This window comes from Neolamprologus multifasciatus, chromosome 11 (genome assembly GCF_963576455.1).
Source record: "Neolamprologus multifasciatus chromosome 11, fNeoMul1.2, whole genome shotgun sequence".
Classification (NCBI taxonomy): domain Eukaryota; kingdom Metazoa; phylum Chordata; class Actinopteri; order Cichliformes; family Cichlidae; genus Neolamprologus; species Neolamprologus multifasciatus.
The window spans coordinates 7,713,953-8,002,310 of record NC_140449.1 but is presented as its reverse complement, the minus strand read 5'-3'; the positions used below and the strand labels follow the sequence as shown (position 1 = coordinate 8,002,310).

The 288,358-nt window shown below is 41.7% G+C and overlaps 10 protein-coding genes and 1 long non-coding RNA gene across 24 annotated transcripts; 5 read left to right on the top strand and 6 right to left on the bottom strand.

Moving 5' to 3' along the window:
• The first annotated feature begins 2,687 nt into the window (after positions 1–2,687).
• On the top strand, positions 2,688–7,278 carry tent5ba (terminal nucleotidyltransferase 5ba). Its single transcript, XM_085177915.1, has 2 exons — positions 2,688–3,108; positions 5,463–7,278. The coding sequence occupies exons 1-2, from the start codon at positions 2,959–2,961 to the stop codon at positions 6,489–6,491; spliced, it is 1,179 nt and encodes a 392-aa protein (XP_085034041.1). The 5' UTR covers positions 2,688–2,958; the 3' UTR covers positions 6,492–7,278.
• A 25,978-nt stretch (positions 7,279–33,256) lies between these two features.
• tcea3 (transcription elongation factor A (SII), 3) lies at positions 33,257–45,705 on the top strand. The gene is given in 22 exon segments (XM_085177916.1): positions 33,257–33,785; positions 33,787–33,822; positions 34,573–34,635; positions 34,724–34,829; positions 34,961–35,066; positions 39,105–39,614; positions 39,697–39,807; positions 40,011–40,112; positions 40,214–40,285; positions 40,395–40,499; positions 40,599–40,667; positions 40,826–40,885; positions 41,044–41,115; positions 41,219–41,275; positions 41,369–41,431; positions 41,553–41,627; positions 43,632–43,792; positions 43,897–43,958; positions 44,113–44,262; positions 44,379–44,525; positions 45,126–45,197; positions 45,308–45,705. Coding segments are annotated over 22 exon segments (2,241 nt in total). The 5' UTR covers positions 33,257–33,752; the 3' UTR covers positions 45,317–45,705.
• LOC146507747 (uncharacterized) lies at positions 34,134–37,163 on the bottom strand. The gene is made up of 2 exons (XR_014876923.1): positions 36,098–37,163; positions 34,134–35,690 (listed from the first exon to the last, which is right to left on the bottom strand). It is a non-coding gene; the product is annotated as an uncharacterized LOC146507747 (long non-coding RNA).
• A 29,093-nt stretch (positions 45,706–74,798) lies between the features above and the next one.
• On the top strand, positions 74,799–81,909 carry oprd1b (opioid receptor, delta 1b). Its single transcript, XM_085177928.1, has 3 exons — positions 74,799–75,611; positions 76,866–77,221; positions 77,404–81,909. The coding sequence occupies exons 1-3, from the start codon at positions 75,400–75,402 to the stop codon at positions 77,931–77,933; spliced, it is 1,098 nt and encodes a 365-aa protein (XP_085034054.1). The 5' UTR covers positions 74,799–75,399; the 3' UTR covers positions 77,934–81,909.
• Positions 81,910–90,361: 8,452 nt separating this feature from the next.
• Positions 90,362–96,794, bottom strand: rcc1 (regulator of chromosome condensation 1). Its single transcript, XM_085177621.1, has 10 exons — positions 96,775–96,794; positions 95,474–95,567; positions 94,967–95,154; positions 94,688–94,867; positions 94,189–94,285; positions 93,967–94,089; positions 93,687–93,827; positions 93,463–93,582; positions 93,221–93,373; positions 90,362–91,160 (listed from the first exon to the last, which is right to left on the bottom strand). Exons 2-10 carry the CDS (start codon positions 95,547–95,549, stop codon positions 90,985–90,987), a joined length of 1,254 nt encoding a protein of 417 aa, XP_085033747.1. The 5' UTR covers positions 95,550–95,567; positions 96,775–96,794; the 3' UTR covers positions 90,362–90,984.
• A 1,726-nt stretch (positions 96,795–98,520) lies between these two features.
• Positions 98,521–124,827, bottom strand: phactr4b (phosphatase and actin regulator 4b). 8 transcript variants are annotated; one of them, XM_085177616.1, is made up of 16 exons: positions 124,807–124,827; positions 116,778–116,892; positions 114,986–116,520; positions 111,668–111,838; positions 110,464–110,544; positions 108,293–108,796; positions 106,683–107,006; positions 104,525–104,656; positions 102,970–103,495; positions 102,351–102,652; positions 102,033–102,231; positions 101,807–101,862; positions 101,478–101,539; positions 101,250–101,387; positions 100,971–101,047; positions 98,521–100,032 (listed from the first exon to the last, which is right to left on the bottom strand). In XM_085177616.1, exons 3-16 carry the CDS (start codon positions 115,050–115,052, stop codon positions 100,017–100,019), a joined length of 2,655 nt encoding a protein of 884 aa, XP_085033742.1. In that variant the 5' UTR covers positions 115,053–116,520; positions 116,778–116,892; positions 124,807–124,827; the 3' UTR covers positions 98,521–100,016. The 8 variants fall into 8 exon arrangements, with proteins under 8 accessions (XP_085033742.1, XP_085033739.1, XP_085033740.1 ...); XM_085177613.1 differs by lacking the exon at positions 124,807–124,827 and adding an exon at positions 124,627–124,799; XM_085177614.1 differs by lacking the exon at positions 124,807–124,827 and adding an exon at positions 123,662–124,611.
• A 15,663-nt stretch (positions 124,828–140,490) lies between these two features.
• On the bottom strand, positions 140,491–151,071 carry LOC146507742 (endothelin-2). 2 transcript variants are annotated; one of them, XM_085178377.1, is made up of 5 exons: positions 145,355–151,071; positions 144,779–144,935; positions 144,449–144,562; positions 143,775–143,828; positions 140,491–143,663 (listed from the first exon to the last, which is right to left on the bottom strand). In XM_085178377.1, the coding sequence occupies exons 1-5, from the start codon at positions 145,470–145,472 to the stop codon at positions 143,585–143,587; spliced, it is 522 nt and encodes a 173-aa protein (XP_085034503.1). In that variant the 5' UTR covers positions 145,473–151,071; the 3' UTR covers positions 140,491–143,584. The 2 variants fall into 2 exon arrangements, with proteins under 2 accessions (XP_085034503.1, XP_085034504.1); XM_085178378.1 differs by having other exon boundaries at positions 140,491–143,660.
• Positions 151,072–151,177: 106 nt separating this feature from the next.
• hivep3b (HIVEP zinc finger 3b) lies at positions 151,178–196,662 on the bottom strand. Of its 5 annotated transcripts, XM_085176659.1 has the most exons (10): positions 196,524–196,662; positions 178,281–178,451; positions 164,552–166,901; positions 163,929–164,215; positions 161,761–163,797; positions 161,253–161,401; positions 153,985–154,160; positions 153,736–153,837; positions 152,309–152,976; positions 151,178–152,107 (listed from the first exon to the last, which is right to left on the bottom strand). In XM_085176659.1, the coding sequence occupies exons 3-10, from the start codon at positions 166,548–166,550 to the stop codon at positions 151,448–151,450; spliced, it is 6,078 nt and encodes a 2,025-aa protein (XP_085032785.1). In that variant the 5' UTR covers positions 166,551–166,901; positions 178,281–178,451; positions 196,524–196,662; the 3' UTR covers positions 151,178–151,447. The 5 variants fall into 5 exon arrangements, with proteins under 5 accessions (XP_085032785.1, XP_085032783.1, XP_085032784.1 ...); XM_085176657.1 differs by lacking the exon at positions 178,281–178,451 and having other exon boundaries at positions 196,524–196,640; XM_085176658.1 differs by lacking the exons at positions 178,281–178,451; positions 196,524–196,662 and adding an exon at positions 185,289–185,378.
• Positions 183,538–219,971, bottom strand: serinc2l (serine incorporator 2, like). Its single transcript, XM_085176662.1, has 10 exons — positions 219,817–219,971; positions 218,921–219,082; positions 214,217–214,404; positions 214,006–214,085; positions 213,741–213,875; positions 213,332–213,501; positions 211,487–211,577; positions 203,659–203,809; positions 203,367–203,576; positions 183,538–202,870 (listed from the first exon to the last, which is right to left on the bottom strand). The coding sequence occupies exons 1-10, from the start codon at positions 219,853–219,855 to the stop codon at positions 202,732–202,734; spliced, it is 1,365 nt and encodes a 454-aa protein (XP_085032788.1). The 5' UTR covers positions 219,856–219,971; the 3' UTR covers positions 183,538–202,731.
• A 3,817-nt stretch (positions 219,972–223,788) lies between these two features.
• On the top strand, positions 223,789–226,118 carry stmn1b (stathmin 1b). 2 transcript variants are annotated; one of them, XM_085176664.1, is made up of 5 exons: positions 223,789–223,901; positions 224,952–224,995; positions 225,163–225,335; positions 225,435–225,626; positions 225,708–226,118. In XM_085176664.1, the coding sequence occupies exons 2-5, from the start codon at positions 224,980–224,982 to the stop codon at positions 225,765–225,767; spliced, it is 441 nt and encodes a 146-aa protein (XP_085032790.1). In that variant the 5' UTR covers positions 223,789–223,901; positions 224,952–224,979; the 3' UTR covers positions 225,768–226,118. The 2 variants fall into 2 exon arrangements, with proteins under 2 accessions (XP_085032790.1, XP_085032791.1); XM_085176665.1 differs by having other exon boundaries at positions 223,858–223,920.
• A 5,005-nt stretch (positions 226,119–231,123) lies between these two features.
• On the top strand, positions 231,124–248,384 carry paqr7b (progestin and adipoQ receptor family member VII, b). The gene is made up of 2 exons (XM_085176663.1): positions 231,124–231,367; positions 233,697–248,384. Exon 2 carries the CDS (start codon positions 233,703–233,705, stop codon positions 234,759–234,761), a length of 1,059 nt encoding a protein of 352 aa, XP_085032789.1. The 5' UTR covers positions 231,124–231,367; positions 233,697–233,702; the 3' UTR covers positions 234,762–248,384.
• Positions 248,385–288,358: the final 39,974 nt, after the last annotated feature.

The window sequence follows — 288,358 nt, the reverse complement described above, 5'->3', positions numbered from 1 at the left end:
ACAGCCGTGAGCAAATTAAATGGGCGAATGAATAAATGACTTTCATATCAAGTCTCCACTTTAAACTTTCTCTAACAGCGATAACAGCAATAAATAAATGAGTGCCGAGCAAGCAAGAACTTTGAGTGTTCACAGCCTGCTATTAGAGTTCAAATACTAACAAGCAGCCTCTGGATTTAAACAAAAAAAAGAAAAATAGATTGACATGTTTTATATGTCAATCTAAGTATTTTTGTTGGCTATAACAGAGGCCTGGGTGAAGAAGACTCACAACTATTTGAGAAGACTGTAGTATGTCAGAAAACAAAATCTATAAAATGTGTTACAGCCCTGTCTTCCTCGCCTCAATAACAAGCCGGTTGCACACATAGCTGGCCTTTCCTGAGCCTGGCTCTGCTGGAGGTTCCTTCCTTTTAAAAGGGAGTTTTTCCTTGCCACTGTCACCAAGTGCGTGCTCATATGGGGGTTGGCTGATTGGTGGGGTTTTCTCTGTATTACTGTAGGGCCTCGACCTTATAGTATAATGCCTGGAGTTGTCAGGATTTGACCCTATATAAATAAACTTGAATTGAATTGAACTGAATTGAACTCTTAGGAATTAGGAGGGTAGGCAGCAACCAGGTGGTGCAGATTAAATGAACTCTGTTAACGGATCATCAGCAAGTGTGAGCACCTCTATAAACGCAGATGTGTTCACAGTTTTCTGGTCTGGAACATTCATGTTTGCATTAACACAGTCTTCCCAGTTGTGGACGACTCAGAATAGGTCAGAGAAACCTCAAAAAATCCATAAGCTCATCTCAGACTCTACGGGCCTCAGCTAGCAAGTTAAATGTCAAAGTTCATGACAGCACAATGACAAAAAAATGAAAAAAAATTATGGTTGTTTGGAAGGGTTGCCAGGGTGTTGGCAGGGGTGGTGGAGGGGCGATAATTTGGGCTTGTTTTGTGTCCACAGGATCTGGGCACCTTGCAGTCACTAAGTTGACCAACTCCTCTACATACCAAAGTACTCTGGAGTCAAATGTGAGGCTGATGCTGTGTCACACAGCATGGAAATGACCCTCTACTGCATGACTTTTTAATTTTTTTGGGAAAAAAAATATTTCTCCCTATTTTGGGGGAGCTTTAGGGTCCCTAATAATATATCAATCATAAAATTTGACACCCTGCCCCCCCCCCAAAACAGATATTGGTTTGTTGCTTCAAGGCAACACTGTGCAACAAGGGTAGTAAAATGCCAAGTTATTCTATAATAAGTTGTATTAGTACAAGGATGAACAAATAAATAAACAACAAATAAACAATGTAAACATTTCACAGAACAATAAAACACCAAAATACATCCAACATTTGAACCTAACCCCATGCGTGCGTGCACGCGTGCACACACACACACACACACACACACACACACACACACACACACACACACACACACACACATACACACACACACACAGATGCATTCTGTTTCCATCACTTTTGGGGACATTACATTAACTTACATTCATTTCCTGGAGACCCATTGTCTCCAGGAAATGGAGTCACACCACCTTCAACTCATCATTTTATTGGAAAGAGATGTGTCTGGTAGCATTATTTGAAAAAAAAAAGTTTTTTTTTTTTTGAAGGGCCAGTGTAAGGCATGAAAATGTGGTTTGTTGCCTCAGGGCAACACTATGCTGTAGAGGGTTAACCACAGCAGCAATTCCACAACAGAATGGCTGAAAAGGGAAAATATTCAAGGTGCGATTATGACCCGGTCAGATTTCAGATCTTAACCTGAATGAAACGATGTGGCAGACCTTAAGAGAAAGCAAATGTTTGTTAACCTCAATGAACTGAAGCAATGTTGTGAAGAACAGTTTGCAAAGATGATGCAAGAAACTGATAAAGTCACACAGAAAATGACTATTTTTAAGTTGCTGCTAATAAATGCGCCTCTACAAGCTGCTGAATAATGGATGTAGTTTGTCACGTATTTCCCAAATTGGGAACGGGAAGTAAGAATTTGCAACATAAAAAATCTATTTTGCGCTCCTTCTATTGTTTGTAAATTACTACTTTTTTTTTTTTGTTTAGACAAAGCACAAAAACAGAGCTCGGGTAAGAGCTACTAGAAGATATACAACTGCTGACAGCTAGACTCGAGGTTGTTTTAAAGGGCCACAAGCCATGAAGGAATGAGTATGAGAGTGTTTTTATCACTGCAAAGATACAAAGTTGAGTCCGCAGAGCTTCCAGGAAAATCTCAGACTTCGTTCTGTTTTTTTTATGGTTGCTCTTAAAGCTTGCATGATCATTAATTGCATGATTAATTGCACAATATAGCATACAGGAAAAACATCCTGTATGCTCTGCAAATATTTCCCCATGAAAAAATTTGAAAAGGTGAAATGCGTGTGCCGTGTTTGCACAACTGCAATCTAATCTATGACATATCACTAATAGCTGTTATTTCTAGCAGCACCGGAGCTGAAGCGATGCAGATCACAGGAGTGTTGGTTTGAAGGAAAACCCTGATGGTATACGGGGTTGCACCGCAGATGGAGCAGAACTCACCGAGCTGTCAAGTACGTCACATGAAGGGTGTTCCCTGCGGGCAGGGCAGGGCATCCATAATCAATGACCAAACACAGCAGCCAATCACAGTGCTCATGCTAATGAGGAGCCTTTAAACCCTCTGGACCTTTACAGTCTGACCGGATTTCAGCAGCACGCACAGAGAAAGGAGGAAACTGCAGCTCCCACTGAAACCTCCACATCTGAGAAGAAACTTTTTTCCCCCTCTTTCTTTCTTCCTCTCCGGTCTTTTGCTTCCAGTAATAATATCCGGATCTGCTCACACAGGAATTATCGCACTTTGAAGACACCGAGCTGAGCTGGGAGGAAGCGCTGATTCACACTCTGCTGATTTCTTTCTCGGGGTGGGGGGACTTAAAAGTTCACAACGCCATGTCTGGTGAGTCGGATCACAGTCGGCGGTTCTGCGTGCTGTCTTGGGATCAGGTGCAGCGCTTGGACTCGATCCTGGGCGAGGCTATCCCCATCCACGGCCGAGGAAACTTCCCCACGCTCTCCGTACAGCCCCGCCAGATTGTCCAGGTACCAAGAGAGAATTAAGAAAAAAATCAAATAAAAAATAAATAAATAAAATGTTTTACTTTTAGATTGACAGTTAAATTTGAGCCAAATTCATGATATTTAAATTATTAATATCAATCAGGACCTCTCAGTCAAGCAACGTCTTTTTTTAAAAAAAATAAAAATAATAATCGTATTTTCTTCTTTCTAGTTTCATGTGAAATACTAATGGCACAATAAACTACCACAAAACAAACAGTGCTGTACTCTGTTGAACACTGGAAACCCCTCACCGTCCTCGGGTGGCCTACTGATCCATTCAGGATGTAACCCTCTCGGTTCCTTGGCTCCCTCCTTGCTTGATTGTATTTCCATAACATAGTTTTGTTTGCTTTGTTTCCTCGTTCTGGGGCTAACTTTGCGTTCCCATTTGGAGCAGTGCTGTTTATTCCTTAGCAGATTACTGTGTCAAACGTTCTAAAAGTTTCCTGCATGTCTGCTTACTTCATCCTTTTGCTTTGTAGCATTTAATGTTGATTTACTGGCACATAAAAAGTCAAAATGCAGCGTTGATTTCCGACATATTCAAACAGCAGGCAGAGGGAAACCTGTTATATGCTGGCTTTAGCACTGCCCTGAACGGCTTCCACATTTCCAGCCTCTTATGCATTGTGGCTGGATCACGTTTCACTTCCCCTGTGGTGTTTCTGAGTTTGTTGGCAATGCATTAAAGTGCTGAGAAAATCCCATGCTAGAGTTTCAAAATGTACATACAGCTGTTAAAGAATCCCCCCCCCCCCCCTTCTGTAATTTACTCACTGACATATTCAAGATGAGCTCAGCAAACATGCGAGCCCAGGAGCTTGATGCTTGTGGTTGTGGAAAAGATGAATGCTCCATTTAACATGCAGAAAGGCCTAAATGCAGGTTTGAGACCCAGATGAGGGGACTCTCAGGCTTGCTCTGGACTCATGGAAACCCCGTAGAATGCATCTATGATTCATGTCGGGAAAGCTAATGAACCTCCTGGCAAGATGTATAGAGTAAGGCTATTTATCCTTGTCTTTTTAATTGATCTAGGTGAGTGCCTTTTATGCTATGCATCACACAAGGCATGAGTGTGGGGCTTTGTCTAGCTGCGGGGTTGGAGGTATAAACATGCTGTGTCCGATACAGCATCAGCACATCAATACAGCCCTGCAGGAGTAAGAGTCCTGCATCAATTAGGATAACAGCATATGCTCTGCTCAGGGTTTATGAATGAACAATACACATTTTCACATGTCCTTTCTTCATTATTATTTAAAGAAGAGAGACCAACTAGTTCAGATGGAGCTGGAGTCTTCTTTCTGGAAGGATTTGATCCTAAGCCAGCAGAATAATACCTGGGCTTCCAGGGGAAGCGAGGGGATCTTAACTACTCACCTGCATCCAAGCATGTAGGAGCAAAGGAAGGAGTTCAGTGTGGGGCTGAGTGGATTTTACTCTGTGTGATCTGGCAGATCAGGTTGGTCACAGAAGAAACTAGAAACATTATCATTGCTTCTAATTGGAATTTGAACCCAATTGGAGCTTCTTTATGGCCAAACAACTGCAACACTTCTAGGTTTCAGTTATAATTTTGTTCCTCCGCCGTGTGATGGGATGACTTGTCTTCAAGTGTTTGTCAGTCTGTAGCCTGACCCAGTATGTATAAATAGCACTGTCATGTTATCTGATCACCATGGGAGGGATTGTCAACAGACACTAATCTGACAGGTTAGTGCCGGTAGGAAGATTTAGGATTGCATGCGAGGCGTTACAACTAGTTTGTGTAGCAGGTTTGGCTGTTTCAGTTCCCAAAATGCCGTGACGTCAAAGTGCAGCTAACACATTTAGTCAGATAGGCACATATTTACACTCTCTTATCCTAATCATCTCTAGCGTCTGCTGTGCATATGCCTAATTAAAGTGACAAACTCCCCAAGTAGACTGACGGATAGAACAAGGAAGCTGCAGCTCTTACGACTCGACTCTTTAAATATTTCCAAATGTTTGAGAACAGAATGTTTTATGGCGCATGTGGGGTATCATTTCCCTTTGGGCATGTAAGCTGAATCAATCTTTGATGACTTATTTGAGGACTCCGACCCTTCCCTTCACACCTAATAGTGATGATCCTTTTCAGATGTGGCTACACAAAGAAGACGCCTGTGTTTAAATATCGTGCTGATCACTGGAGCAAAGGAAAGGCTATTGACCCTTAATGCCAGCTATTGATTTGACTTGAGTCTTTTTAAATGCCATTTTTGATCCTATGAAACAATTACTTTCGCCTCCTGTTCAAGGAACCTGTATGTTATTAATAAGATTGTATTTGTCTTGTCTCTATCCAGGTTGTGCGAGCAAGGCTGGAGGAAAGAGGTGTGCATGTTAAGGATGTGAGGTTGAACGGCTCGGCTGCCAGCCACGTGCTCCATCAGGACACGGGACTGGGCTACAAGGACCTCGACCTGATCTTTGGTGTGTCGCTGAAAGATGACCAGGCCTTCCGTCTGGTGAAAGACGTCGTGCTGGACTGCCTGTTGGACTTCTTGCCAGCCGGGGTCTCTAAGGAGCGCATCACAGCACTGACCCTTAAAGAGGCCTATGTGCAGAAACTTGTGAAAGTCTGCAATGACACGGACCGTTGGAGCCTCATCTCGCTGTCCAACAACACAGGCAAGAACGTGGAGCTTAAGTTTGTGGACTCTTTACGGCGGCAGTTCGAATTCAGTGTAGACTCCTTCCAGATTTGCCTCGATTCTCTGCTCTTGTTCGACCGCTGCTCTGAGACGCCCATGTCTGAGAGCTTTCACCCCACCGTAATTGGCGAAAGCGTGTACGGGGACTTCAAAGAAGCTATGGAACATCTGTGTCAGAGGACCATAGCTACTCGCACCCCTGAAGAAATCAGAGGGGGCGGCTTGTTGAAGTACTGCCACTTGCTCGTGCGAGGCTTCAGACCCTCGTCAGAGGCGGACATGAAACAGATGCAGCGCTACATGTGCTCGCGCTTCTTCATCGACTTCCCCGACATAGGTGAGCAGCAGAGAAAGCTCGAGGCTTACCTGCAGAACCACTTCGCCGGCATGGAGCACAAGCGGTACGAGTGCCTCACGACTCTGCACGAAGTAGTGAACGAGAGCACAGTGTGTCTGATGGGCCACGAGCGGCGCCAGACGCTCAGCCTCATCTCCATGCTGGCGCTGAAGGTGCTGGCTGAGCAGAATGCTATCCCCACGGTAACCAATGTGACCTGTTACTACCAGCCAGCGCCGTATGTGCAGGACATAAACTTCAGCAACTATTATATCGCACACGTGCAGCCGCCACAGGTCGCTGCGTGCAGCGCTTCATATCAGACGTGGCTGCCCTGCAGTTGAGCTGGTGTCAGGGCGCCGAGGTCACTGTGGCTCCACTGCATCGCTCTGTCCAGGATGTGGACTGAAAACAATCAATAAAGAAACCCATTTGCCAAATGTGACTTTATAAAAACAACCCTGTACTGCTGTACATCTGATTGAGCCGACAAGTTTTTTTTCCCACTTGTTTTCTCTTGCAAGAGAAAAGAGTCTGTAAGATTGCTGGTCATTTCTGAGATGTAGCGATAATATCTTTAAGTATTAAAAAAAAAAACAACTTTGTCAGGTGTGCATTTTTGAGGAAGCAGACAATGAAGCTGGTGCTGTTTTCATACCCTGGCTTTTATTTTGTTTTATTTTTTTTAAATTGCATACGGACCAAAGATATGTGGTTTCTTTTTTTGTTCTTTGTTCTGAAAGGGAATGTAATCACACTTCCAAGTGCCTTAAAAAAACCAACCAAAAAAACCCCACAATGTTCTGAAAACATCTGTAAAGTGAGAATTGTGCATCCAGTGTTTTCTAGATTACTGTTTCTCTTTTCAAGAACAGAAGCATTCATTTTTGAGTTTTTTTTTTTTTTTTTTTTTTTTTTTTTTCCCTCCCCCTCCTTTTGTATTGTGGTTATTTTCTGCTGGCCTGTAATGATTGTTGATATTTTAATCTTTGGTTTTTAGGACTGCAGTTGGTTCCAACTGGTCATTGTCTGAGCTGCTTCAAAATTCACACAGTTGAGTTTTTATATTGTTACGTGTCCACAATAAACTATGTGCTTTGGCCAAGACGTGACACACACAGTGACTCAAAAGTCTGTCCTCTTTTCCTCTCGGTGTTTGGTCCCACGCTTAATAAACTGATGAGTTGGTTCATTTGCAGTAACCAGGACCATTGAAATGCATACACTGTTGGCCGGAGTCACTTGCATTTGTTAAACTGGGGCTGAGGATCCATTACAATCTGAGGACATGAACCATAAGGAGGCTTTTCTAAAGCACAATGGCTGCTCTCTGTGATACTAAAGCTTTATAACAAAGGCTGGCTTGTTCTCCCAACCCATGTTACTGCTGGAAACGCAGCCCAGTTTGCTTGACTGATACTATATCCATGTCATTTTGTCTGAGTCAAAATCAAAAATCCTTAAACACATAGGTCTTTCTTTTTTTTAAACACTGAGTGACTGAGCCCGTATGGATTCATAGCAGACCACAGATCTTCTTATTTGGGCCAATAATTACATCTACTCAGAAAACTGAGAACAAAAAACATCATTTTTGCCATATGTGACTTTCTCACACATGTTCTTGTTTTTTAAACAGAACTACTCACGCTGATGCTGAAAGGCAGAATTAGACATGTGGTATTATTAAAGCGATGCACAGCCCTGTCTTTGCATAAATCTGTTAAATGCAGGGTATTGGTCTTGGTCACAGAGTCAGGTCGCTGTGGAGTAACAGTGCTGGAGCCAAGATAAAGTACAGTTAGCCTGATCATTTTTGCAATATAAAATTATTTTACTTGTGTCTTATTTTACATGGCCAGAATAGCTTGTTTAGAGACTGTGGACTCCCAGTGCCTTCAAATCCTTAGAAAGGCTTGCAGTTCTTTTCCACTCTGCATTTAATCATTAGTTATTTATCTCTAAATCTTCCTTCCATCATCCCAAACTGGTTGCAGTAGAGGTTATCAGCCACTGGTTTGTGGTTTCGCAACTATGGTGGTCCTGAGAGGTCAAACACTCCATCTTAATAAAAAACTGACCAATAGAAAAATGGAACAGAAGTGTTTCTGGGGGCACAATAAGGTGATGGAGCAGCTGCAGAGGTAGAAACCAAAACATGCAAACGATAACACTGAAAAAGAAGTGTAAGATTCAGACACAGGTAGTGTGTGTTTTAATCACATGATTCATTTAATCGTCTACATACATCTTTGCTTTTAGCCACTTACTGTTAGCTCTTCCACCTCCAACATCCTTTTTTTGGGGTCAATTTTTGTTTCGCTTTGTTTTCTTTTGAGCTCTCAGGGCCACCATACCCATCTCCCTTTCTTAAACACAAGAAATGACAAATGAGAAGTTAGAAACCGACTCTCGGTCACAATGCAGAAAAATCAGTTTAATGGTACATTTGACTCTAAAATATCATTTTCCACAAGATTTTTTTTTTTTCTATCTCTGAGTGACTTGAGCATAAAATCACTTACAAAATGTTGTGGTGTAATAAAGTTTGACATTTAGGGGTTAAAAAAGTCTCCTTATTAAAAATTATGATGCTACTTAAAGGACAAAATATAACATTAAAGTTTCTCAAAGATCTGATCTGTGTATAGTTAAACACCGCCAACCAGATTTCTTCCTGTTAAACGGGAGTTTTTCCTTCTCACTGTTGACAAGTGCTCGCTCAGAGGTGGTCGTCTGATTGTTGGGGTTTCTCTCTATTATTGTAGGGTCTTTACCTTACAATGTCACGCACCTTGACTGTTGTTGTGACTATATAAATAAAATGGAATTTAATTGAGTTCAGTCATTTTACAATAAGGGCAGGGGTAATACAGTCATGTTTCCTTGATTTTCATTGGTAGACGAAGCATTTAAGAGTTGAGTAAGAGATGAAGGTTACAGGTGAAACATGATGTTATGGTTCGCATTATGCCTCAATGCAAAAAGACCCTGGGTTTGAATGCACCAGTCTGCTGAAAGCTTTGTGTGTGGAATTTGCATATAGGTAGTCCAGCTTCATCCCACACTCTGAAGACATGCATGTCAGGTTGCCTGTGGTCCTTGTTAGCCCTGCAACAGACTGACTCCAGTTACAGTGTTTACCATCGCAGGGTGCGAGAGGGTTGCGTCCTCCTAAAGGTGCACATAAAAACCTATTCTTCATTCATTGTCTTCTCTGCATTCAACCCTGAACATGATCATCTTTTCTTACGCTCTATAAAATGAGAGCTTCAGGAACATTGAAATTTAAGAGCCACAGAGTTGCATTGGGTGTAAATAGCAACAAGCTTACTGGAAATGATTTCTTGCTGGTTTGAACCCCTCTCCAATGACAATCCCCATTAATCTGTCATGATCACTGGCCCTGCTTGCTCTGGAACACTGTGTGCTCTCTTTTCTTTTTTTTTTCTTTTTTTTTTTTACCCGCGAGTGATTCACCACACGTCCCAAAGTGTGCGTTCATTTCCCATTCCTATAATGTTTGCACACTAGTCAAGCGGCAACACAATCGTTTCAGTGGTTCTAAGGTCAACATTAATCCTTGTGTGAAGATATTGTCAATGGCTTCTAGCTAAAATTCTGACCTGTTATGGTATTATCATATGAAACATTCGGATTCAAAGAAAGGAAAAGTGAGCTACGTTGCTGATAGATTTATAATAATAGTGGCAGTAGTTGAAATGAAACATTTTATCATAGAGATAACAAAGCAATTTCTGTGAGAGATTTAATTCAGGCTTTAATTAGGAGTTTGTGTGCGGGCTGAGGTTCTGCGCACGCCTGTGCGAAACCAGGGTGAGGACAGGACAGAGACGCAGTAATGACAGAGATTTCACAAATTTCTTGCCACAACACAAATCAAACTCACCCTGTCCTGGTATGTGTGCTATTATCTCGCCCAAGAAAGGGTTTATTCGCCCAAGGGAGCGATTATGAAGTCCCACTAACCCATTATCCGCAGGAAGTTTCTCACTCTGTACCTCTTTCTGTTGTTGTTGTGTACTTTTCCCTTCATGTTAGCTCTCTGATGCAAAACAAAAATTTTAGAGCGGGTCACACTGACTTGACTCAGGGATGTGGATATGTTTTAAATTAGGCTGTACTTGGGGAGCACATGACTCTGTGGATGTGACATCATCCTCAGGGTGCAAAAGGGAAACACATGTCTCGGTTGAACTGGATGATTGGAGCACACTGACAGTGCAGCTTCAGCTGGTGGAGATATGTGTTGCGGTCTGTGTGTTGCTGGTTGCTGGGGTACAGTGCTGAGAAATCCATGAGCTCAACAAAAGTTCTGCACGAGGTGAATTTGTCCGAGTGGCTCTGATCTCGTTTAATGCACTTTAAAGTGTCACCCGGTTAGGACTTTAAGCATGTTGCTACCAAAATGACAAGTTTCAGAGGGGTGGTTTACTCTCTGCTTAGAAAGTGTTTTATGAGCATATTTCAGAAAAGTCGGGATGCTGTGTAAAGTGTAAATAAAAACAGAATGTACTTTCAAATCTCATAAAGACCCCGTATTATATTCACAGCAGAACATAGAAGGCACATCAAATGTTTAAGCTGAGAAAATGTATCACATTAAGAAAAATACTAGCTCATTTTCTATTTGATGGCAGCCACATGTAACAAAAAGTTACGACATTATCATGGTACATCTGTCAGTAAACATCTGGGAACTGAGGAGAACAGCTGCTGGACGTCTGGAGAGAAATGCCGTTCCATTCTGGTCCTATAAAGGATTCTTAGCTGCTCAACAGTGCTGGGTCTGCTTTCTCACGGTTTTCATCTCCAATGTTTTTTATTGGGTAAAAGTTGTCAACTGCAGGCCAGTTCAGCACCCTGACTCCTCTAACATGAAGCCATGCTGTTGCAATAAATGCAGTACGTGATTATTATCTTGCTGAAATATGCAAGGCCATACCTGAAAAAGACACAGCCTGGATAGGAAACCTGTATTTGCCTTTCAGCATTGATGGTGCCTCTTCAGATGTGCAAGCTGTCAGTTCCATCGGCACTGACGCACCCCAATACCTTCAGAGATTGAGTCGTTTGAAGTGAGCGCTGATAAAAAGCTGGATGGTCCTTCTGCTCTGTAGTCCAGATGACACGGCATCTGTGCTTTCCAAAAATAACGACAGATTTTGATTCATCCGACCACAGAACAGTTTCCTGCTTTGCCTCAGTCCATTTTAAAGCTAATGAGCTAATGAGCTACGTAGCAGAAACGGCAGCATTTCTGGATCATGTTCACATACAGCTGCTTTGCAATGGCAGAGCTTTAATCTGCATTTGTGGATGGCACGGTGTTCACAGGAAGTTATCTTCCATGCAGTGATTTACATCACAGAATCATTGCTGTTTATAACGCAGTGCTGCCAGGCGGCCTCAAGGCTGATGTTTGACATTATCCCTATGGCGCAGCGATTTCTCCAGATTCTCGGAGTCTTTTGATGATATTTGAATGCAGATGATTATATATTCATTCTTGACAATTTTTTGTTGTTGAACGTTATTTTGAAATTGTTCCACATTTTAAAGCTGTAATCTTTTCTTTTTACAGATCTGCCCATCTTTACTTCTGAGAAACTCTCTCTAAGAGTAACCTAATCAGCTGCATAATGTTCCTCCAGCTGTTTCTTTTATTTGTTGCCCTCATCCTTTGGGGTTTTTTTTGACATGTTGCTGGCATCAAAATCAAAATGAGCTAATATTTTTCATGAAATAGTTTAAACATTTCAAATGTTTTATGGTCTAATGTGAATGAAATATGGGGTCATTAGCAAATCTCTTCTTTTTATTTTCATTTTACACAGCGTTCCAACTTTTTTGTGAGTGGATTTAGTTTCTTTTTTAGATTTTATGCCAGAATGAATGAATAAATAAATAAATGAATAAATAGAAAGCTTGCAATTATTAAGTTGCCAGATCTGGAAAACACAAGGTTTTCACAATAAGAAGATGAAGAAATGACAGTCTGCCCTGAGTATTTATTGATTTCTTTTATTTATTGATTTCTTTTAGCCCAGACTAAAGTTTTTCACAGCGTACTAGGTATCCTTAATAACTTCAAATCGCTCTTAAACTCCCCAACACATTTCGAAGGAGAGAAGCAAGATGCGGATTCAGGACACTACTTTGACCAAAGCTGTGAATCATCAGAGTGGCCTGAACGATCGTGTACATCTGTATGTGCATTCGTTTAGAGAGTGATGTCGTTATGGGCTGGTGGAACAAACTAGAAAAGCCAATGCAGAGTTTAAAGTGAACAGTCTGGGTTAGCCGGCTAAAGGACGGGGTAATCTGAAGGAGCGTGTCGAGGTACAAAGATAGCTCACAGGAGAGGAATAGACTCTATGATTTCACCTCAGGGTTCAGGGAGCATGAGTTGTCACCACAGCTGCTGGAGAGGCAGAAGTGTGAGAGACACTCACACACACAGGGGAAGGCAGCCCTGAGCATTCCTGGCATTACAGGCCACTGACAAACAATCCTAACTTTATCCAGTGAGCCGGTCCAACTGAATAGCTGCAGTGTGTAGAGTTTACCCACTGAGAGGGCCACTCTGTCCCCATCCGAACATTATGATGTCTCAGGTGGGACTGTCAACTCATTTTATTATCAGCAATTGATAAGCATTTAGTCAGCTAAATTACTACAATTTAATTTTTGCAAATAAATCTCCCGTGTCCTGAGATTTAGTGCATAAATCTCTTTAAAGATTTATGCACTAAAGCACATTCATAAATCCTAAGAGAAACAAATAAGCACATGACTGCGTCTATAAAAATAATATTCTAATAAAAAAAAGTTCTGTCAGCAGGATTTTAAAAGATTTGAAAGCAAACGTTACCACTTGTTTCATTCAGCTATAAAAATGATTTTATGAGAACACAACGACACAAAGCTATTTTGCAACCACACGCCCAGTCACGCACACGAAAAAATCCACACTACAAGGATGCCAGATAATTTATACTGTTGTTGGGATAAAATGTTACATGTTACTAGTAAAATAAGCAAATACTGTAAGATTATCTGCATTTTTTTACTAATATTTGGAATATTATATTTGGAACAAAGGGTCTGAAGGCCAAAGATACACACAAAAAAACAAAGTGATCTCACAGGACCTCGCACTGAGGAGTGGTGATTTGAATCATTCTGCAACAGGCTACAAAGTAATAGTGTAGAAATAGTTCAGATGAAATCAGTGTTTCACAACAAACTGTGATGTGCCAAAAGACAAAACTTTTGCAGGGTTTTGGTAATATTTACCCGTTCAGTAGCTCATCTTTGAACCATCATCAATGTCCCATTTCCTCTACCTTTTATAAGTATGCACCACCTGCTGCTCTTACTGGACTAAAAAGGATGACACATTTGTTGTAATTCGAGTTATGGCTGATACTTAATGGCACAGGATCATTGATGTGTTTGTCACAGCCAACTTTCAAACCTGACAGTTTTTTTAAGCAGAGGTAAAAATGTTAATTTTGTGATTTTCTCCGGTGTCTGTTACCGCCCCGTGTTAGTCATCTTTGGTCCGTTCAATCTTACTGGATGAATTTGGAGGCTTTTTAAGATGGAAATGTTCAGCCTGGGAAAAGGTCTATAATCTCAGAAATAATATTAATTTTGACAAGTACTATTTAAAAGCAACTGGGCGAACTTCCACCTTCTGTGGAAGTTCACATGATGAGATCAACAGTTCTAGACGAGCCACCAAATGGAGCTTGTGGTGGCAGTTTTTCTAAAATTTATATTTCCAAGATTTTTCATGTGAGAGCCCATCAAGAAAGCTCCTTTCACTGGTGTCCCCCTTCTCGTCGCACTCTTCATCAACGCTAGCCGAACATCCTAGCAAGCGGGGGTTTCCAGGAGGAGAGGCGGGTGACGCATGCGTACCTGGGTCCAAACTGTTGTGGATTTGTTTACCCACAGCCCAATAATTCAATTCAATTCAATTCAATTTTATTTATATAGCGCCAAATCACAACAAATGTCGCCTCAAGGCGCTTCATAGATACAGAGAAAAGCCCAACAATCATATGACCCCCTATGAGCAAGCACTTTGGCGACAGTGGGAAGGAAAAACTCCCTTTTAACAGGAAGAAACCTCCGGCAGAACCAGGCTCAGGGAGGGGCGGCCATCTGCTGCGACCGGTTGGGGTGAGAGAAGGAAGACAGGATAAAGACATGCTGTGGAAGAGAGACAGAGATTAATAACAGATACGATTCAATACAGAGAGGTCTGTTAATACATAGTGAGTGAGAAAGGTGACTGGAAAGGAAAAACTCAATGCATCATGGGAATCCCCCGGCAGCCTACATCTATTGCAGCATAACTAAGGGAGGATTCAGGGTCACCTGGTCCAGCCCTAACTATATGCTTTAGCAAAAAGGAAGGTTTTAAGCCTAATCTTAAAAGTAGAGATAGTGTCTGTCTCCTGAATCCAAACTGGAAGCTGGTTCCACAGAAGAGGGGCCTGAAAACTGAAGGCTCTCCCTCCCATTCTACTTTTAAATACTCTAGGAACAACAAGTAGGCCTGCAGAGCGGGAGCGAAGTGCTCTAATAGGGTGATATGGTACTACAAGGTCATTAAGATAAGATGGGGCCTGATTATTTAAGACCTTGTATGTGAGGAGCAGGATTTTGAATTCAATTCTGGATTTAACAGGAAGCCAATGAAGGGAAGCCAAAACAGGAGAAATATGCTCTCTCCTTCTAGTCCCTGTCAGTACTCTTGCTGCAGCATTTTGGATTAACTGAAGGCTTTTCAGTGAGTTTTTTGGACATCCTGATAATAATGAATTGCAGTAGTCTAGCCTGGAAGTAATAAATGCATGAACTAGTTTTTCAGCGTCACTCTGAGACAGGATATTTCTAATTTTAGAGATGTTGCGCAAATGGAAGAACGCAGTCTTACATATTTGTTTAATATGTGCGTTGAAGGACATATCCTGGTCAAAAATGACTCCAAGGTTCCTCACAGTGTTACTGGAGGCCAAGGTAATGCCATCCAGAGTAAGAATCTGGTTAGATACCATATTTCTAAGCTTTTCAGCGCCGAGTACAATGACCTCAGTTTTATCTGAGTTAAGAAGCAGAAAGTTAGTGGCCATCCAAGTCTTTATGTCTTTAAGACATTCCTGCAGTTTAACTAATTGGTGTGTGTTATCTGGCTTCATGGACAGATAGAGCTGGGTGTCATCTGCATAGCAGTGAAAATGTATGCTATGTCTTCTAATGATGCTGCCTAGGGGAAGCATGTATAATGTAAACAGAATTGGTCCTAGCACCGAACCCTGTGGAACTCCATAATTAACCTCAGTGTGTGAAGAGGACTCTCCATTTACATGCACAAATTGGAGTCTATTAGATAGATATGATACAAACCACTGCAGTGCAATACCTGTAATACCTACAGCATGTTCTAATCGCTCTAATAGAATATTATGGTCAACAGTATCGAATGCTGCACTAAGGTCAAGAAGGACAAGCACAGAGATGAGTCCACTGTCAGAGGCCATAAGAAGATCATTTGTAACCTTCAATAAAGCTGTTTCTGTGCTGTGATGAACTCTGAAACCTGACTGAAACTCTTCAAATAAACCATTCCTCTGCAGATGATCTGTTAGCTGTTTGACAACTACTCTTTCAAGGATTTTTGATATGAAAGGAAGGTTGGAGATTGGCCTATAATTAGCTAAGACTGCTGGGTCTAGAGATGGCTTTTTGAGTAAAGGTTTAACTGCAGCCACCTTGAAGGCCTGTGGTACATAGCCGATTATTAGAGATAGGTTGATCATATATAAGATCGAAGAATTAATCAATGGCAGGACTTCTTTGAGCAGTTTTGTAGGAATGGGGTCTAAAAGACACGTTGATGGTTTGGAGGAAGTAATTATTGAAGTTAACTCAGAAAGATCGATTGGAAAAAAAGAGTCTAACTTAACATCAATGGAACTAAGAGTAGCTGTAGATAATATTACATCTGTGGGATGATTATTGGTAATTTTTTCTCTAATGATAAAAATTTTATTTGTGAAGAAGTTCATGAAGTCATCACTAGTTAACGTTAAAGGGATGGTTGGCTCAACAGAGCTCTGACTTTTTGTCAGCCTGGCTACAGTGCTGAAGAGAAACCTGGGGTTGTTCTTATTTTCTTCAATCAGTGATGAGTAGTAAGCTGTTCTGGCTTTGCGGAGGGCTTTCTTATAAAGCAACAAACTATTTCTCCAGGCTAAATGATGATCCTCTAAATTTGTGACACGCCATTTCCTCTCCAGATTACGAGTCATCTGCTTTAGGGTACGTGTTTGAGAATTATACCACGGGGTCAGGTACTTCTGATTAGAGACCTTAGTTTTCACTGGAGCTACAGTATCCAGAGTCGTACGTAGTGAGGAGGTGAAATTATTAACAAGATAATCGACCTCTGTTGGGGTAGCGTTCAGATAGCTGCTCTGCTCTGTGTTGGTACAGGGCATTGACGATGATAACAGTGGCTGGATTATATTCTTAAACTTAGTTACAGCGCTTTCAGAAAGACATCTACTTTGATAAAGTCCACTCTCCACTGCTGCGTAATCAATTATTGTAAATGTAAATGTTATCAAGAAATGATCAGACAGGAGAGGGTTTTCAGGAAACACTGTTAAATGTTCAGTTTCTATGCCATATGTTAAAACAAGATCTAGAATAAATAAAAGTCATTGTTCCACATTTCAAGTTTTCCACGTCTCAAAGCAGCTCTGTATTCCCAACTACTGCCGCTGTCTGGCTGCTCAACCCCCACAATCTGCCTCCTGCTGCGAGTGGCTGGAGTTTTTTGGCTACCAGTTTGCTGAGCACATCAGGCTGATCTGGTTATAATAATTCCATGGCTTTGTGTTGATATTAATGTGAGCAAAATCATTAAACGCTCCACGTCTTGGTGTTGCTCCAAGGTCATTGGAGAACGTCTGAGGATGGCAGTTTCCCCACTCAAAACCAACATTTCTATCAAACTGCGTTTCTTCTCCATCTAAAGCTGAGATCAGATGGAAAACGAGGCCTCGTCAAAACACATGAATCAGACATTTGTTTTGGCAATGCGCATTTTACTTTTACTTTTTTTTTGTTCCAACCATGTCCATCTGTAACACGGATCAACGTCAGTATCGGGACTCTCAAATATATCATTTGAGTTTAAAAAAAACTTTTTTAAATCGTAAGTTTTCTTTGATTTGACATGTGAATGACAATGTTTTGAATTCTAGTGGAACATTGGTTTTCACTGATTTAGATCAGGTTTGGAAACGTTGCTTGACAAACTGTATTTCTTTCAATTAAAAAATAAAACTCAATCCATCTTCACTATCTTCACTTATCCGAGTATAAATTTCATAAATGGCAGAGGCTGTCAGAGGAAGAAATGATTCCAGATGCATTTAAGAAATCACACAATTCACTTGGATTAATTTTAAGAAAACAATATAAAACGAGTTTGAATGAGACATTTAATGCTGAGAAATCTGTTCCTGGTGACACAAAGATGACTCCCAAGAAAAAACTTTTCTGGTCCCTGGGATGAACACGACGGATTTTCCATTTTATTACTTGAACGCCTTTCGAAACATCGAGCCACACTTGTTAAACAGTCAAAGGGGAGTGAGTTATGAGCATGTAATAGCCGTTGTGTGTTCCAGCTGTTTTGTTGATAATTTTAATTCTTGTACTGTCGAGCAATTTTTATAGTGAGATATAAAACTGAGCAGTTCTCTTTCTCATGAAATCATTTTGTCTCGCCACCAAAAAGGTTTAAAGTTCATTGTTAAAAGCTGTGACATGAGCAGGAGAACCCCAAGAAAAATAACTATTCGAAAACATAATTTTCCTTTATGCCACAGAGTCTGTAACTCATCATTAGCTGCTTTTTCAAATACCCAGCTGACACAGTGTTTCAAGAGGATAAGAGGATTTAATATTTGAGTTATCCAGTATGCTCTGTTGACTTTGGTCAGTCTGTTGAGTGCTTTGGACGCTGTGTTTTCCAGTGCTTAGATATTTATCTCCCTGGCAGGAAGTGAAGACCAGAACACATAGATATGAAAACAACTTTCTTCATTCATTGGTATCAGACTCATTGGATACAAGACTGTAGAGACTAATACCATCAGATCTGGACAAAGTAAGGACAGGGGGCACATGAGGATTCAGTCGTGCTTTCGCTGGATATTAGGCTATTAGCATGTCCAGCATTGCTGTTTTCCCCCCAGATGGCTTTATGTTAATGGCTCTCCTCCACAGTATGTTGTTTGTTCTATCTCTCTCCCATCACCCCCAGCAGATTGCAGCACAGGGGTCAGCAACCTTTCTGATGATGAGTGCCATCTAAACACATTCGACTTCCTCAGAAGTCAATGTGCCATATGATTGCATTAGCAATAAATCATAACACTCTATATTAACAGTAACACACTATATAGAACAACTTTATAGAATTATTTGTTCGCAGATGTTGGCAGCTATCAGCGAATAGGTATCAGTTATTTTGAAACCAAAAAAAGACACTTTTTATCCATAACAGCAAATGAACTGTACAACAGAAAATGCAAATACTATTTATCGTCTCCTCACAACAATGAGAAGAAAAATAAACTGGGCCAATATGGCATGTTTGTTACTACAGAGATACACATGTTAATGTGATCTTAGATTAATTCGCTGCGTGTCGTGCCCAGGGCTAGACTGGGACAAAAAAATCAGCCCGGGCATTTGGACTAGAGACCGGCCCACCAGGTATTAAAGCCATAAAGCCTTTGAATGAAAACAAACGCTGTTGTGACAGTGATGTACAGTCTTGTTGGTATATGTATGATTTCTATGCATTTTACATCAGATAAAAGCTTTGGTTGTAAGATTTGGATAATTATTTAATGAAAGCGACACATTTTAAATGAGAATAAGAAAGAAAAGTATTTCTTTGTGCCCCCTCTCCCTGTTAATGCTCTACCTGGCCCCCTGGCAAAACCTTGCTAGACCCGCCCCTGCACAGTTACCAGCTGTCAGAAACGTACAAAAGGATCTTGGTGTTATTTGTCTCTCAGAAACAGTTCATAACTTCCCTTCAAGTCATTCATGTCACCAAAAGGGTAAACCTGTTTCTCCATCACAGCTCTGATGATTCAGTAAGGACATCTCCTGGTTTCAACTTCATGTTTCCCTCTCATCAGACATCCAAACCGATACCTGTCTTCCTTCTCTCACCCCAACCGGTCGCAGCAGATGGCCCCGCCCCTCCCTGAGCCTGGTTCTGCCGGAGGTTTCTTCCTGTTAAAAGGGAGTTTTTCCTGCCTGGTGGCCTGGCTGCCCCTGAGTGGATCCGGGGCAGGTGTGGGGGTTTGGGGTTCGGGGGTGCTTCGCCTCCGTGCTGGGGCTCTGGCTGGGCCTTGGGGGCTTCGGTCCTCGTCGGTGTGTCGCCAAGGTTGTGGGCGGGTGGGTGCACGGCGGCTCAGCCCTGGCGCAGGGGGCCTCTTGTGCATTGGCCTAATCGGGCAGGGAGGTTGTTCCATCCTTGCAGGAGTCCACTCTGCAGGTGGGGGAGAGACATAGGAGAGGTGGAGAATAAACTTAACCTGGGTGTCTGTTGTCTTGTGTAGTCTGGGAGATGATTGAATGTTGGGGTGGGTACAGTTTCCTCTGCGGTGGGGTGGGGTGGGCTGCCCCGGGTCCTGTGGGGCTTGGCGGTGCTGTTGCCGTAGGCCCCGGTCTGGATGGGCCTGGGCTCCCTTGCCTTGGTGGATACCAGAGGACGGGGGTGCCTACTGGGGTCAGCGGGGGAGCTGGCCCTACGGAGGGACATCCTCCCCTCCCTTCTTTTCCTCCCCATCCCCGGCTACCTCCCTCTTCCCTCTTCCCGCTCCACCACACCCACCCACACAGGTAGGGCCTTGGGGTGCGGGTGTGTCACCAGGGTGCAGGGGAGACATTGTACAGATTGTGTGTACATGTCCATTTATGTTTATCCCTACGTTGGGTGAGTGCTGAGTGTTTGTATATGTGTGCATGAGGGTGGGAATGCATGTCTGTGTCTGTGTGTGCCTGTTTGTCTGTGTCTATATGTCAGGTCGGGTCTTAGACTCCACCTCTCTGGGAACTGCCAGGCCCTCCAAGTGTGGAGGCCTATCTCCCCTCACCACACTCCCTGCCGGTGACTGATGCCCTCAGGGGTCGGTGCATTGTTGGTTCTTGGTGTCCGGGGCTGGGCGCTCAGGTATGTACCAGCTCACTCCCGGTGGCTACTTGGCGGGGCCTGGCACCTGTTGCTCGGTCAGGCCTCTTCCGGGGTGCGGAGGGCCCTCGGGCCTCCGGCCTCTGTGCCTGCGGCTCGGTTCACTCTGGCACAGCTGGCTGCCGGCGGAGCCGGCGGGCACGCCGGTGCAGCCCCCTCTAGCTTCTGCCCGGTGGCTACTGGGTGACCCCTCGTCTGGGGATCCTCAGCCCTTCCCATGAAGGTGGCACAGATGCCCCTCCAGTGGTCCTCCTTGGGCTCTTGCACTCTGGGGCCTCTGGATGTCTGGGGCCTGGATCTCCTGCATGCCTGCTTCATGCCCTGGGGGACAGGGCTATGGCTCTCTACATCCTCTAGCAGACCATTACATGGGGAAACCATTTGAATACAAGCGCGCCGATCCACACAGGTGTGCACACGGGTGTTCACTGTTCGTAGACTTAAATTACACCTTTCTTGGCTGCTACTTCAAAGCACATTGTGCGCTGTCTGTCCTGCGTGCTGCACAACAACATTCAATATTTAGTATTTACTGCTGTTTACACTTAGCTAGATTAATGCGATGGTGTTGTGTTTAGTATGTTGCTTTGTTTTTTTGTTTTTTTTGTTTGTTTTCTATTCTTTTTCTCTCAACAGGTGATCCAGGAGATATTTTTTTCCCCCTTTCTCACTGTCCCTCTTCCCTTCTGTTTTTCTTTTCCTTCCTCTTTCTTTCTCCCTTTCCTATCCCTCACTCATGTCTGTCCCGTCTGTAACAACTGAAAATAAAATAATAAAAAAAACAAAAACAAAGGTCGATCAAATGGACCAATACGGCAATGCCATGGCAAAATAAATCCATTGGGTATCCTTGTTGGTCTTCAGACAACAATTCTGATGGCTAAAGAACCAAATGGGACAGGCAAAAAAAAAAAGAAAAAAAAAAGGGAGTTTTTCCTTCCCACTGTCGCCAAAGTGCTGCTCATAGGGGGTCATATGATTGTTGGGTTTTTCTCTGTATCTATGAAGTGCCTTGAGGCGACTTTTGTTGTGATTTGGCGCTATATAAATAAAATGGAATAAAATTAAATTGAATATCATGACCAGCAGCTTTTACAGTTGTGGCTCCAACATCAGCTGATACTAGAAATTAATATTAAATAAATTCTAACAACAGCTGATCAAGCTTAAACGTGCTGCTGTTGTTTAGAGCAACATCCGCTGATTTCCTCTTTCTGGCGCAAAGTGGGCGATAAACAAACACGAGAGAAAAGCCGATCAGCTGATCATTGATCAGTTTCATGACTGAAGTAGAAACAGGAGAGGGAGGGGGGAGAATGAGAGAAGAAGAGGCAGCTGACAGCGTAAAGACGCAAAATAACTCCAGTTTTGTGTCTTTTTCCATTCTAGCTGAAGTCCGGGACAAACTGTGTTCCTTTGCGGCTCAAGACAAAACGCATAATATTTTCTCTGAATGCGGGACGATTCCATTTTTTACGGGACAGTTGGCAACTCTACTAACTTATGAATAAAATAAAGTTCACTATCAGTAACATCATAGCACCCACCCAGCTGTAATATAAACTCCGTCATGCTAGCTAGTACGCAGTACGAGTTATTGTAACTGACGGTAAAAAATCAGCACAACGAAAATAAACTCCACCTAAACTTGGTTTATATCTGACCCAGATAGACTGCAGGTCATAACTCCTTACCTGAAGTTCAGTTCACCTGACACTCGGATCAGCGGCCACCTCGGGTCTCTGCTCCTCTTGCCTCCCCTTTCCCTCATCCACCTGCTGACCTCTGTGGAAGCTCCGGCATAGCCACCACCAAACAACTGAACAAGTTATTTTTACACATGTGCCAGCATCTGGCCAATGCACCACCTTTCGTTGTTTATACCGTTACACACACACAAAAAAAAACATCGGCCCATAAAAACGAAAAATCACCAACGGCCCACCGGGGAAATGCCCGCTATGCCGGATGGCCAGTCCAGCTATGGTCGTGCCATCAGTTAACCCTTCGCGTGCCAGCTGTGGCACGCGTGCCCAGGGTTGCTGACCCCTGTTGCAGCAGATGGCCATCCCTCCCTGAGCCTGGTTCTGCCTGAGGTTTCTTCCAGTTGAAAGGGTTTTTTTCCTTCCCACTGTCACCAAGTGCTTGCTCATAGGGGGTAATCTGATTGATGGGGTTTTCTCTGTATTATTGTAGGGTCTTTACCTTATAATATAAAGTGCCTTAACCTCTTAAGCCCCAAGCCTACCTGATCTACTGCTTTTTGCCCCCGTATCAGGGGGCGTTGGGGCTTAAGAGGTTAAAGAAGCTGTTCTTGTGATTTGCCAGCATATAATATTGAATTGAACTTGCCTAAACTGAATTGACAGAAAAAAGACCTTTCTGATTGTATCCATCTGCTACTTCCTCCTTTGTTGTGCACCAAGTTCTCTTAGAACCCTGTTAATTTGCTATCTACATGTTTCTGTGAGCCAACTATAGAAGCTATAGAAAGTTCAGTAAATTCATTACTGACTACCTGATAGATGGGCCGCAGTATAAGTCTGACTTGGCGATGGGTGCACAGGAGATCCACAAGAAACTGTCTCCATTTCTGTCCACCTCGTACACCTTAGACCATGCCAGCTATAGAAATGCTAAATTAGATGATTTTGCAGTGGATGGATGTATCAGGGATGCACTGGTGGATGATTTTGTGGAGTTGTCTGGGAGGAATCTACTGCTTCTGAATGTGAGTAAAACCCGAGAGATGGAAGAAGGAAGAGGATAGTCGCAAAGCTCATGTCTGTTGTGGGAAAGGATGCAGTGGAGTGCAGTTACCTGGGTCCTCTGAACTGGAATACAAACACAGGGGGTGCAAAACAAAAACGACGAGGGAAGAGCAGGACTTTAAACTTTAAAGCAACTTAAATGTTTGTTGCAGTTCAAACATTGAATCCTTACTGGTACAAATAACTGACCTGAAATGAGGTTTGTCCACCAGTTAGTGGCGAAACTGATGTGATTCTCTTACAATTTATTTTTGTTTTCATTGTATTTAACAGTCTTCTCTTAAACAGATAAGTAACAAATAACTACATTTACATGAAAGTTTTCAACGTCATTTAAAGGGCGAGTAACACAGCCCTGCTAAGGCATGCTGTAGCAGACTTATGGTATCCTTTGGCATTCAGCCAAGTGATGTAACCCCATAACCTGATTTCCCCAGCTCTGCAGACACAGATACATTAATGGTTTGATTGGATAACATTGCTTTTCCTTGTCTTAATAATCTTTTTGTTTTCCTGTTGCTTCACTGTGTCCTCCTGTGTCCTCCTGAGGACAAACAGATATCCTGTATCTGTCTACATGCATTCTTAATAATCCAAACTATCTATCTATCTATCTATCTATCTATCTATCTATCTATCTATCTATCTATCTATCTATATATATATATATATATATATATATATATATATATATATATATATATATATTTATATCTATCTATCTATCTATCTATATATATATATATATATATATATATATATATATATATATATATATATATATTAGGGGTGCAACGATACTCGTATCGATATCGAACCGTTCGATACAGTGCTTTCGGTTCGGTACGCATATGTATCGAACGATACAACATTTTTAATTTATTTTATCAACTTTCCTTCTGACGATGCTGTCTGTGTTGAGCGCTCAGTGGATCTGCGCTCGACAGTGCAGCCTAGGCGGAGTAGTCGAACACAGATTCACTGAGCGCAGGGCAAGCTAGAGACAGAAGCTAGGCTAGTTGCAACATGGCAAATTGAACCTCCTCCACCCTCATTCACATCTGGCGTTTGGAACTATTTTGGTTTTCATGTGACGTATGACCCTGAAGGTAAGCGTGTCATGGACAAAAGTAAAACAGTATGTTGGATGTGCCAGCAATGCTCAATTGGTGGGAACTAGTGTGTTAGCGCAGTTAGCTCGTTAATGTGTTGACGTCTTCCAGCCCCACTCTTGAGGCGATCCGCGGTAGCTCGTTAACGGAGATTTGCCGTGTTGTGACATTAATGTAATTTCAGATTAACGCTGACAGCACTAGTGGGAAGCCCAGAAGAAGCGTATAGTATAGCTTTTATTTTGGAAAGAGACATTTCTCCATAATAAACTCTCTTTTCCAAAGATGAGTGATTCCTCAATCAGATACAGGGCTCGCAAAATCGCTAGCCCGACGTCCTGGGGCTTTTTTCCAGTCGGGCTACCAAAATCTATCTCTGCCCTGCCCGTCGGCCTATCGTAGGAAGGAAAAATATATGTCAATGCTTTTGCATTCTTTCGGAAATGTAGCTGGGTAATTATGTCATTGGCATCGGCCACTGTCAATATGTGACATACTGAAATCACGTTTGAATTTGCGCTTGTTTTCTGCTTTCACTTTGCAATCGCGTGAACTGTGTATAGAGAGCGACAGTACTGATTGGTGAGTGATGATAATTTGCGCACCAATTCCTCTGACATCGTCTTATCAATCGTTAGCTTACTATGCAAACATGACAAGTGAAATCTCCCGCAGCTTAAACATGTGAGAGGTTGATCGCGCAGAGAATCGCTGAGCGTTATGTTAGTGCGTGTGTAAAAGCAGCAGGATATATATTTTAGTTCTGCTGAGCCAAATAAGACAGGTCAGGGTGAAGAAGTGACAAAACGCAAAAGTTATGACAAATCAGACTATAAGACAAAAAGAAAGTGCAGCTTTATGGTTTCATGGACAAAAGAATTTCTGTGGCTGCAATATGACGAGCTAAATAACCAGGGCTGCACATAAGTGGTCCGCAGGTGCGCATTCGCTGTCAAAATAAAAAACGTGCACAAGATAAGAAGTTGCAACGTGTGTTTGCGTACATAAGATTTTCTGGAGGAGGACAGACATTTGTTTAGAACTCTTAAAGATGTCAAAGAAGCTCCTTTAAGCAATTACTGTGATGTTCCTCCACCTCCAAAGAAATGTCAGGAGTCCGAACCACAAAAGAAGCGCGTATTCTCGGAAAAGTGGTTGCAGGAGGTGAGCTGGCTTCAAACAAATGATGAACGCACAGAGATGTGGTGCAGAATGTGTCGTGAAAATTTAATAAATGACAAATTAATAAAAAGGCATGAACATTTTTTTTGTATCGAAAAAATATCGAACCGTGACACCAAAGTATCGAACCGAACCGAACCGTGAATTTTGTGTATCGTTGCACCCCTAATATATATATATATATATGATGGCTTGAATGAGCCTATGAGGCTTAAAGTTAGCTTAACCCAGGTTAACCTTGGGGTGATCTCTAAGGCCATTAGGAGGATATTTTTTTCCTCTATAGAAGTTCATTGGACAAAATTCCTTTTCCTCTGGGCAGCTGAGTCTCATGTGGAAACAGTAAATCCACCACAGACTTGAAATAAGGTAAGCCAAAAGATGTTTGGATAACTAAGCTCATTTTCTTCATCTTTTTCTTTTCCATATCATATCCTGATTTTCTTGCTTTTGGATGTTAGTTTTTGTCCTGTTAGTTTTTTCTCTCCACAAAGCAGTGGAGAGAAGAAGTTCACGTTAAATAGTCAGTGTAGAAAATATACTGTGACATGTCAGTATGCTGCATTTGCTAAGCTACCGTGTAACGTTTCAATTAAGAAGACAGAGAAAAAAGTTTTAAAACAGTTTTAATTTTAAGACAAAGCAACCTGGCAGATGAAGCAATGAAGCTAAAAGAACAAACAACGTAATAAGAGACCAGATAAACCCCCAAAGAGAGAGAAAAACCTCTCATACCCTGAGAGCAAATATACAAAGTTTAAGGGGTAATTGGTTTAAATAATGTTGTCACAACTGTTAATGATATCATTAGTCAGTGTTTTGTTTCAGCCAGTCTCAGAGTGAGGCTCTTCATTATCTTTTGAGCAAATGTTTTTTTTCATAATTTTCACACATCTCTTCCCCCCCCCTTAAGCACGAACGGCCTACTGACTAAACCACTGTCTTTTTTTGGTTGCTTTTAGTCATTTTTGCATTTCTTTCCTTAACGCTTGGAGAATCTGTTTCACACACATGCAGGAGCACAAAGTTCTTGCTGTAGCAGCGTCTTTCCATGCAGCAGATCCTGAAGATCCATTAGGGTTAAGTAATTGGAGACTCAACTCTACTGGACATTATGTATGATTTTCCAAAGGTTTACCTGTACTCACTCTGACCTGCTAACTGACATTAAAGAATAAATGTGGATTTCTGTAAATGGGCATATTCAGTAAGAGAGCACATGTATGCAAGCTGTGTCAGAAAATTGATTCTTCTTGTTCTTCTGGCTATTATTCAATTTCAATTCAGTTTTAAATATATAGTAACAAATCACAACAGCAGTTGTCACTAGGCGCTTTATATTGTAAGACAAAGACTGTACAATATTACAGAGAAGACAGAACCAACCCCAACAATCAGATGACACCCCTATGAGCAAGTGCTTTGGCGACAGTGGGAAGGAAAAACTCCCTTTCAACAGGAAGAAACCTCCAACAGAACCCAGCTCAGGAAAGACAGCCATCTGCTGTGACTGGTTGTGGGTGAGGCGAAGAAGACAGGACAAATGCTCTGGAAGATGAAGAGGTAATGATGATGAGGGACATGACAACAGATGACCTGCTCTCTCTCATCTTAACCCTCGCATCCTCTTCACTCATACCAACATCCATGAACTTTCTCCATGGTCCTGTTTTTCCTCCTATCTGGCAGCTCCATCTTCAACTATGGCAGCAATGAAGCCACAGACCCCCCCCCCCCCCACCTTTGTGGCTTCATAAACCAGTGTGCTCTTATTGCCTGTCCTAAGCCTGGATAAATGGGGATGGTTGTGTCAGGAAGGGCATCCGGAGTAAAATCATTGCCAAATAAAAACATCAGCTGCTTGATTAGGCTGCTGGAAAAAATGACATCCTCTCTCAGATCTGTTAACTGTCAGTCACAAATGAAGAAGTCCAGTCCAGACATCAGCAACTGCACTCATGTTATGGGAAACTTTTTGAAAATTTGTATCTAGTTGCATTAATCAGCTGATAAAGGTCTGCCCTACAGCTCTGCTGATAACTTACGCTACGATGTTTAAACAAAGCCAGATGTGCTATTGTGTATAGCAGGAAGAGATACTACACAAAGTTTCCATTCCAGCTTCTCTTAAAACACAGTAGAAGGAGAGTTCAACAGAAAGCTCGGCAATAGCTGCAAATACAGAGGAAAGGTGTAATCGATTTTGTAGCTTTAGAAATATGGTGCAGTAACTGGATTAGTGAGCATTTGAAAAGGAAATGAGACTAAGAAGGGATTTACACACTAACACAATTCAGCCTGCTAGCATGCGAACTGAGCTTTGTCAGTTTCACAGGTTCATCTAAAGGGCTCATGCACTGGGATGTTTGCAAACAGCCAGGTTCTCCAGCACAGAGAGCGGGGATCGAATCCCACCCTCCCATCCAAAAACTGCAGCATCCGTCTAAGCTGCGCTTCCATTCACGACTAACTGATTTATTTCTGTGTTTTGAAGGACTTTCCCCATCCCTCTTTCAGTCTACAGTGAGAGGCTTTCTGAACTTGTTTGTCAGCATAAAGCAGAAGCTCAAACACAAACGAGAAAGAGCTCAGAGATCAAATCGCAGCCTTTGGAAGAACCACAGGATCTTTTTGCAGACACACTATACAAATGACTCAGTGTCTGTCCAGAGTGCCAGTGTGTAATTGATGGTTCTGGATAAGTTATAGTACATATTTTACATATCCCTTTCCAGTTTTTTTCTGTCTTTGAAGGCATATTCGGAGTATTGACCCTACTTCAATTGCAGATTGAAATATTTCTTTATAATCTGCACATAAAATAATGCTACATTTTGTTCTCAGAAATTGGGTCAGTCATCTCCTTCTCCTTCTAGTTTATTCACTCATTTGGTTATTTTGGCTGGATTGTGTCTAGCAGTGGCACCACCAGTTATTTTGGTCAAAGGTAGCCTGAAACTGCGGCACCTGCCAAAATAGTGTTGGATATGGCAGATTTGGTGTGTGTGTGTGTGGCGGTAAATAGAGACTTACACACAGCTGAAGGTACAAGGATGTTCTTAAAGTCTTTGGGTGGTCCAACCTCTCAGGGAGCTCGAGCCTACTCTTTGCGAGTGCCGCCACTGAACACTGGTCATTATTAACAGACAAACCAGCCCCACCAGCCTGGGATTACCTTCCAGCCAACTGCAGATGTGAACGCCTAAACATTTCTGCTACTTTGTTTTGACATGCTCTATTATAGGTTCTGCATCCTACAGCAGATCCAGAAAAAAAATTGACAGCTAAATGAAATCATTCATTTTCTGGTCTGATGTCATCCAAAAATTGCCATAATTGCCCAGGCCTGGCGTCTCTGGTCTGTGACTGGCAAAGACACCAGTGCTGGGCGAGGTGCACGGAGAGGAAAGCAGACTGTTGGATGTTCCCTGTTGGATCTGTGGTGACTCTTTGTCTATTTAAACTCAAGTGCAGTTATACTCTGCACTTTCTTCCATCTGCTCGAAAACTGACATCTCACTTGGGTGGGTGGGGGTTCCAACGTGTACCTAAGCCTAAGGGATGTAATCTCTCCAGTGTGTCCTGCATCTGCTCCAGGGCAAAAACCCCCCCATCCCTAAACGCAGTCAGTAACAACTCCACAACTGGAAGACTAAGCTGAACAACACAGGGCCCTATGGATAAGAATAACTCTCCTCACCTGGCCACAGTTTTCATTTTTGCTTCCACCACATTGAAAACTGTACATTAGAAGCTTGATTAAAGGCTCACAACAACAAACCAGAAACCACTTTTGGTAAATATTGTCAGATTTAACCCAGAACAAAATTTCCCTCATATCAAATTTTGAAATACAGATCTATTTAGAATATATAAGTACGTTGATGAGAAGAAAGGGTGTGTTTACTGGGTTTTGGAGAAAAATGTCTTCTTTTGAACAACACAATGTTCTTTTTTATGTACGACATGAAAATATGGCAGGCATAACGATTTAATTACATTTTATTAAGAGGGGAAATGAAAAGCACATTCTGGAACTGCTGGCATTTATTATATGACCACATATAACCACTAAAACCATTTAACACTATCCTCATTCATGTATCATAATTGTTAATTTAATATTCATCAACACTTAGAGCACAAACAATACCTATTCCAGGCTAGTCTGTGCATTCAAAGCACTGATAGGAAGTGTTGCTCGTGTGGGATTTGCATGTTTCTCGCACTCACTGAAATGGCAGCACAGGTGCCGTTATAATATTAGGACTTCTCATTTTTTATTCTCAGTTGGATCAGAATAAATAAACAATTAAATTACAAATAATTTGTTCATTGTTAGAATATTTTCTTGCACAGTGGATTCTTGTACTTGTAATGTATTTGCATTTATAGAGCATAATTTTAGTCCTACCGACTACTCAAAGCACTTTTAACTGCAAGTTACTTTTTAATCATACATTCATGCAGCAGCACCTCACAAGTGTGGCAGTTAACCTGACACATTGCTCCAGACTGTGGGGGAAGCCCACATACCTGTAGGAAACCCACTCCAGGCACTCTATCATGCGTTAAACTTGCAAATTCCACACAGAAAGGCCCCACTCATGATTTGTTAGGCAGTACCACCATGCAACCCTTTTTCAGATGTCATGTTTCTTATGTGTGCCATAAACCATCGCTCCTGTGCTGTTTTACTGTTAAGCTGTTTGGATATTCCCCTATGATCCTTTAAAGAGCAGCAGGTGCCTGTGTCTGTGGGAACCTGGGCTAATGTGGTGGGAACACAAACATTTACCTTGACAGTAACAAGGTTCTCCTTGAACTCTATCACTATTGTCCCATAAAAAAGCACACACACACACACACACACACACACACACACACACACACACACACGTACAGTTTTACAGTTTCAAATTCTCTGAAATCATCATTTTTTCCTTGACCCACACTGGTGGATTTAAAATACATCTGAATAGATACGGGATAAAATTTGACCTAGAACGGCGTAAGTGTATAAACATCTGTAACAGCTGCACAACCAGGGTTTTAATTTAAAAATTTTTGGGTATATTTAAGAAAAAACATCAAATTTCCAGGTAAAAATAAATAAATTTAGGGTATTTTAACAGATTGAACAGTATGTAAGGGTTAAAATAGATGAGTTTAAAGTTTATTGATTGAAGTTTAAAAGTTGCCTGTTTTATAAAGATTTAAATCCAAAACTGGAACACCTCGATGTTATTTGCTACAGATGAGGAGAAAATGCATGCAGCATGCTGCAATACTTCTAATGCATGTTTATGGAGGCAGAAGGGCTGTCCACGGTTAAAATGATTATAACTTATTATACTTGTTATAACAGTTTCAACCTATTTTCAACCCGTCTGGTATTCATTAATTTCCCATCAACACCTCCTCATCACTGCCCTCACTTGTTTTTGGTCCTGCTTGTGTCAATTCACTTTGCATTTTCACAAATTTATCAAAGGTGCACAGAAAAGCAAACAACAGAAGATCTGAAACACGGCTTAACTCTAGCCCTCAATTTGCTGCTGGAGACCAGGCAGATGTTAAGAAGGTAATATTTAGTGCATTTGCCTAATTTAAGGTTTAAGAAAAAGGCTAAAGGAACAAGGAGAACGTTGGACTTTTCCTAAGAATGAAGAGATCAGAAAGTTCATTTAAGTGGGTCAGCACATCCACCTTTCCTTTCCACCACCCCAAAAGTGAGCCGTTTAGTGCTTGGAGTTAAAGGATGTTGCTTGATCACTGCTTCTTCCTCTTGGCCTGCTTCCTCTGTTACCTCACAGTGAGCTGTCCCACTTCTCGACTTGGCCGCCTCGGTCGTTACCTGCCAGACAGATTGCTGTCTTGAAGCACGGAGGCAGGGGTGGGTTGTACTCTCAGCCTGTTGTGTAAGGAGATAATGAGCTCTTAGTCTGCACTTTCACCTGCGGTCATTAACACAGTTATCTTAAAATCCCTGCTCTACAAACAAGACCATCACACTGTGCTTCTGGATTAATGGGCCCTTCATATTTTATATTTTATATAATTTATATTTGAAAACATAAAAAAAACCCAACAACCCCCGAATGGTTAGACTTTATCTTTAGGCAGGCGTTTCAGATTTCCAACCATTGCTGTTCTGTAATGATATATAATTAAGTCGGCACTGGTGTCTACATAAACTGTGTCCCTATAAACTGCTGGCTATGAATATATTTTGGATGAGAGGCAGAGAGATCTAAACTATCTGACTTTCTTCATCCCTCTGATATTTAATCTAACTTCTAAAACTAACTGATGCATGCATATTGTGTGTCATGCCTTTGCTTCCCACAGTGGGGGGGGGGGGGGGGGGGGGGGGGGGGGGACGACACATCTCTAGGATCTTAATTGTATCTGGTCTCAGTGTCTGTTGGACTGTGGGAGTATCTGGCTATTCTATTTCCCTCTGTAAGAAATAGTGATTGCTATCACAAGCTGTCACAGCAGGAGAAACAAACACAAGGATATAAAGAAATCCCTCGCTCAAGTAATTTCTTCAACTTTAACAATATAAATTTAGATGAATATTGTGCTAATATTTCACTAATTGTGTCTGTGGAGTTCTTGGAAAATGTATTTGGCTTTCACCCTTTAAATCAGGGGTTTCAAACATAAGGCCAGGGTCCCAGAATCGGCCGGGCATAGACATAAAATATCCCTCCGGACAGCTTTGGAAAATGTGAAGGAGGGCATAAATTTTGGAAACATTTTTTTTTCGAATCTAACATAATGAAATGTAACTTTACACATTTAGATTTTTGTGATGACAGATTTCTTACAGTTACCGCAGCGACATTTCTTCATCGTGTAGAAAAACTGAGATGCACTGTTGAAAGTTTTAAAAAATTGTTCTTCGTTTTTTGTTCTACTATGTGTTTTATTCTATTGTTAAGTGTCCCTGGGTGTCTTGAAAGGTGCTTTTAAAAATGTATTTTTCTGCTTCTTCTTATTATTATTATAAATTCGCACTTATTTTTCTTATATTACTGTAAATGGCCTTAAATGTGTAGTTAAACACCTTCAGACTGAAAGAAAGACAATTTTATCTGGTTCTACGCAATAAGATCAAAGTAAAGGTCAAAGGAGTAAAATGAGTTTGACATCCCCGCTAACGTCCACAAATGTTTTCTCATAAGAAAAAAAGGATGAAAACCTTCATTTTTCTCATAAGATTGATATGCCTTATGCCTTATTCACTATTTTTTTTAACATAATATAACTATAGAAAGTCAATACTTATCGAATAAGCATTATTTTTTTAAAGGAGAGCACGCAGTGTGAGACATCGGCTGTTACTTTTATAAAACATGTATAAATGTAAAGGCTGACTATTCGGTTCAATCGGAACCGAATTGGAAGCTTTTCTGTTTCTTTCTCGCTTCCTCGAGAAGAAGAAGGAGAAAAAAAAACTATCAGATCTTAATGTTAGGTCCACTGCAAGACAAACAGAAGCAAACACGAAGGTTCGTGGCTTTCAGTGCAAAACGAAAGTTAATTCTCATGTCGACTTATATCACACCACCCTCTGGTGGCCGTGACACAGACACACTTTTCAGGACGTGTTTTTTCCCCATTTTGTGAGAGAAAGTGAAATTGTTGTCTGTGTTCGAGGTGCCCTTGTTCCGTGTTACAAAAAAACGAAGTAACTAACAAAGAAACAAAGAAAGAAACAGGCGGTAAACGGTGACTTAGTGTCGGGCTGCTCTTTGGCACAGCAGCAGCTGCCCGAGTTCTGCCTTCAGTGTAGGAAAGATTAATCATTACACAGTGACCTAATTTTTGCTGGAAAATCTTAAAGAGACATCATTTTGTGATATAATCCGTCCAGGGTGTAGAGAAATCTAAGGAGCCACAGGAGAGCAAAGCATGATAAGACAAAATAAAGTTGATTTTTTTTAAAGTAAAATCTCTCACACTAAACTTCAGTCATCCCTGCTGTCCACGGGTCTACAACTGTGTCTATATTTAGTTTGTCATTTGTGGAGCAGGTCAGCTGGGACCCCTCCGCAGGACACGCCTCTCGGCTGAATGGAGTGCGTCGCGCGTAAAGTCCGACCTGTAGCACATACAAACTTTTCTGTTTCTCGGGAGTTTTTTTCTTTTTTAAAATAAGTATCCATTTGGCGCAACCGATCGGTCTTTAGACGACTAAATGCAGCGATGACTCGAGAGGAAGATCTCATCCGGATTGCAAAAAAAACTGGACAAGATGGTGTCTAGAAATAACACGGTGAGACTATATTTTGACACCCACAGGTGGCGCGTTGTCCCGCCACCTCGCGCTGCGCAGAAGGCCTGCAATAGACTTTTCCATAAATTAAAATGGGCTCCTCTTCTTTTCTGTTAAACAACGAGTTTGATTCCTGCTGACTCGGTGTGTTTGGAAAGTGTGCAGAAGTGAAGCGCGAGCTTGACCGTAACAAACGATCAACAGGTGTTCGTGGGTTTGCGTGTATTTCTCTTGCAGGACCGTTTCAGTTGCCAGTGTGCAGCTCTGCTGTGTAGCCCAGCTCTTTTGTGTTTGTCAAAAGCTTTTCTCTCTCTCTCTCTCTCTCTTTCTGAAAATGCTTAGCGAGTTTAACTGACATGGAAGTGCGCAGAACAGAAAGTAAACACCGCGGCCTGTGGGCGTAAGGCCGTGCTCGTGTTGTGACTGAATCTGCAAACACGACATTGTTCGCGTCGCTCCTGCACAGTTAGGGGGCTGCACCAGATAATGCCACCAGCTGTAATCCGAGTAAACAGCCGTGCAAAACAGTGGATCTAATGTTGTAAAAATGCCATCGAGTGCTAATGAAAAAATAATAATAAAGAAGTGAAACTGTTCTTGTTTGCTAACCACATTGCGCTTTCTTTTTTGAAAGGTTAACGCATTCTTTTTGCCAGATCTGTGCATTACACTGTTATTACGCATTTCTAAATGAACCCTTTCAAGAGTTAGGGGGTTGCAAGTAACGATGTCACTGTTTGGTGAATACAGGAGGGCGCCATTGACCTGCTGAAGGAGCTGAAAGGCGTCAATATGACTCTCAAACTTCTACAGGTGGGTTAAATTTTTAATTTTGCTGATCATCCTGGGGAAATGTGGAAAAAAGAAAAATAATTAACCCACGTGTCTATGTTGGCTTCAGGAAACGAGAATTGGAATGTCTGTTAATGGTATCAGGAAACACTGCACAGATGAAGAAGTGATTGCTTTGGCAAAAGTCCTCATTAAAGACTGGAAAAGACTTCTGGGTACACACACTGATTTACATGCATACTACAGTGTTTTCACAGCGGTGAAATGGTTGCTTGTGCAGTAAATACATCAGCACGGAGTCTGATTCGCTGATATGATTTCTCCTCCAAAACACACACTCATGCAGACTCTGGCCGCTCGCATCCCGAGAAATCGTCTGAGACCAAGAATGGTTTGAACTCCAGCAAAACGGCAGCTTCTCCAAATAGCTCTCCCTCGGAGACGCAGAGCAGGTCAGTGGTTTCACGGCGGTTACACAGAAACTACACAGGTACACTTAATGTGACATTTAATACAAAGAGCACACACACATTATGAAGTGAAGTTCTGGTTAATGTCCGCATACCTGCTGTGCCTGCCTGCTGTCAGGTCCGTAATGATGTGTGTGTGTGGCTTTACAGTGCACTGGAACAAAAGTATTTTTTTCACATTCATAAAAACACCCTGAAAAATAACTCTCCACTAAAAGTGACAACAGCTTTGTTAAAAAAAAGGCATTGAACTGTTTAAAGTTCAAATAAAATTTCAAGGTAATCTACTGCCTCGCTGATCTACATTCAGACGATTTAATTCAGTTCAGTTGTATTTGTATAGTGCTGAATCACAACTGGAGCTGCCTCAAAACAATAAGACAACAGTCAAATGACCCCTTTGACAAGCACTTGGCAATTGTGGGAAAGAAAAACTCCCTTTTAACAGGAAGAAACCTCCAGCAGAACCAGGCTCAGTGAGGGGCAGCTATTTGCTGCAAACAGTTTGGGGTGTTTAATGACATTAAGGACAGAACAGACTTGTGAGCCACTGTAATGTCACATTTTATCCTTTAGGTAGCATCATAACTTTAAATAGGGAGACTTCTTTTAACCCATCCATCCATTCGCTTCCGCTTATCCTTTTCAGGGTCGCGGGGGGCGCTGGAGCCTATCCCAGCTGTCATAGGGCGAGAGGCGGGGTACACCCTGGACAGGTCGCCAGTCTGTCGCAGGGCCAACACACAGGGACAGACAACCATTCACTCGTACATTCACACCTAGTGACAATTTGGATTATCCAATTAACCTATCCCCACAAGCTGCATGTCTTTGGACGGTGGGAGGAAGCCGGAGTACCCGGAGGGAACCCACGCAAACACGGGGAGAACATGCAAACTCCACACAGAAAGACCCCGGCCTGATGGTGGAATTGAACTCAGGACCTTCTTGCTGTGCGGCAACAGTGCTAACCACCGTGCCACCGTGCTGCCCGTGCCCGTGCTTCTTTTAACCCCTGAATGATAAACTGCACATAAAAGCCTGTTTGAAAGTGTGTTAAACCTTCTGATAGAACAGTTCTCCTAAGAAGTGAAACACACAGAGTAGTGAGCTCCAACGTGTTCATTTTTACTTGCAAGGAAGCAAAAGCAGGGCAGAGTTTCATTTATACACTTTTTCAATGTTATCCACTTTTTTTATTGTTAACAGTTACTTGGCGTCCTTGTACTGAACATGATTCTGTCTGCTTTGGATAACAGATAGCAGAGTAGCCACAACAAAGCCTGAGAAGAGCACAGATGGAGAGAAATATTGAGAGATACACTCTTCAGATTATTGCAAAGCGTGTTACATAACTTTAATAGTTTTTCTATCACCGTCATTCTTCCTAACAGCCAGCAGGGGGCGACTCCAGAAGTCTGTGGGACGATTTATTACCCCAGGATATATTTTCCAAATTATTTTATGTTCTCAGTAACAAGTTAAAATCTCACGAATTGGACTCTGACTTTCTCTTTTTTTTGGACTGTCTCTCTCTCCCATCACCCCCAGCAGGTCCCTTTTCCTTTTTCCTTCCCACTGTTGGCAAGTGCTTACTCATAGGAGATGATTCGATTGTTGGGATTTTCCATGCATTATTGTAGGTTCTTTACCTCACCATATAAAGTGCACTGGGGTGTCAGTTGTTGTGAGTAGACACGACTGAATCAGGTTATTCTGCATTGTGACTGACAGATTGATACCATATTAGCGTGCAGACTCACCAACAGGAAAGAAAGATGGGTATGGTGCTCCTGAGAGTTCCAACGAACAACTTAAGAAAACAACAGCTAATAAAAAAATGCTGCGAAAGCACACAAAACACAACAGCAAATATGTATCTGAAGTATTACATGAATAATGTGATTAAAACACACATTACCTGCGTCTTTTTCTCCCTCACAACAGCGATGAATCCTCTACTTCTTTATGCGTGTCTCACTGCGATCCTTCACACGTTTTGGTTTCTACTTTTGCAGCTGGTCCGTGATGTTATTGTGCCCCCAGAAACACTTCAATTGTGGATTTCTTTCCCAATTCTGCTGTGTTTTGTCTGCTTTTCCAGCATTTTTCTGTTAGCTGGTGTTTTCTTAAGTTGCGGTAGGTTTGACCTCTCAGGGCCACCGTAGATGGGAGACCACAAATCAGTGGATGATGATGATGTCTTAAGGGCTACATGTCAATGTTTTTTTTTTTCTATTTCGTAATTCAGTTTAGTGTCAGGTAGGTTCTTGTTTGGTTTTGCTTGTTTCACTTTCACTGAAGATGTTTTAATCCTGTAGTGTTTTTAAATATCACAATATGCTGGGTCCATGGTGTAGTGGTTACGTGTGAAGGATCCCTGTTTTGAGACCCAGTCTCAGGCAAACACAGGCTAGCGTGCTCGTTGCACCAGTCTAAAAGCCTGGATAGATGGCAGGGTTGTGTCAGGAAGGATATCTGGTGTAAAAGTTGTGCTAAATTAAACAAGGGAAATCAGCCAAAAGCACCTGCTGCCAGTGGATATTTGTTAGAGTCCAAATTTAGGAAGTTCTGAACAGGTATAATAATACAAACCTTGCTCTTTGTGGGGGCAGGTGACTCACAGTTATGCAGACATCCTGCGTCTAAGTAAACGTGTCCCTGAAAGCCTCGCTTGATGTTAATAATGATCAGTAATGTCTGTGTCTGACGTCTGTGTTAGGTAAAGCTTCAGCGTTGCTCAGACGTCCTTATTAGACGGAAGAATCTCAGTTCAGGAGTGACTAAGACTCAAGGTTTTACCCTTTATGTTTCTGTTGAGCTAATTGACTTCATGCTTAACAAGTCCCGGGCTCCTGATGCTGCTTAGGACCTAACATTGAACCAAGTTCACCATGTAAAAAGCATCACATTTTCTTTAAAAACAGGTTTTGGTAATATTGTCTGTGTGGAGAAGACGTCACAATCACGTACTAACCAAATGAGTTGTTGTTAAAGAGAAAACAAAGACAGATGTATTAATCGGATCTATATATGTTTTACTTTGTAAGAGATGGTCGGACCTGTATTGTACTTGTGAACAACATCAACATCCACCTGCTTGCTGTTCAGTTTTTGGTGATTCATTTTGAGAAGGGAGATGACGCTGGGGTGTCAATCATGTTTGCTGGGATGTGACCCAACTGACTAAAACTAAAAATATTTCCTTCTTTGTTTCTCTTTAGTTAGTTTTTTTTTTTTTTACATCGGGCAGGATGATGGTCCGGTGGTTAGCACTATTGCCACACAGCAAGAAGGTCCTGGGTTTGACTCCACTGTGTGGTCCGACCTAACTGTGTGGAGTTTACATGTTCTCACTGTGTTTGGGTGGGTTTTCTCTCATTTCCTCCCACAGTGATTTCCCCAATTTTAGTGATTTACTCATAGGTGTGAATGGTTGTTTGTCTCTTTGTGTTAGTCCTGTGGTCGGCTAGTGACCTGTCCCTTTGCCTTTCACCGTTTGACGGCTGGAATAGGCACAAGCCTGACCGTGAGACCCCACCTGCTCACCCTGGTGACCCAGAATTGAATAAGAAGATGGATAGTTTCCTAAGTACACTATAGCAAATTAGTTAGTTTCTTTTTCTTTTTCAAGAGTCTACTTTTAATTAATTAAATTTTATAGTTTTTAGTTTACCACTATAATAACCTTGCTACATATATATTTTAAAGTCTATGCTTAAAGCTATTTTTACATGTTAGATGGGATAGATTATAGAATATAGAAGTCAGCACAGTGATGTTGTTCTGTGCTGCAAGGCAGCACTGTTTACAAGTGCATATGTCGGGTAAAAGCTGAGACGCTATGAAGTGTCCTTCACTGTTTAACTGCATGAAAGCACTGACTTCTGCTTGTCAGTGATTTAAATCATGTTCGTGTTAATATATTTGCCATTTTTTCAACCCACTTCCACCTCCAACACTTACTGTAGTAATTCTTGCATAGAGGTAAAAACAGTGCTTCTCTTTTCTCTCTCTTAGTCACGGCGAGCAGGAAGTCAAACTAAAACAAGACTCCGATCATGACAAAAAACACGCTAATACAATCAGGAAAGACAAACACAATGATGGCCATGAAATCAAAAAGAGACATGCTGACGACCTCGTGGAAGAAAAGCACCTGGAGGACCTTGGAAATGCAAAACATCTGCAGGAAATCAGGAAAGAGAAACAAGCACCCCCAGAAAATCCCAAAGTGGAGGTCGATAACAAGAAGCCGAAGCCTGCGCCAGACCCACGGAGTGAGAAGCACGAGCCGAGAAGAGGGAGACCATTAGAGGAACCAAAAAAGACGAGGCACGTGGAAGAGCTCAAAAAAGAGAAAAACCCCACGGAGCTCAAGAAGTGCAGCTCTGCAGATGAGATGAGGGAGGACAAACAGAGAGAAGAAAACAACCACGAGAGGCTCACCAGCACACCTCAGAGGGAGAGACCTCTGAGCGAGCCTCAGAGAGAGAGACCCACTGACCCCCACAAGCCCTTGTTTGAAAGGTGAGAACGTAGAGGCTCAGAAAAACACACGACACTTCCCAGTAAGATCCAGCAGAGCTTCAGACTCTGTTGTATATTTCAGGAGAGGTGTGCTGGACAGCAGTGTGCTCTATCCCACCCGTTTCCCCTCTCCTCCTCGACCCGCTCGGCCTCCTCCCATCAAACGCCCCGCCACGGATTTTCTGAAAGACAGGTTTGGACTCTCGTGCTGCCTGAGCTGCAGAGCGCGCGGTTGCTGCTAATGACTTAACGTGCATCAGTGTGTTCCACGTGGCCTAACAGGATTCCTGCCGTGCATGGTGCATGCTGACAAGAGTCACTCAGGTGTGTTTTTGTGAACAGCATGCCGCATCGTCAGGTGGCCTTTTGACCTCTGCTGTTGTGACATATGTCCAGGAAGGATGGCAAAGACTCTTCCTCCCGACCTCCTCGCCCTCACGCTTCCCGACCTCCTTCTCCACCGACTAAACGACCTCCCGTGGAAGTAAAGAAGGAGAGGTCAGATGTGGTTTGGTGCATGTTTCTGAAGTTCTTGAGTGACGTTAGATAGAAAACAATGACAGAGTTTTAAAAAATCTCAAACAAGTGCTGATTTTCAGGAAAGTTCCATTGGATCCAAACGCTCCGATTCCTCCTCTTCCTTTTCACCTACATCCTCCTCCTCCCTTAAGGTCAGGCTCTGCATGCCTACTTTCTTTGCAGTGCCGTAACGATTTTCTGTCATTATTCACTCTGTTTATGAAGTGATTCATCTGAGCTCAGAGGTGTCTTTTCATTTAGAAAAGAGCCTCCTGACCCCAACGCTCCTCTTCCTCCGCTTCCTCTTCACCTTCACCCTCCTCCTACGAAGCGGCCCTCTCTAGATGGAATGAAGGAGAGAGACAGGTCTGAATCAGACGAGTTACAGACGGGAAAATATTTTTTGGAAAAAAAATTTTTTTTTATTCGGACTCAGAATTTGAATCTGTTTTTTATTTGCTAAAGCAGGAAGGAGTCAGACTCTAAGCTGCTTCCTCCACAGAAAAAGACGTCAGATCATGTGAAGAAAGACAGGTCTGGGATCTGGGAATGGTTCTGTTTCTCATTCATGTAAAAAAAAACAAGTTGGCTGCAGTCTCTGGATGATCAGTGGCCTTAAGAAATCAGTTTCTTTGGTTTTACATAAAACACTGGTGTTCAGTGTTGGTACCAAAGCTGTGTTCTTTTTGCAGGAAAGACTCAGTGGATACCAAAATGTCTAGAAAACATTCAGATGAAACCAAAAGAGAAAGGTTTGCAAGTCATCTGCATGAAAATATCTGTTCATTCCCTGTGTGAAGACTGTTGGATTTTAGAGCAAAGGGAGATGGATGCATTCTCGTTTTATTGTTCACAGACGGGTTTGGTTAAAAAAAAAAAAAAATCACACACAAACTCTTCCTCTTGTCAGGAAAGATTCATCAGACTCTAAATCCCCCCCTCCCAAAAAGCCCACCATGGACGCCAAAAAAGACAAACACAGGTGTGCAGGAGCCAGGAAATACGTTTGAGAATACAACATAAGTGTGTGTGTGCACTCATCTTATATGAAATGTGATGCTAGTGATGCTAATCCTTTGTTGCAGAAAGGACTCCTGTGAGTCAAAGCCTGGCCAACCTGTGAAACGTCATTCAGCTGACAGGTATCAGTTCTGTCCAGTTTAAATCTCACCAGTACTTAAATGTGAAATCCAAATTAATAAACCCAGACTGACTGAAAGTGTTTCACTGCTTAGACGGGAATCGACTGACTCAAAGACGAGCAGCTCGCCAGCAGCAAAGAAGCTAACAGGAGAAAGGTAAATAACAGCGACCGGTGCTGATCAAATACAAGCTCACCAAACTATCAACTCTCAGGTGTTAAAGTTTTCTGTACTTCTGCACGTGAAAAACATAAATGACCTTGAGTTTGAATTACAGGAGAGAGTCTCAGGGCTCGAAGGCTCCTCAGCTTGGACCTCTACAGAGGAAGCCCTCTACTGACAGCATCGAAAGGTATTTAATTATGTTTCTCAGGTTCTTAGGATGATTTTATCTTCGATCTTGTTGGGTACAAAATAAGATTCACTGCAGATTTACAGTACTGTGCAAAAGTCTTGTTCCACCCTCAATTATTTATGTGAAAATGGAAAATTCAAACATTCATAGAACTACAGCATATAAAGAATATATGATTCTATATGATTCTAGCTAGCTTGAAAGTAAATATTTGGTCTGATCACCTTTATTCTTGAACACAGCAGGAACTCTCTGAGGCAGCATTCTTCTCATTTCTTTAACTAGTCTTCAGAGTTGTTCTTCAGGCTTCTTGAAGGACATTGAAAGCTTCTTTTTGGATGTTAAGTGCCTTTTGTTCTGTTTTCTGCTAAGATGATCCCACACTGCTTTAGTAATGTTGAGGCTCGGGCTCTGGGGAGGCCTTGTGTGTTTTTCTATCTACATATGTTTCGACATTGTGCTTGGGGTCATTGTAGGGCTGCTTGATTATGGCAAAAATGATAATCACGATTATTTTCACTGAAATTGAGATCTCGATTATTTGACGATATTTATTTAACCCTTTAATACCTACTATAGAAACAAGTCCAAGAGAGCTTATATTATTTTTTTTACATGTTGTAGTGCCATTTGTGGGAGCATTTCAAGTACAATACAACTGTTATAGCCCATATTTTAATAATATGTATGCATTAATTAAGTCCATAGTAATTACATTAATTGCAAAAAAGTGCAATAAACTACAAAAAAATTGTTTTTTTGGTTTTTTTTACATATATTTAAGATTTTAGATTTAAAAATAGTTACACAAAACGGAGCGTGCTGCTCTGACCGGCTTTAAAGGGTTAACAATAACAATGTATTGAATAATGACTTTAAAAAATAATATAAAATAGTGTGCAAATACTGATAACAGTGCAAATGTTTGCAATATAAGAAATAAATGAAAAATGTAAACATCTATGTTTAGTGAACTTTGCAGTGTTGCTCTGTGGTGCAGCTACGACACTGTAGCAAAGTTTACACACTATGTCTACTTGATCCACGTCTGACTCTGCGAACCCATAATGTTTCCACACCACTGAAGTTTTTTTCACCTCTCTTTTCAACCAACGGCAGAGTGACTGCCGTTGGTTGAAAAGAGTGTGATTCACACACTTCTTGTGTGAATGGGTGAATGACTGAATGTAGTGTGAAGCGCTTTGGGTTCCTTAGGGACTAGAAAAGCGCTATACAAATCCAGGCCATTTACCATTTCCTCTCCAAATAACTTCTGCTTAGCTTTCCGAGCTTCCCTTGGGTCCTCTTAATTGTTGTGACGTGTGTTCGAAATGCAGAGAGGTGCGCTCGATTTGCCACACGGAGCAGTGCGAGAGTAAAGCACGAGGGAGGGGCTAATAATCGGCTCAGTCATTTTTAATGATCGTTGAAAGCCCAGATCGTAATCGTGATTAAAATTCGATTAATTGAGCAGCCCTAGGTCATTGTCATGCTGGAAAATGAAGCCGTAGGTATGGTATCGCACAATGGATCAAAATCTGATATAGTCTAAAATTGGTCCACAACAATGGTTCATCTCTTGAGTTAGGTGCATTTTTAAATGCTTGAATGATTCATCGGTCAGTGTTGAGTAGCTTAACAAACAAAAAAAAGTTGAGTAGAGTGGTGGCTCAAGACTTTTGCACAGCACTGTATGCTTATTATTTTGCACTGCTGTTTGACAAGCTGCCAGTTCGTGGGAGGACTCAGTGGGTGGCAACAATCGACTCTAAATAGCCTCTTTATCAGTGTTGACATTCATCATTCTTTAATATTTTTTCAAGGACTGATGAGTCAGAGCGTTTCAGGATGGGTTCTTTACATGATGGATGTTAGTAAATGAATTATTGCTAAAGGTTAAAGCTGCACTTGTGTGGCTGGTGTGCAGCACCAACAACGTTTTGATCCGTATTTAATGAATTTGACACTAAAAATCTTTGTTTTTTTTGTTTTTTTTTACAGAAAGAGTAAATCCGAGGCTCCCAAAACTCCCACTACACCGACCAGCCCCATGTCACCCAGCTTCAGTTCTCCTGGGGGTCCGCTGTCCCCTCACCTGACCACTGGAGACTCCATCAGAGACAAGTGCATTGAGATGCTGGCAGCTGCCCTGCGCACAGATAGTGAGGCTTTAGACGTTATCATTGCTGCAGTTTTAATATTCACATTAAGACGCGCTGCAGACTGCCTGCTGACTTACATCAAATGTAATTTCTGAACTTCACAGATGATTACAAGGAATTTGGAGCTAACTGTGAGAGCATGGCAGCAGAGATTGAAGATCATATCCTTCAGAGTTGATAATTCTCCACTATGATTAATTAAACTGTAGTTCTTTCAGTGTTGAACCACAGGGAAAGCATCTTGTTTCAACATTATAGCTGTTATCAAGCATGCTACTCGCAGGAATTAGTTTGCCCTTGACAGCGTGATCGCACATATCTACCAGGAGATAAAAGCCACTGATATGAAGTATAAGAACCGAGTGAGGAGCCGCATCAGCAACTTGAAGGACCCAAAGAACCCAGGCCTTCGCAAAAATGTGCTCGCAGGAAGCATCGAGTTACGCCGCATCGCCACCATGTCTGCTGAGGTACAACAGCCCTGCAAGTTCACCTCTCCTCAGCAATGATTTGATCAGCAACACTTTGCACGTTCCTGCCTTTTCTTTCCTCTTTCGTTATCACACATCATGTCGTCTTTATTAAGGAAATGGCCAGCGACGAGCTGAAACAGCTGAGGAATGTGCTCACCCAGGAGGCCATCAGGGAACACCAGATGGCTAAAACCGGTGGCACCACCACCGACCTGCTGCAGTGCGGCAAGTGCAAGAAGAAAAACTGCACCTATAACCAGGTACACGCATGTGTCAGAGCAAAGCAGATAACAGAACTAATAGGGCTCTAATGGTGGCATTAAGGCGAGTGAGCGTGTGAAACCGATGTGTTTCCAGAGTGAAGCAGGCTGTGATGTTTGTGCCTTTTTCACAGAGCGAGGTGGTGTTGTAATAGGGCAGTTGTTTGTCCAGCTGTTTGCTTTTAGTTATCACATAATAATGAGACATTTTTTGCTGTTTCACACGATGTGACCGCACTGAGTTGGCTATTTACTGCTGGTGTTTGTGATGTTCTGAAAAGCCTGTAGAGTAACTGTTTCTCTTTTGAATGCCACAGAAAAACAAGAAAGCTGTGGCAATGTATTAGAGCTGGGGCTTAAATCAGCTTCAGCGATGCTATTTGATAATTTGGGGAGTTATATGGGAACATAGTGGCTCAAATAAATATAATGAGATTGATGTATTTCAGTCACAGAGTGGGTTATATACACTGTACTAGTGAGGAAGGAGTGTTTCAGCTTCACTGTAGGTCGTACAAACCGCTTCCTTTCAGTTTGGTGTTTTGTTTACAGTTAAACCTGCTGTGTGTGTCTGTGTGTGTCTGTGTGTGTGTGTTTTAGGTGCAGACACGCAGTGCTGATGAGCCAATGACCACATTTGTTCTGTGCAATGAGTGTGGCAACCGCTGGAAGGTAAGACTTTTCCTGAACCTGAACAGCTCTGCTCTGACACTGTTTCATGCTCTGTTAAATAACTTTAAAGAGATTTTTAATGCTTTTTATTGTCCTTCTCTAAATTTCAGTTCTGCTGATGCCATCAAAGGTCACCCCACATTTTTTTTCTGAGCAAACGGAGAAGCTTATTTTCTATAATGGGATGGGAATGGAGTTTATAAACTGTTGCAGCTAGTGATTTAAAGTGATGACGTTGTTCTTAAGATTTCCATTTTATCTTTTTTTTTTTTTTTTTTTTTTTAGATTTATAAGCATGTGCTAATAATCAGAGTTTGCTTTATGCAGCTTTGAGAACTAAGAGTGTATGACAGTTTGATGACTGAGTCATTAAATCAACCTAGCTGTAACTTAACAATAATCATGGTGCTGTCATGATGGAGAGAATCATAATCCATTTAATAAGCTGTGACATATTACGACTGCTCACTTTGTACATATCTAAAGCCAATAAAACTGCATCAATCAACGTTATGGTTGCTTTAAAAACTGTTAAGATGTTCTATCGTCTTCCTCTTCTGGTCCGCCCTGCCACCCTATTCATAGCATCTACTTGTGTCGGACCCACTGCATGTCCTCCTTCACTACATCAGCATCATTCAACATCCTTTGTCCAACATATCCACATGCCCAAACTCTTTCAGCCTCCATATCTGTCTCCATACATTATTGTATAAGATTATTATGTATGTGGCCATCATCCATCCATCCGTCCGTCCGTCCGTCCATCCATCCGTCCATCCATCACCAAATATAGTGTAAGGGAAAGACCCCACATAAATACAGAGAAAACCTCGACAATCAGATGATCCCCTTTGAGCGAGCACTTGGCGATAATGGGAAGGAAAAACTCCCCTTTAACAGGAAGAGACCTTCATCAGATCCAGGTTAAGGGAGGGGCAGCCATCTGCACTGACTGATTGGGGGTGAAGGGAGAGAAACAGGACAAAAGACTTGCTGTGGAAGAGAGCAAGGGATTCATCCACCTCTTGATTGATTCATCTTCTGCCACTTATTCCTTTCAGGGTTGTGGGCGGGGGCCGGAGCCTGCCCCAGGGCTCGTGATTTATACATTAAATTATATTCATACGTATTACAAATGTGTTAAGACTCATAATGTTGGGCAAAAAGTTGCAGTGCATGTGCAATTTGCTAATATTCAAGAGGGTTAAGATGTAACAGACAAATGATTCACCTTCGTTCATGAGCACATCCAACATTTGAATGGTAGTGGTGCAATGGTAGTTTTCCTGTTGTACATCTAAAAGCAAACAGTAGATGGCAACAATTCACCAAAACACATTCAGCAGCAGTTCCCAGATTTCCATTGTTCTATTCAGAGGTTACTGAGATCAGGTTAGAGGCTTGCAGGTTAGTGTCAGTTTGACAGGCTGCTAAAGCTGGAGCAAGTTGCTGCTGAGTTCTTAATGGGATCATATTAAAGCCATTCAGCGCCATTTCTGATCAGGAAACAAGCCTGTGATGAATAATAAATAACAGGCTGCATTTGTGGAGCGATGACATCCCATCATTCCCCCATGAAGCTGTGTGTTGTTATTGTTGGAGATGCAGTCTGTATTTCAGCAGAAAAGAACCACGGGAACAGCTTTCTGGCTACCCTCGGCTGAGTATGGACCATCTGATTTTCCTGTGAGTTTAAACCTAATTCATTTACTTCTTCTGCATCAGTTGCACCATTAACGTCTCCTCTAATGTGCAGGCAGAGATGGGAAAGCATAACCACTCATCTTTTTATTCTGTCACACTACACTTGTGTTGACGTTACTTTGTGAGCTTAAAATCTACACCTAGCCATGAAATGTTACTTGGACATAATCCTGAAATGAAGCCTAAATTAAAAACACTCGTGAGGCATTATATTGTGTTCTGGAAATACTCTCACTGGCAAATACAACTAATAATCAGTGCAAAGCCCCCAATTTTTCTCTGTAATAATTTGTTAATGGATTCTGCGCCATCATTCCCATCTTTTCATTTAATGGCAGCTGCTCAGCTCTGTGACCTCTGTGTCTCTGACAGCTGGTGTGGAAAAACCCCCAAACAGAAAACTGTTGAAATCATCTCTAAACTCTGTTCCAAACACCTAAATGCTTTGCAAGGAAGTGCTAATTGTTATCATGCAAATAGAAAAGCAAAAAAACAGCCTTTTGACTTAAGTGGATGCTTTTATCATTAGCAGTTCTAGACTTTTCTAAAGCCTTATAAGCTTTTCCTGCAGTAATAATACACAGCAGTTGTTTTATGTCAGTTTTGGTCGCTACATTCATTGACCTTTAATTTACATCCAAATAGAAAAGTCTTCACACTGATTTAAAAGTGTTCAATTTTTAATCTAAATATTGAGTCCTTTGTGCTTTGGATGTGATACACTGAGCAGCAAACAGATGCTCTGAGCCATTTCTCAAAATAAAGGCAATTTTGACATTTTAAATTCACCTGATATAGATCATAAAATCCTGCAAAATCATAAATTCCTTCAGATCGTCTGCGTGTTTAATTTTCTTGCAGGCTTAATTTAAACGAATAACTGTTGGTATCCATCAGTCTTCCTATTGTTTTTCAACTGTTTATCGGGGTCCAAGCCATGGGGCTCTACAGCAGCTGTGACTGAGCTCCTACCACATCTCTGAGGGTGAGCCCCAGAGGAAACTCAGTCCTGCTGCTAGAACCTCTGATCTTATTCTTTCGGTCACTGCCCACAGCTCAATACCATAGCTGAGTGTAGCAAACGTAGATCGACCAGTAAATCGACAGCTTCACCTTTGTGCTGAGCTTTCTCTTTACCACAACGGAGTAGTGCAGTGTCCGCCAATTTACCTTTCAGTCTCCCGCTCTGCTCTTACCCCGCTCACGGACAAGACCCTGAGATACTTGAACTCCTCCACTTGAGGCAGCAGCTCATCTCGGAGTGGGCACTTCACCGTTTTGTCTCTGGGAAACAATGGCCTTGCCTCTGTAAACACTCAATAGCCAAAACCTCATAATGAAAAACTGAATGTTTATGCAAATTCACAAATTGGCAAGAGATTTAATCTGCTGTGATGCTGTTTGCTTTAATTATTCTTGAGATAAATCTAGAGCTTGATTGTGATACGTGTATGCAATGCACCTGTTCACATAAAGTCCCACAAATCACACTGAATGACAGGCAGAACTCAAGAAATTAGGTTTCAGTAACTCTCTGCAGACCTCAGACAGCAAAGGTGGTGGCACAGTGGCCTTCACAAAGAAGATTGATCAGGACTTGAAGGGTTGAACAAAGCTCCCTGACCAAGAATCAGTTTAGAAATTGTTTGCAGAGGTGGGGGAAGCTGTTAAAGCATTTAACTCTGAGACCATGACCATAAAGATTCTTTCATATAATGAGATGGAAAATGGAGCTTTTTGGGTCAGAACTCCAAGCTGTGCTCATATGTCACTAAGGCTACGTCCACACTGCAGGTTTTTCGACTTTTTGATCAAATCCGATTTCTTTTGTCTGCTCGTTCACACTACAAATAAAATGCGACAGCAAACGCGCTCTAGTGTGAACACTCAAAGCGGCCCGCATGCGCAAAAGAAGATGTCACACACAACGCGCTCTGTATAGACCCAGAGCAAAGAGTATTGTTTGACTGATGGCCCTTAATCAGAATCAGAATCAGAATACTTTATCAATCCCGAAGGAAAATAGGGACTATAAAGACTTCGGACTTTACGTTTCCCAATTTTTGCTTTAAGTTATTTTGTTATTTACATAATAATGCAGATAACCTAATAATGATCCTTATTGCTGAGGAGCGGTGCTTCAAAGGATAGTTGCAGATTTCTGTCAGAATCTGCAGATTATACAGTACAAATAAAATGTTCACGTTTCTCCAACGTTGTCTTCCCAACAGTTTCACTGACATCTACACTTGGATGGCCAGGAAGCGTTCACGATGTCTTCTCCGGAGCTGATAATTGGCGTCTGTCTTGTGTCAGAGACGTAAAAGACGGATTTAATGCGACATGACCTTTCAAACAGCAGTCGCTCTCTAAAACATCGGATATGTATCGGATTCAGTACCACATATGAAAGTGACCCAGATCGGATTTGAAAATATCGGATTTGTGCCGTTCACACTGTAACACCATGATCGGATATGGGTCGCATAGGGTCAAAAAAATCGGATTTGATGCGCTTTCGCCTGCAGTATGAACGTAGCCTAATATAACCCTGTACATGCTGACTGATATGACAACAGACAAATCTGTCCTTCAGTTGTTGTGTCTAAGCTCATACTTAGATCAGTATTTTCATTCTTTTCATTATGGCTTATCAAGGGCAGATTTGATGGCCCTAATGGGAACACTGGGCTCCCTTTGAAAGGTTTATGCAGTGACCTGCTCATTTATTGTTCACGTGGTTTGTGGTGAGATTTTTAGTTGACTTCAATTATGCTGCACACAACTACTTTGTGTCTTTCCTTCTGACGTGACCCATAATGCAAGTCTTTGCACGTGTGACATGAAACGCATGTCAGGTAAATTAAAGACCCACTGTGATGTACATGCAGTATTAATGTCAAAGTTGCTCCTGGGAGCATTTCTGCCAATTCCACTCCTGTCCAATCAGATGAGTCCCTGTGCATCATAAGAGCCAGACCTCAGGGGGTCAACGTGGCTGTCATTTGGAATGAGTTTATTTCGCCGCTCGGTGGAACATTTTTGTCATAATTGCACCTCTGTCAGAGGAAAACAAGCATTACATGAATGTCTGGGACCTTCTTTTCTTTCTTTTTTTTCTTTTTTTTTACCAGCCTTGCTAATAGCCGATAAAAAGCTGCATAATTCAGTCTGCTTTGTCTTGAGGAGCTCAAAATTGAACTCTTATGAGAGTCACTGATCCTGTTAATATATTCACACCTCCTGTTATTATGTTGCATACATGGTTCATAGTGGCTGTGGCCTATTTTTGAAAGCTTTCCCTTCTGACTCTGTCTGAAATTTTTCTCTGGAGTGAAGTGATGAATTTGTAACACTGTCCTTTGTTGTTGCTGCATGCAGCCTCTCTATAAATGGAATCAGATGAGACTTGGCACACAGTTTCCCCCACATAACATAATCATGCAGGCAATTAAAGATTGTAGTGAACACGGGACCTATGGTGGTATGAATGTGTTGAACAGTATCTTTACGATTCAGCAACTGATAATTCTGACATGATATTATAGTCATTAGTGTGTTTACGTGAGTTTAGTGTGTTTTAGTTACGTTCACCGAGTGCAGATGTGTCTCAGCCGACAGACAGCATTGTCATCAGAGTTATTATGCCGCTGGTGGGGCTAAAAAAAGTGAAAAAACTATTGTGCAAACATTATATAACAGCGGAATAACAGCTCCATCCTCAAAGCTCAGTATATCTGCCTTCATGTGTACTGCAGCTACTACAGGTTTAACTTTTAAGTTTTAGCCTCTCCCAGGTGTGAAACTGTGTTCAGACTGATTCTTATACAGCGCTTTTCTACTCTCCCAGATTACTCAAAGTACTCAACATGCCACATTCACCCAATCACACACTTTCTCTAAACTGAGTGCTTCCTAACTACATTCACACTCTCGACATGTAGACTGGAGGAGTCAGGGCTCAAACCACTAACCTTCCGATCAGTAGGTGACCTACTCTACCTTCTGAGCTACAGCCACCCGGTGGTAAACATGAGTAAACCCTCGCTAGGTTTTGGATAAAGTGTACACTCAAACCTGTCAAACCTGCATTTAAAACGCTGGCCACCATAGCAGTACAGTATTGCAACATGACATTTGGGTCTTCTAAAAAAAATAGGAAAATAGGAACATAAATAGTGCCATCGTTGCTGGTTGACATACACCAGTCAGTCAGAAGTGCCAGGTTGATGCTGGATCCAGGCCTGACCTGTTTTCTATGAGCCTGGGCCACATAAACCAAACCACAATCGGGCCAGATGTGGCATGCCATCACATAAACAGTGCCATCTACTTTAGGCCTGGCCCATATCTGGATGACATACCACTTATCATGCCAGAAGTCAGCCAGCAGTGCCAGCTTGACACCAGATCCAGACCTGTCTGCTATGTGGGGACGTGGCAAAGCAGCTCCAGACCATCACACTACCACCACCATGCTTGACTGTTGCTATGATATCCCTTTTCGGAAATGCTTTTAGTTTTATTTTAGATGTAATGGGACTTAAACCTTCCAAAAAGTTCAGCTTTTGTCTTGTCAGTCCACAGAATATTTTCCCAAAACATCTTGAAGATCATCAAGATGTTTTTTTGTTTGTTTGTTTTCCACAAATGTGAGATTTGTATTCTTTTTAGTAGTGGTTTTCACCTTGGCACTGTACCTAACAAACTGACAGGAACAAATTAAATCCAGATGCAGATGAAAGAAAAGACAGGATTACAGCTGTTACACACATTTTAATCAGATGTTGGAAGTATCTTAGGGCTGGGTATCGATTTCGATTTCTATAACTTATTCGATTCAATTCAATTTTTAGTCAGTCAGAAATATTATAAATCTGATCATTTATCAGTACGTATCTATATTTTTATATCTATGAATAAAAACAAAGCTGACACTTGTGAGACTTTATCAGAGGCCTCGCTTTTTATAGCAGTTAACCTTAAAAATATTCTGCAGTAAAACATTAACAGAAGAAAAGCATGAATCAACATATGAACATTACCTGATGCTGCTGAAGTGACGCAGAGCAAAGTTACAGAGGTTTTATTAGAGTCACAGCTAAGAGTTTTGCAAATGTCTTTGGTATTGAACAGCAGACATGAGGCTTTCTTGTTGGAGGTCAAAAGGTGAGAGATGAAAATCAAACAAACAAACAAACAAAAAAAAAAAACAGCCGCTGACATTGCTGTACACAACGGTAGACTGGTGTGTAATAAGCAAGCAAATAATAAAGAAAACAGAGATTTTTGTTGGGAAACTGTTCTCTCGCTGAGAGAGAGAAAGAGCTGTGCAGGAAGTGTGATTTCATTGTGGTGGAAGCAAAATTGCCAAAGTAAGTTTATCAAATGTGAAGCGTAGTTTTCATCTTCTTTGGCTGCTGGTTCAGTGAATTTTGGTCAGAGTGACGAAACCTGCAGTGATGTTTACAGAACTTTTATTTTGAAAGGTCGAATGTAAGGCCGAAGGAGGATATAGAAAAAAGGAGACAACAGAAAACGGTAGATGAACAAGTTAGCGCTGCAGACTGTGTTGCCGCTGCAAGCCTGAGAATTAAAGAATGGAACTGAGAAATACTGAAGGTGTCATCATTAATGTTTGAGGCATGCAAACATTACACCTGCTGCTTCAGAATCTGTGATATGTCGGCTTCCAGCACGCGATGGCATGTCTGTGTACGAATCCGTTTACCTCCTCTCATTTGCTGTTTGAGCTGGAAAGGGGGAAAACCAAGGTATCTGAAGGGAACCCACAAGTTCAATGTTAGAAAGGGAAGGCTGGAATGTTAAATAAAAGGCAAAAGGTGAAACCGAGACTTGACTAAACTGAGCAAACTAAAGCAAAGCTAAGACACCAAAACACAGGAAAACCGGAACATGAGACCTGGACGAGGGAACTGGAACATGATGCGAGGAACACAGACAACCCGACAAAGGACAAAAGAAAACAGACACAATATAAGCACATGAGGGTCATTAGGGAGAGAGTAAACACATGGGAACACTGCTGGGATGAATAGACCTAACAACACAGAGGAAGCAAAATTAAACACACTGAACACAGGACCGACACTGTCAAAGTAAAACAGGAAACACTAAGATGCAGACTAATGCACTCAATTTGACACAGGAGCCAGGAGGAAAGAATGCTCAGGGAAACTAGACGGACCAGTCACAAAGAGTGGAATCGCAGAAACAGTTAAGGGAGATGATACACAGTGAGAGGGGGAGCGAGGGACATGGAGAAAGAGAGAGAGACACGACGGGCTGGGGACAACATACATGCAAGCACGGACGGAAGACATGGAGTGATAACACGAGGGGAATATGCAAATGGAAAAGGGAGGTGAGACATGAAGGAGACACTGTATAACTTAAGAGACATACACAAAGGACAGACTAACACAGGAAATCGACAAGAAAACACAGATCAAAAAATTAACTAAACTAAACACTTAAACATTTCCCCAAAACACCAAGAAGAAATCTAGATGACAGAAGACAGTCCAAATGATTGGTCAACAACCCAGCACCCTGACAAAAATCCTCCTTTGGAAGCAATATTGACTTATAAAATGTTACAAACACAGTTAAACGCACAAAATAATGTAATAATCGATCCGCCATCTTTTGTCCTTTTGTTTAGTAAGCCCTGAAGTTTATTACGTAAAATATCTTTTATTTTAAAACACCCAGTGGGAACTTCTGTTATTCTCTTATTTTATTGTACATTTCACGTTAGTGCACATGTTCAGGAACTGAAAATGAATCCCCATGTTCAGAAGAATTACATATCAAATGCTGCAAACTCACAAGAGGCACCATCTGTATTGTGAAGTGCTATTTTCTGTTGCATAGTTTTGAAAAGAGTAAGTGACTCCGTTTTTGCCTAAAAGAGACAAGTGTTCAGGAAAGCGAAAGAGTCCCTGCAATATCAGTTTTCCTCCTGCCTCTAATGCATCTCGAAAGTGATGTTATACCAACCTGCTGCCAGGAAACATTATCTCTCTATGAAACTTTTCAATTTGGAACATCTGCAGTTTCTAAAGCATCCAAACTGTCTTCACACTTTAAAACGGTGCCATTAATGCACTCCAGCACCCTGCTGATCTCTCACAACCTCTGCAACTGTTTCAGAAGCCTGTGATGCTCTAAAATTACACTTCCAAACCTACTGAGATTTTTTCATGTTGCTGCCTCAGGTATTGTGTATTTGGATTTTGGACTAGTCAAACAGCAGGCCGGCACAAGCTGTCACTGCGTCACCTGAGTCACTGCTAACTAAAATTAAAGGAAAATGCACTTGCAGAAGTAGAAGCGGGGATGTTTCAGCAAGCTTTATGCCTCGTGTTTTGAATCTTCCTTGTTAAACCTGGGCATAAAGTTTTTAGTGTTCACCTTTATGACTGTTGTGTCTCAGAGAAGACTCTTTGAACTGCACAGACTCAATGATCTATAACTCGGTACTCCGACTGCCTCATCTTCCAGCTCTTGAGTGTCGTTTTGCTACCTTTGCTCACGAGTTGTTAAATGAAATGCATTTGATGTTGAGAGCTGTCAGACCCTGGTGTGATATTCATGTCTTGGATATACACCTGCCTCTTTGATATACAATCCATTTAATTAGGAATTGCAAAGGAAACTTCACCTCGACCAACTGCCTCCTGATGCTAATCACGTAGCTCATACAGTTCAGAGGAAGGGAAGCCTGGAGCCGTGGCTGTTCTTAAATCTGGTGAAAACTCGTCACCTGTGTCCTTCCATTGCCGCTACCATAATAAATACTACTGCGTTCATTTTAAGGTTACTTGCTCAAACAGACGCTTGCACAAAAGACCTATGAGGCTGCTTTCCACTCTCACTTGATTACATACAACTTAGCAGATGTTTGGAAAAAGTCGTGTTTGTCAGAAAGGGAGCCAGGGGAACGGCATTCAGACAGTACCAGATATTACATGCATGGTTGCTTATGTCTATGTGAAATGACCCAGACCAAAAAGAGACACAGTAGTGTGCTTGAGAGCACTGGAGGACAGAATACAGGATTCTGTTTGGATCTTAAAAAGCTATTTCAGAGCTGCTCCTAAAAGACAGTTTGATAAACTACTGCAAACAAATGTAGTAACAAAAGTTCCCACTGTATAAACTTTATAATGGGCGCTTAAACCAATATATCTTTTCAGCTCTGCTATTTCTCTCGAGCTATTAAGGTGGGATGTTGGGAAAAATGAATTTGTCTTTATGCAAGCTGTCTGCAGTGGTCTATAAACAGAAATGTGCAGACCTCAGAGTTCATACAAAGATGTCCGATCTAAGGAGATTTAAAACAAAAACGCAAAAATGACACAGCAGGAAGATTTGTTACAAATTAAAACCAGCAGGATGTCTTTGCTGGAGTCAGGAGTGCTGAATAATAGCTCCAAAAGCTTTTTAATAATAATGATAATAATAATAATAATGATACTATTACTGCTACTACTACTAATAAAAAATAATAATAATAATAATGAATATTCACATTTTCCTCCTTAAATGGTGGCCAAGGTGTCTCCTCCATTTCAGACAGTCCTCACAAACAAAATTATCAAGTGTAATGAGGCTGAAGCATTGAGCATTTGCAGTCGTAGCGCCTAAGCTGTGGAATAATTTACTCCTATACATCAGACAGGCTCCCACTGTCAATCTTTTTAAATCTTATCTTAAAACGCATTTTTATTTACTGCCTTTTAATACAGCATGAGAGTTATTAGTTAATTCATATTTGGTGTTTGCTATCAATACTCTAAGTTATTTTATTAGGTATGTTGTATTTTTGTACAGCACTTTGGTCAATGCTCCTGTTGTAATTAAATGTGCTATATAAATAATTAAACCATTAAACCATTGAAGCCATTCTCATGGAAATTTAGCTCTCCTTGCCTCTTCTATTCAATGAGCCTTGTGGGAACTCGAAAAACTCAGACTTTTCACCAAAGCAGAAGGAGGGAACTTGTATAAAAAACACCAGCTTTTATTAAAAATATGTAAAAAGAGAAAAAAAAATGCACAAATGTTTAACAAAAGCACTTCGACGGAATAATGCATGTCTTTTATCCTGTCTTCCTTCTCGCACCCTAACTGGTCGCGGCAGATGGCCCCGCCCCTCCCCGAGCCTGGTTCTGCCAGAGGTTTCTTCCTGTTAAAAGGGAGTTTTTCCTTCCCGCTGTTGCCAAAGTGCTTGCTAACAGGGGGTCACATGATTGTTGAGGTTTTCTCTGTATGTATTATTGTAGGGTCTACCTAACCATATAAAGCACCTTGAGGTGACTGTTGTTGTGATTTGGCGTTATATAAATAAAATTTAATTGAATTAATGAAGCTCTCGCTCACTATTTCTCCTTGTTTTTTCAGTGGCCTTGTAGGACATGATATACAGTCAGACATAAAATACACCTGTAGGTATATGTGGTAAACATTATATATAATATATAATATATAATACATAATGTGATATAATTTTTTTTAAATGCTTTAAAAACATAATTTCAGGTCTCTTCAAAAGCTCACACCTTTAGTCACTCCACCCTCACAAGTAAAAAAGGCCTTGCCTTCTTTACCTTTCAGAATAAAATGAACCAGATGTTCTTTCTATTGACACAAGAACTATTACTGTGTACCCTCTCAGTTAAACATCGCTGATAGGATCTTGTTTATGGCTCTATTTCCACAATTAGATAACACATCTCAGTTGCACTGAGCCAACAAAGCCGTGATCCATTTGGAGGTCGATGAGAGCCGGCTGCTATTAGGAAGGCACGGTTCCTCACTGTCTTCTGATGGGTGAGAGGAGGGAGCTACAGTATTCACCGTCACATCTGTTTTCTTGGATGACTAATCTCACTACAGGGTTTCTGAGTAACTCTGTCCAGCACGCCGTTTCTCAATAAGGACCTAATGAGGACTTTGGTTCGCAGTCGGCCTTTTCCTATCGAGCTCCTTTGAAGGAAAACAGGAAGCTCGCAATTAGCTGTTCAATTGCCTGCTTTTTAAATCTTCATTCATTCAGCAACTCATTCCATTTTGTGGTTACAATACGGTTATTTTAAAAATGTAAAATGTTTGAAGGAGCCTCTGCAACCCTGTCTTCGTTGTAAGTTCATTTATTCATTTCTTCTATTTGCTGCTAATGCAGAATTTATGTTTTGGTATATTTTCAAGCCAGAAATGATTAATGTCTTCTTGCCCACATTGTGCTGCTGACATTTCTGAGATAAAACTTTCATTCAAACAAGTTTCTGTTTATAATGTAACAAATATATAATATGAGTTTGTTATTATCATCATTGTATAACATCCTGTCAGTCCTACACTTACAGAACCTTGACCACATAATCCCCCTCATCAATCCAGTCCTGGGAAAGGCTTCCCACATTGGGTCCCATCCTGCTTTAAGCCTTTGGTCATAATCCTACAGACCATGTGTTTGAGCCACAGAGGATTCTTAACCTATTCCTTTTAGTTCAAATAATCTTTGGAAGAAACCCCGAGCTGCTGAGGGGGCCAGTGATGCAACGATGTCAAGCACTTTACATCAACAGAAACGATACAGCACAGGATCACTCAGTGTACAGGAATTAGCCATGCTGTGTTTCAGGGAAACAAGGTTAAGGTGGAATGATGCCATTGCCTTTAGCCAGCTGTAAATGTCAGTGTCGATCAGGAGCTACTAACACAAATGCAACCATGCAGCGAGTCCTCCGCTTCCAGAGAGTGAAGGTCTGAATGGCAACAAGTTGTTGAGTTGATGTAATGCCTTCGACCCGTTCAGAAAACCAAACACATCGTCTATCTTGTATGTATGGTATTCATAATATTTACATTTCTGTTTTTTCTCCCACTGTTGATGATTATGCTTGTCTGGGTTTATAGACTGTGTTATGGAAAGATATGAAAAATAATATTGCTTTTCTGTTTATCTTTTGCTATAGACATTCCTCACTGGTTATGGTCACCTTCTGCTCAGCTCCTTTATCACAGCTGTGAGCAGTGACAGCTCTTTTCTTCCTTTAATAACATTCGAAAACATTGTTTAACAAATACGAACGTGGATGGGCTGCAGACGCCTCCTTCTGCCCTGACAGCGCCACAGTGGCTCTCTCTCTCTCTCTCGCTGACAAATTATACCTTATAGCTGCACCATATTCACAATGATGAGTGATTTGGAGAAGCCAACCCATTTTTGTCCTATAATAACATCTTCCTTTAGTCAGCTGAGTGATTTGGTTCCCGTGGGTTCTGTATTCATCTGTTGAAGGAATAATTTTTCACAGTTTTGAGGTAAATTTACTTTCTTTCATACCAACAGTTACCAAAGATGACTTTTACCTCTATTGTTATGTAAGGAAGGCTAAATATGAAACTACTGCAATGCTGAAATCATACCCAGTGTGTCCTTGAGCTTAATAGAAACTCCCACTCGTCAAATGGACGTCCTATCTTTTTACACTTTGGCTGATTTTTTACTGATTATACAAATATAAACAGGCAGAGAGAACAAGTTTAGCTATCTTGACATTGCTTCTTTCTACTTAGCTAAGGCTTGAGTCACACAGGCCAACTTGTGAGGCCGTTCGGTGACTCCCTGGTTGGTGAGTGGCTGAAGGTTGTTGGCAGTTGCTGGATGAATACCAGTTCCAATACCAGTGCTGGTACTGGCATTCAATGGGCCGGACTGGAGTCATCACAAGGCTGATTCTGGCCCCCGGGCTATATGTTTGTCACCCCATCATTAGCATAAAGCCGTGAGAGTAGTCGAATGTTTACAATTGAAAACTTGGAATTCAAACAACTTTCAATAGTTACAATTAATTCAATTCAATTCAATTCAATTTTATTTATATAGTGCCAAATCACAACAAATGTCGCCTCAAGGCGTAAATTAACAACATAAATTACAGACATTTAAGTTGCCCATTACAAGCTTACAGACCTCTGACCCCATATTAATGACCTCATTACTCAAAAGCAGTTCTTAATAATGACAATGGACAGGCCTTTGACTGAGTGATTTGCTAACATTTCATAACAAGAACAACATTAGCTATAACTTGTAAACACTTTATAAAGGGTCATTGTAATTGGAGCAACTCTGAAGTGCAGGTTCAACCCCAGCTCTAAGCCGCCCACTGCACAATCAAAGGGAACTATAAAGGAGAACCATAGACTACGTAAAGATGACTGTTTATCATGTTTATATATGTATGGGCTTGTATACATACATAGATTTTGGAGAACATACAGTTCTCCACAACTAGGAGCTAATCCGACCCTCCCCCCTCTCTTGGGATTGCACTGCCATCTGCAAACACTGTTGAGCCATATGAGCGTCCGAAGGGAACGAACGCAGTCTGGTGGTGCTTCCACAGCTGTCGAAAACACAAGTCTCAACCACTGCAGCAGAACTGAAAAGCTCCAAGTCATCAAAAAAAGATAAAAATTCACCACAAATGCCTTTGAACGATAAGTCGTAATAAACACAAGAGTGTTTTCAGCCAGCGCTCATTTTTATAAATTTGGACCAAAAACAAAATATCACCAGCATTGCTGTGTGTCATCACGGTGGTGTAATATCACTTAGTAAACAGCTTTTAAAAAATGCCCAGAAGTGTGGAGAATCTCTGTAACCGTCACCCTGTAATAGCTACAGCTGCCAGTGGGAAAACTGGCAGGTTATATTTGCAAAGCTGCTTCTGTAAAACAACCAAAATGTGCTATTGATTTGCAGATAGAAACTAAGCACTGAAAAGCAATTTGCAGCAAGTAAACCTTATGCATTTCACCTAAAAAAAAATCAGTGAGAAATTTCATAGAGACCAGGTAATTACATGAAATTGCAGGAAATGTGCAAAATAAGCTTCCTCAGTGAATGCTTTTGTAATCTAATTTATGGGAGAGAGCAGAAATCAGCGTAAGGATGATTTAAGCTGTCAATAGTTAAATTTAAAATTTGGCTTTATAGTGTACAGGACAAAGTAACCTTTCACTCACTTGTCAGCTAAAATTAACGTCTAACACCGTGGATCCACTCGACAGCTTTTCTTACTACTCCACAGAAATTATCCGTGTTTACTATTTTCTAATTACTTTCCTTTAAAAGCTTTCATTTTTTTCATTGTTTTCCTTTAGGCAGCTCTCAGTTGGTTTTCAGCTAAACCTCAGTTTCCATTTCCGCATATTCAACATTCAGCGTCCTTTCTGGCCTAATGCAAATATAAACTTCTCAGTATGTGTCACTGCCCTCGAATGTCGCAGGGAGGTTAGCGGGGCTTCCAGAGGACAGCAAAAGGCAGAATTGTAGAAGCGCTCTCTCGTTCTCTTTCAGGGAGAATACATATGGAGATAGCGCCACTGTTTCCCTGACAACTGCATTTTACCGTCGAGGGGGGTGGGGGGCAGTTCTCACTGAAGTCCTCCAAATCCGACTTTCTCTTCTCTCATTTCCACCCAATATAAATGCATACTTTTCTGTCACTCTTCTTTCTTTTCTTTGCTCCTAAATTCACCTCTCAGGGCTGTTTTTTTTGTAAAATCTCTTCACTTCATCTCGTTCTGTAATTTTTTTCCCTCTCATCCTGAGCCAGTTTGGTATATTTTTCTGTTTCTGTCACCCTTGGATTATCTATGGTGGCCCTGAGAGCTCAATGAACTGCAAATGAAGAAAAACAAGCGAAAAAAGGAAAGCAGTAGCTGCGAGTCACACTGACGACACTGTCTTTGCTTCCAGGGAACACAATAAAGTGATGGACTCAGCTGGGACATGCTCGTTGTTTATTGCTTTTGTAACCTTGGAAGTCATTTAATGTCTGTGATGCTTTATTTTGACATTACATTGGTGTTACATGATTCATGCGACCATGATTCATACAGCCTTTTCCTTATTCGCCAGCTTACGTATTTCAAATACTCTGAAAGAACAAACACTGTTAAGTGTAAACTGCTGTATTCATTTTTACAATATCTTGCAGATGAACTAAGACAGTCCTAGAGATTTGTTTTAAGTTTAATTAAATTCAACTCCTGAGACCTAGTGGCACCACTGGTATATTCACTTATACATCATAAACACTTTAAAATTATTGTTTACATATTTGAAGCTGTGCCTTTGTTTTGCATGACAAAAGCCAGAAAAACATTGCTGTAGAACTTGACCTCAGCTTCTACAGATGGATGTACTCTGTGGTATCAAGGGACATAACAGTCAAATGCTTTTCTCAACCTTTTAGCAGGTTTCCTTTTAACAGAGAAAGCTGATGAGCCACAGAAACAGTCATGTGTATAATAAAATTCTGTCTCATCCAGCTGTTAGAGAAGCCTTTTCCTCCCTCCCCTCATGTAATTTTTGATTTTTCTAATAACAGTTTTTGTACAGTTTTGCAAGCTCTGTGTCTGTGCCTTACACTCCTGCGATTGCTAGAGAAGTACCTCGTTCTTCCATCTAATTTCCCACCTGACACCCATTTTCATACTGCACCGTCACTACAAATTAGCGCAGATATCCAGCGACCCTCAAGGAAATTGTCCAGTGAGAGCAGGAGTAAGGACAGTCAGTGGGAGAAAATAACATGTGTGTGTGTGTATAAACATAATTAGTGTAAAAACCTTCAGGTAAAGAGGCATTAAAGATTTATTGCTGAAATATTGCAGGCCATTTGGAGTGTGTGTTACAGACATGCTCCATTAAACAAACACTTAGTAGTTCAATTACAAAACCATTTATTATTCCTTTTTTCAAACCATTACTCAGGCATATGTTAACAGCCCAGAACCACCATCTCTGCTGCAGAAGTCAGAAGTGCCTTAATGTGCTGGTAAAGGACCTAAATGCATGATTTAAAAGGCAGGCAGAGTTACATTTTATTCAGACTGTGGAGGAGTCGATTGAGAAACACAAAGCAGCAATTCTAATTCCATAATTCTTCAAAAGTGGCCCAAAAATGTCAAATAAACCACAGGGAGGAAAGCAAAGGGAAACAAACAGGTATATAAGGAGCTTCCAAAGCAAAAGACAAAAGGGAAACTAAAAGAAACAAACAGGATTTATTGAAGTACAGAGTTTGAGTAATAAACCATTTGTTGTTTAGACTGTGAGGAAGCTACATAGCAGAGCAGAGTCCAAGAGCAGAGCAGGATGGGAAGTAGGACAGAGCAATTCTGCCAAGAGGAGTGCTCAAATATGCAGCCAGGGGTGTCACAGGTGAGGAAGGACTTACTCAGACGGTTCAGTGATTTATTCACAGTGCCAAAACTGTTCAAACAGAAGATAAACTCTAGGGAAGATCCAGGGCTTCCGTGCGACAGGGATAATCCACAAATCCACACAGATCCAAAGCTTCAGTCACAAGAACACAAAACAGCTCACTGCTCTTTAGCCAGGGTGTCTCCAGAATCTGCTGACAAGGAAACAGGTAAGCACCAACACAGAGATAAAAGCTCCAGATCACACCATCCACCAAAGACTGAAGGTCTTCCACCGCCTTAACTAGTGGCCACAGACGAGAACAGCAGGAGCAGGTGTGTGACTGCATCATGTGTGTGTGGAAGCAAAAGGTGGGAAGTTGAGGAAGGCCTCGTTTCAGCATCAAAACCAAAACACACATACGAGCGAGAGGAAATGGACAAAAGGTGGTGAGCCAGCATGGCGAGGACAGAGGGATCGTGACAAGAAGATTGTTGGTGGCTACTAAGTCATTAAAGGTGTATCCTGTACAATTATTCAATCTGTGAACAAAAACAGTTCAAAGGAATCATTAAAAGTCCAACAAACACCACGACGTTCATGCCCGTGATGAATTTATGCTTGAAACTTTTGCAACGACTTGATACGACAGACGCCCAAGGCCAGTCGGGAGGAGTCAACACAACAGGGGCGAATACAGAGAGCAACAGGAGCGGAAACTATTTTAAACCAACATCATATTGTCAACCTAAGTTTCACTGAATCAATATTATATTACTAATACACTTACCACTTTTCAAATGCGACGTCAAATTCTGTCATTGATTATTGATTGATTAATACTGAAGCAGATACATCACAAAAGAAGATTAACAGAGCCTCAGTGGTATTTCAGCAAAGTACCAAAGTAACATTAGGCCTGATGTAACATGTAAATGACAACAGACAACTTCAAGTCAGGTAAAAAACACAAAGTCTATTTCATCTTTTTAACGTCACATTTGGTGAATTCGCTCCTACATCTTGTTCTGCCTCCACCCGGTCTGGATCGAAGCTGTGAACTGCCAGGGGAAACGGCCAGTTTGCTGAGTCAGAAGACATAAAGGAAAAAAACTGAATAAGCACGTGAAAAAAATATGATAGGACCACACTTTGCTCAGATTTTCCAATTTGTATCTATCTTTCTGTCTATTTCCCTAATTCATCCTAGCAAACATAATCATTCTAGGTTCTATCAGTTTCGTTACCAAGGAAACTTCACTAAATGACATTTTAGAAGTATCTGATAGTGAGCGCTCTGACAGCCTTAAATATAATGAGTGTTTTACAATACACATACAAAATAAGATAAGATAAGCTTTACTGTCATTAAGCACAAGCATACAATTAAATTACTGCTATACTTGGTGTACAAATATGAACAGTCAGACCATTAGAATAAAAGAGCAATAAAAAACAATATGTCCTGTTCTATTATAGATAAAAACAAGAGATATGTAGGTGATAATCCTGACGATAGCAGCTTTAATGGCATAAGCAGGCAGTGATGGATATTACTGATTAAATAAATACATTATTAACTCTGATGTATTCACAGAGGAGATTTATGGAGTATGGTAATATTATCTACCACGAGATCATCTCCCGGGCAACTATAAATCAGTGACTTGTCAATCTCATCATTGTCACCTGATCCGCTGTCACTTATGAGCAGGACTATGAATCAATGTCGTTGCTGTCACACTGCCAGGTTTCATCAGTATTTTAATGTTGATCCGACATTAATTTAGCAGTGAGATTTCAATCTCAGCCATAATAACGATTCAGACGAGAACAATTTTTCGGTGCGGTCTTCCTATCTGTGAGTGTTCAACAGGCGAGGACAATAGGATCAAGGGGAGGAACAAGAAGACTAATGGAAGTGAACAGGTAGCTGGATAAACACAGAAAAGAAAAAGACACGGAGCAGACAAATCCAGGATAAAAGCCCAAAAGCACTCAAGGAACTAAGTAAACAACATATAACAGGAAATAGCTAAATAAACACTGAAGTCGGGCTTGTCATAACCCCGAGTGAATAATGTTTTTCCAGAAGGAGAGCACCTCCAGAATTTGAACCGTTAAAAAAAATATATTAAAAAAAAATGCCTGACTTCCCAATTGAAGGCTGTTTCTGCCTCCTCTTTGGTTTGCTGTGTTGCCTCTGCTCACGCAGCATTACAACAAATCATGTCCCCCTAAATAAAAACTGATCTTAGGCTCTCATCGCTCTCACCGTGAAAGCTTGACTACAAAGCTCACGTTAACGGCTGACACAACGTGTGCTGAAAGCATTTTAAATTAGCACACGCTGCCTGGGTCTTGTCGAATCTACATTGTACGGGCTGTCTCTTCCCAGTGGAAATCAGAAAAGCTCATCAAGTGCTAGACCCAAACAAATCACTGTTGCATAATTATCAACAGAAACTGCTGAAACTCATTATCCATTATTACTAAACATGGCTGTGAATGGAAAAACACACACACACACACACTCAGAAGAAAACAGCATCTTGTGGATTTTCATTTAGCTCGTCCATGATCAGACAGAGGATTGTCAGTCACAGCTATCATGTCAGGGGAGACGTTTTCTTTACATAAGAAAATATTATTACCTCAATATTGTTAAGAAAAAGGGAAAACACTGAATGGATTTGGCACCAATGCTTTCATTATTGTTTGAAGTGAAAAGCTTGAATTAGTCCGAATAATTAATTTGTGCACACCAGTCAACCAAGTCTAAACTCTGTATTCATAAGACATGAGGTTGGAATTTAATAATGGAGAGAAATATATTTGACTGTGTGTTCTCTGTCTGTATTTATGCCCACTATTTATCAAGTTATGAAGGAAAAGACCACAGACATAAAACGAAGGAGAAGACTAAACCTCTCCAAAGACGCTATGGCACAAATAATATTCTTCAATATCCTGAAAATGACTACCAGGCTGTGCTGACAGCTCAGTAGTTTACAGGCTCATAAAAATCATGAGCAGCTAACTTCTGTGGTAGTTCACTTCAAATTTGACTGTCAAATTATAATCATAAAATCATTGTGGAAGAAGGCGAAAGAACATTCAAATTAATATAGCAGCAAAAGTGAGGCTGAATTTTACATACTGTATTTGGAAAACTGACAATTGACAGCATTGTTAATATTTTCACTCACTGTCATTGTTGAAAACAAATAGTTTGAGATTATTTGAGTTTAGAGAAATGTTATACTGCAGAAAGCAGCCATCCATAGATGACTGTGGTCATAAGGGATGGATATCATCAGCAACAACACTCAACCAGGTGCTTAAACGATGCTTAGTTGGTATTAAACAGTCCAGAGTGTGCCAAGAAAACATCCCTCTCAACAGAGTTGACAAAAGTACAGACAAAAGTCCAACAGCTAGCAACACACTGTGTGACATGCTGCCCACAAACACTTTGTGTGTTTGCTGATATTTGTTGAGCTGATGGAAACGCTGAAATTACCTGAAACTTAAAAAACATTACTCCCTTTATGCTTGTTCCTCTTCTGTAGCGCTAGTTGCGATTCAAGGACACCTGCAGTCCTTCTGGTGTTGTGACAAAAACAAAGCAAACAAAAAAAATTAACATTTTAAATCCTGACTCATCCTGTTTTATGCAACTTCCTCTGGTTATTAATAAACGAACTGGTCTGCCTTTCCTGTGGTTCTGTTTAGGCTCAAGTCTGTTTGATGTTTGGAGGCGAAATAATAACTTCCCTCAAATACATTAAACCAAAAGTAAGTTTTTGAAAACGTACTGAAGAAAAGTACCCAAAAATTGTACTTTATTACAGTAACAAACTATTGGTACTTATTTGCTTCCCAACTCTGCCTCTCACCCATTACACCACCATCACTATCCTGAACTCATACAGTGAGGTCCATATATATTTGGACACGGACACAAGTTTTTTTTTTTAATTGTAATTTTATAATGAACATGGACATAATGTGTAGACTGTCAGCTTTTACTTGAGGATGTCCACTTTTAAATTGGATGAAGAGTTTAGGAATTTCTGCTCCTTAACATGTGCCTCCCTCTCTTTAAAGGGGCCAAAAGTAATAGACTCAAAGTGTCTTTCATGGCAAGTGTGGGCAGTTCCTTCGTTATGTCATTAATTAAGCAGATAAAAGGCCTGGAGTTGATTTGAGGTGCGGTGCTTCCATTTGGAAAACTTTGCAGTGAACAGACAACATGCGGTCAAAGGATCGCTCTGTGTAGGTGAAACAAGCCGTCCTTAAACTGTGAAAACAGAAAAGTCCATCCAAGAAACTGCTGCAATATGGCAGAGCATTAAAAAGAAGGAAAGCAGCGTCTGCTGATGTCCATGAGTTCAAGACTTCAGGCTGTCATTGCCAGCAAAGGGTTTTCAACCAAGTATTAGAAATGAACAATTTATTTTCAGTTATTTAATTTGTCCAACTTTGAGCCGCTGAAAAGAAGAGATTGTATTAAAAAATCCTGAGCTTCTCACCATTTTCTGCAATCTTTTTGCTCAGCCCACTGAATTAAAGCTGAGCGTCTGCTGAAACGGTAATGTACAGAACAAAAAAAAAAGTTTTCTCTGCCCAACTATTTATGGACCTCGCTGCACACGGCAGGTTCAGTCATGTTTTCCTGTTGATTATAAAATTCAGACCCTACCATCTGCATGTCACAGCAGAAACTGAGACTCATCAGACCAGGCGATGTTTTTCCAATCTTCTGTTGACCAGTTTTGGTGACCCTTTGTGAACCATAGCCTCAGTTTCCTGTTTCTACTGGCAGAAATGCCACCCAGTGTGGTCAGCTTGCAGCCCATCTGCTTCAAGATTCACTGTGTTGTACATTCAGAGAACTGCTACTCACTGGATGTTTTCTCCCCTTTGAATGGTTTTCTTTAAACCCTACAGATGGTTGTTTGGGAAAATACCAGCAGTTTAGCAGTTTTTTAAATATTCAGACCAGCTGTCAATCATGGCATGCTCAAAGCCACTATCATCACCTTTCTTCCTCTGTCTGATAATTGATTTGAACTTCAGCAGGTCATCTTGATTATGTCTGAATGCACTGAATTGCTACAGTGTGATTGGCTGATTAGATAATTATTAATACGATGGCTAGTGAGTATGTGATTATAACCAGTGTTGGGAAGGTTACTTTTAAAATGTATTCCATTACAGATTACAGAATACATGCCCCAAAATGTATTCTGTAACGTATTCCGTTACGTATTCTGAATACTTTGGATTACTTAACATATTATCATGCTGTTTACAACTGCATGAATGTACTATTGCTGTGATTTATTACTGTTACTGAAGGTCCGCGGCTCCGAACCGTAGTAAAGGGACCTCTGGCTAATACTGTGGGTTCTGTGTCGGGCTGGTAGCTGAAAACTAGCTTTACTTTGTTGTCTGGGTCAACTTTGCTAGCGAGAGACAGAGAGAGGCGTTGAAAGGCTGCTCCAACAGAACTTATTGTTTTTGGAGGAAAACACGAACACGATGTACAGTCGAGTCTTAATAGCTTACTTACAACTGGGCTCGTCAGGCACTCTTCTTGGCTGCAGTGGTTATTATTATATTTACATGCTTCCAGCTCCTGTTTCTGCTCGATGACAGCTCGTGCTTTTCCTTTTTCTCCCTCCCTCGCTCACAGACACATAACGTGTATGGCAGTCCATTCTCCCTGCAGCACGGACTACACTGCCTATGATGCTACATTCTTTAGAGCTATATCTGTAGCATTCTGCCTATTAGCTTAGCACAACAACAACAAAAAGGCCTCTCTCACCCAGGAAACACGCAGAGAGAGAGCGTCACCCTGTAACCATGGCAACCGTAACGCTGCCACCCGGAACAACAGAACGTAGCTGTCAAACAAAACCCAAACAGTCCTGACCCGCGACAATATGAAACAGGGAAGTACCGCCGTGTAATCCATTTATTTCAACAAAGTAACTGTATTCTAAATACCACCTTTTTAAACGGTAACTGTAACGGAATACAGTTACTCATATTTTGTATTTTAAATACGTAACGGCGGTACATGTATTCCGTTACTCCCCAACACTGATTATAACAGACATATTTAGGGACATAGTGCAAGTACAGGAAGCAACTAAGTGAACCTTCCTCAGTGCAAACTCCTTTGGTGCACTTTGACTTGAGCACAGGATTTTTCCTCCCCACTGCATTCAATTAAATATATTGAAACACTTTCTGTTTAAATGCAAAAAACTGAGCAAATACACCCTTTTCTAAGCTCCTCGCCTTTATCAATTATTTCTCACACCCCAAATCATAAATATTAAAACTACAAACCTCTGACTTGCCCTACCTTCATTACAACCATCAACTATTATTAATCTGTGTTCACTATAATATGATATAAACGTGGTGCGCTTATCCATATCTTTCTCAAACGTGATTTAAAGATGTTCTGTTTAGTTTTAAACTCCGGCGCTAAAGCAGAATAAACAGGTGTGAGATGATTTGTAGACCAGAGCAGCTTTGTTGTGCACCATGACTGAATGAAAGCACAGCAGGGTGTCTGTTTACTTCCCTGCAAATTAAAACCGTTGGCCATAAGCACTGTCACTGCAGCAAGGGAAATGCATTTTTAGCTGGCACATGTAAAAGATAAAAAGTGTGCATTCCTGTTGTTCTGGTTGCATTTAACACACGCTCGCACACACAGTTTTCATTTGCCACACTATATCAGGCTTAAAGTTTTGACTTTATTACAAAGTCGTACATTTACCAGGCTGCTGACTGCTGTGAATGAAATCTGCTCCTATCTTTTTCTTGAAATGATTTAGTTGTTTTTGTCACTGCTCATCCATTCAAAAGCATACTAAGAGGACATATTGATCATGCAATAACTTTTTCTGACAGAACATGAAGTGCAGATAGTACAAGAAATAAAGTCTAACAGAAGTGCATCAATAACACTACAAGCATGGATTCATACCGGAAATTGCCATAATTTAGGTGAAGTATTATTTTATATAGACAATGCTTTACCTTCAGTCTGTTTACACAGTTTTGTTATGTGCACTTGTTCAGTTGCCCATTTATGCAAATGTCTGCTCTGGCAGCAACTAATTGCATTTCGGTATGCAGACATGATAAAGATAACCTGCTGAAGTTCAAACTGTGCTTGAGAATGGGGAAGAAAAGCGATTACAGTCACTTTGAACACGGCTTCTTGGATATGAAAATGAGTTCACTGTGCACAAATTACCTCCACAGTCACCAGAAATCAATCCAACAGACTTTGGGACGATTTGAGAGATTCCAAGATAACAACTCTGCAGCGCGTGTCGGATGCTATCCCGGAAATATGGACCAATGTTGTTGCTGAGCAATGTTTCCAGAACCCTGTAATTAAAACAGGTCTGAAGGCAAAAGGAGGTTTAATCAGGTAGTAACACAAGGTGTAACTAACAAAATGTCCTTTAATCTTACAGCTAAGACAGAGCACGAGTGATTGCTTCCACTGTCCTTCAGCTCTGACAGATTCAGAACGTACAGCTAAATTATCATATTATTTAAAAAAGCCTCCATATGTTTGCTTTTTAGTTTCTCATCCATGTAATAACAGAAGAGAAACTCACAACGTGAGGAAATAAAATGTCAAGCCATGTACTTTATTCTCTGACCTTTAAGAAGTTAAAGTATTCTGGCTCACATCAGAACTGCCGTTGGGTGCACGACACAGGGGACTAATTCCACAAAATACAATGTGAAAATGCAATGTATAGACACTGAAAAGTTAATCTATTTAAAATTATTCATTAAAACTAAACAATCTGTTGGGAGCTGACAGGAGTCTGTCTGTCTTATGCAATCATTATGAAATCAAATATGCAACATCATCGTTACATCTTTATGCAAAAACCCAACAACGAGTTCACTGAATGGGTTCAGGAAAGCAGCATAATGTTTCCCAAGGTTTCCATTGGGCTGATGAGTGATGCGGGTAATCACACTGCCTGTACACACTAATCATGAGTGATTCTCCCCGAGGAGCGAGGAGAATATAAACAAGAGCAACAGCAGCATTTTGTTCCTGCTGGTGACTCTATGTCCAGACCCATTTCTGTCTCCTTTGCAGCATATTTCCACCAGTTATAACAACTGTCTACAGGGAAACATGCATCTCAACGTGCACACTCTTTTATTATAGGAAGCACCTGCACAGAACTAACACACTACAGTATTTTTAGTCCTATTCATTAAGAGAGTAGATAGTCCTCCAACGTAACCTCTGTGGCATACATTGTTCTCCCACCCAGAAATTAAATGGAGTGAGTTTTGTTTCTGAACTGCTGAGTAAGTCATTTAATGCTGGTGGGATGTGCTGTCCCACTTGAACTATTGTTTTTGAGATTGATTGCTGTGATCATGGCCGCCAGAAGTGTGTAAGTATATAAGCTAGATATACACAGAGCCCTCAGCAGGGCTTGTGGGCTGAATTTAATGAAATGTTTGAAGGAAAATGTCTGCGTGACAGTAACTGTGACCTCTCCACCTACGCGCCACCTTCCTATCAGCTTACACTCACTTTTATATCAGCACATAATGGACTGGATTTATATAGCGCTTTTCAAGGTACCCAAAGCGCTTTACAATGCCACTATTCATTCACTCTCACATTCACACACTGGTGGAGGCAAGCTACGATTGTAGCCACAGCTGCCCTGGGGCAGACTGACAGAAGCGAGGCTGCCATATCGCGCCATCGGCCCCTCTGGCCAACACCAGTAGGCAGCAGGGTAAAGTGTCTTGCCCAAGGACACAACGACCAGGACAGAGAGCCCGGGGATCAAACCGGCGACCTTCCGGTTACAGATGCGCTGAGCTACGGTCGCCACATGACACTCTTAGCACGGTACTCTGTTGAGAATGACAAAGCTGTAGTGCTTTCAAACTTGTTTATATGAGACATTTAATCATAAAAGTTGGGCATGAAAATAAACATTGTGCAGAATTACTCATTTTTAATATACAGTACAAAAACACCACAAGATAACTATCCCACAATGCAATTCTCTTCATTGACGTTAAAATGGTCATTACAGCCACCAAGAAAAGGGGGAGGCCTTGTTATGGTGCAGGTGCCACTGGCAGTGCAGAACCAGGCCAACGAGATGGCCTCCCCGAGCCTGGAACTACCAGAGGTGTCTTCCTGTTAAAAGGGAGTTTTTCCTTCCCACTGTTGCCAAGTGGTTGCTCATAGGGGTTTGTCTGATTGTGGTGTTTTCTCTGCATGATTGTGGGGTCTTTACCTTATAATAATAAGCACCTTGAGGCAACTGTTGTTGTGAATTGGTTCCATGTAAATTGAACTGAATTGGAATGCAGTAGTGTGAGTCTATATCAGCATATATCTGTGACAGCATTTTGTGTTAATATTTCCCAGCTAGCATCTTTCTGCTTCTGCTCAATTATACTTTGGATGCAAATATTTTACTTTCTGTTTGTTTGAAACCTTAAGTTACTTTTTAGATTTTAATATATTTGTCTAATAAACATTTTTCCACATTATTATAGATAAAGTTGCACCACATAATAAAGATTATTCAAATGATCTGTAACAGCAACATTAAAGTAATGTACATGTGAATAAATCCCTACTGTTAAAGCCTATTTTAAAAATCCCAGCATCTGCTTGATACTCTCAGCTTACATTTTCCAGGGTTTGAGAACTGAATTTTTTTTTAGCCTTATGTTGCAGGAATTAGTTCAAGTTTCATGGGAAGGAATGAAAATAGTGAGGAAGCCTTAGTGTGACTCTTGTGTCAGAAGCCTAACTTTGGTCCCAGCAGTTTTTGTTTTTGCCACCTGCACCACTAAATTGAATTGTGCAGCTGTGTTAGACAAAGCATGTCAGTTTTGAAGAGTAGAAAAAAGACAATGGGAAATCTCACAGAGATTTTAAAGGATAAGAGCAGCAAGTTAGAAAATGATGGAAAGGTAAAGGATCACTAAAAGTCTGACTGAACATCAGAAATGTTAACCTGGCTGCTCTCAAGGAACAGTCCTCCTCACCAGACTTCATAGCACTCAAACCAAAACACTGAACAACTGGCAGATCAGTCCAATACAAAACACAAGCTTCTGAAATCTAAAAATGCTCTTTTCTTAGGGAGACACAAATAGTCTATTTCAAAGACACTGCAAAGGCATTAAAGTGTTACCTGCTATGGCTTACCAGAGATTATGGCTCTTCCATTAACTGGAGGTGATGGTTTGATCATTGCCTGTCTGTATGGCAGAGTTTCCACACTCAAAAAAATAATTCATTGGATGAACGTAATTTTATCTTGCCACTTACATTCCATCTAAACAAATCATGTTATATTAATCCATCTTGATTGTGTTGTGTCAACACGATATATGTGTGTAGGTTTAACATAATATTAACATTAACATTCAATTAATTTGACTTTTGTTCAATCAACATGTTTGTACCACATTAGTCTAATTAGATTTATTTCAATTCATCTTATATTGTTTAAACACTTTGGCACATCAAAAATCAGTCTTGTTACATGAACTAGTAAAATATTTGTTTGTTACACCAATGATAATCTTGTTGAATGAATGAAATGTAACTTATGTCTGTAGTACATGTTGTATTCATATTAAGTAATGTTCAACAAAAAAAAAATTAATGGATTTACAGCAACTTCCAATCCACCCATCTTCTTATCTTTATCTGGGCTGCGGAAGTGATAGGACAAGACAGACAGGGTACATCCTGGACAGGTTGCCAGTCTATCATACAGAAACAAACAATCATTTGCACTTTAACACCTTTGGGTAATTTAGAATAACCAGTTACCCTTACAACTGCATGACTTTTAACTGTGGAGGAAACCAGAGTACGCAGAGAGAACCCACTGCAAACTTCACCACATTGTGGATTTGAACCCAGGATCTTCTTGCTCTGAGGCAACAGCACGAACCACCATGGCATTAATCTGTCAATACAGACTTAACAAAAGTAGGAAAGCTATGCTTGATGATGCTTTATGTTGTTGTTCTTGACAAGTTAAACCATAAGAAATAGTAACAGCATCCACGTGGTGTGGTTGTCTGCCTCTTGTAACCCCACTGATTTTCCTGTGGTTTGACATCTAATGTGATCTTGTGAATTTCGTGAGTCGACTCACAAAAATGAAATTGGGTGGTTGTTACATGCATAAGATCCAAACTTGTAATTTGAACTAAATAATTTCATGTTTCTATGGTGAACATAATTAAATCATGTAGCATCTGCATGAAATTCAGCAACTTAATTTGTTCTTGTTGAGATGACATCATACAATCTAGTAAGAGTGGCTGGATCCAGGCAACTAACCACTCTTACTAGATTGTATGATGTCATCTCAACAAGAACAAATTAAGTTGCTGAATTTCATGCAGATGCTACATGATTTAATTACGTTCACCATAGAAACATGAAATTATTTAGTTCAAATTACAAGTTTGGATCTTATGCATGTAACAACCACCCAATTTCATTTTTTTGAGTGCACAGGCAAGATACTGAAAACCTAACATGTTCTGCAGCTTGTCCATTAGTATGTAATAGGACAAACACACTGTGTGAATGTTCCTAGTAAGTAAGCACTAAATAAATGCAGTCCATTTACCATTTAAATGCTGCCCCTTCACTGCTTTGTGCTGCGCTGATGGCCGTCCCTTAAAGGTCAGTCTGCAGAGTGCATCGATTTTTGCAATTTTAATACAGCCACAGGAGAATCTGTATCTGTGCATATTCAAAAAAAACCCCCACATGTTAGAGAAAGACTCAAATGCATGACACACTCAATTTCAGGAGCCATAAAGCATTACATGCTGCAGCCTGTCTGTAATGGTTTTTGGTGTCCAGGTTAATGGAAAGGCAGCTACAGATAAATGAATGCTTTCATTAAAATTGGAAAAAGATGTCTGCTTGGCACTCTCTGAAAAAGAGTAATGAAGCACCTATATGATCTGCTGCCAGCTGTACATGTTAGGCTGTAAAGCTTCAGTAAATCTAATGTTAGTAAACAAATTAAATGTTCTAATAAGTAAAAACAGAACAGTGATACAGTGATATCCAGGGACAAGAAAGGCTTCATCACATTTATATTACTAAAAAATGGCCCTCACTTATTAAATATTCACCCAGAGTAAATACACAGTTCTCAAATGGAGGCGCATATGTATTTGTAGGCTTGCGTCAGTGTGTTTGCTCATGTAGCTGTGATCAGTACTGTGAGGGTCATAAGCCGGTAATTTGGGACATTAAGGTTTTACAACTTAGACTCTTTAAACATTTGCAACCCATCGCTAAACAGTTATTGACTGATCTGCCATAACTGGGATGGATGACAGGAACAGCAGGAAAACCACAGGTTTACAGAGCGTGTTTAACGAGATCTATTTAGGCAAAATTACTAAATTAGGGTACAAAGGTCACTGATAGGATTCACGAGTGAAATGATAAACTGGTTTAACCATTAAAAAAATAGTTAACATAATTGAGTTGTTAATAAAGCTGGTGATCTTTATTAACATCAGCTGACTGTCTCGTTTTACCCTAATACATCATTAATATGTAAAGTTCTTAAAGTGCTTCACTTGGCAGCATGTTTTTTCTTTCAAAAATATCAAAATCAATAAAAAGTTATCAAAGTATCACTTAAGATCTGCAGACTTCCATGGGGTTTTCACAACGACCTCCCAAAGGCGGTTCCAAATCACATGACTTCATTTGTAATTCCCTAACGTCCACGCACTTGCTGCTATGCAGTAATGCTATCAAAAGCAAGCTAAATGTTTCCTTGGTGCTGTCAGGTGGTAACGTGATGGTGACCGCCCGGTGAGAAGAGTCAGGCTGTAGAACATGTTATGGCAGCTTGGTTATGACTGGCAATCGTTTGATGATGAAACATTTTTAGTTCACGCGTTCTGAAAAAAAAAAGTCTCTTTAGGCAAGGTAAGAACTTGTCAGGGAAACGGTCTGCTTGTTCTTTGTGCGCCAGTGCGCAGAGACGCACGCGCCACTCACACGCGGGCGGGCGAGACGCAGAGGCACAGCTCTCACATCCTCCGAGCGCCCGATGACTTAATTTGTCGCACAGTTTTCGTGCGCTCGTACTTCTCGAATTATTGCGCTCTATTGGCACCTGGATCCCCGCGATGGAGTTTTCCACTCTTCTCCCGGACTATTACAACTCGGTCTCAGTAACTCCTTTCAATGTTACGCGCTCTGGGGGTCTGCTTTCCATTCCTGGCAACGAGACCAACAAGGACAGAAGACTTGTCATCCACGTTTGCATCACGGCTCTCTACTCTCTCATCTGCGTGGTGGGACTGGTGGGAAACGTGCTTGTAATGTACGGGGTGGTCAGGTAAGAAGGACACGCTATTCAGATAACGATGACCCAAAGGGAATGTGTTGAAAGGAAGACAAAAATAATTTACTTGCTCGACACATTTTAAAAGGTGAAAAGCGTCACACTCATGCACATATGACAATATGGATAGGATAAATATGCTTTTATATGATCAGGGTTTATTTTAAATAACCATAAAGTACTCTGTATGTTACGTATTAAAATATAGCAGAACAATTTCACATATTTCTATTCGAGGGAAATCCATTTTCACTCTCGTACTATATTTGTGATGGTCCCCTTTGTAACTGCCCACAGTGCCAGTTGCGCCTGAGAGCCGCTCTCCATCACATCCACCCACACACACACACACACACACACACACACACACACACACACACACACACCTCCCACATGTAAGAAGAGGATGGAGCATAATAATAAAAGCATAATTGCACCAATTATTCCTGTAAGAGAGTGGGGTTGTAAATTAAGATGATAAACCAAAGCTCAACCTTAAAAAGCGATACTGTGTCGATATGATGTATTCTCGATTTTGGGGATTTTTTTTTTAATTTTTGAAAACGAAATGAAGAAAACTTTAAATATATCACTCACACTCCCAGGCAAAGCAGTTACGCACAGGATGAGATCAGTGTGCTGTAATACATAGATGTCTTTATACCTGGGAATAAGATGTGTCTCCCTCAATCCTTGCAGAGTCTGATATTTTACAGCAAAACACTTCAGAAACATAATTTAATCAAATGTGACCCACAGAGTGTCATGTTGTGGGCTGATGTGGAGCAATCCATATTAAAAGAGCCAGGCAAATGTTAAGCTGGCACTCAGAAAAAAACACACACACACAAAATAATTTTAATCTGAAATCAAGTAGGAGTTTGGAGGGCTTTGAGCTATAATCAATTCATTACATGGAAATGTGTTTTAATGGAGGCTCCAGAGAAGCTCACGAGCTGCTGTGCATTAGTGTAGTGCTCTAATGACATTATGCACCTAAAAAATCTTGTTTATTTAGAGGAAATAGCAGATTATTGGTTTTATGGCTAAATGAATTAAATAAAACTTTGTAACTTTTAACATTTTAATGGAAGTCGTGAGTCAGCCACACAAGACATCGTCTTTGTGTTATAGCAACAGCCAGACCTTGGGAAGAAATCCAGTCTCCTCCAGCTGACAATTGTTCCCATCCGCTGTGTGTCACAATCTGTTTAAAGTGTGCTCTGCGCTTTTCTCCCCACCAAACAGGTACACGAAGATGAAGACAGCCACAAACATTTACATCTTCAACTTGGCTCTGGCCGACGCTCTCGCCACCAGCACCCTTCCTTTCCAGAGCGCCAAGTACCTGATGAGCACGTGGCCGTTTGGGGAGCTCCTGTGTAAAGTGGTGATAGCCATTGACTACTACAACATGTTCACCAGCATCTTCACGCTCACCATGATGAGCGTGGATCGCTACATCGCTGTGTGTCATCCGGTCAAGGCCCTGGACTTCCGCACGCCCGCCAAAGCCAAGCTCATCAACGTCGCCATCTGGATCCTCTCCTCTGCTATCGGAGTCCCCGTGATGATCATGGCTGTTACCAAGGTGACAAAAGAAGGTGAGGGAATTTTCATTGCTGCTGTTAAAAAAAAAAAAAAAGAGGTGCTGGAAAATACTATCGCTCTGTGAAAACATACTGGCTGTTTAAAAGGAAAAATAAAACAGACTTTTGAGTTGTGTTATTAATTTCAGTTAGCCTCTCCTTCTTTTATTAAACTTGCAATTGTTTTACCTCCTCAGAAGTCACTTTGTGCTCTCTTGGATTTCCTGAACCGGAAAGGTACTGGGACACGGTGACAAAAATATGTGTATTCATTTTTGCCTTCGTGGTGCCCGTCCTGGTCATCACCATTTGCTATGGGCTAATGATTCTGCGTCTTAAGAGTGTCCGTCTGCTTTCTGGCTCCAAAGAGAAGGACAAGAACCTGCGGCGGATCACCCGGATGGTCCTGGTTGTCGTGGCGGTTTTCATAATCTGCTGGACTCCCATTCACATCTTCGTCATTGTCACGACCGCTGTGAAAATTGACCGCGAGAATCTCCTGACCATGGCCTGCTGGCATATTTGCATAGCTCTGGGCTACACCAACAGCAGTCTGAACCCTGTGCTGTATGCCTTGATGGATGAGAACTTCAAAAGGTGCTTCAGGGATTTCTGCCTGCCCTATCGCTCCCGCCCGGAGCAGAGCAGCTTCTCCAGAGTCCGCAACAGCACGCGGGAGCCCGCGTCCGTTTGTGCCCCTGCGCCGACAGCGAAGCCGCCCGCCTGACTAGGTATGGATCAGCTGGGTGCGAGAGCAGTGCATGATGACCTACAGACTGAAGTCACGCAGTTCTCCACCACAGGAGTCTGAATTTAAACATGCAGGCTTCTGAGCTGCTGTTTAAATGAATGATTGATTGTTTTTTCCTTTTCATATAATGAAACTTTTATGTGTCACAAGGTTTTGGGGTGGGGGGTTCTTTCAGGACAATCACAAACATCTCCGTGTGTCCCTGTGTATGATAATATGTATTTAAAAATGCATATAAATTACTGCAGTGTGTAAAAAAATACACATCAATAATGCACCTATCTCAACAGTACATGCGCACCGGGAAGCCAACAAGCTGACTTTTAGCTTTAACTATGTTTGTGGGATTTCACATCCATATTAGGTAAACAATGGGAGTCATTGCACCATATGTGCTCAGTCCATAAATTAGCAGGATTTCCAGCAGGACGTTGATCCTAAGCATACAGAGATTGCCAGCAAGGTGTCTTTTTATGGCCAAGCGGTGGCGATTGTGTGATTGGCCGAGTCAGTCAGCTGACCACAATCAAAAAGATCATATGTTTTCCTTACTGAAAACCAGACCGACTGATGATGCCAGTCGTTGCTGGCAGAGCAAACACTGCTGTCTCCTCACATGTGTGGAGCAAAGACTTTCACTGATTTACAGACAAATATCAGACCTGAGGACTTTATTGATTGCTGCTTGTTATTCATCTAACACTAAAATTGTGGGATCGTTTCATAAAAGGGCTACCAATCTGTTAATCTTACACACAAACCGGTTTCACCCTGAAGGTTGATTTGATAAAGCTCTTTCAAAGCTGGTGACCGTGTTAGCCAATGTGCACTCTGCCACTTTAACTGGCCGTGTCATCAGAGTGAGGTAGAGGTTCCTTTTTGTTTGGCATTTTTGTTGGAAGTCTAAAAAGTGTCTCAACAACTGTTCAGAATGTGCACTAGTTTTCTAACATCTTATTTTTTCATTTACAAACGTTTATCCTTGCAATTTAACAATTAGAAATTGCATGTTTATTCTCTTTCGTTAGCTCTGTTAGCTAGTAAAACCTCCACTATCTTATTGCTGTTGAGCTGAGTGATAATTCTCTGTGGGCTCGTCACTAAAAGCAGATTCTTTCATGTCAACACGTTTAAAAACTCACTAATATCATGAATGTAAGGTTGAGGCTTTATTTGCTTTCTGTCGGTGATATTTGAACTAGCAGGTGTTTCACATTAAGGCTGCTACAAACGATTATTTTGATAGTCGACTAGTCACCGATTATTTTTGCGATTAGTCGACTAATCAGATCATCATCCATTGGACGTAAAACGTACAGCTTATTGCACCAGAAGCATCTGCTCTTATATAACTATCATTAGCTTACAGCTTTAAGTGTTTAAGGTATGTGCTAACAAAAAATAAAGACAAGATGATAGTTTATTAAATTTTAATGAAATTTGCAGATTGTTTCGGTGAAGTTTAATAAACTCCTTGCTATCTAAAATATAACAGGACACCAGAGTTTATTCTCGAGCATCTCACACTTTTGATAATCAGCTGTCTTCTTGACGTTTATTCAGCTGTGTAAAAACTATAACTTTAATCTCAGCCAAACCGATTTACTCAGGAACAAATAAAATACTAAAAAAGCCAAACAATAACATTTTGAAGTTATCTAAGTGACTTATATATATTTAACCTGAGTAGCGAAAGACGGCGGTGGGTTTGAAAACGATTTGCCGGGAGTCCGGTGTTCTCACGGACTCTAGTGAGCCTTGCCCCTGGCTAGCTATCGCGCTAGTGTGTAACAGACGTCTCCGAAAATGTCGGAGCGCTTTTGAAAATATGTGGTGTCTTGATAAACTGAGCAGATATTTGAGGTTTACACAGCTACATTCTCGCCTGAAAATATGTTAAACGTTTATTTTGTGACCCAGAAAGAATAATAAGAGTAATATTAAAACTAACTAGCTGCCGCCATTGTTGGAAACTGAGCTGGGCTGCGCTATGAATTCTGGGACAAAGCTACTTCTTCTTCGGGGTTTAACGGCAGCTGGCATCCTTGTACATGCAGTGCTGCCATCTTCTGTTTCAGTCCGTTATTACACTCTTAAATCCTACTACTTATTCCTGCGTCTTTTGTGATTCAAACGACGCTTCGACTATTAAATCAGTCGTTGACGATTTTGATAGTCGGAAAATCTGAATTAGATCAAATGCATTAGTGGGCAGGAAGAATCTTCCTAAACATAATAAACCTAATGGACAATTTTCCAGTGATGATTGCTGGACATTTACACAAGAGAGAGAATTCAAATTGATGCCTCTCATTTTGATAGTGCAGCAATGTAGTGTTGCTTTGGCAGTATTGTGTATATACACAAGTACGAACTGTGTCAGATCTGTACATAATATCACGGTGTAATGATATTTTTCAGTATTTTCAATGTGATTTATTTTATTTCAGTGTGCCGTTGAGCTGTCGTACCATCGAGTCAAGTCTGATATAACTATATACACATAGTTAAAATGTGAGGAGAAGTATTCCAGATCTTGAAAGGAAATAGGTCTCTGTCTCCTGTCTGGACAATCTCTAACTGGGTTTTTTATAGGCACAGTAAAAATGTCTTGCAGTGTGGACGATAGTATTTTCAGCTGAATGAAAGTAAGTAATGCCTTTTTCAACTTGTGTTTCTGTGTTTTTGCAGACAGATGTTTGACTGTCTGTGCTTGATCTTTAAAATCTGTTTATACTCTGCAGTATCTAAAGTACTTTAATGTGCATATGTAATAACTGCTTTTGTTTTTGGGAGAAAAAAAGAAGCCCCACTGTCATACAGACTAGTATAAGTTGTATCTTGGACTTTTATTTTGAAATATTGTTGATTATCATCACTGTTTCAATAAAACATCCACCTTTATGTGATGATTATTACAGATCCTGTTAAAAATTACTGACACTGTGGAAGTTTCACATGTGATCTCTTGGTTGGATTGAGTGTAATGAGCAGGCAGATGGGACATAGTGTCATCTGGTGGCCTGAGCGTAGGGCGTTGGGGTAGGAAGAACACATTTAAAGTCCATCTTTAAATTAAGCACAATTTGAAATAAGTGTGGAATAATCCTGTGATCCTTGTATGAATGGAAGGCTGAGGCTGGTAATCTCCTATACAGCACTGTGCAAAAGTCTCGAGACACCACTCACTTCTTTATATTTTGCTAGGAAAATGGGAAATTTATTGGGAAATTTGTATGGGGTATGTATTGAAACACACGTGAACATTTGCAGTTATTTGTTCTGTTCTGTGAAAATTAATAGCCAGCTCTTGTTCCCACTGATGCAAATTACGATTTCATACAGTGAAGTCATAACAACAACCGGTTAAAACTGGTTTGTTGTCTGGATTTTGATATTTAATTCTACCTTTTTATATTTATTTAGGTTAACAGTCTAATCATATTCTGATTATTAAAAATAATTTGCTTTTCTTGTCACATAATAAAAAGGCATACAATTCTGTATTCACACATGTTATACACTTCAAATGTAAATGAAGCTGTAATACACTGATTACAAATCATTTAGCTGTACCTGATTATATAATGACTGTAGCTTTTGTATGTCTGTATATCTCCTCCTAGACAAGTGGACCAATTTTGATGAAACTTTGCTCAAAGACTACTAACTTCTGCATTTTATAGAAATTTGTACATTTGACAGCTCAATGAAACTGAATGCCAGCATTCACTCATGCTCTGGAATATCAGATAAGAACAGTGTGTCAGTTCAAACACATTTCTGAAAGACTTTGTTCATGTGGGATATTTATTTGATAGCTATATCAACAAGCCTTTCCACAGCTTACCTTTCAGCTGGTTTGAATGCTGTCCTTTTGCAGGGGCAGCATATGAAGCGTGGTTTGTTCACAGTCGTGAACAGTGGTAACACCTGGTGTGCAGTGGGAAATGGACTTTAGTTTCATGTACTTTTAAAAACTAAACATTTCACTTACAGGCTACCACGGCTAACGCTGCAATGCATTCTGGGTAGCTAGTTCAAATGGGTTGCACTCAGAATCCTGAATTGAAGAATTCAGAAGAAACTTCTACCGTCAGTTTTGCTCAACTTCAAAGCCACAGCACTGATGACAGATCCACAATGTGTGAATTCATGTGCAGTGCTCTTACATTCAGTCAGCTGGCTACAGCGGCCGTCTACGCCTTCAAATTACATTCTGGTTTCTACAAGTCCTGCTTAAAAACCAGAGTTTATGTTCCTAACTTGTATTTCTTTTCAGAGACCTTTGCATTCTTAAGCTCTTAACCGCTGCTCCATCTCAAAGCAGCCTTTCCATTACGTCCCATGACGTAATGCGTCATTCGGTTATGTCGCAGAGACTTTCATTTCAATGGAAATGCTAGATGCTTGGTCAGCCTAATGAAAGCATATTAGAGAGTGGGAAGCACACCAGGAAATCTTTCTGGAAGAGAAAAGAGGTAATGAAACACACATGGGTACTGAAGACACCAGTTCAGTATTCAGTATCTACAGGCACTTTGATCAAACACAGCAAAACAATCACAGACAAATGCATAGAAGATTTACCCAAACACCACCTACAGCCACACACAGAATCCAAAGACACACTGGTATTTTTAAGCCTGCTCGAGTGGATGCTGTGTTTGGTTTCTGTAAAAAGGATCACACCTGCTCAGGGTCTGGGACATCGTTTTATTACGATGAAACATCTTCCCAAGGACCCTGCAGTAGATTGCTATGTGGAGTCATCCCGCATGAGCATGAAAGTGTGCCCACTCCTCAGTCCAGAAAATGAAATCGAAAACTTTGTTACCTCAAGTGAATAAAAAACAGAAAACAAAGCAGTCGAGAATCTAGACTCTCATCCACTTCTGACAACCGTGCGATTGCAGCTGAAATCCAAAGAAACCGACAAAATAGAGCAGCTGCACGCAACAGGATCAGCCCGCATTTAGAAGGCTTGCATGGCATGCAGAAGATGACATGTCTTGGGGTAAAAAGGTCAAACCACTCCCTGCAGATAAATCAGATCAGCAGAGGCTGGGTGTCAAACCTGGGATAACCCCCCCAAAAAATCTGGTAGAATCCAGTGATTCTAGCATGGAAAGTACAAGTACCTGTACAAGTACAGACAGCAGAGAAGGAACAGTCAATAGAGATCCTGCTGAACGTCGGATTTCATTACAGAAAGGGGTCAAAGACTTTTTCTTAAGGCTGTTTGGCTTTTCTTCAAAAATTGAAGAAACTTAACTTCTTTACCATCAACCCTCCCCAACCGGTCACGGCAGATGGCCGCCCCTTCCGGAGCCTGGTTCTGTCACAGGTTTCTTCCTGTTAAAAGGGAGTTTTTTCCTGTCCACTGTTGCCAAAGTGCTTGCTCACAGGGGATCATCAGATTGTTGGGGTTTCTTTCTTATATTGTGGGGTCTTTACTCTGCAGCAGGGGTCTCGAACTCCAGGCCTCGAGGGCCGGTGTCCTGCAGGTTTTAGATGTGTCCTTGATCCAACACAGATGATTTAAATGGCTAAATTACCTCCTCAACATGTCTTGAAGTTCTCCACAGGCCTGGTAATGAACTAATCATTTGATTCAGGTGTGTTGACCCAGGGTGAGATCTAAAATCTGCAGGACACCGGCCCTCAAGGCCTGGAGTTCGAGACCCCTGCTCTACAGTATAAAACGCCTTGATGCAACTGTTTTTTGTTAATTTTTTAAAATGTAAAAAATAAAATGTAATCAAGTCTTACTTTCAAGGTGTTTTTTGTTTTGTCACTGGTGTCACTGTCTCTGGGTCTGCCACATTTTGATAAGTGTTAACCTGATCTCCTTCAAACTTGAATTGATCAGGACCCTAGTAGCTCCAGAGTTGAATTTGAGGTGACTGGAAATACAGTATACGAAGCAAATACTGAGTTTGAAAGTCGAAATTTGACAAGATTTATTCTTCAACACACCCTGAATGTCATTTCTTTAAGCAGTCTTCAGGAATAGTTCTCCAGGCTTCTTGAAGGACACTCAGAGCTCTTCTTGGGATGTTTGCTGCCTTTTGCTCTGATCTCTGTTAAGGGCGTCTTACACTGCTTCACTAATACTGAGGTCGAGGCTTCGGGGAGGCCCATCCATGATTTGATGGAGGTCCATTGTGCGTTTTTCTATCCAGGTATGTTTTTTACTGCATTGCCAGTGAGTTTGGGATCACTGTCATGCTGAAAAAGTAAGCGTCTCGATCAGGGGTGTCGAACTCCAGGCCTTGGGGGCCGGTGTCCTGCAGGTTTTAGATCTCACCCTGGGTCAACACACCTGAATCACATGATTATTTCATTACCAGTCTCTGGAGAACTTCAAGACATGTTGAGGAGGTCATTTAGCCATTTCAATCAGCTGTGTTGGTTCAAGGACACATCTAAAACCTGCAGGACACCGGCCCTCGAGGCCTGGAGTTCGACACCCCTGGTCTAGATGATATTGCAGGATGTATCAAATCCAGATCTGATGAAACTTTTCTGCATTCATAATTCCATCAATCTTGAGAAGATCTGTCCCTCTGCTCTTGTTTCAGGTCTTTGCTGGATTTTTTTCCTTTTTCTTAAGGACATGACTTTCAGATACTGTTCATATGCTGTAGACAGTTGTTTAGCCCTACCATTTCTTCTTTTGTCCTCCATTTGTCTCGTTTCAATTTGGCAGAGTTTTTCTTTTTTTTTTTGGGGGGGGGGGGGGGGGGTGGATACTATTTTATAGCTGTCGAACTGTGTTTTATTCTGCATTTTTAAATAGATTTAACTAAAGAAATGGGAACAAATGATCTGTTTTTGTGACATGTGGCTAGTAACACAGAGGCTAATGATGCTATTTAGAATTTGTTCTGTTATCTCTGTGATGTGTAGACACAACGCTGGTTCATCCCTTTAGTTAGGTGCCTTTCTATGTTTCAGTGATTCATAGGTCAGTGTTAAATCTTGTTAAGTAAACAAACAACAACAAAAATCACTCTTCTGCAAATAAGTGAAAGACGAACTATTGTTCAGGAGCGCTTAAAAAAAAAAAGGTCTGGCTCCTCAGAAGCAAAACATAAAGAAACAAGTGTTGGTTCAAGACTTTTGCACAATACTGTATTATGCTATTGTTAACAAATCCCATGAGAAGACCTAAATCAACATGCTAGTTTAACTCCCCACAACTTAATGTCTTCTGCAGCGCCTCTTTGGCTCTATAGCAAATCAAAATTAAGGAAATAACGTGTCCTTGTGATTGTTAATGTGCTAATGTTGTGCTGGCTCTAGCCATGTGTTTTTAATTATATTTTATTTTTTAATTTTATTTACTTGACTAACACTCATCTTGGAGAATACAAGGACAGGACGAATTGCGCCGCAGTGCATTCAAAACAATTAAGACTCTCGCTGAGCAACAGCCTGAGAAGAAAACACTACAGACACGTTTAACACTTAAGTGACACATGCTTGTAGCAAATGTCAGCTAGGCTTGGGGAAGATGAGGCGAACACAACAACATCTTGGCCATATATATTTATTGTGGCTGATGGATTGTGTGTTCAAATGTTCATTTTTTAAAGACTGATACGATTCTCTGATGATGTCTTAGAAAAAAGAAACCTTAGATGACATCAGGCTCTCTGCTGAAAGTTGAAATATGTCACTCAAACGCCTGGAGTGAGAAATGTTCAGTCTTGATGTCTCAGACGGTCCTGTGTATTACATCACAGTGCTAACCAAGAGAGACCAGACACATCTGTGATTACGAGAGTGAAGGAGAGCAGAGCTTGCTGAAGATTTCTTTGAAACCTCACTAGAAGCGTGCTCCTTATGACAGTTACATGGCTCTGCCTGCACGTTCGCTGTTTAAAAGACAAAGCATTAAAAAAATATAAAGAATTTAGTTAAAAACATTTGTCTGGCTTCTCACGTGACTACATGCTCACCCCTCAAGCACCCAGATTTACAACACTTTTTTGCTTAATTTTTTCATTGTTTCACATTTTCTATAAAACGAGTACAGTCAAACACTGAGATGCTGTGGTCTAGCTGCAAAGTGACACACGCTTAATGAAGCGCTTTGGTGTTTTAACCCTCGCTCACGGCGGCTCATATGCTCGTATTCAACAGAATGGAGAACAGAGAAAATCTCACTGAAGCATTCACAACAGCACACATTGTGTGTGTGTCCCTGCTCATATCGCTTTGCTGGGAGCAAAAGCTCAGATTTGTTGTTTGGCTTAATAAAAGACAATTATCTTGTTTGGGAGACTGGGATAAATACACAACTTGAGCTCCATTACATCGCGATGATGCAGTCATGTAAATCTTTCAGTATAAAACACATAACCAGAGAAGTAATGCGTTACTGTAATCCGATTACTTTTTTCAAGTAACGAGTAAAGTAAGGGATTACTATTGCAAAAACGGTAATTAGATTACCGTTTTTTTTCCCGTAGGAACGCTGCGTTACTGCGTTACTAAAACCATGATTTTTTTGCGAGAATGTCTCATGACAATGACGTAAGCAAGTGTGACGTTTGTGACAACAGCTGTGTGCAGATCAACAGTGGATAATATATCGAGTGCGGGAGAGAGAAAAACCCCCTAAACTTCAGAGCAAGCACAGAGTGCGCTACGACGTAATGGGAAACTCACTGAGAAACTGCCGTATCCTTCCACTGACCGCTGCGGCACACCTGCACCAGGGTAAACCTCCGCCTATGCTGCTCCTGCTTTACAGGTGAAAATAGAGCAAAAGGACCCTAGTCTTTGACTTTATTTATTTTCTGCTGTGTTTTACTTGCACCTATTTGAAAGAGTGAGTGTAAACACAAATATATATATATATATATATATATATATATATATATATATATATATATATATATATATATATATATATACATATATATATATATATATATATTTCTTCCAGTCAGAGATTTTTGCTAAAAAATTAAAACTAATACAACAAGTTTTAAAAAGAAACTTTTCCATTTGATTACATTTTGTATGATGAATTATGCAGAAAAAGTAGAATTGGGCTGAAAGATCTATCGCTTTATCACCTATTCAGGTTGTAAATCGTGTTTTTAAAAAGTAACTAAGTAACTAAGTAATTAATTACTTTTGAAAATAAGTAATCAGTAAAGTAACGGGATTACTTTTTTGGGGAAGTAATCAGTAATTAGTTACTGATTACTTTTTTCAAGTAACTTGACCAACACTGCACATAACAGACATCTCTGCACGGCTGACAGCGGGTTTTCACTTTACAATCTCATCTAGGCTGACAATGCAGAACAGGGCAGAATATTCAATTTAATTCAATTCAATTTTATTTATATAGCGCCAAATCACAACAAAAGTCGCCTCAAGGCGCTTCATAGATACAGAGAAAAACCCAACAATCATATGACCCCCTATGAGCAAGCACTTTGGCGACATTGGGAAGGAAAAACTCCCTTTTAACAGGAAGAAACCTCCAGCAGAACCAGGCTCAGGGAGGGGCGTGGCCATCTGCTGCGACCGGTTGGGGTGAGAGAAGGAAGACAGGATAAAGACATGCTGTGGAAGAGAGACGGAGATTAATAACAGATACGATTCAATGCAGAGAGGTCTATCAACACATAGTGAGTGAGAAAGGTGACTGGAAAGGAAAAACTCAATGCATCATGGGAATCCCCGGCATAAAGATGGAGATGGAGATAGAGATAGAGATAGCTCATTTCCGGGGATGAGCTATCTCTCTCTCTCTCTTTTTTAAGAAACTGTTAAATGTCTCGGTTTAAACATCAGATAGTTTTTGTGTGGTATAGTGAATAAAATCTGGATTTATGGGATTTCCAAATCAATGCATTGTGTTTTTATTTACATTTTACACAGTGGTTTGTATATAAGTCATTGAGTCAGGGATCTATCCTACATAGGAGGCCTGGCTGGATGGTGTAGGTACTAGAATGAAGAGGATACAGTCGTGAAACTTTACAAGTAACCAGTTCAGGTCAGAATAACAGTTTAAAGATGTGGTTTGAGCTCTAATTACTCAATTCCGTCACGAGACTGTCTCAGTTTCCCTCTTCCCTGCTGTCAGTTAGCTGCTGTCCATGAGGGTGACTTAAACCCAGTGCTAAACACAGTCCATAAGACAGATGTGTGTTTGATGTGTTGTGTTATCCTATCAAGAGAACACGTCTTTTAGAAAAAGCATTTTTTTCAAAAGATGTTGCGTTCTTTTAAGCCTCTGCGCGGCTCTTGATTCACTGCTGTGGGCCTCAGGAGATCCCCTCAAACCAGCGGATGAGCAGTTCAACCTATCAAGGCAGTCACTAATAACTCCTAGCATGGATCACAGAGGATGGAGGACCAACAGCTTAACAGCAAGAGAGTCATTTATTCACTAATAAGATCTGATTTCGGTTCGCCAGCGCACATGCTCTCAGGCATGTTTTCTCCAAGTGAGACTCTCCTCCTATTAAAGCCTGACACCAAACAACATCCTAACATGAATCATGTGCCTGCTTAAAGACAATATCTGCACCTACTGAATGTAGTCTCTTTCCACTTGCAGTGCATCTTTAAAGTGCTTTAAGTTGAATAAAAACACACATCAGTGTGAAGTGTGCCGTTTGGTCGATATCAGTGTTTCTGAGGCTGCTCCTTCTTCTCCTCCTCTCTACATCTAACCTGCCTAAACATACATTCAGATGCATATTATCCAAACTGTGTTAATTCTATATGAGGCAGAAATTCGATATAAAGACGGATTGATTTGGACAACTGCTTCCTGCTGCACGCATTTAACAGATTCTTACCAGCAAATGAAAGAAACTCGGAGAAAAGCCTCTCCAAAGAATTCAAGTCATCAGCCCACTTTGGATTTTCATGATTAGCTCACACTTGAGAAATAGCACTCAAGACTTTATGAAATTGCATGTTAATTAAAAAAAAGCAGCAGGGTAACTGAAGAGCTGCTACATCCCAGATTGATGCAGACATGATGCTAAATTTGTGATTTTTTTCATCTTTTTTTTTTCGCGTGATGCTGCTCATGAAGTCTGTCAGAGGTGTGTAGTCTAAAGCCCTGCAGAGAGTGGTACCCAAATAGATCTCCGAGTGACTGGTGTGCAGGTGTGTGAGGGTAGCTGTTCTCCTCTTTTATTTGTGAAATGAAGAGGATCGGAGCTAAAAGTGAAAGGAACTAATGGCAGGATGTCTCTGCCGAATTCCTGTATGAATGTGAGTCTTTGTGCTGAGAAGCTTTTGGACTATAATAAGATGAATGCTTCAGTATGTGGAAAGATGATAAAAGCATCAATCCTTGACATCTCCTGGCAACCTTTCCAAACCCTGCAGATTCCATCTCTAACATTTAGCCCACTGATGCCCTGAAGGTGCATCAAAGGAACACTATATTTATTACAGAATCAAGGATCTTTATGTGATCTAGACTGGAGGTTCTATAACAAGTCAAATAAATAATGGTTATTTAATTAGAAATAACATTTCACACAGAATAAATGTTTCAGGTCTGACATTGGATTAACGAAGTAAGGAAACATTAGTGATTGATGCAGAACTGTGCAATGCTTTGTTCAACCACGGGGACTTTATTAGCTACACATGTCCAACGTCTCCTCAATGCGAATATCTAATCAGCCAATTACTTGGCAGCAACAAGGGGAAGATGACCTCAAGTTGAAACCAAACATTAGAATGAGGGAGAAAAGTGATTTAAGTGACTTCCCGCACAAATATAAGCTTTACAGAGAATGGTCTGAAAAACAAAAACAAACAAACAAAAAATCGATCCTCTGAGCAGCAGTTCTCGGGGGAAAAAATACCTTGATGATCAGAGGAGAAAGGCCAGACTGCTTCAAGGTGATAGAAAGGCAATAGTAACTCGTAGCGACACAAAAACATAGATCCATCCTGCTTTGTATCATCAATTCAGGCTGCTGGTGGTGTTGTAATGGTGTGGGGAATATTTTATATCGCGTATCCATCTGCTGAAGACTGCTTGAGTTCACTGTACTTGAATGGCCTCCACAGTCACCAGATCTCAATCCAGTAAAGCAACTTTGGGATGCGTTGGAAACGCAGATTCTCATCATGAATGTACAATTTACAAATCTGCAGTAACTGTGTGATGCTGTCATGTCAACATGGACTAAAATCTCTTAGCAATGTTTCCAGCATTGTGTTGCACGAGTATTCAACAATAAACAGCTCAGTGAGTGAGCCTCTATTTGCCTTTTCTGCAGCAAAAAGTAGCACAAACACACACACGCACACAGACAAATGTTCTTTTTACAGTTAAAGAAAAGCAGCAAGGGTTTACTATCAAAAAGCTGTAATCAGGATCTTATTAATACACAGTAAATGAAATGAAGGAAATGTGTCTTGTATTTTCCTTAAAAAAGAAATCAGCTTTATTTTTCAGACAGGAAATGCAACAAAATACAGGATACAATATGATGTGTTACCAAATGTCCAAACAGTTACAACAAATTTGTGTGCACTGGGTAAAACGAACAGTAGTCGCACATGTTAAACTCACCAGGCGTACAGGTCCTGTCTGACAAAGGTCTAATCTACTTATTGCTTTAATGAAAACATTAAAAAGACTATTTTTATGTCCTTAAACATCCTGAACTGCCATTTCCTTTATGTACATGCACAGTCATAAACATCACATATAACATCTTAGAGTCATACAAATGACCAGATGAAAAGACTTTAAAGGACTGTCAAAAACTAGCTTTAAAAAAAATAGTCTTTCATTTGTCATGATCTACCAAAAACATCACAACACATTCCCCAATGCCAAGGGCAAAGGAGCTTCCATAAAAGAGGACAAACCTCACCTCTCCCCTCTATCACGCACGTCTCACACTCCCTCGGCTCAGCATAGGAAGTCACATTCATCAACACCCCTGATTTAGGCACCCTGAACATGGCCCCACCTTGAAGCGCCCCCTTCACTCTCTGTCAGTGCAGAACATCAGCTCTCCTGCTTGTCTTTGACTAAAAGGACGGTGTGCTGCCCTCCACTGGAGGCCATCAGTACTTCACGGTTCTCCAGCTGTTTGCCTGTCATCTTCACAGGACTCCACTCATCATCTTCCTGTCCAGTGCCAAGCTGCAGGTTGGTGCCCATGCCCCAGGCATACACAGATCCTGGAGTAGGAAAAAGTGACAGTAAGGAGAGCGAGCAACCTTTTATTCTCTAAGGGTGTAGACTGTGTGAAAACCCAGGAGTGAAAGTTTAGTACTTGTTGCACTGTGAGTGATGGCTCTGATAAGAATCCTGCTTCACAATTTTGTGTCAATCAGACAGTCAGTCACACATTTACTGAAGACTTTTTTTCCATATCTAAAAACTGTCTAACCATTAAAGTTTGGACATATTATTGAATGTTTTTTCATTATTTGTACTAGTTTTTACATTATAGATACAAACTGAAGACATCAAATATATGAGGCAAGATATATAGAATAGACTTTTTATAGACTTTTTGCTTTGTTAACAGTGTTGCAAACTCTTGGCCTTCTCTCAATAAGCTTCATGATGTAGTCACCTGAAATGGTTTTTAACTTCACAGTTGTGCCTTGTTAGGGTTCATTTCTGAAATTTCTTGCTTTCTTAACGGGATTGGGACCATCAGATGTGTTGTGCAGAAGTCAGGTTGATACACAGCTGACAGCCCTATTTGGCAACTGTTAGAATTCATGTTATGGCAAGAACCAATCAGCTAAATAAAGACAAACGACAGTCAATCATTACTTTAAGAACCGAAGGTCAGTCAGTCCAGAAAATTGCAAAAACTCTAAATGTGTCCCCAAAGTCCAGTCGCAAAAACCATCAAGAACTATGACAAAACTGGTTCATATAAAGGTCCGCCCCAGGAAAGGAAGACCAAGAGTCACCTCTGCTGCTGAGGATAAATTCTTCTAAGTCATCAGCCTCAGAAATCGCAAGTTAACAGCACTTCAGATTAGAGCCCAGATAAATGCCACACAGAGTTCCAGTAGCAGACACATCTCTACATCAACTGTTCAGAGGAGATGAATCAGGCCTTTATGGTCGAATAGCTGCTAAGAAACCACGACTAAGCAAAAACAACAAGAAACACAAGGAATGGACATTAGACCAGTGGAAATCTGTGCTTTGGGTCTGATGAGTCCAAATTTGAGATCTTTGCTTCCACCCGCTGTGTCTTTGTGTGATGCAGAAAAGGTGAACGGATGGTGTCTACATGCAGGGTTCCCAACAATGGTGTGATGGTGTGGGGGTGCTTTGCTGGTGACACTGTTTGGAATTGATTCAAAACTGAACCAGCATGGCTACCACAGCACCCTGCAGCCACATGCCATCCCATCCAGTTTGCGATTAGTTGGACCCAAATTATTCTTCAACAGGACAATGACCGAAAACACACCTCCAGGCTGTGTAAGGGCTATTTGACCAAGAAGGAGAGTGATGGAGTGCTGCATCAGATGGCCTGGCCTCCACAGTCACCTGACCTAAACCCAACCAAGATGGTTTGGGATGAGATGGACCGCAGGGTGAAGGCAAAAGTGCCAACAAGCGCTCAGCATCTCTGTGAACTCCTTCAATACTGTTGAAGGAGACTGTTCAAGGTGACTACCTCATGAAGCTCATAGAGAGAACGCCAAGAGTGTCCAAAGCAGTAATTAAAGCAAAGGGTGGCTATTTTGAAGAATCTCAAATATAAAACATGTTTTAAGTTATTTCACACTTTTTTGTTTCCTACAGAATTCCATGTGTGTTCATTCATAGTTTTCATGCCTTCAGTGAGAATCTTCAATATAAATAGTCATGAAAATAAAGAAAAACCATTAAAAAGAAGGTGTGCACAGATGTGACTGGTAGTGTAAGTTACAACTGGTAGTTAACGTACAGTAATAGCTTCAAGTATCCCTACAAAACAAGGTTAACTGTGATCTCCTGCTAATAAACCTCTCATTACTTTCTCTTCATGCCTAAAGTTGGATTAAACTTGCTGCTATCTCACTGTCACCAGCAGCAATGTCTAAACAAACAGGAAATGAGGGGTCATGTGTTTGTAAGATAAATTTAAAGCTAGAACGATTTAAGGCAAAGCATAGTGTCTCATTGCACTTCAATGCTTCAGAAGAAAATAATAACAACAAAAAAAGGCTGCAAACAGACTCAGTTGTTTTACTCTTCCCATCCCGATTGCCTTGGTTCTCACCTTCTCTGGTAACTGCATAGCTGACAGACGCCCCGCACGACACTCCTTTAGCCAGCTCTATCCCCATCACAGGTGTGGGCTCGCTCTTCTCTTCAGCCCCTTCTCCCAGACCAAGACGACCATACTCTGCTCTTCCCAGGCTATATACCTGCCCTGAAAGACAAGAGTCCAACACTCCAGCTGACTTGAGTGCTAACAGATGATGCGTAACGTCTGCCTGCAATTACACACAGCCAGCTTACCTTCAGCATCAAGGCAAAGTGTGTGATGCTGTCCTCCAGAGAAGTCTACCCAGGCGGTGGTCGAGTTCTTGAAACATGTAAGCTTTACAGGGACAAAACACATCTTGGTGCTTTTGGTGCCTAAAAAGATTCATTTGAAATGATACAGTCACTGTCGCAGTCACAAATAGTACATGGCAGTAGAGTTTACAAAGGATAACGCAGGAGTGACGAGTCACACTGACCCAGCTGGTGATAGTTTGAGAGGCCAAATCCATACACATGGCCCTCTTTTGACACAGCAAAGGTGAAGTACGCTCCACAGAAGGCGTCAACGAAGTGAACGTTCCCTTTCACTTTTACCATCTGTGGAACCAGCAGCCGCTCTGAGATCACAAAAATAAACAGGAGTGATGTATAGCACATTAAAGACACTATAAAAAAAGAAACATTTATGTAATCAGATATTAACATAAATCTACAGTTTTTGATCCACCAAAAACAGAAAAGGTGTGTGCTACGTACCAAGGCCTTTCCTGCCTCCTCTGTTTGAAAAGTGTTCAGGCACTCTTCCCAGCTGCCCCTGCTCAGCTGTGCCAGACGTGTATAGATTTCCATCCAGCGTCACAATTACCACGTGATCATTACCTAGTAAAGAAATCAGTTGCACAAATATCCCAGTTAGAAACTCATTTATAGTGCACACATAGTAACATAAAGCACTAAACAAAAACTTTTTCTTTTTACCTGAAACTATTTTAACAACGTGTTCTGTTAAAGGGATTTTAACTGGTAGAGCACACGTTTTCATCGGCTCCAGAAGACCAATAACTCCATTATTATCCTAAGAAAACAGGGTGACATGTAGACAACATATTAGACAGTCAAAACATTAAATAAGCAGTTGCAATTTCAAAGTCTTTTCCCTACATTGTGTAGAATTACAAGAAGATTATGATTTTATTCATTAAAATTAAATGCTTTCTGATTCCACTGCATACATACTACAATATACTAAAATAGTTTTTATACATTTATTTTACAGCGTTAATAAATGTTTAGGAACAACATTTAGGTTTTGGATAATAATATAGTGCTGAAGGCAAAACGATTTTGAAACTTTTGAAGACATAGTAAAGTAACAAAGAGCAAAAACAATTACATAGAAAGTAATGGAAGGGTGATAAAAATAGTTGCTGAGACAGCACACAGGACCAGACTGCTCCCTAACTAGCAGTTCACTAACCCTGAAAGAGCCCCAGATGTACACCGATCCCTCCTCTGTGAGTGCGGCTGTGTGGCTGTCCCCTGCCGATACCTGGACCACCTTCTCATTCAGCGTCACCTTTCCCGGGATCATCTCTGACCCCTCCTCTGATGTGTCCCGACCAAGAGCCCCTTCGTCATTACAGCCAAACGTGTAAATCTAAACAAAGAAAACAGTTTACATGAGGAACTAAGAAGCTCTTTGTTAAACGCTACAAAGAGGTTGCCATTACATTTTTTTGAAGTGATGTTTGCTTACATTTCCAGTTTCGCTGAGGCACACGGTGTGCATGCCTCCAGCTGTCACCTGCACAATTTTCTCTGGCAGGGACAGAAGTGCTGGCTTCTTCCTTTCAATGACATCTTCCCCTAAACCCAACTGTCCAACATCCCCTTGGCCCAAAACAAGAACCTGCCCCACCTCTTTGAAATGACTCCTGTGTGAAACTGAAACACATATACAACCAGTTTCATAGTGAGCACTGAATTTTATTGGTTTGATGGAAAACACGTGGAAAATGATGAAATTAGTAAAAAGTTAGTAAAAACACTGACAATGCAGTGTGATACACTTGGGAGTCAAAAGCCTTCCTTTCACATATGTGCATAATACTTGCTTAACAGAAATATCTTACTTCAGCAAACTCAAATAGAAGTGGTGTACATGTTTAAATGCAATGCCACTTTTTAGCTGGACTATCAGTTGTTCAAACTGAATCTGGTTACCCCTGTATAAACTCCTGTTTTGAAAAAGGAAGTGACTTACCTTTCACCTTTTTGGAGTCTTTATCATCTTCCACAATAGCAGCAGACTTTCTCTTGGTGGTCTTTTTGGCAGGCATGATAGCAACACTTTTGGACTTTAAGAAAATATAAGGTTGTGTGTAAATTGGGTAAGTTTTTTAACTAAATGGATAATGTGAGTTAAACAGTACAACAAAGTAATTTAAACTACACTAGAATTCTTACACCGCACAAAATAAAAGAAACAAAAAGGCTAAACAGGATAGTTATTAGATACCACAAATGTCTCAAATTTACAACGCAAGGCAGATAATTAAGTAAATGAACAGCCAACATTTAACCTACAAGTCATTTGCATGTCTACCCTGGGGATGAGTAAAGTATACATCCATCTCTCTATATTACTTACCGATACTCATGATGAGTATTTTAATTGCAGACAGAAAAGCAACGTGGACCACAATAACAAAACACTAGTGTGACCTGGAGAAAACCAGGCTACACTAGTATGATCTCTCTAAATACAAAAGCGTTTATAGACACAATCACCCCCAAACCAGAGTCCAGACCGCAGTGGTCCTGACTCTTAGACAGCACTACAGACTAGCCAGCAGACCAACATAATACACAAAAAGCCTTTTATTGTTGTTCTAAGACTGCCCAGCAGTTCTTAGGGTTCAACAGCTGTCGGAGCCTAACTTCAATGGTTCTTTCACCCCACCAACAGCTGCACTTCATTCACCCCTGCTTCTCATGCTGATAAGAGACCACTGCCCACAAAAATAAGGACACGTGGTACAGTTTGAAATGTGAGTCAGTTTTAGCTTTTGGTCCCCACTATAGATCGTACGACAGACGCTGGGATTTCATAAGGAAGTGCTTGGATAGTGCTATCATCTCCGTTACAGCACTGGACAGTTTAAATTAAGCTGCGTGATCTAACGCTGGCAGTGCCCATGTGCCCTTGCTAACATTCAGTTAACTTGGCTGCTGAACGAGTTGTATGTGGTGTAAAACATTGACTGTAAATAATCGTGTCACAACGAGCAACAAACACAGCGAGAAAGCAAGATAGAAAATATAAGTTGTTACAGCTTAACCAAAGTTAGTTGGCCGGCACTGAAAGTAAAGCTTTTCAGCCAAATGCCGGCTAACTGTTTGCTAGCCAATGCTAGCTGGCTAGCTAGGGTGTTAGCGTGACATTGAATGAATGAAACCGAGAAACACAATTTAACAATGTAACTGCGTGCAATTCAGTGGTGCAGTATTTCTCGATACTTGTTTAATTCATCTGTAAAGTGTAGGAGGTGATAATTTACTGACCTGTGAAATGTTGAAGAGTGCAGTTTGAAGTGAACGTGCACAGCCTGGTTCCCGGTCTCGAGACGTGCAACGTTACGTTCTGTAGAACCTTTGGAACGCCCGCTTCCTTAAAGAGACAGTAACACTCAGAGCCACAGGAAGATGGACACAGACAGATGTTCACATGTATATATGTCTGTCTGTCTGTCTGTCTGTCTATCTATGATAAAGTGCATCCGGCGAAGCCATGTATCTGCGTAAATTAAGTAATACTTGGTGCTGGAGGAAGTACTCCTATCATCTTTCTCAGAACTGGGACAGGTAGCTCTGGTGAATGAAACGGGCTACAGATCAGTTATAAATGTAAAAGTACTAACGTCTGGTGGAACACTCAGTTTTTATTATAACCAAAGATATGAGAGTATTTTCTACTCCTCCTTCTTCTTATTTTGGCTGTTTCCTTTAGGGGTCGTCACAGCAGATCATCTGGCTCCATCTCACCCTCAGTACCTCAAGTACTTCAAAAAGTGCAGAATTTAGGTAAAGGTACATGTCAATAGCTGTAATAGGGCAGTGTATTATTGTTAACAAACAAAAACACCCAACAACAACAATGTAAAAGTAGTGGTATTTTCATCTAAAGTTGAATGTGTAGTATAAAACCTTTACCTTATATAGTTAATATTTATGTTATCTTGTACAGCTCAATAATTAAGCAAGCTGTATGTAATGTAAAGAAAATGCTAACCAGCTGATATTAACACAGAGACTGTTGGGAATCTTTTGATTTTCACCTTCATCCATCTTGTATCACTTTTATGTCTAATTGACATTAAGAGATAAAAATTTATCAGTAACCTACAAACCTTTTTTTAGGTTGTCCCTTATCTGTTGTATATTTTGTACCTAGATTTCCTTTTGTCCAACCCAGACCTTAAAGATATGTGAACATATTTTACCTTCAGTCTTGTCTTTCTTTCTTTAGCTGATGCTAAAGCTACTAGCAAAACTCTCAATTTTCTCAGTGTGAAGACCTTTACCTAAACATTTAATCCCAATAATATGAAAAGTGCAATTTCAACTATACCGCTCGGTTTTTTGTACACGATGAAGACATTCTGCTGTAGTAAATGAAAGAAATCTATTAGCACAAATAAATAAACAAGTAAAATTACAGAAAAGGTTCTGGCAGCTAACTGTCCAGACTTTTCAGTAATTACAAAATTGAAAGATGTTGGTAATTCACAGAAGATTCATTTTTCATTGTTATAATTATTTACTTATTTTTACTGTGGGCCCATTGTAAAAAGAAATGACTATAGTCCATATGAAAAAGCAGGAACTTTTGATTATTTATCTATGGCTTGATTACTCCCATATGGGAGATTTTATCAGTAGGAAAAGCTGTAAAATTTCTAAAAAATATAGTTAAAAGTTTAAAATCTATTCCCTCCTTCACATATTCCAAAACCACCATCAAGTGGCCCAGATTGGAGTCTTTGCAGGAACAAATCTGGCCCCCGGGGGCTCATGTTTGACACACCCACCCTTTTGTGTCACCTTTTCCAATAATCTAAAATATAACCTATTACCTAAAATACATTTTAAATTACACTAAAGGTCCTTAAACCAGCAATTTAAAAAATATATATCAAAAGACAGTGCAAAAACTTAAATCGCCACCAGGTGTTGCTGCAAACCCACTGTTTCTTTCATTCAGTCATTAGGTCTACTGGACCTCAGTTGCAGAGCTGTTTCACAAGAAGGTTCGAGGAATTGCAAGATTTTTAATTAGATCCATACTATTTACAATTAAAAAGAAGACTGTCAGCTCATTCAGCTCCACATTCAATTAAAAATGAACTCAGATTTACAGAAAGGTGCACTTTCATATTCCCATTCTTGTAGCATTTAATCATAAACTCATGTTCTGCTTAAAAAAATAGCAACCTATAATACTTTTATATTTAAAATTTCTTTTCAAATAAAAGGAAGACAAGATATACAGAAGCATCAGATAAACCTATATCAACTTATACACACAGCACTGAGAACCCTGTAAGCTACTGGCCAGACAAGACAAGGTAAAACACTTCTGCAGTTTCAAAAAGTTCCAGCCAAACTGAGTTTCTGTTGACCAATTATGCGTTTTCAGGTGTGGTTTTTCTTTTTTTCTGTGATAAATCCCTGATCTACACTTGAAGCAACTTACATTTAACTCTTAGTTTAGACACTATCGTAACGACCTTATTTAAAATGGCTACAGAATGTATTGCATGTTCAATTTTTAAAGGGAAGTACAAAAACTTACAAAAGAAAAAAGTATAAATGAAGAGAGATTATCCAGACGCGGTGGCACTGGATTTTGTAATGGCTCATGCAGTGGGTTGCAGAAATCAGTGATATGAAAACCAGTATTGGGTGTGTTGGCACGCATTAAAACACCAACAGCCTCCTGACCTTTTCCTATAGCTATTAAAAGGCCGACTCACATCACAACCACAAACACAGGCAAGCCAAATAATAATAATAATCATAATAATAAAGAAGGCTCGAAGAAAAGCTGTCACTACCCTTGTGATCAAAATTGTAATAGAAAATATTTTGTGCATTACAGAATATTTTGCAATGAGATCTCTTCCAGTTTCACTCTAACGTATCACAGCAGCAGTCTGTAGAGTGGATAACAAACACACGATATCCCAGAGATGTCCAGTTCTAAAACAGAATATCTAAGTCTTCAGCCAACTCCTGACCGTTTGTGTGTATTATTACTGTGTGAAGTGTTATAGGTCATCATTATTGTTACCATTTTTATTCTACGTTATTACATTAGCAAAGATGAGTTAGCTTTTCCATATACAGTAAAGAAGAAGAAGAAAAAAGAAAAAGGCAACACAGGACGAGGCCGCATTAAAGGTTGTAACTATATCCGAGTCCCTGAGGGGCACCACACAACAGCAGAGTGAGAGTAAGCCCTGTAGGTCCTTTGCCACTTCTCCACTTTATTGGCACGTGGTTCCCCCTGCCGTCTGGGAGAAATACTGCATCTGGTCTCCACCCACCAACACCTCGGTTCAGTGAAAGCAATGTAGTGAGAGGGCGATGGAGGACAAGCAAGAAGCATTCTCGTGTGGAGTCGGTTCCAGGCTTTCCCTGATAACAGTACATTCAAGAGACGCAAAAGGGCGATCTGTCTGCATAGGGAGCAGCTGCTTCTTTGCCGGAGATCTTAAGTGCTTCTTTATCCGGAAGCGGGGATGTTAAGGCCGATGGAACCTAAAGAAAACAAACAGCTCTCATGAGGCAAGATCACACCTTGGTAATCCTTAAGCTTTTAATGCAGGGAAATTCATTATATTGCTATTTAAGGTACAGATTTTTCTCTAAAAGTCTTCTTCTGCCCGTTGTTAGTGCTGGATTCTGCCATTCAACCAGGCATGCATAAGAAAGATGACTACATGGATGTTTACTGGTCACAACTCTATTAATGTAGTAGCAGATCACCACTGCTAATTCATATTTAAAGTGTTTAGGTGCAAGCAACACAAGATGGCTTTAAGTGTAAAGCAATCACAGGACACACAGTGCATGTGTAGCTAATGCAGCTGATGTCTACAGACTAAAATAAGTGACATCCTGAAGGTCGTTAACAATTAAGGGAGTATGAAATAAACAGTGTTGACACAGTAGCACGGTAACAAACTCCTTTAGCTAAAACCTGCTGTTGGGGGGGAGATGTCTTCAGGATGAGCGCCAAGGTTGGTTGCAAATGGCAGGAAGTGTTCAAAGATGCATCACTCTCAAGTGTGCATTACATATTTCATGGTTTCCCTGACACAACCAGGAGAAATAAATAACAACAAAAAAAAAAACTGTGTGGTGTTTGCATGGCTTCCCTGTGCTCTAGGTACCCGTCTTCCTCCCACAGTCCTAGGTTTTGGGTGGTCATGCATGTTAGCTTAATGGGTGATTCTAAATTGGCCGTAGATGTGAACTCGAGTGTGAGTGGTTCATCTGTCTCTCCTTTAGCTCTGCGATGGACTCACGAGCTGTCCAGAGTGTAGCCAGTTTCTCGGTTTATAACAGCTGAGATAGACTCCGTACCCCACCAACATAAAGGAGTGGTGTAGAAAAACAAATCAGCAAAACACAGTACCTCACTCATTTGACCAAAGCAATCAATCAGCCAGTCAAGTTTCAACTAAAAGGTATACCTTGTGTAAATTCTGCTCTCTTCATGAACCTCCATTTCAGTGCTCTTATAATCATTGAGCTCCTTCCGGATGGCCGCCTAGACAAAACAGCAATTTGGTTAAACATGAACTCAGAAAGAAAATGAGACAATATACTGCTAAAAAATTATATTAACCTAAAGGAGTTGCACATGTTTAACATTTAAAATGCATATGTTTGTAACACTGTCTTGGACATTTTGTAAAGTGCTGTATCAGAAAGCGGTTGTGCCGATGAAGCCTTTACATGCAGCTGATTACCTTGTCGGCAGGAGTGAGCTTAGTCCACGGCTTGTCTGCTCTTCTATCGTAGTCCTGGGCATCTGTGACTTCCACATACTCGTGGAATCGCAAGATTTTTCTTGCCTGTAGTTCTGCAACCGTGGGTCTTTGACTCAGCTACAATAAAGATGTTTTTTTTTTATGTCAGTTTAATATCAGGTAAATAAATGGTTTAACACTGGGATGTTTGCAGGTGTGCTGCTTCACCTTTCTGGTCAGCCGTCGCTTGATCTCTCGAACTTCGGCTTGTCTGTCAGCCTGATTTTTAGCTGAGGGAAGAACAAAGATGGGAGAAAGAATAGAAGAGCCAAATTTAGACTTTGGCATAAAAGGCTTGGTTTGATGGCAGGTTTAAAAGCAATTTCTAAAATTAGATATGTGCTTGTTGTTGACAGATGTGAAATGTACTTTGTTAACAAACGCTGAGGCAAAAGCATCGGACGAACGAATGAGGAGTGGTTTTGCTAAAACCCAGAAACAAAGGAGTCCAAACAAGTCAAGGATCATGAACAAAGACAGAGAGAGTTAATACTAACGCTGGAGGATGTTTCTTTGCTCAAGTTCCTCAGCAGTGGGTCTCTGGCTTAGTCGCCTGAAATAAAAAAAAAGAAAAGAAAAATGGAGTCCTATTTTTACACATTTACTTCACTCATTCAGGTAATAAGCAGGTCAAGGATCTTTTAAAAATTGGTCTAATTTCTTCAGGAAATGCACTTTCACTGCTGTCATTTTAAACAATACAATGATACTGCTCATCTTTACCTCGTGAGTGCAGTGCCGATTTGCGTGCGAATGGCTTCCCACTGCTCTCTGCTCTGCCAGGTGAGGCCGGTCTGTCCTGGAGGGTGGTCATCTCGGCTGCTTCTCTCCTGCGTAAACCTATCCCTGTCGGGAGCAGAGGGACGGCTGCTCAGCTTCAGAGCCAGCGTGTCCTTTCTCTTCACCCTGCTGGCCAGTGCGCCTGGATAAAAGCCAAGCAGAGAGATGCAGTAAGCTGAGAAGGAGCAGCAACACTGCACAGGTTTACAAAGAGTCCGGGAAAGCCACTAAATGACCTCCGAATCAGTTTGTTATGCTTACTCATCGGGGGCTCATCCTCCTCATCTTCGTCTGAGTCTTCATCTTTATGAGGCACAGGACCATCTGAATCACTGTCCTCCCCGTGCATGTCGTGTTCGCCTTCCTCATCCTCATCCTCCTCATCTTCTTCCTCGTCGTCGTCATTGCTGTTTCCCCGTGGGATGACACAAATGCCAGCGTCACCGACCAAGCACCGGCGACTCCTTGGCTCCAGCTCTGGCTGTGGAATCTCCCCATCATACTCCTCCTCTTCCTCATCATCTTCTTCCTCTTCTTCTTCCTCTGAGTAGTCATCCTCAGATCTAACAGGAAAAAAATACATGCATATAAAACCATCTTTTGGGGTTTTTTGGGGCTAATCCTGAAGACGTGTTTTTCAATGAATTTAACTGAAATATGTCCCTCCAGCTATATCTGACTTTACAATGATGAAGACTGGACTTTCTTCAGCTTGAAATGGATATACAAGTAAGTATAAAATGTACACAGTTTAGAAAATGGATGAGAAAGATCCAAAAGCTACATGCAAAGACAGATCAAGTGCAGACTCCATACTTCTTCACCATGTACTGTCTTTGTATACACTGATTCACAGACTTTTCTGTGCAGAGAAACTTACAGTTTTAGTGGTTGAATGCTGACAGGCAGAGGGCGACCTCCTCCTTGGTACTCTAGAGGTGTTTCGAAAAGCAGTGCGTGTGCCCGCTGCGACCCGTCTGGATGTGGCTGAGCCGGGCCGGGACTGGACAGGGCTCGCTGGATCATGATGTGCAGCGGTACGGGAGCCGGGCGCTGGGGAGACTCATTGGTCGGGCTCGGTGGGTCGAAAAGCATTGGTATGGGTTGGGGCAGCGGATGGGGGTAGGAGTGCTGATGGTGGAGGTGGTGGGTCTGTATGTGTTGGCGGGGTGGAGAAGGTGGTATGTGAGTCGGCAGGGGTGGGGATGGAGGAGGGGGAGGCAGCTGGAAGCCCATGGGGAGGCTGCTGTGTTCCTCCAGAGAAAGTGGTGAGGGGATGATGGGATGGCTTAGAGCAGAGTCCTCTGTGTTGCGTTTGGTGACTGGGGTGGTCCTCTTAGGAGGCATCGGAGGAGAGGGTTTGGCCGGAACAAGGCTAGCGGCCCCTGTTGCTTGGGTGAAGTCACCTGCAAAACGAAAAAGAGCTAATCCAACCGTAACTGCTAAAGAAAAACAGCTACAGCTTAGGCGTGTGAGTGATTTGCTAGCAAGTGCTTTACTTTTGAATCTAGTTTGTCACTGTGACGCAAGTGCACAAGCATCAGTCACGCATGTATAACATACCCGGTATGACAGAAGACACACGAATGCTGGGATTGCATGTCTGACTGAGCATTACTGCATCCGTACAGCAAGTTGGTTCACATGACGGCCATGAACGCACACTTTGCTCTAAAAGACCAGTGTGCAGCGAGTGCTCCAGGTCACAGAGACAAAAAAAGATGCATCCATGCTCTTCACAGCCAGACTCTAACCCCGCACCGACACCATCTATTAGCGTACTAAAGCTCCTGAAGCTCCTAAACAAAAAGCTCAAATGCAAACCTTCCAGTTTTGCATGCACATTTGCATATTTGCTATTTGGCTCTTAAGACGTCAGAGGACAGCTTTAAGGCAACATTTCTGTTAAAAGCAGACATAATAAGTGAACAGTGCTGACAGACTTACAACATGCAGTAACCTACACTGTAATGGACTTCCTCTCTATAATAAGTCGAGCCCTTATGTTAGAAACATTTTGCCTTTTTATTCTTCGACCCATTCAGTCATCCATTCAAGTCCACCCATCCATCCCATTTGAGTGAGAGCTGAGTGGATTAGAGACATAAAATTCATTTGATGCATAGCAGAACACAGCTGGAACCCGCTAAAGGCCCTCCCTTATTCAGAGGCAAAATACACTCAACTGCACTCACACAGAAGTTGTCTCCTGCATACAGTAAGCACACTCATTACCAGCTTGTTATATGCATGCGGCTCTTATATACCAGGTCCAAAGAAAAGCAATGAAGGCCGGCGAACAAGTTAAAGGCTTTTCAGAAGACATATGTTGGCAGCAGGAAAGGATGCGACATGATGAAGTGTGCAGACTCTGAAGAGGGCATTCCAGAAATTGGCACCCCAGCCAAAGAAATACCAGGGGGGCATCCTTTTACCTGAGCGCAGGCCTCCAGCCCGCCGGCACAGGTAGACAGGCAGGGACAGGTAGACATCATAGTCGCACTCTCGCTTCCAGCAGGACCAGTAGAGAGGAAGCTGAGCGTTTTCTCCCCCCTGCAGGGCGGAGACTAACAGGGACGAGATGGAGGCCTTCAGCTTGTATGTTTAATGAATGCAGCTACTTTCTGGTGTTGTGTAAGTTGTTGATTTCAGAAGTTACAGCTGTGGTCAGAAGTTTACATCCACTCATCCTGGCCATGAATTTCATAGTAATTCTGGGCATTTAATGATTTCTTTGAACTGTTTCAACTTTTCTTTTTCCAGGGTGAAATGATTGTGCAGCAAACATCTTTAATGAGTTAAAAAAAGAATTTGGTGCACACAATTTAAATTATTTTGGGTTTCCTCTAATCCACACAGAGTCACGTATCCGACTTTTAAGTGTAGTCCACAGATTTTCCTGACTGAGGTCGGGTCTTTGGAAAGGCCATTCGAGAAGCTTAATGTTATCCTGCTTTATCCATCCCAAAACCAGTTTTGATGAGTGTTGGGATCATTGTCTTGTTGGAATTTTAACCATCTAGCTGCTGATTTGAGGTGAAGTTGAAGAATTTGGAGGTAGTCATTCTTCTTCATTATTCCATCCACTTTATACGATGTACCAGTACCCCTGACAGCAAAACAGCCCCAGAGCATGATGCTACCAACACCATGCTCAACAGTACCATGTTCCTAGGTCTTGTCTGACTACAAAACCTTTGTCTAGAAGGAATTTGGCTCTGTCTCTCTTCCACAGCATGTCTTTATCCTGTCTTCCTTCTCTCACCCCAACCAGTCGCAGCAGATGGCCCCGTCCCTCCCTGAGCTGGAGGTTTCTTCCTGTTAAAAGGGAGTTCTTCCTTCCCACTGTCGCCAAAGTGCTTGCTCATAGGGGGTCATATGATTGTTGGGTTTTTTTCTCTGTATGTATTATTGTAGGGTCTACCTTACAATATAAAGAGCCTTGAGGCAACTGTTGTTGTGATTTGGCGCTATATAAATAAAATTAAACTGAATTGAATTTCATATTGACAGTTTCGGTCTTTTTCCAAAACTTGGCAAAGTAGTTACATATCCATATAACATGATCTTATGTAAGTAAAGTGTCTGGTTGAGGTGTAACTTGCTGAGGAACATTTATCCAAACATTAGTGGGGGTGAGTGTTTATATTTGAGCCTGTATGTATACTTCTGATCGAGTGGATCGAGAAAACCCAGAATAAAATCAAACTTGTGCCCCAAATTCGTGTTTTTAAAGTCATTACACATGTACGCTCTACAATCATTCCACCCTGGATGATCATGACGATGCCAGTGATGAGCGGATGTAATCTTTTGAACACAACTGTATACAAACAGAGTTGCACTTTGAGGGAATGGTACTGTTTCCCGAAGTGATAATCACTAAAACAAACACATAGGTGAGAACATGATTACTATCCTTGTAACTGTAACAGTATCTGCTTCAGGGTGTGTTTTATTAACACCTTTTGTCTCTTGGCCACAAAGCAAAGAAGCCTCCTGGCTTTTAAAATACAGTCACTTCATAGTAAACTGTCAACAAGTGTACTGAGAAATTAGATCTCGAGGAGTTCTCTGTAGTGTAAATGTTAACCTGAAACTAGTGTAAGTTCCTAACTGACTCATTTTATATTCTATTTGTGTCAAGAACAACAATTAGTATAATAAACTGATGACAAATAGGGCATTTTTGTAATACCCCCCCTCCCCCCCTTACTGGGAATTAAAACACGATCCCAGATGAGGCAAAACCACAGAACCGCTACACTGTATCTGTGGAAGCAGTGGCCCACAGCCACACGAGTCCTTGTTATCCTCATAGCGTAAAATGCTGGAATACGTTTCTGCTACAATAATCCAGGCTTAATAAGTAATTAACTGGGGAAAAGCAGCTCGTGCTGTTAAGATAGTATCGCATACAGGATGTTGTGCTGAAGAGTTTACCATCAGTAGTGCACTGACGCATAAATGTACATACTGTATACGCCAGCTGGAAAACTACACGCTAACTGAGCAGGCGTTGGATTGTTGATGTATGCTTCCTGTCCCTGCAACATCTGTTAACCTAAGAAGCTACTGTTAGTAAAGGCTTACCCAGCATGGCCGCGTTGCCCCTGTTCACAGGCTTGGGTGGAGGCAGAGGGGGCTGCTTGGCGGGCTGAGAGATGGAGGCGAGGGCAGCGGCCGAAGACTGCTGAGTGTTGGAACACGCAGAAGACACCGATCGAACAGGTTTGGACATCACACCCGACGGAGAAGAGAACTGGCTCGTGGGGTGGTTGGATGGAGTTCGAGGTGGACACTCGCTGCCAGGTTCAGGGGTGGAGCTCACCAGCCACTTTGGAGGCATGATCACCTGTTTGGGTGGCAGAGGTTCACGTAGGGTGTCCAGGTCAGGAGCAAAATGGCTGTCTGATTCTAAAAAAAAGGAAAAAGCAGCTAACCATATAGTTTTATATCATAACATGTAATTCTGCTTATATAATTTTAAATGTTACAGCACGTCAACTGAGACTGATAAACTTAAGCAATAAATGATTGGTTTTCAGCTGTAGTGCATATACCGTATTCTATTTATGCATGATCATAACAAATACACTTCAATGAATTAGCAAAATCTCACCAAATATCCCAGTGGATTGCTATAAATGTTTCAGCTCAGAGACTCAGCGATGAGCCACTTTTCTACAGCTCTGAGCACTCCAAGCACTCTCTGTGATAGCACTTGTTTGAGAATGGCATTATCTAGGGATCAGCTGTGAAGATAAACAGAGTAGGCGGCTGCAATTACCACCAAAAGAAACCCACATCCCTCTGCCCACCCCACTATACCCGCGAGCCGGCCCCCACGCTGTTCCCAACGCTGCGCCCACGCCATTCCTGCCGCTCTCAGGTTCAGGGCTATTTATTTACAGAAGTGTTATCAGTGTGATGCCATGTAATCAAAGAGGAACTAATCCAGAGGAAAGCAGGAAGTCAGACTGAAGAACAGAGAGAGAGAGGAAGCAGGAGATGTGATAAAGATAGAAATGCGAGTGGGAGAGGTAAAAAAAAAAAGTAGCATCACAAAAAAGAAAAAAGAAAAAAACAAGGTAAGATGAAACGAAGAGCGGAGCAATGACACATGAAGGAAAGTGGACAAAATTTTCTGTGCTATGTGTTTTTCAACTCCTAGCATGTTTACACATTGGCACAGAATAACCTGTCACGTGAGCGATAACCACACAGCTGAGATCTAAAAACAGAGCTAAACACCATTATTTTTGAACAAATTCTATTTTTCTGGGAAATCAATTAGCTGTGGCACTTTACCAATTATCACTGAGCTCACTGTGCTAGCCTTAAAGGGCAATAATGAGTATAGCGATCGCGCCACATTAATTAGGAGAGGAGAAGAGAGGACGAGCAATTCCCTCATGTTCCTGAATAAGAAGCATAGCTGGAGCAGGCCTCCCGGGAGCTGACAGGAGCCCGTCTATATCTGGGAGGACAGCATATAAGCAGAAAAGTGACAGCAAAAGGAGGGGATAAGGTACCCAAGAATCACCGACTTTTCGAATATGAAGGAGGTTAAGGTGTAAAAGGTGTGCACTTTATCGGTTATGGCCTCACACTGACAACAGCAGTGCTGCTTTGATTGCAACTTGTAAAAATTGGTGGAAAAATTCAGATTGCAGGGAGGACAACTACTGGAAGTGACTCACCTCTCCGGGCCCTCCCCTCCTCAGCAGATGCATGCCGAGGGAGTGTAGGCTTCCAATCTCCTTCTGCAGGCCGACTCCTCCTGCCGTCCTCGGATGGGGCCTTCTGCAGTCCTGGCCTCTTTTGCCCGTCGTCAGGGTGAAGCCTGCCACCATGTCTGCTCTCTTCCATTTGTCCGTGAATGTGGCCCTGCCAGGCCATATTAGACTTCCACTCGCCCTCCCCTTGCGCCCGTGCCCCGATCCCTGCGCTTCTCCGTCCATCGTCGTGCAGTCCTGTTCCCCTGGAGCCCAAAGCTCCACGGCGGTCTCCATCTGAGGGAGAACAACGGCCCCTTCGGTCATCTGGCTGGACGAGCCATGCAGGGTTCATCCTAAAATCTGAATCTGAGGGGAGTTGGCCCTGGTTGCATGGGCTCCTGACACCGCTGATGACTCCTCCTCCTCCGACAGGCAGAGTGTGGCCATTCTTTACATACGACTGCTTCACATTTTGTGCTTCTCCATCTAAAAAGATTGAGTATTCACCAAGTGTTTTTGGCCAAACAAATACATTAGAAGACTGAATGATATTCTGAGCTATTGAGAAAGTGCAGAAGGACATTACATGCTAAATATTTGATACACAATATGTCTGTGAAGGTTCTCAGTCATCCAGGTCATCGTAGTCAAAGGAGCTTGCAAAGAAAAGCGTCTGGACTTCTTTAAGTTACTTGAAGACGTTTCACCTCTCATCCGAGAAGCTTCTTCATTTCTAAGTTCAAATGGTGGAGAGTCCCAGATTTAAACCTAAACCTAAACCTTTTAACAATGTGGTGTATGCTGTACAGTGCAGCGAGGAATGCCCAGACCTCTACATTGGAGAGACCAAACAGCCACTTCACAAGCGCATGGCACAACACAGAAGAGCCACCTCCACAGGACAAGACTCAGCTGTCCATCTGCATCTTAAGGATAAAGGACACTCTTTCGAGGATGCCAATGTTCACATTTTGGACAGAGAGGACAGATGGTTTGAAAGAGGAGTGAAAGAAGCCATCTATGTCCACTGTGAGCGACCATCTTTGAACAGAGGCGGTGGTTTACGACACCAACTCTCTGCCATCTATAATCCAGTTTTGAGAACCCTTCCCAGACGCCTTAACGCCCACTCACATCCTGGGCCATCTGACCTCAGGAATTCGCATGATAAGGTGGGGCCAGGTTTCACAATGAACTCACCCGAAACTTTGGCTGATTGGGACCCACACCCAGTTTCACACCTTGGCTCAGGCGATTAGAGGATCATCAGGGGGTCCTTTTGTCCCTCTGTGGGGGGAAACTCCCACTAGGTTTAAATCTGGGACTCTCCACCATTTGACCTTAGAACTGAAGAAGCCTCTCGGATGAGAGGTGAAACGTCTTCAAGCAACTTAAAGAAGTCCAGACGCTTTTCTTTGCAAGCTCCTTAGACTAATTTGATACACAACAAGATTTTATATTGATACATTTTTTAAAGTTGTACATACTGGTAGTGCTGTGTTCAATATTCTACAATTAACCTGATGCATGGCAAGATAACTGATAACTATCCAACTGAGCCATAACACTGTTAAACTTACTTTTTGCTGCTTATTTCTTCTTTAAATCTGGATTTCAGATACAGTGAGGAGTGATTTTTGGGGAGATTTTAAAGACTACAGAATCAATACAGAAACTGTTCAAAAATAATTGGTATTTGCAGTTTTTTTTCCCACAGTAATAAAATGTGCCCTTAACTCAAGCCCCATGGACAGTCAGTGTTTGCCGTGATGAAGACGCTGCTGTAGATTTAATAAATGGGCTCCTGCAACAGCGGGACCAGCAGAACGTTTGCACACCCCCCCTTTCTAAGCTATTTTGCTGCAAGGCACAATTTGTTCCACTTTTCCTCAGCTCTGGAGAGTGGCAAGTAATTTTAAACAGACATTGCATTACTTTGAGAAACAGCAAGGTGAAAGCAGTTTTTTTCTCAAATTTGCTTTTCTAAATTTGTCTCAGGCACCTGCTGCATGGGAAGACAGCGTTCCTGCTATCATGTGCTGAAGACTTAACTGTACCGTCTGAGTGGGCATTATTGCCTCGGGGCTGCTGCTGTCAGACGCAGACAAAGCTTTGCAACGATATCACATTTTGAATCACACAAGTCCCCTCACCACTGTCTGGGACCTCCTTCAGCACCCCCTGTTCTATAAGCTCCTGTCGGGTGCGCCTTGTCGACATCTGCCTCTCTAGTTCTGTCAAGAGCAAAAGGAAATGACATTTTATAGACCATTTTTTCACCAAGATATTTATGATTTAAAATTTTCACTGTGATCTCATGCACCAGAAGCAATATATATAGATATATATATATGTTGCGCTAATTCGAGTCACTGAACTGGACCTCTTCACCATGCTTTCTGGTTGGTGGTCTGTGGTACAGATCTGGTAAGTTTCCCATATTATTCAGTAACACTTAGAACCAGTTAGAAAGTATCTTTATATATAACATACTCTATATAACATGTGGGTGTAGCTTCTAGGCCTGAAAAGTGAAGCCAATTCAGAAGTGTCTTAAATCAGTATACTTTTAATGACCAGCAAGGGCAACTCTACTGGTTGCAGATTGAAGTCAGATTGTACAAAAGTACATAGTACTCTACAAAAGGATAAACACCCTGTAACTGTCAAGTTTCTGCGATACTTTGCCTTCGGTTTTTCGTACAGATGCAGCGGTCTCTTATCTTATTATGTCCGGCATCAAACCATCGAGGAGACAGCCAAAAGTCTAGAACTTCAGTAACCAGCAGGTGTCACAGTAAAAACATCCATCTTTCATATACAGTCTATGGACTTCCCTGTCCTGCAGGTTATAGATGTGTCCTTGATCCAACACAGCTGATTCAAATGGCTAAATTACCTCCTCAACATGTCTTGAAGTTCTCCAGAGGCCTGGGAATGAACTAGTCATTTGATTCAGGTGTGTTGACACAGGGTGAGATCTAAAACCTGCAGGACAACGGCACTTGTTGCAGGTTGAGTTGCCTAAACCTGCATTAGATGATATGTTAGAACTCCACCTTCTAAATATTCACAGATGGCATGTGCCACACTGCTAAAGAGACGATTAATTAGCCAAAAAAGACGCTTCGAAACGCAAGGTCACCATCATATACACGTCATCTCTTAACGAGACATCTTGTATTCATCTTATTGTATTATGTGCACTGAAAATAGCGAGAGACAAACTTGCTTGTAACATTTGGGCGGAAACATGTTCACTGAGGAATTTTAATGGCATTTTGAATACAACTGATATGGCCGCTGGGGTGAAAGGAGAGGTGGCACTCGCAAAGAGAACAAGTTTGCAGCACAAACCTTCAGAAGTTTCTTTGAACTTCTCGCTGCTTTTTTTCTTCCTCCACTTCCACGGCTTGAAGATCTTGCCAAGGGTCGAGAACTTGCCCTTGCGCTTCGGGGGAGGGGTGCTGTCCCCGGTGCTGCCTCCCTCTCCCACCATTGTGCTGTGGTGCTGCTCAGCTTCATCATCTAAAACAGAAAGCACACATTTAAAACAAATACAATAGAACTTATAACATAAAATTATAGACACCCCACTCAGCAGCGGCGCTTTCTAATTTAACTGAGCTCATCTGCTGCTTTTTAAAGAGGGCCAGCATCGTTATGGCGGTTATTATCTTTAGCTGTTAGTTCTCGGGGGCCGAGCGTGCTTTGGCAGGGTGATGCTGAGAGCTCACGGACTCCTCCACGTATCCACAGCTAACAGCAGAAGCCTAACGCTGGCTCTGAGCCAGGATTTCTCGCTGTCAAGTACTCACATTCCTTAACTGGATGGAGTCTAGTGCCTTATCAGCCTTTCAGCCCTCGCTGCTCCCATAGAGAAGAGGGGGCACACACGAATGCAGACATAAGCAGCAGAAAAAGGTTGTCAGTCATTCTGCATACATATATAAAATATACACTCAGGTACACACCCACACATACAGGTAACAAGAAGCAAAAGCTCTTTAAAAACCACTAATTATCATTAGGTGTCACCAAGGCTTCAAGAACTCAACTAAAAAGCAATCTGCAGACATGGCAACACACTCTGGGTCACATGACTGACAGGCCAACTGACAGCGCGCTGAGCTTGGAGAGACTTTCAAACAGGCTGCAGCTGCTGTATTCAGCAGACATAATATTTACCAGCAGAGAGAGAACAGAGTCCGACGTAAAACATCCAGTCTCGAGCTCACACAGGATGTCTTGGCGACAGTAATGCCCTGCAGTCTGATTCCCACAACAATATGCTCTCACACAATACTGATGTGGCTTACTTGGCAGTCCAGGGAACACTAAAACAACAAAACATATTCCTGGATAGAAACTTTTTCTTTATTTGAGACACACACACTGATACGCATACATCAGTATCAGCTAGCTGCAGTCCAGCACCCCTGGAGCTGGCAGGGTTTCAGTATCGTGCTAAGTGACACTACAGAAAGGCGAATGGTTGCTGACACAAGATTCAAACCCATTTTTTGCAGCTGAAGGACAGGCACATTAGCTCCACACTGCTGGCGGTGTAAAATTTGAGTTGAGTGTTTACACAGACCTCGGAAGCCTGACAGACTCTAAACCTCGGATAGGAAAGCAGTTTTAATCACAATACTTCAACTTCATTACCCTACTGTGAGTTTAAAAATGGCATTTTTGACAAGTAGTTAAAAAGCAGACACTAATCTACCTTGAAGAGGGGTGTTAAGTGTCCAGCTTGCATGGTGGCGGGACTTAAAACAGCACGCCATGAGGACGCAAGGAGCATTCAGCAACCAAAAATCGACCGTCCTGTGTATATCCCAGCATCAAATCACAGATGACGAAAACGCAGGAGACCAAGTTGCAGAGAGTTGACGGAAACTACAGCAGAGAGTCCGGAGTCGAGAGACATGTCCACGCTGTGGAAATCCAGCTTATCTCTGCGAGGTAGAAATCTGAGGATTCAGACCAGCTGCCATAACATCCAGATTAAGCATTGCTTAAGGCAGCTTCTCCGCGATCCAGAACTGAGGTTCTCACACACAGCAGACCGTTCTGTCAGAGACGCCTCTGCCACAGTGGCTCAGCTGAAGCCAGTGAAGCAGGATAAGAGCTGGCGGTGCCAGGCCTGCACACTCCAAAGCACTGCAGAGATGACGATGGCAGAGGACTCAGCCCATACAGCAGGCATCTATTTGAAAGATACGACTGACCATATCCTCAGCGGTCTTTTCCATTAGCCAGTGAAGCTCGATTATAAAAGGTGACAATCCACTAGTACAAAAAAAAAGTCCTCAAAAAAGAAACAAGTACAGAAGACCCAAATCAGCTGTCACGTTCAAGAGAGCTTGTAGATCCACTCCAAATTATTCTTCACAGATACAGAGAAAAACTCTCCAACAAGCCATTGTTTCAGCTGTAGTGTGAAGAGGTCTGGCATGTTGTGACACTATAGCTGAGTGTGACTGTGGGTTTTGGAATGGGAGTAGAGGGTAAAAAAAAGGGCTACAAAGAGAGAAAAAGTACAGACATAATGTGGCGGGCTGGGATGGGGGGGCTGGAAACGCAGTCACAGAATCAGGGTGGAGTGCCGTTTCCTCCCAGAGAACAAAGGCAGCCTCTTCCCCTCATATTCAATAACATAGTCCACTGTACAGCTCATGGAAACACTATGCTCAAAGGTACAACAAGGAAACTAATGAATGATGATATATAAAAAAAATACCTCCATTCATAACAGAGCTACATTCTTAATAGTGTTACTCTAATGAGAAAGTCTGCCCAGATAAGCCACAGCAGACAGGAAACACGGGAGTGTGTGACTGTGCTGGTGTCTTCCTATAACATAGCCATATCCAGAAGGCACACCTACTACTCCCCCATACAACTGGCCAGATTTCCCTCTAACCTCACGATTCACTGAGTCATGGCAGGCTGGTCAGGTGAGCATGTGGGTAAAGGAGATTGTTGCTGTAAAGGGGCACGCTATCCCGATCGCTAACACAAAAACCAAAAGTCCAGGCGGATAAATATTAGGAAATACCTCCAACCTCAGTGTTACCTTTGTCAGGGCCGATTATGACATTTAATCCACTTACGAGCACTGACTGTTTCCTGTGAAAAAATGTGTTCCCTAACATTTTCCACAATTTAAGATCCAGTAGAAACAAATGTCATTACATGACACTGTAATATGAGTAACGTTTTACTGCCGTATATATCTTTTTACTCACTACTTGCATAAAATGCACGATCATATAACATCGTGTGGCGCTTAGAAACGTGGAATAATTGGTGCGGTGCAAAATTATGTAAAACCTCTGAGCCAGACAACATATGCAATCTGATGTTCCTGTGCAGTGTAACATAAGAAAATAAGTGCACAAGTCATGCATGAGTGTGTAAAAACACTGTAGAGAATTAGCCACATGATCCCAGTGATTTAGCATTCCTTGTGGTGGTAAAGATGAATGAGGGGGGAGGCTACGCAACATTTGTGCAAAGTTTATTACACAATTGCCAATCCTCAGCTCTGCTCTGTCCTCTATCCTTAAAAACTAGTAAACGAGAAAATAGTTTTATGTTGTTGATGTTAGCGACGGAGGAAACCACAGCTGTGTAAAGCACACCAAGAATGTAAGCCCAGAAACTCACCACTGCGGCTATGTTGTTGTTGTTGTGGGTCCTGAGCTGAGATCTCCACACGGAGGCTCTGTCCCATGATCCAGCCCCTGAGGGGCCCCTACCTGTCCTGCACCTTTAAGCCTTACACGATACAGATCAACTCCTTCACCTGCCGTGCTTCTTCTGCGACAAAGTCCCCGTATGCCCTAAGATCTTTTATGCTTCTGTGTCTGTCATCTAGCCGCCTTCTGTGCCTTTTCTTCAATCCTTCCCTCATCCCTCCCTCGCACAATATCCTCAGACCTCCCCTCCCTCCCTCCTGGAGTTGGACTCCCCCTTCCTTGCTGACCCTCCCTCCTTGGCTCATAGCACAGGTCAGCATTCACTGAAAGATGCCTACCATTCCAGGGAAAAGACAAGTTTTGTTTTCAATATGGCGCGTGTGCAGTGCGTGTACTCAGTAATATCCGTACAATGTAAAATATTCCTTTATAGTGAATTAAAAAGAGTTAACCAACACAGAAAACACTAGACCTGAAGCTGCAGATCTCAGACCACAACACACAAGATATAGTTATATATACACACCTATAATGCAACTATAGTAATGTAATTTGAATCAGTACCCTTGACCAGTAGAAATGCTTTGCAAGATCAGATGCATTACTGTTTCTGAGGAAAGGTCCAGTATGCTCTCATCACCATCAACAGAATGACGCTGAACAGGTTGAGTGGACAGTTTGATCAGAGAAATAAACATTGCATTTTCTATACAGGGTTTGCACGCTAGCATTAGCTGACTCCTGCTTAGTAACCTAATGTTAGTGCAGGGTGTTTATCGTGCTGCTCGTCTCCTTTAATGTCTCCAGGCACCATTTTATACACTTCTTTAACTCCCTTATATCACATTTTAAAAAGACTTGGAAGCATTAGCATGACTTTGAAATATGTTTGCCAAGAAGCACAGTCTTGTATCAGGCTTGAAAATAGAGAGGAGCAGGAAAGAAAAAGAGAGCACTTTCTGTAAACGAGTGGACCCCCTGAATTAGTGCTTTGATTTCGTTTGACGTTTGAGTGTCATTAGGAGAAAAAATAAAATCTCGTCTGAGCCTCAGAGGAATCCAGAGCACTGTGCTGTGTCATTATGCCCGGATAGATCAGAGCTTTGTGAGCATTTGGCTGCATCTCGAGCTGCTTCTAAAGATGGAGAGCTAGTGTGTTCGGCAGCGTTCCTTTTCTCTTCCTGTGCCCCACATAAAGCCACCACGCCGGGCTGGCTTCCAGCGAGAACTGAGCCAATCCGCATGACTCCAGAACCTGTTGGCCTGACCTGGATAACAGACTGGGACAGGCTACTTCAGCAGGGAGGGAGACTAAGTCAGGTACGCACGTATGTACATAAACATCCCCAGCCCTGTCTGACAAGAGTGTGCAATGAGTCATTCACGATGGGGGAATAAAGTGAAACACAGCATTAACACTGCATTTAAAAAAACCACAACGCGTAACTTGGTACTCACCACGATTTTCCATTACAGAGTTTGAGGCACACCAATCAACATCTCCTGAAAAACACAAGTTTAATACATGAGCAGAAACATTCTCAGCTCTACATTTGTTTCATTTTATACTTTTATATAATTAATTTTCTTCTGTTATTTCAATTTATAGTTTTTAATGCAATTTTTCCCTTTTATGTATTAGCTATAACTCTTTAGATTGCCTTCAGATATAAAGCATATGATATATAAATAAAACTCCTGTGCATTGACTTCTGTATATTTAATTGGATTTGTGCAACTGCAAAAAGTCGTACACATACACTACACAAAGTCATGGGAGGGGTGTGGGTGGTCGGGGTTCTTGGCAACAGTACAGCAGTATTTTTTCAGGTCTCTAGCATGTTGACGATGCCACCTCCAACCATCCTATCCACTCTGAAAGAGAGAAAAACAAGGTCGATCACATCACAGTCTGACATACAACACACAACTAGGAGATCCACACATTCCCAGAAATTTTCAGATAAGACTGCGAAGAGAAATCGATTACACCTGGGCGTGAAAATACAGGCACACCGACTAAAAGTCACAACCAGACAAATAATACTCCATATCTCAGAGCTTGAACCTGTCTGGCAATAAATGTCCGGAAAAGATGTATCTATGAGTTTGGATGAAGCAAAAAAAGTAATTTCTAATACCAGAATGAATCTATTGTGTATTTGAAGGAGTGTGCTGTAGGAGAAAGAAAGCAGAAGGAAATAATACAAAGGCCTTTAGAAGCCCCTGTGTAACAACAACGGATACAATTTGGTCAGACTTTACAGAGCTTAAAGCAGACTATAGCTCCAGTCCACTAAATCACATAAGGTCTGATGCCACAGTTTGTATCCATTGATGTATACATGGTGACGGTAATGAGTAAATGGCTTTCTGGCATTCATTCAAATCAGAGTCGTGTGTAAAATGACACTTCAGTTATGTAACCGCTCATGGACAAGCTCACAAATAACAATTTTATGTACTCAAAGTGGTGCACCGTCCATTCTTTGCAATAGAAAAGCTGGAAAACAGAAGCAAAATCACAACACAAAAGCTTTGATAATTAAGGCAGCAAAGAAAACCAAGCAGAAATATTTACTTTTGCAGTACTGACTCATTAACAAGTATAACTGCTGTATAATTAGAAGTAAAAATACATTGTCAGTGATATAGTGTTGATGCACATCTAGCTAAGCTTTGTAGCACATTCAGTCAACAGTATGTTTTTGGGAATCGTCCTTCATTTGGTCCATCTTCTGTCATGTTGCCTTCAAATACTAACACAACACTGCAAAGACTTTACAACCACACTGGTTTGGACCAATCTACTGCAGTTTTAATCAAATCGATTAAATCAATCATACACATACTGGGTATATTATTATTTGGGGCAATCGTGGCTCAAGAGTTGGGCGTTCGTCTTGTAATCGGAAGGTTGCCGGTTCGAGCCCCAGCGCCGACAGTCTCGGTAGTTGTGTCCTTGGGCAAGACACTTCACCCGTTGCCTACTGGTGGTGGTCAAATGGCCCAGTGGCGCCAGTGTCCGGCAGCCTCGCCGCTGTCAGTGCGCCCCAGGGCGGCTGTGGCTACACTGTAGCTTGCCATCACCAGTGTGTTAATGGGTGGATGATTGTGTATAGTGTAAAGCGCTTTGGGGTCCTTAGGACCAAGTAAAGCGCTATACAAATACAGACCATTTACCATTACCAAAGCAACCCCGGGGCCATGGACCGCCACAGGTCTGCAAGTCATTTGGTACCGGGCCGCGAGAGTTGAAGCTCGTGTGTGAAATTTATGTTTTTCAGGGTTTTTATTGTTAACTCGGTTTCCCTGGGTCTTTTCCCGTGTTGTAGTTGTGTGTCTTATTTTGAAATAAATATTTACACGTTACCATAGCAACCAGAGAGGATCAAGGGGCAGAGAGGAGGATGTTGTTGGCACATTTCAGGAGGGCGCTGCTAATAAAGTTACACAATTACACAGTGAATTTGCGCTTATTATTATATTTACAAAATACCACTGTTTTTGTCTTGGTCGTATCATTTTATTTTGCTGTATTTACCTGCGACACATTAAAGGCCGGTCCGTGAAAATACTGTCTGACATTAAAGCGGTCCGTGGCGCAAAAAAGGTTGGGGACCGCTGTAAATTGTAAACAGTATGTAAACTGTCGGGAATTTGGGGGGGGCCAGGTGTTGATGTCATGCACACTTTGCTTGAGATTTGTTTGCCATCTTGGACGTGTCATAATGACCAGTTGCTATGGAAAAATGTGCATTTGCCGACTGGTTGCCACTGGTTCCTGGAGGTTGCTGGCTCTTGCTGAATGAAATTATGATGGAAAAACTCTTCCTAGCGACTGCTTTGGTTTCAGGCAGACTTCCATGGTTGACTGTAGTTTTTCATGTTTGTCTAACAACCACTTCCATGCAAACTCAGGGTGACTGCAGCAATATGCTAGCAACCAAAGCAAGCACAAGGAGGTTTTTGCCAACCAGTAAGGGAATACAGATTTTGTGTGACTGGGGATATAGTAACCACTTTCCTAGCATATGCCGACAACCTCCAAATTGGCTGACAAGTTAATGTCACATGCTTAGTGGAATGATAATATCAAAGGGCTAGGTATAGATTAAAGCGTGTTAGTGAGATGAGACAGAATGAACTAAGGTAGAGCTCCACCCTCTCAAATCTAATGTGTTGGTGAGTTTCTTAGTCATATACTGCAGGAATCATATACTTTCTTTGCACATGACAACATCTGAATGGAATTATTTCATACATTTCTGACATTTCTAGAAAGTTAAACTATAAATAAAACAATATTACGAGTCTGTTATGGCATCTTTAAATCTCCTTCAGGTGACTATTGTTGTGATTTTGCACAATATTAATACAATTAAATTGAAATGATTTAAAGTTTCAGCTATAAAGAAAATAATTTGTTATTTTCTCATTAATTCATTAGTTCTAGTCCCAGCTGAACCTGATTAATAATTCAAGACAGTGTGTTTGTTGATCGTTTAAATGGTTCAATGACAGAACAAGACATGCAAGCATGATTGTACAGCATAGCCTAAATTAGACATTCTTAGCAATAAAATAGCTGAAATACTATGGAAGCCACATCTTTTAGAGAAAATCAGGCACAAATGTTTTCTGTAGTGAGAAAACCACAAGCAATCTAATGTGAAAAAAACAAAACAAACAAAAACGCTGGTTATAATTGTCAGTGTACGAAGTGGCCAAACCCAAACCATAAAGTTTGGGTTTGAGCCACAAAATTCCTTCTCGCTCTTAAATATTACTGATGAGCTTCACTGCGAGGCAAAATTCTGGGTTTTAATGGCCTTCATATCATCTTACATTTGAGTAAATTAGGCAAACTGCAGCTTTATTGCCTTGAAATCTAATGGTTTTGCCAGTGAGGGATATATTAGGAGAAAGTGTGCTGGCTTTTGTTACCGGAGGCCCTTGACTAGATCATTAACATTATCACTGGCCAATGTCCTACCCTGAAGGTAAGCTCTGTCAGTCTAAGGAAGCTAGTAATCCAAATATCCCATATATAAACGCAAACAGTTCACTACATATATAATTCTGGATATTCAGTTTGGCATTCTTCTGTCAGAGGTCAGCTTCCCTTTGAAAAGAAGAAGTGTAAGTAACATCACTTGCACATCAAACAGGCCAAACAGCACTGCCTGAAAGCCTGAAATTACTGTAGCCTTCGTAGTGCAGCCATTCGCATACAGACTCACACAGCCTGGATGAGAACCCTAACACCACTGAGACGAGGCAGATGCATTTGTGGTCAGAGATGAAATTTTTTACACTCCCGCCCAGTGCCACAGCCTTGGCTAGATGACTCAAAATAATCGAGCTGTGCGGTGAGTGTTCCACGGAAAGAGAAAATATCTCTAGGTTCTCAAAGTACGAGCGGATTAAAGGCAGGGGGTGGAAATTAAAATACTGGGACTTTTCCATATATATCTATACATATAAACAGGATTATTCGACTTCACTTCAGGCTTTTCATAAATAAAGAACTGGCTTGAGGAGATACGTTCCACAGTAAAATATTGTTCTGTTTCACTTGCTGTTGTCACGCTCACAGCCAGTCACAGATTTAAAAAAAGGGATGTTCATGGCCTAGTTCCTTATTGAGTTGTTAACCCTGTACCTGCCTTTTGATTGTACAGAACAGATCGATATGAAAGTAATGTGTTTATCGAAACTGTACAGAACCTCTGAGTTTTAACCACGAAAGATACCTTCTCAGAGGCCCCTAACAGCTGCCATATATCGCTTCACACAGCTGGACAAGCAGATCGAAGAAAACGGGATGCACACAATCAATTAATGACACAAACTCTTAATTCGAGCTGAACTCTTCGGAGAGAAGAATACATAAAAAGGCCTAACTTACCTGCCCACCTTATCAATCACTATTCACAAACATCCCTGCATGGCCGATTATTTCAGCCTGGCTTCCAAATCCCAAATGCACCAACCAGGTATGTGAAAGTGACTGTTAAAGACCGCCTAGAGGTCCCGACTGTGTAATCTTCTGCGGAGTGCACACGCCCTCACTGACGCAGTCTACTAGTGCTGATTCAATTACGATGGGAGCGGAAACGGCAGCAGCTGGCTGAGTTATGCCATCTTTAAATAGCAGTCTGCTTCTCACTCCAGGGTTCTGGGCACAAAAAGCTGCCAAATTACTGGAAGAAAGTAATTAACTTCATGCTTAAGTCCTAACAAGGTAGACTTAGGGCTGGGCGATATGACCCAAAATTCATATCTCGATATTTTTTAGCTGGATGACGATATAAGATATATATCTCGATATTTTTTTAAAGCCACAAGGTAAGAACAAAAAGAGAGTTCTTAGTCAAAGCATGACACGAAAAGCATGAAAAAAACTACTCAAAAATAAATTATGAGCATTTATTAAATAATAATGCTCCATAAATAAAAGAAAACTATGTTGTTTTTGTGCATAACAAAGAGCTCACAATTGTGCAGTCAAAATGTAAACTAAAAGACGCTGAGCATAATAACAAAGACAGATTTCACAGCTGCTCTGTTCCCAACTTCTACTGTGTGACTGACAGCCTGGAGTTTGAAATCCTCTTTGTAACCATGTCTCTTAACAGGTGCCATTTATTGTCCTTATACACACACAATAAGGTAATATTACGTTGAAGCACAGTACGTATCACTCCGCGAGGCTCCTCGGTAGCCGTAATGCTCCGACAATCCATCAAGCCGGTGCAGCTCCGTAACTTACCAAAGTCGTACTAAAACATTTTTTGACAGATTGCTGAGCGCCGTGTACCACATAAAATCGGTTCGCGGCCATCAAGCACAACCAGAATTCATACATAAGGCGCGCTGTCAATTTTTGAGAGAATGAAAGGATTTTAGGCCGTACATGGCGTTAGCGTGGTTAGCTCGTTAGCGTGGTTAGCTCGTTAGCGTGGTTAGCTCGTTAGCGTGGTTAGCTCGTTAACACGTTGACGCCGTCCAGCCCCACAGCACGCACGGGGCGATGCGCAGTACCTCGTTAACGGAGATTTGCCGTGTCCATCTTGTCGCTGCCTGCAGGTGAAGCAATGGGGGAGGGAGGGGGAGTTGTGTTCAGTGAAGGAGAGGCGAGGCCGAGTACCGTTGCGTAAAGACAAAAGAGAGGCAAACTTGTGGCTCCACAACTATAATTATAACGTAACATAGACTATATCGATATAAAAGATACTGTCACATCTTATATCTCATATAAAAATATATCGATATTTTTAAAAAACTCGATATATCGCCCAGCCCTAGGTAGACTCTTACAAACTGAACACAACGAGCAAATTTTGAATACAAGTTATTATCTGCAGCAGGTAGGCTGAGCTGAGGCATACTTACAGGCCAATTCCAGTGAAGTATCAAAAAGAAATAAGGATTGTAAAACAGAACATGGCGATCGAACCCCGGTTGCTGTGTCTACGCTTGGACCTTTCTGTAGGTGTCTGTCCCGGGCTGCACAGTTTCTACACCTCTTTCCGAAATGGATGGACGAGGGTGTCTGTTCCCAATCTGTGCTGGGAGAGCGTCATCACTGTGCCTGCCCCAGAAAAGTGCCTCTCACCACAGGGACCAGTGCCCCACTTTTACAAGGAGCCCAAAAAGCTCCTCGCCTTTGCTAAACTTTTCTTCTGTAGTGTCCTTCCACCTGCGTGAAGGCTGCACTGCAGGGGAACCAAGCATAACTTAAGTGAAGTTATTCGATTATCGGCGACAAGCTCTGCCATGGCGCACATGCATGTTTACACACCGGAGCAGGCCGCCCACTTCTGCTCCCTGCCAGCGGCTGCCCTGCGAACGAGGATTGATCTGAGACATTCAGCAAAGAGCTTTTAAGGAATGTGATGCTCAGACTAGTCTCATCTGCGCGGTTTAACCAAATGAATCAGGCACAGTCGACAGCTTAACCATTGTGGTTCTCCTCTTAATGGTCCATTAAAGAGGAGGCTTCCAGTGGGAAGTGGAACGAGCCCGAACACAAGCCATCAGCTTCTTTTTTTTCTGCAAGAGCACATTAACTTCAAGAGTTATTATGGTGGATGGAACCACAGGAAATGGATTTCACTGCATGTTTAAGTAGAGAAAACACCTGATGAGACCATTAGCCAAGTTTTATCATGTGTCAGATTCAGTAGCTTCACAATGCATTGAAAAGAAATTGAGACAATAAAATAATAGCCTTATTATAAACACATTTTTATTCCTCTCCATCAGGAGGCTCTCTGAGATGGAAGTTTATCAGCCTGGTTTGGAGTAAAGCTGAATAATTTACTTCACTCTCATTTCCTCATGGCAGTATAGCTTATAACGTCCTTGAAGAAGTATGCACTCTCCATAATAATGGGCTGCGATGAATCCGTATAAGAAAGAAAAAATGACAATAAATATAAATTGCCCTGCCAGACTGCCATTTCTCCAATCACACTTTGATGTCAGACACATGCACATATCGCGTCTTTCATCGCTGCCCTAACAATCCATGTCCTAATTAGACCTACACGGACAGCGGATTTCTAATTGTATCGCCGAGATTAAACGGACTCTTACTTAACCGGTTTTCATTCCCGAGGCAAAAATACAAAATTACCTGAGAGGTTGAATCGGACAATGTCGTAAAAAAGCATCAAATTAAACAGCTGCTACTCCCCGGCACCAGGAGAGGAAAAACGGGAGCCCGTGCGAGAAGGCTCGCGGCACCGACCTGCCCTCTCTCTCTCCTCGCGGATCTCGCGCCAGTGGAGTCAAGATGCTGCTGAGTGAAGAGAGACCGGAGTCAAGTCAGGCACGCAGCGAGAACGGCGACTTCCGGTGTCACACCTCAAAATAAAAACTCTGCCGGTAGACACATTTTATGAAATAGAGTAAATAAACAAATAAACATAAATAGAGTGGGGTCTGTTATCCCCCGATTTGTCATTGTTCCTGACATTTCCGCCATGCTGTGATTTATCAAGCCTACAGATGCAGGCCCTGAGGCAATGTATTACCCTTTTAAGTGTGCTAATTATTACTGTGAGCTGAAGATGGGCCTATAGGTGTTACACCCCACCATAAATGCATCATATGTCCTTAAAAAGTAACCGAAATCCATGTTTTTTCTTCTTCTTTTGCACACCAGTACCAACACTTACACAGAGATAAGACAGATACAGGGACAATCGTTTTGGCCATCTCTCTTTCTCAGTATATATAGTTTAGATGTAGCATATATGGCACAATATGACGCGGATAAATAACCGGTCTGCGGACCTTCCGACGGCATTCATCGGCACACACCATGCACATCCTGATCATCCCGATCCTTTGTTGTGCACGGTCTCCTGAGCAGAGCATCAGCGGGGAAAATGGAGTTGCAGGGTGTGAAACAATTGCAGCAGGAGCAAAGATGTGTGCTGACCCTGTGGCACTCGCTTTGTGCAGAAACACAGCACTTTCACGCGCAGCATCGCACTGTGAACGTGCAAATCGCTTTCTGAAAACGGCTGCTTCAACCAACTTGAGAGCGCAACTTGCAGGTTATTGTCTGTGCAGACATCTCTGCAGCAAACTCACCGTGTTGTACTCGCTGCTCGGGAATCAGCAGCCCTACATCCCTCCTGACGAACGTCCCTCCTCCGCCGCCTCCTCTTTTGAAAGTACTTACAGCCGACTTAAAAATAGCAGCCCGGTCATTTCCTCACCTCACACTTTCCCCTTCTTCCAGTGCCCGGTCCAAACATTTTGCGCACTTACCGGAAACCATCCCGAGCTGCGCATCTCGGTACCGGTAGTCCTCAGTGGGAGCGACAGCGCCGCATTAGCCGTTGAGAATACGGCTTGTCTCTTTGTTGTGAAGACTTCAATACCCACCAGGCTTTGCAGTCCACAGCTCTGGGGTGGGAAGGGGGTGGAGGGGCATACCGTTATGTTGTCCAGCTTCACACTCTCAGGATGAAGACCCTCTCTTCCCTTCCTTAAAAATAACAAAATAATAAAGGCAGCCCTGACGTACAGATTGAGCCTGCTATCATTTTAACCCCCATATGACATTTTATTAAACACACACCGTGAGTTATAACGCTGTAAGAATGAGACTGATGCCGAAAATAAAATACAACCATTTAAACATGTAATAATAATAACAGTGACAACAAAAACAACAACAACAACAACAATAATAATAAACTACATTAAGTTATTGATGGGATTGTTGTAAAGCAATAATCTCAGTGTATTATATGCTCTGTGAAATTCTGTATTGTTCTTGTTTTTCCAGTATCTCTTCATAGAGACGATTCTCACTAAATCGATTGGCTGCTTCCATTTTGGGGTCGCTTATGTTTGATGCTTTTTGAATTATTTAATGATTTGTCACAAAAAAATATAAAAAATCTTCTTTAGTTGAGTAAATGGGAGGAGTAGAGCGGACCAACTAACCAACAGTGTGGGAAAAAAATCTTCAAAATTTTACTCCCAAGTCATAAGAAAAGAAAACTAAAGAAAAGAGCATTCTTTAAACAATGTATTCCTCTGAGCTAACAGATGTATCCTTTTTATTCCTACTCTTTTGGCCCCATAGTGAAAATTCAGAATCAACTTTACTTTATCTGTCAAGTCAAATATTCGAAATCTCGGTGTAATATTTGACTCTTCTCTGGGCCTTGACTCTCATGTAAAATCTTTGTCTCATTCCTGTTTCTATCATTTAAGAAACATATCTAAACTGGATTGGAAAAACTCATTCATGCATTTGTGTCATCACGCTTAGATTACTGTAATTCCCTGTTTACTAGCTTGGATAAATCATCTCTTTCTCGCCTCCAAGCTATACAAAACGCAGCAGCCAGACTACTAACTCACTCTACCAAGCGTGTTCACATTACTCCCATCTTATATTCTTTACATTGGCTCCCAATAGAGTTTAGAATTCGCTTTAAAATTCTTGTTTTAACATACAGAGCACTAAATGGCCAGGCTCCAGATTACTTATCCAAGCTTCTTATAAAATACACTGCTGCTCGTCATCTCCGCTCACAGACTCAGAGTCTCTTAGTTGTTCCCCGTACACGACTGAAGACAAAAGGGGACAGAGCCTTTCAGTCTGTTGCACTAAGGCTGTGGGACAGTTTACCACTACAATTACGTTTGCTTGACTCTGTGGATTCTTTTAAAAAACAGTTAAAAACTCTTCTGTTGAAACAAGCCTTTTGTTGATCTACATATTTTATATTTTTTTACATTATTTACATTTGATCTTTTACATTGTATATAATGTTTACTGATTTTACTGTTTATTTTAATATTTGTGTACAGCGCTTTGTGATTGTCTGTCTGTGAAAAGCGCTTAATAAATAAAGTTTACTTACTTACTTACTTACTTTACTTACTTACTTAACTCTGTTTCAGCAGTAATAAGGATATGAAACTACAGTCAATTCTCTACTGAAAACAGGGGACTGTGTATAAAAATGATAGTAAATAAACACTTCATTCAAAATTCATGTCAAGTTCCTTAAATAAAAGCTTAAAGTCTTCACTTTGCTCAAATATTGATTGTGAACAGAGTCCAGCAAATTATGGAACCAACTGAATGGCAGTCTGACAGCAGCTGTTCAAACTCTGAAACAATGACGCCTGCATCATGCAGAGGAACCAGACACACTCTTTCAATTTCAAGGATTTATCAGAAATTTTTTTAAAAAATGATTTAAAAGCTTGTAGATCCACCCTAAGCAGCAATAACCTGAAGTAACTGAAAAGTTGCTATTGTCTTTCCTACTTGTTGATGACCAGTTAATTAAACATTTAACTAGAAGCACCTGGCTGCTACTTACCCTCTTAATTACTATGGGAGCAATAAGGGTACCCTTCATTTTCCACACACTGCTTTTTGGCTTAGTTTTTATAAAATAAATAATGATATGGTGCAACACATCACATGCATTTACTTTCAACATCAGATTATTTTTATGTCCTGATAAGTAAAACCTTAGAATTGAAAGCAGCTATACTTTCTTTTTCACATGACTTCATACACATTTAGATATAAAACAGCAGGCATGTTGAGGGATGAAAAAAGTTCGGGGAATGGGAACATTTTCTTCCAGTATTGAAAAATGGCCGTTACACCTTTGAGACTAGGTGGGATTCTAGTTTCTCAGGCATCTGGGGAAGTCCTGTTCTCTGACTGCAATTTTACCACAGACCTCAAACTACACAAAGAGAATAAACATCAATTTCTGCTCATGGAGAAGTGAAAAAGGCTTACCATATGTGTCATTGCTATTAAAGTGTCCATGAGAGGATCTAGATCAGTTGACCTGTCAGTGTCATTAAAACTGTAATTGCTAACTTTCATGCATTCCATCTGGATAAACTTTGAATTGCATTTAAAAATCAGAAAAGACTGCAGGGTAACACCTGCTCATGGCATACCCACCAATCTAAGGGTAGAGAAGGCTGTTAATGCATATAACAACACCTCATCATTTGCTGGCAGCAGTAAACACACAGCATGGGTCATTTGAACAGCTTCCCCAGAATTTCCAGAAGCTGTCTTTTTTCAAACATTTGAGTATCACAGGTTACATCCCCAGATCAAATCTCTATCTGAGTGAACGGACTAGCATGTTCTGCTGACAATGAATCACATAAGAACACTGTTGTTTCCCTAGAGGAGGCACCAAGTTCACAAACTACCCTCAAACAGAAAGTTAGACATGAGATTGCGCTCAGTTGCTCAACTGTAACTGAATAAGTACACTTGGCAGATGTATGTGCATTTGTTCTCTTTTGAATGTAGCTAGTGCAACATATGTAAAGATAGGTCCACAAAGCCACAGCATGATGCAGTCTGGGCCCTCATGCTGTCCAACTGTCTGATGAAAACATATAAATTTACACTCTAGCTCAAGAGGGCACTTACATATATCACAAGAGAGCTAAACTAAACTTATGACGCCCACCAACAGATCCTTGACTCTAGTAGTGAATTCGAGAATTAATTCCTTAACAAATCTTTCAGTTTTAACTGTTTATGTACTGTGTATAAAAGCTGTCTGTGTAATGGGAGCATTTTAGTATATAGTGCATATATATTTCTCAAGGTGGGATAGAACTGTTATCAGTTATCTCTTAACATCCACAACCTCACCAATACAGTTGCTTTAGCTACTTGTTAAGGACATTTTTTTTCTTTTAAAAAACTAGATACTTTTACCTTTAAAAAATGCTCTGAAATATTTATATTAATGGGACCATTCACTTCTTTTGTTTTGTTTTGTTTTTCATTTTGGGTGTGCCAAATGGATAAACATAACCCTACCCTTAACCATAAACCCTTAACCTCTAACAATGCTTCTCTAACATATGGGGTCCCACAAGGGTTAGTTTTGGGACCATTATTATTTTCTTGCTTGCTTCCATTAGCTGTCATTATTTATTGTTTTAATGACATTTCTTATCAGTTATATGCCGATGACATTCAGTTGTATGTCTTTTAAGCCTCATAAGCTGGATAGGCTGTTGACCCTAGTCCACTAAAAATCCAGGTTACTAACTGGATCTGTTACCTTTTTTCAACAAGATGGAGACCACGGAGGTAGCTCCTCTTGAACTCCCAAAAAGCTGATTCTGTTCATCTGGACGTAACGTTTTCAGTCACGTTTGAACTAACTTCTTCAGTCTCAGCTGACTGCAGGTTTCCTCAGCCTTATAAACAGTACGTTTGCACAATGTATGAAACTAACACCACTGATGAACAATGGGCTGGGAGGTCAGTTTCTTGATCATTAATATGCAAACTGTCATGACGATTGATCATAGTCCTACCCTGGAACACCACCAAGTCACTGGTTCAGGTATGTGGATAACACCTGGGTGAAAATCAGATCTCAGGATGTACCACTATTCACTGTTCACATTAAGTCGGTGGACCAACACATCAAATTCATCAGGGAGGATAATGAAAAGTGGCAGGTTATCCTTCTTAGACTGTGAGATTTCCATCAGTAATGGGGCACATTTAAAATTTGATGTTCACCGTAAACCTACAGGTGTCATTAGGACGCTACAATACAGAGAGAGCACCATCCCCACAGATACAGCGACCAGGGAAGTAGAAGAACATCATATCAAGAAGGCCCTGAGTAAATGTGGTTATCCCAGCTTTGTCAAAGCTAGGAAGGCACCTACAGAAAGCTCCAGACAATCCAGGAGAGAAGGACAACTGTTGTTTAAACGAAAACCCTTAGCGATCCCTTATGTGTCAGGAGTATCGGAACAGCTGAGACGTATTTTTCTCTAAACACAGAGTCTCTGTGGCTTTTAAACCCCAAAGCACATTGAGTCAAAAATTGGTCCACCCCAAGGATTGGGTCTCCTGGCACAAACAGAGTAATGTAGTGTACGCTGTTAATTGCCAGAAGGATTGCCAGGATTTATACATCTGGGAACCTAAACAACCTTTGGCAAAGCGTATGACACAACACAGAAGAGCTAACTCGTCAGGCCAGGACTCCACAGTCTATTCACACCTACAGGCCAGTGGACACTCTTTCAATGACGAGGATGTGCACATCCTGGACAGGGAGGAACGCTGGTTTGAGCGCGGAGTCAGGAAGACCATCTCTGAATCGAGGAGGGGGCCTAAGGGTACACCTGTCACCATCTTACAATGCTGTGATTGCAGCCATTCCCCAACTCTCTGTGAATGGGACTCATGGCCATTGGTCATTGATCAATAGTCTTTGATCAGTGGTTGTTGATCAATGGCCATGACATTTTGCATATTAATGATCAAGAAACTGACTTCACAGCCCATTGCTTGCCAGTGATTTGTGGTTTCAGTCATTGTGTAATGTACTGTTTATAACGTTGAGAAAACCTGCAGTCAGCTGAGACTGAAGAAGTCACTTGGATGAGTGACGAAATGTTTCTCCCACCAAAAATTCTACATGATGAACAGAATCAACTTTTTGGGATTTCTTTACCTGGATGATTGAGCATGCATCAAGACACTCCTCTTGAACTATATCCTAAATCAATAAGGGTGTTGCTTCTTTTTGTTCAAAAGCTAAATCCAGCCATCAAAATAGAATATTTAATTCTTCTCTAGAGTCTCATCAGCTGAACTGGATTTTTTTTTCATGTTTTTTATTTAAAGAAGCTAAAATTTATACTTTGAGCCTAGCTACAATTAACATTGAACATAAATTCTAAAACGTAATATATTGCATAATGTTACCCTGCCCCCAACCCCATTAAAAAAATTGTTGAACCCATAGCATCCAAAGCTGCTTTATTTCTTGTTTTCATAACAAACCAACACCTATAATTGTACCAGAGCACATTTTGAATCAATCAGGGGCACTTCAGATTTCAACACAGGTTTTGATTGTTACAATGACAATGCCGTGAAGGTGTGTGTAATTAATGTTAAAAATTCTGGTGAAATATACATCCATTTGTTCATGACAGAGCAGATCTCTGATTATTCCTTAAAATGAGCCACTTCATGTTGTGTTGTTTTCTGGATTTTATTTAACTGAAATGTTTAATTATTCAGGTTAAATCCATTAGGAATCATACAGACCATTTTTTGGACTATTATTTATTTATTTTAAAAATTATATATCTTCAATATGAATCAAATTATCAGCCAATGTGTGTCCCGGCAGTGTTCAAATACTCTGTGTTTGGGGTGGGGCAGTTTTTTTGTTTTGTTTTAATGACAAACTTTTCCAGATTTACTTTCCCCTATTTTTAATTGTAAGCACAAGCCCTAAGTCTGAGCAGCAAGTCAATAGTAAGTACCTGTTTCTTATTATTTTCTCAAGTAAAATAATGATAACCAGAGGCCATCTACTGGTCAACTGCAGTGATGACATGCTTCTTCACTCCAAGCAACAAATACACAGTTTTCACTTTCACTAAAACACTCTATAATTTTATCATCAATGCAACTTGGTTTCTTTGAGCGTATTTTGATGTCTATTTTGTAAAAGTGTGCTAACAATTTAATAACATAACAACAGCACGGTTCAAGGCAGTTATAAACAACAACAACAACAAAAAAAACTATATAACTATATTATTATAAATGTCTTAAATCCTCATTCAGTTGTTTATCTAGTGCATGCAATCAGCAAAATCCTCACTGTGTAAGATAAGAAAGAAAATGAAAATGTGAACAGTTTATTGTGCAGGAAGGCTTTTGTAGTCAAAGAGATAGTGGGGGAGTGTATGAGTTGTTATCTCTAATTAATATAACCCCAGCACTGCACACTTTGTGCGGAAAGTCTGACTGGATACCACTGTGGTCACATCAGCAAATTCTGAACTGAACTTTATACATCCCAAACACAGGTTTTTATGACATCGTGATTGCTTTAGATGTTTTAGTTGTACCTAGTTAAGGGAGTGAGGAGATATCTACAGCAATAAAGCCTATCAAGAAACAGATGACTAAGAAAAGACACATTCTGTAATGTTCAAATTATCACTGAGAGATTTCTCAATGTTTTTCACTGAGAAATCTCTTTAGAGCCTCTGTAGAGGCTTTAATCTGCTAATATTGCTAAGGTCTGATATCACTGATAAACTGAGGATAACCTTCCTTGAAAATGGCTTTTCTTGGATTTACCTCACAATCATGACAAGATCTTGTAACAACTCAAAGCGAAAGAGTCGTTGAAAAAGTCAACAGAGCACATTTCTGATTTCATAAAGGATTAGTTTATCCTTCTCTCAAACAGGTCTTTGCATTTTGTCCTTTATCCTAATTTTTTGCTGATTTCTCTGAGCCTAGTTTATAAAAACAGCTAGGCACTGCACAGTGTGGAATCCTCCACGGGTTAAGTGGTGCATATGTTGATATGAATGGGACAGGCAGCTGTTTCAGCCAAAATACAGAAAAATGATCCTGTGCTCTGGTGGTAAAGAATGACTGCAGTGCACAATGGAGGGTCAAACTCACACTTGATTTACTGTAAAGGTTATTTTGTGTTTTTGATCGCAAGATTCAGTAAACAGACTGGAAATAAAAACTAAAACCATCCCTTATAAAGGAACAGCTGTGTGCATATATGAGTGTAATGTGTACGTGTCTGTACTGTATGTGGCTAACATACTGGGCTATTGCTGTGTATTTTATACATATATGCAAATTGTGCTTTAATGTACTTTTTCCCTGTTTTTAAATATATTCTTCTTATTCTTATTCTTATTATTAGTAGTAGTATTAGTATTAATGTATTTTTCCTTTTTATTCTCTCCTTAATGTTAAGCACTTTGGTCAGTGCTTGCTGTTTTAAAGCTGTTTATAAATAAAGTTGGCTTGACTTGTCTACATACCCAGAGAACAGTTGTGTATGTGACAACATCAGTCTGTAGTTGTTGATAAGAATTTTTCTGAATACCTAATACAGTCCTGTTTAAAAACAAAAACAAAAAACCCCACAATACAGTTATTTGTAAAATCGTTTAAACTCCAGATTTAATTGAAAAGTGCACAAAAGCAACACATTAAAAGTTGAAACCAAGAAAAACAAGAATATACTTATTCTGAATTTGATGCCTGCAACACATTAAGAACTTGAGATGGTATACTTGCTATACAATACTTAGTAATGCTTAACAAGCTGGAGTATGTGAAAACTAAGTTATTTAATAATGTGATCTGAGAGTGTATCAGGTGAAAAGATGGGAAGAGGTTCACCAAACTGTGAAAGAATTCACACATGAGTGATTCAGCATTTTAACAATAACATTTCTCAGTGCTATTTGAAATTGGTGCTTGGGGTTGGAAACACTTCTAAAAATGATTTCTGAATACAGTTCTTGCAAGCTGAAATGCTTCTTTGCAGATACATTTTGTAAAATAAGGTTTAAGCAAGAACATAACAGGCCACCTTTTGTGTAACAGAGACCATTTAAAGTGGTCTGAAGTCCTGTGGTCCAGCCAATTAAATTCTGATTTTCTCCTGAAAATGAAGGAGACTGTGTCCTCTAGACTAAAGAGAAGGGCCACGTGGTGTGTTCTTCGCAAACAGGTTTAAAGCAAACGTCTGCAACAGTATTATAGTGAAAGACTTTTACAGGTTTTGAGGCATCATACAGTAAGCTTTAACACGTTCCACATTACCAGCATGGCTCAGTCATAAAAAAGTTTAGGAGCTAAAGCAGTCAACCATTGACAAAGTATGACAGACAAAACTTGCTACAAGAAGATTTGATGCAACACGGTGATAAACATGCTCCTCTGCCAGCTTTTTTCACGTGATGCATTCTTTCCAAAGTGAAAAATGTCTTATTTTCAAAATCTGCCGTCAGCACACAGTTCAGCTTGTTATGTTGTAATTTCAGAGTCTTTAAATGATTTGCAGATGACTACATTCTGTTTTTATTTACACTTTTAACAGAACCCCAGCTTTTTCTTTCTTTAAATCAAACTGACGAGGTTGCACTCCTTTATAGTAGCAAACACCATTAAACGCACTTAATGGTGCCCAAGATGAACAGAAGGAGGACAGAGGGCTTTTCAATTCCTATGCAATTATCTTACACATTTAACATGTCCACATTTTCTTGATTTACTGCTGAGCTTTTATTGTTGGTTAAGGATGGGTGATACAGCAGGCTATTTTAAGAGAGGGAACATGCTGTTAACGATGCTGATCAATGCCAGTTGGCTGTGACCCAGAAAATGCCTTTTGAAGTAAAGCGGAGTGCAGAAAGCCAAAGCATTTCAGGAATGTTTACAGAGTGTGCTGAATCAGGAGGGACTGTGTGTTATGTTATGTGATAATTTGAAGCTAATTAAACTCCAGGGTCACTGTCGGTGCGGTAAATGAGTCATTTGGAGAATTCAGTGTTGTGCAACTGCATCATGCTTACAATATGGATAAACAAGATGGATTTTCAGGAAACCGATGTTGACTGTGTGGTGTCTCCCTAGCTGTGAAATATACACAGACAGGTATGAAATATTTCAGCTGACATGTCAGCGTCTGTGTTTGCTGAGAAAACAGCTCTCACGTTACAAAAGCATGAACCCAAACACAATCTGTCACTTACATAACTCATATTTGGAGAGCTGTCAGCTGAAAGTATTGGTATTAGGAGAACACAAGTAATAATTATGACTACAGAGGGGTTTAACAGCTTCGTCACATATCTGCAGGTGAAGAAATGCTCTGTATCCCAGACATGCATTTATTCTGAGCAGTTATTGAGCCCAGCATGAGTAGAGGCCTCTTTTTCCTCTTTTACTTTCCCATTGTTGTGTACTTTTTCAGTGTTTTTCTGTAACGCTGCCGATCGGGGGGGGGGGGGGGGGGTCTATTCCACTGCGGGGCGACCTGCATGTGGCCAATAAAGCCTTCATTCATTCATTCATCATTGAATATTCCATGAATTACAGTTCCTCATCAAAACTCTGCATCCCATGAAAGATGATTAAAGGAATAGGCAGGAAATTATATCTGTGGAAAACTATGGCTCTGAGAGGTATTTATGTCAAACCTGAATTCTGCTGTGCGTTGCGTGTTAGTGGAAGGAGCAGCTTCACAGAAAAACTGGCTTTTCAGAATGAAGCACACTGTAGAAACTATTTGGGCTCTTGTGTTTAATTAAAACAACGCTTCAATATAAAGCGCAAACGTTGCAGCGCAAGCTAGAATCTCCCACGCCGCCGTGACAGTACGGCCCGCATGTTCACCACTTTGTCAAAGGTTAAAACACAGCTGTACTCAATCAATAAACCAGGTGACCATGATATATAACTCGTACTGACTTTAGGTGTGTGTAGCCTTCAGTCGTCAATGGGCAAATCAGTGCTCATGTATACAACACAATGCTGAATGTGACACAGAATCGAGGAGTGAAAAACCGGGAGAATAGTGGACAATTGGACTCATCACTGAGATAAAGAGAGTTTGTCTGATTGGTAAAGAGGAACTTCCGGCGTTGGAGATGGCTGAAGATGGCTGATGCAAGACCTTGGTGTTTGTATTGTATATCTCTGTGCACAGCATAATCATGATCAGTAAGTCACAATAAAGACAGAAGAACTGGCGATAAAATACACGGTACTGCCATCATTTTTCTCTAATCCATCCAGTTCTTTAATTCAGGTGTTCCAATCACTTCCATGGTCACAAGTGTATAAAATGAAACCACTAAGCATGCCGGCTGCTTCTACAAACATTTGTGAATGGGTCGCTCTCAGGAGCTTAGTGAATTCAAGCGTGGTACCGTGATAGGATGCAACAAGTCCAGTCATGAAATTTCTTCACCACTAAATATTCCACAGTCAGTTGTTAGTGGCATTATAGCAAAATGGAAGCAACTGGGAACAACAGCAACAAAGCAGTCGTCCACGGAAAAATCACAGAGCCAGCTGCAGTGAGATGTGTTCTCTGGCCTTGAGGCAACTCTTATTGTAATTTGTCAAGATATAAATAAAACTGAATTGAACAGAACTGGAACAACAAATCACGCTGCAGGGTTTGGTGGTTGCCGGGGGGACAGTATTTGTCTGACTGCACTGTGCCAAGTATAAAGTTTGGTGGAAGGCGGATTATGGTGTGAGCTTGTGTTTTAGGAGTTGGGCTTGGCCCCTTAGTTCCAGTGAAAGGAACTCTTAATGTTTCAGCGTACCAAGACATTTGGGATGGCCCCTTCCTGTTCCAACATGACTGCGCACCAGTGCACAAAGTCCATAAAGACATGGATGACCAAGTTTGGTGTGAAAGAACTTCACAGAGTGCTGACCTCAACCCGACGGAACAGCTTTGGGACAAATTAGAGCAGCGAATCTCGTTCAACATCAGCGTCTGACCTCACAAACAGACTTCAGGAAACATGGTCAGAAATTTCCATAAACCCTCCTGCACAGTTTAGGCTGTTATAACTGCAAAGGGGTGAACTTCATAATAATCCCACTGGATTAAGAATGGAATGCACATCAAGTTCATATGTGTAGGTGAGCAATGGCAATATAGTGTATTTGCTCAGTGCAGTTGTATTGCTATTACCTATAATTTGATTGATTGTAGATGAATTGCTTCTTCTCTTGCCACAGCTTTAACCACTTTATCTATTTTATTTTAAAAATATTCATAAAATAATTGGAAATGAAGGGCAAGCTACCTGCTCATTATTATTAATCCTTGTAGTGTGGCTTTATAGGACTGAAAAAACAGCATCCTGATGTGGTTACAAGTGCAGTGACACTGTAGTAATACACTGAAGTTGCAGAACAGCTACACAACCACTACAAAGTTTCACAAAATCAAAGGTCAGGTGTTTGTACATCAACACATGATTCCTTTTTAATCGTCATTTGACACAAAATTGGAGAAACATTGTTATTGTATTATTATTGTACAGCCACTTGCCTATAATACCTCCCACAAGGTATCTGTAAGACTGGCAGACACACCGCTGAAACATAACAGCTACACCCAAACGGCTTTTGTCTTTGTGGAAACCAATTAAACACAAAATTGGCAAGTGCATAAAGTTCAGTTTAATGTTTGTCAGACTTTTTTTTTTTTTTTTTAAATGAAGAGATAACTCACTCACGTGCAATTCAGGGCATAGTGCATGTCCACTGTTTTGGATTTTTCCAGCCTGTTTTCATACACATATTTCAATTTTACACCTTAATTTACTAACTTTTTTATTTTATGCACCATGCTTTTATTTTCTGTATCTGAATGTAATTGGAAAGCAATTTATATTGAAGGACAAAAGCTAATCATTTAGAAAAGGCCTGAGTAGCGCACTCTCTACTGGCAATGGAGAAATACTGCCAGAGTGTTGGTGGAAACCAGTAAAGCTCATCCATCAGCAGTAACGTGGTTTACTAGAGCCTCTCCTGTTCCAGCACCATGGACAGAGTTCTGCACTGAGACAGCCCGTGCTTTCTCACGCAAGATCTGATATCGTCGTGTTGGTGTTGTTCCCAGATCATCATACTAAATGTTGTTCCAGGATCAACATTGCAAGTGACCAATCAGAATGTTGTGACGTCATACTTTTGCGACTTCGGGAAAAACCGGCATAAAACAAAAAACTGTACTTAAGCTGCAAGAAACCGCCTCTGTCTGCCGATCAACGGACCCTGACCCTGACCCTAACCCTAACCATAACCTTTTGATAAACGGTAAACAAAATTGATATTGTCCTTGCAACACTGGAATTTCATAAATGCACGAATGGGTTGGTGCGCAAAAGAATAACGTCACAACAATGTGATTGGTCACTTGCAATGTTGAACCTGGAACAACATTTTCATGATGATCTGGGAACAACACCAACACGACGATATCAGATCATCCCTTTCTCACAGCTTAGCTGACACAGTCATATTTCTTTGTATCAGTTAATTATTAATCATTTGAATGTTTTTTTTTAATCATCTTTATCTCTGTATTGCTTTACAGCAGAGTCATTACAGTTGTTTATGGCTGCTGTTGCTCCCTCTTGGCAAGCAGAATGAGGAAATGCCCTAATTTAAAATGCATGACCACAATATCAACGCCAAATGAACGTATATAGACTTCCTGTCATTTCCCCACTCTTAATTCTTCTTTCATGTGTTGCAGGTAGCTTGTAAGGCAAGGATAAAGCAGAATATCAGAGCTGTGTGAAGCGTTGTGAAGCGTTGTGAAACTGCGTCTGAAGATGTCTGCTATTACTGTGTCCATTGTGGATTCAGGCAGTCTGTCTGTGAGGAAAAGCTGAGACTGTGTTCAGGCCTGTTTGGAAAAGTGGGCTGCAGGGGGTCTCCCCAGAAAGCGTTGAAGGGAAGTTATGACCTGAAAAGAAATGCAGTCAAGCAGGAAATCCTACTCCAGAAATAAAAAGGCATACTATCACTTGCGTGTAGCTGTTAGTGTTTTTTGATTAGAAAGTGAGGGCCGGTCAGTTTTCTTCCACTTTATCCATTTGATGACCAGTGTTGGGAAGGTTACTTTTAAAATGTATTCCATTACAGAATACATGCCCTAAAATGTATTCTGTAACGTATTCCGTTACGTTACTCAATGAGAGTAACGTATTCTGAATACTTACTTAATAAAGTATTCAGAATAATAAATAATAAATTACTTAACATATTATCATGCATTTTACAACTACATGAATGTACTATTGCTGTGATTTATTACTGTTACTGAAGGTCCGCGGCTCCGAACCGTAGTAAAGGGACCTCTGACTAATACGTTGGGTTCTGTGTCGGGCTCATAGCCGAAAACTAGCTTTACTTTGTTGTCTGGGTCAACTCTGCTAGCGAGAGACAGAGAGAGGCGTTGAAAGGCTGCTCCAACGGAACTTATTGTTTTTGGAGGAAAACACGAACAAAGCGTACAGTCGAGTTTTAATAGCTTACTTACAACTGGGCTCGTCAGGCACTCTTCTTGGCTGCTGTGGTTATTATTATATTTTCATGCTTCCAGCTCCCGTTTCTGCTCGATGATAACTTTTCGACTCTCCTTTTTCTCCCTCCCTCGCTCACAGACACATAACGTGTATGGCAGTCCATTCTCCCTGCAGCACGGACTACACTGCCTATGATGCTACATTCTTTAGAGCTATGCCTGTAGCATTCTGCCTATTAGCTTAGCACAACAACAACAAGAAGGCGCTCTCTCACCCAGGAAACACGCAGAGTGAGAGCGTGGCCCTGTAACCATGGCAACCGCAACGCTGCCGCCTGGAACTACTGTCAAACAAAGCCCAAACAGTCCTGACCCGCTACAATATGAAACAGGAAAGTACCGCCGTGTAATCCATTTATTTCAACAAAGTAACTGTATTCTAAATACCACCTTTTTAAACGGTAACTGTAACGGAATACAGTTACTCATATTTTGTATTTTAAATACGTAACGGCGGTACATGTACTCCGTTACTCCCCAACACTGTTGATGACAGATAAATCATCTCTGATAATTGCTTCCTTTGGGACTTTGACGCTCATCTGCCCCCTTACATATTCACGTGTGAACGGAGAGTATGTGCTGTACCAGGGGCGATTCTAGAATTAGAGCTTTGGGGGTGCTGAGCACCCAGAGAGCTGCCCAGCCAGGCAAGATAAATCATATGATTCTTAAATTCATCAAGTCGCTCTGTGCCTGGGTCCTCGTCTTAAAACATGGCATCACTGTTTTGTACATTTTAACACAATTTAATCCCCACATTTGTGAAAGGAAAGCAAAACACTTTTTTGAAAAGTCTGTAACAAAACCATCAAATCTGATCAAGGTGATTTAAATGCTGCAAAAGAAGAATGGATTGGAATAAAACAAATACATATCCTAACCTTAATTACTGAGGGAGAATAATGAATGATGCTCATAGTGAGTAAGAAGTCAACTGAGTGCATTTTTTGGACAGAGATTCACTTTTAATGTGTATGTATAATATAATACAGATACATAAAAAACACTCCCAAAACAGAATAAATTATTACAAATAAAAATCTTTACTGCAGATACTAATTTTACTAATTTGATAATACTAATTTTGTGTTGTAAGATTTATGGGTTTCATGCTTTCATAGTGGTCCTTGGGAGAGCTTGACATTTTATCAGGTGGTCCACACTGTAAAAAGTTTAAGAAACACTGATAAGTTAAGTGTATGTGTGGTTTTGGAAAACATTTAAAGCTGCAGTACAGAATCTTTGAAACAAGCTTAAAACATTTTTAGAAACAGAGCATCTGCTTCTCTTTACAGCTCCTCACTCCACCAGGCTGTTTGGCACTGATAGTGTGCAAATGTGATGTACGTACTGCGGCAGTCATACAGACAACTGGACGGTCCAAAAGTTGGCCTACCTGTTACTGGCTGAGGTTTTAGTAGAGTTGTGGCTGAACCACATAAAAATATCTCATTAATTTTCATCTCCCCGATCAATGATAATGTTATGTTGGAATGTTGTTAAAGAGGCTCAAAAATGTTTCAAACCAGCTTGTTTTGCAGATTCTGTATAGCAGCTTTAATATAGGGAGGACACAACTTCCTGATTGTGAGTAAAATCAGTTTTTTTCTCTTTGTCAGTTTAACAGTTTCTGTTGTGCCTGTCACTGTTCCCTGTCTGTTTGCTTAACTGGTTCTTCTTGACCTTGTACTTTCTCCTCACATTCCCCTCTTTCCTCTCTCCCTCTTTGGACTGACAATCATACACAAATAGATTCAATTAGATGAAAAATTACATTAATATGAAAAAATACTATTAAGATCACTAACAAAAAGTCCTCTCTCAGTGTACTTTCAACCAAAAGGCAAATAACCAAACCACATGAACATCTAATAAAAGATAAATATTGAAACACTGATCCAACATTATTCTTGATTGACGGATCATTTGATCATTGTGGCTCCTTTAAAAAAAAATAAAAAATAAAATAAAAAAATAAAAAAAACTTCCTTATATCCATTATAAACCTGGCTGTCTGTCTGTACAAAAAAAATCGTAAATGGCCATGTGCTTTACACATCCAGTCATCCACCCATTCACACACTGGTGCTGGCAAACTACATTGTAGCCACAGCCACCCTAGGGTGGCCCCAAAACACACACACACACACACACACACAACAGGAGTTATAAGGTTAATGGGCATTTGGTCAGTTAGCTAGTTAGTATCGATTTAAAACAGGGTAGTAACAACAGCAGGCTACGGAATATTTTAAGTTTTAGGTTTTAAATAGGCTATATGAATTTCAATGGGAGCAACAGGACGGTCAAATGTCGCTGATTTTACTGCGGTGTAGGACGAATTGTAGGATAGCAAACATCACCGGAAAACAAGTTTGTTTTTGTTTTGTTTTTTTTACACCCACGTTACCTGGTGTAATGTTTTTCAGCTAAAAAGAAACATGGTCTGACTCCTACCTAACTATATAAAGAGTAACTGAAGGTTAAATGCAGCTAATATGTCCTGTTTTAAGACAGGCACTTCATTTCATTTTTTCATTCATTTCATTTATTTGTTCATTTTCAGGCACAACAAATACCTATATTGAACATAAAATGCACAAAACAAAAAACAAAAATTGCCTGAAAAAGGAGTGGGACGAAGAAAACTTATTAAATCCCACCCCTATACTCACTCATCATCAAAAAACAATAAACTTCCCGCAGCTACGCCCATCATTACATACAGACCCATCAACAGCCCCGGACACATACAAGCATCTCAATGGCAGCTCGCAAACAACAATTAGAGCCTTCATAACTGAATACAGAATATATAAATTATAAATTGTATTACCACAGGTAACAGGCAGTAATAATTACAAGTAACAAAACACACATACATATACATACATACATACATATATATCTACACACACATGCACGTATATATACATACATACACACACACTCTTTTTTTTTTTTTTCTCTTGGAATCCATACCAGCAATGGTAAGAGAACAGACATTACAGAGCACACTAAAAAACCATCATTGAGTATACTGTGACCAGACCAACTGTTTGTAGAGGAATTTAAATCTATGAATATTTTTGCATTGTTTCAATTGTAAACTCAGACTGTTCCAGATTTTCACACCACATACAGACACACAAAAACCTTTACGGGTTGTTCGAGTTCTGGGTAATTTGAATTCTCCAGAGCCTCTCACATTATAAACCTTTTCTCGAATTTCAAATCTAGTTTGTAAATTTGCCGGTAGAAGTTTAGTAAAAGCTTTATACTAAATTATGGATGTATTGTAATTAACCAGATCCTGGAATTTAAGTAGCTTTGCCTGAAGAAAGAATTTGTGAGTATGATCTAGATAACCAGCCTTGTGAATAATACGCAGTGCTCGTTTCTGTACTGTGACTAATGGATTAGTTGTATTTTTATATGTGTTTCCCCACACTTCCACACAATATGTAAGATATGGAAGAACCAGGGTACAGTACAGAGTACGAAGTGCATCTTTATCAAGGTATGGTTTCACTTTGTTCAAAATTGCAAGGCTTCTGGAAATTTTGGTTTTTATGTGTCTGACGTGGGGTTTCCATGAAATTTTGTTATCAATTATGACTCCCAAAAATTTGTTTTCACTCACATTATCAATTGGTACACCTTCAATGATAATTGGTAATTCTATATTATATTTTAAATTACCAAAAAACATTGCTTTAGTTTTATTTATATTTAATGATAATTTATTTATGTCCATCCATTTTTTTATTAATTTTAGCTCCCTATTTACGGTCATTACAAGATCAGTATAATCATCGCTACTGGACCTCCGCTTCACTGCGTCTCAGCCACCATCGCTCTGGCAGCAATGGCGCTACAGCCAGAGCAGGGGAGAGCTGGAACAAACCATTTTGGGAGAGGGGGGGGGTATCTATACTTTTGTTGTTAAAATGTTATGTCTCAACCAAGTACTGTATGCTTTTTATATTTTTAGCAGTGTGTCACACAAACAGCAAATATTGTCAAAAAAAGTAAGAAATCTTTGGGGGTGCTTGGATTCATTTTGGGGGTGCTGAAGCACCCCCAAAAATGGGCTAAAATCGCCCCTGTGCTGTACAAACAGTCGGTAAGGAACACAGAGCGAGTGGGAATTTCAAAGCGTGTTCTCACCCTCTGGTTTACAAAAACATGCATTCTTTCCGTAGATCCTTATGAAAACAAAGCCTGTGCTGCCTTTGAACAGCAGGTAAACTTATAACTGATGTGAAGCCCAAATTCCTGAACCATTCACCCATGTCAGGCCTCTGTTTGATCTCTGACAATATGTTTGATCCACACACAATTGAATAGCAACAGCTGCTAAATATGGTTCCCTCAGATCGATTTTCCCATGTGATTTATTAAGAGTAATCACCTCCCTGCTTTCCTGAAGCAAACACAGGACGCCACAAAGTGAAACCTAAGAGACATAACATAAGACAACGCACACAACGTCATGTGCATTTTCTTTATTGTTTGATTAAAAGAACTGACAGCTTCATAAATGTATTTACTTTTACACACAATATGCTTTTGTACAGAAATCTTGTAATATCCTTCAAAAAAGAACTTCATTTAACAAAGTCAAAAAAACCCAATGATAGTGAAAAAGTTCATTTTATAAGCTGTAGTATTAGAGCTCTATATAGTAAATAGAGTCTTATGCAACAGCAAAAATATGACTCGTACATACAAAGTACAAGTCTCTTCTTCCTCTTTCTGTCTTCTTAGTCGGTGCTGGCCTGGCCTGTCTGCAGTCACACAGCTCTGACACACCAAAAGGCAAAAGTCACAAATGACCTGATAACTCATATCAGCTGCGATCCTCTTCTTCTGCAGAACTGGCGTCACATTTTCCGCCCTCTAATTGCAGGTACGAACAGACGATCTTTGTGGCGCTTTGGCTTTTCTCCATGGCCTTCCTGTGTGGGACTCATCTCTCAGCCCTTTGTTACCCCTCCTCTGTATCAAAGGAGGGTAATTTGTTCAGGTGCTCACTGCTCTCTCTCTCTCTCATTTCCCCCCTGCTCCAGTAGCTCCACTGTTTAGCCAGCGCGCTTCATCTGAGCCCACGGAGACTTGCCTCTGTCTGAATCATGTGCACCCTGTGCCCTCTTCACTCTGCTGCACACAAAAAAGACAAACGTCAGCCACCAACTTCAAATATCATCATAATCATCATAATATAACTTATATATAGGTTTTAAAGGCGTTTTAAAAGCTTTCACAGCTCACCTGAGAATGCTGACTGAGTGCCGTTTTTGTCTTTGTAGAGATTTGATTTCAGGGCTGCAGAGAAAGAACCAATAAAACACCAATAGTCATGCTTAAGCTGAAGCTTGTCACTTTAAAAACCTTTATTGATCATGATCCAGCGCTGCTTATTTTTTAGCACTCTGTGTTAACCTAAAAGACTCTTATCTTTACAGGCTCACTAAATGTTTTATGTTCCAGGCCCACAATCAGCAGTTATTGTTTCTGTCGAGGTTTGAAGAATGCTGCCATTCAACCATGCCTCTTCTTATTTTCTCTGTTTAGCGCTTCACTGATATCCAGATCCAGATACATAAATCACAGGACAGGGACCAGGCCGGCTTTATTACACGATCTGTGTAATCTGCACATCTAAGCCAATCAAAAACAACCCTGCTTGAACTTTGTGCGCTTACTCCACTCCCTCAGCTCCAGCTGCATTGTTTTGATAGTCACACCCTTGGACAAGTGGGACTCAGTGAAAACACATTTAGGCTAATAATAGCGCGAGCTGTTTCCTTATACCTACTTCTCCCTGTCATCCTCAAAGGGAAATATTACCTGCCTTTACCTACAGTGAGCTAAACATATATTCTCAGCTTTGCCTTTAATCTAGTGCTTTACATTGAGGTTTTGAGGCCGTATGAGGTGCTCACCTGAGATAGCAGAATTTGGCGCAGGGTTGGTCATCGCGGTTGGCACATGTGCAGCGGCCAGTGGATCGTCTGCGTCGAGAGAAAGCACCACCTAGACCATAAACTGTCGTCTTGCTGTAGAGAGAAATACAAAGTCAGTGCCTTGCTCGTGATATAACCAGCCTGCAGACTTTGCTCTTTGATATCTCACTGCTGCCGTCTACAGTGATAATAACAGCAAAGTTGTTCTGCAGCGTCTGGGCTGCAAGGCTGTGAGATGTGTCACTACTATACAGGAAAATATGCTCAGAGCTTTGAGGCATTTTTCACTGCGCTTCCTTTTAAGCTCACCTGGGTGTGTTGATCCATATGATGTCCAGGTGGCAGAAATAGTGACATTCTGAGTCCAGCGGGTTCGAGCAGGCACAGCGTTTGGTCCTCAATCGATGTGTTGGGACTCTTTCTTGAACCTCCACCTCCATCTGGTTCATCACTGGAAGACCTAAACCTAGTCAGAGATGGGAAGGGTTAACCAAACACAACATCAGCTCCAGCTAAGTAACAATACCTGTAAGTAGTCTGGCTCACTTTCGTTATTTTCCACATATTTAAAAAGATATATATATAGAGAGAGAGAGAAACAGCGATCTAGATTCAAGAGTTCCAGTTTTCAGCTCTAAAATTGATTCTGATCATTTACAATGACCAAGCAAATGAATCTATGAATACTTTGGCATAATAAAGGCTCACAAACACTCCAGTTTCTCTTTGTGATTTTAGGTTTAAAAACAGCAGCAGCATATTTTACATGTCACTGCGCACAGTGTGGCTGTGATTAATGCCAGTGCAAATATTTGATTGTAGGCTGCTGTCTTACAAAAAACTGTGCCATGAACACCCCATTGAAAAAGAATATATGGCACTTACCATCTTGCACTGAAGCCCAAAGAGTGACGAGAAGCAGAATGCTGCTCTGAGCAGACATAGTGGACGGATGGAGCTCTGCAGAGACTGTTATCCATGCAGCTGCAGCTGTGTTCTTCATGTGCTGCCAGTGTCTGGTCTGAAGCTGTCTGAACTGTGCCACTCTTTTTTATACATCTCCTCGCCCCTCTCACTTGATGACACATTGAAAGCTCCACCCACATCTGCCTGTCACGGAGTTTCAGTGTAGGACCCCAGGATGTGTGAGCTTGTGGCACATTTTCCAAGTATCTGCTGCTCTGGAAATCATCTGTAACAGAGGTAAATGTCATTTAGAGATTACATTTGAATGACATTTATGATACCGGTCTGATTTTGAATGAGGGATTGCCTGGCTTTGTGCTGGTGGATAAGGTGAGAGGTGGAAGAAGGGGATGGAGGAAGACGTGAGGTCTGAAGAGTTGTTTATCTAATAAAGCGGAAACACGGGGAGGAGGAACAAGACAATGGATCACTATGACCACTGTGGGAGGGGAGATGCTGCGATATGCTGGTATGCAATGGAGACATTTTAAAGTAAACTAACTTTGTCTTCTCAGTAACAGTTTCTGTATTGTATCAAATGATCAATAGAATAAAGGTTAATTGATTTCCAGAATCCCAGCACAATGCTTTCTGTTTCCAAAGATTAACATGCAGATATATCAGAGACGCTGTGACCCTTTTTCTTGAGTAATCAAGGCTGTAACCCTAACCCAAAGAAGTATAACATGAAACCGTGGGTGTGCTTTGAAAACGTTCCCATGTGACACCAGGTCAAAATCACGCCCCTCCATCCTCAATCCGTGGTGAAGTTGAGCACACAGATAGTGTGGCTCATCCCTGCCCACATGCACTTGGTCTCTCGGTCAAGTCAAGCCAAGGCAGGTCAGCCGTGCCAGAGTCACGCAGATAGCCAAATGGCTGCCTTCAAACATGTAAATACATTAAATACATGTTGGATTATCACTATTGCGCTTCATTGCTGTCATTTCCCAAATGCTCATCAGCTATCTGATAGGGAAATGAAGTAATGAATAGCAAAATTTTGAGTACGTCAAGCTGTTATGATGAAACAATACATTTTAGCCATTGTTTCTTCCCCCATTCTAATGACAGAGTAAGCATGCGAAGCTGCCAGTGACAGATGGACATGAGAGGATGACAGAATCGACTGTTTGTTTGCTATGAGAGCCGATGAAAGCTTACGCATGAACGTGCAGAATAAGCAGGAAGCAGACAGCACTTTTCCTCTTTAGGGCAGGCATGCCCGGAAAACACTCAGATATGGAAAGAATGCTGGAAAAAACACAAGACAGCGACTTAAACATAAAATAGGAAGAAGTGAAGAACCGCATATGGATCCTGGGAGGTTTTTTAATACAAATTCATGAGTCCACTGTGCTGTGGTTAATTTTAGGCCCATTAGTAATGGCCCATTAGCATTTATATAGCGCTTTTCTAGACACTCAAAGTGCTTTACAACATTAGAATTATCAGCTGTTTTATGTACATATTGATTCAAAGAGGCCAATTTCATTTAGTTGCATTAGTTTAGTTAGTTAGTTTCATTCACTCTCACATTCACACACTGGTCGAGGCAACCTACAGTGGTAGCCACAGACTGACAGAAGCGAGGCTGCCATATCGCGCCAACACCAGTAGGCGGTAGGTGAAGTGTCTTGCCCAAGGACACAACGACCAGGACAGACAGAGCAGGGGATCGAACCAGCAACCTTCCGGTTACAAGACAAGCTTCCCAACCCTCTGAACCAGAGTCGCCCCAATACGTAGTGCACTCTACGGCTCAGCCTCTTTTACACCAACTTGGCACAAGTCAAGTGTCTAGATGTAATCTGACAGTCTTGTTTAGGGGAGGGAAACACATTTTCCTCTTACATAAAAATGTGGGGATTGTGTGGTGTGGTGTGACTGCTATCACTGCTGCTTTGCGATTGGGTGAATTCTTCACATTTGTCTCCCAGAGGTTAGTAGTTCAGCTCCGTGAGAAACACAGATGTGTCCTCCTAAAGCACACCCCCGGGGATCGACGTGTCACATTAGGCAGCCCTCTGCATCACTGCATGCAAAGCAGTGGAAAAGACAGCAAGCGAGAGGAATAGCCAGAGAGTGTCTTTATACTAAACCACACCCTGATGTCTTTGCAGGCTTCTGTCCTGGAAGCTGTTTACTTTTAATTAAAAATCCACCCTCCTCAGTTGACTCCTTGATAAAACGACCTACTATCCCAGCAGGGCTCCGTAAGGCGTTGGCATCTGCAATGTTTCGGAGGAGGAAGACGAATCTGTTGCTTCAGACTGCTTTTGATGGACTAAGTATCTAAAAATAAAAGTGCCCCACTGCTGCCTGTTTTGTAACACTTTCTGTGCAACATTTTATTCACACCGGCTCTCAGGTTTTTGGCTCCTCGTCAAAAAAACTGGCGTGTAACGGCTGAGTAAGCTTTACGTAATCTCTTGCTGCCTGTGGTTAAACGTTGCTGTGCAGACTAAAAGTAAGACTAAAAACACCGGATGGCCTGAGACGCGATGGGAGAGATACTGTTTATCTGAATATTGCCCTGTGTGTTGATCTTGTTTTACACTGCCCGACGCACACCGAGAGTTGTGTGCGCCAGCGTGATCAGAAGATTGTGAATAAAGCTGATCTTCATAATCTCAAACGAATTCTTTAGAAGTGATAAATATATGCACCTTCATAATAAAAAATGGGAGTAACAGGATGACACATATAGACAACAGTCCCATTTCTTGGAACTTATAACTTCTGGTTAAGAATTAGAAGGTGTGTCACCTGCTGACCCCAATGAAATCTAAAGCCAGTGAGACCAGGAAGCAGACTTGCTCCAGTGGTTCTGAGCTGAGGCTTAGGAGGACGCCCTGATTCTAGCATAGCAGCTTCATGGAAGAGAAATATACTTTTCATCTGAAACTGGTGACATCTAGTGGGGGTGCTGAAGCTGCACGCTGACAGAAACATCTCGAACACTCACAGTTTGATTGTGATTACTGTGCTTGCTGCTTTACAGGCACGAGAGCTCGAACGATAATCTGCACGAACATATTGTGAACAAACCCTAGATCTTAACACATATTGAACTGTGCAAAAGTCTTGAGCTTTCTGAAGGTTCTTTCAGTGGTTTTCTTTGGAAGTTGGCTGCTTTTTCACTCATTTTCAGTTTTAAATATAATCTTCACCTGTTAATAGGGGACTGTCATAAAAAAAACCCATCATTTGTTCCCATTTGTTTAGTTAAATCTATGGCACATGCCATAGGTTATCTCAGCACGGTGTGCTCCATAGAAAATTGAGGAAACTTGATAAGTGCAGGGCAAACACGGGTTTCAGGTCTAAAAAACAACCTACAGCAGATGAACAGTATCTTACGTCATGTCATTATAAAACAGAAGAAAACTGGAGGAGATCCTAAGCGGGCCAGACCAGTGAAATTCCCCTTTCTGTCAGTATAAAAATGTTTAACTACACATTTATTCACCACATCCTCATCTAGGTTTGACTGCATTTCTAATAGATAATGGCACATGGTTGGAGCACAGATTAAAAATGCAGTTTGGGGAAGGCCAGGCAGATCCCCACGTACTAAAGAGAGGTGAATGAATGTTTATTTAAAAAATGGGCTAAAGCATCTGTACTGAAGGTCTATGCTCTATACTTACAGAAATTACAAGCTTGCCTAAGAGCGTCCAGCATGTCTTGATGAATAAAGGTTGGGATTGTAAAAGCTCTGTTTGTGCCTCATGCGCTGCATGTTCCAATAAATCACTGCACCCATTTCCCATCAAAATAACTTCAATTGCTTTTTATTTATATAGCACCAAATGACAACAGTCACCTCAAGGCGCTTTTGTATTGTAAGGTAAAGACCCTACAACAGTACAAAGCTAAAATCCCAGACAATCGTATGACCCCCTCTGAGTAAGCACTTTGGCAACAGTAGATATTTATCATATGATTTTAACGTTTTGTCTGCTTTTCAACTGAAGCCAATGCTGATAATGTTAAGAAATCATCAAATGTGTGAAAACAGTTTGTCCTAAACTTGACAAACTGTTCTGTTCAAAATGTTCCGCTAAGGCCAAATAGAAGAAAGTCACGACCTCAAGAGAGTCTGGTGCATTTTTTGTTTTTATTTCTTTAATGACTAGAAATTTTGCTGTGTGAAATCCGCAGGGCACTTGATCTTCTGGTACCAGCCGACGACTCGGCGTCTTAACTTTTTGTCACCAGTTCAAGATACAAGAACATCATGAAAAAGACACACAGATGTAATAAAAAGTTTCTTTCCCCCCCCCAATAACAAAAAGTTAAAAAAAAAAAACCCCAAAAAACAAAAAACCTTGAAACAATAATAATTATCATCAAAGAATAATAAATAAGAAGCACTCTTCCCTGTACAGACATATATTCTAGTCTAAAATCTCTTGTAATAAAAATAGAACTTCAGTGCATTTCCTTTGACACATTTCTGCTGCCCCCTCAGCACGTCTGTGATACAACTCTTAGTTATCCTGGCATTAAAGCAATGGCCTTTACAAAAGAAACAAAGTATTAACCCTCCAGAAGAACATTTTAAAAAAAAGCTGATATAAAATTTCACAGCCTTCTCTTTACTATACATCTCAAAAACACAAACCTGGACATAAAAGGCACAAGAAACTACAATTTTCAGTAATACTGGACAAACAAAAATGGAATTCTTTTCGATGAACAATTTTGGTCATTTACAAATGTATTTCTATTCCTTTCACATTGACAGCCCCGTTTCCAACAAACTCAGGACCTGGATTAAAATGTGCATAAAAACAGAGTGCAGTTAAATGTGCACGTTTTGTACCCTAATATGAGAATAGCAAAACTTTTATTACTTTATATTCTTACTGTGGTTTTTGTTATGCTAGATAAAAGAAATCAACACACAGACAGGCAATAATGACGTGAAAAACTGGTGCTATGGTTCGAATACTCAAAAACTTCTTTAAATTCTTCTGTAAATCATGGATGCTGTGTCCTGCAGGCTAAAGAGATACACATCTGGCTAGTGCTAAATCAGGTTTAGGATCAGCATGTGCTGTTATGTGGATTGTCTTTTTTAGGCAAGGTCCTGCTTATTTTAGCAACAAAACTACATTCTGCATATCACCATGAAGGCACCGAGGCTCCATCCAGGTGCCAGCACTGCCCGCCTCTCACTCAGAATGTAGAAATAAATATAGCAAAATGATCCCAAAATGTTCTGAGTATCAAAATTGTGTTTAAAGCAAAACTAAGAAAAAAAGGTGCTCTCAGAGTTATAGAACGCGGTGCCCTCCTTTCCACAACACTTTTTTTAAAGGGTTGTGCTGCTGTCCCGAAGTTCTTTAAAGATGGTGCTTAACATGACTTCAACTTAAAAATGTGCATATACAATTCAAAAAAATTAATGTTTCTACTTTTAACATTTGTTATATTGTCACCAATTTTCAGTTTAATGTGAGATTTAAATCATTTGCAAATCACTGTATTCTGTTTTTATTTTACATTTTACAAAGTGTCAAAGTGTACCAGCTTCCTTTGGAAACAGGGTTGTATTTACATTATTACCATATATATATATATATATATATATGTATATATATATATATATATACATATATATACATATATATATATGTATATATACATATATATACATATATATATATATGTATATGTATATATACATATATATATATATATATGTATATATACATATATATATATATATATATATATATGTATATATACATATATATATATATAGACATATACATATACACACACATATATATGCACAAACATTGTTTTCATAAAGAAAAAAGTGCATCTTTATAACAAACCTGAATATTGCCAAAACAAACATTAAATGAACAATAGTATTGAAAATGTATAAAACCCCCCAAAGCAATTACAAAAAAAAACAAAACAAAAAAAAACCAGACTAGTGTAGCAAACAATAAAGCAAAATGGGATGCACGATGCATCGAAGTGTAGACGCTGTCAAGTTCTCTGGTCTCCTGTGGCGGAGTCTCCTTTAGCTCCTCCCTCCACCATATCACTATCAGATGTTCGTTCCTCCCTCTCAGGCTGTTGTCCGATGACACTTGAGGCTACCGGGGGCGTTAGACTAGGGGGTGCTCTTGAACGGTCGTCACTGGCGCAGTGCTCAGTGGTCTCAGTAGAGGACCCGTGGGTGTGGACGGAGCTGTGCGAGCTGCCATATTGCTTTGAGTCTGTGGCCTCCAACTCTGGTTTGGAAAATGTTAGTGCTGTGCTAAGACCTTGTTGCCCTGACTGGCTGGTTCCTGCTGTCTGGTGCTCTGACCAGTGGTCTCCAGGAGTCCTAAGCCCTTGAGTCCTGGGGGTCCCGCCCCAGTATGTTTCAAACCTGGCCAGTGATGGCCCCTCCATCGGGGGTGATGTTGGGGACGACGGGGTAGTAGCGTGGGACCTTGGTCTTGCCTGTACAATTTGGATCCCTCCTATTGGGATCATCGGATAAGGGACCTTGGCTTGCTGGGAGTGCATGGGAAGATGGCTGAAGATGTTGTCTGTTGTCTGGTGGCCAGGATAACCCTCACAAGTGGAAATGCGAAAAGCAGGTGGAAACAGACTGGTGTCTGACCATGTTGGCCCTTCTCCTGCTGTTCTGCTTTTCTCCTGTAGGTGGAGCAAAGACTATGTTATTGCTAGCTCATGAGCCTGCTCCTCTAGTACACAAAGTCCTCTACCCTGAGAGCTTTTTGAGAGACAGTGTAGAGAAGATATATGGATTGCTTAATGTTTCTCTGGTTGAAAGTGCAGCCACATATCTGTGACTCGTCTATGAACATGTGTGCTGTAATTAGAAAATAGACTTACCACTTTGATGTGACTACCTGATGTACCAGGGTTCTCCCACGGTAAGTACCCAGGGGTTCTGTGCTGCATCCCCAGGGGCGAGGGAGGCGCTGGAACCTGTGACGATCGGTAGCAGCTGGGTGAAAGGGGAAGGAGAGGAGAAAGGGGTCTGATGGGAGAAGGTCCTCGTTCGGGGGAAGGTGAGACATGTCGGCTGGGTGAGGGGAGCTCTGTCCTCGGAGAGAGGCTCTGGATGGGTGACGAATACTCCAGGCGGGGGGAGAGGCTGCGGCTGGGGGAACAGCTCTCACTGCTTGGGGAGAAAGCTCTTGGAGATGCTTTCCAGCCTCGCCGGGAGAACACTGCTCTCCTGCTCCCCGGCGAGGCCGCTCTTCTGCCGGGCCAAACTCCACGTGGGGAGGGCTCCTGACTGGTGCAGGGAATGGGACCCGGAGGCTCGGGGTCAGGAGTGCCTTGCTTAGAGTGCCTGCTGGAGCTTGAACGCCCCCCTGTTGATGGGTGGGTGTCAGACGATACAGAGGACGGTGGGTCCTCGTGGGACGTGGACTCCTCTTCCTCTTCTTCGTCATCGTCGTCGTCGTTGTCTTCGTCGTCATCTGACTCCTCCACGTCAGAAAACTGATGCTCCTCCTGTTCCTCCGAGCCGCACGCATGCTCTTCACTCCCTGCTGTTTGTGCAGACACAGAAAAACACGCAGACTTTAGATATCTGTTCATGCCAACACCATGGGCCCTAAAAACTCATTTACTGGATGCGCAAAGTCGTGCAATAAATCCTCACACAAAAGTCACAAAACAGCGATTTACAGGAACAAGCACAAAGCGTGAGGACAGTCAAAGCAAAGGACAAACCAAACCCGGCACCCTTCAAACGCACTTTATAAATAGACGGAGAATGAAAAGGAATTTAATTGAAAAGCGCCATGCATCTATTCACAAACTATCTCAGCAGCCTTGTGAATGGAAAGACAGTTTAAATGGCGCATCCTTGGCTGTGATGAGTGTAGTCTGTTGGCAAGAAAGAGACAGCGAGAGAGAGGAGGGGTTGCAGAGGAAGGTTAGGGAGGAGATCGTGAAGGCTTTGAGGCTTTTTTTCAGCTTTGACGGGGAGGTGTCAGCTGTGGCAAAAGGGCTCAGCTTTCGTTATATACCAAGAACTCATCCTTAAGGACAGGTTACAGCAGCCAGACTGTTGCAACAACATCAGGACGCTGTGGCATGTTCTGTATTCTTCATTTATTTATCTTATACTTTTTCAAATTTCTTATGCAAGGCCAGAGGGAGGAGAATAGAACATCGCGTTGCATAAGCTGTCAGTGCTGAACAGCTACTATTCTTCACAGGCAGGAGTTCATCCAGCTGTGTACCAAGATTTCTCCACAGGGGGAAGGCAAGTATGTGAGACTCATCCCCACCACCTGAAGTACCTGTTTCCTCGCTCTCCGGCTCATCCAATGATGACTCAGATACACCCATTGCCTGGCATTTTTTCCCATGAGCCTTTGACTTCATGTGTTTTGTAAGGTTTCCTAGGAAGAGAAAAAGAAAGAGAGTTTAAGACATATGAGATGATCATTTTAGCAGCACAGCCACTACTGGGCAAAAACAGCATTTTTACATTTAGGACCAAAGAGCTCATCACGTTTTAATAAACAGAACCCAAATTTTCCATTCACCTTTGGTTTTGAAGGCAAAGTTGCAGTGTTTGCAAATGTATGGACGGACATCGGTGTGCGTTTTGATGTGCTTTTTCAGCATGCTTGGCTTCTTGCAGCGGATGCCGCACTCCCCGCATATGTACTTTCCCCTGCCGCGACCTCTCACGTAAACATACTCCTCATTGGACTTATACCTATGAGAAACAGACAGGTAAGAGATCAGAGACAGCAGCTTTAAGGCTGCATTTATTAGATTTTAGGTCACTTGAGGAAAACCGGAACAAGCTGTAAGCACAACATTCACATTACCCCATTTGCAAATTTATCACGGTTATGGTGAGCAGATGCAGGGCAACATTAGGATTCCTTTATTGTTGTTCTTTTCAAGGGCAACTGCTGATTTTAAGCCCAGTAATACCTCCTCTTTCTGATTTTATGTCTCATCTCGAAAAAACATTTTTCTCTTTATCTTCTAAACTGGTGCAGTCCCTGAATGTGTCGCTTGATGTGAAAGCGACAAGACAGGTTATTTCTGTACTGAAAACAGCACCACTATAAGCACACATTCACTGAATGAGTGTGTGTGTGTGTGTGTGTGTGTGTGTGTGTGTGTGTGTGTGTGTGTGTGTGTGTGTGTGTGTGTTACTGCGAATAAATACTCATAAAGCGAACTTGAGACCAGAACCAACCGAGGCAGATGCAAAATAATCAAACAGGAAGTCGACTTGTTTAGATGTTTGCTTCGACAGTCACACTCTGATAGACAGAAAACACTTAAGCATGGAAGAAATTAATGAGTGAATGAGGCATATTGCATAAAGTGCTATATAAGAACCAATTCATTTACTATTTGCCATTACATAACAACTGGGGACTAAGTATCAGTGATGAGAGCCATTCTTTTTGAAACTGTGTCCAAATGTTCAAGCATGGCTACAATTAGGGCTGTGCGATATGACCAAAATCTCATATCCCGATATAAGAATTCTATCGTCCCGATAACGATATAAATCACAGAAATGTAACATTTTCTGTAAATTCTGTGAATCTCGACTTGCGGGAAGTGTTTCCAGCTGCGCGTCATGTAGCTGGAGTCGAGTGTTTTAACAGATGGATGAAACTATACATTTTTAGACATAAGTTGTAACAGCCACCGTTTCTTTGTGAGTATTTATTACACGGCGTGCAGCGGGGAAAGCCTGTTCTAACGTTTGAGTCTAAGGTTTATTTTTTAGCACCTGGCGGCTCTTTTTTAATTCTCATCCGTAAATAATCTGCTCTTTCATGTGATTCAGTTTATTTTGAAAAGCCTCAACAGGATCTTGAGCTTTATTGTGAAAGGTTTATGTGGAACATAAACAAGCGGACACGCGACGGTGTTACCGTCGTTGTTGCTAACCACAACGCAAAACAGGGAAAAGAGAAAGGGCCTTTCTCAATATGCGTACTTGTGCGTACTTGCGTTCTCGTGTACTCGTGATACGTCATCAGTCGGAGACCAAGTACTGTTCCAATTCGAAGTACGCATCAAGCCGAGAACGCGAAAAAGTCCCGGATGTGTTCTCGCTCCGCCCGTTTTATCGAGCATGCATCGGTGGTGACTTGTGTGGACTTGGTACAGCTAAATATCCCAGAATGCATTTCGTCCAAAACTCAAACGCGGCAATGGCGGACGAGCGGGTCTAAAAACTTTTAAATATTACTCTTTCTGGGTCACAAAATGAACTTTTAAGTTCTTTTCAAGCGAGAATGTAGCTGTGTAAACTTCAAATATCTGCTCAGTTTATCAAGATATCATATATTTCCAAACGAGGTCCGACGTTTTCGGAGACGTCTGTGACCCGCCAGCTCCATAGCAGACAGCGAGGTCGAGGATTATTACAGCCGGCGAGAACAGCCGACTCCCGGCAGATCGTTTTCAACCCCCCCGCGGTCTTTTCGCTACTCAGGTTAAACAAACCCCAAACCCCAGTAGTTGTCTATTGTATTGAGTGTCCACTAAAATAAAAATAAAAGCGTTCTAACATCTCACCTGCTTGTTTTTATTAAGGTATGTACATGTACACTATTTTTATTAATAGAGATTTCACTACTGAGGTTAAACATGATATATAAGTAGCGTTGCCAACTCCCTGAGAAATAAATAAGGGACACCTCGTGGCCAGGGCCGGGCGACCCAGTTGTCTTCACCCTTCCCAGTGTGGTGAATTTTTTAGCTCTTTTTTTGTGTGTGAAATTATTTTTTTTAACCATTTGACTTGAATTTGATTTAAGTAGATGCGTATTCTTTGTGATATCAACACATGGGAAACAAAAATCATTTAGCCATTTATTTTTAGCTCAAAATGACAACATTAACACAATAAAACAGGTCTCTTTCTTAAACAGAAGCCTGTCATGCTTAACTTTTGATAATAAAAGTAAATCTTTCTTTAAAAGAACTCTGTCCTGCTTAACTTAAAATTATATAAATTAATAGAAAACAATAGAAAGAAAAATATTCTTGTAACAGTGCACATTTAGTGCATTTAGTGCAATTGGCTTCAGCAGAGGCATTATTTCAGCTTTTGCTCCCGTTTGTAAACCCACTTGTTCCCATGTTCCCATTACGCATCATAACTCATCATCATTATTCATCTATGTATTACTTTTATGTATTACTCATCTATTTGTTGTAATCATCTATCCTTGCAGTTGTTTATTACACAAAATAAATTATATTATCACACTTCTGGCCACATAGCGCTGATATTCACTGCACATGCCCATTTTAACCTTAACCAGAGGGTTTAAAAACAAACAAACCAGTGTTTACCATATCTGGTTCTGCCGTGGCCTGGTAGACAAAAATTGGTTAAGGGTTCCCCGAGCTTTCACGCCCCTCATGTTCTTCATGTGCCCACCATTAGAAGCATGCCTATGGAAAAAGTGCGCCGGCACACAGTGCAGTGCGCTTTATAGGTGTTATCGTGAACTTTTCCAGCCAGGTGTTTTCCTTTTCCCATTCTTCCCTGCACTTTTGCAGCCTTTTTTTCTTTCTCTGAGAGGCACAAACATTGCTGGTCTAATGCCTGGCTCACACTGAGCGATTTTTGGCCCATTTTGAGCCGATTTTTGAGTCGTGATCGGCCCGATTTTGGCCTTAATCGTGCATAGTGTAGTATACGTGGGGTAACGAGAAGCGATTAACACCTCACGACCAGCTCCCGATCATCAATCGCTCGTGAGGGTGTCACCGCAGCCGCTCACACTGCTCACGCGCAAACACGTAAACGTCGGTGAAAAAGACGGAGCAGCATGGCTGTGCAGCGTGTGATCTGGACACAAGCGATGGAGGCACAACTTGTAGAACTTTGGAAAGCTCATCCGAGCCTTTTCGATGTGGCATCACCAAATTATCACGACCACAACAACCGTGAAAATAGTTGGATTTACATTGCTGCTCAATCACAGCTGCCTGATCATGTTTGTCATTAGTAATTTAGCAATGTTGATGGCGGTGTGTGTCTGTGTGAGTGAAAGACAGAGAGGGAGAGCGAGCGACAGATTTTCTGTTATAACCTTCATTTTATGGAGGCACAGTGTGACTCAGGTCGCATCAGAGCATCGGGCGGTATAGTGTGAGACCCTGCATCGTGACCTACGAACTTATAACCCATGCGAGCCAATCGTGCAGTTTGAAAATCGCACAGTGTTTGCCCAGCTTCAGGTGTACTGTCGTCTGAGACTTGCACCGCAGTGTCGGCGTTTATTTCCCTGTTGGCCATGCTTTTTGTTGTGGTCATCTGTTGTCTTCCGGTATTTTCTCCGCAAGCGACCTTTCCTCAACCAATGAGATGAGCGGTAATCTGAATTGTCATACTCGAATTGTCATAAGTGTGCTGTCAGCTCATTGGTCACAAAGCAGGGGCGGGGCTGGGAATTATGGTTTCAAACAAAGCGTTAATTACATTAAAACTTATAGACTACTTTTGATTCTCACTGTATTACGGGACAAAGTGCGTCCCTTATTAGCTCAATACGGGACGTGTACTTTTGTTTCTAAATACGGGACGATTCCGTTTTTTAAGGGACGGTTGGCAACCCTAGGTATGGGCCTTGAGATTGCAACAGGGCAACGAATGTATTCACAATGACAACCTATTCAGCACAGAGCAGAACGGCCAACCTGAGGAAAACAAAGGTAATAGAAAACCGCAGACAAAATATGAGACCCGCTCGTCCAGATAACCTCAAATTTGGCACTGCACTTACTCGTGTCCTCGGCAGCGCACCTGCCAAGTTTAAAGTGGATCTGATGAATGTTTGACGAGATAGGATGAGATAAGACAGCCAGACACACATACACATATTTCTTGATTTATGTGAGAGACAGAGCATTATGTTCGCCAGCTAGTTTTCAGTTAAACCCTGAAAACAGCTGCTAGGAGCCCAGAAGGTGATAATGAAAGCTGCAAACCCCAAAGCCCAAAATATGCACTCAAAGATACTTGGAGGATTACTGCAGAGTGCAGTCATCCTTCTTTCTTCTTTCACATTGCACTGCGAGCAAATTCAGTGATAATAACAAAGATAACTGTGGAAGTTAGTGATTGCAGCACAGATACATGCACAAACACACACACACACACACACAAAACTGAGAAACAAGGCTTTCTTTATGGTGCAGGTTGGGGAAGCCCCACCAAAACCCCTTCAGCACTGAGTCCCTCCACTACACCCTGGTGCAAAGAATAGCAGCTATTCTGCTCTGAACGGGTGGCCCTGCCAACAACATCAGCGGCTAAAGAGAGGGAAGGGAAGCCTGGCTATGGCCACCAACCTAAAATAGTTACTACATATAAAAATCAAGCAATACATTTAGGTCTACTCTATAAAAAAACATTGTTTATGCACAAGCTTCATGTTTACCAAAAGGCTATTTGTAGACACGGCGTGGCACAGAGGTCTTATATCTGAATGAATTGTCCTCTATGAAAAATCCACTACTCATGGGGAAACTCACAAATCATTCTGAATTGTAAATATCCAATCTGTGCCGACTGTGTCTAATTACAGGATGTCACGACATCTACGAGAGACCAGGCTGTGAATGTTCCCCGTTGTATAACAGAACCAGTAACGGCAAATCATAACAAATTGTTACACAACTGTAAAATAGCCTCAACAGTGAGAATGTGTCGTGTTCATTCAGGAGCTGGCTACTGTTTACCTGCCGTGTATTTCTTGCTTATGCTAAAAATATCCACCCACATCTCCGAAAAAGAAAAAAAAGTAAAGTAAGAGAACGGCAGAAGTTTCACTTCAGCTATCGAGCATTAAATCAGCAGCATATCTCTCGGTACATTCAGTCAAAAATCATGTTTTAGGTTTATGAAAGCCTTGTTAGATGGTGGGAAGAATAATGCTTCTAACCAAAAGGAGCTACTAAAGATGATTAAAACATATTTAATCCTTATTTGACCAGAAAGAAACAGAATAAACTAATATTTTTGTCCTCAGTCTGAGTGGCACGGGTAAAGTGTTACAGGGTGTAACAAAGCATGCATGGTTAACCATTTGCACCAGAGAAACCAATCATGTTTTTCACTGAATCAGTTCAGCTGCTGCCCACATAAACTTCCCCAGACTTTCACCACAACTAGTAAAAAGCATTTATTGTTGCCCATTTCCTGAAATCTATTATTGAGATGACAGTGTGGTACTATTAAACTCCAGAGAAGCCTGGAAGCAGATAAAATCTGGCAAGCCACTGGAACATAAACAAAGCTGCATGATACATATTCATAAAAGACTGCTTTCTAGAATGAAATGAGTGGCACACAGCTATGATTTCAAAGTCTTGACAAAAGGGAGACAGGGATAATGAGTCAGGATGAAAAGCATTCTGTTCTCTTCAAGATTGAGTAGCTGTGACCATTTGCATGCATGGTGGAAACGCAGGAGAACATCAAGGAGCGGGGATGAGAGACAGGAAGGACACAGAGGAGGTTTTGGAGGGAATGAAAACAAAATAATGTGCAGGTAAGTGAAACTGGAAGAGCTGCCAGAGAGAAATGGGCAACACCTCTGGGGTTTTTTTGTGGATGAAAGTGCACTTCCTGAAGTTCAGTGCCTTATCTACTGTTACGCGGACAGCTTCTTTACACCTGACATTCATGCACCTAAGCAGGAAATGCAGGGTTTGCCAAGTGTTAACACTCTGGAAGAGAAAAACTCAAAAATAGAAAATTTACCAAAACCAAACCATACCAAAAAGAATACCAGTATCATAGGAAATTATCCACGTAAGGCAACATTGTACACCTTCCTTTCATTCTTTTCTAATTCCACTCAATTCAAAGTTTAAAAAACCCACGTTTTTCAAAGTGCTGTACAGAAAACAACAGGGGAATAGATAAGAAGTACACAGATATGAGATATAGTGGGTGCTAAACATGCAGTCACAGTCAAAAAAGGCACAGGAGACACAGTGAGCAAGTAGGCAGATTTGAATGACATTACGTAAAAACAAGTTTTAAGTCTAGTTTTCAAAATCTCAGTGGAGGGAGCAGATTTGACTGCACGGTTTGGGGGCAAACACAGAAAATTCCCAGACTCCTCTGAGTTTAAATCTAGACCGAGGGACGCTCATCAGCTGACTGGGGGGACCTGAAAGCTGAATAGGGGTGTAAGGAACGAGTCAAACCATGAAAGGATTAGTGGACAAACAGGAGGAAATCATAAAATAAAGATTTAATCAGATACATTTAATGGGGAAACTTTAGCTCGGAATACTCAAACCTCGGGAATAAAGCACTTGGTGCTGGAGGAAAAATCACTCAGACATTTGTGGAAAGCATTTATGTGTTACCCTGATCTGGTCTGTAGACAAATATGACAGCCTCGACTGTGACTCTGACTGCTTGCAGACTGCTTCATACTGTGCCTCCGTGTGACTTTTTATAGCCATAAAAATATTAATGAGAGTCTCACAAAGTTGGAGACAACCTTTTCCCCCCTCTCACACACACACACACCCACACATACACACACAGACGCTGCTAGCTCTCCAAATTAACACCTCTAAAACACAGACATTCGTGCCAGCAGTGAGAGGAAAAAGCTTGGCTACAGGTACAAATGAAGTCCCCCTGGACTCGTGGCCTCCCATCTGTTATTGTATTTTCTCCATGCACTCTTGTCAGCTCTCCATAGGCTGTTTTGCAGTCAGCGGGCATTGGTTTATGAAGAAGTGTAATGAGAAGCTGCCATATTTTAAAACTATAGAAATAAACAATTCTTACCCTCCTTCAAAGATGCAAACCCGAGAAGGCTCGCTCTGCTTGGAGGTGGATGGTCTCTCCACTTCTCGCATCTCTTTATTTTCTTCCTTCTTTTCAGGCTGCTGCTGTTCCTTTACTTCAGTGAGGGTGCTGGGTGGGGTGGCATGTACCTACACTCAAGACACACATGGGAAAAAAATTCAAAACAACTTATAATAAAATGTTAAGTGCTGTTAAAGCAAGATTCAGTATAATTCCAGTTGTTAAAGGGGTATCTCACTGATTTATCATTATGTTTTTCTAACGGCACAATTGGTGACCATGTTAGAAAACACTAGCATAGTATGCTACTATGCTAGCATACTATGCTACTATGCTAGCAACCTAAAGAGATGAAGACCGCAGAGCTTTGACTTCTAAGATGTAGAAGTATTCAAGAGCAAAACAGACCGTGAAATGTTCTGATGTAAGCAAATTAAACATGGTCAACATTTAAGTGGAAATGTATGTTTATTGTGTTTATGTTTACCTCTGACACATGTGGCGTCCTGCTGTTTTCAGGGGCCACTTTGCCTTCGGCTGGAGTAGGGGCCGTAGCCATGGTATAAATCTCAGAAGTGTGCTTCTGTTTAGAGCAGAGCAGAGACAGGGCGACCTTTGTGCTGATGCCTGGCAAGTTGGGGTTGTGAGCGCTGACGCTCCAGGTTGAATAAACTGAAGTGCGGGGGTCCCTCTGGGCAGATGGGTTGGGTTTAACATACTTCTGGTAGCACCAGTTGACTGAGGTTGAAGTGTGGAGGCTGGGGAACGAAGATGCGCTTGCGCCCACCTCCACAGCTGACACAGCTTCCTTTTTTTGGGTGATCTTCTCAGTTGTTTCCTTCTCTTCCACCTTTTCTTCCCTGTCATTTTTCCTTGGCTGCTCTTCTGGCTGCCCGTGCACATCCACACTCGTTACTTCTAATGTATCCGATTTCTTCTTTTCCTTTTCCAGCTTTTTCCCAGTTGCCTTCCTTTCTTCTTCCTGTACTACCTTTGGTTCCACACGGCCCTCCTCCTCTTCTTCCTTATGGTGGCCCTCCTCCTCCTCCTCCTCCTCCTCTTCCTCCTCTTTAACTCTTTTCTGGTGACGCTGGGCTTCTGTGCTGAGCTCAAGACTGGCTGCAGGGGACAGCATGCGCTTACTTCCTCCTGCCCCTAGTGGACCGTATCCATCTCCAGATCCTGAGGCCAGCTCTGATGACAGAGACAGAGGAAGAAGGCTCTTGACATCTGGAGAGGGGACCTTCAAGTAGCTCCTTTGCAGTGTCTCCCGTTCCACCTGGCCCATGATGACCATAGCCGTGCAAGAAACTGGTTCCTGTGAGCGGGTGGAAACCAGAATCTGGGAAAGTGTGGTATACATTGCACTGGCATATGTAGGTATATGAGTCTGGAGGCGTACTGGCACCACAAGAGACACTACTGGTGCAAGCTGTGCCAGGCATGTGGCGATGACCGGCCTCGGGTGGTGGTAGGAGATTGTCACAAGGGACTCCTGAGTCAATGAAGAAGACACAGAAGAAATGGGGGGTCTGCTTTCTGTAGTTTGAGGAGAAGAAATGTGTGTGGTAAATCTTGGAGGAACGGGCAAGTACATGGCCTGGCTAGATGTATTCCTGGAAGAAAAGTGACGAGGAAAAGGGGGAGGAAGCTGATGGAGGGGTATTCCCAACCTTTCAGCCATGTGGATTTGTGCTGGATGTATCTGTGCAGGCGGAGATTCTGTGTGTGACTGTAGAAATGCTCTTTGAATGATTTGGGTGGATAGTACTTCCGATATGGCTGTGGTGACCGGGAGGAGCTGGGACAAAGACCCTGGGGGGAATGCTTGATGCCCTCTGGGGTGCAAAGGAAGCACCTCCTGAGAGGATAAAGAGATTTGTGGCTGTAACAGCTGCAAAGCCTTTCCAGTGGCATCGAGGCTAAACTGGGAGCTTACTCCAGTGGAGTACAGAGGAGAAAGATTAGAGTAGGAAGGACCAGGTTGCGGACTCTCTGCTCTGGGCAGCTGACTACTTCTGCCCCCTACTTCCTGTTCTGGTTCCCCTAAGGGAGCATGCTTCACTAGAAGACACTTTCTCCTTTCCTTCCAGGAGGACGCAGACTGCTGAGGAGACAGGGATCCATAGTCAAAGGACTTACTTCTGGTCTCTGGGATCTGCTCCGTTTGTTGTGGACTAGCTGGGGCCTGCTCTGAGGCTGAGCGCCTCATCTCCTTGTGGCTTTGGTGGTGTTGGTGAGAAGCAGATGGCACCATCAACATCTGGGAACTTTGGCTACTGGGAGCTCGGGCAGCTTGCTCTGATTGTGCTACATCCTCAAAAGAAACAGAAATGTTTGAAATGTTGCTTTCTTGACTGGGGCTGCGAGGCAAAGACATAGACTCAAAGCTGGACTCTCCAGAAGACTGGGCAGCTTCTGCCAGCCTGAGTCTTTTCTTCTTTGGTGGCAGCTTCTCTGCAGGGAGCTGGGCCAATGTCTGACTTCGCTGAGGCCAGTGGAACTCCTCTACTCTCTCTGCCTCCTAGGACAGATACATTTTTTTATAAATTTAGTATTTAAGTCAATGGTAATGATGCTAACTTGGACAAACGCATTGTATGAAGACTGTAAACAAGCAAGAAAAAAAAACATAATTCAAAAAGGTACATTTACCTTTGATGAGGATGCTGTCAGTGGGGGTGACACAGGTGGCATTTCAGCATCGGGCTCCACAGTAACAAGTATCTCCGGCACTTGAATATTTGGCTGGCGGATGAGGCGAGATGTAGAGGGTGATGGTTTTGGCTCAGGTTGTGTTTGCTGACTCTCTCTGAGGTCTGGATCTTGACTTTCCATAGATATACTCTCTTGCTTCTCAAAAGAGCTAGTGTGTTGGATGACAGACACACCCTTCCTGTCCTGCTGCTGCTGTTGGTTTGGTTCAGTCTGTAAGGAAACACCTAGACACAAACAGTAGAAAAATTAGCTCCCATTATAGGACATCAGTATTGTGCTTTTGAGTGATGCAACTTAGCATTTCGTGGATTCTATTCCCATCTACTGTACAGTGCTACGGGTTACATGGTAGTAGTTTTTCCCGCTTTCTGTTTAACTATGTTAAAGTGATGTAGTTTTAGATATTCACTGCTTTAACTTTTAGGTATATGATAATCTGCATGTCTCAGATGCTAAAATGGCATAGAAAAGGTCTTCAAGAGAATAGCTGTATCGATTATTCAACTTAAAATAATGATTTTAGCTAAAAAACATATATTTTGTATGTATGAGAGACAAACCTGAGAGGGCCTGCTTCTGCTCTGGTCTGCGTGTTACTGGAATGAGGCCTCCAGAGCTGCCGGACACAGCTACAGATCCAGGACTGGGAGGATCCTCCTCCAGACTCTCTTCTTTCCTCCGCTTCCTCACAGCCATGGCTAACGCTCGAAACTTATGGTGCATCATCAGCGGGCGATCTCCACTGCACGCTTTGCTTGCGTCCCTGCTCTCTTGCTCCTGCCCTGGGCAGATGCTTCTGTGGGCCTCGAAGACTTCACTCTCTTGAAAGCGGGCCCCACATGTTCCACATTCAAACACGGCGGGACTCTTTTGCTGTTGCTGTTGTTGCTGTGGCTGTCTGGGTAGTTCGGTGCCTCTTGTTGAGGAGGAGGAGGATGTGGTGGGACTGGGCTCCTCCAACATTGACTCGGCTCCCAGGGGAACCTCTATGGCAGGCTGGCGCTTGAGCATACGCTGCGCATGGCCGATCCTCATCTCTGCGACCACTGCTTGCTGCTCATCAAAAGATTGGCAGAGGCGGTAACCTCTGGGTGACATGGTGCCAGAGGCAAAGGGCTCTCCTTGGCTGGTTGATATTGGCATTGAGTGGCTTCTAAGCAGAGGCACTGCTGACTGGTCCTGCGTACCCGGTGGATCAGCGTCAGGATTATGGATGTACCTCAAACCACTGGGGCCTGCGGCTTCTCCTTTGGGATCAAAGGCATAGGGGTCTTTGGGGGCAGTAAACTTGGGGGACTCCATGCTGCTCTTCCGTGACAGGGAGGAGCGTCGAGGCTTAACGCTGTCAATCTCACTCGTGTCTACTACTGCTTCATTGATAGTGATGAGCTTGGTAATGTGTTCTATTACTTGGGTTTTGGGTACGGCGAAGGAGATGTTCTTCTCCTCGGTTCCTGAGGATGAGGAATGTGAGGGATGAGGCTGCTGCTGGTGGGGACTCCGCTGCTGCCCTCCCAGCCTTCCATATTTCCCTAAAATAATTTCTGCGTAGGTTTTGGCACTGGAACTTGGAGGGCTAACTTGGCATATGTCAGTACTGCCTGATCCGGAGAAGTAGCCCGACTCTGTGCTGCCTTTACTGCCAGGCCCAATAGAAGAAGATGATGTGGAGAGGGAAGAGGGTGGGTCATCTGGAGAAGCCATGGGCCCACGTTTTCTCTCACTAAGCCTCAGTGCAAGTCTTTGCTTGACAGCGTGGGAGTCTTCAGGCCTCTGGCTCTCCTCTGAGCTTCCCAGGCGCTCCTTACCTCCTTTCCTATGCTGCCCCAGCATCTCTTTAGAGGATTTTCTGTGCTGGCCTGTCTCGTCCTCAGACTCAGTGCTTTCTCCCTCTGTGTGTTCCTCAGGGTCTTCTCCAGCGCCACTGCCTTCTGCACCACTCAAACTGGGCTCATCTCGACTGGATGCCAGACCCGCTTTAATACGATGGGCATGGGACTTGCGGTGTTTGTATAAGTTGCTCTTGGTCTTAAAGGAAAACCCACAGGGCGCACATGGGTAGGGTCTTTCTCCTGTATGCGATCGTATGTGTTTCTGAAGAACGCTTGGCTTGGCACATGGACGGCCACAGTAAGTGCACACATATTTCCCTGGTTTTTGGGGTTTCTTCTCCCCTTTCCTAGGTGAGCTAACCCCTTCTAGGCCCTGTTGACTGGAGTGAGTTGGAACGCCGTGAGCTTGCTCACCCTGGGTGGAGGACGTAGAGGGGAGGGATAAGGTTGACGAGGAGCTTGTAGAGAAGAAGCTGCCTCCTGAGGGACCTGGGGTATCTGAACGCTGCCATGCTACTGCTTGCTGCTGCTGTAACCGAAGCAGGTCAGTGCGCTTGGGTTGGCGGTTTTGTAGGCGGCCCAAGGCTCTGTGTACAGGACGAGGATTAGAAGGCTGCTGGGGTTGCTGAGGTGGACAAGAGCCCAATGAAGATTCAGATGTCACATGCTGCTGCGCTTGCCTTCCAGAGCGCTCCCCATCAGCCGGATGGCTGGGCTCAGCCTCCATAGAGTGGGGAGGAGACCTCACAGACTCGTAACGAAAGGCTCTCGGAGCCTCATTGGTCTAACCGCATGGCAGCAGAGAGGTCAGAGGCATAGGAACATTGACAGACTAAGTTGTAAATCAAAATGGAGCACCTTTTTCAGAGTGGGCCAAAAGTTATGCAAGAGGACAAAATGAGGCATCATTAAAAGGTGCCCTGGAGCCGCATGGATGCAGGTAAACATGGATCATTTCTCCGTTCAAAGCAGCTCTGCTTCTATCTAGCCTCAGCCATTTTAAAAGTCCTCCCAAGGTCTTTTTTGCATCTTCTTTGTTCGTTGGCAAGACTGTTAGTTGTTCGTCTTTTAAATGGGTCTAGAGAAACAGAAAAAGCAAAGGAAGCAATGAAAGAACTGAATGAGAAAAAGGGAAATTAATCGATCATTAAGCAGATTTTTTTCAAAAAAGGTCCATGTGAAAATACTGTAAACATAACATTTCCCTTCTTCACTTTCCAGCAAAGTTCCTCTAAATAAAACCAACAAAACAAGACAAAGTAGCAATTAAGGTCCTGCTGTTTTGACTGCAGTCAAAAGTAAGAAATCAACAGATCATATTTAGAAACAGAAAACACACAGTGGGCCCTGTGAGGAAGACTTACTGTGCTTTTAAAAACCCAAAGAGTTACAGCGATAAAGGGGAAGGTCAAAATCATTAGTCTCTTATTAGCAAATGTCATATTAAAATATACTTCCACATATCATATTATGAGAAATTGGGCTACCTTTCTTGCTACTGAATGGGGTCAGTGTTGTCATGACGACACTGACAAGGTAAGCGCATCAATAAGTTATTGCTCTCATCTGTCCTCACTTAAACTCTTATTAAGATAGTGGGTACTGCAAATCTATATTAAAATGCAAGGTCAAGCTGTTCTACACGGGAAACTGAACATGTGCTCATCTGATGTATGCACACAACCCCGAGGTGTGTGCACAGCTCTTGATTTCCTTAGACTGTGACAAATTATAAATTAAGACGTCTACTCCAAACAGCGGAATCACAATCATATCTAACTGACGGCCTGCTTACGCGGCAGGACTCTGAGGAGCCCGGGGCCAGAAAGTCAACATCCAAACTACAGGCACCAGAAAAGGAGACCGCAGTGTCAGGGCAAAGAGTCAAAACAAATGTTCGAAATATAGTCCATGCCTATCTGATCTGGCTCCGAAGCTCAAGGGTGTAAATGAAGGGGGTTGTTTTCTAGTGGAGAAAAAGAACTTGACAGCAGCTGGGTGTCAGTGTTAGCCTCTCGCACTACACTGCCACCAGGGTGCAGTGTTTATGAGTAGTGTCTTCACACAGAGTCTACAGTGACACGGTCCTGTAAGACCTTTCATCTGCTCTTTCACACTTACACTTTCACACTTACACGACTAAAAAGCTGTGTTTATGAGGAGCCAAGTATAGCTCATCAGAGAGTCAGAGATGAGGCTATGATGAAATTTCATATTTTATCAAGATGTATGTACTGCAATATTTCCCCACTTACTGCCAAGCCTGCACTCCATCTCAACTCAAGACGCGGGATTCTTGTACCAAAGCCAATCAAAACACACTGTGGGAATGGATTGGGTCAATCATAACATTATTGCTGAGCAGCCGTGCCCAACTGCTTACAGTCCCAGCACAGTCACGTCCCGAGTATCAGTCACCATCTAAGACTCTGATAGTACTTACAGCTCCCCGTGTCGGAATCTGCGCTTCAGTGCTCATTGAAGGAGAACGCCACGTGTGTTCACTTCACAGCTGCAGATCTCTGCAACAGTGCAGACAGCATGCACCTAATGCGCCGCACAGATACCGACTGAAAGGGGGTGAAAATGTACCTATTTCCTATTATACATGCATATAAAGTACTAGGAAGGAGAGAGCTGAGGAATGAGGAAGAGAGAAAAGACTGAATCAGTGATCCAGTGGCTGAATAAACAGACCCTGCAGAAGACTGCGGCTTAAGGTGCAAGGGGTGGCAAGGCAGCAATGACAGTTCTTTATAACGAGCTACGCTTTTACTCTCTCCATATGTCTAGAAAAACACAGCACAGTCAGCCTTCATTAGAGCCAGTTTAAAGTGGAATAAAAAGAAAGTGAATCACTCTTCCTCCTGGAAAAAAAGCTCGCCAGATTCTCAGCTCCATTTCCACGTTTCCACACATCTGCTAAGGGCCCATCATCTATCTGTGCAGTGTGTGTTTCTCTAAGCAGACTAGTGCTTTGATTACAGCAGACTTTCACCATCAACACTCAGCAATTACACGACATAACAAACCAAAACAGCATTAACATTCTCCATCTTCACTTTTCTGGCTTCCATATTCTCAGTTTTACGCGAGGACTTTGTCTACGGTTCAGCAATAGCTTTTCTGTGTTAACGCATGGGGACACATTACTCCCCAGGCCTAAATTAAGATGAGTTAGATTGTGAGGAAATGAAGAGTTGACAGACTGAAGGGTAAATACCGACACGCTTAAGAAAAGAAAAGAAAAATGACAAACAAATATAGTGGGTTAAAGAAAAGAGAGAAAGAAAAGGACAAGGAAAAATGTAGCCAGACAGACAGTTTAAAAGAAAGTGTGTAGAAGGACGATTCTGAGCACTGAGCATGAGAAAAGCAGACAAATAGCCTTCCTTAACCCTGCTGTAATAAATGTCTCTCTTCATGTAGTCGGCTATCAGGGTGTAATTTTAATGATCCCAAGCATAGCTGTTGATGCAGCCCTTAAACAGGGCAATTAGAAGGCTTTAAGGTTGGGAAGAGCACTGCTTACATTATTCATGGCAGTCTAGACTGCCAGGTTTGAATGGGGAAGCACACAGTTAAGGCCTTCCCAGGAAGACGAGGGAAAGGAATGCAAAAGTCTAGGCAACATTAAACCCTAACACACACACACAGACGCACAGACTCTTCCACTTACAGAGTACATACAGTGAACAGCACTACCCTCCTCACAGCAATACCTTATAATACTTAGTAGCCCCAAATCCACTCTGACAGATCTGACCGACCAATCAGCCGCAGCGCCCCGAGGTGACCTACCCCCGTCAACCGATCCTCCTGTAGTTTGATGAGGGGTTTTCCTTCCTCATAATCCTAATACATACACTAGTGTACTTAACAAAAAAAAAGATCACATGAAGACCTTGTATCATGCTGATGAGGGTGAAGCAAGGTCGATCTTTCCTCTATTTCTAGACTGAGGTGCGAGCAGGAAGTTGCCAGCGCAGCTGTCATACAGTGTTATATTCTTTTTATTGGTGATGCCAGATCAAACCCCACCCCCCGAAGAAAAAAAAAGATTTCATCTGTCCTGAACCATTGTAGCAGCCTTTTGGTGCATTCAGAGATTTGTGGCGTGAACTAGTTTTTGTTTTTTTTTAAATGCGATAACCAACCAGCTCAAAAAGACGAGAGGGCAGAATGAGTGAGCAACGAGTGCAGAGTGTGTGCGTGCGCATGTGTGTACATGCAAAAGGGGCTTTGTCAGCAGAAACAGACGTTGCTGCAGGTACCCAAGGGAGCCCTGACACACGGAAGAGCTCACACTCTTTCACACACACACACACACACACACACACACACGCTGTCACACAACGTCACACCCTGTCACACCCTGTCTCCACTCATCATCTCTGCCCAGCAGTTATACTTCTAAAACTGTAAAACCCTCACCAGAAAATGCATGTGCTTAGCTGTGGTTACACATTGCAGCTTTACCTTTTTTTTTATCTATATATAAGTAAAAGCTAAAATTCCACAGAAAAACATTATTTCAGATAACTTGTCTTTCAAATAACGGTAAATATCTGCAAAATAATAGGTTTGGCCGTTAATTACCTTTTTTTTCCTGCACTGGTTTCGATTAACATGTACAACAACGCAACTAACTTTCATTCTGACTTTCAGTATATCCGTCACTTAGCTCAATAACCACCACAGGAGCTTTGTCAAAAGTTCAAACTTGACCCACGGGGAGGGTTTTGTGTTCCTTCATCATATCCTCATCGAGACTCTGACGTATTTATGTAGCTGGTTATGACGGATAAGATTAATGTATAGGGATACTTTGCACTCTGATAACTAATAAACCTTTTTACGTACCGTCTAAAAAAAAAAATCTGCTGTCATACCCTTCAAACACACAAACACACAGATCTCACCCCATCCCATTCTTTCTTACTGGCAGCAGCCTGGTGCAGGTTCCCATGGAAACCAGCCTACTCTGAGCAATGGCAGATGGAGAGGGAGCTGGAGGTCTAAATTTATCTCCCAGCATCCTCTCTGACTACAGACGCACACTGGCAGCAGGAAGTGAGGAGAGGTACTGTGCACGCACTGACAAGTTGGCATGACCCCTGACATCTAACTCCACCCCTCCCACCCCTGACCCATCTCTTTTTAGTGACAGCTTGAACCAATAATTGATCATTTTCAGCATTCGCAGAAGTTTTACTGCATTTCTAAAATTGTAAGGTAACTGGAAAATGAGAAAAGTCCTAATACCTCTGCCATCATCGCCAAAAGCTGTCGATCAAACTTGGACCCAAAATGCTACAATAGTCTGAACCGCAGAAACGTAGGCAGGAATAGTTTGATTTGATAGACAGGAGGGGAAAAAAACCCCCACGGATGCTGAAAATCACACTCGCCAAGGGACATCAGCGCTGTCAGCCGCGTGGTAGGGAGAACGCTGTCTGACAAAACACCACATACCAGAGTCCTCACTCACTCACTCACTCGCTCTCTCGCTGAGCTCTTTGCGGGACGCGCTGGGATCGCCGTACCTCTGGGTGTAAAGAAGGATTTCGCAGGGCTTCAACAAGACTGGCAGTTAACAAACTGTCGCCGTGTTCATTTTGATTAAACACGAGCCAGCGAACTGCAGGTCAATACCGGTCTTTAAATCAAACAAGGGAGAGCTCAGCTGGGTAATGCACACCTCCATGTTTGAATTACATCTCTGGCAGCACAAAATCTGCCGCTCTGCTCACAAAAATCAACCACAACAATTAACTGACTACAACTTGGGCTTAATTGCAAGCTGCCAGGTTTGCGTTGTTTTATTTACGGCTGACACCTTCTCGGATTTAAATAATCTGTTTCTTTTGTAGCGACTTAGTTTGAATTATAACCCAGAATTTGACTCAGAAGTCTTCACCTTTAATTGGCGACAATCTACACTTACATCCACTTTTCCACAAAACTTCCTCAGAGACTCGGATGGTGAGGGAGACTCTGACATTAACTAAATCTCTAAGTTGTATTGTAATGTCTGCATACTCTAATTTGCTCAGTTTCTCATTAATGTCCTTTAACCACAGAAAAAGACTTAATGACAACTACTTGAATCCTTCAACTAAAAAAAAAATACTCTTCTGGTTATTGATTGCTCAAAAATAAGAAACTAAACTTTTAAATTTGCAATAAAAAAAATATTTCAAACACAATAACCGACAATGTGACTCTTAATAACTAACTAGCCTGTTTACTGTGGCTAACAAGTACACTAAAGTAAGATGAGGGAAAGAGAAGGTGAAACGAGGAAGATTAAATGGATTAGATGGATCAAAATAAGAGAGGAAGGCTGGAAGAAAAGGATAGGGTGAGTGGGGTGCAAATAGAGAAGGAGAGAGAGCGTGAGAGGGAAAGAAACAGACAGAGTTTAGATTACCTGACAGAGCAGTCTGGTCTTCCCCCTTAGAGACGCTTCACAGGCACTGTGAGACAAGCTGGGAGAGCCAGAGAGTGAGAGCGGATATGACTGTTTGAGTGGGTGTATTGCAGTGAGAGACGGAGAGAGAGAGAGAGGGAGGGAGAGAGAGGCTTGGGGTGAAGCAAAAAAAAGGAGAGATGGAGAAAGAGGGAGCGAGAAAGACACTAAATGAATGTTTCCACTGTACAAATGCAAAGGGAGGAGGAAAAAGATGTGGCGAGAAGAAACTAAAGGCGACTCACACTCAGAGCATCTGAAAAAAAAAAAATCGCCTCATTGCAGTAACATCATTAATTGCCACATTTCTTAGTGCCAACAGAACGGTCACAGTGAAACCAAAAGCCTCCGGCTTACACGATCAGGACAGGATCGTCGGCTGCTGTTTCTTTAACTCGTCACGTTGCGCGGCTGTGGCACACCGCGACAGACAGGATTACAAACAGGTCTTGCACGGGGTTTTCCCCCGCAACGCAGAACCCTGGAGGCGATTCCTTGCAATTATCGCCTCCTTATCTACAAACGTATCTTATTGTAGTGGCAACTGTGCCACGGCAGCAGCCTTCGTTCCTAAGTGACAGATCTTTCGCTGACATGGACGTGTCTCGTTTACGTAAACCTTCCAGTTCCAGCCAGAGTGCCACTGCGCCGCATCTGTAAATGAATTCCTGAGTGGCATCCATTCAAGCAAGCCCCCGCATTACGCAGAACTCGGGCTAGGCCTATCAGCAGTGCAACACGAGGGAGAGAGGGAGAGAGAAACAGAAAGAGAAAGAGAGAATTGAGAATGAACGGAGGTCCTGCTGTTCCACAGAGCTTTGCCTCACTGGCAGAGCACAGGAAGTGTGAGTCACACACTCTAAAATAAACACACTCGCGCGGCGTCGAGCCGGCACACAGAACGAGCGGATGGCTGGCCCGCTGATCAGAAGGCAGGCAGAGAGAACATGGATCCATACAGGCCAGCAACACGTGCTGACCTGGTTGGGATTCACCGCCTGGAAAAAGATGATTGTCTCCAGCTCTAATTGCTCTCCATATTTCTTTTTATGCTTCTCTTTTCAACCTTCTCTGCCACACACCATCTTTTTATTCCCCTCTTCACGTTTCTTTTTTGCTTACGTCACCTCTTCCACATGCACCACGGCTGGATTGTCCACGTCTCCCCATTCTTCCTCCTCTGGTTCGTGTTTCCTCTCTTGTTTTATTTGGTCACATTCAATAGCAGTTTTGTTCAGGACTTGGTGATTACCCCTGGCTCTGTGCGGCTGACTGCTGTAGGGGGACTGTGCTAGCCTGATGCTGGGCTACTCTCACAGGCTGCTGGCCGAGCCACTGTATTGTTTCTCCCTGAATGTGCTCATTGTCACCATTTACAGCACGCACCTTCTATACTGTACTTCCCTGTGAGGGACCTTCACCCATCCGTCATCCCTTTGTCCTCTGTTCCTAAGACTGAAGACTTCTGACGGGAAGGTGGGGATGTCGGGGGTGGAGGCTGACGCCCGGGAACAAAACTGCCACTATGGCACTGATTGACAGGGAAGTCGCTTTACGCAGACCTAATGATTAGTGAGGCCGGGGAACGAGCAGCAGATAAACAGTCGGATTTGGAGCAAGAAAGAAAGCTAGGATGGCTTAAGGAGAACAGGAGAGATCATATTTTGAAAAGTGAATTAAAATGGGAAGTGTAGCAACTGTGAAGGTGGGACATAAAGCTTTCATTATGCTATAATAAATGGTAACCGTATACTACCCACTGGCCCAAAGCAAGCGAGACTTACAGTATGCAAAGCTGCGCTCATTTACAGTAAATGGAAACAAAGGCTCCCCTGTGGTACGGTCACACGAGGCAGCTTCATGTGTACTGCAGACACCTTCATATATAACATAATGCAGGGACAAGCAACACCTAAAATGCAAACATTGTGCTTTATGAGAAACACTGTGCCGTTTTGAATCGGCCACAGACTATAATTTAGACCAAATGAGTGGTTTGCGCATTTACAGACAACCATACAGATGACATATTTTTGGACTTTCACCTCATAAACTGCAGACATAGGCAGTAAAGTGGGCAAACACAGTAGCATGTAGAGAGGGTTCTCTCTGTTCCATGGGCAGATTATTTCAGACTTGTGGTCTTCCAGTGAACTGAACCCCTCTGTCCATAAAGCTGTGGTATTATGATAGAAATAAGAGTCATTTAAAGAGGGAGCGTACCTAGTCTACAAAAGCTGCAGTGGCTCGGTGTTGACCTACCTGTTTGTTTATATTTGGAAGACAAAAAAACAAAACAAAGAAGAAGAGTGTCTTTTGAGAACTAAACCACTAAATCTGGTCATTAATAAAAAAAATACACTCTGACTGTGTCACTGTTTCATGCTCAGCCTCCACTTCAGAATATAAACTTAGTATGACAAGTTTAATCACAGCAATATCTCTGACAGGCCACACGTCAGGTTATACTCCTGACTGTAGGACTCCAATAAACAGTGAGCACTGCTCAGCTGAGGTCAAATGGAGTCATTTCAAAAAGGAAAAAGGATTGCTGGACAATCCCTTGGCTTAGTGTAAACATGCATCCATTCTCTGAACTGCTTATCCCACTAAGGTGGCAGGTGGGAGTTAAAGCCTTTCCCAGATGATGGGCCAGGGGTTGGGTACCTCCTGGGCAACGGACACTGGCTCATTATAGAGCAGCACAGTCAGGCTTACATCCACGCGTATGGCGGATTTAGAATCTTCAATTAACCTGTGTTAAATAATGTTATACATGCTTTGTGATGATAATCTGCTGCCTGCCCTGTTCACTGCTCTGACATTCAGAGCTGCATGCAGCGAAAGTAACCTGCATGCAGCTGGAGGGAAGCAAAGGAAACTGTACCTGGAGAAACTCCACATGCAAAGGCTCCAGCAGTTAATGTGATACCCAAAGTTTAAAATGCACTGTCCAACATCCATTTCTAAATGTCCATCCATCCATCTCAAACTAAGATGCTGATGCGATATTATTCGGATGTCGAGGACGGGTTGTAGGTACTTTCTGAAAACGTGAAATTGCTACATTTTAGCACATTTGGACCACAGCACTATTTTTCAGAAGATGGGCCAATCAAACAGTTTGCATCTACACTAAGAGTTCAGTTGGAGATTTGTGTGCCTTCCACCGGTGGCTGCTAATGTAGCCTCAAGCAGCAAAATAAATGTGTGGTTTAAATCAATAAATGTCTGATCGATGAAAAATATCCATAAATCTAAAACAAACTGTCAGCATAACTATTTTGGACATGTTTTTCCCGAGGGTACCTGCTTGTTGGCATTCAACAGGATTAAGGAAATAAACTGTATTGACAGAAGTGCTGCTCCACCTATAGGAGCATGAAGCTCCCTGCACTCAGTTTCTGTTCTGATGTTAATGCCAGAGGAGCTCTGGAAGTCAGCAGTTACGGAGATGGCAAAGCATTTGTAATGTTTACGCACTCAGTGAACGCTGCTCTGTAATTTAATAGGATCTGTCACTTTGTAGCCGAGTTGCTGCAATTCCTAAACAATTCTCATTAAAAATACACCACAAATTTCACAAGCTTGTTGCAATGATGGCAAAAGAACAACAAACGCTATATAAATATTGAGAACTCTTGCAGAAATAGCAGCTAAAGTCCAAAAAGATCTGTACTTATGTTTTGATTATGTGAAGCCATAAACATTTGATCAAGTTATTATTCGCTTTGAACGATGATGGAAAAGACCTCAGAATTATGGAGAAGTTTTACCAGCAACAAAGTCCGGCAATCAGAAGCAACAATGAAATTGGAGAATTTGTCAACATCAGAAGAGGTGTACGGCAAGGGTGTGTGCTGTCACCTGGCCTGTTTTCTCTGTACAGTGAGTACATCATGTGCAAGATTGAATGAAGCCAGGAATTGTGGTCAGTGGCGCCTCATTAATAACCTGAGGTATGCAGACGACGCTGTAATCATTTCAACATCTAAAGAAAACTTGAAGAAAATGATCAGTTTTATGCCACCAACAGTGTTGGGGAGTAACGGAATACATGTACCGCCGTTACGTATTTAAAATACAAAATATGAGTAACTGTATTCCGTTACAGTTACCGTTTAAAAAGGTGGTATTTAGAATACAGTTACTTTGTTGAAATAAACGGATTACACGGCGGTACTCTCCTGTTTCATATTGTGGCGGGTCAGGCCTGTTTGGGTTTTGTTTGACAGCTACGTTCTGTTCAAGCGGCAGCGTTATGGTTGCCATGGTTACAGGGTGACGCTCTCTCTCTGCGTGCTTCTTGGGTTAGAGAGGCCTTTGTTGTTGTTGTGCTAAGCTAATAGGCAGAATGCTACAGGTATAGCTCTAAAGAATGTAGCATCATAGGCAGTGTAGTCCGTGCTGCAGGGAGAATGGACTGCCATACACGTTATGTGTCTGTGAGCGAGGGAGGGAGAAAAAGGAAAAGTACGAGCTGTCATCGAGCAGAAACAGGAGCTGGAAGCATGTAAATATAATAATAACCACTGCAGCCAAGAAGAGTGCCTGACGAGCCCAGTTGTAAGTAAGCTATTAAGACTCGACTGTACACCGTGTTCGTGTTTTCCTCCAAAAACAATAAGTTCCGTTGGAGCAGCCTTTCAACGCCTCTCTCTGTCTCTCGCTAGCAAAGTTGACCCAGACAACAAAGTAAAGCTAGTTTTCGGCTACGAGCCAACACAGAACCCACTGTATTAGCCAGAGGTCCCTTTACTACGGTTCGGAGCCGCGGACCTTCAGTAACAGTAATAAATCACAGCAATAGTACATTCATGTAGTTGTAAACAGCATGATAATATATTAAGTAATCCAAAGTATTCAGAATACGTTACAGAATACATTATGGGGCAGGTATTCTGTATTCTGTAATGGAATACATTTTAAAAGTAACCTTCCCAACACTGGCCACCAATAAACTGAATTGAATCCAATGAGCTCTTTAGATTGACCTATCCTTTCACAAATGTTTGTAAAGACACTCAGTGGCGATGGGACTGAAAACACCTGACTTCAAAGATTAATAGCTGTACTTTTGTCCATATAGTGTAGCAAAGCCAAATTTACAAATCCAAAGTATCAAAAAACCCCATTGATCTTATAATGAGCAGTTACAGAAAGGGAACCAAGCGGCCAGCTAATGGAGTTGAACATGCAAGTCTTTTGTTAATGCCGATCGATACATACCCTGAGCAGATGTGATATCCGACCCTGCAAAGCATTCATAGCCATTTTTTTCCACTCAGCACCTCTGCATTTTATTTTTTAAATAAATAATCTAAATATTAAATAATATAATACTAAACCCCTTTCTTGCTGGCTATTCCTCTAACTTTTCTGAGAAACAAAGGAAGGTAAACTCCTTCGCTATGTTAGTTCTCAACTTTAGCCACGCACAGCATACTCATTATCTTTTTCTTTACTGTGCTGCTGTAGCATCATTAAGTGCCAGTGTCTATATATCTGACAAAGTAAGCTTTATATTGTGAGGACAGCTACCAGGAAATCGCGTCCGCATGGCTGCAGAGGGTAGTGATTATGGAAAGTAGCTTGGTGCTCATTGGTAAGTGTTACCATATATAGAGACAATATATCATTTGCAATTTCTAGTGTAACGGCTAAAGCCGGTTATTATATACCTGCACAGAATTAGTAAAAGTCTTCTGAGATCATTTTGACTCACACTTCAAAGGCAAAAAGGGTCTTCTGACATGTAACAACTTCAAAGTGAGCAAACGCATTGCAGCTGAATGGGGAGTTACTGTAACAGAAGTGAAACAAACGGAAAAAAAAAGAAACAAAACCTGTCTTCGGACAGCTCAGTGCCAGACATCTGAATGCATAACTTGCAGCATGCAAATGACATAAAAGAGTGACAAAGCATTGTGGAGGGAGGGAGGGAGGGGTTAGCTTGAGCAGATAAATATAGAAAGAGGAACTGACATTTTCAAAAGCTGTCCTCCCTGCGCTCACAAGTTTCAGTGATGCGTAGATGTCAAGATCACAGTGCACAGTCTCCCACGCAGCCCACCGTACCCGCCGTTCACACTTGGCTGCTTTATATTTGCTCTCTTAGTCGTGGTGCGAACTGAAAAGTGTTGGCTCGAGGCAAACCTGCGATGAGATGAAGGTGTCCAGTTAATTGAAAGGAAAGAGGACAAAGATGCAGCTCTTGGTGTTAAAGCCATGTGATGAGCACGTGAAAAGCATCCACCTTAATCTCTTGGCAGGTTAGCTGTATAAAAAGGTTAGAAAGTTCTCCGATTACCCAACAATGAGAGGGGAAATATGCTATAGTCAAAGAGTACCCTGATTGCGTTTATAGATTCCCACATCAAGCGATTTTTTTATCTTGTGACAGCGATCCCTTGGTGCGGTTACTTTTGTTTTTGCTGAATCGATCTATTTTTCTCGATGAAGTCACCCAAGTGGATTGCTCCCCAGCGATGGAAAAGCCTATGCTAGTTCCTCTTTTTGCAGCTGCTGTACTGCATCCTGTGTGAAGCTGCAACAGGTACAACTTAGCGCTGGCTGCTTGGCGCGTGACCCGGCGTCAAGCTTTATCTGCACATCTAAGTAGGGGGTTATTTTATTAATCCACGCCGCCATGCTGGAGCTGCTCGTGCTTTTACTGAGGCCTACGCAAACACAGACACGGGGGAAGAGTCAACAGGTGGACGCTCACCCTGAGTGTGTTCAAACATGACAGTTGGCCTACAGAAAAGTATCAACACAGCAAACCTCGGTCCCCACCTTCCTGTTGCTCGGTTGGCAGAAGGGCATTCTTCTGATCAGGGAGTTTACTCAAAGCTAGCCCAGGCCAAGTAATTGCTACCCACAGTGACAAACAACTCCATTCAGTCTAAGTGTCGGTTTACAGTTTACTCTCCCTCCTCCACTGCGAGGCCCTGCTGACCATTCTGCTTGGTGCCACGCTGCATTAGTGGCCTGTCAACAGAGCCTCTCCTGACGCATCAACGCCTCGTCAGCCTCCAGACCCGATGCGCTTACATACAAACGCCGTGTGCCACAACCCGTCTGTTTGTGTGTTTATTTCTCTGAAAGTGGAGGTGTGTGTTATGGAGAGAGAAGGAAAGAGTGCGAGACGCAGAATAACAAGACAGAGAAGAACAGAATGTGCAAATGCGTAGGAGAAAGGCAGGGACAGAGAGAGAGAGAAGGCTCTCGCATGTGGTCATTTCGTGTTTTTGTAAAGTGCCTACAACCTGTCCTCAATGATCTATTTGCCATCTGAGACCAACTTTAAAAGGCTGTCAAATGCATTTACTACAGTGGGGCAAAAAAGTATTTAGTCAGCCACCGATTGTGCAAGTTCCCCCACTTAAAATGATGACAGAGGTCAGTAATTTGCACCAGAGGTACACTTCAACTGTGAGAGACAGAATGTGAAAAAAAAAATCCATGAATTCACATGGTAGGATTTGTAAAGAATTTATTCATAAATCAGGGTGGAAAATAAGTATTTGGTCACCTCAAACAAGGAAAATCCCTGGCTCTCACAGACCTGTAACGTCTTCTGTAAGAAGCTTTTCTGTCCCCCACTCGTTACCTGTATGAATGGCACCTGTTTGACCTCATCATCTGTATAAAAGACACCTGTCCACAGCCTCAACCAGTCAGACTCCAAACTCCGCCATGGCCAAGACCAAAGAGCTTTCGAAGGACACCAGGAAAAGAATTGTAGACCTGCACCAGACTGGGAAGAGTGAATCTACAATAGGCAAGCAGCTTGGTGTGAAAAAATCAACTGTGGGAGCAATCATCAGAAAATGGAAGACATACAAGACCACTGATAATCTCCCTCGATCTGGGGCTCCACGCAAGATCTCATCCCGTGGGGTCAAAATGATCATGAGAACGTGAGGTGAGCAAAGATCGCAGAACCACACGGGGGGACCTGGTGAATGACCTGCAGAGAGCTGGGACCAAAGTAACAAAGGTCACCATCAGTAACACACTACAACGGCAGGGAATCAAATCCCGCAGTGCCAGACGTGTTCCGCTGCTGAAGCCAGTGCATGTCCAGGCCCGTCTGAAGTTTGCCAGAGAGCACATGGATGATACAGCAGAGGATTGGGAGAATGTCATGTGGTCAGATGAAACCAAAGTAGAACTTTTTGGTATAAACTCAACTCGTCGTGTTTGGAGGAAGAAGAATACTGAGTTGCATCCCAAGAACACCATACCTACTGTGAAGCATGGGGGTGGAAACATCATGCTATGGGGCTGTTTTTCTGCCAAGGGGACAGGACGACTGATCCGTGTTAAGGACAGAATGAATGGGGCCAAGTATCGTGAGATTTTGAGCCAAAACCTCCTTCCATCAGTGAGAACTTTGAAGATGAAACGAGGCTGGGTCTTCCAACATGACAATGATCCAAAACACACCGCCCGGGCAACAAAGGAGTGGCTCCGTAAGAAGCATTTGAAAGTCCTGGAGTGGCCTAGCCAGTCTCCAGACCTCAACCCCATAGAAAATCTGTGGCGGGAGTTGAAAGTCCGTGTTGCTCGGCGACAGCCCCAAAACATCACTGCTCTTGAGAAGATCTGCATGGAGGAATGGGCCAAAATACCAGCTACTGTGTGTGCAAACCTGGTAAAGACCTATAGTAAACGTTTGACCTCTGTTATTGCCAACAAAGGTTATGTTACAAAGTATTGAGTTGTATTTTTGTTATTGACCAAATACTTATTTTCCACCCTGATTTACAAATAAATTCTTTACAAATCCTACCATGTGAATTCATGGATTTTTTTTTCACATTCTGTCTCTCACAGTTGAAGTGTACCTCTGGTGCAAATTACTGACCTCTGTCATCATTTTAAGTGGGGGAACTTGCACAATCGGTGGCTGACTAAATACTTTTTTGCCCCACTGTATATTCAGCCTCTGTGTCTTGAGACCAATGCCCCCGGTCTGAATGAAACAGTTAGTCAATCACGCACGGAAATCGAGACAAAAAGTCAAACTGCACGTTTTCTGTGTGGAGTCATGAAATGCTGAATCTGCTGAATGTACAGATGCAGAAAAGTGTTATAAGTTTTTACTTTTCCTTTAAGTAATTATGAATGACGGTGATGAGATTTTTAATTTTCCCAGCTCCGTGAGCATTAACGCTGTCATTATTGCACCCCATCCTCAACATCTGAGATCAAATGCCACAAACCACCTTTCCAAAACCTGGAAACTGAATGATGCCCACAAACATCCATCAGTCCATCCAGCTTCAGCGTATCCAATTTAAGGTCCGAGGGAGGGTATCATAGGGCGAGACCTTGGGACAGGCTGCCAATCGGTCACACTCCTTGTGGGCTGGGCGATATGGCCTAAAATTCATATCGCGATATAATTTGAAGCATGTGCGGTAACGATATATATTGCGATATATTCTTTTCTTCTATACAACGTATTTTCCACACTATAAGGCACACTTAAAATCCTTTCATTTTCTCAAAAATCGACAGTGTGCCTTATGTATGAATTCTGGTTGTGCTTACTGACCTCGAACCGATTTGGGCGTGCAGAAATCTGTTAAAAAATGTTTTAGTACAACTTTGGTAAGCCGCACTTCTTGATGGATTGTCGGAGCAATATGGCTGCCATAGTGAGGAGCTTCGCAGAGTAATCTGGGTCCAAAACTCCTTCCGCTTCAAGTACCAAAGTCAAACGAACACTAAGAGTTAAAAATGGTCTAAATTCTTTCATCTTTAATTAAATCATCAGCGTTGCTGCTTTATTGGGTGTAACAATTAAGTTTAACATCCAGGCATCCATGAAAACAGAAGTTATTAAATTTAACGGAGTTAGAAGTTAACAGGAAGTTAGCTCGCTAGTTTCCACCTAAACATTTCATACCATGTTCTGACTGAGAGATTTTTGAAACTAATTCAAACGTACAGCTCTGCTACCACTTCCAACATAAATGAAGACAGAAAACTAAACAGCAGTGGCGTTTGCAGGGTTACTGAAGTTGGACTACCTGGTAGGGCTGGGTATCGTCACTGATTTCTAGAATCGATTCAATCCACAATTCGATTTAATTCGATTCGATTCAATTCAATTCGAATCTGGGAAATTTTGACAGAAATATTATAATTCAGATCAGTACATTTACATATTTTTGTATCTATAACAAGGAAGCTGACACACGCAAGACTTTATCAAAGGTGTGAGCATCACAGCAGATGCCTTTGTGTCAAAGTAGCTGAGGATAAAACACAGAAAAACATGAAGGTGATTTTCCTGATGCCCACAAACATCCATCAGTCCATCCAGCTTCAGCGTATCCAATTTAAGGTCCGAGGGAGGGTAAAGTTATCATAGGGCGAGACCTCAGGACAGGCTGCCAATCGGTCGCACTCCTTGCACACTAACAAGGTGAAAAACAATTGTCACAATGAATAAATACAGAAATATTTGACCACCATTGCACTGAAAGTAAAGAAATGTATTCAGATTGTATTTAAACGAAACCAGAGCATCAAATAAAGCATCTACCTGCCCTGATATGTTTTTATCTCACTATACTGTAAGTTTTCAACTGGAAAGCTTGTCGTTTTTGCTTGATAAAATCATATCCAGTCTAGGGCTGCTACGATTAGTCGACTAGTCACGATTATGTCGACTATCAAAATCGTCGACGACTGATTTAATAGTCGACGTGTCATTTGAAGCTTTGTAAGATCACAAAAGACGCAGGAATAAGTAGTAGGATTTAAGAGTGTAATAACGGACTGAAACAGAAGATGGCAGCACTGCATGTACAAGGATGCCAGCTGCCGTTAAACCCCGAAGAAGAAGAAGCTGTGTCCCAGAATTCATAGCGCGACCCAGCTCAGTTTCCAACAATGGCGGCAGCTAGTTAGTTTTAATATTACTCTTATTATTCTTTCTGGGTCACAAAATAAACGTTTAACATATTTTCAGGCGAGAATGTAACTGTGTAAACCTCAAATATCTGCTCAGTTTATCAAGACACCACATATTTGGAAAAGCGTTCCGAAGTCTGTTACCCACTAGCTCGATAGCTAGCCGGGGGCAAAGCTCACTAGAGCCGGTGAGAACCCTGGACTCCGGGCAAATCGTTTTCAAACCCACCCCTGTCTTTCGATACTCAGGTTAAATATATATAAGTCACTTAGATAACTTAAAAATGTTATTGTTTGGCTTTTTTTAGTATTTTATTTATTCCTGAGTAAATCGGTTTGGCTGAGATTAAAGTTATAGTTTTTACACAGCTGAATAAACGTCAAGCAGACAACTGATTATCAGAAGTGTGAGATGCTCGAGAATATACTCCGGTGTCCTGTTATATTTTAGATAACAAGGAGTTTATTAAACTTCACCGAAACAATCTGCAAATTTCATTAAAATTGTATAAACTATCATCTTGCCTTTATTTTTAGTTAGCACATACCTTAAACACTTAAAGCTGTAAGCTAATGATAGTTATATAAGAGCAGACGCATGCTGGTGCAATAAGCTGTACGTTTTACGTCCAATGGATGCATGCCCTGATTAGTCGACTAATCGCAAAAATAATCGGTGACTAGTTGACTATCAAAATAATCGTTTGTGGCAGCCCTAATCCAGTCTGATAACACAAGACAAATGGAATATGGATATACTGAAGGTTTAATGAGAACAAACGTGCATAATCATCATGCTGCGTTCCCTTCGTTCATCTTGTCTTTCCAGCTAAAAACCCTGTAGAGAGCTAAAGAAACATAGCTTTACTGTACTGTAAACACGTGGTAGGAAGAATTAAGATGTCAAGATGAGTGTGTCAACACTTGCACGCTGCTTAGAAACAAAGTGCCAGCAATGAGCAAACACTTGCACTTGTCTCTCATTCCAATACCAAAACCTGAGTGCTACTTTACGGAGGTAATTTGCTATTAACGAGTGTGTGAGAGATCCAGAATTTATGTTTGATGCCTTTGTTTACGCTTTAGATGAACCATGGCAAAAACTACTGCAAACCAAATGCCCCAGACAGACAGAAATGTGTCACTGGCTACACTCACTCACGCTGGGATGTACAGTCTAGTTTGGCCGTTTGGGATGGCCGCACATGGTAACGCTGCCGTATCACTACAAAGGCACGCTGCTTCTGAGTGCGAAGTGTCATATTGTGCGTTTACGGTATGTGACACACGCGCTGTAGATGAGCATTATTCTCTCTCCTGACCACCCAAACTAGAGGTAATTGAGCCCAAAGGTCATGTGACCCGCTTTAGGGGTATTAACTGTGCATTCCCCCATTTGTTATCGGCCCGTAAAGATCTACTCTAAGGGAAACCTGACTCCAAAAGCCAACTCGCCACCTCTTCTCCCTCCTCTCCCTCCATCCCTCCCGTCTCTAGAGTTGCATCCTTCTGCCTTCGAGCCTGATCATTTGAATACAAAGCAGAAAAACAAAGGTGTCCTTAAAATAGAGATGCTGTCTGCAGTGTGCTTTCAAAGAACCACACTGCAGAGAGAGCGAGAAAAGAGAGAGGATGAGAGGGGGGAAAAAGGGGAAGAACAAGAAGGAGAGAAAGACAGCAAGAACAACAGGCATATGGTGAGCAAATGAGACACTGTATTGATGTAGGATAGGTGGACAGACACATTGATTTCCTGCTAGTTCTTCTCTGGTTATGTACGGCTGATTTGTCATCCAATCCAGGTTGAAGCACGGTCTCTGAACTTGCCCTAAGCCGGGCTTCACAGGCTTCTCTGTCTCAGTATACACACAGCGGATCATTATGTTACTGCTCAGAATGTTCTCTGTGAGAATCGAGCGTGATCGAGTGCATGACGAAGCAAAAGTATCAATTCTATCACCGATTAATCAAATGCTATTGTAACCAATACTCTTACTGCTGGCACAACAACACCTGAAAACAACACCTTGACAATGCAAGTCACAAAACTCAGACTCTTACATCTCCCTGTTTAAATGTGGCACTCCGGTTCCACTGGAGACTTTGGAAGAAACTAGCTGCCTGGCACCATTTGCTTTGCGTACCGTCCACCTTTTACACAAGTACATAGATACTTAGCGGCATGAACACAGAGGCTTTTCCAACCCTGCAGATTAAATCAAAGTGTTTAGGGACAAAGTCCTATAAATAGCAACCAATCAGAGATCCCCTTGGAGTTTCACAGACCAGGTGAAGGAGCAAAGCTCTGTGCAGCATAAACTGTAGAGACAGCAGTGAGAAATGAAGCAAATAAGGTGGTTAAAATCATCACTGGATGATGGGGAAATCCTGCACGCGCAACAATAATTGGATGGCAGGCTAACTGAGAGGTGAAGCTCAGCGTGATAAGCTGACAGGTGTCTTCCAGACTAAACATGTGGTTAAAGCGGTTTCGGGGAACATGATACCACGCTCATATCTAACCTCTAAGCTTAAAGCCAATCAGCTTAAAGGGGTGCAAAGGTCGGATGGGCTGTTTCAGTTTCAGCACCTCTCACAAAGCTCATAAGGCGTCTCCTTAAAACAGTGATTTGTTTAACCTGTTTAAAAATCAGGCAGGTTTTTATTACTGGACAGAGCTGTGACTGACTGTGTGTCTGTATTATACGAAAGCGTTTTACCATAACAAACGACTCCGACTTTAAATATCCACTGAAGGCTCATAAGTGTGTTTCCAAACTGCTGAACTGCTCTTCTAAGGAAAAGAAAACCTCTAACTGGATGACTTCCATGTAACAAGCTTACATGCTAAGCTTTTATATCATAGTTGGACAGGAGGAGATGCCTTTTCATGCACGCTGGACAGATTGTCTGATTTAATTTTCCCCATTTCCAATTCACACTGCTGGACCCAGAGAGCACTTTTAGATGAACTTCTTAGAAAACTCATCAAACTCTAAATTTACAAAACAAATCTGTGCCCTTGATTTGAGGAGGAGCTATTTTTGATATTAGATTTAGATCAACTTTTTTTTTAGTCATCATGCAGCCTTGAAGGTTTGCTGCACGGTGTGAAGGTTACTCTTCTAGCTGAATAAAGTATTTATGTATAACGCAGTAAGGCGGTGTTTGCCAGAGTGTCAATATTGTGAGGTAGGAGAACATGGAACAAAGATTAAAAGATACAGACTTGATTTTCTGTCTTCTTTTCGGTCTGTAACACAGACAAGTGCAAGTGTTTGCATTCACACTACAAGCTAAACAATCAATAAGTCACGAAAGTCTGTTCATTTTCTAGAAAGCTGAAAAATAAGGGAAACCCTGATGAAGAGCATGTTTGATTCATTGGTTTTTATGGTCAGCTTCTACAGATCCAGTGTAGTTTCAACTAAAAGAAAGCACATGAATTGAGAACAGCACCAGAGTTAAATTAAATGCATTTTTTTAAACAAATCAGTTCAACCAAAATAAGGTTTATTTAAAATAAAATAAGGTTGAACTGGACCCGAGTGTCTAATGTCATCGTGAAAAGGGTAAAAGATGAAAACGGGCCGTGTACTCCTGTAACAGATAGAGTTTTCTAAAAGTACGGAAACTTGTTTAGAGACCATGTAAAAAGCTGATGAGCAAGTCATAAGTCTGAACCCACAAAATTCAAACAAATGGCAAGATGTGCCCTCCAGTGAGCCGCTAAACTGAGAGTGGAAATCTAATCTAAAGACAGAAAATCGAATCTGCCAACTCTCAGATAGGATAACTTTCATTACTGTAGCAGTCTGACTCAAAAAAAAAAAAAAACATCGACTGTGCATACCGTCGAAGTAAAACAGTTTCTCTGCAAAAACGGCGAAATCAAGGAGGCTCTGATTGAGAAGATGGAGCGAAAGACAAGTGGACGAGTGACGACTGATTGAAAGTCAGTGAGAACGCTTCCTGTACCGATACCATAAACATAAACTGATAGATTAAAAAAATAGAAATCAGACATGTTTGCAGACCTGCCCAGCCTGTGAGTACAGCAACTGTGGTTTGGCATGTGTTGGCAGCTTCGGCATGAATCCTAACTTTCTAAAAAATTTAAAAACATTATTGAATTGGACGGTTTCAGTAACAGTAACAGCAGTTGCAGTAGAAAGTGTGTTACTGCACTCCCACCCATAGAAGAACCTGCTGCATTTTACAACCTTTGGCTTTAAAATGATAACGTCGCTATTTGGCCGCGTTTCGATGACACACAGTCAGCAGGCCTTGGCAAATGAGAGGCAGAATACAATGCAGCACACTATTCACCATGAAAAACTGCACTGGGGATAATCTGATAACACTGTAGTTACACAGAAAAGCAATAAACTGTGCATTACATAGATTGATGGGGTAAAACACCGGTACCCTCAACAAAACAAACCGCAGCTCCTGGGTTTAGTGCTTCATAAGCAAAAAAAAAAAGGAAGAAAGAAAGAAGAAAAAGTTGAGGAGAAGAAAAAACGCTTTCAACTTCTTGATGAAAACAACAGTTAAACTATGACACGTGCTTTGCCATGCTCATAAGACAGTGCACGCCATGCACCTAACCATCGAATCCTGCAGAGCAATTTCAGTCCGGGTTTACAATCTCAGTGGAGAATGCAGTTCTCCATCCTACACCCTCCAGCCCCCGTCCTCTCCCAAACCCTCACTAGGGTTTCTCCTGATCTCCTTCTTCTGTGTTATTTAGGCACTCCCACAGTAATGGACACTCTACTTAGGGGGCTACGAGTGGGAATCCAGCCCCTGCCACTCCAGCTCGTGAATATCAGCTTCTCAGATTTGCTGTGAGCATCCACTAAAACCTGGAGGCTGTTGAGAGAGTGCGAAACAGAGACTGGGCCTGGCGAAACGAAGAGAAAAGGACTCTCCCTCTGTCTTTTACTTCAACGCATGCTTCCAGCCATGCATCTCAAGCGCTCTCTGTGGAAGCTGGTATCAGACTGAAAGATGGCATGAATCCAACTGAGCCAGAGGACCCCTGTGACGGTGTAAGACTGCTTTAATGACCCAACTTTTCCTTCAACTCTGGCCTCTTTCCTCGCTGGGAAACCTGTCATTAAGCTGACATAGAAGGCACGGGGAGGAGGAGGAGGTGGGGGTCCTCAGAGGAAAAGGGCACTACCATTAAGCATATTAGAGTTGCAGAATGTTGATGAGAAAAACAAACAAACAGCGTTTGCAGTGACTAAGCTGGGGCTGCTCCCTAGCACTGTGCTGACGGAGCAAAGCTGGGAGAAAAAACAGGGAGGAGGTGGGGGACTACCTGGGTGCAAAAATTGGGACTGCTGACTGTTTGAGGTTGTCGAGGACAGCAGGATTACATAATAAAAACCACTGTAACATCTCAGACTCGGGAAGAGCTTCCTACAGCAATCTCTGTCTTTTCCCTCCAAAAATAAACGCTCTCATGTCTCCCGCAGTCGTCTGCTTTTGTTATGGTGGCAAATCCTTAATTATGACTTGACTTATAACACCCAGTTAATTTAATTTCACCGCTGCGTGCCGCTAGCTGAATAGCACTGCAAATCCTTTAAAAGGGGCGAATAAGGAATGGATGGATAGATTTATTTTGCAGGATTTTCAGCCTCCACAGTTTGCCCTGTGTTTTGGGAGGGGTCTCCTCCCAACTTTACCCACATCTCATTCATCTTAGCTCCCGGGAAAGCCAAGACTTTTAGCATCCAGTTGTGGATAAACATCCACATGCTTTTTCTTTTCCATTTTCTATCATCTGTTTATTTTCCCAATTACACTGGGTGAGTCTGTGTCAGCAGCTCTGGGGTTTCGCACTGGCAGGAGGCGGAGAGAGGGAAGGGAGTATCCTCTCCCAGGGTGAGGAAGTTTCTAGAGGAAGCATGGTACAGACAGTTGGGTGTGTGTGTGTGTGACAAATACCTCGTGGTCATCATGATAAGTGCAGAAAGAAATATATTTACAATTGTGTAACAAAAAAAGAGCCAAAATATAAAAGACACAGTTTTCTTCCTTCTTTCCACACATCCCCTAATAACGGGGCTCGTGCTTTGCCTGCTGATCCACTCAGATTGTGTCACAAATGTGTCATGAGATTACTTCACTAAAGCCACGGCGTGTTGTGGACATCCTTCACATACTTGCAGGCCTTCTGGTTAATTCTGAGGCTGACGGATAAACTCGTCTCAGTAAGGATTTATGAGGCTTTTCACACAGACAACTAAAAGAAGCAAACGTGGTTTTGAGAACTGAAATTTTAAATTTAAACTTAAAAAAACAAACAAACAAGAAACTAAAACATTATTTCAGGCTAAGAAGACAAACAGATTTCTGTCACAGCCCAAACTGCATCCGTCTGCTTCTAAAATGAGGCAACAAAATGCAAGCAGTTAGACAATCAGAGTGTCAGAAAGCCCACTGTTTAGCTCCCTCTTCATTTAGAGGCCAAGCCAGAAAGCGGAGCACACCTATAATAACGCTAATTCCTCAATAAACAGGAAATCACGGGCCTGTGGACTGGTGGAATTTTACAATGACAGCCAGGGTGATAATTTTTCTGTTTGCCTGTGAAAAACACGGGTTTGTTGATCACGTGGAGCTATTTTAAAAGCTTAACTCGACTTAGATTGACTATTAAAAACAGTGACTCAAAGCTGTGCTACAAAAACAAGTTTTGTTTTTACATTTTTCTGGATTTATTTCATTTAAAGCCTGACCAAAAAACGACATCAGATTAGGGAGACTGCCACAAGTTTGCTGAATTATCCAAGTGAAAACAAAAAGTTCCTCTGAATCAGTTCCTGGACATATTTAACAAAATAACCTGTAATCTTTGCAATTTTTAGACCTTCCCTAAATGAATCAAACCTGTTCGACAAAATCAAACCAGGAAGATTTCCCCCACCCCCGTATCTCCTGCAATTATTGCAAGCAAGGAAAGACCTTTTGCTCTGGAACGGCACCAATGTAGCGTGAAGAGATACATCTGACAGTGTCAGACTGGAATATGACTTTGATTTTATTGAAGTACAGCAGTCGCTCTGTCTTCTGTCTAGGCCAAGCTAGGAAAGTTATCTGCAGGAATGCTCATGCAAATATTGACCTTCAATTAGGTGAAACAGACACCCGCGCTTAGGGGCTGCAATATGGAGACATCAGCAAAAACATCGTACAGGCAAACACGTACAGAATATATCTAAGTGTGCAGAGTGTATGTAAACACGTCGTGTGTCAATACGCCTCCTTTTAATGCCAGTGTACTGACAACTGCAGAATCTGAAGACTTATAAAGGCAGTTTTAACCTCAAACAGGATGTCAACAAAGCATCCGCAGCATCACAAAACCACAAAAAAAACACGAGCTATTTGGTGCTAACGCAGAACAAACACAGACCAAAATGTGGGGAGTTTCGTGACCTTTAAAGTATAAAGAGTGAATGGCCTTCCCAACTGACACCAGTTGACCACACTCTTGCATAATTAACAGCATCTAAAGTGAGGTGTTCTTTGCATGACCTTACCTGACAACGTGAGGGCATAGCTTGCCTAGAAAGACTGTGAGAAACAGCAAATACGTGCACGTGTGCAGCCCACAGCCCACGTGTGCATTTTTTGGTTTAATTATATTTTTAATACAGCATCGTATTCACCGGTTCGACCGATATATTGGATCACACTCCAGGGCATGGCAAATATATGTAAAGAAATAAATAAATAAGGGCATGCCCCGGAGTTCCCCGTAAGCCAACACAGCTCACATCATATAAGGCACAGCAAGTAAGAAAGAACGGCGCGCTCTCCCTCCCTCCCCACTTCAGTGACAGTGACATGGCTGGGGAGGATTGTGCTGGAGCATCGCCTGCTGTCTTGATTTGCTCGGCAGATCCACGGCAGGGTTGGAAGGATTCTCCCCTCCCAAAGCCCTCTTACCCTCCTGCGGAGCAGAAATCCCCTCCAATCCTCGCTTACTGCTCCTGCAGGAGTGCCTTACTTACTGAGACAAAGGACTCCATTAGAGGAGAGGAGAGAAATCAGCTCTAAAGAGAGGAGGGAAAGCTAGTATGAGGACATGCACACACACATATAAATATATACAGTGGGGCAAAAAAGTATTTAGTCAGCCACCAATTGTGCAAGTTCCCCCACTTAAAATGATGACAGAGGTCAGTAATTTGCACCAGAGGTACACTTCAACTGTGAGAGACAGAATGTGAAAAAAAAATCCATGAATTCACATGGTAGGATTTGTAAAGAATTTATTCGTAAATCAGGGTGGAAAATAAGTATTTGGTCACCTCAAACAAGGAAAATCCCTGGCTCTCACAGACCTGTAACGTCTTCTGTAAGAAGCTTTTCTGTCCCCCACTCGTTACCTGTATGAATGGCACCTGTTTGACCTCATCATCTGTATAAAAGACACCTGTCCACAGCCTCAACCAGTCAGACTCCAAACTCCGCCATGGCCAAGACCAAAGAGCTTTCGAAGGACACCAGGAAAAGAATTGTAGACCTGCACCAGACTGGGAAGAGTGAATCTACAATAGGCAAGCAGCTTGGTGTGAAAAAATCAACTGTGGGAGCAATCATCAGAAAATGGAAGACATACAAGACCACTGATAATCTCCCTCGATCTGGGGCTCCACGCAAGATCTCATCCCGTGGGGTCAAAATGATCATGAGAACGGTGAGCAAAGATCCCAGAACCACACGGGGGGACCTGGTGAATGACCTGCAGAGAGCTGGGACCAAAGTAACAAAGGTCACCATCAGTAACACACTACAACGGCAGGGAATCAAATCCCGCAGTGCCAGACGTGTTCCGCTGCTGAAGCCAGTGCATGTCCAGGCCCGTCTGAAGTTTGCCAGAGAGCACATGGATGATACAGCAGAGGATTGGGAGAATGTCATGTGGTCAGATGAAACCAAAGTAGAACTTTTTGGTATAAACTCAACTCGTCGTGTTTGGAGGAAGAAGAATACTGAGTTGCATCCCAAGAACACCATACCTACTGTGAAGCATGGGGGTGGAAACATCATGCTATGGGGCTGTTTTTCTGCCAAGGGGACAGGACGACTGATCCGTGTTAAGGACAGAATGAATGGGGCCAAGTATCGTGAGATTTTGAGCCAAAACCTCCTTCCATCAGTTAGAAGTTTAAAGATGAAACGAGGCTGGGTCTTCCAACATGACAATGATCCAAAACACACCGCCCGGGCAACAAAGGAGTGGCTCCGTAAGAAGCATTTGAAAGTCCTGGAGTGGCCTAGCCAGTCTCCAGACCTCAACCCCATAGAAAATCTGTGGCGGGAGTTGAAAGTCCGTGTTGCTCGGCGACAGCCCCAAAACATCACTGCTCTTGAAAAGATCTGCATGGAGGAATGGGCCAAAATACCAGCTACTGTGTGTGCAAACCTGGTAAAGACCTATAGTAAACGTTTGACCTCTGTTATTGCCAACAAAGGTTATGTTACAAAGTATTGAGTTGTATTTTTGTTATTGACCAAATACTTATTTTCCACCCTGATTTACGAATAAATTCTTTACAAATCCTACCATGTGAATTCATGGATTTTTTTTTTCACATTCTGTCTCTCACAGTTGAAGTGTACCTCTGGTGCAAATTACTGACCTCTGTCATCATTTTAAGTGGGGGAACTTGCACAATCGGTGGCTGACTAAATACTTTTTTGCCCCACTGTATATATATATAACTATATAAGTGTTCAGCACTGTGTCTGCATCGCCTGCATAGTTTACACACTCTCATGGGACTGATATAAGATGAGACAGATTGAGAGCCTGCATCTGAGGACGCAGCAATAGGATTTCAGAGGAGTTAAAGCAGAGGTAAACACTAGTTATCTTTGCAGGTGTCAGTTAATGAACACAGATCGGAGCGGTGAACAGGCATCATCTGGAGATTGCAATCTGTGCAGATGCATTGCACGCTGAGGGGTGTGGTCAGAGCGGTGTCTTGGGAGTCGGCGAGTGAAAGCGAGAGATTTGGAAAGTGGTGGAGATATCTGGTAGTGAAATATAATAACTCGCCTGCACCATCGATCAATATGCACACTGGGTGCGTTCTCTTTCTTTCAAGGCAACAGATGCAAAAAAACCAAAAACAAACTGGAGGATTATATGCCTGACCTCCAAAAAGTGCGATTTAATTCTTTCACATAACTGCTAACTCTAAAGCTGAAACTTTATCGTGCGTGTTATCACTTGCTTTTGTGTTTTTTCAAGCACTGATCAGCCTCACCCCCAGTATTACACAAAGCTCAGCAGTGATATCCTGGCGGAGCCCCCTGTCAGACATACCTGTGGTGTGGAGCACAGAGGCTTACAATCATACTACAACAATAAGTATTGCAAAACGCCGGCCACTGCAGACAGCGAACCCCGTGCGCAAAAATGCGCTCCGTGTTGATATAAGGAGAAAACACACAGATTGTTGCATATCCTAAAGACGACAACAGAAAATACAAATCTGGTGATAATGGCAATTTATTGGGTCTCGAGAAAAGTTGGGAGTTTGGATGTAATCAACTTGTCGCCTATTTTCGAAGAAGGATTGTCATTACGTGCAGGAAACCTCTCGACATTCCACTTGGCTACCAATGGTGCTCGAGTGGGTAATGATTAACACTTACGGAGGGAGTGTTCGAGTGAGTAACCACTTTGTTGCGCTTTCTCTTCCTGCAAGAACCTTCACTGCCTGCACGGACATCACCGTCCAAGATTATCATTGTATAACCTGGACGAGCACACGTGGGAGCGGGCCAGGTGGCTGCGCTGACACACATACGGCACCGACTCTGGTCCCTGCCTGGCAAACACAACGAAACTCTATCTCCATTTGAAGGGGCCAGCCAATACACAGGCCCGGGTAGGAGGCTGAGTGGAGGCCAGACACTGATAAACAACTGTAACCCCTGCAAACAAACACAAACACACACACTGACCTAAATGACACCAAAGCAGAGTCATGCACTACACAGAAGGCCACAGGGCTAGATAAGTGAAGAAAATGCTTTTTAATATTCAAAATACATTACAGTGTTACTGAATGCCTGCAAAAGGATTATTGGGCTAGTGGGGCATTTGTGAAGTTGCCAGATTGGCACTCCTGGCCTCCATTTTACTCGGTGCGCATTCGTGCAATTTGTGTGTCCAAGACTTGTTCCTGGTTTACTGTTTACTGCCTCTGAGCACTACAGCGCATCTATTCTTCTCCGATGCCTCGGAGGAACAAGATTAGTGACCAGCCACAGAGAGATGAAAGATGTGCCCTCTTACAACACTTACCAACAGCACCAGAGCCAATGCTCGGTTTGAATTTTTGTAGAAAGGTGTGACACCGTCCGTTAAACATTTCAGTCTAAACTGCCAAACTCGCTTTGAAAAAACCACACATGCTCCCTGACCTTCCTGCTCTGGTGCTACAGTGCTTATCAGACCTTGCTGTCTGCAGGGGATGCATCTGAAGGTCTGAGCAGGAACTCGACAAGACCCCTCGCTGCCAATGGCATTTCATGCAGTAAATCAACACGTTGCCACCTGCAAGGTTGAGTGAGAGTGCGAGAGCTGGAGCGGGTATGCCAGGTGACTGTGGGTGCACGTGAAAGTGGGTTATAAGCTGTTATTAATTGACCAGAACAGGCCTGTTTTCTCAAGTGGTACTTGTGCCAATGGGAGAGATACTAAGACATAGAGCAGAGTCGAAGTTCTTCAGTAATCACTGTTACTCCTGACACTTATATTTGCTCTTATTGTGCCTGATCAAACTTATTGCTCAAGTCTTCAGCTACGACATTGAATATTTTTTATATAGTGAACTGGCACTGCTAATCTGTCGACTTGTGTATATACACACACACACATATTGCAAGACGGTTCTGCAAGACTTTAAGACGTAGTAATTATCCATAACAAGCTGCCTTCTGACTTTCAACTGTTGTGAAAACATCAAAGCCTTGAATCTCGCCTTTTATCCCGTCCATGTCAAAACTATTAATGGCAGTAATCTCTGACAGCAGGTATTTTGTCCAATGACCAAATCCTCCACGACGCAAACAGTCTTGGAATTCTGCAAGGAAATGGAGCGTCGCTCTCCTCAGGTGCCTGCTGAGCTAGCGCCTTCCTTCAGCCAGCAACACCACAAACTGGTGTTGATCCAGGCCAGAGTGGAGCACCGTAAGTTCGCCACTTTCTGCTGATTCACTAAGAAATAATTGCATATTGGCCTCTCTCCATTTTCACCCCACCCCACCTTTACCACTATGGTCTGACATCTTACTGTATCTTTGTGGTGGGACTTAAAAAGAGTACAGCTGGCAGACGTCGCCAAGGACGCTGCAGCATAGAGGCTGCTGTGTTTGTTTCCTTTTCAAATGCTTGCACCGACGAGGTACTGAACCTCATCTCCTATGTAAAACACAACAAAACAAAACAAAAACGCGACAGCATCAGCTGGCTGTGGTCTTCAGCTACACAGAACAACAGATTTCAAGTGCAATCCATATCTCACTTCCTGTAAAAGTAACATCAGAGGTGCAAAACCATGACTTTGCCTTATGCCAACTTCTGATTTTACACAGATAGATAGAGTTACACTAAAACTCAATGACACAACTTCAAGTAGATGAAAAGACCACCAAAAAAACCTGTTTTGTTAGCTGAGCCCATCTATCATATAAAAGCAGATCAACAGAGTACAAAAGCATGATGTCATCGTCCAAAAATCTGGCAAGTGTAGGTGTAGCCCATTACAAATAACTTCACAGGCCTGATCGTGGATCGCGTGTTGATGCGTAGCGTGCGTGTGCTAGCCCCCCATCCCCACCACTCCTGCTCTCCTCAGCCGGGTAGCTATTGAGGACAGCCGGGGTGAATGAAGGTGCATGATGAAGCATATGCTGTCAGCTGTATATGTGCAGCGCCCCTGCCGCTACTTCAGCGTACAGTACTTTGGTGCCCCCCTCCCAAAGAAAAGGAAAAAACTCGCTCTGCTGCTCGGGTCCGCTACACGCAACACATCTTTAATCATTTATCACCAAAACGCATCGCTCAACTTCATATCACACTCACGCTTTTTAAAATAAATAAACAGCAAAAATAAAATAAAATGCGGCCGGGATCAGCTGTCAACTTCACACCGTGCACCCCTCCCCTCTCGGTCTCTCTCGCGCTTTCTTTCTGACGAGCACCACAAGCCAAATGAAAGTAAGTAACAAACAGCCGACACGGTTCATATTTACCAGCTTGCTACGGTGCTGGCGCTGCAGCCATTTATCCCGTTGCGAAGGGGCCAGAAGTCCGCATTTCCTGGATTGTGATGCGCCGGGATCAGCTGCTGTGCGCCCGGGTTTCTGTGCAGGGAGGACCGGAGGGGCTGGTTGTGCTTCCCACTGTTGTGTCAGACCGGACAGCGATGCCACGTTCAGCAGATCGCCACAAAAAAACAACATCTCGCCCTACGCAAGACACACTCCGCGGTTCCGCACCACCCCGCGCGGTAGGTCCGGTGGGCACCGCCCTCCCGTCAGCCTCCACCAGTGGGCTGGCGCGCCGAGCCCCGCCTCATGAATAATCATAAGCTGTAGAAGGACGCCATTGGTTGAGAGGAGCGGTTCCTGGTTAATGCTGTTAATTCTAATTAGCTAGACAAGCTCGCGCAGTGAGCGTGAGAGTGCTGGAGTCAAACTGAGCCATTTATCCACTTTATTTTCCTCCGTGGACCTACACCATCACCGCACACCTCCATCCTGTACCACAACAGTCTACTTGAACGAGTGACTGAGATGACATCACACAAAAGATCTTAACAATGATTTGTTATGAGCTGAAACCATAAATGAATTAACTTCAATTGCTCAAGGGTGCTGTGCCATTGTGCAGTTTTAGGACCCGATACCAAGTAAATACAGGGCCAGTGTAACGATATCCCTAAGGATACTTTTAACCTTTAAAGCAGTGGTGGGCAACTCCAGGCCTCGAGGGCCGGTGTCCTACAGGTTTTAGCTCTCACCCAGAGTCAACACACCTGAATCAAATGATTAGTTCATTACCAGGCCTCTGGAGAACTACAAGACATGTTGAGGAGGTCGTTTAGCCATTTAAATCAGCTGTGTCGGATCAAGGACACATCTAAAACCTGCAGGACACCGGCCCTCGATGCCTTTAAAGGGAGCTTATGTAGGGAACTGGGTTATGTTTATGAGATGAATGATCATCAGTTAGCCAAAGTTGAACCCATTTTAATGGCCAATTGATTACGGATTTTTACTTTCCACAATAATTGCTTGATATAACATTATAACAGGCCTGGTATGTAAATGTGTCTGTCTCTAAATCATATTGGGTATGATTTAGAGACAGACACATTAAGCCTATCCTGCTATCGTGCTAGTATGGTTCCAGTATCAATACAAGTTTAGGGATGGACACTATCGATATTTGGATTGATCTGCACACTTCTAGTTTGCAGTTTTTGGCAGACACCCGGCTGCAATGGGTGCTGATCTGTTGACCATGGCTCTCTGACCTTCTCCTGTTTGAGGGTCCATAAGTAGAGACTTATGGGAGGTAGATGCAAAAGGTCAATGAGAAAGGCATTCCTGGAGATCAAATGGTAATCAAAGGCCAGTGGACATCAGAGTGCACGAGTTGTGGTAACTGGCAACCGGAGCTTATCTCTTCACCTGACTCACCCATCGTCACTGCCAAGGCATCCAGCAACTGAATTGCACATGTCCTGATGTTTCACTGGAGAATGCACTTGTGAGCGTACAGTTAGTCCTGCTCTTTTGTGTCTCATATTTTCTGAGCTGTCTGTGCATCTGCATCCAGCACGCAAACTCTTTGTTCTCGTAGCTGAGAACAGCTCTGCAGCGGAGAGGGGAAAAGGAAAGGAAAAGTGCGAGGGAGGCTGAGAGGGAGGGGTGGATGCGAGGAGAGGTGTAGAAAGGAGAGGATGGGAAAGCAAAGAAAAACGGCGTTAGGAAGTGAGAGACGGAGGAAGAGACAGTGAAAGGAGCGGGGACATGCTGTGGCGTGAGCGCTCCGGAGTGCTACAATATGACTCTGACGAGCTTATGTAACCAGACCGGCCTGGCATTTGGCTCACAGCAGACGCCGGCTGCACTAACTATTATATAACTGCATTAGCTGCTCCTCTGAGCTGAGAGAGAGCATGCGCACACACTCAGACTTGTAGACCTCCAGCTTAGAGCAGAGGGACTGCTTTGCACTGTAGCCTGTGCTGTGCGAGTGCGAGAACGTGGAAATACAGAGGAAGTTCATCAGTTCAACAGGAACGAGCAGAGCTGTTAGTGGACCATACATATTTAGTGGAGAGAAACTGCACGGCGCAGTCTGTCGGGCATCAGCATCTTCTCATCATCCCGCAACAAGTTTCCAATCCCGAAAAGCCTAATTGGGGCTTAATGTTGGGTAAATGTTTCCAGTGCTCGTGCAGTATGCCAGCAGGGTCCAAACTCAATTAGCTCCCCTGCATGCAGTGCATAATTTAATGGGCCTGGATTCCACTCTTAAAACCCAATTACACCTCAGACAGGCATTTCCAGTCATTCCGTCAAAGAGGTGGTCAGGGATGCATAACCCCTAACAAAAACGGTACTTATCTAAATCAGCATCAGGAGAAGTCAACGCCGCTCACTGTTCAATATTTGCAATATGAAAGTGCGAAACAAAACTGAAATAGTCTCATGCTTTAGTGCGGAGGCGGAACTCGTTCTTGACTAAAATGCGGCCAAACACTGACATTTGCAAGCCGAGATTAAGGTCAGGGCTAACACTGCAAGTGATAACGATTGTCTGAATCAATCTAAAATTAAAAATCCCAGCAGGCCTAACTAAGCATGGCTGCAGAGCTACACTAAGTGGCTCATAATCAGCACATTACAGCTCCTGATTATTGCGGCGACAAATTGCATCTGATGATAACAGAGGAAATGAAAGTGAGATTTATGACGCTGGAGGCAATGGCCGAAGACGAGGAGAGTCTTAAATCTACTCAATGAGAAAACCAGATCTCACATTTGTACACCTGATGATAGCAGGGGAAATAAAAGTGAAATTTATGACGCCTGGCTAATTTGTTCTCGGGTGCTGGTGCTGCCTGAATTCAGAGGCTGTTACATTTCAGATGGGGCTAATGAAAGAAGAGTGTTTGTTTAATAAGTCTGATTGTTTTATAATGTAAACGCTCCAGTCAGTGAGGGAGAAATGAAGAAATAGGAGATAAAACCGTTTTGTGGGGTCAAAGCGTCAGAGATTTGGAGGATGTGCTGCAAGCCTGCTCCTGTCAGAGGACAGACATGGCTTCTTTCAGTTTTGGTAGTTTACTACAAATGCTTGTGCGTTTGACAGTGATTACACAAGACTTGACATGCACCCTGTTCCTCCACGAAGTGAAGTCACATGTCAGGCACAAGTATGCAGACAAAAACTGCAAAAAGCCAAAAGGAAAGGCTGGCAAACATGCATGCAATGCGCAGTGTTCCAGCGTCACCACATCACAACAAGCCAAATGCAGAAACAGAGCGTTGGATATAACGCCTGCAGCTGCAGTTAAAAATTGTTCAGTTTTTCAGTCAAGTCCTTTACGCAGATGTTGCAGCGCACACAACTGCTGTCCTCTCCTCTGGCAGTTGTGTTTTCCCAGCTTGTCCAAATTTAAATCTGTTGAATAGTCGTAATTTCACAGTTTTGGACTTTTTTTTAAAGACTCCTTGCTATTTTTATAGCTGTTTTCTTTAAGGATTTAGTGAAGTGTTGTCATCTTCCCCACAGTGTTTAGGAAGTCTTTGTTTCCTCAGCTTAAAGTGAAATAAATCCGATTTCAGTCTGTCAAACAGGCACAATCCATCAACTCAGGATTGAAATGGATAGGCTGATGGAGGGGTGTTGCTGCGGGAGGGTGGAGGTCCACAGGAGGCAGTATGTCCTGAATATTTCCACATTCAGAGACGACTGGATTGAGTGAGTGCAGCAGCCAAAACCAACATGTCCTGTCTACCAGCCAGGCAAGGAGGAAATAACACAGCGGAGATTGGCACACACTGTGCTGTCTCTGTACCAGCAGAGAGGAGCGATTGCACACATTTTGCTGCTTTGATTTCGAGTTAAGAACAAATGTGTAAAACATGGTGAGAGCTGAACCCTTTTATAGACTGGAAATGGTTCACTTTCAGTTTAGCGTTGTACTCGTGTGACAATAAGATAACTACAAGTACAATCAGCAAAGCATTAGCAGCTGATGAGTGTCCCCCAATCACACAACTGATGGACAGATAAAATCAGCACATTAGCGCCTGTGAGCTCCTTCTCAGTCCCAGACTCTGGTGCCTCATCACTTTAATCTACATGTTAGGAAAAGAGTGCAATGAGCCTGCGTCCACCATTAGCACCCATAAGCATTTAGGATTTATGTCCAATCTATAACAAGAAACCCGAACAGCCCTACAATGGCAAAGCTACCAAAGAAACAAGCACAGCTCTGCCCACAAACAGGTTTTGGTGTAAAACTCCACGTTTGTAGTTGTGATTTATTTATTTAATCCAAAGTTTGTATTGAGACTCATTTAAAACAATAAGTGGAGAAGCGTTCACCTTTATTAAAAACTGAGTCTATACATAAATTACATTTACAGTTTATGTTACAGACCAGTGCTTTATGGCATGCATTGACCAGATCGCCACGATGTAAGGCAAGGTGTAGTAAGCACATCAGCATTAGTGATCTATTAGGATACTTTTTGAAAAGTGGAACTACAGAAAGGCACTTAATTGTGTTATGAAATTTTAAATTATGATTCAACACATGAAATTTATCTGTAATATTCCCCTTAATGTGACAAAATATATAAACAAGGTTAAAAAAAAAAAAAAAACTGCATTCACTACACTCATATGCAGCCAAAGAAACACAACATCTGATTCATGTGTGTGTCCAGCAAAATGTCTGAAAATGACAACTGCAAATCAGGATTGTACCAAAAACATTTTCCACAATTACAACTTACCTTACCTTATATCAACTCATTCCAGTCATACTATATAATGCATATGTAAGAGTACTGTATCACCATTACAGCCATCGAATCACTACGAAAGTCAATACCAGCAATAAAAATCAATAACAGCAATTTGAAAATGCATTATTATTGTTTTGTACATTGAGACATTTAAAAATCCAGTTTTTAGCCCAATAATTCATGGTGCAACCTCCTTACTATAATGGCATTTATAAATGAAGGTAGTGTGGGATTTATGCTTCACCTCCTGAACCTACACCACTGCACACTGCATGATGCTGACTGCTATGGATCAATACAAGTCTCCTTGCTGTAAACAGTTTGCTATACATGACATAAACACTGTTGTCTGTGGCTGTCAGAGGCATGGAAAAGCTCAGCACCGGAGAAAAATCAACTTAGCTTGGAGCAGACGAGGAAGAGCTGAGACTGGCTGTCTATTAGGACAGCGGTCCCCAACCCTCGGGCCTCGTTTGGTACCGGGCCACGAGAGTTGAGGCTCAGGTGTGAAATGTATGGTTTTCAGGGTTTTTATCGGTTTTCAGCATTATTTTGTTATCTTTTTATCATTAACTCGGTTTTCCTGGGTCTTTTCATGTGTGTTATGAGTAAATCATCTTTTTTTCGGTACCGGTACTAGTTTTATTTTGTTGTATTTATCCGCGACACCTTAAAGGCCAGTCCGTGAAAATAATGTTGGGCATAAACCGGTCCGTGGCGCAAAAAAGGTTGGGGACCGCTGTATTAGGACACTCTTGCTCACGGTGCAATCACATGGATTTGCTTGCAGCCTAGTAGCTGCGGGGAAGCCCTGTTATGATCTGAAGGGCGTGCCATATTAGTCTTATCTAGTTTTCACAGTCACCTCATTCTGAGGCTCCCGATCAGGGCTCTCCTCGGTGCCCCCTGCAGAAAAGGAGTACAGCTAATCAGGGGTATTCCAGATTGAGCCAATCAGAGAGCTCTGATCTGAAAGACCTTTAAAAGGGAATCTAACTGAAATGTCTGAGGTATTGAGAAAGTGCCTTGTTGCTGAGTCGTTGTTATGGAATTTAAAATGCTTATATGCTCACACTACAGAAGGTAGGGGCAAGCCTATTAATGTGAGTCACTGGAAAATGAAAAATTCCCATGGGTAAGTAAAGACTCTATAAACTTACCAAACATTTAAAATCTTCTTAAACAATATCTGTAGTAATTATAACACCAAATAAGCCAACCAAGAGGTGTAAACCAACACAAACACAATAACAACACATACAAATGTAAAAACAAAAACAAAACAGAAATGTCAAGAAATGAAAATTCTTAATAACATTCTTTCCGTTTCCTTCTTAGCAACTTGACTTCACCAGCCGCCAAAAAACAGAAAACAAATAATCAAATATAAGCGAAAGATGATGTACGCTCAGCTGAAATCCCTGTCAGGGAAAATAAGAGGGGCAATGAGGGTCCAAAGGTAAAGCCCGAGGCCCAGCCAGCTGGAACTCATCTTCACCCAAACAGCTGGCATAGTGCTCTGCATGACCTGGGTGTTGGTTTCTGGTCTGTTGGAGGACACAGAGGGAAAAGTAGCAATTTAGTTTACACCAACTCAACTTACCACATGTTTGGAAATTCATCCACACTTCCTCTAGATACATGACAACTCTTTTTCTTTCACAAAAGAAAGAAAAAACAAAGATACTGTGGTGGTGGGTGAGGTTCATCTAAACCGAGATGATTCATGAGGCTGACATTCAATCTGTGCTGAAAGAATGAATAACTTTCAGGTGAACTAGTGTGCCCTCTGGTGGCTCGATTGGAGGGTGTCAGAACTTTAAACCACCACATAAACATTGAAACATGTTTTATCCTTTGTTTTGTTTTTTATCTTTAAATGTTTTACCAAGGAGCTCCACTGCTACTGTGCCGCGATCACAAGTAGCTGTATGTAAGTAACTGATAAAGCTGAAAATTATGGATTTTAAATTCACAGTCAGGGTCAAAAGTCTCATATCGTAGCTGTTGCTTCATGTCTGTCAGTCTGCTGTGAGTACTTACTTGTACCAGTTGGTAAGAGTCATCATGATGTACAAAGAGGCCAGACAGAGGTGGAAATGGAAAAAGGAGTAGTTGTAAGTGACACTCTCCTCTTCATTGTCAACAGCCCTGCGGATACCATCCTCTCCAACCACACCCTCTCCACCTGACCCTCCGCCCTCCTCTGTCTGCATCAGCTTGTTTACCTGGGTGTTGCTGGATGAACGGATACTGAGGGAGAGACAGAATGAGGAAGTTTAACAAAAGTAAATAAAACAGAACATATATTATTTGCCGACACTGCTAATCTTACCTGGCATAGAGAGTACAAAAGAGGAAGATGATCAATCCCACAATGCCCTGAGCATCCCACCACTGCACCTGTCCTGTAGGGCTGCCACCAGACGGTTGAGTGGTGTTGACGTTTGACACTAGACTCAACAGGCTGGGGTTACACTTACGATCTATAAGAGGCAAAGTGCACAGAAGACCACAAAGAAATTGTACACACAAATTATAAAATGTTTTGAAAAGCACATTATTATACAGTGAGAAGGTCTGCAAAATGACATATTAATGAATTCAAGTCTCTGACTTCCATCTTGACTATAATGGCAATACACATTTTTTCATGTTTTTTTCTCTTCTGTAACTAACAGCACTGAAGATGCAACTTTAAAGTATCAAAAATCCATGAATACACCTTTGTCCCTTTACTGTTAAACTTCTAACATTTAATTATTTATTCAATCTTTTTCATCTTAACAGTGTCTTTCACACTAGTGCTTCACTGGTGTGAAAGTTGCTTCACAACTCCAATTTTATTTATATAGTAGCAAATCACAAGAGTCAGGCACTTTAATATTGTAAGTTAAAGACTCTACAATATTAGAGAGAAAACCTCAACAATCACACAAACTCCTTTAAGCAAGCACCTGGCAACAGTAGGAATGAAAAACTCCCTTTTAACAGGAAGACACCTCCAGCAGAACCAGGCTCAGGGATGGGCAGCCATTTGCCAGTACTGATAAAGTGTGATCAGAACAATAGGGAAAAAAACCTGACCTCTGACCTTGAGGTTGAAGTCGTTCATTCAAACTCGTCTGAGATTTTTAGCAAATACACCTATTAGAGGTGGGAATCACCATACATCCCACGATTCTGAAAGCGCTGTAACTAAGTTTAAGAATATAATCCAGCCACTGTTATCATCGTCAATGCCCTGTACCAACACAGAGCAGAGCAGCTATCTGAACGCTACCCCAACAGAGGTCGATTATCTTGTTAATAATTTCACCTCCTCACTACGTACGACTCTGGATACTGTAGCTCCAGTGAAAACTAAGGTCTCTAATCAGAAGTACCTGACCCCGTGGTATAATTCTCAAACACGTACCCTAAAGCAGATGACTCGTAATCTGGAGAGGAAATGGCGTGTCACAAATTTAGAGGATCATCATTTAGCCTGGAGAAATAGTTTGTTGCTTTATAAGAAAGCCCTCCGCAAAGCCAGAACAGCTTACTACTCATCACTGATTGAAGAAAATAAGAACAACCCCAGGTTTCTCTTCAGCACTGTAGCCAGGCTGACAAAAAGTCAGAGCTCTTTTGAGCCAACCATCCCTTTAACGTTAACTAGTGATGACTTCATGAACTTCTTCACAAATAAAATTTTTATCATTAGAGAAAAAAATTACCAATAATCATCCCACAGATGTAATATTATCTACAGCTACTCTTAGTTTCATTGATGTTAAGTTAGACTCTTTTTTTCCAATCGATCTTTCTGAGTTAACTTCAATAATTACTTCCTCCAAACCATCAACGTGTCTTTTAGACCCCATTCCTACAAAACTGCTCAAAGAAGTCCTGCCATTGATTAATTCTTCGATCTTATATATGATCAACCTATCTCTAATAATCGGCTATGTACCACAGGCCTTCAAGGTGGCTGCAGTTAAACCTTTACTCAAAAAGCCATCTCTAGACCCAGCAGTCTTAGCTAATTATAGGCCAATCTCCAACCTTCCTTTCATATCAAAAATCCTTGAAAGAGTAGTTGTCAAACAGCTAACAGATCATCTGCAGAGGAATGGTTTATTTGAAGAGTTTCAGTCAGGTTTCAGAGTTCATCACAGCACAGAAACAGCTTTATTGAAGGTTACAAATGATCTTCTTATGGCCTCTGACAGTGGACTCATCTCTGTGCTTGTCCTTCTTGACCTTAGTGCAGCATTCGATACTGTTGACCATAATATTCTATTAGAGCGATTAGAGCATGCTGTAGGTATTACAGGTATTGCACTGCAGTGGTTTGTATCATATCTATCTAATAGACTCCAATTTGTGCATGTAAATGGAGAGTCCTCTTCACACACTGAGGTTAATTATGGAGTTCCACAGGGTTCGGTGCTAGGACCAATTCTGTTTACATTATACATGCTTCCCCTAGGCAGCATCATTAGAAGACATAGCATACATTTTCACTGCTATGCAGATGACACCCAGCTCTATCTGTCCATGAAGCCAGATAACACACACCAATTAGTTAAACTGCAGGAATGTCTTAAAGACATAAAGACTTGGATGGCCACTAACTTTCTGCTTCTTAACTCAGATAAAACTGAGGTCATTGTACTCGGCGCTGAAAAGCTTAGAAATATGGTATCTAACCAGATTCTTACTCTGGATGGCATTACCTTGGCCTCCAGTAACACTGTGAGGAACCTTGGAGTCATTTTTGACCAGGATATGTCCTTCAACGCACATATTAAACAAATATGTAAGACTGCGTTCTTCCATTTGCGCAACATCTCTAAAATTAGAAATATCCTGTCTCAGAGTGACGCTGAAAAACTAGTTCATGCATTTATTACTTCCAGGCTAGACTACTGCAATTCATTATTATCAGGATGTCCAAAAAACTCACTGAAAAGCCTTCAGTTAATCCAAAATGCTGCAGCAAGAGTACTGACAGGGACTAGAAGGAGAGAGCATATTTCTCCTGTTTTGGCTTCCCTTCATTGGCTTCCTGTTAAATCCAGAATTGAATTCAAAATCCTGCTCCTCACATACAAGGTCTTAAATAATCAGGCCCCATCTTATCTTAATGACCTTGTAGTACCATATCACCCTATTAAAGCACTTCGCTCCCGCTCTGCAGGCCTACTTGTTGTTCCTAGAGTATTTAAAAGTAGAATGGGAGGGAGAGCCTTCAGTTTTCAGGCCCCTCTTCTGTGGAACCAGCTTCCAGTTTGGATTCAGGAGACAGACACTATCTCTACTTTTAAGATTAGGCTTAAAACCTTCCTTTTTGCTAAAGCATATAGTTAGGGCTGGACCAGGTGACCCTGAATCCTCCCTTAGTTATGCTGCAATAGATGTAGGCTGCCGGGGATTCCCATGATGCATTGAGTTTTTCCTTTCCAGTCACCTTTCTCACTCACTATGTATTAACAGACCTCTCTGTATTGAATCGTATCTGTTATTAATCTCTGTCTCTCTTCCACAGCATGTCTTTATCCTGTCTTCCTTCTCTCACCCCAACCGGTCGCAGCAGATGGCCGCCCCTCCCTGAGCCTGGTTCTGCCGGAGGTTTCTTCCTGTTAAAAGGGAGTTTTTCCTTCCCACTGTCGCCAAAGTGCTTGCTCATAGGGGGTCATATGATTGTTGGGCTTTTCTCTGTATCTATGAAGCGCCTTGAGGCGACATTTGTTGTGATTTGGCGCTATATAAATAAAATTGAATTGAATTGAATTGAATTGAATTGATACGATATTATCACAATACTTAACGCACGATACGACATTATTGCAATTTTTTAAAATATTTTGCGATATTCAGATTCTGTACATAAAGGTAAACTTTATCAATATTCCATCCATCTTCATCCGCTTTATCCGGGGCCGGGTCGCGGGGGCAGCAGCCTAAGCAAAGAGGCCCAGACCTCCCTCTCCCCAGCCACCTCCTCCAGCTCATCCGGGGGAACACCAAGGCGTTCCCAGGCCAGCCGAGAGATATAATCTCTCCAGCGTGTCCTGGGTCTGCCCCGGGGCCTCCTCCCGGTGGGACATGCCTGGAACACCTCACCCAGGAGGCGCCCAGGGGGCATCCTTACCAGATGCCCAAACCACCTCAGCTGGCTCCTTTCGATGTGGAGCAGCAGCGGCTCTACTCTGAGCCCCTCCCGGATGGCTGAACTTCTCACCCTATCTCTAAGGGAGATGCCAGCCACCCTTCGGAGGAAGCTCATTTCCGCCGCTTGTATCCGCGATCTCGTCCTTTCGGTCACTACCCACAGCTCGTGGCCATAGGTGAGGGTAGGGACGTAGATCGACCGGTAAATTGAGAGCTTCGCTTTTACACTCAGCTCCCTCTTCACCACGACGGACCGGTGCAGCGTCTGCATTACTGCAGCTGCAGCCCCAATCCGTCTGTCGATCTCCGGCTCCCTTCTCCCATCACTCGCGAACAAGACCCCGAGATACTTGAACTCCTCCACTTGGGGCAGGACCTCATCCCCGACCCGGAGTGGGCACTCCACCCTTTTCCGGCTGAGAACCATGGCCTCAGATTTGGAGGTGCTGATCCTCATTCCCGCTGCGTCACACTCGGCTGCGAACCGCTCCAGTGCGAGCTGGAGGCCCTCACCCGATGAAGCCAACAGAACCACATCATCCGCAAAGATCAGAGATGAGATCCTGAGGCCACCAAAGCGAAAGCCCTCCGCCACTTGGCTGCGCCTAGAAATCCTGTCCATAAAAATTATGAACAGAACCGGTGACAAAGGGCAGCCCTGGCGGAGCCCATCACCCACCGGGAACGAGTCCGACTTATTGCCGGCAATGCGGACCAAGCTCTTGCAACGGTTGTATAGGGATCGAATGGCCCGTAGCAATGGGCCAGACACCCCATACTCCCGCAACACCTCCCACAGGACACCCCGAGGGACACGGTCGAATGCCTTCTCCAAGTCCACAAAACACATGTAGACTGGTTGGGCAAACTCCCATGCACCCTCAAGTATCCTCGAGAGGATGAAGAGCTGGTCCAGTGTTCCGCGACCAGGACGAAAACCGCATTGTTCCTCCTGCATCAGAGGTTCGACTAGCGGACGAACTCTCCTTTCCAGCACCCTGGCATAGACTTTCCCGGGGAGGCTGAGGAGTGTGATCCCCCTGTAGTTGGAACACACCCTCCGGTCCCCCTTCTTAAAGATGGGGACCACCACCCCGGTCTGCCAATCCACGGGTACTGCCCCTGATCTCCACGCAACATTGCAGAGGCGTGTCAGCCAGGACAGCCCTACAACGTCCAGAGCCTTCAGGAACTCGGGGCGGACCTCATCAACACCAGGGGCTCTGCCACCAAGGAGTTGTTTAACTGCCTCAGTGACCTCGCCCCCAGAAATTGGCGGGTCATTCCCCTCATCCCCAGACTCTGCTTCCTCCTCGGAAGACGCGTCAGTGGGATTAAGGAGGTCCTCGAAGTATTCCTTCCACCGCCTGACAATTTTCTCAGTCGACGTCAGCAGCGCTCCGCCAGCACTATACACAGTGCAGGTAGAGCACCGCTTTCCCCTCCTGAGACGCCTGACGGTTTGCCAGAACCTCTTCGAGGCAGTCCGAAAGTCTTTTTCCATGGCCTCTCCGAACTCCTCCCACACCCGAGTTTTTGCTTCAGCCACTGCCCGAGCCGCATTCCGCTTGGCCTGTCGATACCTGTCGGCTGCCTCCGGAGTCCCACAGGCTAACCAAGCCCGATAAGACTCCTTCTTCAGCCTGGTGGCTCCCTTCACCCCTGGTGTCCACCATTTGGTTCGGGGATTACCACCACGGCAGGCACCAACCACCTTGCGGCCGCAGCTCAATGCAGCAGCTTCGGCAATGGAGGCGCTGAACATGGTCCATTCGGACTCGATGTCCCCCGCCTCCCTCGGAATGCTGTTGAAGCTCTGCCGGAGGTGTGCGTTGAAGATCTCGCGGACTGGGGCCTCTGCTAGTCGTTCCCAGCACACCCTCACTACGCGTTTAGGTGCACCAGGTCTGTCCAGCGTCCTCCCCCGCCACCTGATCCAACTCACCACCAGGTGGTGATCAGTTGACAGCTCAGCCCCTCTCTTTACCCGAGTGTCCAGAACATATGGTCGCAGGTCTGGTGATACGATTACAAAATCGATCATCGACCTACGGCCTAGAGCGTCCTGGTGCCACGTGCACTTATGGACACTCTTATGTTCGAACAAGGTGTTCGTTATGGCCAAACTGTGATTAGCACAGAAGTCCAATAACAAAGCACCGCTCGGGTTCAGATCAGGGAGGCCGTTCCTCCCAATCACGCCCCTCCAGGTCTCGCTGTCGTTACCCACGTGAGCATTGAAGTCTCCCAGCAGGACAACAGAGTCTCCAGGTGGAGCACCTTCCAGCACCCCCCCCAGGGACTCTAAGAAGGCTGGGTACTCCGAACTGCCACTCGGCGCATAAGCGCAGATGACAGTCAGGACCCGTTCCCCGACCCTAAGGCGCAGGGAACAAACCCTCTCGTCCACCGGGAAAAACCCCAACGTACCGGCAGCAAGCCGAGGGGATATTAGAATACCCACCCCAGCCCGCCGCCTCTCACCAGGGGCAACTCCAGACTGAGACAGAGTCCAGCCCCTCTCCAGGAGACTGGTTCCAGAGCCCAAGCCGTGCGTAGAGGCGAGCCCGACTATATCTAGCCGGTACCTCTCAACCTCACGCACTAACTCAGGCTCCTTCCCCACCAGAGAGGTGACATTCCATGTCCCTATTGCCAGTCTTGGCAGCCGGGGGTCAGTCCGCCAGGGCCTCCGCTCCTGGCCGCCACCCGGCACACAATGCACCCGACCCCTATGGCGCCTCCTGCGGGTGGTGGGCCTGCGGGAGGATGGGCCCATGTCTCCTCTTCGGGCTGTGCCCGGCCGGGCCCCATGGACTAAGGCCCGGCCACCAGACGCTCGCCCTCGGGCACCCTCCCCGGGCCTGGCTCCAGGGCGGGGCCCCGGTAACCCTATCCCGGGCAGGGTAAACTGTTCCCTCTGTGTTTTTTTCATAGGGGTCTTCTGAATCGCTCTTTGTCTGGTCCCTCACCCAGGACCAATTTGCCATGGGAGACCCTACCAGGGGGCAAAAGCCCCCAGACAACATAGCCCCTGGGATCCCTGGGACACACAAACCCCTCCACCACGATAAGGTTGCGATTCACGGATTTTATCTAATATCAAAGTCTCACACTCAGTCTTTCTCTCATTTCAGTCAGTTATATTGTTGACAAACTGAACGGTTTGTATTACAGTCTAGTCCAACTTAACTGAATGCAACCATCTGGTACAATTATAGCTATTCTGAACTATGCAATTTATGAAAACTATGCAGCCCCTTCAGAAACTGAAGAATTTGAAAGTAAATTAAAACAAAATATAATTTTACATTAAATAAAAAAAGTTTTAAACTTAATTAAAATAAAACATGTCTTAAATTAAAATAAGTAAACTGTCATGTTTATTGCTGCCAAAAAAAAGTTAAACACATTTGGACAGTGAAGGAATGTCAGGATTCTTGCTCAGAAAAAGGATCAACATGCTCTAAAGTCAGAGCACAAAAATCTTTTTTGTAACAAAATATCGATTTCTGCTGTCCCTGTATCGATACATTATTAGCAAACAAAATATTTGAATTGATTTTTTCCTCCACCCCTAACACCTATCGTATTCATTTGAAAATCTGACGTCACCTCGTTCTCCAGTTATTGTATTCACTAAATTGGTCGTCCACAGCTTTGAGATGACGAGTCATTACATCTTCAGCGTCACGTCAGTGGGACTAAGATGACTATATCTTAACATGAATGTAACTAGTCAGCACAACACTGCCCATTGTGACTACTCACAGGGGACATGCAACTCACATGAAAATGAGACACAGAGGGTGTGCTAACTATTAGCAAAATGCAGCTCCTTGTTTATTTAGAGTCCCAGGGGAAAAACTCACCTTTCAAATAAAAATGCTGCAGCAAATAAACAGCAAGTAGATATAATAAATGAAAACAGTCAGGAAACAGGAAAAAAAAGCATGCATGTAAAACCTGAGGTAGACTTAGGATTAAGAAGTCAGAAGACTCACTGGGATTGTTGGTCATCGCAGACCAGGTGACATACATGGTGTAGAGGGAAATAATAGAAGCCTGAAGCAGACCAGAGTACGGTTGAGCTGCCTGTAAATAGAAAAAGTAAAAAATATTTAACAAAATAATGATAAAATAAGATGTTCGGCTGCTGAAAGGAAGGTTTATTTAACAGTGTTTGAATGTACTGCTTGTTTGCATCACAAACTCAACAGAGCCTATGAAAAATTACTCATTCATAAAGATTTGGGGAAGAATATTAACAAAACATTCAGAAAACCTGACCTCTGACCTTGAGGTTTAGGTCACAGAGACTTGAACTCATCTGAGACTGAAATAAATATCATAGTTTGATCTACCAACAAAGTCCTACGTTGCATGTTTTTGAGTTATCACGTTTACAATCTTTTGGGTCCACGCCATTCGCCCACCCATAGGTTGACAATACCCCATCAACCTTTTACAACTGAGTGGTAAAAAGTACTTAAAAGGATTTAAAGGTACCTAAAACTAAAAAGTACTTAAACCATCAAAAGTTAACTAAAGCCATTAACAGAATGCAAAGAAATAACTGCCATGAGTTTCTATACAAAACATGGGGGAAAAGAAAATAAGAAATAAAAAAGAGACATTAAGTGAACTTAAAAATAGGTGTAGTGTGCTTTTGTGATACACCAATTTGTATCACAAGATAGTGTAGCAACCAGTCTGCCCTAAGTCCAATGTGAGAGGAAGAGGAAATGCTGATGGCAAGGCAGATATGATATGTTTAGGTTATCAGGGCAGCAAACATTGCCTGAAGGACCTGCTTTCCAGGTCCTTCAGGCAATGTTTGCCTTATTACCACCAGCACTAATTCCTGGAAAGAAACCAAAGGAAAAAAAATACAAACAGCAGCAAAACGCAAACATCCGGGTTTCTTTCAAGCACTGGTATCTGCCAGAAAACAAGTTCAGTCCGCTGACTGCGACAGGGAGGGTGGCAGGCTTTCTGCTTCAGCTGATGAATGTACTGCTGTCTGTTAGCTATGAAGCTAAAGTGTATGAAACAAATAAAGTAGCTGCAAATGTACAGCTGCCATGTCGCTGCCAACCCAGGAGGTGAGAGAAAAGGAGATCAGTTAGAGAGCACTGTATAATGCTTACATGAGTTCACACACAGCAAACGATGATATAGCCTACTGTAATTAATTAGGAAACTAGGTATTAGGTTGGCTGAACGGGTTATTACAATTTTCTTAGAGCTTCTCAGATTTTCTAAGCTGTTTACATTAAAAGTTACACTTTTTGACTATAAAAATAAAAACTCACTCTGCTTAAGCTAATAACAACAATGTGTTTGCTGTATGTGAATAACAGCTATGTACCAAATAATTAACCAGGGTATTGTTGTTTGCATTTACCTACCTCCTCCATACAAGGAGGCTCTATTCTATTCCAACTGTAAGAGTAACAGACGAAGTACTGAGCAGGTCACATGTGTGTCACACAGGGATAACACAGACCACCATTTACTGTCAAATCCACACCTAAGACTAATTTGGACACACCAGTTAACCTAACAAACACGTTTTTGTACTGTGATTACTGTTACTGCAGAACATGCAAACTACACTCAGAAAGCCAGTCGACCAGGAAGTTGTTGCACTGCCCCAAACTTAGACGACATTCAGTTTTCCTGTTTCTGGTAAGAGAGTTGGGCTACAACACAAAACATTTGCCTAGCTCTGGTAGACACTGTTCCCTAGTGGTTCACATTTTACAAATCCAGTAAATACCTTTAACCTCTTGCAATCGCTCCTGTGCGGTATCCAACATTAAGCAATACAGTTTCCATGTTTGTACCTGTATCTTTGGTAAGATGGAAACAATGGAGACGATGACGCAGAAGATAAGGTTGAGGCTGATGAAGACTTTGTGCTCTGTGCAGTCATCTGGCATTGTATAGTAAATGTAGAAAAGCACCACAGCAGCGATAGCCAGGGCATAGTGGAGGGCAGTGAAAGACAGCAGCCCTGGAATTGAAATGAATACACAATAACATTAATGATGATATAACAGAATTATTATTTTAAGAAAAATGATGAAATTGACTCGGGCAGCAGAGAAGCTCTGCTTCATCCTGTGCCAATGCCAGAAATGTCACATACCAACATAACTCATTACTAAATCAGATTTTGTGCGCTATCATTATTAAAAAAAGTCAATACAGTATCAAATATGGAGTCTATCACGAAACTCTTGAATACGTTACCTGCAAACCAGCATTTGTTCCCATTTTCAGCATTTTCTACCCAGGCTTTGTTCCAGGAGTGGGCAAAGTCAATGAGGAGTATGAGTTGGATTATAATGAAGATAAAGGATCCCACCAATCCGAAGTAAAACCACACTGTGAAATGAAAAGGAAAAGATACAGCATCCTCAATCTGCTGAACAGGTTTGTGTATATTCTCATTATCATTTCTCAAGAAAAGGATACAGTTGCTGTTTCTTGTAATTCAGCAAACAGATATTCATACCATCGTGAAATGTCCCATCAGGGATGAAAAAGGCTCCCACTGTAATCCCGACCAGGATCAGAAACTTAAAGAACCAGAACCTGAAGATTTACAAACTTACCATTAGTACAGAAGAAATACAGAAGTAGTACAGTACACATACCTTCCTCCCTGAACCCATTCATCTGTAATTAAAAAAAAATAAAAAAGGGAAAAAAAAAAAGGTTCTCACCCATTTTGAATAGCTGCACGTGGGTCTTTACTGCTACGGACACGAATCATGATGGCACAGAATAGAAAGAAGAAGCAGGTCATGGCAAAGCACATTCGATACACAGACTTGTACCCCACGATGACATTACAGTCAACCTGGTTTTCAATACCAGGTATTGAAGTTCCGCCCTTGCAAAATCCTGGGATCTGTGGAACAGATGAAAGTCAAATCAAACAAGCTTGCAATTAAACTTATCTAAAAAAAGTAAACCATGTATCAAATAGCAATTCAATTACTACTGGTTTTCAGAGGTACTGCAATACAAGTCCTGACTTAGACGTATCACTGTTTCCAGCTTTAATTGTTACACAAAACATAATGTTACTGTACAGGGTGGGCCATTTATATGGATACACCGTAATAACATGGGAATGGTTGGTGATATTAAAGTCCTGATTGTGGCACATTAGTATATGTGAGGGGGCAAACTCCTCAAGATGGGTGGTGACCATGGTGGCCATTTAGAAGTCGACCATCTTGGATACAACTTTTGTTTTTTCAAGTTTCAATGTAACTTTATTCTTTCATGAGTTATTTACAAGTTTCTCTTTGTTCACACCCATTGACATGTCGAAGAGGTTAACACGTGAGGAGCGGATCGAAATTGTGTTGATATCTGGTGAACGCAGTAACTGGGTCATTGCAGCAGATTTCAATGCAAGACACCCCACGAGACCACCCATCTCCCATGCTACAGTTAGCAAACTGCTGGCTAAGTGTCGTGAAACTGGTTCAGTGTTGGATTTGCCAAAATGTGGACACAAGAAAACTGTCACTAATGAAGAAACATTGGTGGCTGTCCTAGCTTCATTCAGCAAGAGCCCACAGCGTAGCACTCGCCGCATGTCACTGGAGAGTGGCATTAGTCGAACATCCCTTTGGCGGATATTAGCTACTCACAAATGACACCCTTACAAACTCCAGCTACTGCAGCATCTCAGCGAGGATGACCCAGATCGGCGCACAGAATTTGCAGAATGGGCAAAACAAAAATTGGAACAGGACCCTCAGTTCACGCAGAAGATTTTGTTCAGTGATGAAGCAAACTTTTATGTGAACGGTGAAGTTAACAAACAAAACCACCGCTATTGGTCTGACACTGACCCACATTGGATGGATCCCTCCAAGACTGTTGGTACAACAAAAGTGATGGTTTGGTGTGGTATATGGGGTACAACGATAGTGGGTTCATTCTTCATCAATGGAAACTTCAAGGCCACTGGATATTTGAAATTGCTACATGATGATGTGTTTCCCTCTTTATGCACTGAAGCAGGCACGTTCCCTGAGTTTTTCCAGCAAGATGGTGCACCACCACATTATGGGTGCCAGGTCCGAGCATTCCTAGATGAACAGTTTCCTGGAAAGTGGATTGGTCGTCGTGGGCCAGTTGAATGGCCCCCAAGGTCTCCCGATCTGACCCCCTTAGACTTTTATCTTTGGGGTCATCTGAAGGCAATTGTCTATGGTGTGAAGATACGAGATGTGCAGCACCTGAAACTACGGATTCTGGATGCCTGTGCTGGCCTTTCTCCTGCGGTGTTGCCGCTGTGAAGAGTGGGAGAAGAGGGTTGCATTGACAATCCAACACAATGGGCAGCACATTGAACACATTTTATAAGTGGTCAGAAACTTGTAAATAACTCATGAAAGAATAAAGTTACGTTGAAACCAAGCACACCAGGAGGAGGAGTTGGCCGTCCGACTGGGGTCCGGAATGTGGGGCCTCCCTGCTGCTGCGGAGTCGGGGCGGTCTGCTTCTCCCCACCGCAGGGAAAAGGGTAACACAACCTGGGTCTGGGTGCAGTTCCCCCCTCCAGGGGCAAGGGTACCTAGACCTGGTTCGTAGAGTACGCTTGGGGAGTGTGATTGTGTGTACAGCGTCTCTTTATGTCTGTCTCCACGTTGGTTGAGTGTGGAGTAAGTGCATATGAGAGCATGAGGGTGGGAATGGATGTTTGTACCTGTGTGTGCCTGTATGTCTGTGTCCATATGTCAGGTTGGGTATCAGACGCCACCTCTCTGAGGACATCTCAGGCCCTCCAAGGTATGGAGGCCTATCTCCCCCCACCACTTCCCCTGCCAGTGGCAGACGCCCTCAGACATCGGTGCGTTGGTGGTTCTTTGTGTCCGGGGATGGACGTCCAGGTACACATTGGCTCACTCCTTGGCGGCTGCTTATCGGGGCCTGGAGCCTGGGGCTCGCTTGGGCCACTTCGGAGGTGGGGTGCCCCCGGCCTCTCGGCCTGGGGCTCGGTCACTCAGGCACAGCTGGCTGCCGGCGGAGCTCAGGGGCACGTCACTGCAACCCCCCCTGGCTTCTGCTCCACGGCTGCTGAGTGACCCCTCATCTGGGACTCTCCTCAGCTCTTTCTGGGACAGTGGCACGGCTGCCCCTCTGTTGGTCTTCCTTGGTCTCTTGTGTTCTGGGGGCCTCTGGATGTCTGGAGTTTTGATCTCCTCCATACCTGCTTCATGCCCTGGAGGACGGGGCAGTGGCCCCCCACACCCTCTAGCAGATCATTACATGAAGGAACCTTTTAAATACAAACGCGATCATGCTCACAGGTGTACACACGGGTGATCACACACACAAACTACACCCTTTTTGGCTCCTACCTCAAAGCACACTGTGCTGTCGATCTTACGTGCTGCACAATAATGTTTAATATTTAGTATTTACTGTCATATTCCCATATATCATTGTGATGTTGTTTATTGTATTACTCTCGTTTTCTTCTGCTTGTTTTCTTTTTTCTTTCTCAACAGGTGATCCAGGTGATCGATATATGTATTTTTTTTTTCTGCTTATTCTGTTGGTTTTTGTTTTTTGCCCTTCTCCCCCGTCCCTCTTCTCAACTGTTTTTCTTTCCCTCTTTCTTTCTCCCTTTTCTTTCCCCCAGTCAAGTCTGTCCCGTATTCAGCAAGTGAAAATAAAATAAAGAATAAAAGGTGAATCAAATGGACCATTACGGCAAAGCTGGGATGGTCAATTTGGTAAAGAAAATCCGTTGGGCATCTTTCTTCGCCTTTAGACAATAATTCTGATGGCAAAAGAGCCAAACGGGACAGGCACAAAAAGAAAAAAAAAAGAAAAAAGAAACCAAGCACACCATTGTTTTTCTTGTGAAATTACCAATAAGTTTGATGAGTCACATGTTCCTCTTCCTATTGAAAAAACAAAAGTTGTATCCAAGATGGCCGACTTCTAAATGACCACCATGGTCATTACCCATCTTGAGGAGTTTGCCCCCTCACATATACTAATGTGCCACAATCAGGACTTTAATATCACCAACCATTCCCATGTTATTATGGTGTATCCATATAAATGGGCCACCCTGTACTTTAAAAAAAACCTATTGTGAATACTGTCCAGCAGTAACCAGAGTTAGCAAAGGTCCTGCCAGTTGTAGGAATACAGGCTTTCATATAAAGGTGCTTCTTTGTTTTAGTAGAAGTCAGGACAAAACTGAATGCATAACATACAGGGAGACAATCACTAAGAAAGGGCACACTGACTACTTTATAGTGAATCCATGGTTAGCATTTAGCTAAATGCTTGATGAAGGGGATTCATAATGAGTGAAATATCATAGTTCATTTTCTAATTCGCTAACACCTGTTCAACAATATACAATGACCTTTTCTATTTTTCTAGTTTGTAACAACACTGTAAAAGCTGTTGCTGCAGCTAATTTTGTGCACTACAATCAGGACATGACTTCTCAGGTAACATTACTTAAATGGAGATATGAGAACTTTACAATAAATTATTTAGAGATAAAGTAGCTACAAGAAAAGGATCCCAAAATAGATCTGCATCATTTTACATACTTGAGTAAGGCTTTGGTCACATAAACCCAGAGACTGGTTGGTGACCCACCTGGCAACCTCCAGTCACTAGAAAAAAAAAGTGCATTTCCCAGCAGGTTACTGAGTGGCTGTTGGAAGTTTCTGGGTGTTGCCAGGTGAAGTCAGTCGTCAAGAGGGTGCTGCAAAAACTTTCTTGTGACTATGTTGTTTGCTACCAGATAGTCACGGTCGCCCATAGTCTGCATGGGTTCAATGACTTGCCTGCAAACACTTTTCTACTGTGGTGAAACTTGAAAAGTGTGACGCTAACCAGAAACTTCTCCTTTGTAGGCAAATGTGCTGTCTTTCTTGTTTGCATCATTTTTCAGTTTCACTACCACTGTGACAGCAGTTGATGAGTATAGACAAGTTGTCTTTCAAACAAATTATGCGCGACTGCGCCAATCGGCTAACGACCAAAGCAAGCTCAAGAAGGTTTTCGGTGCAGCACCGTAAACCCCTTTCCCTCCAGTTTCATACCAGCAACCACTGGCCACAAACACTTTTCCCTAGCCACTTATCTTTACCAGGGGGTTACTGACTGGTCTCCAGATCTGCAGGAACAGAGATTTAGCAATCACAGCAAATCTCAGGACCAGTTGTTGCCAGATGGGTGCCAACAGGTATCTAGGCCTACAGAGACCTAAGTTTCCAGTCACACCTCATTATGTAATATTATTATTATTATTATGATCATTACTACGATTATTATTATGACTATATGGTGTATATTATGAGTAGTTGTATGTTAAATACTATTGCATATCATTATATACATAAATATGACAATAAGAACAAAGGTCTTACCTTGCGAAGCTGCGTTTCCATTCCAGGAAGGATCATGATGACAGACACAAAGGTTCCCATCAGCAAGAAGAAGGAGAAAACCAAGCGGGTGATGGTGGAGTTATTTGAAGAGGGACAGCAACCACACAAAAGACATGGTGCTGAGCCACACAGACATGAGGCCTGCCAAGGATGGAGGGGTAGGAGGAGAGAGCGATAAAGAGCGTGAGAGTTGAAGGTGAAGACAGCCACAAAAATATATCATCTGCTTAGGTGTGATGGCACTCATAAATAGGTTAGCTGAACTACTGTGTGGGTAAATTATTAAACATGGCAGTTCCAAGGGTTGATGTTTAGATACAAGTAACATAAAATTTGCGCCTCTCACTTAAATGCTTAATTACAAAAAAACAACAACATTAGAGCGCAAGGTTCCTCCGTGTATTTTATTTCATCAACGAAAAACACTCCACCTTTACAGATACCCTAGTTCCCATATGTAAACGGTTGAACACACCCTGCACTTGTTAAGCCGGTCTAAAAATGAGCTGGTTTCCTACGAAGGCAATCAAAATCACATGCCTTACATCTGGTGTCAGTAACTCGCCAGCTTTAAACACCAAACGTCACTAACTTTCCATTTTATTAACAACGCGATGAAAATGGCCTGTTCACTTCTGACTAGCTTGCTACGCTAACTCGACGTTAAATCGAAAGTATTGGTTTTCCCAAGTAACAGTAATTATCAGCTATTTATAAATGGTCTCACATTTGTTGAAGCTATCACATGCCTAACGTCACAACTAACACTTAAACCTGACACCAATTACTGTTATCCTTAGTTTAACCTAACGGTGGGAGAATAAACAAAAGCCTTCCGGAAATATCTAAAACAAACATTCATATGCGATACTTACACAGCTGGCTAAAGAGCACAAAGCCAAGCAAGCCCCCATCTTCACATAAATGTGATGAAATGTATGTATGTATGTTCCGACGCCTTTCGTGTTCCTTCACTAACCCGTTAAAAGCTGCTACGTCTAACACTCGGAAGTTACTGGAGTTTTTCAAAATAAAAGCCTACTTCAAACGTCATCAATCAACCCCATAGCTACAGACTACGCTATGTTCTCTATATGAAAAAACCCAAATCATAGATTCTTAGTGTGAGAAGAAGAGTTTATATATAGTCTGAAGCATTTTGAAGAGTTATGTCAATCAAGAAACATTTTGCAGAGCAGAACCAGACAGTAAATACAGGGACTCTGAAACCTACCATCTGTCTCCCTCAGCAAGAGATCATTATCTGCTGTTTAAAAGTAGATGCAAAAAGAGAGCCAGTCAGGTGCTGGCAGAAGAAGCCTCGTTAAAGTCCCTGCTGTTGTCGTATTGCTAGTTCATGAGCACAGTAGGGAGCCAACAGGGACGGGGTTATTAATAGTCCTTTTAATATAACGTGGAAAATTAATGAAATCTATTACAAGTGTGATTACTGAGAAATAGAAGATGTTTTTTTTTCCAAGTAACTACTTCAAACATTTCTCAACTCACTGAACATTAAAAACATACTTTTCAAAAATGTACTTATAGTAACAATACACAGCCAATAAATCACCTTTCAGAGACCTTAGCTGTGAAACTGCACTTACTGCATGATTATTTGTTATCTAGTCATCGCATTTGCAAACTTAGGTGTCCACGCTGCCCGCATGCCCGGTGGGGTGACGGCAATAACCCATCAGTCATTTACAAGTGAGGCGTAAAAAGCATTGCTTGCTTAAAAACACGTTTCATAGCATCACCACACTGCACTGGCACTGCTCCTAACACTATTGAAAAGTTAATTTCTATATCCAACACTAGGTTGCAGTATTAACCAGCAGTTTACGCTACTTTCTCTCAGCTAAAGAAGCTCCTGTGACATAATCCCCACTTGTTCTTGCACAGTGTACACAGATTTCATTATGTAAGTAAAGTCTGAAGCTACAAGTGACATTTCACATTTATAGATGGAGACATTTTACACAGAGGCATGAAATAGCACAAGTAGAGAAAAATCTATCAACTAGTTTAGGATGAAAAAAATAATAAAATAATAATAACAATGTATACTTTATTGATCCGCATGGGGAAATTCCTCTCTGCATTCGCACCCCAACCTTCCAAACAGGGGGCCACCACTCTACCTACTGAGCTATCCCTGCCAAGCATATGTAGCTAACGCATATGTTTCTGAAATCTATACTGAAATGAATGTTTATAGCTGCAAAATGTATTTTTTAAGGACCTTTCAAGCCCCTGACAAGATGAATCACAGTTGGAGAGAGCTAATAAACAAAGATGAAAAAGATTTATCCATTTACTCTTGACTAGGTGGTGTGATTGGTCGTGGCTCAAGAGTTGGGAGTTCGCCTTGTAAACGGAAGGTTGCCGGTTCGAGCCCCGGCTTGGACAGTCTCGGTCGTTGTGTCCTTGGGCAAGACACTTCACCCGTTGCCTACTGGTGGTGGTCAGAAGGCCCGGTGGCACCAGTGTCCGGCAGCCTCGCCTCTGTCAGTGCGCCCCAGTGTGTGAATGGGTGGATGACTGGATATGTAAAGCACTTTGGGGTCCTTAGGGACTAGAAAAGCGCTATACAAATACAGGCCATTTAATTTTAGTTATTTTAAAAGCGTCACAAGAAAATATAAAAACAGACATTAAGACCAAATCTATCAAATGTCGGAATGTTTATTCTCCTAATGCGCCACCTGGGAACTGTTTCCGATTAGGAATCAGTCGCTTCATTTTCAACTTTAAAAACACAGGTGGGTGATTGGGTACTTCTCTGTGTAAAACCTTTGTCAGCTGCTGGGAATAGCAACTTACCCCTGTTAGTCTTCACTAATGACATCTTTGTTCTGTCTCACCTTGTTTGCAGCTTATGTCTGTCTCTCTATTTTATTTTTCATAGGAAGCAGCTGCCAAGTCTTGAAGTCGCGAAAGTCTTTTCTTTAAAGGAGGAGCTGTAAGAGACACAAGAGCAGAAAAACATTCATGCCAGTTTTCATAAAAGTTTCGTTGTTGTGCCTTGTAAGACAAAATGCAAATGAATGTGAAGGCGGTACAGTAAATGAATGAATACATTTGCTGTGTTATAACACTACTATATTAGACACAGAGGTTGAAGACAGAAAAAGAGCAAAGCACTGTGAGGTTGTCTGGAAACAGCAGATACCTTATAGTTCATAAAGAGTCCATTACTAGTTAAATGACCCTTGAACTTTAATATTCTTTTGAGCTACAATAAAAGTCTCCATATATTTTCAGCTACCATTAACGGTGACAGAAAAAATAGGTCCTCTCAAATGGCCCGTAGCCTGTTTTTCCAGAAATGAATTACTATATTTGATTTCATGCTCTGCATCCCTGAGCAACTAATCAGTTTTTTTTATATTTTTTGCCAAAGTGACAAAATCAAACATACAGAGGGCTTTATGCATTATCTCAGGATAGATAGAGTTTAGGGTTAACTGACCCAAAATATAAATAATGACATAATTTAACCCAATATGGAGCCTCAACATATGTTGACACCTCAACAATTTTCTATTAGAGTTGAGCGGATCAATTTAAATATTTATAGTATCGATACCAACACTGTTATTGGTATCAGATAAATACCAGCATGATCGTATTGATACTTTGTTTCTAGCCTCCAAGTTAAGTTTGTAGTTCACTGAATCATGTTGAAATATTTTTTGAAAGTGGAAAAATACACCTAACACGTGCACTGTGAAAATTGCCTGAACCTTTTTGCATTAACTGTCATGTCTATTTTATATATAGCCTATAGCACATTTAAACACCAGAAGCTGACCCAGTGCTTTGGAAACAGGCACATTTACATTTTAACTGTTCCAAAACACTGGTAGTATTGGAAAACTGGTAGCCACCTGTGCTACCGCTCTGCCTCCTGTCAGATGCACCTATGGTATAAATTTGAAAATCCTAGGTGATTTTTATAAAAGTTGACCTCTGTCCTTGGCCTTGAGATTTTGAACTCGTCTGAGATTTTAAGTTTATGCACCTATTATATAAATCCTAGGTAACTTCCTTCTTTATTTATCACATACACAAGATTTTCAGATAACATGACCTCTGACCTTGAGGTCACTGACCTCTGAGATCTTTAGTAGATACACCTATGTTATCAGTTTGAAAATCTTACATCTCCTTGTTCTCGAGTTATTGCTTGGGTGTCCACCTCATCCATCCAAAAAACCCAGCAATAGCCACAATCAGCCTTTTACAGCTGTGGGGTAAAAACCCACTTTCAAAATATGAGAAAAGCTAACAGGAGTTTTATTGTGTGTGTGTTTAAAAACCCACAGTGATTTATTGGCCATTAATATATCTTAGCACGCTGGTCTCCCTTACATAAGCTGCATTTATAAGTTAAAAGTATTGGTATCGGCACTACTGGCCCTGTATTTACTTGGTCAAGGCTTGATACAAAGATCTGCAGTCACAGCACTATTTTCGATCAGTGACATTTTTTTTAGCCTAAAAAAGAGAAAATAACCTTAATATGAGTATGCCAATCAAACACTTCTTTTTTTAAAACTTATTACTGTTTTATTGTACCGTAAAACCCACACCACTTATTTAGCTTTACCCTTTGAGCTTACCGTTAGCTCTATTTAGACTCCTATTTACTTTGCTGCACATTTATCCTGACATATTCCGTTTATATAAATCATTTAACTGACAGCTGTACAGCTTTAAGTTACCCACAGAGCCAGCTTTTCTGTGTCTGTTGTTTTTTTCACCTCTTCCTTTTTCTGGCGCGCGCGCTTGCAAATACTCGCTGTGATTGGCGGACTCAGACCAATGAATGCAAACCTCACTGATGACGTATGGGGTCGGTGGGTTTTGTGCGCCAAGGTGCAGATGTTAGCAGTTTGAATAGAGGGAAGAATAAGGTGGTGGAGGTCTGCTTTTCAAGCCGAAGCACTTGACGGTGAGGACAATGGTCTCATGTATGTGTTTAACCAGCCGTTCAGACCACTGCTGGCAGACTTTTAAGAGGGTTTTGAACATTTATTTGAGTAGTTTGAGGTTCAGATTCACGGCACTGAAGTAGTTATTCATGGAGTTAATTGCTATGGCCGCTGTGCAGAAATTATGGATTTTTATTGCATTAAATTAGACGAAAAATATAGATTTTTAAATTTCAAATGTTTTGACAAGTATAGTCGAGAAAATGTTCTGCTAACATGTATCCATACTTTCAGAGTAAATTAATTATTTTGCACTAACATTTTTTGTTGTTGTTGATGTTATTGTTATGATGCAACGTCTATCGGTCGTTACATTTTGCTAGCAAACCTGGGGGTTTCGTTTTAGTTAGTTTTTTATTTTTCAGGACAACTTTTCAAGTGCAGTTTTGTGTCTTTGTTTTCACTGCACTGTCTAATCAACGAGGTCTTGCCCCGCCCCCGCCTTTATGTAAGTTCTTGTAAAAGGAAAAAAAAAGGCAGCAGTCTCCACCTGTGGGCAGGCGGGGGTCCTATAGCATGGCTTATTCACACCATTTTGTTCTGTGCTCTGTTGAGCTGAGAATACCTGGGGCATCATAGAGGTGCAGAACTTGTTTTGCTAGACAATTAAATTAAGGTCATGTTGTGACTGGTAAGTTAACGTATTATATAACGTTTTTTATAACTGAATATGCAGTTGGTGTCTGTTTTATAATTAGAGTTAATGAGAAAGCTGTGACTCATTTTATCCACACACAAACCCACTTTTTTAAAAAGGAAATAAATCAATTCACGCCAGTATAGTGACAGATTTTAAGTTTACATCTGGGAGTCCACACTGATAATGATCCACTGTGTGTGTTTGTATTTTTCCAAAGACATTCATGACAATGAAATGCCAAAACATGAGCTGCTACCATCAGCTCCATACATTGGGAAAGTACATGAAAAGTTCTGCATCCTTCAAAGTGTCATTGATGCTCTCCCAGTTGATACCAATTAATGTTTTTTTTTTTAATATCTTCTTACAGTGGTATTAAAGGCAGCACTTCTGATAAAATGGCGAGTTCTGGAGGTAGGTATGAATTGTGTGCAATGGTTTGCTCTGTTGTAGCAGCTTTTACACTTTATTTGCTTTAAAATTTTACAGTGTGTTGCTGTGTGGAGCTGATATTTGAAGTTCAGTGTTACCCTGCAGCTCCATCTTTCTTTCTGGCAACTCTAGTATTTCCTGTTTTACAGACATCCAAGTGAAAGAGCTGAATAAGCGTGCATCGGGTCAAGCGTTTGAGGTCATCCTAAGCCCCTCGACCCCAGACGCTAAGGTGGATTTTCTGTTGTCCCCGTTGAAGAAAAAGGAAACCTCACTGGATGAGATTAAGAGGAAACTGGATGCTGCTGAAGAAAGACGCAGGGTATCTAGATTGACAGAAGGCTTTATAAGCAGACACAAGGAAAAAAGTGTAGCCTATGTGTTTAGAATTCTATAAACAGTTGTTTTGTCTGTCTGTCAGAGCCACGAAGCTGAAGTGCTGAAACATCTCGCCGAGAAGCGAGAGCACGAGAAGGAGGTCATCCAGAAGGCCATTGAGGAAAGCTGCAACTTTAGCAAGCAGGCCCAGGAGAAACTGAATCAGAAGATGGAGGCGAACAAAGAGAACCGCACTGCCAGGCTGGCAGCCCTCAATGAGAAGTTTAAGGAGAAGGTAGGCTCTCAGTGGTGCACTAACATCAGCTTGTGTAATATTAAAAATAATAATGTTGTGTTTCTTCTTATTTTTTAACAGGACAAGAAGCTTGAAGAAGTGAGAAAGAACAAGGAGGCAATGAAAGAGCGAGAGAATTAATCCCCTTTCGATCTCTAACGCAGGTTTCACACCTCCAAAGATAAGCTGTATTTTCATGACTGACGTTTAAACGCAGTTTTGTGCTCTTTTTTGTTCAGATTATGCTGTTCTGATTAAGTTGGTTAGATTGAGTCAGGATGCAGTCTGGCTTTCTTGCTGTAGATTTCACTTTGGCAGCTGGTTATTTTACCTTCTTTAAAGAAGCATTTGCTGGTTATAAATTGGTCCTTCTACTTCTTAATGTTGAAATACATCACATGCTGTTGTAAACTCTTGGCAATGCTGGATGTTATTGTAGACTGTCCCGTACAGTCCCATTGTTACACCATTAAAGTTTTTATCCTTTTTCAACTTTCTGTACTGTGATGATTCATCTACTAATTATAATGAAGATGTCATTATAGCTTCATGCTGTATGGTTTCAGGACTCTTCTGACACCTGCTGACAGTTTTACATTTTAAGGGTTTTGCTCATTTTTGCTGGTTTGTCCCTTCTGGCCAATATGAATGGAAAAAAGTGGAGTGGAATCTCCCCAATTCAACTGGTTGCAAACTTAAGCTAACAGTGAGTCTGCAAACTGATAGCAATGTTAGAGTCAAGAAGTTTTATTTAAAAGGTCATGAACCAAATTCTGCAGTTGTGCAGGTATGATCCCAGCTAAGACTTAAACAGTAATGTATCTTCTTGATATTGCACAAGCTTAATACAAAATACAATACACTGAATTACACTTAGGTCCAGTAGATTTTAAATTAAACTATCGAAATGTGACTGAAGTGCATTGTACTCTGAGTCAAAGCTGCTGGAGAACACCCAATCCATGCTCTTAAAACCACACAGGTGGAACAGTAGAAATAAACTCACTGAAAAAAACAGCCTAGAGCTCCCTGATACCTCAGCTTTTAGATCGGGGATTAGCCACATGTTTGTTGATATCAAATGCTGGACGGTGTTATAAATATTGCTCTACTTCTTTTTAATGATGTAATATCTGTAAATTACGTGAAACTCTCTGAATAAAACAAATAATTCTTTAAGTGGTCAAAATGCCAAAGAATAAAACTGATGTATTGAAGCACCTTTACATAATGTAATGTAATGCCATTTTAAATGCAGTGGCATAAACTGCACATTGGAGTTAGAAAATGTCATAAAGTAGCATTCTTGTGCGGGAGATGAGCTCAGGGAGTGTCAAATGCTCTCTTAGCTGCTGGATCTGAAAAAAATTATGTGAAATTTTAGAGGCTTATAATTATTTAATGTTTTTTCTTATTTACGGCTGACTTTACATTTTCCTAAAGAACCTGTGGCTGTGGACTTTTTCAGGTTGATGTAAGGTAGCACCTGCTTGCCACATAATCTTCCGCTTTGTGTAAGGACATAAACGTTCTCGTCAGTTTTTATGGGTTTGTTTACCTTTGCTTCAACTTGCACAGAATTGCAGTCAGTGTGTAACCGGTCGCCAAAGTTGGAGATGCCACTAAGTGCCAAGTGGCACTGAGTAAGTGTTGATTGTGTTCAGTGACCTGCTTGACATGTCTGATTATCAAATCAATCAAATCAAATCACTTTTATTGTCACATCACATGTGCAGGTACACTGGTACAGTACATGTGAGTGAAATTCTTGTGCGCGAGCTTCACAAGCAACAGAGTTGTGCAAAAATACAATAATGTAAAACAAGCAAAATATAAGAATGGCTAAATCTGAGACTAATAAATATATGTACAATATATAATAGTATATGCATTACTGGATGTGTATACTAAATATGTTTTTCTACATGTGTGTGTGTACATATTTTACAAATTAAATAGAGTAAACAAAATAAAATATATAAAAATATACAGAGTTGGTTGAGACATGTGCAAAACAAGTGGCATTTATATACAGTGTGGAGTGCATAATGTTGAAGTTCCAGTAGTGGAGGTGAGGTGTCTATGACGTGTTCAGCAGTCTGATGGCCTGATGGAAAAAGCTGTCTCTCAGTCTGCTGGTTCGGGACCGGATGCTGCAGAACCTCCTTCCTGATGGAAGTAGTCTGAACAGTTTATGGCTGGGGTGACTGGAGTCCTTGATGATCCTCCCCGCTTTCCTCAGGCACCGCTTTCTGTAGATGTCTTGGAGGGAGGGAAGCTCACCTCCAATTATCCGTTCAGAGCACCGCACTACTCTCTGGAGAGCTTTGCGGTTGTAAGCGGTGCTGTTGCCGTACCAGGTGGTGATGCATCCAGTGAGGATGCTCTCAATGGCACAGTGATAGAAGGTCCTGAGGATGCGGGGGCTCATGCCAAATCTTTTCAGTCTCCTGAGAAAGAAGAGGCGCTGCTGCGCCTTCTTCACTGTTTTGTTTATGTTTATGTTTATGTTTATTGAAGTTTTAGAATTTTAAGAGCTTCAAGTTTTGGTGTATAACATATTTTATTCCCTTAATTGGTATATTAGGATGTTTTTTTCCTATTTCCCCCTATTTTTGTTTTCTTTTTGGAATCTTATTCACATTGTGAAATACAGTTCATTCTCTGTTTATTGCTTGGTTATTTACAGAATGTAATGAACATGAAATTAAAATTTCTTCTGTAGAATAAATTATAGTGTCTCTCTTAATAGTTTAATGATTTGCACTGGTCTAGCTTCATGGGTATTCGACTTGTGTGCTGTGTAAGGATTAACCTTTTTCCCCCAACTTACGTCAGCTCTTCATCTCCCAGTTTGTCCCATTAGAAATCAACACATTTTTCTTTTCCTGTCCTTTTAATCTTTATGCATCACACCAGCTACCTGTATTCTCCTTCACCACCTCCATCCTTTTGGGTCCCATCTTTTCATTACTGGCACCATTTCCAGTCCATTTAACATAGTAGCTGGTCTCACTACCATTGTGTAAACCTTTGTCTTCACTCTTGCTAGTATGCCCATCTGTGGTATATCATTTCTGACACATGCACTCCACCGTACCTCTCACCTCTCGTTCACGCATCAGTCACTTGACCCCTCAACCGTTGCCACCTCAGCTAACCAATCCTCTCACCTGTCCTATCCACTGTCCTCTCTCTCATTCATGCACTGTCCTGACTTTCATTTGGGGTTTTTTTTCCCAGAGGATATACTCTCCAGGATCTTCCTGACTTGCTCTGTACTCTCGAAGCAGATCACAATGTCATCTGCAAACAGCATAGTCCACAGACGCTCTTGTGGGATCTTGTCTGCCAGCGTGCCCTTCAAGGAAAGGGCTGAACATCAACTCTGTGTGTAATCCAGCCTCCAAATTGAACCTATCTGTCACTTCCACTGCAAACCTCACTACCATTTCTCTTCCCTCACCAATCACCCTCACATTTCTGTCTCTCTTAACTTCCTCATACAGCACCACACTTCTACTTCTATGCAGTTCCTCATTATTTGTCTGCACATAAAAAAAGAAGCTTTCAGACCTCATATTAAACATCACATCTGTGGTGTTTGTTTTGCTGCTAATTAATCATTAGATCTCTTCTTAACTAGCTTCCCCTAATATTTACTGTGATTTCATTGCTACATGGATTTATTTGCCTTTTGTTACTTTATCAGTAACATGCTTCTTCTCTGCTCACACACACATTGTGTCAAACATCCCTCAAACCATCCCCCATGAAAATCCTCATACCTTTCATCCTCATGAACGTTCTGATCTACAATCTCCACACAATCCAACCTTTTCTTTCTCTCTCCTTCTTTGCTTCAGAGCACTCCTTTCAGTCTCTCGATCCTTTTTCTTTTCAGCATATTTTCATCCTAGTCCTTCACAACCCTTATCTTTTACATATCCTATATGGCAGTCAGTGTAAGACCTTTTCTCCATCCTAAGCGTTCAACCATGGCTACAACTGTCATCTAACAGAAAGATATAAAATATCTTCATCTAAAATATTTATAAGATATAAAAAGAACAGGACCAGAAGAAAAATCTTACCAAGCTAAAATCCAGTAAACAGTAGCAATGTTACTATTTTTGAGAACTACACCTGAAACAGTACCATCCATTTGACTATATGATAAACTTTTTTCCATTCAGATCACATTCTAAATTGCCCTATGAATCATCAGTTAGGCTAATATCACTAGGTGCATGTCTCTGAACTGTGGGAAACAGGGAGATGCATGCAATCTCCACACAGAGAGACCCCATCCAGATGGTGGAATTGAACTGAGGCCCTTCACCTGTGAGGCAACAGTGCTGAACACTGCACCACCGTGCTGCACTGTCTTACAGGTTTTCTTTGGAAGTTTAATACTCTGTGTGCACCGTATGCAGCAAAACTGTTTATATAAGAGTGTTTGTGTTGGAGTCTTGCGCGCAGTTCTGTACAATCCCTCTTTGTCATGTGTTTGGAAGAAACAGCTGAACTCATCAGCCTGGAACTATGTCCTATAGTGCACTGCTCCTACCCTGTCTGACCACACAGGGGACAAAAGCTGGCCTGACTTCAAGAATCGTTTCTCAGTATTTTCTGGATTTCTCTCGATTGCTGGACTGACTTTTTTTTTTTTTTTTTTTTGCTACACAAAGATGTGTGTTCAGCTCATGTTCCCCAGAGCTGACATTAAGATACAGAGAGGATAAATACCCAAAAGACCAACACATGATTATTATTTTTCTGTTTTAGGCACGCCTCTTAAATCAGTCTGGGAATATAGACTGAGTAGGGTGGTTGGTTGCAGTTAAATGAAACTTTGTTAAAGAATGGAAAGACTATAGGCTGTAAACTTAATCTGACCGCCACTAGGAAGCAGGGAAATTGCCTGTTTTGATAAGCAAATTAGACCCAGTGGAGTTAGCATTGTGTTATGAAAGGTATCTCTGCAGCTGCGACACTGAAGAAGCAGTGCCGTCCAGTTTTATGGGCTTCACGATATCGTGTTTTAGTGCTTTGTCACAGTACTCAGGAAGAACTGTGTGGCAACTGTGCAACTCATTTGCACAAGTGGTGACAGTGGCTCTCGTGTTTAAAACGCTTGATTTGAAAAACAGCAGAACTTTTAAATCTTTATTAGGGCTCCTGAAAGATTCATCAGCCTGTTCCCACAGAGGGTAAACTACATGCAGGTGAGTCTGTGTAAACAAGAAGGGAAATGCAGCGTTGCACAGTTTTGTGGTGCTGAAACAACGAAACGCTCATTAGATGGAGGAATAACTAAACATATTAAATTCTTCTTTTCTCTTATTAACATAAACTTCAAACTATTTTAGAACAGGTGTTAACACTTAGCTAACAGCGACTGGACGTTTAAGCTCTTATATATATATATATATATATATATGACGGTGGAAGATTTTCTGTGGGGGAGTGGGCTCGTTTGCCGGCGTTAGCTATCATTGGTCGAATGGATTTGCAGGAGAAGCCTTGTGTTTGCTGATTGGCTAGAACACCAGTCCGTTCACCAAGCGGTGTCCGCCCTCCCAGCTACTGAGCCGTGAGAGCCGCCAGGCGCCGCTCCCGTCACGTTTCTCCGCTGCATGTTCACCGCCGTCAAATAATGTTATCCATGATCTCCACGGCTCTAACTCGTCCATCCTCTCCTGTATCTTCGGCTCTGGATTGATTCTCCCGTCGAACAGGTATGTGTATTTATTTCGGCATTAGCCTCAATCTGTGAATTATCTAGAACGTTCGTTGCATCAGTGGAAGGATGCGCTTCGAACGCAAAGCCCTGTCATTTTCCATCATCGTGCAGCGGCATTTCTCGGGCTCATTCAGCACTAATGCCTAACTGCAGAGTTATGTGGTGTCCACGGGGAATCGAAGCGAGATGGTCGGTGGAGAGGTACATGCAAATTCATCCCGGCCACTGGGTGTCAAGTTTAAAGCAGACCGATGGTGATCAGGTGCAGGCTTGCTCGGGGGGAATTGGCTGCATCAGGCCCGTAAAGGCCCGCGTTTAATACCCACTAGCACTCTATCTCTCTCTCTCACACACACACACACTAGCGCGCTTTTCCAGTATTTTCGAGAATTTTTCTTTCATCCATAAATATTTCAACGTGCATCGCAATTGTTGGAAGCGGAGGGTGTGGACGTCGGATGGGGGTTATGTTACGTAATCCCCCCCTCATTCATCACTCCACGCCATCCCTCCTGATCGCCGGCCCTTGTTCATCCCACACAGAATGATCTCTGCAACGCTGCTGCCTCCGCTCTCTGCCTTTCCTAGTCCCTTCTCCACATGTTAATCAAAAGAAGTATTGATGAATTAAATGACCTTTTTTTTTTTTTTTTTTTACTATAAGAGTCCCTTACGCACATGTGACTCAGCATTCTGAGCGTAGTTTACAAAATCGGATTTAATTGGCCCAACAGAACACAAAGAATTTGTTTACAGGAAGATTTATAGAAACTTTGTATTTTCCCACATCGTGCTCCAAACTGAGCTTTATTTGAAAAGGAGGAGCTAAACTACTGTGTGGTAGTTTAGCTGCTTAGTAGGCACAGATCATGCCTACTACTAGCTAGTTATACTGTGATATCGGTGTCTTTTTGGATAATTGTGTAGCACACTGTAGGTAACTGTGTAGCACACTGTATGTAGATTACCCCTGTCAGCTTGCTTTACCCATTAGTACTTTCTATGTCAATAGCAACACTTTTTCAGCTGCAGATCTTTTAGATGAAACCCCATTGTCAAACCCATCGTGCATTTTTTAAGTTAGCCAAGTAGCAAACATTCACTCTGTGTCAAGTGCTGCACTTTTTGGGAAGCAATTTCTCCCCATTTTCAATCAGTGCAGAATTTATGAGCTGAGGTGAGAGCTTTATTGTACCCGAGGTCCCGTGGTGTGCATCCACCCTTCAAAGTGATGCATTATGGTGAGTGGAGCGTAGAGGCTTCAGGACACTTACAGACACACAAATCAGCTCATTAAATTTTGGATAACTTACCTTTGTTCCCAGCAGCTGGCTTCACCTCTCTGAGCCTGGTTCTGCCTGAGATTTCTTCCTGTTAAAAGGGAGTTTTTACTTCCCACTGTCACCTAGTGCTTGCTCGAAGAGGCCGTTTGAGTGCTGGGGTTTTCTCTGTATTGCTTTAGAATCTTAACCTTACAATATAAAGTACCTTGAGGCATCTGCTTTTATTATTCGGCCCTATATAAATACAATTTAATTTAATTTCAGACGGGAAACACTTAAAGCTGCGCTGAGCCATAATGTTTTGTTCAGTTGTCTGGATCAGAAAGGCTGTGGGGGAGCTTAAACTGTTTCTCTCTGCAGACAATATCAACTAGTTGATCTTTATTGGAGCCGTTTAAACTACTTTATAGATCACTGCTGTTTATATCTAGACTCTTATCAACCCCACTTTTAGCCAGAGGAAGACGTGTTATTTTTAGCAGAAAGCTTTTCAAGATAAAACCCACTGCACACCACCAGCAGGGCCTCTAACAGAAGAAACACAGTTGCATAATTAGTTGCCAAGAAGTCGGAAATGTTCTGACATTTGACGTGTGACGGATGTAGTATTAAGTTGTCACATAGTTTCACTGCCCCCCGGTGGCCAAAAAATTCATTCATTAAATTAATTAATTTAGTTTATAATTTTTCATTTAACCGGGTGTTACCACAATTTCATGTTGCATCTGATGGCTTTTACATTCAGTCAATCTGCTGATTTTTTTAAAATAATAAAAGCAGTGAACAATGAAAGAGATGTCAAGTTCTCCAGGGCCCACGGTGAACTGTGTGACGATTTACCCCCCCCCCCCCCCCCCCAAAATGACCTAAAATCATAACCTGTGCTGTTTTTGGGTGTCATTCTGCTCAGTGATCCAATGACTGCTGCTCAGATTTGCTTTGTGATGTCAGTAGTATTGCAGCTTATAAATGTGTTCATACATGTTGACACAAGTGTGGCTCAAAGCCAGGTATTGACTAACCCTCCTCTTTGGTCTACAGTTCGCCATGGCAACGGTGGTGATGGAACAGATCGGTCGCCTGTTTATCAACGTGCAGCAGCTGCGGCAGATCCCTCAGCTGCTCGAGTCGGCCTTCCCAACCCTGCCTTGCACCGTAAAGCTGTCCGACGTTCCGTGGGTGTTCCGCGAGCGCCACATCCACACGGGGTACAGACAGCCGGACCTGAGCTGGCGGTACTACTTTCTCACCCTCTTCCAAAGGCACAACGAGACCCTCAACGTGTGGACCCATCTGCTGGCTGCCCTCATCATCTTGGTGAAGTGGCAGGAGATCTCGGAGACGGTGGACTTCTTGCGAGATCCTCACGCTCAGCCCCTCTTCATCGTGCTCCTGGCAGCTTTCACCTACCTCTCATTCAGTGCTCTCGCTCATCTCCTCTCTGCCAAGTCGGAGCTCTCCTACTACACCTTCTACTTCCTCGACTACGTGGGGGTTGCCGTTTACCAGTACGGGAGCGCTCTGGCACACTACTACTACGCTATAGAGAAAGAGTTGCACACTACTGTGCAAGGGATCTTTTTGCCCGCTGCGGCATTCCTGGCTTGGCTCACGTGCTTCGGCTGCTGCTATGGCAAATATGCCAGTCCCGAGCTGCCCAAGCTGGTCCTCAAGCTCTTTCAAGTGGTGCCCTCAGCCTTGGCTTACTGCTTAGACATCAGCCCCGTAGTCCATCGCATTTACAGGTGCTACCAGGAGGGCTGCTCCGACCCGATGGTGACGTACCACTTCTACCACGTGCTCTTTTTCTTAATCAGCGCCTATTTCTTCTGCTGCCCTCACCCAGAGAGCTTGTTCCCTGGGAAGTGTGACTTCATCGGGCAGGGCCACCAGATCTTTCACGTGTTTGTGGTGGTTTGCACCCTGGTGCAGATCGAAGCGCTGCGAACAGACTTCACAGTGCGCCGCCCCTTGTACGAGCGTCTTCACGGGGACCTCGCGCACGACGCCGTGGCGCTCTTCATCTTCACTGCCTGCTGCAGCGCCCTCACCGCGTTTTACGTGCGCCAGCGTGTGCGGGCCTCTCTCCACGAGAAGGAAGAGTGAGAATTTAGACTATTAAAAAAGAACAAAACAAACAAGTCAAACAAAGTCTCATTTATTTTACTCTATAGTGACTGTTCTAAAATAACTTAAATGTTTTTGTCAAGGAAAGTTATCAGCTCGTGATAGTGACTTCTGATTATTTCTTCTCTGTGTTCTGCCAAACAACAGTGAACTAAATATTGACTAAGGCGGTGTTGTTGTGACTTAAAGGGGGGGGAAAAGGGGGCTCTTGCAGCTCATCTGTAGCAATGCGGACCCTGCAACAAACCCTTACATCCTAACTTCTCTTTATTTATTTATTTTTTTCTAGACGGTCTGAAGGAATGTTTTACTTTACGAAAGAAAAAACGTCTTTGTGCACAGATTAGCAAAAAAAATTGAGAGGCTAGTTTCTTCAGTTGCCTTCTTAATTGTATTTAGAAAAAATCTGACTGTCTTAATCAAATTGTAGCATTTGAATTTAGTATTTATAGTCCCTCAGACTCACTTTTAGCTCCTGTTAAGTTTTACACTGGTGCTTTTCTCAATGTCCTGATATTCTTTTGTGTTTCTTTGGGTTTTGGTTTGGTTCGGATATCAAAGCAGGGATTATTTTTCCATTTCCCAAGGCGCTAACACTAGGCCACGCTAATGTTTCAACACAGTCGACAAAGATCGAAACCCAATTTGAAAACCAAATATTTTACCTCCTTATGAAAAGCAGACCCTTTTCTTTGGATTCGATGACACTCTGTTGAAAAGGAGGCTGGCACTCTGCACTGGTTAAAAGATGAGCGGAAGATTACTGATGTCTCCTCGTTGTTGTGACGATGTTAATCTTTCTCTTTTTTCTTTAATTCAAAGGGCTGGAACTTCAGCTTTTGCCTTTTCACATCCCGTGATGTCAGTGCTTTGCGTGAATCATTTTCATTGTCAGTCGATCAGATTCGAGTCGTGGAAAAAGGAAAAAGCTGCGTCTGACCTGCTTTTAGTATGTTTTTTTTTTTTTTGTATGATGAATATGTATGTGCCTCTACGCATGTCTTTTGGTATATACCGTGGATAATAAGTGTGTGAATGTCTATGAAAGCTTAACCTTGCACTTCTTTCTTACCCTGTAAATAGCTGTATTTCTCTTGAAATTTTCTTTGCATCCCATTTTCTCCCCACCTGATGGCATTCGGAGGTGAATGCCCAATATTTTTCTGTGGAGTACAGCACATTACTCTTTTGCTGCTTCCTTTCAGAGCGCGTTTTGTGTCCTCCTGCCCATCAGACTGTAATGGGTATGAATATTGTAATTTCATACTGCCTCACTCTGAAGAGTCCTCTGGTTTATCTCTTTGGTTAATGGCAGTTCTTATAAAAAACATCTCACAAATATGACTTCTGTGATAACGCCGCTTGGATTTTTATCTCGCAAAATCTCAAATGCCAGAAAATGATCTATATTAATGACTGCACTCCTTGTTCATGACAGTGCTTTAATGTGCCAATGAATCTGTTATTGCTTCAGGGATGGCTTTACTGAACGATGAATGAACAGACAGAATGCAAGACATCGATTTGAGTGGAGATTTAACCTTAATTCTCTTGATTATAAACCTTCTAATTGGTCTCATCATGCACTGTCTAAATCCACACTGTATATATTTATATATATATATATATATTGTAGCTGACAGCACTGGCTGTGTTTACATGCATGGAGGCTGATAATGCGGTTATTCTGGTTTCCTCCTCAAATGTCATAAATCAGAATAACGTGGTTAAGTCTGTACTCCTGCTGAGAGAAATTATGTTGTGAAGCTCTTGTGTATAAAACAGATTTTCTGCACACAGTCTTCACATCTTCACTGAAATGATCCATTATGGGCTAATCATTTCTAATTGGCAATGTCTCCTAAACCTCTGCCCAGCCCTATCTGTAACATAAGGGTGTTGTTGTGACCATCAAAGGGACCAAAACAACTACTTTATAGATTATAATGTCTTTTCTTTGTGTTAGAGAGAACTTAACTTTCTTGAAACTGGAGGGGAACAGTTACAAAGTAAAAAGTATTTCTTTGCTTAACTGATTATTTGTGGCAACAAAGACACTCTGTCACAGGTTGTCTGCGATACGTGCCGATTAAACCGGAGATCTTAACTGGAATAAGGCCAGCACTCCATGCAAGCGTGTGTGTGTGTGTGTGTGTGTGTGTGTGTGTGTGGGGGTGGGTGTGCGTATGTTCAAACGTAGCCTCTGATACTACTGAGGGTTTCCCTTTATCCCGTTCAGAAAAGTAGGTTGAAAGGGACGAGAATGTCTTCTGCCTCTAAAAATACGTGTAACTGACTGTACTAATATTCTGTTGTATTTAAGAAAATAAAGTGTTACGGTACATTCAGAAATTCTCCTATGTTGTTTGTACTGATTCTAAAGAAACGGAAATATCCAGTTTGACAATTCTGCAACAGCCGAACGGCTGTGAAACATTTTCCTTGGGAAAGAAGCCGTGTGAATATGTTTGAGGTCACGTCTGAATTTTACCTGCCAAATTTAATTTCAAAGTGATGGCTGCACTTACAGCCACACAGGGGTGATATCCACCATAGTAGTGTAGAGCCTTATACATAACATTGCATTCACATTTGTCTTTAAATATAGGAATTAATTTACAGGACGATTAATAACTGGTTTTGGTTTAGAATTAATTCACGTATCCACATAACATTGGATTCTAAAATAAGTGTGCATATTTTAGTTTACACTGTTATGTATGATTAATCTTTTGTTTTCTGAGTTACCTTAGTTGCAGCTGCTCCAGTCCCTTGATTGAGGAGCCGAGAGGTGGAAAAGGGGCGGAGCAAGCCTAGATGGAAAACTGCAAATTGGCTCATTCCATAACTCGGGACCATGGGGGGGAATTGGAGTTCATTTTGTTAGTTTCAGTTAGGTTTTGTGTTTTACCCCTCTGTGTTTTTGTGGGCTGATCAGCCACTATTTAAGTTTCCCCTTTGTCTCTTTAAGTTAGGTCAGTTTGTTTGAGTTATCGGTGGCACCAGTGTCCGGCAGCCTCGACTCTGTCAGTGCGCCCCAGGGCAGCTGTGGGTACAGTGTAGCTGCCATCACCAGTGTGTGAATGGGTGGATGACTGGATGTGTAAAGCACTTTGGGGTCCTTAGGGACTAGTAAAGTGCTATACAAATACAGGCCATTTACCATTTTACCATTTATCAGTATTGTTGTCAACTTTGAGTAGAGTTCTGTTATTTTGACCTCTTTTATGGGCCCAAGATTTGGATTCTTTTTGCATGATTTAACCAATTATATTTAACCTGTGCCTAAGTTTCCTTCGCTGCTCGGTCCATCACATTCAGACATTTGATTGAAATATTTTAAAGGATCATAAATGACTGAAAACTGTTTTTCTCTCACTCACTTATGGAACTATTGCAAGGTTGTTACTTTCTGTAACATGACCCAGGAGAGAAACTGACTCCAGTTCCTATTTTTATTTGTAGAATTAAGCTCTTTGAGTATATATATACTCACGGCCACGCCAGATATTAACAACTGGCCAATCACATGGCAGCAATTCAACATGTCACATGTAGGCATTGTGAAGATTACCTGCTGAAATTTAAACAAGCATCAGAATTGTGACAAAAGGTAATTTGCGTGACTTTGAACGTAGCGTGGCTGCTTGGTTTGAGTATTTCTGAAACTGCTGATCTGCTGGGATTTTCACGCACAGCCATCTCTGGGGTTTTACAGAGGATGGTCTGAAAAATAGAAACTATCCAGTGAGAGGTCAGAGGAGAATGCACAGATTGCTTTGAGATGATAAGAAGAATAATAAACACTTGTTACTACTGAGGTATGCAGCAAAGCATGTTCAACTGTGAAGCAGATGGTCTACAGCAGCAGGAAGTGGAAACTGAGGCTACAGTTTGCATGGGTTCACCAAATATTGGACAACAAAGGATTGAAAAAACATGGCCTGGTTCTGGAGTCTTGATTTGTGATTGGACTACAGGTACTGATGGTGAATTTGGCCGAAAGATGAAAGCAGGGAAGCGTCCTGCCTTGTATTTAACAGTTGGTTGGCTGGTGATGACAGTGTAATGGCACGGGGGATATTTTCCTGGCAAACAACTGAGTATCGTTAAAAAGCCACAACCTCTCTGACTATTGTTGCCGGCGATGTCCATCCCTTTATGATCACGTCTAATATCTGCTTCCAGCAGGTTAAAGGCACTAAGTCACAAGACTCAAACTGGTTTCTTTAAGATGATACTGAGTTGTACTCATTATCATCTGTACTCAACTGGCCTCTAGATCTCAATCCAACAGGGCACCCTTAGGACGTGGTGGAACAGGAGATTTCCATCATGGATGTGCACATGACACATCTGAAGCAGCTGTGTGACACTTTAATGCCAACATGAATCTGTGTCATGACGAATTACAGCAGTTCTGAAGATAAAAGAGGAGGTCGAGAACAAGATGTAACTAATGAAGTGGACAGTAACAGTACATGTAATTCTACTGAAAGCACCAGAATACGCTATGATAATATAACATAGGAAGTATAATGAATCTGAACTACAGCTGAACTACAGCTAGTGCATGTTATTTACTTTTACAGTCGCAGGCTGTAAAAGTAAATAACATGCACTAAAGACATAATAATATAATAATATAACATAGGAAGTATAATGAACCTGAACTACAGCTGTGAAAATAAATAACATGCACTAAAGACACAGCACTAAAGGACAGAGTCATTTCTCAGACACACTGTACCTGCTGTCACCAGCAGAGGGCAGCCTTGTCGTTTGGTGAAAGCGGCAGTAGCCCTACAGCACACCGACTTATCTCAGGTAAAAAACCCTGAAGATGTTTTGTGAGGTAACAAAATAAGCAAAAGCAAATGTTGTATTTATCATGGTTCATGTTTTCATAGTAGGTTTGCTTTCCGCTGACAATACCTTTCAACCCAATATCTGTAAAATAGACAGAGTTGTCCACATGAAGGTATACAGTAAAGACTGTGGAAAACAAATGAAAAAACCCCACTTAACTTAAAATGGCTCTTTTGTAATAAATGTAATAAATGCATGACGACCAAAGTAATGCAGAATGGAAATTAGCTGATTAAAAACTGTTAGTAGGATTAAGAAAAACTATTGTGAGATTATAGAGTAGCTTTTTAGGCTAATACAGAACATGCTGTGGTAGAAATATGGCAATAATATCAAACAGGTGTTTTTTCCTCATCTGTCCAGGGTACAGTCAAATAGGAGTAGCACACAATAACTTTCATCTTGGACACAGAGCTCTGACTGGTATCTAACTAGAAAACATTTACCAAAAAAACCCCAAAATCTTTTAAGAACTGTTTTGTTATTTTTGTTACACAAGAAAAATAAATCTTTCCATTAGGGGGCACAAACGGTCTGCATATCTATTTACATTATGGATGTATAACTCCACTTTAAAATGAAATCCATCAAGGCAAGTTTTTCTTTCTTCCTTTTGAATAATTTTTGTAGATAGTGATACCCACTGTTGTAATGAAACACAAAACTCATTACAGGCCATATGCAGCCAGGATTACTGAACAACAGTCTATGCTACCCCCTTTTGTTGAATTAAACCTTCTGTGAAAATGAATAAAACTTAATTATTGCTGCAAACATTTGCTTAATAGACTAAGAATAATATTACACGAGTAAATCTAATGTCTTACATGTAACTGTTCATCTGGGAGCAACGGCTGGAGCGGCTTCCTGCTAAGATTGGATGTGGGTGGCACATTATGGTTTATATATGCATATGTACATTCTGTATGTGTGGATTCAGTCTCTCGGGTGTTAACACTTGTATTTATTTACATATGTCTGTATTCCAGGTTTTTTTCCCACATAAGTTTGTGTGGGTTTGCATCGCATCGTCCTTTTGCTATTTGTCAGTAGCTTTGGTTTATGATGATTAAGCTGCCTTGTACATCGTGCATTCATATGAGGGAACTATCTCATCAGGCGCATCCTTCTGTCTCTCGTCTGCCTACATGCTCACATGCATAACATTTGTACCCTGCATGAGTGGAAATTCATATCGTGAGCTAATTAGAACATCTCTAAACTACGTTTTCCAGTAATGGAAAAGAATCATTGGAATTTAAGGCTGAAATGGGCTCTTGATATATCTCCCTTGGATGTGATTAATTCGCAGTATTACACACTCACACGGTCCTAAATCAAATGGCAGAGATAGCGATAATTGCCTTACAGCCTGCTTCCTGTCCTCTAACTATCAATTGCTTCCTCAGACTCCATCAATTTTCATATGCCTGCTTCTGGAGCAGCTCACCGTCTCTCTCCCGGCTTCACTCTTCTCCATTGCCGGTCTCTTTTTCTGTCTGCGAGTTGAGCCACAAAGCTATTTCTTCTCTTCTTCCCGTTTTAAATGCTTCATTTGCTTTATATGATTTGTATCAAGGTTACCAAGGCAATATGAGGTGGCCTTGGTCTCACATCATGTTTTGTAATTAAAGGTTTGACTTGCTAGAGGGAATGGCTTTGTTCAGAGTTATTAAATCGCCTTCTCTTTTTGCCAGGTGACAGACAGCCAACTTCTCTCCCATCTCTCTTTATTGATGAACCTCTTCTGTGCTGCCAGGTATTTTGTTCCCACATCCTTTGTTATTGTGGCATTTTCATATGGTCTCCTGCTTTTGTTATTACTTGGAGAAAAGCTTAGGGAAACTCACTGTGTTATGAAGGATGTAATCATATAAAGAATGGAACAATGCATTATCAGACTGTGAATTAGAAATGAGTCAAAATGGAAAATGTAATACCTGTTCTCCAGTCCCTCTAATGTACTCATAAGTAATAATGGCACGGTGCCACTGCATGTAGACGCTGCACAAGTGTCAAATATTTCTCCTCTAAAACCTAGTTTCATCATCTTTACAGTATAACCAATGGTTTATTTGAAATCATAAAAGTCTATTAAATGAAAAAAGACTTGAAATATTTAATCCGTCTTAGGCAGCAGTGGGTTATTGATTTTTATCAGGAGGCCAAATGATAAACTCAGACTGTTGTGGAGGGCTGCACCAGTGAACTTAATATTAAGCAGATATTAGTTCAGCTTATTAGTGTAGCCTTCCACAACAGTTTATCATATGGCCTCCTAATTAAAATGACTAACCCATCACTTTTTAGACCAATTAAATATTTTGAGTCTTTTTTTCCAGTCTTTTTAATAAAGTGAAATAAGACCTGCTTAAAATTTGTTTTATTGGTGCGGCCCTCAACAACAGTCCCGGTTTCTATTGTGGGAAAATTGATTTCCCATCCCTATTCTAAAGGGAACAAAAACACTCTCTTTTGCATTCTAAAGTTCATTATTCTGCCTTGTTTATGTTTTTAATTGTTTTAAATCAACACAATTGCATACTTGGTAAACATCCTCAATTTAATTAATGAGGGTTGCATCAGGAACGCCATCCCATGTATCCAACATAAGGCACTGTGACAAATCAAACATCATAAAGCTAGCAAGACGTTAGCCTAGCTTAAAGACCAGAAACAGAGAAACTGCTCCGTCTCCTTCTTTGGGAGGTCACCAAATTGACTTGCCAGTAGCTCTAAATCTTACAGCTAAAGTGTTTCATTTTATTAATTTAATCAGTACTTTTTATATACGTTTGCAGGTTAAACAAGATATAATTTAAGGTTCTTGTAGGTGGCTTTTATTGTACCTTTGAGTAGGGCAGGTTAACTGGTTTCCCTGCACCACTGCGACTGAAAAAAACTGGTTCAAGTTTCACATGACGGATGGGAGCACTATTCCTCATCCTATTCCTAAAGCTCAAAATAAACAAATCAGCATTTTTCCCATAATGTTTTTGGCTTAAATTGTGCAGTCACTCATCAGATGGTCACATCTGGAAACAGACGTGGACAGAGAAAATGTACCATAGCATAGTTTTATTACTCATAAGCAGGTTACTACAGCAACATGTCCTCTCTCTCAATGTGCCAAATCGTAGGTATGTTATGCTTTCGGTCACTCAACACATTCCTATGTTACGCGTTGGGAAATAGGAGGAAACATGAGAACTGTTTGGACTGAATCTACGCATGTACATTTATTTTTCTTTCTCATCATGAATCGCTTTGGAAAACACTGTCTAACACGATTAGGACTGTGGTTAAGGTTAGGGATTAAGGTGATGTATAGGGTTAGGTTTTAGCTTAGAGTTAGGGTGAGAATACACGGCTGGAACGTGTCATTCTATTGGAGTCCATCCACAATCAGGCACGTATCAGGACGGGTACCTTTCACGTTCCCATGGGACTCCTCGGGACCTGACAAATCGTTGGTATGTTACGTGTATCCAATCTAGATTACACCACCAAAAGACTACAACCTACTGCCATTTAAAATACGGGGTTTTAACAACCCAACCCAAAGGCAGTGTACACACAGTATTAATGATAGACTGATGAGACCACTCTGTAATTGGCTAACGACTTGTCAAGTTGTAAGTTCAGAAAGCTGTTTTCCCTTAGACTTCTAAAGGACCCAGAGTCCTTTTCCAACAACAGCTTTCTCCATCTGATGGCCTTCAGATAAAGTGCAAGTTTAAAACACTTGCATACCGCCTGCTGTGTCAACGCATAAATTTGGACCGTTAGTCAGATATTTACTTTACTCTCATATGTTTTTATATATAATCTCACAAAAAATTGACTATTATATACTGTACTGTGAGTACCATGATGATGAAATCATTTTCTGGGTTTTTAAAGATTAGTCTGGATGCGGATTAGAAAATTTCTTCTTTTTTTTTTCTTTTTTTTTTACATTACTTTACTTTAGCCCTGTATGCACAGCTCTGTTCTTGTCCTTAATGGTGCTTTCTGCACTGTGTTGAATGTCACTGTGTTCCAGCATTCAGCAATTTAATGTACTTTACAGTGTTTATTCTGGTATTTCTAAGAGTGTCTGCCATTTTTCCTCATCAGTCACCCTACTGTGTATTGGTAAGCAGACTGTGGTAGACAGATAAAGGCTGTGAGAATAAAAAGCATACAATATAGATAACAGAGTTGATGAAGCAAGCTTTGAAAGCAATTGTGAGGCTGATGATCCTTCGAAAGTTACACAGTGACTATGTAACTGGCAATGAGAGGCACTGGCTCATTGTGTACTTAAATGCTAATACACTCACCACTAAAACAGAATCCAAAAATAAGTCCCTTTATTTTAATAATCACACAGACACTGCATTGTCCTTGCTAACACTGATAGATATATATTGGAGCACCTCTTCTCCAACACTGTCAGAATTTAATATTAGCCTCATAGATTCCGTCTCTTCTAAATGAGACACTTCTTACCTCCTCTTCATCTTTGCAGTTGCCTTGATGCTACTTGCTTCACCAATCAGCTCGCCCACTGATCGGGCCTATTCATCATGAGCTAGTTGAGGAGATACTGGGGGCTGGGAGAGGTGAGGAAGAAGCACGTATGTCCTATCTGAAGGTCTCCCTCCCTCTCTTGCCAGAATCCGGAGCTGCTCAAGGATAATGAATTCCCTCCTTCGACCCTTTAACCTCTCTGTATACAGCTGGGTTACAGACTCCAAACACATTATACCCAGATAACCAGCAAGTGGGAAACTTTGAGATGCTTGGACTCTGTGTTTTTGCTCACAGCGGGCTTGCACTAGAGCTGCTTAGGGGGTATATAGACTTATTTTGTGGGTGTTATTGTTTGAATAACCTTTTGCTCAGAGTCGAGTTGAGATATGACAGCCTATACTTCATGCTTCTGCAGCACAATTACTTTACTGCAACCTAAATCGTGCTGTCCGATGTTGGCTGTAATGTTTGCAATACCTTTGCGGTGTCACAATTATAATCACTTGATTTGTTACTTTTGGAGGCTGTCAGCTCGCGGTAAAGGCTGTGTGTGTGTCAGCGTGGCTTATTTAAATGATGAATAGAATATGCAGTTGCTTGTTATGTTTCAAACTAGATATCAAACACACACTTAATGTATCTTCTCACTTCTTATTTTCCCACCAGAGAGTCTATATGTTCCCTATCTGAAAACCCATCACCTGCCAAAGAGTCCTCCCTTCCTCTTCCTCCTCATCACAGCCAAAGTATAAATTTTCTCAAAAGACTCCAGATGGCTCGGGATCATTTTGTTGTGGCCCATCTGCATGCTTCCTCTGCCGATCTCTGTTCCTTCATTCATATTTAATTACACACGCACCTGCAGCGCTGGTTTCAATTTTCAGACGGAAGTACGAACAGGCTTTTCACGCTTGTTGCTATAGAAAATGAGAAGCCATTTCAAGTTTCTCTGCAGTCGCTGCTGTTAATATCTTTAGGGTTTTCTATACTGTAAATTACTGTTGAAGAGTTCTTATGATGGATTGGTTAAAATGACTTCCTTTTTCCTCTCAGTGAATGATGAAAGTCTCGGGCAAGACAGAGCAATTCTCTTTCTGTAGATGATTGGAGTTATCTGTTTTCAGCGATAACTTGAAATGTAATTCTTGGGTTATGCAACTGGATGGGCTCAGTTATTGTTGTGACTTTTTCAGGGATTACATCCACACTGAGGATTAGTAGCAAAATTGTTAAATTGAATTTTGGGGAGGTACAGAGATGATAAAGGCAAATATTGCTATGTGGCACATTGCCTCAGCATTGCTAAATACACTCGCTCTTGTTCAAAGAGCAGGAGACCCAAGAGCCGCTTGAAACTGGAAACCTTCTCTTATCCTCCTTTTTACAGTCTTAACCGGCTTAGTCAGCAACAGCTGAGCAACCAAAGAATGACGGATGTTGTGTTTTCGATTGTTAGGCCTTGCATTAAATATATACGTAAAGCTTACAAGGATGCACTGCACTGTTGGACTGTCAAACTCATCAGCAGCTCTGTGTTTTCAGGCTTTATAATAACCATGGATCCGGTGACTCACCAGCAACACAGAATCTGAGGAGTTCTTTAGCCTCTGTTGTTCTGGTTTCATGCCATTTTCCCAATACTTTGCTCTCATTTACCTATTCGTCAAACCATTTCCATATATGCATTAAAAAGGAGACACGTCAGCGATCAGCTTGGGTATAAACGAAAAGCTTGTTGCTGTCATAAGGTATGATGTGTCAAACACTTGGATGGTTCAAAAGTATATCTTTTTTTGCATGTTAAAGCATCAATACTGCAATTTTTTATTCTCATAAATTCTAATTTTGGAGAACAGAAGAAATAAAAAAAGCAAAAAACAGTTGTTTTTATTTTACTTAAATATGTTGCGGGGCCAGCAACACAACTCCAGATGAATATTGTGTTATAGGTTTGGCTGCAGAGCAACAAAGATGGAGAAAACAAATAACCTGGCAGGGCTCATGAAATGTTTCTGCCTGTTGTTACCTAACATCAGTGATCCTGGATAATAGATACAGACAAGAGTCATGCAATATAAAGCATAATAATGCAATTTTTCTTTTAAAAAGTGACTAAATGTGAATTTAATGATCTTGATTTCCAATGACAGAGATTTTTTTTTTCCTTATTACTTTTCTTTGAAGTGGATTAGTGTAACAAAGTATCCTCTGCCTTTGATTCAACTTCCTGTTTTGACCTGCCCTGAAGATGAGGTGATTAATCCCGGTTATGTGCCCTTATCCCAGCTCCTATTTTCTCAATACTGACTGCAAATCTTTAGTTTGAGTTTTGTCCATATGTGTTGCTGTTTTTGTTAAAAAAAAATATGTTCTTTGTAAATCACTATGACAAAGACATTACTACATCAGAGGGCCCCGTGGCGCCAGTGTCCGGCAGCCTCGCCTCTGTCAGTGCGCCCCAGGGCAGCTGTAGCTACAATGTAGCTGCCATCACCAGTGTATGATTGTGTGTATGAATGGGTGAATGATTGAATGTAGTGTAAAGCGCTTTGGGGTCCTTAGGGATTATGTAAAGTGCTATACAAACGCAGGCCAGTTACCATTTTACATACATCAGAGTAAAACAGCAAAACACCATGTAAGGGGGAAATTGGGGTTTTATTTAGAGATCCATAATAGTTTTGTTATTCAAACCTTAGGATATCAGAAATTAAGACCTTTCTTTGTTGCAGAACCCACAATAGTCTAAACCTCCAAGTCCCTGCGTACATGTAAGATGTTCCCTTTCTTATCTGTCGAGGAGGCGAGCTGGGAGTATTAACGAAACGATTGTGACGATATAGGAAAGAAGAGAACCTCCCTGCCCATCAGTCTGAAACAATACATATAATGCGATGAGTGTATCTTGACAAAATCTAAATAGAAGTGTCTGTGTGAAAACAAGAAATGGTTGGAGGCAGTGGCTGTGGTTTGGAACTCCCAGCTCTGTGAGGCTGATAGATGGCTCTCAGCCCAACAACACTGCCACAATGACTAAATCACAGGGAGGAGGGACACGGCTGATAAAAACTCTGGGACTGTCACACTGTTTCTGATTAAGGTTTTCTTCCAGCCCCTCTGTTGTGTGAAAGCAGCACTTTTACACTTGCTGTGAGACTTTTTAGTGAGATGCCCGGGGGTCGTGAAGAACCTCCTTCTGATCCTAATTAACATGAGCAGTAGTTCTGTGAGAGTATGACAAAGTGGGGAACGTGACCTGTATTTAACATGTTTTTTAGGCGAATATCAATGTCGAGTGTGTACAAAGGATTTAGGTAAAAGTATTGATACGACCACCTAGTTTCATCTAATTTCTCTTTTGTTAAGGGGCTAAATATAAACACATGAAAACAGGAGTTAGCCTTTTAAGGTCTGTAATAAACAACATGTTGTGTAATTGCTGATAGATGTATATAAAGTTTGGCCGCATTCCATTTGCAACCAATCTGAAGATTAGAGATGTTGAGTGGAATTGATGCCAGTCCACAGAAAAATGAAAGAAAACAACCATCTGTAGATCTTCTGAAAGGCAGATGCTCACTTCAAATAAATTCCTGCTCTGAAGATAACAGCGGTTTGCATTTTTTGTTGGAAACTCAGGTGTACTTTATAAGAAAATGCCCTTGAAAAGGACCACCAATGTATTTTAAGCTACATGAAGTGCGATTCTTCGTGGTTTAAGAAGCGCACACCCACATGCACTTGTGAGTCAGCCCGCTTTGCTAAAGCAGTCAGCTAAATTAAACTTGGCAGCAACAATTTTAAGATTATGTAGATCTTAAAAAAAACCCCCCTAATATCTGTGTTTAAAAAAATGTTTTTTGTTGTCCCTCCAAAATGAGCATGAAGAATATAAACACTACATACAAATTATACACTCTTGCTAGCAAGAAAATGCCCTGCAATTTAAAATAAAGTTGTCTGTAGACAGACATCGGTTCATACTTTGAGTTAGCTACTTTTTTTTAATATAAATTTTATTTTCAGTCACAGCAGCATGTTAATAACAAAACATTGAACATACAGTAGTTTGCTGTTCAGTATTTACAATACCCCAAAAGATAACAGAAATAGAGAAGGAAAACAAACAAACAAACCAAAGAAACCCCTACAAAACAACAAAAAACAAACAAACAACAACAAACAAATATAAAAATAAAATGTATAAGGGACATTCAGTGTACAGTTAACTATGATAGTGATATAGAGATATGGCATGCGGTCATGATAAGTCATTTTAAATGTTTCCATGTACATCAGGAATGGCTGCCATGCCTTAAGAAATTTGGTGGTTGAACCTGCCAGTGTATATCTCATCTTTTCTAAATGTAAAAACCTCATGAACTCTGCAAGCCACTGTTCGCGTGTGGGAGGAGCTTCCTGCTTCCATCTTAAAAGTATAAGGCGCCTTGCGATAAGTGAAGCAAAGGCAATAGAATTCAAAAGTTAGCTACTTTTTTTTAATGCTTGAAGGAGTCATAGATCAGTGTTGAGTGACCTATGAAACCAGTTGGCTTAACAAGCAAAAAACATTTCTCACAAGGGCTAGACTGAACATAAAAACATGAAAAAACAGCAAATGTCCAAAGAAAAATGATAAAAAGACCTTCAGGATGCCTTGAGAACTATCTTTAAATACCACTTTTAAAACAATTACAAGAAAGTCTGGGTCCTGAGAAGCAAAGTTGGTGTTGCACAGTACTATAATTAAATATAACAAATGCTCAACGTAAAATCTTTCAAATAGATTGAATAGCAAACCAAAAAAAAGATGTATTCTCTCTATAGTGCATTACATTGGAAGTCTCTAGTGAGATGTTATTCAGATTCCTTTATATGTAGGACATAAGCTTGTGTCCTTGTGTGAGTCTTACAGATCTGCCGAGCAGCTAAATCTGAAAACACTATACCTCACAGTGTAAATGATCACTATAACAAATGAAGGTCATAGTTTCCAAGAACACTAAAGGGATGCGCATGCTGAGCATGGATTTTGAGCTATCACAGAGATGTAAACAAAGACTGGCTCCAAAACGAATCTGTAATGCTTTCAATTTCTTTAAACGGACAAACTACTGATATCAAGACCAGTTTAATCAGCACGTAAGAGCAGTTTTCAAAAACTCTTATGTTTCTGAGCTTTTCAAGATGATGCAACAGTGACGGCATCGGGGTTATCTCAGCTTGGACGTAAGAACTGATATTTTAAGAGTCAGACACTTGAAGAGTTGTTTTGAAACATGCATACACCTGTTGATTTACATTGTTGCACATGTAAAATAGTGAAATTCAGATTTACACTAATTTAGAGGTGATTTTTTTGGATGCACGAGCTGCCAAAAATAGTTGGAATACCATTTTCCTTTTGCTCACGCAGCTGCAAGATAATAAAGACATACATTCAGAGATATTCAGAGTCAGTGTCTGGCAATCTTTCGATTTGGCTCCTGTCTTTCTCTTGATTCACAATAAAAGCTTCTGAGTTTACAGCTGTGAGAACAACAGGCTTGGTCAATTCTATTTTTCATGGCTTAAATCTGGATGTTGTAAATGATCAGATTGCGGTGCAGTTCAGACGTGCCCGTCACACCCGTGGCCGCCACCCAAAAGCCCAAACTCGAGTATATGTAAGCACAGATGGTAGTGCAGTTGGAACACATATACAGAGCAAATATAAGCATATTAAACCAAGTGAATGAGAGGAAGAACAGATGCTGTATTAATTTACTTGCTGTTAATCCAATACTCAGTGGCGTGCCACACACTCCCCTCAGCACGAAGGTCTGCTGACACAGAATTGGTATTCTTCTGCAGGCGCAACTTTCAGGGGTAAATATTTATAGAGGGGACTGGCACGAGGTGATAAGGAGTAGGGGTTCATTCATGATAACGCGGGGGGAATTTACACAGAATATTTAATCAAGCACTAGTTTATATCTCGCGGACAATAATGTTTCAAAGCTTTTAAAGGCCTACCTTGAAGCGTTTTGGCAAAGGTCAAGGAGGATTTCTACAAAGTTTTATTCACCCTGGAGCTCAGTGCTATTTAGGGGCTGCATTCATAGTGTTGTAATAATCACTGACAAAAAAAAAAAAGAAAAACGCAGAATATTTGTCCCAGAATGCATTGTGCTGTGGGCTTACTGCTGAGCATAAAAAGCTATCTGAATGCACACAACATGGAAAATAAAAAGCAAACTTGCAGCTGCATATTCTGATATGGAAATATCACAGAAAGAGTTGTATTATGTTTGCTCCTACCTCATTCCTTCAAAACAACAATTTTCCCTGTTTTTGACTTTGGCCCTGAGCTACTGTGTGCAAAAGGATGATTAAAAAACCCCCGTCATGCTAACAACAGCGACTTCCAAACTGCTGGTACTGTGAAAATTAATGCAATGCTTAACTTGTGAATCTTTGTTTGCCATTTCAGTTACTATTTCTAATACCTCTCCTAATATGATACTCATCTTCAGCACTCACAAGGTGTGACAGAGAACACAGAGCTTATGCAGGAACAGGAATCAATACATAATTCAGACAACGAGGCCTGAAGCGCTTTATATTTACATCTGAATGAGACTTCAGTTAATAGTTTTACTTCTAAGAGCAAAAACGGAGTCCTGGTGTGAACACAGAAGCTATTCAAGTGGCTGCCTCTCAGTAGGTCAAATTGCAGCCTCTCTTTCAAAACTCGGAATAAATTGCTTGCAACACAATGTGTTTATATACTAAAATAATCTGTTATCTGAACGTATGTAAACAACCTGACGGGTCAGATAATGAGCAAATAGGTTGTTTGATGAAGCTGTTATGTGGTAACAAATGTTGCAACCTTTTAAAGTTAAGCAACCCCCAACGGGAGTGTGAATAAGTGCATATAAAATATGCACTGGCTATATCACCTTCTGATGGGCTCAGAAATCTGGAAACTCGAAATAAAGCTTCTAACACTTCTGGTGTCATATATTCCAAACAAATGTGTAATCAGATTACAGTTATTAATCAAGTGATATTGTTATGTCAAACATAAGAAGAAATATGTTTTGTGCAGCAGTTGCTTGACCTTATATCTTGCAGGTTATAGGACATAATGCACTTTTTATTGATTACCCAGAAAGAAGGGCATGAGAAAGAGAAGAGACAACAATTCACCCGTCCCTTCGGCACCCTAACCATTAGCTTCTATGCCTAAATCTCACCAAACACCAAATGGACACGAAGCAAACAGTAACTGGAAGCAAATGTGTAGTCTCAGACAGGAACTCAACTCAAAGATACTAATTTTGCAGGCCTTTTTAATCACTAATGTATGTCATTCCAAGGCTCTGACATCAGCTGTGATAGTAGTAATATGATCGATTAATTGGTGGAAATGCAGTCTGTGGAAAAAGCAACCTAGGGTAGGCTTACACAATGTTTTGCTTCAATATAAATAACTTAACAGAATACCTTTAATATTGATACTCAATCAACTGTAGCCCATAGAGCCAAGAACTGTTTATCTACTGATCTCTAAATCTATAATGAATTATTCCATAGGACAGCAGGGTGGTGCAGTGGTCAGTACCGTCTCCTCACAGCAAGAAGGCTCTGGGTTTGAATCTGACCACATGTGTCTCACACAGTATAATAGTCCAGGAATACTGGTAGTAGGCATACTATATACACATTAGACATACTGAAGGCAGTGTATCTAATCACAGTTAAGCTATGATACCTTTTCAGTGCATTGGTGATGTTCTTTTAGACATAGTTGTCATGGTCCTGGGTCGGTGACCCAGCGCTTTGAGTTTGTGATTATTATTTTCTAGTTTATTCTGATTTTGTATTGGTTGTTGGGGTTTGGTTGTAGTTTATTTTCCCTACCTGTGTCTCCCTCTGTGCTCTGTACAGGTCCCCGAGTTTTGTGTTGTAAAACAGTCTGTGTGGTTCCCGTTTTACTTTGTAGGTCTGTGTCTCGTTATGCCCATTAGTTCCAGCTGTGTCCCCTCCTGTGTGCCATTTCCTGATTACCTGGTGTGTGTATTTATAGTTGGTGTCTGCCTGTGCTTCTTGTTGCGTCATCTGTGTTTCTAGGTATTCTGTGTTTCTCTGTGAACCTCCCGTGTAGTCTACATTATTCCATGTTTCTTCGTGTCTCTCTGCTCCTCGCTCCATGTCCTCCGTTTTGTATTAGTTTTCCCAGTTTAGGTTTATGTTCGGTTCTGCCCACACCTTGGTTTTGTGCACTGTAAATAAAACCCACTTGCACCTCCGCCATTGTCTGCTATTGGATCCTCCTTTCTCACCCTCCACACGACTGCTGCCCCAGCCGTGACAATAGTTCTGTATGTAAGGAGTGTGCTGCACCTTATTGTAAAGGCAACAACAAATACAACAAAAAGCCTGTGCTTTCAGTTACAGCACACCACAATAACTCTGTATAGCCATGAGTGTATCTGCTGCTGTGTTACCGGGGCTTCCAAAAGTTGTTCAACTAACTGAGAAATAGTTTAACCAGGAAAATGTTAAGTGTGAGGCAGCATGAGCTTTAAAATCTTTTCAAAGGAGATGCTTGGCAGCAAGGACCTCAATGTGACAGATGGCTGAGGGAGGTGAGGGAATAGAGGAGTGCACCAGATCAGACCTGATTCAGGATTGCAGGATTGGAGAGAGTTGGAGTTGGAGAGCGAGTTCTTGGATCTCAGGATGAAAAATAGGCGATGAGAGGAGGAACGGCAGGACCGGCTCCAAACATGAATCATGTAACTTTAATGACAGTTTGGAGCATCATGACACAGCGATGTCTTTCTAGTGCTTTCAACGACTTTCCACAATCACGAGGCATTGCATTAAGATGCACTCAGCGAAGTGCATTGTTACGCTTGATTTCGTTCTCATGTTTGAGCCTTGTGATGAGTAGAATTTTTTTCCTTCACATCTTGAACTTGGGTCATTCTTATTTGCATGCAATTAAGAATTTAGATGTGGAAAGAACATGGCTGCTTGATGTCGTATGCGCTTACAGGAGGCTTGCCACAAATGTTATGGGCAGACCTGGCAAAGTGAAGCCTTTTTGGCGACTTAATTAACCCTAATCATGCTTGTATTGTGCCCTGGTTAGTGTAAATGGCACTGCTTGGGGAGAAGCATGCAAGTGCAAATGAGTTGGTGAAAGCCTCACGATGAGCCACAATTTGGATTACAGGAATGGATAATTATAAAAAGGCAGGTTGGAGTGAAAATGTCGAGCGTTGAAACACACTTCGTTAATAGTCGTACTCGCATAGTCGGTCGTAAATGGTCCTATTTTTTTTTTTTACTAAAGCTTTAAAATTATACTTTGTTACCTGCAAGGCTTCAAACATCTTTTAACAGCAGGAGGAACAAACACTGATCTAAACTGTTCCCTCCGCAGATTTCTTGGTTTGGGGCAGCATTCTCTCTTCTTCTTGGCATGGCGCTCCTGACCCAGGAGCCAGGCTTAATGAGCGTAGTGGTTCATCTGTTTTTCAACATTCAACACTTAACACCATCTGTTGTGCTTAAGTACTACCCACCCGCAGGTCCAAACCCACCACCTGATTTTCTAACAGCGCCGCGCTGCCCACCCCCCCATCCTCTCATCCTCTCGCTGCTCCTGAGGGAGTCTGTGTTTCAGGCTCCAGGTTGGTGGATAGAATGTGTCCAATCTTTCTGGTGCACTGGGTATTCAATCTTGTCTTTTTTTTCTCCATCTCTCTTTCTCCCACTCTGATGATCTCGGCAGCCTCTCCGAGCTTTATCTTTTAGAGGGAAGCAGCTATCTGCATCATCATCCTCCCTTTGTAAATTGTTTTTTTTTCTCCCCACACCTCCTCTGACTTGTTGTAAGCCATCAGTATGATTTAGTGAGCGATGCTTCACTGGCTTCGGTATCGCTGTAGTGAATCAAAAGGAAACTAACAAGGAGGGCAGCAATGTGAATATGTCTTTCTTCTCTGCTAAAATATGAGGTGTCGTGCAAGTTTTAGGGCAAATATGGGAACAAAGGTGTACTTAGTGTGCATCCAGCAAGTGTGAATATTTCAAAGTACCAAAAAAGATGAAAACACCCATGTGTTTATTGGTAAAGGCATGGCAATGTTTGGAGCATTATATACAGAACAGACCTATTTAATCTAACTGTTGTAATTTCATTCATGTCAGGCACGACCTGGGGTGTATAGGTAATAATGGTTGAGCTCATTCATCCTAACAGAGCGCAAAATTTTACTTTAGATGACTTAGTGAATATAAATTTGAGCAATGTACTGAAAGTGCCTGCTTGGAAGTGTTAAGGGTTCAAATATTGAGGAGGGATACAGGAGGTAATCTAAATAACAACACTGATCCGGCCGGGTGGAGTCAAACGATGATTTTAATGAACACACGTGTGGGAGATGAACACTGTACGCAGACAGCATCGATCTCACTCGAACAATACACAATCAGTTGTTTTATACCATCGGGGTTTAATTTCTTGACGCCCCCTCATGCGTCATCACATGCATATGTTTCAAAACCACAAATGTTCTGTTGACAACTTGTGACACAGTTAAAAAAAAGAACATTGTCTCTGTCTCCGCGGCAGGTACTTCCTGTCGCTGCCGGACGCTTGCTTATCGTCTGGAACATCAGCAGCAGTTCTGCAACAAACTGTCCCTCATGCAGGCACAATTTTGCGGTCACAAGCAAAATATGATTAAACTCTCACCTAGACCTTAGTTCACTTACTCTGTATGTGTGTATGTGTACGTGTGTGTGTGTGGCTCGAGCTCACACGAACTTTGTCTTATGAGAAGAGAGGCCAATTCTCATGTGCATAATAACCTAACTGAAACTATATCTGTAATATATAGTTATAATATTGGGGCGATCGTGGCTCAAGAGTTGGGTGTTTGTCTTGTAATCGGAAGGTCGCCGGTTCAAGCCCCGGCTCGGACAGTCTCGGTTGTTGTGTCCTTGGGCAAGACACTTCACCTACTGGTGTTGGCCAGAGGGGCCGATGGCGCAATATGGCAGCCTCGCTTCTGTCAGTCTGCCCCACTGCCTCCACCAGTGTATGAGAGTGAATGAATAGTGGTATTGTAAAGCTCTTTGAGGGGTCCCGAAAAGCACTATATAAATGCAATCCATTATTAATATGTTGAATAAATGTTTTAATCAAGAACCACTACTAAAAGCTTAATCAAAAGATATAAATGAATAAAAGATAATAATGAATAACCTGGTTATTCAAATAGCATCATCCAAACTGCTCCTCAAAATAACCACCAAAAAATGCACACTTTACAGAGGAGACAAAGACATTTCAGAAGTACACTTCCTGACTTATTCTGAGTCATCTGTTACCAAGCAAACTCAAACGCAGCAGGTTGCTGAATACACTCAGGTCTTTATTCAGGCCTGTTTCTAGATTATATGTGATATATGTATTATAAGCGTGTATGCAATTCTTCCATAGCTCTAGGCCACTTTGCTCAATAGATCGGCCGGACGTCGCGCTGGACGAAGCTTCTGACCATCAATTAACTGACCGAGCTTCAACTCTTTAATAAGCACCAACATGCAGTGTGTATAAAATGATTACAGTTGCTCCTGCAATGAAAGATTATTATATGATTATGATACCACCTGTAATACAGACTTTAATGTAATGTTAACAGCTTCAATAAATGCTTTAATGCAATGCTGATTAATGCAATAATAAAGATGATGGTTATGAACAGTAGCAGTAAAATAATTTCCCTGATCCCCACACTAGTATAATGAAGCCTCTTCTGTACCGCTGCAAGACAGACCTGCATCATCTCAGTCCAACAACTTCATCATCTGCTGCATCTGAAGCTGAAATACTTAATACGCAGTGTAGAGATATACGCAAATAGTCTTCCTAAAACTCCAAACTCCAGTTTCTACATTACAGTACATTATATATTATAGTATAGAAGTACAGCGCAGTGCATGGCATTAGTTTAGAAGATCTATTATCTGGATAATACAGTCCAAAGAAGCCAAGGTCATTTGTAGACATGTGATCATATACTACGTTGCCGTAGATTTCCACTAATTGCGGTGCCAGTTTGTTCTTTTTTTTAATATGCATATGATATCTGGCCTTCATTTTGATGTCAACAGAGTCTGTCCAGGTGCCATATCCCATCGGCCAACACATTAAAACCACTGATATGTGAAGTGAACTGATCATCATCACATGCAATGTTCTGCTGGGAAACCTTTTCACTTATATTGATGGTATTGTGACATTTACCAGTCATCGAAACATTACTGTAGACCAAGCACACCCCTTCCATTGCAGTGCCAATTTACGATCAGGAGCATAAAAAACATCCTTAGGTGTTGACTTGGCCTCCAAACTCCTCAGATTCCAATTCAGAGCATTCACAGGAGTTCTGCATCAAGCCTGATCCATAAAAGACCCCCTGCAAAACCCACAAGACCTAAAATGTCTATGCACACACAGGGCAATATGAGGGAGACCTACATTATTAAGCAGGTGGCTTTAACTGTACATAGACACCTGTTAAAGTGTTTAAAACCAGCTTTGTTATCGAACCTTCTGCAGCATGTGTCTCATTAGCCACAGTAGCACACATACACACACACACAAGATGAAAACAATACTAGCCCTGCTGTCCCAGCTGGTAACTAGCTGACAGATAAGAAGTTGTCTTTCAATCACACAACATATCAAAAAGTTACCCAGTTGGCATGGAAACAGAGAATTTCTGTTTTTCCGAGCGCTTCCACAGACTTCTTGCCCGGGTTAAAAGTTGGGATTGACATCAGCTAGCAAAGACATGTTACTTTTGGAGTTTCTGATTCTTTCCATGTAAAACACTGTAAAAATTGAAAACTTGACTTTTAACTTTATCAAAAAGTCAATGCTGACTATGCTTGTTTGGGTCAGTTTAACTGGGGTCCTTAGTCACACTGTGGCTCCAGATATACAGTGTTCCCATCGGCCTCAGCTGTACTTTGTGATTAATAGTAAACAACAAATGTTACATGATAATACACCCTCTCAGTCCATGTAAAACTTACTTCACAGTCATGCTGATGTTCCAGCACTTTCCACTTCATGGTAGTCTTGAGTCTGGGTGGTTCCTGGGTTGGTCCTGAAGAACCTAACCAATTTCCTTTCATCTGAGGGAGACAGTTTGGGTCTTCTTCCAGAACTTGTTAAAGTGGTGACACATCTGACCACCTTGTGCTTGAGTACAGTTGTTTGAGCCGATGATCTTGGAGTCTGCAGTAGTTTAGGTGGAATTATGGACTCAAATGCAGATTTGAAGAGTACAGAGGAATAACATGGAAACTTTCATTTTGGCAAACAGAAAATCCAAACAACTGTGAATAACTAAAGTCCAGCTAGTGGGCAAGCAGAAAAAACAGTATGACCCAACAAAGGCCAAAGGCAAACTGAGGGCTTAATACAGGCAGTCAACTGCCTAAACAAAAAAACTTAACAAAAACTAGATAGCAAAACTAATGAAACTCAAAATGTAGAAATAATTACATAAATAATAAACTATAAATAATAAAACTTTGGGATAATGCATGAAAATAAACTAAGACTCGACAGAGAACAGTAAATAAAAGTCCAAAACTCAAACACTCTGGGTTAAACTAACACAGCAACACGAGATAACTAAAGATTAAGATGAAATCAGAAAACCACTCAAGTATGAAGTAAACTTAAACCCAAAAACAAAGTAAGAAAACTCAAAACCATGGACCAGGGACCGTGACACTTGTTAATGCACAGTCCTCCTTAGATTTTCACAGAGCTCCTCTCAGATTTAGCCATTCTTATATTTTGCTTCTTCTTATGTTATTGTATTTTTGCACACCTCTGTTGCTTGTGAAGTTCGCACACAAGAATTTCACTGGCATGTACTGTACCAGTGTACCTCCACATGTGATGTGACAATAAAAGGGATTTGATTTTACTGTCTCATATTTCATGATCACTAACAAGTTAACAGGCCTTGGATGCACATGAGCCTGGAAATCGTGTTTTTTACATTGATTTTATTCTGATTTCCTGCTGCTGTGTTCTCGGTCCCCCCCTGTGCCACCCCTTTTAAAACATCCTGCCCCGTCACTGATTACGGTAATCTTAACTTCTGTATTACATTGCAGCACTACAACGTGTACTATCTGAATGACAGCACAAATGTTCCAGTAAGCTAAAAACACGCATCCTGTTTTTATATTCATATTTTTGCCTCATACAAGAGTACAGTCACGTACACCTGGCTGGTTTATAACAGCAGGAGGTCTGTTGTGTGCTGGAGTTCTGCTCTGGGTCTCTGCCACTGATGTTACATTGAGACTAACTTTTCTCACCTCTCTTTTTCTCTTAATACCTTTCCCTTTCAAGGACCTCATTTAGTTCTTCAGTAATTACTCTTGACAACAACTTGCATAAATTAGCATAATTTCCTTCCAAAGCATTTATGCCTCTTGTTAGTGTTGTACTGCAGTGCCAAAGCAATGCAGAGGTCATCCTTTTCTCACAAGGGGTTTGTGTCTTTCCCCCTGCAAGAGCCTGAGAGTCTACATTTGTGTTTTAAATATTTCATGTTGAAGCTGGAAGAAAGGATAAAGCTGCCTCTTTTATCCTTTTATCTTTGTCCATATATAATATGCTATTATTATTGTCATCTCCCATTGTTTTTTTTACCACTTATCCAATTCAGTGTTATGTGGCCATCCTGAAATCATGGCTGATTCAGTGCTTTAAAGCTTCAAAATATCCAAAAGAAATGTATTTCTGCATTTAAGAAACTAGAAATGCAATTCAAACATGGTCACTAGTCTGAAGAAATGATGAAATATTTTACAGTCATGCATCCGAGCTGTGCATGGATCCTTTGGAATAACCAGGATTTCTGAGGCTAATGTGAAATCTCAAGAAACCTCCATTAGTAGTAAAAACATCCCTGCTGTTAGCAAAGGGTTCAGAAACTTTTTCTATTTTCCCCACTCTCTCTTCCCACACCTCTCCTCCACCTACGTCCTTCCCACACACACTGGTTTGCCACTCTCAGTTTGCCATCCACCTTTTTCCACTACCGACATCTAGATTTTTCACAGTAGGGGAAGAGGAGATTAATGCATTCCACTTACATCTTTGTGCAAGGTGTTTTACTGCCGTGGCATATTAAAACACAGAGCCTGCTTTATTGTCTCTGGGCTTTCCACACTGTAACAAGTCTGCTGTCAAAAAAAGAAAGGTCTTTTGCCTTTGTGCTCAACAGCACTGCAGTCCAGTGTTTTGTAGTTTGTCTGCTTTTTGCTCCCTGAGTGTTATTTTGCGGTCTTGGTCCAGTTTATTAGATTTTTATTTAATTCTTAGTGTTTATTTCATGTTTGAGCTTAATTCTGGTTGTGCTTGAAGTTTAGTTAGATAATATTTGTTGTCCAGTGTCATGAATCTGAGTTTTAATATCCTTATTACTTTATGTATTTACCAGCATTCTATGCTTTCACCTTCAGCTTTGTGTAAAATGTAAATAAAACCAAAATGCAATGATTTGCAAATCCACAAACTCATGTTTTATTCACAATAGACAAAAGAAAACATTTCAAATGTTTAAACTGATGAGATGCAAATTTAAAGAAAAGAAAAAGTTCAGTTTGAATTTGATGTAAACAACACATGTAACATAAAAATGGAAAAGGGCAACAAAATGCTGGAATAGTAACTGGTATTTAAAAGAAACAGCTGGAGGAAGATTTTGCAGTTCAGTAACATTGCACCAGGTGCTACTACCTAAAAAAAATGATGCATATTGTGGAAGGACTGAGATAATCTGGAGAAATCTCCACATGACAGGGAATCATTTTTGGATACCAGCCTCAGACCGGCATGCCACAACTGCATGGGCTCAGAAACATTTCCAGTAATCACTGAACACAGTCTGCTGTACTGTCCATAAATTCAAGTTAAAGTTAACAAAGTTAAAGAAACCCATGGTGTCTGTGAACATGACACAGAAACAGAGCTTCTTCCCTGGAAGCTCATTTCAAATGAACTGAGGCAACGTAGAAAATTTTCCTGTGGTCCAAGAGACAAAATATGAAATTATTTTCAGAAAACATCGATGGTGCATCCTCCAGACTAAAAAAGGGACCAGGGACCGTCCACCTTGTTATGAGCACTCAGTTCAATACCCTGAAACTGATGTTATTGAGATATGTCAGTCACTATGGAATTTACAGCCTGCACATCTGCACAGGTTTTAGGCCAACATATGATCCCATCCATGTGACATCTTTTTCAGGGAAGGCCTTGCACAATTCAACAATTCAAATGCATTCTGCATCTGTTACAACAGCATGACTGTCTGGACTCCACACCTGGAGTCCAGGTGTGGAGTCCAGGTGTGGACTCCACGCCTTCAGAGAGGCAGGTCAGAACCAGTGTTGGGTGTAATTAAATTACTTTTCCACTGAAAAAGTAGAGTAACTGATTACAGTTCATTTTTTAGGTATTTTAATTACAGTTGCTTACAATGTACTTGCGTTACATTGTAAAATAATTAAACTCGCTGAATATCATTATCTAATTTCAATAATTTATCTTCTAAAGGTAAAAGTAAACTCTGCCGCTTTAACATCGCTGTAGTGCAGGTGCACGTCATTTCGCGCCTGTTTGCTGCATAGTCGTATTGTAAAGCGGAAGATATCGGACTCTCTTCACTTTTCTGAAACAAGCAGACAAGAACATTACAGTAATATGTAAAAACTATCGGCTTCTGTTAATAGCAAATCTACTGAAGCGCCATCCATGGATAACACCGCGGCAACTCCTGCTAAGAAGGCAAAATGTGATTTTACTTCAGCAGCACAGAAAGCGTCTGAAGGTGAGCTTAAAAAAATAATTGAAGGCTACATTGTGGAAGAGATGCTACTGCTGCGTACTGTACAGCAGCGGGGTTGGGGACCGCTGCTATGGGGGACCCTGAAAACCCTGTATGGTTTTCAGGGTTTTTATCGGTTTTTAGTGTTATTTTGTTATTGCTTTTTTTCGTTAACTCGGTTTTCCTGGGTCTTTTCACGTGTGTTATGAATAAATTTTCTTTTTTTCGGTACCGGTACTAGTTTTATTTTGTTGTATTTATCTGCGACACCTTAAAGGCCGGTCCGTGAAAATATTGTCGGGCACAAACTGGTCCGTGGTGCAAAAAAGGTTGGAGACCACTGCTGTAGAGTCTCCGCCTTTAAAATAATTTATTTATTATTTAAAGAGTTTAATTTCTATTGTTTGTCCACTCAAGGTTTATAGGGATTTTAAGAAGTATTTAGTTAAATTACTTATTGAGTAATTAAGTTACTTTTCAGACACAGTAATTAGATAAGTATTTTAAATACAATATTGATTAAGTAATTAGTAATTAGTAATTAATTACTTTTTAAAAGTAACTTACCCAACACTGGTCAGAACCAACTAAAAACATCTGGAGCATCATGAAACTAAAAGCTGAGCAGACCCAGGACTGTTGAGCAGCCAGAATCCTATATCAGACCTGTAGAGGCTAAGCCTACGCTTGAAGCCACTGAGGTGTTCGTTGACGGGGGTGACGTGATGTCACTGGTATGCATGAATTTATTAAACTCGATACAGTCCAATAACTGCAACCTTACTCATCTTGTCCTTCAGATTCTTTATTTCCACGATGTAACATAGCAGCACAGCGATCACAAACTGTTTGCCTCCTTCTGATCAACAACACACCTGCCGCTAATTACATGTGTCTACCTTAAATACATTCACCAAAACTCAAAAAAAAATGGCTCCTACAAGACCAGAATGGAAATATTTTCTCTCCCAAAAGTCCAGCAGCTGCTGTCCTCAGTGCTGAGACGTTTAGGGAGGAGGGGATGCTACTCAGTGGTAAACACCGACCTGTCCTAACTTTTTTGTCATGTGCTGCTGCTGCCACCAAATTGAAAATGAGCCAATATTTTTCTCTTAAAACGGTCCATTATCTCAGCTTGAACATTTGATATATTTTCTGTTATACTGTGAATAAAATATAGGTTTATGAAATCTGCAAATCATTGCATTCTGATTTTATTTTCATTTTACGCAGCAGCCCAACATTTTGGAATTGGGGTTGTATTTATAGGGGTTATTAGTTCTGTCATATTTTCCTCCATTTCCTCCTGTTATCCTGTGTTTCCTTCTGTCGACTGTTTTTCACTTTCTGTTTTACTTTAGCAGTTATCTCATGTCTGTTTTTACTTCCTCCTCCGTCTCATGTCTGGGTGGGTTCACTGATATCTTTTTACCCTCCTGTGTCCAATTCTGTGATTCACCTTTTGTGTATATGAAGTGTGGTCTTCTCCCCTTGTCTTAGTCGCTGTTTACCTTCCTGTGTGTTTCGCTATAACTCCCCAGAGCTTCCTTGGATTTTTGTCTTGTTGTTTTGGATTTTGTTTTTTCACTTTTTAGACTTTGATCAGCTGGAATGAAAAACTTGCTTTTATTTTAACCTGCGCCTACACCTGGATCTTTTTACTCCACACTTCAATTTTGTCTCTAACTGAACGCCTTCTCGCCTGTTTCTTCTTACAGCTGATGTCTGCGCTTTGGTTTCTTTAGCCACATTCACCGTTTTGTTAGACACAGTACAATTACATGACTGAAAGCTGTGAACCCATTTTGGCTCACATACGGTGGCTCATTATATGTAGATCTCTCCACATGACTTGTGGAAAGAGGACAATGAAAACTTGTTGGCTTAGAAGCAAATAGGACTCAGTGTGACCGATTTACTGTGTCTATTTAGAGCCAAAAGGGGAAAAAAGCCTAAGCATCTTATTTAACAAAGACACATTTGTGACTGAAAAGCTGAAAGAATGAAAACTTTTCTGTCCACAACCAATTCTCAAGGCTGCTTTAGTCTTAATGTCTTTAGGAAAAAAGAAAATCAGAGTTATCTATCTGCAAATCGTGGCTAGATAACTGAAAAGCTAACTGGTGTAAGTTCAAAATGCTATCCAATGTTAACAAAAGCTTCAAATTACAAGCAGGAAAGGTTTTGTTTCTTTTTTAATATCATCCAGGAGTGGAGTCGGGTGGTGGGTCAAATACGAATCACTCAAGCCCCACTTATTACAGACAGTAAGGAGACCAATTTTTACTTGGGCAGTGAGAACAGAAGGATCGAGGACTTAAAAAACGATGAGGGATAGCAGAAGAGGGTCGTGTGCTGAGAAAATTGGGAAGAAAATGAAGGGTTGAAGGTAGTAAGACAGATTTTAAGAAATGTCGAGAGATAATTTGATAGCCTCCACTGACAGAAAATCCAACTTTATAGAAAGACAGGCAGGGTATTTTGGTAGTTAAGGGACATCTTTTCATCTTGAAGAGTTTGAATCTGAGACTGATGGCTTGGTATAAAATCTTCATGTCAGCAGGCATCCATCCTGCTGCAGCATTATTGACCAAAACATTGAAAGCCTCGTCACAGGGATTCTGGTTTCTAATGTTTTTATAGAGGCGGGGAAAGAGAGATTTTTTTCCCCTTAAAGCAAACACCAAACGATCACAAACAAAATTGATACTTATTTTCCAATTCTCAGTAATTTCCTGTGTGGCAGCATACTGGGTTAAAAATAATTAGGGTCCTCGGTGTGTTCAGGAAAAGTTTTCCTGCTCTATAAGTGTGAACAGATATATAGCCAGCTGGTAGGGACTGCAATAGATATGTTTGAGCTGTAGCCCCGGAAAATAGAAAAAAAAAATCAAAGAAGGCCTGCAAACACTTTTCCAGATGAACTGCAGTAACCCCGCACATCAACTACTGAAAAGAAGAAGAAACAGATTTCCATCAGCAGGCGTTCAAGACTGTGTGACATTCCTTTCAGGAGGACTAGTTAAGCTTTATTTGACTGTGTATCTTTTAAATGAATGCTAGAACATCTTTGTATGTGACATTTAAAAGATTAAAAGCCAAAACAAATGTGACCTATGAAGATTATTATGTTCAGAGGCCGATGTGTTAAAGTTATTGCAAGACTTTTCTTCACACTTCTTTGGTTATTACGCTGTCAGGGAGGACTCATCCTGTTTGCTGCACTTGATGAATCCTTCTTGTGCCACTGTTTTCCAGGCCCAGTTCACGGTGGGTATTTTTACAGCTCAGACTTTGATAATACATATGGTCAGGTTATTTGGTTTCCATAGAACAATATTCTGTGATGAACAGTTTTGGTTGCCGGCCCATATTCATATCACATCCCCTCACTTTTTTAGCCGTGCTGCTGCACTGTGGATGAAAATGTCTGACAGTTGGTCAGTCCACCGCTTCAGTTCCAGCTGAAATATTTAAAATAGTTCAGCTATGTGTTATAAATACTGAAATGGTTTGCCTTGAAATTCCAATAAAATGTTGCATAAAGAGACGATAAATCTGGTGTTCCCCCGGACATTTTTTAATTAGTCAAGCTTGACAGAATGTCAGATTATTACAGATTTGTGATGTTTTGCTTTGACCGCCAAAGACTAGAAAAACAGACGTTTCCTCAGCTAACAGAGACGGTAAGAACAGTTACATCATTAGGTTAGCATTGTAAATGTGAGCATTTTTTAGAGTTTAGCAAAACACTGCTACACCCTTGAGCAAAACTAAGAGCAAGAAAGGCCTATCTGTGTAATTGTAAGCTGTGTGGCAGGCTGGGTTAGGACGCAAACGCAGGACTCTCGGCAGGGGCGTAATTTCCTGGGGGGTTAGGCGGGTTATGACCCTCCCAATAATCAGACCCAACCAATATAACCCCCTCAATAAAATTATCAATTATCTTGCATAAATAGACTGTTGATTTTCTTAACTCATTTCAGGTATTACCAGCAAAATAGTTGCATGTTTAATGATCTGGGAATTTACCCACATTTATTTATTTATTTAGACAGAGATCTTGACAATCCCCCCCCCCCCCCCCCCCACCGCCCAATGTTCAGCACAAATTTAAGCCGATGACTCTTAAAAGAAAACTTAAAGCGGCAGCTTTGCTGGGAAAAACGCTCTAAAACAAAATACATGAATATTCAAGAAACAAACTAAACATAAACTAGAGCTAAGAATCTCATGACTAAGGACTTTACATGACTTGACAAGACTAGAGAAAATGGAACAAATGCAAGGACACACAGCCAATGTGGTTACAATGTGACAACGAACAGAGGAAAACACAGGGCTTAAACACACAAGGGAGTAACAAGGAAATGGGAAACAGGAGGGAAACACAGCTGGGACTAATCTGACATAACGAGACGGGGAGGAGGCAAAAGTGAATACACTGAACACAGGACAAGGAACTATCAAAATAATAATAATAATAATAATAATAATAATAATAATAATAATGGATTGCATTTATATAGCAATAAAACAGGAAACAGACAGACTGAGAACTCAGACTCAAGACCCGTAATCTTAACACAGTGAGTGGAGAGACACTGGGAACGTAGAGACAAGACATGAAACGTGGGACACGGGACACGCACAGAGTAGACAGGGGAACAGAGGCTAAACACAGGCTAAGCACAGCTAAGCTAACCACAGTTTAAGATAAACACTGAGAGAGGGAGAACTAAGATCACTGAGAAAGACATAACAGAACCAAAACCAAGAATAAAAGTAATAAAAGAATATTAATTAATCAACAAACACAAAACACTGGGCCACAGACTCAGTACCGTGAGAGCATACAGCCAAACACAAATGCTTTACAACTTGCCTCATCTCCTGTATCACAGCCCTTTCATTTGCTACTATTATTCCTCAGTTAGTATTGTACATTACCTTATAGTGTCACATTAACCTAAACCTTTCCTAAACCAAGCTTGCCCAGGTGGGAAGCGTATTCTTTGTCCTAAAGTATACTTTTTTATAATTAGATGCAGTGGCACACAGTGGTGCATAATAACAGAACAGTGCATCTGTTTTCTTCTTCTTTCTATTTGATTCAGCATTGCGGTTAGGCTGAAGAGTACTCCAGCTGGTATCAAAGAGGCGGGATTAACTCAGTGACATCACTTCCTGGCCAATCAGTGGCATGACGAAAAAGGTAGGTACATATTACCAGGTACTACTACCTAATGGAGAACCCTATAAAGTGAGTTGAGTCGAGCTGAGTAGGTGCTAGTGGAAGGACGCCAACATACTGTTAGAATCCGTACAGGCACAGGGGAACAATGCACCAGGAAAAGACCCCAGACTGCCTGTAGGTTTAAACCCAGGATCCTTTTCCTTTGACGGAACAGTGCTAGTCACAGCGCTGTTGTGCTGCCCAGCAGAGCAATACATTTTTCAGAGGAACACAATAAAATTACAGTTTTTATTTTTTGACATTTAAGAAGAGCTGCATGATTTTGTTTTATTTAATCTAATTTATGTGCTGAGTTTGGGATATTCAGGTTGGATATCAAGAACTCAACATGGAAGTTACCTAAAAAGATCTTCTGATTCATCGTTTTGACTCAATCATATTCTTTAAGCCTAACTACATAACTATACTGTGAGGAAAAATGAATAAACTACCTAAAATAAAAATAAGATAATAAGATGCAAACAAAGTCTAAAACAAACCCAACCCCAAAACAAAACAATGAACTGAGTAGACACTTGCTCTGCAACAGGTTTTTAACTCTTTATATCATCATCTCATCTTAACACCATCTTAACATCTCATCTTTTTTTCTTTTTTTTTTTTTTTTTTTTTGATCTATTTGTGCCAGTGCTTAAACCATTGCTACTCCATGGTAAATGCTTGCGAGCAGCTCTCATTTCTAGAAATATGGACAAATTTATTAAACCCCTCAAAACATGACTATCCAGAGTTGGGACCAGGAAGCAGAGTTGCAGTCTTACATGCCTCTCTGCAGCTTCTCTCCTCCTGCTACCCCCCCAAAAACCCATCTCCATAGAGACTGTGTCTGCTTCCAAAAGACAAAAAACAAACTAAAAACCAGCAACAAACAACTTAAACAATCACAAAGAAAGAACAATACAGTATCCACATCTGAACCAAAGAGTAAAACGATGAAATGTGGATTATTAAATATTAGGTCTCTCTCCTCCAAGTCTCTGTTAGTACATGACTTAATAATTGATCAACAAATTGATTTACTCTGCCTTACAGAAACCTGGTTGCAGCAGGATGATTATGTTAGTTTAAATGAATCAACACCCCCGAGTCATTCTAACTACCAGAAATCTCGAAGCACAGGCCGAGGGGGTGGTGTGGCAGCACACTTTTTTCACACCAGTCTATTAATTAATGAAAGACCAAGACAGACTTTTAATTCATTTGAAAGCCTGATGCTTAACATTGTCCACCCCAGCTGTGAAACTCAGAAACCAGTCTTACTTGTTATCATCTATCGTCCACCTGGGCCTTACACAGAGTTTCTGTCTGATTTCTCAGACTTTATATCTAATTTAGTTCTGAGCTCAGATAAAATAATTATTGTGGGTGATTTTAACATCCATGTAGATGCTAAAAATGACAGCCTCAACATGGCATTTAATCTGTTGTTAGACTCAATTGGTTTCTCTCAAAATGTAAAAGAACCCACCCACCACTTTAATCACACTCTAGATCTTGTTTTAACATATGGCATAGAAACTGAACATTTAACAGTGTTTCCTGAAAACCCTCTCCTGTCTGATCATTTCTTGATAACATTTACATTTACAATAATTGATTACGCAGCAGTGGAGAGTGGACTTTATCAAAGTAGATGTCTTTCTGAAAGCGCTGTAACTAAGTTTAAGAATATAATCCAGCCACTGTTATCATCGTCAATGCCCTGTACCAACACAGAGCAGAGCAGCTATCTGAACGCTACCCCAACAGAGGTCGATTATCTTGTTAATAATTTCACCTCCTCACTACGTACGACTCTGGATACTGTAGCTCCAGTGGAAACTAAGGTCTCTAATCAGAAGTACCTGACCCCGTGGTATAATTCTCAAACACGTACCCTAAAGCAGATGACTCGTAATCTGGAGAGGAAATGGCGTGCCACAAATTTAGAGGATCATCATTTAGCCTGGAGAAATAGTTTGTTGCTTTATAAGAAAGCCCTCCGCAAAGCCAGAACAGCTTACTACTCATCACTGATTGAAGAAAATAAGAACAACCCCAGGTTTCTCTTCAGCACTGTAGCCAGGCTGACAAAAAGTCAGAGCTCTTTTGAGCCAACCATCCCTTTAACGTTAACTAGTGATGACTTCATGAACTTCTTCACAAATAAAATTTTTATCATTAGAGAAAAAATTACCAATAATCATCCCACAGATGTAATATTATCTACAGCTACTCTTAGTTCCATTGATGTTAAGTTAGACTCTTTTTTTCCAATCGATCTTTCTGAGTTAACTTCAATAATTACTTCCTCCAAACCATCAACGTGTCTTTTAGACCCCATTCCTACAAAACTGCTCAAAGAAGTCCTGCCATTGGTTAATTCTTCGATCTTATATATGATCAACCTATCTCTAATAATCGGCTATGTACCACAGGCCTTCAAGGTGGCTGCAGTTAAACCTTTACTCAAAAAGCCATCTCTAGACCCAGCAGTCTTAGCTAATTATAGGCCAATCTCCAACCTTCCTTTCATATCAAAAATCCTTGAAAGAGTAGTTGTCAAACAGCTAACAGATCATCTGCAGAGGAATGGTTTATTTGAAGAGTTTCAGTCAGGTTTCAGAGTTCATCACAGCACAGAAACAGCTTTATTGAAGGTTACAAATGATCTTCTTATGGCCTCTGACAGTGGACTCATCTCTGTGCTTGTCCTTCTTGACCTTAGTGCAGCATTCGATACTGTTGACCATAATATCCTATTAGAGCGATTAGAACATGCTGTAGGTATTACAGGTATTGCACTGCAGTGGTTTGTATCATATCTATCTAATAGACTCCAATTTGTGCATGTAAATGGAGAGTCCTCTTCACACACTGAGGTTAATTATGGAGTTCCACAGGGTTCAGTGCTAGGACCAATTCTGTTTACATTATACATGCTTCCCCTAGGTAGCATCATTAGAAGACATAGCATACATTTTCACTGCTATGCAGATGACACCCAGCTCTATCTGTCCATGAAGCCAGATAACACACACCAATTAGTTAAACTGCAGGAATGTCTTAAAGACATAAAGACTTGGATGGCCACTAACTTTCTGCTTCTTAACTCAGATAAAACTGAGGTCATTGTACTCGGCGCTGAAAAGCTTAGAAATATGGTATCTAACCAGATTCTTACTCTGGATGGCATTACCTTGGCCTCCAGTAACACTGTGAGGAACCTTGGAGTCATTTTTGACCAGGATATGTCCTTCAACGCACATATTAAACAAATATGTAAGACTGCGTTCTTCCATTTGCGCAACATCTCTAAAATTAGAAATATCCTGTCTCAGAGTGACGCTGAAAAACTAGTTCATGCATTTATTACTTCCAGGCTAGACTACTGCAATTCATTATTATCAGGATGTCCAAAAAACTCACTGAAAAGCCTTCAGCTAATCCAAAATGCTGCAGCAAGAGTACTGACAGGGACTAGAAAGAGAGAGCATATTTCTCCTGTTTTGGCTTCCCTTCATTGGCTTCCTGTTAAATCCAGAATTGAATTCAAAATCCTGCTCCTCACATACAAGGTCTTAAATAATCAGGCCCCATCTTATCTTAATGACCTTGTAATACCATATCACCCTATTAGAGCACTTCGCTCTCGCTCTGCAGGCCTACTTGTTGTTCCTAGAGTATTTAAAAGTAGAATGGGAGGGAGAGCCTTCAGTTTTCAGGCCCCTCTTCTGTGGAACCAGCTTCCAGTTTGGATTCAGGAGACAGACACTATCTCTACTTTTAAGATTAGGCTTAAAACCTTCCTTTTTGCTAAAGCATATAGTTAGGGCTGGACCAGGTGACCCTGAATCCTCCCTTAGTTATGCTGCAATAGATGTAGGCTGCCGGGGGATTCCCATGATGCATTGAGTTTTTCCTTTCCAGTCACCTTTCTCACTCACTATGTATTAACTGACCTCTCTGTATTGAATCGTATCTGTTATTAATCTCTGTCTCTCTTCCACAGCATGTCTTTATCCTGTCTTCCTTCTCTCACCCCAACCGGTCGCAGCAGATGGCCGCCCCTCCCTGAGCCTGGTTCTGCCGGAGGTTTCTTCCTGTTAAAAGGGAGTTTTTCCTTTCCACTGTCGCCAAAGTGCTTGCTCATAGGGGGTCATATGATTGTTGGGCTTTTCTCTGTATCTATGAAGCGCCTTGAGGCGACATTTGTTGTGATTTGGCGCTATATAAATAAAATTGAATTGAATTGAATTGAATTGAACACTGGCCCTGTATGTTAAGCCAACTGTCACAAACCTGGGGGTCAAAGTGAACTGTGATCTGAAGTTTAACAATCAAATTAAGGCAGTGGTAAAATCTAGCTTCTTTTACCACAGGCAGCTGGCAAAAATAAAGCCAATTCTTTCATGGCAGCACTTTGAGACAGTGATCCATGCCTTTGTTAGCACTCGGCTGGATTACTGTAATGCACTTTATATTGGGGTCAGCGCATCATATATTAGTCATCTACAGAGGGTGCAAAATGCCGCAGCTCGTCTTTTAACTGGCACTCTTAAGTTTGAGCACATTTCCCCTGTTTTAGCTTCACTTCACTGGCTGCTCATTTCTTTTAGGATTCATTTTAAAATTATTTTATTTACTTTTAAAGCTCTCCATGGCCTAGCCCCATCTTATCTCTCTGAGCTGCTACAGCCTTATACACCCACCCGCTCTCTCAGGTCAGCTGCTCCTGAAGATACCCAGGACTGGGCGTAAACTTAGAGGAGACCGTGCTTTTGCTGTAGCAGCTCCAAAACTGTGGAACGAGCTTCCTTTAGAGATTAGACAGGCCACTTCTTTATCTGTTTTTAAGTCACTCTTGAAAACCCACCTCTTTACCCTGACCTTTGACACCACGTGAGATGTTGGTTTTTATTTTTATTTTTATTTCAGTTGTTTTTAGGTGATTCGATGCTGTTTTATCTTGTTTACTATAGGGCTGTTTTAATTTTATGTTATATGTGTTTTATTTATTTATTTTGCTGTTTTCTGTTATTCTATTGTTTTAACTTATTTTCTGTACAGCACTTTGTTCCTGTGCTGGGTATTTTAAAGTGCTTTATAAATAAAATTGGATTGGATTGGAATTGGATCTTACCTAACTTGCAAAGTGCTTTTCTGCTGAAGCATCAGTGGCAAACTTCTCCTAAATTTGTGGGAATGTGTAAAACATCCATGGATCTCTTTGAGGAAGTGGCTTTGTGCAAAGTCTTTTCAGTGCACATGCCACTGAGCAATTTTGGTTTTGAATGAATGAGATGTCGTCTTGTAATCCATCTCGTAGACAGTTTTCCACAGTAACTCCATAGCTAGCATGACTCCATGCTACTTCTGCTGTGCTGTGAAACTTTCTTCAGAAGCTAATAGACGTTAAAAAAGAGAGAAGGCTGAGTGCAGTCTTTTACTCTGCTTAGCCACAGGGCTCAAGGATAATGCATGTTTTACCAACCTTGCTCTCAGTGCTGTTCCCTTCAGAGGCTCTCATTATGACATACTGTTCGGGTGTTGGTGCAATGGAGGACACTTTCTGGCAAATTGCTGTGGAAAGGAGCTTTAGCAAGTTGACATTAACACACTCCGCTCTCGGTTGCATCACTCGGCAGCTAAAAGCTGACTGCCTTTTGCAAAGCATTTATCTTGTTAGCTTTGGCTAGAGCACAGTGGTGCTTTGAAGGAGATAGACGGGTGTGAAATGCTGCATTTAAGGGTGGATGTCCTCTTCCTCAACAAAAGTTTGCCTCAAGATAAATAGCTGCCCATTCTGCTGGTCGACATTGCCAGAGTGAGAACAAAGACAAAGGCTTCAAAAGACTCTGAAAAAATGGGCTAATGCAAAGAAAACCACAAATCATATTTGTTGTCTTCGCTTACAAGGCAGCAGATGTAGGGGATTACGAGGATCACTTTACCTTCCAGATGGTTTGTTCTCAGACAAATCCTTCATTATATGTTTTAAACCTGCTATCTATCACAACATCCTCCCCACCAGCCTTCAAAGTACTTGTTACGTTTATAGTGCTTTCAACAAAGCAGTAGTTCCCCGATTAAGCTTGCATTTAGAGTTATTACCATCTCATCTAAAAAGTAAAACAAGAAAGATTTAAGTGGCACAACTACAGTAATGAGCTATGAGTTAATTAGCCATTATTTTGTTTTTTACTTAACATAACAGTGTTTTGCTTTAAACACAAACGTACATGAACGCATGGTTGATCAGTTGATCCTGTACAGGTGATGAGAGCACAGAAAATATGCATCTCTACAGCTAAATGTAAATTGCAACGAACTCCAGCAATGTATCACGCAGCTGTTGGTGTGCAGGCAATCCAACAGTATCCACAATAATTCTAAGTGAATCTTGTTTCATGTGCAAAACTGCAATATGACAGACTACAAATCACCAAACATCTACTCAAACATTTTTATAAGTCTGGGGTCTGACTCAGGTCTGCATTTGCATAATGAAATCTTTTGTTTATCATAAACTTGTGCATTCATTTCACCAAGGACCATTAAACAAGCACAAAGTAGTTAAAACTGTGGATGCTATGGTGTGGAATATAAAATTAAAATGCAAATGTGGCTCAGTCCTGATATCTAGTCCTCCGTGGCCCAATAATAATACCAGCGAAACAGGTAGCGCGTACTCGATCTGTGGTGTTTCTCCACAGCGACTGACAGAGAGCAGAGGACCCAGAGGAACGGAGCCAAAGCAAGATGTGGATGATGACACTTGATTTCCTTTGATGAACGAGACTCAGGTGGATACTAAGAGTGTGCAGAGGGAGATTGTGTGGGACAGGACGGTATGAACAAGCAGCAGATCAGCTCCACACTATTGTGCCATTAGTAACTTCCTGCGCAGAGATGTTTGAACAGCTACTTGTGAACTTGTTGTGAAGGCAGACAAACAGACACAATTAAAGGTCAGGTCACTGAGGATTAGCTTGTTCATTCTGCATAAATATTTATCAGATTGTATGTGTCCTTGTGCTGTTTTTTTTACATCTACTTCCACATGTTTATACACGCACACAGAGAAGAGGATAAGGTTACATTTTGTGGTAGAATGATCTTCTCTCAGCTACAAAGCAACGTGCTGTTGCTTCTGGGCAAGTTGCCAAGACAACATGACTGGATCTGAAGTATGTGGCAAGCTTACATAACCGCAAATCTATGTCTAAGCTGTGGCAATGCCATGTGCTAGCTCCATAAGAAAGGCAGCCAAATTAGGCTACTGTCAAATGCGTCTTTTCTTCACAGTGTTTTGGAAGCCTTACTTCATACCGATCAGCTTCGTGAAGATTGTAATGATTTTCTACAGAACAAGAATGAAAGAGCTTAGGTTAAACTTGCCTTATGCTGCACACACTGTAACAAGGGGAGGAAACAGATAAGTGAACACAGAGTACAGCAGTAGGTTTACTGTTCACATGGTGCTTGTTTAGTTTGCTGCTAAATTAGAACATGAAGGAACAATCCAAATAAAAGAACCAGATTTTATCATCATTTGCTTTCAAGAGAGTACAGTACAGCTATCTCATTACCAAAGGTAGGCTACAATTACTGCGTGAGCTAATGACTTTTGTAATTATTTTATTACTTAGTAATGGAAACTGTCTATTGCTATTGTCTTCACTACTGGGAGCATGAGATGATGCCTGCAGCCCATTCACATTTGACAGTTCCAGCTCCTTCATGATGGCACACCCATACATGCCACTGCAAGTATGCTGTGTCTCCCAGCACATTCTCAAGAACATGAAGGAGACACCAGGAAATTGGCTGTTACATGATGAGAGCAGGATTGAGTTCAATTCAGTTCAGTTTTATTTATATAACACCAGAAAATAGAGAAAACCTCCACAATCAGACAACTCGACCTGAGCTTTGGTGGCAGGGAAAGACAAGAAAAAAAACTCCCTTTTAACAGGAAGAAACCTTGAGTAGAAACAGGCTGAGGGACGGGCAGCCATCTGCCATGACAGATTGGGGGTGAGGGGAGGGAGACAGGACAAAGACATACTGTGGAAGAGAGCCAGAGATTAATAATAATTAATAATTAAATGTAGAGTGGTGTAAAAACACATGGTGAGTGAAAAAGGTGACTGAAGAAGAAACACTCAATGCATCATAGACAGACCCTAACAACCTAGACCTCTTGCAGCATAACTAAGGGAGGATTCAGGGTCAACTGATCCAGCCCCATCTATCAAAACATTTTAAGCCTAATCTTAAAAGTAGAGAGGGTGTCTGTTTCTTGAATTCAAACTGGAAGCTTGTTCCACAGAAGAGGGGCCTGAAGCTGAAGCCTCTACTCTTAAATACTAGGAAGTAAAGCAGTAGCCTGAGAGCAAAGAGCTCTAATTTGGTGATATGGTGCTATGGGGTCTGTAAGGTAATATGGGGCTGGATGTTCCAAGACCTCTTATGTGATAAGAAGGATTTTAAATTCAGCTCGGGATTTAACAGGGAATCACTGAAGAGAAGCCAGTGTAGGAGAAATATGCTCTCTCTAGTCCCTGTAACTATTCTTGGGTCAACAAAAGGCTTTCCAGGGAGTCCAACTCAGGACTGGTATTGGCTCCTTGGAAGGGGGAACAAAATGACCTCCAGCAGACCACTGGTTTGACCGTCTCTGATCAAACTCTCAGAAACATGATGGAAGAATGAGGGCGACCGTGACTCAGGAAGCGCATCTGTAACTGGAAGGTCGCCGGTTCGATCCCCGGGCTCTCTGTCCTGGTTGTTGTGTCCTTGGGCAAGACACTTCACCTACCGCCTACTGGTGTTGGCCAGAGGGGCCGATGGCGCGATATGGCAGCCTTGCTTCTGTCAGTCTACCCCAGGGCAGCTGTGGCTACAACTGTAGCTGCCTCCACCAGTGTGTGAATGAATAGTGGCATTGAAAAGCGCTATATAAATCCAATCCATTATTATTATTATTATTATTATAAGACCTGTGCTCACAGCCCAGTGCTGTGCAACTAATTTAGCATGTACTAGAGAACACCAGAACTGGGGGTTCCAGCTCTGGTGCCCATTCTTTAAATAGAATACAGAGCATATTTCTCCTGTATTGGCTTCCCTTCATTGGCTTCCTGTTAAATCCAGAATTTAATTCAAAATCCTGCTCCTCACATACAAGGTCTTAAATAATCAGGCCCCATCTTATCTTAATGACCTTGTAGTACCATATTACCCTATTAGAGCACTTCACTCTCGCTCTGCAGGCCTACTTGTTGTCCAGATTCAGATTCAAAAGACTTTATTTATCACCAAGGGGCAATTAAGAGACTAAACTTGCCATCCGTACATACAATACTGTTGTTCCTAGAGTATTTAAAAGTAGAATGGGAGGCAGAGCCTTCAGTTTTCAGGCCCCTCTTCTGTGGAACCAGCTTCCAGTTTGGATTCGAGAGACAGACACTATCTCTACTTTTAAGATTTGGCTTCAAACTTTCCTTTTTGCTAAATCATATAGTTAGGGCTGGACCAGGTGACCCTGAATCCTCCCTTAGTTATGCTGCAATAGACGTAGACTGCCGGGGGATTCCCATGATGCATTGAGTTTTTCCTTCCCAGTCGACTTTCTCACTCACTATGTATTAATAGACCTCTCTGCATTAAATCATATCTGTTATTAATCTCTGTCTCTCTTCCACAGCATGTCGTTATCCTTCTCTCACCCCAACCAATCACAGCAGATTGCCCCGCCCCTCCCTGATCCTGGTTCTGCCGGAGGTTTCTTCCTGTTAAAAGGGAGTTTTTCCTTCCCACTGTCGCCAAAGTGCTGCTCATAGGGGGTCATATGATTGTTGGGTTTTTTTCCTCTTTATGTATTATTGTAGGGTCTACCTTACAATATAAAGCGCCTTGAGGTGACTGTTGTTGTGATTTGGCGCTATATAAATAAAATGGAATTGGATTGAATTGAATTGAAAAACAGCAGATCATCTGCCTCTCACCCTATCCCCAATATCCTCTTCTGTCACACCCACCCTCTGCAGGTCCTCCTTCACTACATCCAAGAACTTCTCTGTAGTTTTCCTGCTGCATCATTCCATTCATCCTTTCTCTACTACTTGTTCTTATCTTATCACGTGTCTAAAACATTGCAACCTTGCCTCTCTAACTGTGTCTCCAACTTAGTAACCCCGAGCTGTCCCTGTGATGTACTCATTTCTAATCGTATCCTTCTTGGTCATTCCCGGTGAAAATCTTCAACTATGTCACCTCCAGTTCTGCCTCTTATCTTTTTGTCTCTAAACTATTAATCTTGTAAACATTTCCATGCACAGACTCTCCTTTTGTCACATCATCATATGTTCAATAATGAATAATTAATGAATAAATAAGGGTTTGACTGCAAGGTGTTTGTATTCCAGTGCAGTGTTTGGTTGCCTTAAAGGGAACTACAAAGAGTTTGTAATTCAGTTTCTCCAGTAAGTACATTTTGTTTTATGTTTTCTCATTTTGGGGAGTCAGGTAATCTCACGTACAGGCCCATCACACAGGAACATGAAGATGGTGCATAAACTAAACTTCACGCTCTCAAGTTCCCAGTCAAATGGAGAATCTGTGTGATTACCTGAAATAAACACGATGCACAGTGACTGCACACAAAAACTCAGAGCAGCCAAAGAATCTACCAATGTCAGGATGTGTCTCAGAGAGGACATTCTGCCCTGATGACACACACACACACACACACACACACACACACACACACACACACACACACACACATACATGCAAACACAAGACAAGATGGAAACAATACCAGCCATGCTGTCCTGGCTGGTAACTAGCAGACTGACAGCCTTGTCTCAAGAAGCTGTCCTGGAGCTTTCAATCATACCAAACATCAGACCTCAAGAGGAAAACTCACTCAGAAACTGGAAAATCTTTCTTAAAGGTGTTCATATATACACAGTGACTACATATAAAAGCCTTTATGATTGACATTAGAGAGTCTATATATTAATATTTGCCTTATAGCCTTATAGCATAAGTGAGTCATTAAGACTCACTTATGCTAAATGTTGCTAAATGAGCAACTCAAACAGGTATGTGCCTGGGATGTGTTGGAACACCTTCGCAGTTGACAAAAAAGACTGAGTCTATAATTAAAAGTCATGTCTTCCCCCCCCTTCCCCCCCCCTCCCCAAAACACATTCACAGTCAGTCCAGCTGCTGTGATCTCGGTAATGCTTCCAGTCGCTTATTTCAGTATTTCAGTTCAACAAGACCAGAGAATCACCGGAGTGATCAGGATTCAATGTCTCAGCATCATGTTTGTCTAAACTGTTGTTTGCTAAAATTATTATTTTGCTAAATAATTTCAGTTTTAGGGCAAAATGTTCGACAAACCAGCCAGCACCGCCACCTTTCGAGGCAGATGGATGTCACGGAAAGCTTGTTTTTACATACTGCCCTGCAAATGTGTTTTCCCCACCATCATCTGACAGTCCCCTCCCCTAAAACCATCCATGCTCTGTGTAGAGCATGTTAATATTGCTTCTCAGGACGGGTTCCAAGTGTGTACCTGTACAGTATGCGCACTGCTCCTTCGTTATCCAATGTGTCTCCTCCCCATGTTTGTTGAGGGTTTTCTAGTTGTGCCAGCTACACACTCCTCGCTGCACTTCACTGTATCTGTGGCTCCAGTGATGTGCAGGTATATCATCCCTTGGGTAAAGTAAGTGTTACTTCAGTGTGTTGGCAGGTTTGTCAAAAACATGCTACCTGCTGTGGTTTTAGACATTTTTGTGGCATTTGTCAAAGAAGGTGGATTAAAACGGAAAAACTGGCAACCACGATGGTCCATGTGGGAGCTTCGCTTTTACCCATCTTTTAGCTTTTCCTTTCACTGTTGTTTGGGTCAGTCAAGGAACTACAACTCGTGAAGATATAACACCAAGGGGGTCCTTTCCAAGAGTCTGTACGTGATGAGTCTGGAGTGAGATTGAGCAGCTTTTAAAAAGTGCAGCAGAACCAGCAGCTTGGAGCTTCAATCACCAGGATGCACCCAGTGCTTATTTCTTCATTTCCTGCATGCTGTGGGGTACACTGACGAGGCTGCGGCACAGCCAATATGAAAGGAACTTTGAAGTGTGAATACTCCTTCAACCAGTCTGTGCTTAGCTGAATTCTGAGCCTCTGCCATTGTTACCGTTTCCACTGCTTCTTTTGTTGGAATACATATAAACATATAATAATAAACATTATTATTTTGTGATACTGTTATTTTATCTGATGTTGCATTATTTCCTAGACATGTTTCACAAAAGAGTCATCTATTCAGTCCTAATTAGAGGTTTTAAGACGGCGGCTTGGCATATGGATATATTTCCAAAGTTGCAGCTGGGTGGAGGAAACTTTACATTTCTAGAAATAAAGTTTGTAAATGTGAACTAAAAATGAAAACAGACAAATTTCCGTTTCCACACTGTGAACAGCCCCTAATCTTATTCTTTCTGAGTGTTTTCTTCATTGATATTCAAATGTGTCTTTGCTCATGCGTCTGCTATCAGTTCTTCTCTAGTAATGTTTCATTTAAGCTGCTCGCCACGGAGAGCATTTATTTTACACCGTCCACATTTGTCCATTTGTGCATTGGGAGTGTGTTTGTTTCTTCGGTGCGGTGAGGAAGGACAGGGCACATTACTGACCTGTGACAGCGACAGCACACTCAATCAAGGGCAAAGAGCAGGAGGAAAAAGAAAAAAAGGGTCTGCATAAATTTCCATCGCATTTGATTTGTGACTTTGAGCGGCTGCGGACAGGTGAGCAACTTATCGTCCGTGAAGAATGAATTTTAACACCTGTCGATGCTTTTAATGTGTTTGTACAAGTTCTACGATTTAAGACAACTACTTTAATACAACCACAGAGTCACTACAGACAGAATCGTGCTGTAAAGCCAGAAGATCAAGAGAGGAATTCAAATATGATTTCCAGTGGGATTTTTACCGTGAAAATGCGACTCCTTCAACACCCCCACCCTCTCGTCACATTGTCATCTCCTCTGAAGTCAAACAAATCTGTTTCAAAATCCTCCCAAACATTGGACTCTCTGGCACTGTTGCCATGGAGGCCACTTCAATATCAAGTTCCCCTCCTCCTTGTGAACAACACATTTCATTATGGCCCCCCAAACCAGATTAAAGCTGTTTTGCCCTGGAACAACCAAAGGCCTAAACCAGCTGTCATAGTTTATTAGATGATAGTGCTGCTATAAAAGAGCTGGAATCCTCTAATATCGCTCTGTTGTTTTATTGCGTGTTTCATTGTAATTGTGGACATGTGGTATTTCACGGGTGTGAACACTTTTTCTTTTTGCAGTTCAGAAAAAACTTTGATACTAATATTTCTTTCACTTAAGTAGAACAACAGCAGATTTATAAGCTACACTCACATTCTGAAGCTATTCCAAAAAGCACGAGGCATTACAAGCCCTCTACATCGTGACTTTCCACCAGCATGTCCTCCTCTCGCTGCCTCGTCTCGTCTGCGCTTCAGCTAACACTGACAAAACACAAAGCTTGCAGAAACAAAAGCTTAACTGTCTAACATTGCCAAAATGAGCTCCCACACACTAAACAATGTCTTAGTCTGTGTGTGCGCTGCACACTGTTGAATAGCCAAATAAGCTATGCGCAGTGCTGGCATTCCAGTAGGCGGGCAAAGTACAATCTACTATAGTGGGCGGCTCTAATGGAATTCAAATATTTCGCACCTCGCAGATTAAAACGGGAGCTGATAATTCCAGTTTAGAGGGAGACGTTTAGATTAAGCCGTTCGCTCTGTCTCCGTCTCCCTTTGGCGCTTTGCGTTTTGCTGTGTTGCTGGAGCCTGAAGAAAAACACATCTGCCACTGATGGAACTCATGCTAGGTGTGAAATTCACAGTGGAAGAGTTTTTAAATGTGCAAAAAACAATAAGACATAAAAGAACAACAACAAAAAAAATTTAATCATCATTCTCTATTGTCTGCTTTGGGCTGAATCGATATGGGGCACATACTCGCAACTGCCATAGAGGTTCTCATCTAATTTATCACAGTCTGCAGAGAATTGCTAATCAATAAGCCCATCAAGCCTCTTATGCTTCAAGGTCAAAGGTGTCTACAATATAGCACATTTCCCACCCCTCATCACGTGTTTGTCGTCACCGTTAGTGTAATTGTGTTTCTTAAACCGTGAGAAGGTGAAGTTCACAGGACCCAGTGAAGGTAATCTGCATTCAGCAGCATCTCTGGCTGCCTGTGCAGATGGTTTTCAAATGTTTTCGTACTTGTGAGCGAGACACTAAATCCGACAGATGAACCGGGGGTCATTTAAATTTTATTCAGATTTAATGGCTTGTGAGCCGTGGAATTATCTTCTGAATGTTGTTGATGAATATTCCACGTCAGTACATGCATTCATTCTCTCAGTCATAATTTTTCTGCAGCTCTGAATGAGGAGGGGGAGGGGGAATGTATACCTTGTTGTTCTCTAGTAGACCCGCTGAGTAGTATCACCTGCTGAATTAATTTGCAAAGCAGATGGATTTTTGGGGTGAAAAATAGACTGTTGCGAAGAGACGTGGAGGCACAAAATAAATGCACTTGCAATCTGACATCATCCCTCATCTGACAGCAGGGGGCGCTAGTAGGCCATTAACTGAGTTGGGAAGTTGGTTTCTTGTGAACTGAGAGCAGGAGCTGGGGGTTTTTCTCCTCAGATGTGGTATATGGGCTCTTCAGCTACACAAACACAGCTCCTCTTTTCTGCTGCGAAGTGCGCATATTGCACAGAAAATACTTACAGAAGAGAAAAAGAAATCAATTCCACCACATTCTTTTTCTTCTTTCTTTTGCTTTGACAGATAAAGGGTGAACTCGAATGACTTATCATCACCACCCCTGCCTCTTTGTACACACACCAAAAATGTTGTGTCACACTTTTAAAATATTGCCTGCTTTGCATCGCGCGAGGAATAACCCACAAGATACGCCGCTACTCTGCTGTCGTGAAAATGGGAACTCGGTAGCTGAACAATAAAGCTAAACAGTTCATTTTGGAGTGATTTACAAAAATAAGCCACTGTCTGGAAGTATGAAAAACATTCTTCACTTCGCCGGCAAAGATAAACACTGCAGCGACATTGCACAGTCTATTGTTATGCCTCTCTTTCTGGAGGGTGGTGCAGTAGCTCTCATTACACATTACACAAAGTGCTTCGATACTAACGCACCTCTTATGACAAGGAGCTCACATTTGGTTTGATTCTCCTCCCTTTTCCCGTCTTCCTCTCTCTCTCTCTCTCCTTCTGAGTGTGTCGCTGTGCTCTCCAGATCTCCCACCAAAGAGCTGCGTTCATGAAACAGTGCAGTCTGTCTCTGGATATACTCCATTGTTCCTCGCACATTTAAATGTCTGAGTCTATCACTCCTTTCTTCCCCTCAAAGATTTTCCTTGAGAACTTGACTGACTATAAATTAGGCAGCTAATGTGTTTTTAATGTTTAGGGCAATCTCGCCCTTTTTAAAAAAATATTCTAAGGAGTCTTTAGGGAAACGCTGCTATTGGAAGTTGTTCAAGTGAGTGAGATTTGGTCTAGCTGCCTCTTCTAATGTTAATTGGTCCCTTTGAAGGTCTGTTATTAAATAAACACTGGATAGATTCAAATTACATTAAAAAACAGCTAATGCACTGCACGTTTTCTTATCTATTATCACAGAACGAGGGTGGAAAAAAAAGTGGTAGTTGATTCTAATGAAACGAACTGGTGGCCAACAACAGTAGCTCAGAGAGGTGTTTCGGGCTTTAAATAAAACATTTTTCACCGAATTTCCATCCCAACACGCCGCTTTTTGTATTCCACCATCTTCAGTTTATAACACAGGGTTTCTATTATCATTTTAACATCTAAAACTCACATTTGCCAGTACCACAGGACTTATTTTTTTCCTTAGCAGGGTATGTAGTGTTATCTTCCAAGCGTTTTGGATGTGATGTTCAAAAATCACATTGTGCGAGTGCACTCTGGGCTTTGACCATCTGGTTCTTAAGTACTACTGTGCTCCTTAGTGGCTTTGGTTTCCATAGCTGAACTATCCCCGAACAGCTATTGACAACCAAGAATGGCAGCTTCATGAGGCAGGAAGTTTGCGCCTTTCTTCTCATTGGCTGTAAAGAGAAAAGAATAGATATCATTATGAGATGTGCTTCATTAAAAAGGGTGCTAATGGCTGCTCTTTAACGCCGAGCCCAGGCTGCCTCTGCAGACATCAGTGCTCTATAGTGATTGCCACTGCAGCCTCAGCATCACTTCACATTAAATCTGCCTGTGCTCTGTCTTCTTTGAGCTAGGAAAGGGAGGAAAAAAGAAGACGCCAGTCAGCGGATTAATGAAGGCAGAAGGACCTATTCGCTTTTCCTTCCCTTAGTGAGAGGAAATGAAAGGCACTTTATCGTGTGAAGAATAGAGACTAAACACGAGGCGACCCTTGTGGAGAGAATGGAGAAAGCAAAAGGGGACGAATTACTTTATCCCAGGAACCCTGTGACTCATGATTTCTCCTTCCTGCACTTTCTGTCTGTGCTGCTACACTTTTGTGAGACATTGAATACCGTGCAAATATGTTTTGAGCTCAAAGTAAAGATTGCCTTCAGAAACAAAGGCTATGATTTGGTTTTATTCATCAAGTAACTTAAAACAAAGCGCGCAGCAAACAGAGAATATCTAAAAAAATCAATATTTGGTGCATCCACCGATCTCCTTGAAACAGTAAATCTCCCACATTCGCTTGCACACAATTTTTCAAGGGGCTTGGCAGCCGTATATTTCCAAGGATCTCGGAGAATGACTCAATTTCTTCTCTCTCTTCATGTAATCCCAGACTGACTCCTTGAAGTTGAGATGAAACTCCGTGGGGGCCACACCACCTGTTCGAGGAGTTCTTGTTCTTGCTGTTCAAAATAATGCTTCATGACTCTGCTTACATGTTTGGGGTCTATGCCTTACCGCAGCATGCATTTGGGACAAGAATATAAACATCTACAGCAGCTAAAACTTTTCCCTCTTGCTGTATATTTGTCACGTAGAACCATTATGCCGTTAGCCTGGCTTTTAATGGAGAGATCTGTGTGAAAACCCCGTTTCCCCCATAAATACTTCTAATGAGCATAACAGCATGTGTCACTATATAAATTGCATACATAGAGCTTCTCAGCATTTCCATTTGGATAGGCTCATAAAATGCTAATATGCTCTGAATTTTAAGTCAAACTCAGGCTCAAATTAGGCTTTTAGCTGAGGCAACGATAGGACATATGAGTCTTGGAATCAATTTATACACATTGCAGCCAAAATGAAATAAATGTTGTTGTTGTTTTGCTTTTTTAAAAGATGGCAATTCAAACATCAAGAGAGCACAGGGAAAAATACTCATGACTCATGATTTTTCTAGACACAACTTGGCGTGGATGAACAGGAATAGAAGAGCTCACTCGATGACAGCTACTAAATCCTTCTACACCACTGTCTGTCTTATTCACCATAGCCGTGGTCTCAGGACTGCGTATCAGGAACACTGCTGTTTTTTGTTATAAGAGGAGGATTTTTGGAATATTCCACTGGACATTTATGTTTCTGGGTTTCACTTATTATATCTACAAAAATAGTAAAAAAGGTACGGTGTATTAAATCTATGGAAAAATACAGACAGTATGTTTTGTGTAAGAGGGTTTGCTTGAAGTAGATGCAGTGATCTTTGTGAATGCCCTCGTGTATGACAGCTGACATAAACCCCCTGAATCCCATTGCCACAGATGGACAGAGGGGATGTAGCCCATGCGTACCCTTTGCACTGACATGCAGCCCCCCGCTGGGTGATGCTGAGGTATCAGTGTTCAGCCAGTAGTCCAGTGCATATTAATGCTGACAGCAGTGCTTAAACAAGGCTAGAAAATGAATGCTTGGCAACACGAGGGAAGGAGCACTAAAACATGATAATCAAGTGTCATTGTGACAAATGCCTATTTCTCAAAAGCGGGTGGTGAAACTAATTTTATTCAAATGAACTTGCCATCACCAGCTTTGGAGCTCATCTCCATACAGTGGGTCATTCGGCTTCATATGGTTCCCCTACTGTGAAATTCTCACACTGTCTTTATTGCAAGCAAATAAGGTGTAAACTTCAAAGACGCTGCATGAAAAAAGCTATACGGTGCTAAACTCATTGCGGATCTGTTTGGGGCTTTTAATGCTCATCTTGTTACTCATTTTGTTACAGTAACTAAGCTGCTTGTTATTGGTTTTGGTCATTCTGCTAATAGCATCTCCAGAGAGTTGATAAAGATCTTCCACTCTGCGAATGAAGTAGAAACTCAGGCCATCCAGGTTAACGTTGCAGTAATGAGCTTTTCCATCATTTGAAGCGTCTACTGTAATCTGCAAAAGTCTCATTTCTTTATATTTAGCTAGCGTAATGGGAAATAAGCGCAATGATTTATTGAAACATGTGCAAACATACATTGAAATACAGTATATGAGGCAAAAACAGAGTTGGTACAATTCTAACAAGCATAAAAGTCAGTATTTGGTATGACCGCCTTTATTCTTCAACACAGCCAGAACCCCTGGGCAAGCTTTCTCATATTTTCTTTAAGTAGTATTTAGGAATAGTACTCCAGGCTTCTTGAAGGACACTCAAAGCCCTTCTTTGGATGATTGCTGCCTTTTGTTGTGTTCTCTATCAGGATGATCGCACACCACTTTAATAGCGTTGAAGATTGGGCTCTAGGGAGGCCAGTCCATGACTGATTGTGCTCCATTGTGTGTTTATCTAATCAGATAGCATTTTACTGCATTGGAATTGTGTTTTGGATCATTGTCATGGTGATAAATTAATCAGTTGCTAATCAGATGCTTTTCAGATGGTGTTGGATGGTGGATAAAAATCTGTCAGTTCTTTTCTGTGTTTACATCCGTCAGTTTAGACAATATTTCCAACACCACTGACTGAAATACAGCCACAGACGCTCCAATCTGTTTTACAGATGGCTGTAGACAACTGTCTCCTGACTTCCTCAATACATATTGAACCAACTAATTCTAATTTGGATTTATCAATCTATAAAACCTGTTGCCACTGATGATTTCAGTCCAGTTCCTGTGTACACCAGAGTGTAGTTTATTGGTTTACACATCTGCATTGTAAAACCTAATATTGTGCTTAATCAAAAATAAAAAGTGGACTCAGTTTTGGCTTAAAGTTGTTAGAGTTGGCTTAAATTAGAAAAAACTAAGTAAGCTGGAAATTTTTCTTCAATGGTAGAATGTAACATTTACTCTATATTGTACTCAAGTAGGTTACAACTCACAGGTAGCCTGCTTTACCTATCCTTGCTTCACTATATTTTAATATTTTATTTCATTATCTGGCAGTTTATGTTACTGTTGGACTTTAGTGTATTTCTTAGACAATAACAAAGAACTAGATTGAGAGACATATAGAGTATAGAGTCATACAAATGCCCTCGTAATTTTAAATAAACCATATGAAATGGTCATTTTATTTTGTTTTATTTCATTTTCAGATGATTTTGCAGAGAAACAGACAAAAGACCGTCACCCTTCAGCAGAAGGACAAAACCACATGGTTTGAAAATGCCGTGTCACTGCTTTCCTCCTCCCTCGCACAGATCAGTCCGCATGCTCATGGTTGGCACTAGTTTTTTCTAGAACATGTTGAGCAAATGTGGGTGCTTTATTAAGTGTTTTACTAAGAATCTCTTTTATCCGGGGGTGGGCGTCCGGGTACACACCGGCTCACTCCTTGGCGGCTGCTTATCGGGGCCTGGAGCCTGGGGCTCGCTTGGGCCACTTCGGAGGTGGGGTGCCCCCGGCCTCTCGGCCTGGGGCTCGGTCACTCAGGCACAGCTGGCTGCCGGCGGAGCTCACGGGCACGTCACTGCAACCCCCCCTGGCTTCTGCTCCGTGGCTGCTGGGTGACCCCTCATCTGGGACTCTCCTCAGCTCTTTCTGGGACAGTGGCACGGCTGCCCCTCTGTTGGTCTTCCTTGGTCTCTTGTGTTCTGAGGGCCTCTGGATGTCTGGAGTTTTGATCTCCTCCATACCTGCTTCATGCCCTGGAGGACGGGGCAGTGGCCCCCCACACCCTCTAGCAGATCATTACATGAGGGAACCTTTTAAGAAAACAAGCGCGTCCATGCTCACAGGTGTACACACGGGTGATCACACACACAAACTACACCCTTTTTGGCTCCTACCTCAATGCACACTGTGCTGTCGATCTTACGTGCTGCACAATAATGTTTAATATTTAGTATTTACTGTCATATTACCATATATCATTGTGATGTGGTTTATTGTATTACTCTCGTTTTCTTCTGCTTGTTTTCTTTTTTCTTTCTCAACAGGTGATCCAGGTGATCGATATATGTATTTTTTTTTTTTTTTTTCTGCTTATTCTGTTGGTTTTTGTTTTTTGCCCTTCTCCCCCGTCCCTCTTCTCAACTGTTTTTCTTTCCCTCTTTCTTTCTCCCTTTTCTTTCCCCCAGTCAAGTCTGTCCCGTATTCAGCAAGTGGAAATAAAATAAAGAATAAAAGGTGAATCAAATGGACCATTACGGCAAAGCTGGGATGGTCAATTTGGTAAAGAAAATCCGTTGGGCATCTTTCTTCGCCTTTAGACAATAATTCTGATGGCAAAAGAACCAAACGGGACAGGCAAAAAAAAAAAAAAAAAAAAAAAAAAAAAGAATCTCTTTTATCAATGATGATAAAACATAATGCTATTTAGTTGCATTAGTAATTTAGTAAGCAAAATTAAAAACAGTAAGTTGCAACAAATATTTTTTAAATTTAATGGAATTTGAAATGTTTGTCGGTGGGTAAACAGTATCTATGGAAGCGTAGAGCTGCCACCCAGGCAAAAGAAAAATAGGAGTATATCACGTTATAATGTGAAAAATGTATCGTTCTAACAATATACTTTTCATGTTTATATAATATACTATCATGTTATTGCAATATACATAATTATCACGTTCGTACAATATAATATTTATACTGTACAAATGTGATAATTATGTGTATTGTAATAACGTGATATACTTCTATTTTTCTTTTGCCTGGTTGGCAGCTCTGCGCTTCCGTTAGTATCACTAGTAAAAATCAAGTTATTCTTAGTGCTTTTACTTGCAATGAATAAGTTGTCCAAACTTTTTCTAAGTTCTGGACCTAATTAGATTTTACAGTGTACCTGATGAGTGAAAGAACCGGGCTTGATCCAAAGAGGGGACACAAATCCTTTTGTGGTTTTTATCATGAAGGGCATCTGATGTGAAAATACACCATGCAGAGCTAGCTGGAAGTAGCTCTGTCGTGTAATTTGTCATATCTCAACCTTTTATCCCTGACAGAGAATGGCTTCTTGACAGCCACCCTTCCACCAAAACTATTTTAATGCTGCTCTAGTGAGCAGCCGATGGATCAACTGAAGGGCCAGTTGTACCTGTCAGATCTTTGTTGGTTCATTTCTAAAGGATGTGGTTTTCAAATATTGTTCATCTGCCTTAGATTGTGTTTACACCTGTAACTACTTATTATGTCCTCCACTTGTCCAGTTTCTTCAAAATCTTTAAGGAGACAGTGCACACCATGTAGAGATCTGACAAATTTTTGGTTATTAGTTCTTTGTTGGTCCTAAAATACTATTTTATTTCTTTCAAACGGGAATGGGAACAAATGATGTATTTATATTGTCTGTTATGTGTAGATGCAGACATGTTCATCCCTTGAATTAGGTGACTTTTTGATTAATGATTTATAGGTCAGTGTTAAGGGGCATAATAAACAATAACAACAACAACAAAACTTTCTGAAAACATCAGGTAGCAGGACTGATTTGAAAATCTGTGAAAAAGCAACCCGTGTCCACAGAAAGGTCTGGAAAA

What these genes read in the sequence shown, in the direction of transcription:
- hivep3b (XM_085176659.1), bottom strand. Translation starts at nt 166,550, where the DNA reads ATGGAGGCTGAGCCCAGCCATCCGGCTGATGGGGAGCGCTCTGGAAGG. An exon ending in GGACGCCACATGTGTCAGAG is followed by an intron (nt 161,402 to 161,760) that starts GTAAACATAAAC and finishes TCTTGAGTGTAG; the next exon opens with GTACATGCCACCCCACCCAG. An exon ending in CTTTGCCTTCAAAACCAAAG is followed by an intron (nt 153,838 to 153,984) that starts GTGAATGGAAAA and finishes TTCTCTTCCTAG; the next exon opens with GAAACCTTACAAAACACATG.
- serinc2l (XM_085176662.1), bottom strand. Translation starts at nt 219,855, where the DNA reads ATGGGGGCTTGCTTGGCTTTGTGCTCTTTAGCCAGCTGT. An exon ending in CCATCTTACCAAAGATACAG is followed by an intron (nt 211,578 to 213,331) that starts GTACAAACATGG and finishes TTCTATTTACAG; the next exon opens with GCAGCTCAACCGTACTCTGG. An exon ending in ACTCTTACCAACTGGTACAA is followed by an intron (nt 202,871 to 203,366) that starts GTAAGTACTCAC and finishes GTCCTCCAACAG; the next exon opens with ACCAGAAACCAACACCCAGG.
- phactr4b (XM_085177616.1), bottom strand. Translation starts at nt 115,052, where the DNA reads ATGGGACAGAGCCTCCGTGTGGAGATCTCAGCTCAGGACCCACAACAA. An exon ending in GGAGGATGAGCCCCCGATGA is followed by an intron (nt 102,232 to 102,350) that starts GTAAGCATAACA and finishes GCTTTTATCCAG; the next exon opens with GCGCACTGGCCAGCAGGGTG. An exon ending in ATCGGCACTGCACTCACGAG is followed by an intron (nt 101,863 to 102,032) that starts GTAAAGATGAGC and finishes TTTTTATTTCAG; the next exon opens with GCGACTAAGCCAGAGACCCA.
- rcc1 (XM_085177621.1), bottom strand. Translation starts at nt 95,549, where the DNA reads ATGCCTGCCAAAAAGACCACCAAGAGAAAGTCTGCTGCTATTGTGGAA. An exon ending in ACATCTGGGGCTCTTTCAGG is followed by an intron (nt 94,286 to 94,687) that starts GTTAGTGAACTG and finishes CTGTTTTCTTAG; the next exon opens with GATAATAATGGAGTTATTGG. An exon ending in AGGAGGCAGGAAAGGCCTTG is followed by an intron (nt 93,828 to 93,966) that starts GTACGTAGCACA and finishes TTGTGATCTCAG; the next exon opens with AGCGGCTGCTGGTTCCACAG.
- oprd1b (XM_085177928.1), top strand. Translation starts at nt 75,400, where the DNA reads ATGGAGTTTTCCACTCTTCTCCCGGACTATTACAACTCGGTCTCAGTA. An exon ending in GTAATGTACGGGGTGGTCAG is followed by an intron (nt 75,612 to 76,865) that starts GTAAGAAGGACA and finishes CCCACCAAACAG; the next exon opens with GTACACGAAGATGAAGACAG. An exon ending in TACCAAGGTGACAAAAGAAG is followed by an intron (nt 77,222 to 77,403) that starts GTGAGGGAATTT and finishes TTACCTCCTCAG; the next exon opens with AAGTCACTTTGTGCTCTCTT.
- LOC146507742 (XM_085178377.1), bottom strand. Translation starts at nt 145,472, where the DNA reads ATGAAGAACACAGCTGCAGCTGCATGGATAACAGTCTCTGCAGAGCTC. An exon ending in TTGGGCTTCAGTGCAAGATG is followed by an intron (nt 144,936 to 145,354) that starts GTAAGTGCCATA and finishes ATCTCTGACTAG; the next exon opens with GTTTAGGTCTTCCAGTGATG. An exon ending in GCCAAATTCTGCTATCTCAG is followed by an intron (nt 143,829 to 144,448) that starts GTGAGCACCTCA and finishes CTTTCTCTGCAG; the next exon opens with CCCTGAAATCAAATCTCTAC.
- stmn1b (XM_085176664.1), top strand. An exon ending in CTGCTGAAGAAAGACGCAGG is followed by an intron (nt 225,336 to 225,434) that starts GTATCTAGATTG and finishes TCTGTCTGTCAG; the next exon opens with AGCCACGAAGCTGAAGTGCT. An exon ending in ATGAGAAGTTTAAGGAGAAG is followed by an intron (nt 225,627 to 225,707) that starts GTAGGCTCTCAG and finishes ATTTTTTAACAG; the next exon opens with GACAAGAAGCTTGAAGAAGT.
- paqr7b (XM_085176663.1), top strand. Translation starts at nt 233,703, where the DNA reads ATGGCAACGGTGGTGATGGAACAGATCGGTCGCCTGTTTATCAACGTG.
- tent5ba (XM_085177915.1), top strand. Translation starts at nt 2,959, where the DNA reads ATGTCTGGTGAGTCGGATCACAGTCGGCGGTTCTGCGTGCTGTCTTGG. An exon ending in AGCCCCGCCAGATTGTCCAG is followed by an intron (nt 3,109 to 5,462) that starts GTACCAAGAGAG and finishes GTCTCTATCCAG; the next exon opens with GTTGTGCGAGCAAGGCTGGA.